This window comes from Ictidomys tridecemlineatus, chromosome 5, assembly GCF_052094955.1.
Source record: "Ictidomys tridecemlineatus isolate mIctTri1 chromosome 5, mIctTri1.hap1, whole genome shotgun sequence".
NCBI lineage: Eukaryota > Metazoa > Chordata > Mammalia > Rodentia > Sciuridae > Ictidomys > Ictidomys tridecemlineatus.
The window spans coordinates 25,716,604-26,004,961 of NC_135481.1; the positions used below are offsets into that span (position 1 = coordinate 25,716,604).

At 35.2% G+C, this 288,358-nt stretch overlaps 1 protein-coding gene and 2 pseudogenes across 5 annotated transcripts; all 3 read left to right on the plus strand.

Annotated features, from left to right (window-relative positions):
* The first annotated feature begins 83,349 nt into the window (after positions 1-83,349).
* LOC101966360 (lymphokine-activated killer T-cell-originated protein kinase pseudogene) lies at positions 83,350-84,314 on the plus strand (annotated as a pseudogene).
* Positions 84,315-102,840: 18,526 nt separating this feature from the next.
* Positions 102,841-226,955, plus strand: Rfx7 (regulatory factor X7). Of its 5 annotated transcripts, none has more exons than XM_078049583.1 (10): positions 102,841-102,860; positions 104,570-104,732; positions 155,310-155,343; positions 191,654-191,736; positions 193,104-193,226; positions 213,767-213,883; positions 215,270-215,354; positions 216,043-216,250; positions 219,350-219,645; positions 220,857-226,955. In XM_078049583.1, exons 2-10 carry the CDS (start codon positions 104,572-104,574, stop codon positions 224,127-224,129), a joined length of 4,380 nt encoding a protein of 1,459 aa, XP_077905709.1. In that variant the 5' UTR covers positions 102,841-102,860; positions 104,570-104,571; the 3' UTR covers positions 224,130-226,955. The 5 variants fall into 5 exon arrangements, with proteins under 5 accessions (XP_077905709.1, XP_077905708.1, XP_077905707.1 ...); XM_078049582.1 differs by lacking the exon at positions 102,841-102,860 and adding an exon at positions 103,696-103,953; XM_078049581.1 differs by lacking the exon at positions 102,841-102,860 and adding an exon at positions 104,273-104,412.
* On the plus strand, positions 184,245-186,004 carry LOC144377731 (uncharacterized; annotated as a pseudogene).
* Positions 226,956-288,358: the final 61,403 nt, after the last annotated feature.

Below are 288,358 nucleotides of genomic sequence, written 5' to 3' on the forward strand. Positions count from 1 at the left end.
GCAGAAGTTTAGATTGGTGAGGTGAAGGCATGGATAGCACAGAGGACAGACTGCTTATCTGGTTTTGCCCTTTTGTATCCTGGATTCTTTAAGTTTTTAATTTTTGTTTGTTCTTAAACTTACACATAGTAAAAATAATTCCATATGCATTTTATGAATTTTTACATATTCCCAGAATCATTTATCTAATCACTTTTCAATGTATAAAATAATACTGTAATCCCTCAAAATCCTTTCAAGGGTTGGAGTCAACCCTTCTCTCTCCCCAAAATCCATTACAAGCACTTACCTGTTTTCTGTCTCTGTAGTTTGTAGGTACTGAACTTTTGACTGTGACCATTTTTGAAGGTCCATCTATTCTTCACATGTGCAGGAGTTATTCAAATCAGAACATGATGATGATGATAAAACATTTCATTGATCATGATTGAAAGGGTGGTAATTTAAGCATAGATGTCTTTAAACTGGATATGTGACATATAGATTCTCAGAGCGAAATATAGCAGTCCTAGCTGGGTGGTCAGAATGCTTTCTGTCCTGGTCTGGCATGGCTCAGATTCTTCTCCTCCTATTTTGTCATGGTTCTGCTAATGCCCTTTGCAATATTTGTTCTAATCCCTCATAAATTGACTATGTATTGCTCTTAATGCCAGTTGCAGCATTTGTTTCTTTGAATTTATGGATGGCCAAAGTTCCCTTTAAGTACTGAACTGTTGTTACTAAATTGCAGACAGTTACTCTCTTTGATGATCTCTGCAGAATGCCAGCTAACTACTCAGTTCTTGTAGCGCCCCTCATTCCCATCTGAGCCTTGCATTCTGGGTCCATACCCTCTGGCTCAGCTAAAAGTTGCTTCTTAACTTGAGTGTCTTGTTCTCTGTTCTTGGTTCTCTTGTTTGCTACATCTGTGTTTTGAAGGTACCTAGGACAGTAGGGTTCAAATGTTAACATCCAACTTCCAGCCTTGCTGTATTCCTGGGTCACCATTTCATACTCACTAATCATTCATACCCATGGATGGGAACTCTAACCCATGAATTATGTAGTGGTTTCCTGGGAGTAAGAGTAACAAGAAAGCTCACAAGTTAGCTCCTATGCCTGCTGCAGCTGTGGTTATAGATGGGCATCAACATCAAAGGTTAACATACCTAGTAGAACCTTTGCTGAATGTCTTGCCTAATGCATATTAGAGGAGCTACACTGGATTCATCTCAGACACCTCTTCATTTCCTAGTTCCAGCCTTCCAGACAGTCTTCCTCACAAGATACCCAAAGAGATATGTGTTCAAATTATATAGCTAACCCAATTACACACACACACACACACACACACACACACACACACACACACACAACTCTCCCTATCTTCATACAGCTCTGGAGGGAATATGGTGCAACCAGAAGTTAGACAGGCAAGGAGAACCAAGCCACATGGTCATCCTAGTCTACCACTAAAGTGCTGCCTTATTTTCCTTTGATCTTTTTCTTTTCTTTTGTTCTTTTTAGAAATACATGACAGTAGATTATATTCTGACATATTATACATACATAAAATATAACTTATTCTAATTAGGATCCATTCTTTTTTATTTAAAAAGAGAAATTTTATTTCCTGACCCCTGAATCATCTCTTTAAGGATAAACATGACTTATTAGGTTTGTAGGTTATTTCCAGAAATATATATACATATATATTTCAGGTATGTGATAATTACAGAAATATACATACCTCTATAATATTCTACCAATTTATATTTTTCAAGTAACATGCCCTGAAGATTGCTAAACATCAGTACATGTAGAACTATTTTTTTAAAATTTGTTTTGTTTAGATACACATGGCAGTAGAGTGTATTTTAACATATTATACTTACATGAAGTATAACTTATGATAAGATCCCATTCTTTGTGGGGACAGGTACATGGAGTACTGCATACGTGGCGTATGTTAAGGGTGGCAAACCACTCCCCTTGTATAAGATGCATCAGCGCCAGGCTCCTTACCCCATAGGCACAGCACCCTGAGCTTGAGGCCACATGTTGCAGTCCCAGTTCTTGCTCCATGGATCGCTCCTCAATTGATTGCTACGAGGACAATTGGCCAGAAATTGTATTGGTGACTGCCTATAATCTTTTTAGTGTATAAACATGGTAATTATGCAATAAAATCAGACCTGCTTCCAGCTTGGTCTCTGGAGGTCTTTATTTGTGACTCTGGAACCACACTCTCCTCTACCCTGTTCTGTGGACCTCCTCATTGGACAAAAGAGAGCTCACGCAATTCTTGTGGTTGTACATGATGTGGTGATTCACTGGTTATGTATTCATAAGTGAACTTTTAAAGTTATATCTGATTAATTCCACTGTCTTTACTAATCCCATCTCCCCTCCATTCCCTTCATTTCCCTTTGTCTAATCCAATGAACTTCTATTCTCCTCCCCACTTTGTATGTTAGCATCCATATATCGGAAAGAACATTCAACCTAATCGATAAGTGGGATGGGATGGTATCAAATTAACAAGTTTCTTTTCCTTTTGCTCTTGACATTTAAACATGCATCTCCTTTGGGGATATTTTGAGAAGGAATGGCTGGAACAAATGAAAAGGTGTCTGAGATGAATCTAGTGCTAGAACCCAGTATAACTCCTCTAATATGCAAGAGGCAAGATCTAAGGCAGAGGGTCAAAGAAAACAGCCAGTCATTCCCCAGTACTGACAAGTGAAATTGGCAGCCAAATTTTGCATTGCCTTCCAGAGCAGAACTACACACCCATAAAGAAAGTTCTTTGGATAGAAATTGAGTTTTCAGAAGTGTATAGGCTAAGGACAAATATTAAACCCCCTGAAACTAGAAAGTGACATCCTCCAAAAGAAATGTGGTCAAGCAGAAAGGAGATGCAGGACAGTCACACAGATTGGACCAGAACAGAGACCAATCTTTCCTGACCAAGAGTTAAAGACTATTGTTTTATGATGTTTTTAGTTCTAAAAATGTTAAAAGACTGATTCAAAGGTAGTAAGCTTACTCCAATGTGTGAGTTTGGTCATTCTCAACAAATCCAACAGCTTCATAAAATCCTGAGTTGAATAAAGCTTAACCAAGCTGGGTGTACTTTACCTGAGTGGTGCAATAACAACTGTAACTAACACCCAGGGCAGAAAAGATCAGATAAGTAACCTTATTAACAAAATGCTCTCTAAACACAGCTTATTACTGTTGAGGTGTGTCACACATTACAGAAGCCCTTGGAAACTCCATACTTCTTAGTATAACAGAGACAACTTTGCAGTTTTACCATCAGATAAGTAAAATGCCATTTGATTTACAGAGGAGAGAGATGTGCTCTGTATAATAAAACAGCCTATTCTGAAAAACCAATCTAAGGACATTTTTGTTCCTTTTAACTTTGGTTTAGTTTATTCTTTCTGGGACTGTATTTCTCTGCCAGGTGAGCTAGGGTGTGATCAGTTTATATGGTTCTTACACATAATAAAATACTCAGTTGTAGTCACCTCTGCTTCTGCTACCGTAAACCCCATAATTTTTTTCTGCCGTGAAGTATCTGAATGCCCTTGTAAGAATCATTTAATTTCTCTGGGCCTGAGGTTCCTTATTAATACATGAATGAGAGCATTGGACTTCATTAGATGTTATCTAATGCCCCCATCTGTAATTTTTATGGCTTTGAATTTCTAGCAAAATATTGTACTTATCATTTTTAAGTTTATACAACGAACTCCTAAGGAAATGAGGCATTTCATGTTCATTCAGGATAATACCTAAAGGAAAAGTAAATAAAAGATAAACATTGATTGAGCACTTTAGACAGCTTGGGAGAGGACCTTTCAGGGAAACCTTGTTTCTCCCAACTTTCTCCTTCCTCCTAAAAAAGATGGATTGGTTAGATTACCGGAGTTTGTTTAACCCACTGTTTGTTTAATCCTGCCTTGGTGGATAGGATTGTCATTTCATATGAATGTAATGTGAATTCTCTCTTCCTCTTTGTATCCTAAGGCTTATTGTGGCTGGCTCTTTTGTGTTATCCCTCCCACCCATGCAGAAACAAATGAAAAACTAAGCCAGAATCCACTGACTTTCTTGCCTTCTTCCCTCTCCTGGGCACTGAAGCTCTTGCATGATTCCAGTCCTTTTGGCCTCCCATTTTCTGAAACGTGGAAAGTTCCTAGGATTCAGAGATAGGCCATATACTCCTATCAAGTGTATAAGGCCCACCTAACCTGGTGAAGGTTTATTCAATTCAAGATTTTACGAAGCTCATGGATTTGTTGAGAATGACTAGACTCACACACTGGAGTAAGGCATGAGGCTGGGGCTGGAAGCATGAGATTGGAAGCCCCAACAAGATCTCTGTATGATACTTGTCAGTCTTACCTTTGTTAGGCGTGTGCTTTACCACTGAGCTATTTCCCCAGTCCTCTTACCCTAGTTATATATATCCCTGTAAGTGGAAAGAATCACTTCTTGCTTCTGTTGTACACTGAAGATAGGCCCCGTGATTGGGAAAAAGTCATGATGCTTTAGTATAAGCTCCAGTCCCAGCCCGGAAATACCTATTTATGAGCATTTCTTTTTAATTACTTGTGAGTAGTTTTCAATATGACAGTTGCAATAACCCTGAAGAATGATTATCCCTTTATGTCATGATTTTGGTGAAGCCTCTATATATTCAAAATTCAATGTTTTATTCTATAAATTTATATAAAACTTCTTGTATTTCACCCGAGAAGAGTGATTTTGGGTATATGTTATGTCATGCAACATCCAGATCCAAATAAAGCCATTGTTCCCTTATATCTATGACCTTTGTCTTCACGAGTCAGTATAGAAGGCAAATTATTTTTACTGGGTTAGGTTGGACTGAAGCAGTTTCTGTTCTGACACAATACAATAATTCTTTAAATACAGTCATTCATCCCTTAATTATGGTAATACTTTCTGTGAAATGCTTCATTAAGGAGTTTTATCATTGTGAGAACATGATAGAATGTTCTGTACTAGATGCTACAGCCAACTACACACCTAGGTTATATGGTACTCTATATGCTCCTAGGCTACACACAATGTGTTACTGTACAGAATACTGCAGACTTTGTAACACAATGGTATTTGCATAACTAAACATAGGAAGGTAGACTAAAATTAAGGCCCAGAAGATAAAAAAAAAATGGCTCACCAGGGTAAGACATACACCATGAGTAAAGCTTGAGAGACTAGGAGGGAGGGAGTTAGTGAGTGATTGTGAAAGCCTAGGCTATTACTGAACACTGCTTTATAGACACTATGTATGTAGAGGACACAGAATTTATAAACAAATATTTTTCTTTAAGAACAAATTAGACTTAGTTACTGTAACTTTTTATTTTATAAACTTTTTAATATTTAAATTTTTTATTTTTCAATAAGACTTAACTTACAATACAAATAATTGTACAGGTAGGTGTACAATATATCCTTATTCTATACAATTTTTTCCCATTAATTTTTCTTTCACTTTTTAAACTGCTTTCTTAAAAACTAAAGCACAAACACATATATTATCTTAGATCTACACGGGATCAGGGTCATCAATATTACTCTCTTTCATCTCCGCATTTTGTCCCACTGGAGGGACATTAGGCATATTAGTATACATGGAGCTGTCATGACCTTGATTACAATCCTTTCTTCTGGAATACTCATGAAGGACCTACCTATGGCTCTTCTTTGAGAAGGTTTCATTCTTTAGAAATATTTCCATGGTGGCTTGCTTGGTTTGTTTCTTTTTTTTTTCCACATAGATTTGCTCATTATTAGATAATACACCATGAACGTTCCTCTGCATTAATGAAAATCTTCCAATGTTGAGGTACACTTGTTTTTTTTAACTTTTTAAGAAATCTATTGAGGTTTTCAAAAGCTTCTGCCAAAATCTCTATCTGTGAATTTTCTTGAGGGTTCTTCTCCCATCCCCAGAGTTTTCTTTTTTCTTTTTCTCTTCCTCACCTATTCATTCCTGTTCCATTTCCCCTGACTCCTTATTAATAAATTTCTCAAGATTTACTTCTAGGAGCTCCTCAATGTCATTCTCATCCATATCCAGGTTAAAGTTGTTTGTCATCTCAACTACAGCTTTGTTGACTTTTTTCAGCCTCCTCAACTTTGGCAAATCCTTTGAAGCCATGGATGAACCTCTTGAGCATTTTCTTCCATATGTCATTCATACATTCCTTGGTGACATCACCCCAAACCCAAGCAAGGTTCTACATGCAGTCATAGACATTCTAATCTCTCCAGAATATCAATGTCTTCTCAGGATCTTCTTCAGCTGCAGTAGTGCCCTGAATAAAAGTATTCCTCAAATAGGGGGTATAAAAATTGCTATAACCTTGATCCCTGAGTTGGATCAAAAAAGGTGGTGTTTCGAGGGAGAAATACCACTTTAATATTGGGATGAAGAACATCAGTAAAAGGAAGCAGGCAAAATATAAAAAGGTATGTTATTCTCCAAAGAAAACTTCTCCATCTTGCTAAGATAGCAAATCAGGAGAGAATCTTGGAAGCAGAGCTGGATCATTTTTGGCTATAATATTGGCTCATACAATTGGGATTCTTCCTCTCTATCTTAGGAATTTCTCATAGGACCAAGTTGGGGTTTTTTCCATATATTTTATTGGTTCATTATAATTGTTCATAACGGTGGGATTGCTTGTTACATATGCACATGTTTCATTCAGCTGTTTCCATGCTGTGACCAAAAGACAAGACAAGAACAATTTTAAGGAGGAAAAGTTTGACACAGTTTCAGAGGTCTCAGTTCATAGATGGACAACTCCATTCCTTGGAGCTTGAGGAGACGCAGGGCATCATGGTGGAAGAGTGTGGCAGAGGAAAGCAGCTCAGCACATCACACCAGGAGGTAGGAGGGGGTGGGAGATACATATATATCACACTCTTCAGGGATAAAATATGTACCCAAAGGCATTATGCCAATGACCCACCTCCTCTAGCTACACCCCACTTGCCTGTAGTTAACACTCACTATCAGGTGATTAATGCACTGATTTAGACTCTCACAACTCAATCATTTCAGATATTTTGCATCATCTCCCACATAAGCTTTTGGGGGTCACCTAATATCTAAACCATAGTAGCATATATACACCCAATGTAACAATAGAATTTGGTTAATTTCATTCCCAGTACCTCCCTTTTCTCTCCCCTCCTCCCTCCCCTGATCCCTTTCTGCTACTCCACTGATCTTTCTTTAATTTTCATGAGATATCCTTCATCTTTCTTTTCCTTTTTCCTCTGTAGCTTCCACATATGAGAGAAAAAATGCAGCCCTTACTTTTTGAGTTTGGCTTAGTTCACTTAACATAATGTTCTCAAGTTCCCTCCATTTTCCTGCAAATGGCATAATTTCATTCTTCTTTATGGCTGAATAAAACTCCATTTTGTATATGTACTACATTGTCTCTATCCATTCATCCATTAACTGATACCTATGCTGCTTCCATACTTTGGCTATTGTGAATTACACTGCTTAAATGAGGGTATGCACATATCAGTACAGCATGTTGACTTTATTTCTTTAGATAACTACTGAGAAGTGGCATGACTGGGTCATATGGTGGTTCCACTTGTTTGACTTTTAAGGAATCTCCATATTGATTTCCATAGTGGTTGTATTAATTTAAAATTCCACTGAAGTGTAAAACTGTTCCTTTATCTCCACACCCTCTCCAGCATTAACTATTATTTGTATTCTTGATGGTTGCCACTCTAACTGGAATAAAATGAAATCTCCATGTAGTTTTAACTTGCATTTCCCTAATTGCTAAAGATGTTGAACATTTTTTCATATATTTGTTGATCATTTGGTCATGATGTGTAGTCTTTTCAATATGGTGTTGAATATGATTTGCTAATATTTTATTAAGAATTTTTGCATCTAAGTTCACCAGGGATATTGGGCTGTAGTTCTTTTTCCTTGAAGTATCTGTATCTGATTTTGATGTGAGGGTGATTCTGGTTTCATAGAATGAATATGGAAGTGTTCCACCCCTATCCATCTCATGAAATAATTTGAGGAGTATTAGCATTGGTTCTTTAAATATCTGGTAGAATTCAGTTAACAATCTATCTCATTCTGGGCTGCTTTTTGTTGGAAGGCTTTTTATTACTGCTTCTATCTCATTTGCTTTAGTCAGTTTTTTCACTGCTGTAACCAACACACTTGACAAGAACAAGCAGAGGAGGAAATTTTTATTTTGGGACTCATGGTTTCAGAAGTATCAGTCCATAGATAGCTGGCCCCATTCCTCTGGGCCAGAGATAAAGCAAGACATCATGAGGGAAGGGTATGGCAGAAGAAAGCAGGACAGGACATCGCAACAGAAAGCAGAGTAAGAGAACTCTACTCAACAAGAACAAAATGTATATCCCAAGGCGTACCCTCAATGACTCAACTCTCTCAGCCACACCCTACCCATCTACAGTTACCATCTAGTTATTTCCCTATTGGCAGATTAGTGCACTGATTAGGTTAAGACAATAACCCAATCATTTCACCTCTAAACTTTTGGGGGATACCTCACATCTAAACCATAACATCATTGCTTGTTGTTGGTCTGTTTAGATTTTTCTAAGTCTTAAAAAAACAACAACAACAACTGGAGATTGAACCCAGGGATATTTAACCACGGAGCAACACCCAAAGGCCCTTTAAAAAAATTTTTTTTTTGTAATTTTGAGACAGGGTCTCCCTAAGCTACTTAGGACCTTGCTAAATTGTTGAGGCTGGCTTTAAATTTGAAGTGCTTCTGCTTCAGCCTCCCAAGCCGTGGGATTACAGGTGTGCACCACAGCACCGAGCTTGTATGTCCTCTGGATTCAATTTTGGCAGGTAATATGTGTCTAGAAATGTACCCATTTCTTCTAGGCTTTCCCATTTCTTGGAATATAAGTTTTCAAAATAGTCCCTAATGATTTTCTGGATTTCTATTATGTCTTTTTTTATCTCTTATTTTATTAATTTGGGTCTTCTTTCTTTTTCTTTTAGTTTTGGCTAAGGGTTTATCAATCTTGTTTATCTTCTCAAAGAACCAGCTCTTTGTTTCATTGATCCTTTGTATATTTTTATTCTCAATTTCATTGATTTTAGCCCTGCTCGTAATTATTTTCTTCCTTTAACTTGTTTTGTCAAAGGCTCTGAGATGCATCATTAGGTTGTTTGGGAACTTCCTGATTGTCTTATGTAGGTATTCACAGGTATAAGCCTTCATAGGGTCCCAGAGGTTCTTATATGTTGTATCACTCTTCTAGTTTGATTTTAAGAATTTTTAAATTACTCCCTTTATTTCTTCTACCATCCATTCACCATTCAAAAGTGTGATATTCAATCTCAATGTGTTTGTATTGTTTCTGTAGGGTTTTTTTAGTGGGTTTACTTCTAATATTCCATTAAGATCCAATAAAATGCAAGGAATTTTATTGATTTTTTGTGTATTTGCTATGTGACCTAAATGCTATCTGGAAAAGATTCCATGAATAGTTGAGAAGAAAATGTATTTTGCTGGTGTGGGATGAAATATTCTATAGATGTCTGTTCAAAGTCCATTTGATTTAGAATATTTTTTAGGTCTCAAGGTTTTTACTGAGTTTATGTCTGAATGACCTACTATTGGTGAGAGAAATGTATTGAAATCACATAAAATTATTATACTGGGGTTTTTCTTAGTCTTTGAGTAGTGTCTATTTTATGTAATTAGGTGCATCAATGTCTGGGCATAAATATTTACTATCATTATATCTTCTTGTTGGATTATTCCCTTTACCAGCATGAAGGGACTTTCTTTGTCTCCCCTGATTAATTTTGAAGTCTGCTTTGTCAGATATGAAGACAGCTTGTCCTGCTTGTTTGCAGGCTCCATTTGCATGGCATATCAACATCAGTCTTTTCACTTTCAGTCTGTGACTCTCTTTGCCTGTAAGATGAAACTCTCACAAACAATATATAGTTGAGTTTAAAAAAAATCCATTCAGTCAGCCTCTGTCTTTTAATTGGAGAGATGAGGTCATTTACATTCAGTTTTGTTATAGAGAGGTATTCATTCATTCTTGCCATCTTGATTTATTTAATTTGTTTAATTTATTTGATTTGTTTAATTTGATCCTGTTTCTCATTTGCTTAGATAATCTTCAAATGAGATTTGTCCACTTATGAACTTGGGGTTTGTTTCTTATTAATTCTATGTGGAATATCTTTTCAAGTATTTTCTGTTACATTGTGTGCATGCAAATATATGTAAATACAAACCCCACCATTATGTACAAATATGATGCAACACTAAAAAAAGAGGGGAAAATAAACCTAAAAAAAGCAAAACAGTAAAAAAAAAAGTTGTCTGAATATTCAAGGCCAGCCACTTTATCTTTCAGCTCAAGAGTTTGTCTTCAGTATGGTCTACTCTATCAAAGAAACTTTTAACTGAACATTTTATTTGATTTATTGTGTCTTTCATTTCCAAAATATCTGTTGGTTCATTTTTAATATCTCTATCTCCTTATTGAACTTCTCACTCATATTCTGCACTGACTTCTTTATTTAGTTGTTTTTCTGTGTTCTCTTGGAATTAATTGATCATTTTAAGATTTTTTTTAAAATTCTTTGGAGTTTTATCCATGTCTTTGGAGTAAGTTGCTGGTAAATTATGAACTTTAGGAGATGTCATGGCATCTCATTTTTTTCATGTGTCTTGTATTATGGTGTTGGGTTTTATATATCTGTTGGGATGACTTTCTCTTTCACTCTTATGTGGGCTTTTGGGGAGCATAGTCTTCTCTTGCTGGAGTGTTATAGAGTGTTTTAGATTGAGACTCCTCATAGATGTGGTGTCCACAGTCTTTGTGTTAATTATCACCATTTTTGCTGCTGGAATTGCTCTTTTGCTGTAGAAGCAGATGTCCATTTCTACTTAGAGCTTAGTTGTGAGCTTGGGGGGGGGTTGTCTCTTTTATTGTTTGCACTAAAGTATCACTGAAGTTTGAGTGTGGTTAATTTGTGCATGAAGCAAGGTATGCTGCCCTTTTGGCTGGGTTTAGCTCAGAAGCAGTCTGAATATTCAAGGCCAGCCACTTTATCTACCCTGCAACCTTATTGTGTCCTAGTAGAGTCCCAGCATTGAGCTGCCAACTTAAGTGGCCTAAAACCGAAGTTAGTTGAAAAACTTTTTTTTTTAAGGATTTAAATATTTTTTCCATATCTTTATTTTATTTATTTTTATGTGGCACTGAGGATTGAACCCAGTGCCTCGTATGTGTGAGGCAAGTGCTCTGCCACTGAGCTACAGCCCCAGCCCTAGTTGAAAAACATTTAACTTCCCTTTTCACTAGCATAAGGTAGGATGGAATGGAAAGTACTGTTGATTGGAGTTTTGTCTGGACAGACCAATGCATTCTCAGGGTGAGGCTGGTGCAAAGTTCTAAGTGGAAAGTTCTAAAAACTGGGGTTTAACTCTAATCAGGCCTTAGGGACTTTGCTGAGTGGTGTCTGCTCTGAAGAGATTAAATCAACTGCTAGAAGTTTGGATTTTAGGAGCCTCCTGAGAATTCTCCTTGTGGGGCAGGGGAGGCAATCCTCCACAAGTCTCACACATTCCACTGCCCACTAATGTGGCCTTCCCAGGTTTAATCCCTGAGAGTACTCATACCTGTCTGTTCAGCTTTCTAATCTTCTTCAGTTGCCAGACTATAAGGGAAAACGAGTTTCACTTACTTCCATATCTCTGACTTGAATCCCTCAGGTACAATATTCTCTCTGCCTATTTCATGTTCTGCTAGGTACATCCTAAGCCACATGGTAGGTGATTGCCAGAACAGTTTGGTAATGTTTGCAACAGTCTCACAGGCTCCCAAATCAGCAAGCTCCCCACCTCAGTTCTCTGCTTGCCAGTTTAGAAACACAGAGCACTTTTCAAGTGCAAACACACAAGTTCACTGTGCAGCCTCTGGATCTGCTAAGTTCAGGATGATTTTCTGTCCTATGGATTGTTTTGTGCCAATTTTTTCCATTGTGTTTTTCTGTCTGTGTTCTCCTTCCTCTTGGTGGTGAACCAGTTCTACTGCCTCTGCTGCAACCAGCTTGGCTCCAATGTAATCTTTCTTGTTCTTTGTTCAATGCACCTGAATTTATGAGTCTTTGAGAGACTCTGCTTATCTGATAATGAATTTCCTCTTTCACTCACCTTGCTGAGAAGCAATACTCACACTGCTTGAATCCAGAGCAATGGAGCAACTGGAAATACAGCCTTCCTCTAATCTGCCATCTTGAATATCCTCCAAGGATCAGTTTGGACTATACTCCCTATCCATTAATTCTTTCACTTGGTGCTACCGTCTTTGGGCTTTTGTTGGAACCCAGACAAGTTGAGTCTTATAAAAGAGAAACAGCTGAATAACAAGGAAATGGGGTTTCAACATCAAAACTGAAGTCAACAAACAGACCTGAGAAGTGTGAGAAGCTTAAGACGGTTCCTTTTTATTCCTGGAACATGAGTTGTCAAACCACAACACAAAGAAAAGACCACCAAGTCCAATGTTAAATCAAATAAAAGTAACATTGTAATTCCAGTTGGCTGGGACTGTCCTTCCTGAAACCTGTGGGAATAGAAGACTGTCCTCCAGCTCTCTAGGAGTTCAGCTTTATGGCACAGAAAGTTGCAAAAAGTGGGGAGGGTGTCTTGAAAACTTACAGATAACAGAATTTTGACAAGCATAATACAAAGGCAGGTAGTAGGTTAATGGCCTAATGAATCTTTTATAACTTGTGACAAGATGGCTCCTGATTTTAAGAGAGAATTAGGCTGGGTTTATCAGAGTTCTATGGTGTCATTGAAATTATTTTATAATTTATGCTCAATGTTCTGGAATCTGCAGTCAGAGTATCAGAAGTGGTTGTCTACTCTGATCTGTGAATTGTCTGAAACAGCTACTTTCCTTGTTCTGTTGATTCAGTTGAAAAGAGTCTTCTGCTTGTGTATTGTGAAAAGTATTAAAAACTTTTCCTTTATATCTGACCCACTTGGCAACACAGTCTTAGTGGATAGCACCTTTATTCAAGCCATTGAAATGGATCAAGAAGTTTTGAAAGGTTTTTTTGTGGCCACCACAAAGAAGCTTGTTCTGCAATATGATCTCAAATTTATAACTTTTGTAAGATGAAAAAGAAATTCTCAAATTTATAACTTTTGTAAGATGAAAAAGCTTGATTATATAAATTTTTATTTCATTTGTGAAAATGTGTTTCAGAACAATGAATGGTGGGATTTTAAAATATTTCCTTGAGCAATAAAATAATTTTATTTTATCTTCTAATACTAGACAAAACAAAGAATTGAAGACCTCAATATAGCATTTATTGGGATATCTTATATTATTAGGATTTAATAGTGTAGCACTCTTTAATATTTTTTGTCGAATAACCTCTTAGTAACTGCTTAAGCTATTAATTGTAGATCTGTGTTCATGATGTGTTGAGATATCAGTAGGACAAATAAAGGAGCTAAATCAGAGCAAACTTTCTGTATACTATTAAAATTATGTTTTTTGAGTTCATACTTTACTTACAATCACCAAGGAAACCACTAAGAAAAAAATTGTTCTAAAAAATAAAGTAAATTAAAAAAAGAAATTAAAATGTTATGCTAGAAAATAAATATTTAACACAAAATAATAAAGCAATAAATAAATAGGGGAACAAAACCAATATAAGATGTATAAAAACAAATAGAAAATGCAGGCATAAGGTTCTAATTCACTAGTAATTTTATTAAGTGTAAACTAAACACTAATCAAATCTAGTGGACTAAATACTGTATTCCAAAAGCACAGATTTGTAAAATGGATGAAAATAAGAACATGATCCACATAAACACTTTCTTCAGAAGATATATTTTTAATCCATACACACAAATGGATTGAAAGTAAAAGGATGGCCAAGACAGCATTCAAACAGTAAATGAAAGGATGGCCAAGACAGCATTCAAACAGTAAATGAAAGAGAGCTCAGTGACGATAATAATATCAACCACAATAAGTTTTTTGAACACCCAGTGTTAGTAGAAATGAAGCAGGACTTTGGTCATGATAAGAGAATAAATCCATTAGGAGCAAAAATAATAGAATTAACTCAATAAAAACATAATTATTTATATGTATGCATTTAACAGTAGAGCCCTCAAATACTTAAAGCAAATATTGAGAAAATTGAAGAGAGAAATAGACAAATTGTCATTAATAGTTGCAAACCTTAATAATCCTGCTTCAATAATGGATAGAGGCAACATAGTATCAACAGGAAAATGAAAGATTTGAACATTATAAACCAACTAGACCTAACAGGTATCGATCTCAGTCATAAATAATAATATACACATTCTCCTCAAATGCACATGGAATAGTGTCCAGGTGGGAGCAAATGTTAGATCATTTTAAAAACCTCAATAAATTCAGAAGAGTTAAAATAATACAAAACATGTTCAAACGAATGGAATAAAATTACAAATCATTCAAATCAAGGAAGTTTGGGAAATTCTCAGGTACGTGAAAATTGACCAATGTACTCCTTAATAATCTATTGGTCTAAGAAACCATGAGGGAATTTTAAAAATACCTTAAGGTTAATTAAAATGAAAATACAACATATCAAAACTTAGCTAAAGCTGTACTTAGAAGTAAATTTATACCTATAAACCTCTATATTAAGAAAGAAGGAACAAAAAGAAGAAAAATCTCAAAATGATAGCCTAAACTTCAGCCTTAATTAACTAAAAAAATCAAGTGTAAAGTAAATTCAAAGGAAAGAGAAGTAAGAAAATAATGAAGACTGAATTGAAAATAAATAAAACAAAAAATAGAAAAACAGCTAAAAATCAACAAAACTAGAAGTTGGTTACATCAACAGAATTAAAAACCTTTAGCTAAAAAATTGAGAAAAAATAGAAGACTTAAAATGTTAACTTTAGGAATAAGGAGGAAATCTACTTAACTTATAGAAATTAAAAGGACTGTAAGGGAATGAATAATGTTGGCTAATAATTTTAGTGGCCTAGATAAAATGAACATATTCATAAAAAGACAGAAAACTGTATATGAAATGTCTAGAATGGGAAAATCCATGGAATTTAATATTAGACACTCAAAGCAGATTGAAGACTCAGGAGGTTAGACAAAATAAAATAAGGAAGAAATCCCCAGCACCACAGCTGCTGCCATGGCCAGAGACACCACCCAGACCAGTATCTGCACAAGCAAAGTGAAGAGATAAGGGAATTAAGGAACCAGCATTTTTAGGAGGACTGATGCATGTCTGGGTATGGAGAGTTTAGAAATCAAAGACACTGCCTAACTAAACTGAAAGGCACTGCACAATATCTTTGTATGGGAAAGAAAAAAACCACATCTCTCCTGGTGATGTAAAGAGGACAGAGGAAGGAAATATTTTGCGGCCTCAGCATGGGGGCCAGCAACTGAGGGAGTTGATTCCTGGCAAACCTGGGTCTGGCCCAAAAACAGGACTAGCAAACCCACACTGCATGACAGAGGGTGTGCCTAAGTGACCAAAAGAAAAATTAAACATGGAGAGAGGTTTACACAGGGAACGACTTGTTGTAGAAACCCACCTAGCTCTTCCTCTCCCCCTTTGATCTTAATGATTCACGGACACTTATATATATTCACATTTTTTCTCATTTCTAGAACTTTTGAAACAAGTTATTTTTCATGGATCAGTTTTTTGAGGACTAGGATGTTTGATTAGTATATTTCAGTTTTTGTTTTTATTTTTTTAATTTTTAAAAATTTTCCTTTATTTTTCTCTCACTTTTCTATGTCACTGAATTCTCTTTCTCTCTTCTTCTGCTAACAGCTAATATCTATTGTTCTCTCTTTCACTCTATGTTTACTTTTTTACTTTTATCATCTCTCCTCCTCCCTCATAATCATCAGAGCCTACTTCTATTCTCTCCCAGTCCACCATTCAAAATTGGGAACACTTTTACAAACTTGCTGTCTTTATTATAGGCAATAACTGATCATATCTTTTCATTTATTGTGACAAAACTGTAGAAATCATGGCAGGAACTATTTAGTTTAAAGCTGTATATGGTTTACATTGGTTGTTATTATTATTTATCTCCCCCAAATGTTTAGATACTAAAAATCTTCAGGGACACTAGAAGTCTACAGGGTAGAAACTCTACTGCCTCAGATCCATACTGTTAGAGGTGTAGGCACACAAACAACATGAAAAAGCAAAGTAACAAATCACCACATGAGATTCCATTGACACCACAATGGAAGAAATGTCAGAGAATAAGTTTAGAATGTACATAAACTAATCTGTTAGGTAAAGGACAATGAGTGACATCAGAGAAAAAAATACAGAAAGTGAAAGATCATCTCAATATAGAAGCAGAGATTCTGGAAAGAAAATCAAGCAGAAATCATCAAAATGAAGGAATTAATAAACCAAATTAAAAATGTATTGGAAAGGATCACCAACAGACTAGACCTTTTGGGAGACAGAGTTTCAGGCAATGAAGACAAAATATATTTTTTTGAAATTAAAGTTGACTAAGGAGAAAAGATGTTAAGAGACCATGAACAGAATTTCCAAGAAATATAGGATAACCTGAAAAGACAAAATTTAAGATTTATCAGGATAGATGAAGGAGCAGAGATACAAACAAAAGCAATGCACAATCTTTTCAATGAAATAATATCAGAAAACTTCCCAAACCTAAAGAATAAAATGGAAAATCAGATACAGGCATATAAGACCCCCAAAACACAAAATTATAACAGATCCACACCAAGGAACATTATTATGAAAATGCTCAACATACAGAATAAGAATCGAACTTTAAGGGGCTGGGATGTGGCTCAAGTTGGTAGTGCATGCCACGAGAGACTGGGTTCGATCCTCAACACCACATAAAAATAAATAAAGATATTGTGTCCACCTAAAACAAACAAACAAAAGAATAGAACTTTAAAAGCTGACAGAGAAAAGTAACAGATAACATTTAGAGGGAAACCAATCTGGATCTCAGCAGGTTTCTCAACCCAGACCTTCAAAGTTGGCAGGTCTTGGAAAAATATATATCAAACTTTAAAATAAAATGGATGCCAGCCAAGAATACTATACCCAGAAAAGTTAATCTTCAGAATTGACACTTAACCTTCTATGATAAAAATAGTTAAAATAGTTTACAACTAGAAAGCTTGTATTCAATGAAATATTTCATAAAGAAGAAATGAAAAATAAAAGTAAAAACCAGAAAAGAGAGGCACTACACTAGAAGAATAGCCAATCAAAGTATAAACTAATTCAAATTAAAAAATAGGAATAAATCAAAATGATGGAATAAAAATCATATCACAATAAAAACATTGAATATAAATGGCCTAAATTCATCAATCAAAAGATATAGACTGGCTGACTGGATTAAAAAACAAGACCCAACAATATTCTATATCCAGGAGATTCATCTCACAAGCAAAGACTTCTACAGACTGAACGTAAAAGGATGAAAAAAAAAACCATATTATTCACATAGATCTCATAAACAAGCAGGAGTTTCTATCCACATATAAAAAAAGTTGACTTAAAATCAAAGTTAATCAGAAGGGACAAAGAAAGACATTTCATACTGCTTAAGAGAATTATAAATCAACAAGACATGACAATCATAAATATTTATGCCCCAAACAATGGAGCATCTATGTACATTAAACAAGCCCTTCTAAATTTCAAGAATCAAATAAATCACAACACAATAGTACTGGGTTAATTTAACACACATCATTGGATAAATCCTTCACACAAAAACTAAATAAAGAGGTGATAGATCTAAAGAATACAACTACTAATTTAGATTTAACAGATATACATGGGATATTTCATCCATCAAAGACTAAATACATTTTCTTCTTAGCAGTACATGAATCCTTCTCTCAAATAGACCATATCTTAGGCCACAAGCAACTCTAAGCAAATACAAAAAAAATAGAGATAATACCTTGCATTCTACCAGATCATAATGGAATGAAATTATAAATCAATAATAAAAAATAGCAGCTATTCTAATACCTGAAGACTAAGTAATACAATATTGAATGGCCAGTAGATAACTGAAGAAATAAAGAATGAAATAAAAAAAATACTTAGAGGTAAATGAATAGTGACATATCAACATTTCTAGGACACTATGAAGGCAGTTCTAAGAGGAAAGTTCATTGCATAGAGCTTATTCATTAAAATGATAGAAAGTCACCAAATAAATAACAACATTACATCTCAAAGTCCTAGAAAAAGAAGAACAAACAAATACCAAAAGCAGTTAAAGACAGAAAATAATTAAAATTATAGCTAAACTGAATGAAATTGAAACAAACAAACAAACAAAAAATCCAAACATTGCTTAGCCTTCTATTCTTAAAAAAGACCATGTTCAAGAGTGCCCAATCAATTGCCACATATTTATGGATTTTCCAATTTCCCTTCCACTTTTGATTTCTAATTTTATTCTATGATGTTTACAAAATAATTTTAATATTGTCAGAGCTACTAATCTTTGTTTCATTCCTTACATGTTGGTCTGTCCATTATAATATTCCATTTGCTATTCAAATCATTGTGTATGTAAGTCTAATCAGTATAAAATATTTTTCAAAGTCATATGTCTTGAGATTACCATTTTGTATGACTTTATTTTTCTTACAGTAAATGGGGATTGATTTCTCTTAGTATTAAAATGTTTTTTCCTATCTCTTTACCCAATTTTCTCCATCTTTTTTATATTTTGTACATATAATGTGAGTTGCAAGTGTATCTACTCTTTTTTTGCAATATCCTAGGGAAAGGTCCCTTTTATCTTCATGTGATATTCTACTTTTCCTTTTTTCAAAGTTTTTCAATTTAAAATTTATTTTATCTCATATAATCTTTCGTTTTAAAATGTTTTGCATACCACAATTTTGCCACTCCAGCTTTCTTTCGCTGATCCTTTTTTTTTCTTTTTTCTGAGGTGCTGGGGATTGAGTCCAGAGCCTTTTGAATGTGAGAGAAAAACTCTACCAACTGAGGTATATGCCCAGCCTTTTGCTGACTTTTTAATGTAACATTTGTATATCCTTTTGCTTTCAGTCTAGTAATGTCCTTCAATTTAGAGTAACCTGTAGATTACATATAGTTGTATTCTTTTAGATTTAATTCTGTTACTCCAGCTTTTTGTTTTTATTGGTGCTTTGTAATAAAATTTATAATCTAATACTTAAAGTGAAAAAATAAAATGTTCTAAAATTAGATAATGGTGATTTCACAACCCTAAAATATATTAAAACTCACATTTTTTTACACATTAAAAAAGGCATGTGGTTTATATTTTAATAAATCTATTATGTTTTAAATGTCTGGCATGCAGTAGGCATTTAATAAATGTTGTTTTATTTCCATCAATCTAAATTCAGATCACAGAACTGGCATCAACCACATGGTGCTGGTTCTGCAGTATTGCAGGATACTGAAGTTAGGGGGTCATGGAGGCTTCCACCAAAATTTCAAAGTTAGTCCTGGGAAACCAGGCAAAGTGTAGCAAGGTTGGAGTCCCTGTGGGTAGTCCCTGAAAGGGCAATGCAAAGAGATGTGAGAAGGAAACCAAAGCTGCAGTGGAGACCCTGAGATTAAAAGATGCCAGTAACATGAGACATCTGCTGAGGAAAGCTTTAGCAACTGGGTGGAAACAAGGAAAGAGAGAGGCCATGAGGGCTGCAATCAGCAAAGCCACAGGGGCAGAGCTACCTCAAGCCCTTTGGAAAGAATGTTATGGTGCCATATGAGCTATTTGCTACCTGGAGCTACAGACTTATTTGCCCAGCTGGGTTTGTCTTGCTTTGGTCCCATTCCTTCTTCCTATGCCCATGTTTCTGCCTTGTGGAATGGAAAAATTTACTCTGTCTTTATATATTGAATGTTCGTAACTTGATTTTGATATTTATAGGGCCTCACACTGAGAGTTTACCTTGAGTCTCAGATGAAACTTTGAACTTGAACTTTCTGGTAATGCATGAATTGTTAAGACTATGGGGACTCTTGAAAATGAACCAATTATATATTGCATTGTGAAATGAACATGAGCTTTAAGGGATCAGGAGAGTAATGTTATGGTTTAGGTATGAGGTATCCCCCAAAAGCTCATGTGTAAAACAATGCAAGAAAGTTTAGTGGTAAAACAATTGGGTTATGAGAGCTTTAACCTAACTGGCACATTAATCCACTGATATGTATTACCTGGGCAATAATTATAGGCAGATGGGGACTGACTGGAGAGGTGGGTCCCTGGGGACATGCTTTTGGGGTTTATATTTTGTCCCTGGTGAGCAGAGCTCTCTCTGCTTCTTGTTGCCATGTTCTGAGCTGCTTTCCTCACTATGCTCTTCTGCCATGATGTTCTGCCTCAACTGGGGCCCAGATACAGGGAGTTGCTGACAATGGAATGAACCTCTGAAACCTGAAGCACCAGATAAACTTTTCCTTCTCTTAAAAACAAACAAACAAACAAAACTACATGGAGATTTCATCTCATACCAGTCAGAGTGGCAATCATCAAAAAAATAAGTGCAGGAGAGGATGTGGGAGAAAAGGAATACTTTTTCATTGTTGGTGGGATTGTAAATTTGTACAACCACTATGAAAATTGGTATGGCATTTCCTCAAAAGACTAGGAATTGGGCTGGGGATGTGGCTCAAGCGGTAGTGCGCTCGCTTGGCATGCGTGCAGCCCAGGTTCGATCCTCAGCACCACAAACAAAGATGTTATGTCTGCCAAAAACTAAAAAATAAATAAATAAATAAATATTAAAAAATTCTCTCTCTCTCTCTCTCTCTCTCTCTCAAAAAAAAAAAAAAGACTAGGAATGGAACCACACTATGACCCAGTTATACCACCCGTTGGTATTTATCCTAAAAAATTAAAGTCAGCATATTATAGTGATACATGCATATTCATTCTCATATCAGCACAATAGACAACAGCCAAATTACAGAAGCAGCCTAGGTCTCTATCAGTTAATGAATAGATAAATAAAATGTGAAATATATATATACCAAATGCAGTTTTATTCTGCCATAAAGAAGAATTAGGCCATTTTTAGGAAAATGAACAAAGTTTGAGCAAAATAAGACAAATTCAAAAGTCAAGAAGTGTGTTTTCTTTCATACAGGAAGCTAGAGGGAAAAAACAGTGTTGTTTCATGAAAGTAGAAAGGAGACCAATAGATAGAGAAAGGGGAATGGACTCTATATACAAAGATATGAAAAATTGTACTCTATATGTGTAATAAGAACTGTAATGCATTCCGCTGTTGTATATTTAAAAAAAAAAACAAAAAAATACCAAGTGTATTTTCTTTCTGCTTAAGAATCAGGAAAAAAATAAAAAATTAAAAAGATTAAGGCATAGCTAAGTATTTTGTTTCACCAGTGAAATTCAAACAACTGATTTTTTAAAAAAATCTGATAATGATGCCTTTTAGCTATTTGATCTTTTGTGCTCTTTTAAAATTTACTTTTGTAAAATACACTTTTCATTTTAAAATATATGGATTTTTGAAATAGAAAAAAGAGAGAGAAAGGGAAATGGGGGCAGGGAGGGTAGGGAAATGGGAAGTACTGGGAAAAGAAATTGACCAAATTATATTTTTATATTGTGTGCATGTACAAATGTGGAACAGTGAATTCCACTACTATGTATAATCATAATGCACCAATTTTTAAAAAGGAGAGGAAAGAGTGATATTTTTTTCTTAAAAGGGAGATATTTGAAGAAAAAGTATGGAAGAGCTGAAGTCACATGATCCTGCTCAGAGATTATTTTTCTTATTAATAACAAGAAACTTTTGTTGACAGAAATAGGTCTAGTCACAAAATAAAAACAGGGTGGCACAGTCATTAGAGTAATTTTGGTGGTATAAACAAAAATTTTTTTGTAAAGGAGAGGCAATAAAATTAAATAAATTATAATAGCTATAATTGTTTCATATAGATCACAAATTGACATGGCATAAGCCATTTGGTGGGGCATTAAAATAGCTGACATGATCAGATTACTATATTCTTGCTATTAGAACATCTAGACATATCCTGAGATATGCATGCCTTGATATTAATACCTTCATTCATTAAAAAGGGGGATCTATTATGTGCAAAGTGTTTTCTTAGAGCTTGTAATGGATATAAAGAATTGTGCACAGTAATTGGCCTCAAGAAATCTAGTTGGAGAAGGTAAACAAAGCATTACTGACTGCTGTCTTTCAATTTAGAAATTTTATCAAAAATTAAACTTGCTGGGTAGAGTGTTCAGTGGATTAAATTAGGAGAAATTTTTGCTGGTACTGTCAAATTCTATATATTTTAAGTTTCAAGGTGTCTATTTTAAGTTTGCTGTTGTTGTGCACCAGAAGAAAGATGGTTAAGAAAAATTTAAATGATACAAAAGACCATTCCTTTTAAAATATTGTATATTTTTATTTCTTACAGAAAGAGATTCTCTTAAACAAGAGATTTCCTAATCTTCAAAGATACTAGTTGTACTTAATTAGCTTATTATTTCATTTTCTTCATTTTACCTCTGTCCCCAAACAATACACAGAATCTGGTGGGTAATCGAGCATATAAAGCCAGCATTTGGGGGCCAATTTTGATTCCCTACTCTTTTTATAGTATTTCAACAATACCTTCTTTAAATGTTATTGATATAATTTATCATTTTTGTTTCCTATTCTTCTATTTCTTCTGCTTGTCTTCCACCTTCCCTTTAACTACATAACCCAAAAGGGATCTAAAATTCCATATTTTAATAGCTTCTAATAAGCTACTGAATTTGTCTCAGATCCATGACTTAATATCTGTGTTCAATATACTAATCTACCAAAGAGAAATGGAGTTTACCCTAACTTGCTTATTTCAACAAAGGAGAGCAACTTTAAAAAAAAGAAAGAAACCTTCCTGATTTGAAATCTTTAAAATATAGCTTCATTATTTTGACATGAATTCCCTAGATATCAGCCTTATTCATATTCAAATTAAAGGGCAAAATTACCCCAAAGACAAATATAAATTACTTTTGAATTACTCAATCTTTGCTTCTCCCAATGCAGACAATTGTCTTGACATGTTTTATGCAGTGAAAAGGGATACAAATTTTGGCTAGCAATTAACTTTTTATATAACTTTGAGATACTGTAGCCCAAAGAGATAGAATACAGACTTATTAATAATTCTTTTTTAGTGTTACATTTAAAATAACTTTAAAATTGGGTCATAATGAGTGATTCTTTAAAAATTCCCAGCTAATTTTAATGCCCTCGCTTAAATAATGGTGAAATACAATGGCTTCATCTTGAAAATTTGACAACCAAATTGATATTAATTAAAGCAACTTGAGCAATTTTCCTAGGGCTCTAAAACAAAATGAAATTTGAAACCCAGTAACAAATTAGAATGACTGTCACAAAATTAGATAATTAGAAGATTTTAAAAGAAGCACACATGCAATACAGTAGAGTAGGTAGTTCTACAAGGGATTATATGGTATGTAATTTATGTGAATTTTTTAAAAGATACAATACCTGGGTGCACTGATGTTTGTTGGAGCTTGGGAACCTGAATCCAGAATGGAACAGAAGGAGAAATCAATCCAGTTATAAGATTGTATCACAGAGTGGCAAACTAGAGTTCAAATGATGAATTCACCAGCCATTCAGACTAGCTCAGAAACTTGGTTCATTCCACTGTGCAGGGGTAGAGACTAAAGGATATCAAGTCAGGAGAGACAGCAGTTTGGAATTTCAGGGGGGAAATCCTAACATAGGCTTGGGTTTAGGGAGCATAGAATCCATCCCTTGATGAGCAGGCCATTAGCATCCCATTCACATAGCTTTAGTTTGGTGCTCCCATTCCAACAGGGAACTTGAATTCTGAACAGTTAACTCAGGCAAAAATTCAGTCAAATGGCCTTGGATAACACAGAGGGATGAACAGCAGGCTGTGGCTTCCAGACACATGAAAAGCCAGGGCTAAACACAGACACAAGAAACCCAGGCTTAAAGTATTAAAATTAATCCCACACTCCAATGGCTTTGTTTTGAATCTGATAAACTATTGCTTGGTTAAGGTACAAAAATGAAAGCAACAGTCACAAGATGGTCAGGAACATAGAGAGGTTGAGAGCCCCCATGGTATTCCCACCCAGCTGCTCACAAGAACCTGTCATCAACTGACTCCTGATGGCAGGAAATGCTATAAAATAATATTATGATGATAATAAAAATCTAGATGAAAATTACCAGACTTCTTAAAATAGTGAAGTTGCTATGGATGCCATGCTACTTCTATTAACAAAAAAAGCTTCATTGTAAAGGAATATTTTAATATTAGAAACTCAATTGCCAGAGATAAAATAGTACAGGAGATGAAAATATGTACATGCAATCAAGAATGCTGGAATACCAATATATCTCCAATTTCCAAATAAAATAATACCAGATATTCCAATAAGTAAAAATATACATTAGGCATCTAAAGGAAGAAGGGTCAAAGTTTGGGGGACAGTGCCCTGATTCAGGATGAGAAAGAAAGGAAAAGAAACAAGAGTCAGTTACAGTCTGAATGGGCAAGAAGGGCAGAATCCAGATCTTTAAAAAATGCTAGTGAAAACATTTTTCCATCAGTTCATCCCCCTAATTCCTGTTCCTCTCAAATCCATTCATATGTAATATGGCAGCCTGTTCTAGGGCTGTTAATTCAGAAACCATCGAGGGTTGATGGGGGTATTGAGAAAAATAACACATATAGAGAGAGAAAGCTTGGGACACCATCCCTTGTTGGAGGAACAATGATCCAGAGCTAGCTCAGCACATTTATTATATAGGTTTTTATCATCAAAATGTTATTTGTGGGAAAGTTTCTGCAAAGCAGGTAATCTGAAGGATGCAGCACTGGTGAGACATATGGGTTATCTTGTTATAGAATTCTCTATCCCTGGGAGCTGGTGCCTGAGCTCAAGATCTTGATTGATATAGCTCTGTGCCTTTGCACAGACTCACCTCAGGCTGGGCATCACCCTAGCAACTGGGCAATCTTGACCTGCACTTTGAACAGGAAGTTCCCAGTGCAAACACAGCCATAATGCAGTCAGAGATCGTGATCTAAGTCACGGCTTTTCTCTAATGTGCTAGTGAGCTGTACTCTACTATTTAGCTGGTTCTAGTAATGCCACCATGGGCAAAGATGACACCCACACTAGGAATAAGAGGTTAGCCAACCATACAGTTAGAATGAACAGTGTCCACAGGACTACATTCACTTATGACACCAACGACAAACTTAGGCATTCCCAAAGTCACTCTCAAGCTTTATGATTCACTTGCCTTCATGATACACAGAACTCATTAGAAGTTGCTGCCCATGGTTATAGATTATGATAGGGATTAAAACTGGCCAAGGTAAGAGGCATACAGAGCCAAGTCCAGGAGGGATCCAAATATAGAGCTTCATTCATTCTTCCTCCAAGGAGATATGGACATTGCTGACTCCTTTTATCCATGATTTGTGACATTGTTGGCCAGGGAATCTCCTACAAATGTTATTCAAAGTTTATACTAGGACTCACTCACATACTGCCTGTATGGCCAGCCTTCTGTCTCAAGACCCTTGTGGTGGTGGGACTGATACCTTTAGTCTACAGCCTCTTCTGGAAGCAATATTGATATCACATGGCCCAAAGATCCATCATAAATCATAGTGTTAGACCACTGGGTGGCTAAAACCTTTAGGCAAACAAAGATAGACATATGATGCAGGACATTCCAAGACCTATAGAGGTTACCTTCTGATATTTGAGGGTAAAGACTAGACCTCTTTTTGGGAAAGGTTTATTCTTTAGCACATACGAGGCCTGTGAGAACTCTTACCCAGGAGTTTTCTTTCTGCAGTTGGAGAAGAAGACATTATCTTAGTTAGGATCCATAGAAACAGAGCTTGAGATAGAATTCTTGTACAAATGATTTACTGGCATATTCTCAGGAAAAAGCCATCAGGATGTGAGGGAGGCAGGATAGCACAGGGAAGAGGCTAAGCAAAGAAATGGTTCCAAAAAACTGACACCCAGTCACAGAATGATCCCACAGAAAACTCTTCAGAATGATTGCACTTCAGAATTGACCCATGGTGAGACAAGGGGCTTTGTATCCACATATCAGTCAGCCATTAGCAGTTAGGCCCCTACTGGGTATAAGTTAGGGATTGTGTGCCATGGTAGATTTCTTCACGGATATTTATGAATGAGGCAGCTCCTAGTTCACCAACACACTTCTCCAGAGTTGAATGCTGCCATGAGTCAGTATCAGCCACCCTGGTAGCAGCTCATGATAGTGGTTAAAATAAGTTGACTTTTGACTTCTTTTTTTACTTTTTTATTAATCCTCTTCTTATTTCATCTCCCTCTTCTACCACTCATTGAAGCATTTCCATGGCCTAGATTTGTCTAAAATAATAGCTCAGACCTTCATTTCCAAGAGCCTTCAGTCCTTCCTAGGCTGTAGTTGCTATATTTTGCCTATATACTGTTTAAACCAAGCATATGAATATTAAGAGATACTCCAATGGGTCACCTGAATACCAAATCAATTTCTTCCTACGTAGCAACAGTCCTATCTCTTTATGATGATCAAGGTCAATGATCCCTACCAGTATTGCCATTAGTTAATTATTCCCCTTGCTTTCCAGCTGCTATAGAAGAATCAAGGAGCCCAAAGTGATCAGGCAGCACCTATAGCTTTAAATTTAGAAGAAAACTGTCGTTTCTTGGCAAAAAAGAATCCATCCTCTGGAAATACAGACCTCTTGACCTATAAACCGTGAAGCTATAAAGAGAAGAGTGCAAAGTCTCCCAGTGAATCCATATATTCTAACCATGGGGGACATGGTACCACATAATAATCATGGCTTTAAGTTATATATAGCATTCTGAAGAACAGTGCCCCTTTCTCACATGGGAGTCATATACAAGATAGCATCTCAGTAAAGCATCAAGAAACCATGCCACTACATTATCAGGCTGATATCTTCTTCTGGGTTTTGTTGTATGTGGCCTGTGGTAGGACTAGTAGTTTCCATAGTCTATAAAAATTGCCTCATTTCCCTTACCATGAAGTGGGTCTTTTGTTCCAAGAAGATGTAGGATCTCATGTCAGTAAATCAAAATTCTGTGAGCTCACAGTAGAGTTGTGTTTTCCCAGGCACTGTGAAGAAGGAAGACTCACCCATACTGATAATAATCACAGTCAGAATGAACCTTTGCTATTTTCAAAGGTGGAAGTTAGGAGGGTAGGAGAATTGGGTAGATACTGGTCAAAGGATGCAAATTTCAGTTAGATGGGAGGAATAATTTCAAGAGATCTATTGTCTACCATGGAGACTATAGTAAATAACAATACACTACATACTTGAAAATTGCTCTAAGTGTTCACAAAAAAGAGTTGGTGTGGTAATACATAGGTTGGTTACCTGGACTCATCCATTTATATGAATAAATGAAAAAAAGATGGAAGTTGTCTCATGTAATCAACTTGCTTCTAAGTAATTGATTAGTCTCCTTAAGATACTATAAATGATCCTCTTGACTATCTAAAATGAAAATAAGCTTTTCTGGCCCTTCAGTTGCAAACTATCCTACAATCACAACAGAGGCCCCCCAGCATATCTTTTCTCCTGCTCAAATTTTCAACATCTCTGACCTAGACCTTTCATATAGGTATTTGAAAGGGTATCTGAATCTACTTTACAAACAGTATAAATGAAGAATTCTAAATTTATCATCTAAGTCCATTAAAACCATTTCTTTATTTATCAGAGATTTTAATCCTCTTCCTATTTCAGTTGGTTCTGCCTTTGAATGATGTTTTCCAAATAAAATGGAAGAAAAACAGGAGTTATGAAGTCCTGTCTTAACTTCACATAGTTGAGAGGATAATGTATACTACCTTCAGGAGATCACCCAATTACTCAGTAGCAGGTTGATTACATGAGACAATTTCTACCTTCTTTTCACTTAATGTATTTGCTTATATTTTTAATTAACAAGCAAAAATCACAAATATTTATGTTGTACATTATACACACATACACACACACACACACACACACACACAGAGAGAGAGAGAGAGAGAGAGAGAGAGAGAGAGAGAGAGAGAGAGAGAGAGTTTAACCTTCCTAAAACAGGCAAAGTGTGCCTTTCGATTATTTTAATACAATACCCTAAATAGTTTAAAAGGAAATGGGAGAAGGGACATTTGTCTTATCTAGCATTTCTTATCCATTAGAACTCCAACCTTCCTGATGATAGTCTTAAAGATTTATTTCACATTCTGCTCTTTGCCTTTTAGTGATGCACCACTCCCTTTCCCCTTTTAGGTAATTTTAAGGCCTGAGCTCATTGTAAAGCTCCCTATGAAGTTCATTCATTTTATTTATACCTCTCTTTCTCAACAATGTAATTAATGATCGCTTAGTAATTAGCTTCAAGTTTTTAAGACTCTCTTACATATTTTGAACCATATTCTTTTATAGATAGCATGTTCCTCATCTCATAACTCATTTCTCTGTGTTTTAAGTAAAACAAATTATTGCTTTGACCATTACCATTTGTGGTTCCAAAGCTTGAAGAATCAGAGAGGACACGATCTCTCTCTTAGAATTCCAAGCTCAAATGATGTCTCAGGTCTCTGTTAAATTTAAGTTTAAGGGGCTGGGATTGTGGCTCAGTGGCAGAGCACTTGCCTTGTACATATGAGGCACTGGGTTTGATCTTCAGCATCACATGAAAATAAATAAATAAAATTAAGGCATTGTATCCATCTACAATTTAAAAATATTTAAAAATTTAATTTTGACTTAGTAGTCATTGCATTTCCTATCGCTGTATTACCTAGCTTGTCAGGGAAATATTTTTCCTCAGAGCTGGCAAGGATTTCAGAAGTCACTTTTTTATTGGATTTCACAAAAAAGTCAAAGTCAACTTATTTTAACCACTATCATGAATTTGACAGGGTGGTTTTCTTTACACTCTTCAAATAAAATTATTCCTATAATCTTGTCCTCTTTAAATAATCTCTTCTGAAGAATAAGGTTTTTGTTCTAGAAGTTTTGCAACACCCTCTCATCAAATGCTTTAAATTTCCAATCTGGGCTAGGGTTGTGGCTCAGTGGTAGAGTGCTTGCCTAGCATGTGTGAGGCACTGAGTTTGATCCTCAACACCACATAAAAATAAATAAATAAAGTCCATTAACAACTAAAAAAAATATTTTAAAAATATTCCAATCTGATCTTAATACTGCAGCAGTTCAGAGGCAAGGCAAACTGGAAAGAAAATAGCTTTTATTGAGTAATTAAATCATGGATAGGAAACATATTTTGAGAAAATGGGAAGAACTGGAAAAAGCTCAAAATGTGTGCAGGAACAATGAGTGAACTCGTTTTTCTGAAGGCTAGAGAATGAGATGTAAAAGTTAAATCAGAAATGAAAATGCAGAGGATTTATGTGTGAAGCTAAGAATTAGGATATGATTCTGGAGTTAAAGGAAGACCCAGTGAATCAATATAAGTTTTATTTTAAGATTTGAGATGGCAGTAAGCAGAACAATTAGAAGAACTATTGGCAGTGAAGAAATTTCAAGCTACCTAAGCACGAGATAATAGGGCTTCACACTGATAGTAGCAAAAATGGAAATAATGAATAAATGGGAAACCTCATTCCAAACTACTGGGACTGTGTGGCAGTTCTTCAAAAAGTTAAACACAGAGTAACCATATAACCCAGCATTCCACTTTTGGTATATACCCGAAAGAATGAAAACAGATGTTCAAACAAAAACTTGGACACACATGTTTATGGCAGCACTATTCACAATAGTCAAAAAGATAGAAACAACCCAAATGCCCATCAGCTGATGAATGAATACATAAAATTTGGGATATCTATGCAATAGAATATTACTCAGCCATAAAAAGTAATGATACATGTACTGATATATGCTACTATATGCATGAACCCTAAAGAAATACAGATACAAAAGGAGAAGTATTATTTCACTTATTTGAAATATCCAAAAAAAACCAAATGCATTGAGACAAAAAGCAGAATAGTTGTTGCCATAGAATAAGGAAAGGAGACGATGAGAATAGACTACTTAATAAGCATTGCATTTCTTTTGAGGGTAATAAAAAATATGGAACAAGATAGTAGTAATGATTACAAGTCATTGTGAATGTACTTCAGTGCTACTGAATTCAATACTTTAAAATGGTAAATTTTATGTTGTGTGAATGCTTTGGTGTGTGTTTGTATCCTCCCAAAATTCATATGAAACCTAATCCCCATTGTAGTGTCATTAAAGGGTAGAAACATTAGAAGGTGATTGGGTCAAAAGTGCTCTGCTTTCATTAATGGAACTAGTGTCCCCAACTAAAGAGGTCTGAGGGAGCTTTTTCACCCTTTCTGCCAAGCAAAGACATAGAAGTCACATTCTATAAAACAGAAGGCTCACCAGACACTGAATCTGCTGGTACTTCCATCTTAGCCTCCACAGCCTCTAGAATTGTAAGTAGTACCATTATGGTTTAGATATTAGGTGTCCCTCGAAAGCTCATGTGCTCATGAGACAATGCAAGAAAGTTTAAAGATAAAACAATTGGGTTATGAGAATCTTAATTGGTGCACTAATCCCTGCTAATCCCTAACAGGGATTAACTGGGTAGTAACTATAGTCAGGTAGGATGTGGCTAGAGGAAGTGAGTCATTGGGGCATGCGTTTGGGGTTTTTATTTTTTCCTTGTTGTGTGGAGCTCCCTCTGTGTTTCCTCATTCCTGGTCTTGAACTGCCTTCCTCCTCCATACCCTTCTGTCATAATGTTCTGCCTCACTTGGGGCTCAGAACAATGGAGTCAGCTATCGACTTCTGAAACCATGAGTCCTGAAATAACATTTTCCTCCTTTGATTGTTCTTGTCAGGCCTATTTGTCTAGTAGTTAAAAAGCTGACTAAAACAAGTACATTTCTGTTATTTACAAGTTACCCGGTCTAAGGTATTTGTTATGTCAACCTGAATGGATTTACCAATAAACAATACAAAGTGCAGGGTTAACTACTGATTGCAAATATTAAGAAGAAGCCAAGACATTATTATTCAAAATACAGTTAATTGAGATACTAATGGCATAAGTTGTACATGGCTATTCACTTACAGAAGAATGAAATTAGACTCTCACTTCACACAACATTATGGTTTGATCTGGAACATCCCTCCAAAACCTCATGTGTTGAGAGCATGGTACCCAATGCAGCAAAGTTCAGAGGTGGTGCTTTGAGGCAATGATTGAATCATGGGAGCTCTGACCTATTCAGAATTAATAGTGAATTAATATATTAATTAATAGCAAATTAATCCATTGATAGCTGAATGGACTAGTGGGAGATGGGAACTAGTTGAAGGAAGTAGATCACTGGAGGCATGCCCTGGCAGGGATTATCTTCTCCTCCTTAACTCCTTTATCATCTCTCTCCCAGCTGCAATGAGTAGCAACTTTCCTCCACCATGCCTTTCCTCCATTATGTTTCTGCCTTAGAGCCAACAAACCATGGACTGGACCTTGGAAACTGTGATCCAAAATAAACTTTTCCTCCTCTAAGTTGTTCTCATTGGGTATTTTTGTCATAGTGACATGAAGCTTACTAACACACAATTTATAAAAACTAACTCAAATGTATTCAAAGTTGAAATTTCAGACCTAAAATTATAAAACTATTATAAAAAATAGAAGAAAAGCTACATGGCATTGATCTGGGCAAAAAAAAGTGACACCCAAAGCACAGGAATCAAACAAAAAAATAGACAAATGGGATTAGATCAAACTAAAAAAGCTTCTGCTTATGTTAAGCAAAATAATTCAGACTTAGAAAGTCAAGAGTAATGTTTTCCTCTCATATGTGGAATTTTGAGAGAGAAAAAGGGGGGAAAAAGGATATCATGAAAATAGAAGGGAAACCAGTGGTGGGAGAGGAAGAGGATCAGGAGGAGAGAAGGAGGGAGAAAAATGAGAAGTACTGGGGAATGAAACTGACCAAATTATGTTAAGTGCATGTATGATTATGTCACAATAAATTCCACTATTATGTATAATTATTATGCACCAACTTAAAAACCTTCTGCACAGCAAAGTAAAATTAACTGAGTGAAAAAATAAACTACAGAATGGGAGAATATATTTGTGAAACATATATAATAAGGAATAATATCTCAAATATATAGAGAACTCAAACAACTCAATAGAAAACAACTAATCTGATTAAAAAGATAGCAAATTCTCATATAGACATTTCACAAAAGAAGACAAAAATAATCATCAGGTATAAGAAAAAACTCAACATTATCAATTATCAGTGAAATGTAAGTTAGGATGGTTATTATCAAAAAGACCACAGATAAGAAGTATTGGAGAGGATTTTAAAAAAAGAAAATACTTGTATGATGTTGGTGGAAATGTAAATTAGTTAAAAAAAAAAAGTTGAGCTCATAGATATGGAGAATAAAATGGTTATTTCCAGAGGCAGGGGTGAGTCAGGGACATTGGGGAGATGTTGGTCAAATAATGAAAAAATTTATACAGGAAGAATAAGTTTAAGAGAGATATTGCTCCTCATGGGGACTCCAGTTAATTATAATACTGGAAAATTGCTGAGAGTGCATTTTAGTGTTCTTACCACAAAGTCATAAATATAAGAGGTAATGCATGTATTAAATAGCTTGATTTATTAAATAGCTTTATTTCACTATATATGCATGTATCAAAACTTCATGTTGTACACTCTGAAACTCAGGGCATGGTGACACACACCTGTAATCCCAGCGGCTCGGGAGGCTGAGCCAGGAGGATCGCAAGTTCAAAGCCAGCCTCAGCTATGGTGAGGCACTAATCAAATCAGTGAGATCCTGTCTCTAAAAAAAAAAAAAAAAAAAAAAAAAAAAACTAGGGCTGGGGATGTAGCTCAGTACTCCTGAGTTCAGTCTCCGGTACTCCCTCCCCAAAAAACTCCATGAATATGCAGTCTGGATTTATATCACTTGGTGCTCCAGAGAACCTCAAACCATGAATTTGTTTTGAGATTGTCCTGAAGTGAAGCCTGTGACTAGCAAACACAAGTACCTTCTGGAGAAGGTATTGTAATAGGCTAAATAGCATCCCTCACTCAAAAAGTGTCCATGTCCTAATTCCTGATGCCTATGAATAAGTAAACTTCCTTGGCAGAAGGGCTATTAGAAATGTGATTAAGTTAAGGATCTTTTTTAAAAATACATTTTTTAGTTGTAGATGAACATAATACTTTCATTTTATTTATTTTTATGTGGTGCTGAGGATCAAACTCAGTGCCTCACACATGCTAGGGAAGTGCTCTATCACTGAGCTACAGCCCCAGCCTCTAAGGCATCTTGAAATGTACAGATTGTCCTGAATTACCCAAGTGGGTCCAAGACATCACAAGAGGTCTTATAAAAGGGAGAAGGAGAACGGAATCAGAAGTAGGAGACGTGATGGTGGATGCAGAGGTTGGATGATTCGAGGTATGGGCCAGAAGTCAAAGGATGCAGGCAAGGAAGCAGGTTCTCACCTAGAGTCTTCAGAAAGAATGCCACCCTATACAGTGATTGCAGGCTTCCAAACGGTGACAGAGTAAGGCTGTGCTGCTTTAAGCTACTAAATTTGTGGCAATTTGTTATAGAAACAAGAGAAAATATACAGTACAGTATATGTACAGTATATGTCTCAAAGAATTCTCAGAAATAATTTTCAGAAACAATGAGCCATACACAGTCAAAATAGCAAGCATAGAAAAATTAAAGTCACAATGAGTGAAACCAGCAGAAATAACAGAATAGATGCACAAAGTAAAATCGTAAGTGCAAATTTTTAAAATTTCTATGCCACTGTGTTTAAAGAAATAAAAAATAAGTTGAAAATTTCCTGTAAAAAAGTAGATATAAACAAACCTGAACTGACCAATTAGAAATTTTTAAATGTTTGCTTTTATTAAAAATAAAAAATTGAAATATACAATATCCACAATTTAAAATGTTATAGATGTGTTTATTAGTAGAATATTAGAGCTGGCTGAAGAAAGAATAAACAAATCAAAAAATAAATTAAAAGAAATTATCCAGAATGCAGCATGTAAGATAAAAAAAAATAAAATATGAAAGAAAAGTTAAGAAAAAGAATATATATTTATCTGTGTTCCAGAAGGAAAGTAAAGAGAGAATGGTCAGAGACCATATTTGAAAAGATCATGGCTGCTAATTGACAATAAGGGGGGTGGGGCTAAGGAAGAATAGAGTTACTTTGGATTAGGTAGAGAGGAGTGAAGGGAGGGGAGGGAGTATGTGGGTAGGAAGGATGGTAAAATGAATCAGACATTATTACCTCATGTACAATATATGACTACAGGACCGGTATGATTCTACATCATGTACAACCAGAAGAGTGAGAAATTATACTCCATTTATGTATGATGTGTTAAAGTGCATTCTAATGTGATGTATAACTAATTAGAACAAATTAAAAAAGAAAGAATCATGGCTAAGATCTCCAGAACTGACAAAAGACAATAATCTATAGATTCAAAAAGAACAAATCAATAAATAAAGTGAAACCATAATGTAAGTACATCATAGTGAAAATGCAGATACCAAAAACAAAGGCTTTTCAAAGCCAGCCAAATTTAAAATATCACCTTGGAAAGAGCAACTGTTACACTTACGACTGCTTTTTTCAATAGTAACAATGGAAGTCAGAGACAGTAAAACAACTTCAAATTTTCTTAAAGGAAATAATTGCCAATCTTGAATTCTATGTACCAAGAAAAATCATTTTTGAGATTGAATGCAAAGTAACACTTTTCAGAGACATAAAAACCAAGTGCAACCAGCAGTTCACACTAACGAAAATTCTAAATGATAACCAAAGGCAAAAGGAAAGCCATCTCAAATGGAAGATCTGAGGTACAAAAAGGAATACAGAACAAAATAGGTGCATATAAGTGGGTGAATCCAAATGAACAATGGCTTTAAAGAGAAATAATAATGTCTTGTCAGATAAAGAAAATTACAACATAGAATTAAAATGTTCAAAAACATGTAAGTGAAAATGAGAAATGACTTTAATGTGTTTTAAGAAAATTCTCTTATGCTGAAGGAGAATAAAGGTATTGATTAACTTTCAAGTTAGTTATGAATTTTTAAATGTCTAGTGTCACCACTAAGAAAAAGAAACCTAGTATATAACTTCCAACTAGAAAAGAGATAATATAAAAAGATTGTTTAAAAGCAGAAAAAAAAGCAAGGCAGGAATGAGAGAAAAAGAAACATAGTAAAAGTAGGACCAGTAGAAATCACAAGATGAGATGAAATATTTAAACCCAACTAGATCAGTAATTGTATTAATATAGACTTAATGCTCTAGGAAAAAGAAGTTCAGAAAGGATAAAATAACAAGATATTACTACATATTGTTTACATAAAACAAATATAAACAATGAGAATCAAATAAAAGAACGGAAAAAGATATGCCACACAAATTCTTTTTTTTTTAAAGAGAGAGTGAGAGAGAGAGAGAGAGAGAGAGAGAGAGAGAGAGAGAGAGAGAGAGAGAGAGAGAGAGAATTTTTAATATTTATTTTTTTTTAGTTCTCGGCGGACACAACATCTTTGTTGGTATGTGGTGCTGAGGATCGAACCCGGGCCGCACGCATGCAAGGCGAGCGCGCTACCGCTTGAGCCACATCCCCAGCCACAAATTCTTAATTCTTGCCCCCAAATGAAGTATAGCTATAACCCTATTTATATTGAATAAATAAATGCAAAGGCAGAGTGCTTGCTTAGCATGCCCAAAGCCTTGTGTTCCATCCACATTACCATAAAATAAAATAAATGCAAAGGCAGAAAGCATCATAAAGATAAAGAAGATAATTTTGTTAAGAAAAAGTTGCAGTTTGCCAGGAAAATATAAACATTTTGAATCGGAATAATCCTAAGAACAAAGTCTCAGAATGTGTAAAGAAAAAACTTTGCCAAATTTTTATCCTGGGACATTTTTAATGCACCTCTCAAAGATTGTATAAAAGGAAGAGAAAAATCAATAAGTATGTAAAAGACTAGGACAAAATGAACAAACTAGTCCTAAAAAAAGATTACTACAGACTGCACATACTTTTTTCTCATGTGAAACATAATATAAAATTGGGCTATGCGTCTTAGCAAATCTAACATGATTAAAGTCATATAAAGATTATTCCCTTGTCTCAAGAAAGTTAGGCTATAAATAAATAGCAAAAATACAACAAAAAAGATTTAAGGGACTGTGGGTGAAGCTCAGTAGTAAGGCATGCACTTGGCATCCATGAGACCCTGGATTCCATCCTTACCAACATAAGAAGAAGAAAAAAAAAGACAAACTGGGAATGCTGCTTAAAATCTGTTGGAGAAGAACAGAACATGGGAAGAGTTCAGGGAGAACTCAGGGAGGGGGGGATGTTTGCAGGGTGGGTATCAAGCCAGTAACAGTGAGGAAGGAGGGAGGAAAAGAAAGATACAGAAAGAAGGTGAAATAACTATAAGAATGTGTATTTAAGAGACTTAGTAACAGGACCATCAAGAAGGGCTGCAAATATTGTAGAGAGGAACATTTGGGAAAGACCAATAAATAATCATTTCCTATGTATTCTTTTATGAACATAATAATCATTATCTTATTATTCAACAGTTTTACATTCCTTCTTTTACTTAGTATACAATGCTAGCATTTTAATGCTATCACATACACTTGATAAAATAGCAATATAATGTTTCATCCAGGTGATATCACAGTTTACTTAGCTGGACTTTTATTGCTGGACACCATATTAAAGAATATTTTTGAAATTTTTATGTTTTTTTCATATTTAGGATCATTCCCTTAGGAAAGATTCAAGAATTGTAATTACCAGATCAAAAGACAAATATTTTTAGGGTACTTGATATTTTGCTAAAATGCCTTTTTTAAAAGAAATATTTATTTTTTAGTTGTAGTTGGACACAATACCTTTATTTTACCTATTTATTTTTATGTGGTGCTGAGGATTGAACCCAGGGCCTCACGCTAGGCAAGTGCTCTACTGCTGAGCCACAACCCCAGTCCTTGCTAAAATGCCTTCTAATATATTTACATTTATCTACATGTCCATCTGTAAGGATGATAGACTCCTTAGTGATATCAGGAATTATATTATCATTCTTCGAAATTTTGTTAAATTTATGGATGGCATATAGAAGATTTTTTAAAGTTGTATTTTTCTGATTACCAGTGAGGTAGGCATTCCCAATGTTTGTTAAAGATTTATATGCCTCCCTTCCATGAAACAATTTTCTTTTGTATATCATTAAGTCTTAGCATTTTATAAAATTTATATCATCACTACAAAATAACTGTGATTTTTTTTCTCAGTATTGATGTTTGTCTCAATTTATTTTACATTTTTTATGGTGCATAATAGTTGTACATATTGACAGGATTTGTTTTTACATATTCATACATGCATACAATAAAACAATAAAATTTGGCCAACATCAATTCCCAGCACTTCCCTCTTCCCTATTCATCTCCCATCCCCTGGTCCCTTTCCTCTTTGATCACCCATTGGTTTTTAGAAGATTCACCCTCACCTTTATTTTCCATTTCTCTCCCTAGATTCTGCATATAAGACAAAACATACAACTCTTGATTTTCTGACTTATTTCACTTAACATGATGTTCCCCAGCCTCTCTTTCTGATTTTTCTTTTGTTCTTTTTTTTTCTGTAAATGCGATGATTTCATTTTTTATGACTGAATAAAATTACATTGTGTATATATACTACATTTTCTTTATTCATTTATCTGCTGACAGACACCTCAGCTGGTTCCAGTTTTCCATTATGAATTGTGCTGCTATAAACATGGATATACTTCTATCACCACAGTAAGATGACATTAATTCTTCAGGATAAATTTGAAGGAGTAGTATGGCTAAATCATATGGTGGTTCCATGCCTAGTCTTTTGAGGAAACTCCATACTGATTTCCATAGTAGTTGTACTAATTTATAGTCCCATCAGTGGTGTGAAAGTGTTCCTTTATCTTCCCATCCTCTCCAGCATTTATTATTATTTTTATTCTTGATAATTTCCATTCTGACTGGTGTGAAATGAAATCTAGTGTAGTTTTTATTTGCATTTCCCTAATTTCTAATCATGTTGAACATTTTTTCATGTATTTGTTGGCCATTTGTATTTCTGCTTTTGGAAGGGTCTGTTTAATCCATTTTTCCATTTATTAATTGGATTATTTAATTTTTTGTTGTAAAGTTTTTTGAGGTCTTTATCCTATATAGCCTATATATGTGTGTATAATATATATATATATATATATATATATATATAATATATATATATATAATCTGTCTTAGAAGAATGGTTAGCAGACATTTTTTTCTCCATTCTGCTGTTTTTGTCTTCACATTCATAATTATCTCCTTGGCTGTGCAGAAGCTTTGTAATTTGATGCTATCAATTTATTAATTGTTGGCATTATTTCCTGAACTTTAGAGAAAGTCATTGCCTGTGCCTAAAAGCTTCAGTCTTGACCCTACATTTTCTTTCCTTTTTTTTTTTTTGTGTGTGTGTGTGGTGCTGGGGATTGAACCCAGGGCTTTGTGTATGCAAGGCAAGCACTCTACCAACTGAGCTATATCCCCAGCCCCTCTTTCTGATTTTTCATTTGTTCTTTTAAAATATACATGACAATAGAGTATGGGAGCATAACTTATTCTAATCAGAATCCCATTCTTACAGTTGTACATGATGTGAAGTTTCATTTGTTGTATATTCATATATGAACATGTATTCATATATGTCATTCTACTGCCTTTCCTATTCCCATCCCCCTTCTTTTCCTTCCACTTTGTCTAATCCAATGAACTTCATTTCTCCACAACCCCTTATTGTTTGTCAGCATCCATATATCAGAGAGAACATTAGGTCTTTGGATTTTATGGGATTGTCTTATTTGCTTAGCATGATAGTCTCCAGTTCCATCCATTTACCAGTAAATGCCATAAGTTCATTCTTCTTTATAACAGTAATATTCCATTGTGTATATGTACCACATTTTCTTAATCCATTCATCCATTAAAGGGCACCAAGTTTGGTTCCATAGATTAGCTATTATGAATTGAGCTACTATAAATATTGATGTGGCTGCATCACTGTAGTATGCTGATTTTAAGTCCTTCGAGTACATAACAAACAGCAGGATAGCTGGATAAAATAGTGGTTCCATTCCAAAATTCTTGAGGAATCTCCCTATTACTTTCCAGAGTGATTGCACCAATTTGCATTCTTACCAGCAATGTACTAGTGAAAATTTCCCCCATATTCTCACCAACATTTGTTGTTAATTGTGTTCTTGATAATTGCTATTCTGACTGGAGTAAGAGGATATATTAGGGTTCTCTAAAAGAACAGAATCAACAGGAAGTATAATTATAAAAAGGGAACTTATTAGGTTGGTATATGTGGCCAGAAGCTAGATAGCTGGAAGAACCAACTCTCCGGTACAGTCCAAGAGGCTGAAGCCCCAGAACAAGAGGTATTGCCCTAGTCTAAGACTTAAGCCTTCTGGAGAATCACTATCAGAGTCCACTTTAGAAGAGTGAAGAAGCGATACTCTGATATTCTCAGACTACTGCAGCAACAATCAAGAACCCATTCAAGAAAGCTGAGCATACAGCTGCTGCCGATTCTTTGTTTTTCCAACTTTTATTCCATCCAAGCCATCTTCGTTTTGGTCAGGGCTGCCCACTCTTAGGGAGGGTCTCCTTTTCAATTGGCTATCCCACATGCCAGTTATTCCTAATCACACCCTCATTGACACATCCATAATACTACTAATCCTTGGCATACTTTTTAAAAATGTGTTCTAATTCATTATACATGACAGCGGAATGCACTTTGGTTCACTGTACACAAATGGAGCACAGCTTTTCATTTCTCTGGTAGTACACAATGTAGAGTTGCACCATATGTGCAGTTATACATGTACCTAGGGTAATGATGTGTCTCTTTCTACCATCTTTCCTATCCCTGTGTCCCCTCCCCACCTCTCCCTCCCCTTTGCCCAATCAAAGTTTCTCCATTTGTCCCATGCTCCTCCCATATTATAGATCAGTATCCTTATCAGGGAGAACATCCGGCCTTTGTTTTGGGAGGATTGGCTTACTTTGCTTAGCATGATATTCTACAACTCCATCTATTTACTTGAAAATGCCATAATTTTATTTTCTTTTAAGGTTGAGTAATATTCCATTGTGTATATATACCACAGTTTCTTCTTCCTTTTGCTTGGCATCTCTTAATCCAATTAAATTGACAATTCAAATTAGCCATTACAGATGAAATCTCAGGGTCATTTTAATTTGCTTTTCTCTAATTGCTATAGATGTTGAACATTTTTTCTTATATCTTTTGATCAATTTTATTTCTTCTTCTGTGAAGTATCTGTTCAATTCCTTAGCCCATTTATTTTTTTTTCTGGTGCTGAGCTTTTTGAATTTTTTATATATCCTGGATATTAATGCTCTAACTGAGGTGCTGCTGATGAATATTTTCTCCCATTCTGTAGACTCTCTTATAATGTTTTTGATTATTTCCTTTGCGGAGAAACTTTTTAATTTTTTAAGTATTTCTTTTTTAGTTGTAGATGGACACAATACATTTATTTATTTATTTATTTATTTATTTATTTAGGGGTGGGGTACCAGGGATTAAACTCAGGGGCACTCAACCACTGAGCCACACCCCCAGTCCAATTTTGTATTTTATTAGAGACACGGTCTCACTGAGTTGCTTAGTACCTCAACATTGCCGAGGCTGGCTTTGAACTCATGATCCTCCTATCTCAACCTCCCAAGCTGCTGAGATTACAGGTGTATGCCACTCTGCCCAACTCCTTTATTTTATTTTATTTTATGTGGTGTTGATGATCAAACCCAGTGCCTCACACATGCTAGGCAAGTGCTCTACCACTGAGCCACAACCCCAGCCCAAGTTTTTTATTTAGACATCATCCTATTTATTGATTCTTGATTTTACTTCTTGCATTTTAGGAGTCTTTTTAAGGAATTCAATTCCTAAGTCAACATGATGGAGACTTGGGCCTGCATTTTCTTGTAGTAGGCACATGGTCTCTGGTCTAATTCCTAGGTCTTTGATCCACTTTGACTTGAGTTTTGTTTAGCATGAAAGATAGAAATTCAATTTCATTCTACTCCATATGGATTTCCAGTTTTCCCAGGACCATTTGTTGAAGAGGCTGTCTTCTATTCAATGTATGTCTATGGTGCCTTGTCTAAGATGAGATAACTGTATTTATGTGGGGGTGTCTCTGTGTCTTCTATTCTGTTTCATTGGTCTTTGTGTCTGTTTTTATTCCAATACCATGTTAGGGTTTTTTTTTTTTTTGGTTTGTTTGTTTGTTTGTTTTTGTTTTTTTACTATAACCCTATAGTATTATTTAAGGTCTGGTATTGTGATGCCATCTGCTTCACTTTTCTCACTAATGATTCTTTCTGTATTCTAGGTCTCTTGTTTTTCCAAATGAATTTCATGACTCCTTTTTCTATTTCTATGAAAAACCTCATTGAATTTTTTTTATTTTTTATTTTTTTTTTTTTGTACTGGGGATTGAACTCAGGGGCACTCAACCACTGAGCCACATCCCTAGCCCCATTTTGTATTTATTTAGAGACAGGGTCTCATTGAATTGCTTAGCACCTTGCTTTGCTGAGGTTGGCTTTGAACTGGAGAGCCTCCTGCCTCAGCCTCCCAAGATGCTAAGATTACAGTTGTGTGCCACCATGCCCAGCCTCATTGGAATTCCATTAAATCAGTATAGTGCTTTTGGTAGTATGGCCATTTTGATTATATTTATTCTGCCTAACAAAGAACATGGGAGATCTTTCCATCTTCTAAGATCTTCTTAAATTTCTTTCTTTAGTATTCTGTAGTTTTCATTATAGAGGTCTTTCAATTCTTTTTTTAAAATTTTTTTAGTCATACATGGATGCAATACCTTTATTTTGTTTATTTATTTTTAATAAATAAACAAAATATTTGCTCAGGATCAAACCCAGTGCCTTACATGTTCAAGGTAAGCACTCTGACACTGAGTCCCAGCCCCAGCCGCTTTCACTTTTTTTTTGTTAGATTGATTACCAAGTAATATTTTTTGAGGCTTTTGTGAATGAGATAGTTTTCCTAATTTCTCTTTGGTGTATAGGAATGCAATTCATTTTGGGTATTAATTTTATATCTTGCTACTTTGCTGAATTCATCTATTGTTTTTTCTGGTGGAGTCTTTTTGGGTCTTCTATATGTAGAATCATGTCATCACTAAATAGGTAGTTTGAGCTCTTCTTTTCCCACTCATATCCCTCTAATTTTTTTCTCTTGCTTAGTTGCTCTGGCAAGGGTTTCAAAGACAATGTTGAATAGAAGTGGTGAAAGAGGACGTCCCTGTTTTATTCCTATTTTTGGAGGGAATTTTATAGTTTTACTCCATTTAGAATGATGTTGACCTTGGGTTTAGCCAATATTGCTTTTACAATGTTGAGATATGTTTCTACTATCCCTAGTTTTTGTAGGAATGAATGCTGTATTTTGTCAAATGCTTTTTCTTTTTCTCTGTCTATTAAGATATAATAATATGATTCTTGTCCTTAAATCTATGGATGTTATGAATTATGTTTACTCATTTCTGTATGTTGAATAAATCTTGCATCTCTGGGATGAACCCTATTTCATCATGGTACACTATCTTTTCAATATGTTTTTATATGTGGTTTACCAGCCAGTTTTTATTAAGATTTGTTTTCATCTATGTTCATTAGGGATATAAGTCTGAAGTTTTCTTTCCTTGATGTGTCTTTGTCTGGTTTTGGTATCAGGGTGATATTGGCTTCATAAAATGAGTTTGGAAGGGTTTTCTCCTTTTTATTTTTCGTGGAATAATTCTGAGCAGTATTGGTGTAAGTTCTTCATTGACGTTCTGGTGGAACTCAGGTGATAATCCATCTGCTCCTGGGCTTTTGTTTGTTGATAAGCTTTTGAAGGCATCTTTTGCTTAAAATTGATCTATTTAAATTTTTATGTCTCTATAAGTTTGTCAATGTCTTCATGATTTTCTATTTTGTTGGAGTATAGATTTTCAAAATAGTTTCTATTTATCATCTGTATTTCATTAGTATATGTGGTGATGTTTCCTTTTTCATCAAGGATTTTAGAGTTGAGCTTCTTTCTTTTTTCATTAGCTTGGCTAATGGTTTTTCTATTTTATTTATTTTTTTCAAAGAACCAACTTTTTGTTTCATTGATATTTTGAATTGTATTTTTTATTGCAATTTCATTGATTTGGCTCTGATTTTAATTATTTCCTGTCTTCTACTGCTTTGGTGTTAATTCTTTCTTCTTTTTCTAGGATTTTGGGGTGTAGTATTAGGTTATGTATTTGATATTCTTTTAAAGAATGTGATTAACACAGTGAAATTTTCTTTTAGAACTGCATTTTTAATATGTTGTGTCACTATTTTCATTTTCCTCTATTTTTAAATTTTATTTCTTACTTCTTCAGCTATCCATTGGTTATTCAATAGCATATTAGTTAGTCTACAGGTGTTAGATAACCTTTATTCTTTATTTTTTATTTGATTAATTTCTAATTGCAAAAAAAAGTTGTAGATGAACATAATACCTTTATTTTATTTATATATTTTTATGTAGTGCTGTGTATCAAACTCAGTGCCTCACATGGTAGGTCAAGTGCTCTACCACTGAGCCACAATCCCAACCTTAATGATTCAAATTTTATTCTATTCTGATCCAATAGAATACAAGGTATTATCTCTCTCTTTTATTATTATTATTATTATTATTTTGTATTTGCTAAGAGTTGTTTTGAAGCATAAGATATGGTCAGTTTTAGAGAAGGATCTGTATGTTGCTGAGAAGAAAGTATATTGAGTCATTGATGGATGAAATATCCCATATTTCATCTATTAAGTCTGAATTATTAATTGTGTCTTTTAGTTCTATCACCTCTTTATCTAGTTTTTTCTTGGAGATCTATCCTGAAGCAAAAGAGGTGTGTTAAAGTCACCCAGTACTATTATGTGGTGGTCTATTTAATTCTTGAAATTGAGAAGGGTTTCTTTTGATATATGTAGACGGTCCATTTTAGGAAGCATAAATGTTTACAATTGTTATGTTTTGTTGATGTATGATTCTCTTAAGCAGTATGTAATGGTTTTCTTTGTCCCTTCTGATTAACTTTGATTTTTGGTTCACTTTATCTATGCGAGGATAGAAGCCCTTGCTTGTTTATAAGATTCATGTAAATGGTATGTTTTTTCCCATTCTTGCACCTTCAGTCTCTGGATGTCTTTGAGTGTAAGGTGAGGCTCTTGGATATTTGCTTTATCTTGTTTTTTAATTCAATCTTCCAGTCTATATCTTTTGATTGATGAGTTTAGGTCATTTACATTTGATGTTATTATTGAGAAATGAATTTTATTCCCTGTTATTTTGAGCTTTTTTTAAATTGAATTGGTTTCTCCTTTGACTGATTATTCTTCAGTGTAGTTCCTTTCTTTGCTGGTTTTCATTTTTAGTTTTCATTTCTTCTTCATGAAACATCTTGTTGAGTATTTTTTTAGTGTAGTCTTTCTAGTTGTGAATTCGTTTAACTTTTGTTTATCATGAAAGGATTTTATTTCATCATTAATTCTGAAGCTCAGTTTTGCTGGGTATAGTATTCTTAGTTGGCATCTATTTTCTTTCAGAGCTTGGTATATATTATTCTAAGACTTCCTAGCTTTGAGTGTCTGCGTTGAGAAATCAGTTGAGATACTGATTGGTTTGCCTCTAAATTTTACTGTCATTTTTTTATAGCGGTCTTTAGAATTCTGTCCTTATTCTGTATTTTGGGCATTTTCATAATAATGTTCCTTGGTGTGAGTTTGTTATAATTTAGTATATTTGGGGCCCTGTATGCCTCTTGTATTTGATTCTTTATTTAATTCTTAAAGCTTGGGAAATTTTTCAATTCTGTTTCATTAAAAATATTGTGCATTCAGTTGGTTATTATCTCTGAGCCTTCATCTATCCCAATAAATCTTAAATTTGATCTTTTCATGTTATCCTATATTTCTTGGAAGTTTTGTTCATGGTCTCTTAACATATTTTCTATATGGTTAACTTTATTTTCAAGATAATATATTTTGTCTTCATTGTCTGAAACTCTGCCTTCCAAGTGGTCTAGTCTGTTGGTGATGCTTTCCAGTGAATTTTTAATTTGGTTTATTGATTCCTTCATTTTGAGAATTTCTTCTTGACTGTTTTTCAGAATCTCGATCTCTTTATTAAAGTGATATTTTGCTTCTGTATTTTCTCCATGAATTCACTCCTTATATCCCTTTTTACTTTGCAGATTAGTTTACCTCTGAACATTCTAAACTCCTTCTCTGACATTTCTTTCACTGGGTTTTGAAGGATTCTATTATTGAACTTTTTTGGTTTGTTTGGGGCAATTCATTCCCTTGCTTTCTCATGTTATTTATGTGTCTACTCATTTCACAGTATGATTTTGAGGTAGTTTTCTACCCTGTAGACTTCTAGTGTCCCTGAAGGTTTCCAGTGCCTTGCCATTTAGGGGGAAACAGGTAATAAAAACATTCAGTGCAAACAATTTACAACACATTAAACAAAATGGCTCTTGTTTTGACATCTACAATGTTAATTGACACAATAAACAGAAACTATATGATCAGTTATTGCCCATGGTATAAACAATAAGTTTACATAAGTGTTTACAATTTTAAGTGGCAAACAGAGATGGAAAATGAGTAATGTAGGACGTGATAATTGTGAGGGAATCAGAGAGAAAATATAAGTAAAACATAAAGGAAGGGTGAAAGAGAGATCAATAAATATTGGTTCTTAGCAGAGGAAAAGAGAGAAATAGAATCAAGGGAAACAGATAAGTGAGAAAAAAAGTTATAAAATAAATATTGAAAAAAATTTAAAAATGAATGTAAAAGAGTATAAGAACAAAACTAATATATTCTAATCAAACATCTTAGTCCTCAAAATACTGATCTATGAAAAATAACTGCCTTTAAAAAATGCTAGGAATGAGAAAAAAACAGATATGAATATAAATGTCCATGAACCATTTATGTCATAGTTGAAGAGAGAGAAAGAGAGAGAGAGAGAGAGAGAGAGAGAGAGAGAGAGAGAGAGAATATCTTGGTGAATAGTTAAAGAATTGTTTCCATTAAAGTTCAAAAGATTCTCAGCTTCTCTTCTCAGGTGTGTTAGGTGGGGTTGCTAGATTGTGAATGGAAATCCCATAGGTAGGATTCCCAGGGGTGGAGATTAGGCTTAGGGAGCCTCCATCTTCTTCCTTGAATAGTGATTGGTCTGAAGATTTTAAAAGTGCTTCTTCCAAGGAGGGAAGTTGCTAGAACACATTGGGAGATTGTGTCCCCGGAAAAAAGACTGGGTTTCACTCATGCAGAGGAGGGGCCAATCCTTGTTCCCCTCAGTCACTCATGAACTTCATGTTTTTTGGATTCTCATGTTCAGACTCCAAACTCAATCAAAACCTACCCTGTTTATTTGAATTCCTGACAGGGCAAATCTCTCCCAGCCAATATTTCAAGCAGCCAATCTGGAGGGGGAAGTGGGGAAGCCGGTGTGTTTCCCAGACCAGTATTCCCCCATTTAAACCCCTCTCCATATTTGATTTTCTGCTGGTCACTTAGGCAAACATTATGCTGTGTTTGCCAGATCTGTATTTTGGGTCAGGCACAGTTGCCAGGACTTGGTTTCCCCAGTTGCTGATCCACTGCACTGGAGCTTCAAAATGGTTCCTTCCTCTGATTTTCCTGGCAGCCAGGAGAGATGTGGCTTTTTTCCCACACAAGGATGTTTTCAGGTTAGTCAGGCAATGTCTTTGACCTTTGATCTCTCCATATCCAGACACACTTCCAGCCTCCTAAAAATGTGGGCTCCTTTAATTGATATAGCACATTACTATTTCAGCACAGGGGAGCTTGCACCAGCTGGCAGCACTGCCAGTGGCAGCAGCTCAGGGAATTTCTTATTTATTTTGTTATATCCAACCTCCTGAGTCCCTGATCTGCTTTGAATGTTCAGTAGTAATTCCCAGAAAAGTTCCCCTTTCTCACCTTGCTGAGAAGCTGAATGTATGTATGATTTCTTAGTTTCATAGCACAAAACACCAGGAAAGCAACCTTCTCTAATATGCCACTTTAGATCCTCTCTGATTTTTTTATGTAGACACTCATAGCTATAAACTTTACTTTTAGAACTGCCATCATAATTTCTCAGAGGTTCAGATATGTTTTATCACTATTCTTATTTGATTCTAAGAATTTTTAAATTTCTCTCCTGATTTCTTCTAAAACCCATTCAACATTCAAAAAAGTACTGTTTGATCTTGATGTGCTTATACAGTTTCCTTTCGGTTTTGTCATGTTCACTTCAAATTTCATTCCATTATGATCTGATAAAATTCAAAGAATCATATCAATTATTTGTACTTGCTAACAGCTACTTTGTGGCCTAAAATTGGTCTATTTTGGAGAAGGTTTCATGAGCCACTAAGAGGAAAGTGTATTCAGCTGTTTAGGGATGAAATATTCTATAGATGTCTGTTAGGTCCATTTGATTTATATATTTCAGGTCCAAAGAGTCTTTAATGAACTTATGTCAGGATGACCTGTCTAACTATGAAAGAGGTATATAGAAATCACCTAGAATTATTGGACTGGAGTCTGTCTGAGGCTTCAATTTGAGTAGTGTCTCTTTTATGTAATTAGTTGCACTTATGTTTGGGGCATAGTTATTACATAAGAATTTTTTTAACTTTACTGATATTAAGTAACTTTGTTTATCTCTTCAGATTAATTCTGGTTTGAAATCTGCTTGGTCAGATATGAGAATAGCTACTCCTTCTTGTTTTCAGGCTAAATTGCATGGTAAATCACTTTCAGCTTCAGCTTTCAGCTTATGGCTATCTTTGATTGTAAGATAGGTCTCCTGAAAACAACATATATTTGGGTCTTATTTTTTAATTCATTCTGCCTTTTAATTGGAGAGTTGAGGCCATTTATATTCAATGTTATACAGTGATATTTGTTAATTACTGTCATTTTGATTTATTTATTGTGTTTAATTTGACCTTTCTTCTTATTTGCTTAGCTACTCTTCAAATAAGATTTATTGCTTTGTGAGCTCTAAGGTTTTTTTTAATTTCTTCTGTGTGAAATATTTCTTTCTTTCTTTTTTACTTTTTAATTTGTTTTAGTTAATTATACATGACAGTAGAATGCATTTTGACAAAATGTACACAAATAGAGCACAATTTCTCATTCCTCTGGCTGTACATGGTGCAGAGTTACACCAGTCCTGTAATCATATATGTAAATAGGGTAATAATATCTCTCTCGTTCCATCATTTTTCCCACCCTCATACTTCCTCCCCTCCCTTCACTCCCCTCTGCTCAATCCAAAGTTCCTCCACTCTTCCCTAACCACCCCCATTATGGATCAGTATCCACTTATCAGAGAAAACATTCAACCTTTAGATTTTGGGGTTCGGTTTATTTCACTTAGCACGATATTCTCCAGTTCCATCCATTTACTGGCAAATCCCATAATTTCATTCTTCTTTATGACTGAGTAATATTTCATTGTGTATATATACCACATTTTCTGTATCCATTCATCTGTTGAAGGACACCTAGGTTGGTTCCATAGTTCAGCTATTGTGAATTGAGCTGCTATAAACATTTATGTGGCTGTGTCACTATAGTATGCTGATTTTAAGTCCTTTGGATATATGCTGAGGAGTGGGTCAAATGGTTAAGTAAGTTCTGTAGTGCCAGTTTAGTAGTCATGAATTCTTTTAGTTTATGCTTATCTTGGAAGGTTTTTAATTTCATATTTAATTTTGAACTATAGCTTTGCTAGATATAGCAGTCTTATTTGACAGTTATTTCTTTCAAGACTTGAAATACATCATTTTCATCCCTCCTATCTTGTAGAGTTTGTGTTAAGAAATCAGATGTGATTCTGTTTGGCTTGCCTCTAAATGTGGCCTTGCTGTTTTCTCTTGAGGCTTTTAAAAGTCTATTCTTTTTCTGTATGTTAGGCATTTAAATTATAATGTATTGTAGAGAGGTTCTTTTTAAATTTCATCTATTTAGGGTTCTGAATGCCTCCTGTATCTGGATGTCATCTCATTCTGAAGTTTTAGAAATTCTTCTGTCATTATTTCCCTAAAGAGTTTACTCATACCATAGCCTGCATCTAACAGGCCTCCACAACTCCAGTAATTCTTAAATTTGGTCTCTTCATGTCCCAGAGTTCTTGTATATTTTATCATGATTACTTCGTTTTTCTTTAATACTGTCTGAAATTTCAAGGCTGGCCATTTTGTCCACCAGGTCTGAGATTGTGTCTTTAGTATGGACTACTCTATTAGAGAGGCTTTCACTTGAACATTTTATTTGATTTATTGCATCTTTAATTTCCCAGATTTCTGCTTGATTTAATATTTATATCTCCTTATTGAATTTCTTATTCATATCCTGTACTGACTTCTTAATTAATTCAGTTGTTTTCTGTGTTCTTTTAGAATTTATTGATCATTTTTATAATGATTCCTTTGAATTCCTCATTTGATATATTTCATCCATTTCAATATTGGGGGGAGTCATTTTCTGGTGAATTATGAACTTTAGGAAATGTTGTGTTGGCTTCTTTTTTCATATTTCTTATACTCCTGTGTTGAGTTTTATGTTTCTGTGGGAAGGGATTTCTCTTCCACTCTTATAAATGGATCTTTTTAGGGCACAGTCTTCACTTGCCAAAGTGTTCTAGAGTGATTTAGATTGAGACCCACTTTAGATATGGTTATTTTGTTATTTCTGGTTTTGCTTATAGCAAGGGAGAGATCTGGGGGCCCACCCCTAGATATTTCTACTTGGGGCCTGTTGTTAGTTTATTTTTGTCTCTTCTATTATTTGTTTTAAAATATGACTGAAGATTTAGTGTCATTAATTTGTGTATGGAGCAAGGTGCACTGTCTTTTGGCTGACTTCAGTTGAAGTAGAGTTTCTCTTTGGTGAACTAGTAATGTTCCAGTAGGTTCCCAGCACCTCACAGAATATGGAAAAACAAAAATAACAACAACCAATGCAAAAAATATACAGCATTAATATAAATACTTTGTTCCTACTATTACTGCTAAGAGCCATAGCCAACTAGTAATGATGCATGGCATTTTTGGTTGAAAGGTGACACCAGCAAGCCATCGAGATGATATGATTATGTTAAGATCTACATTCAAATGTATATTAGACCCCTGCTGTCTGCCTCGGCCTGCTACAGGACTCATGGAGAGTTCCCATTGGTTGGGGAAGTACGGTAGGAGGGAATTCTGGAGGAGGGATTTCCTGTTGGTGTGTGTGTCCGGGAGAATGCCGCGTGTGTGGGTCGGCATATTTCCTGGGAGCATACAGGACATTGGCGGGAGTTTCAAATACAAAGTTTGTTCCTGTTTGAGTGGCTCGTGATTTTGTGCTCAGCCAGACTGCGGCATATTACATCTAAAATGCTAATTGCCTCAAAAATCAGAAATGGTAGGGTTAACAATTACCAATATCAAAAACAATAAGTAACCATGAACTATATCTGGCAAACAACAGGTATAAGCTATGTATTCCATAGCAATAATAATTGCAACAGCATAAATGGTAGGGACAGGAATAATATAAATGAATTAGTGCTAAAAAATGGTAAGAATACAGTTAACTAAGAGAAAAGAAATATACAGGAAAGTAGAAAAGAGTTTGCAATTTCAAAAATGAGAAGAGAGAATGCAGAAGAGATGTACTATGTGATGGTTATGAGGAGGAGGAGAAAAAAAATTGAAGTAATAAAGTAAAATGTGAGTGAAAGAGAGAAAAGTATAATTTGGCTATTACCAGAAACAGAAAAGAGAAAAAGAGAAATAAGAGGAAAAGAAATGAAAATAATACAAAACAAAACAAAAATATGCTAATCAAAATCCTAACCCTCAAAAGGCAAGGCAAGGAAAGTAACCACATGTAATAATGCTAAAAATGAGGAAAAAAAGGATGTGTATATGTATGCATGTCTATGATCCAATCAGCACAGCAGACACACACATACATACACAATGAAAAGAAAGAAAGAGAGAGAGAAAGAAAAAGAGGTTCTTAATGAGAAATGAAGGAATCATTTCCACTGAGATGGTCAAAATTATCAACAAGACTATATGGTCACTGTCTATGCCCAACTCTTGTCTTTCCATTTCTTCCTGAGCTGTGTACCGAAAGGAAGAGAAAGGGCTGGGGTTTGTTAACCCCTGTTGTTTTTGTTTTGCTCTCTGAGCTGCCAGTTGGAGTGGCTTAAGACTGAAGCTGGTTCAAATAATTTTCAGTTTCTCTTCTCCCAAGTATGAGGTAGTATGGGATAGGAAGTACTGTCAATTGGAATTTTGACTGCATGGACCATATTGATGTGCTCTCAGGGTGGATCCACTACAGAGATCTATGAGTGAAGTTTTGACAGGCAGAACTTAGGTCTAATTAGTCCTCAGGGGCTTTGTTGGGTGGTGTCTGCACTGTAGAGATTAGCCCAACACACTACTAAGTCCTGGAAATTGCCTTTAATCCTTTTGCTACCCAAGAACACAACCTTCCCAGGCTTAGTCCCTGAATATATTCACTCCCATCTGTTCAGATTCCCAGCCCACTTCAGCTGGTCACATGATCTGCCAGGCTCAAAGGGGTAAGAGTGTTGGGCTCCCCCTGGTAAAATATTCCCATGGCTGTTTTCTCCCATCCAGTAGGTACAACCTAGGCCACAAGGTAGGCACTTTCCAGGACAGCATACCAATGTTTGCTGTGACCTCCCAGTTCCACTGCAGTAGCTGCAGTGTGCCCATCTCAATATAGCTCCCATCTTAGCTCTCTGTGGCCAGTTGGGGCATTTTTCAAGCACCAGTGCACAGTGCAGCCTCTGAATCAATTAAGGGATGAGCTGCTTTTCTGACTTCAGGTTATTCCATAATAAATCTGTCTGTTGTGTGTCTCTCTGTGTTCTCCCTCTCTGCTAAACCAGTACTGCTGTCACTGCTACAGCCAGAATAGCTCCAATGTAGTTTTCTTCTTTTTTAGTTAATTAATTAATTAATTTTAATTAGGTATATATGACAGCAGAATGCATTGTGATTCATTGTACACAATTGCAGAACTTTTCATTTCTCTGGTTGTACACAATGTAGTGTCACACTATATATGCTGTCATACATGTACCTAGGGTAATGATGTCTGCCTCATTCCATCATCTTTTCCACCCCTTTACCCCTTCCCTTAGCCCAATCAACGTTCCTACATTTTTCCCATGCCCGCACCCCATTATGGAGCAGCATCAACTTATCAGAGAGGACAATCGGCATTTGGATTTTGGGGATTTGCTTGCTTCATTTAGCCTGATATTCTACAACTCCATCTCTTTACCTGCAAATGCCATAATTTTATGCTCTTTTAATGCTGAGTAGTATTCCATTGTGTATACATACCACAGTTTCTTTATCCATTCATCCATACAATTTAGCTATTTTGAATTGAGCTGCTACAAACATTGATTGGATATAAACCAAGGAGTGGGATAGCTAGGTCAAATGGTGGTTCCATTCCAAGTTTTCTAAGGAATCTCCATACTGCTTTGCAGAGTGGCTGCACCAATTTGCAGTCCCACCAGCAATGCATGAGTGTACTTTATACCCCACATCCTTGTCAATATTTATTGTTGTCTGTATTCTTGATAACTGCCATTCTGACTGGCGTGAGACAGAATCTTAGAGTAGTTTTGATTTGCATTCCTCTAATTGCTAGAGGTGTTGAACACTTCTTCATATATTTGTTGATCAAATGTATATCTTCTTCTGAGAAGTATCTGTTCAGCTCCTTAGCCCATTTATTGTGTTGTTTGTTCTTTTTTTTTTTTTTGGTGTTAAGTTTTTAGAGTTCTTTATATATATCCTGGAGATTAGTGCTCTATCTGACATGCATGTAACAAAATTTGCTTCCAAAATGTACATTCTCTTGTCACCTCATTGATTGTTTCTTTTGATGAAAAGAAGCTTTTTAGTTTGGGTACATCCCATTTGTTAATTCTTGATTTTATTTCTTATGCTTTAGGAGTCTTGTTAAGAAAGTCAGGGCCTAATCCAACATGATGAAGATTTTCCTATGTTTTCCTCTATTAGGCACAGGGTCTCTGGTCTAATTCCTAGGTTCTTGATCCACTTTGAGTTGAGTTTTGTGCCTGGTGTATATGGATTTCCAGTTTTCCCATCACCATTTGTTGAAAAGGCTATCTTTTCTCCAGTGTGTGTTTTTGGTGCCTTTGTCTACTATGAGAAAACTGTATTTATGTGGGTTTGTCTCTGTGTCTTCTATTCTGTACCATTGGTCTACATGTCTATTTTGGTGCCAATACCATGCATTTTTGTTACTATAGCTTTGTATTATAGTTTAAGGTCTGGTATTGTGATGCCTCCTGCTTCACTCCTCTTGCTAAGGATTTCTTTGGCTATTCTGGGTCTATTATTTTTTACAAATGAATTCCATGATTGCCTTTTCTATTTCTAAAAGGAATGACAATGGGATTTTAATTGGAATCACATTGAATCTATATATTGCTTTGGGTAGTATGGCTATTTTGACAATATTAATTTTCCCTTATCCAAGAGCACAGGATATCTTGTTTTCTTCCAAGTTCTGCTTCAATTTCCTTCTTTAGTGTTCTGTAGTTTTCATTGTAGAGGTCTTTCACCTCTTTTGTTAAGTTGATTCCCAATTTGGCAGAGGGGTGGCTATTATGAATGAGGTAGTTTTTATAATTTCTCTTTCAGAGGATTCATCACTGCTGTGTATAGAAATGCATTTGATTTGTAAGTATTGATTTTATATCTGCTACTTTGCTGAATTCATTTATTAATTCTAGAAGTTTTCTGGATCCTCTAAATAGAGAATCATGTTGTCAGCAAATAGTGATAATTTGAGTTCTTCTTTCCCTATTTGTATCCCTTTTAATTTCTTTTATCTAATTGCTCTGGCTAGAGTTTCAAGGACTATGTTGAACAGAAGTGGTGCAAGAGGGCATCTCTGTCTTGGTACAGTTTTTAGAGGGAATGCTTCCAATTTTTCTCCATTTAGAATGATGTTGGCCTTGGGTTTAGTATAGATAGTTTTTACAATGTTGAGGTATGTTACTAATATCCCTAGTTTTTCTAGTGTTTTGAATATGAAAAGGTGCTATATTTCTACCAAGTGCTTTTTATGCATTTGAGATGATCATGATTCTTATATTTAAGTCTATTGATGTGATGAATTACATTTATTGATTTCTGCATGTTGAATGAAACTTACATCCCTGGGATGAACCCCAGTTGATCATGGTGTACTATCTTTTAAATATGTTTTTGTATGCAATTTGTCACAATTTTATTGAGAATTTTTGCATCTATGTTCATTAAGGAGAGTGTTCTGAAATTTTCTTTCCTTGTTCTGTCTTTGTCTGTTTTTTGGTATCAGGGTAATACTAGCTTCATAGAATGATTTTGAAAGGCTTCCATCCTTTTCTATTTCTTACAATAATTTGAGGAGTATTTGTATTAATTCTTCATTCAAGGTCTTGTAGAACTCAGACAAGAATCCATCTGGTCCTGGGCTTTTCTTGGTTGGTAAGCTTTTGATGGCATCGTTTATTTCATTGCTTGAAATTTATCTGTTTAAATTCTGTATGTCCATCTGATTCAGTTTGCCAGATCATGTCTCTAGAAATTTGTTGATCTCTTTGACATTTTCTATTTTGCTAAAGTATATGTTTTCAAAATAGTTTCTAATTATCTTCTGAATTTCATTAGTGTCTGTTTGATATTTCCTTTTTCATCATGAATTTTAATAATTTGAGTTTTTCTCTATCCTTCTTTTCATTAGGGTGGCTAAGCATTTATCAACTTTATTTACTTTTTTCAAAGAACCAGCTTTTCATTTTGTCAATATTTTCAATTTTTTTGGTTGTTGTTTGAATTTCATTGATATCAGCCCTGATTTTAATCATTTCTTGTCATCTACTACTTTTGGTGTTGGTTTCTTCTTCTTTTTCTAGGGCTTTGGATGTAATGTTAGGTGACTTATTTGTTGACATTTTATTCTTTTAATGAACAAGTTCAATGCAATGAACTTTCTTCTTAGGATAGTGTCCCAGAGATTGATATGTTGTATTGGTATTCTCATTTACCTCTTAGAATTTTTTATCTCCTCCCTGATGTCTTCTTATACTCATGTGTCATTAAATAATTTATTATTTAGTCTCTAGGTATTGGAGTAGCTTCTATTTTTATTTTATCAATGATTTCTAATTTCATTCCATTATGGTCAGATGGAATGCAGTGTAGTATCTCTAATTGTTGTACTTGCTAAGACTTGCTTTGTGACATGTCATATGGTCTCTTTTGGAGAAGGATCCATGTGCTTCTGAGAATAAAGTGTCTTCATTCATTGATGGATAAAATATTCTATATGTGTTAAGTTTAAATTATTGATTGTATTATTGATTTCTATAGTTTCTTTGTTTAGTTTTTATTTGGAAGATCTATCCAGTGGTGAGAGAGGTGTGTTATTATTACTCAGTATTATTGTCTTGTGGTCTATGTGATTCTTGAAATTGAGAAGGGTTTGTTTGATATACATAGGGCATAAATATTTACAATTCTTATATTTTGTTGATGTATTATTCCATTAAGCAGCATGAAATATCCTTCTTTATCCCTTCTGACTAACTTTGGTTCAAGGTCCAATTTATCTGAGGATGGAAGCCCCTGCTTGTTTATGTGGCCTATGTGAATGATATGTTTTTTTCCCATCCTCTCACCATTAGTCTGTGAATGTCTTTTCCTGTGATATGTGTCTCTTGAAGGCTTGAGTCTTTTTAAAAAATCCAACCTGCCAGTCTGTATCTTTTAATTGATAAGTTTAGGCCATTAACATTCAGGGTTATTATTGAAATATGTTTTGTATTACCAATCATCTTGGTTTATTTTTGGTTTTTAACTTGACTAGGTTTCTCCTTTGATTTGCTTTTCCTTCAGTGTAGTTTTTCCATTTGCTGATTTTCTGTGTTGTTTTTCATTTCCTTCTCAAGAAATGTTTTGCTGAGAAAAGTCTGTAGTGTAGGCTTTCTCATTGTAAATTATTTTAATTTTTATTTTTCATAGAATGGTTTTATTTTGTCATCAAATCTGAAGCTTAATTTTGCTAGATATAAGATTCTTGGTTGGCATACATTTTTTTTCAGAGCTTGGTAAATGTTACTACTGGACCTTATAGCTTTGAGAGTCTGGGTGGAGAAATCTGTTGAGATCCAAATTGGTTTCCTCCAAAAGTAATCTCAAAATTTCTCCTTATTCTGTATGTTAAGCATTTTCATTATAATGTGACTTGGTGTAGATCTATTGTAATTTTGTACAGTTTGTTTCCTGTAAGCCTCTTATATTTGATTTTCTACTTCATTATTTAGGTTTGGGAAATTTTATGATATGATTTCATTGAAAATACATGCATTCCTTGAATTTGTATCTCCTCATTTTCATCTCTCCCAATAAATCTTAAATTTGATCTTTTCAGGTTATCCCACATTTCTTAGAAGTTCTGTTCATGGTTTCTTAACATATTCTCTCCATGATCAACTCTATTTTCAAGATTAAATATTATTATTATTATTACTCATTGATTGAGGTTTGGAATTCCAAGTGGTCTAGTCTGCTGCTGATGCTTTCCATTGAATCTTAAATTTGATTTATTGTTTCCTTCATTTCAAGATTTTCTGCTTGTTTTTTCCCCCAGAATTTCTGCCTATATATTGAAGTGATCTTTCACTTCCTGTATTTTCTTTCTGACTTTCCTCCTTATACTGTCATTTACTTCACAGATCATTCTATCTATGTACTTTCTAAACTCCTTCTCTGACATTTCTTCCATTGTGGTTTCAGTGGATCAGTGGATTCTGTTATTAGAGTATCTTGGTTTGTTTGGGGTGATTTTTTTTCTCTCGCTTTTTCATGTTGTTTGTGTGTCTGCACATCTAACAGTATGGATCTGAGGCAGTAGAGTTTCAACCATGTTGACTTATAGTGTCCCTGAGGATTTCCAGTACCTCACTGCTTAGTGGGAGACAAATAATAACAACCACCAATGCAAACAATATATAGCATTAAACCAAATAGGTCCTACTAAGACATTTACAATGTAATTATCACAATAAACAGAAATGATATGATCAGTTCTTGCCTACAATAAAAACAGTAAGTTGCAAAATTGTTTACAATTTCAGATGGAGGACAGGTAGAGAACAGAAGTGATATAGGATATTATGATTATGAGGGAGGAAGAGTGAAAATAACCCTAACCCTAACCCTAAATAGAAGTAAAATATTAAAGGAAGAGTGGAAGACAGAACAATAGATATTGCCTGTTAGAAGAAAAGAGAGAATCAAGGAAACAAGATAAAAGAATTTGTAAAGTAAAATTTTTAAAAAATTAAAAATAAAAATAAAAGAATATAAAACAAAGATAAAATATAATAATTAAACATTCTAGTTTATAAAAAAACTGATCCATGAAAAATAACTGGCTTTCAAAAATGCTAGAAGTGAAAAAAAGATATATATATATATATATATATATATATATATATATATATATATATATATATATATATCTGAGGTTTGGAATTCCAAGTGGTCTAGTCTACTGTATTATTTATATATATATGTATATAAATGATACATATATATATGTATATACATGGATATATATATATCCATGTATCATTAATATCACAATTGAACAGAAAAAAAGAATTTAAAAAATCTTGGTGAGGGGTTGGAGTTGTGGCTCAGTGGTAGAGTGCTTATCTAGCATGCATGAGGTACTGGGTTCTATTCTCAACACCACATACAAATAAATAAAATAAAGGTCCACCAACAACTCAAAAATATTTTTAAAAAAATCTTAGGTCTGGGCATGTGGCTCAAGCGATAACGGACTCACCTGGCATGCACGGGGTGGGGGGGGGTTGGGTTCGATCCTCAGCACCACATAAAAATAAAATAAAAATGTTGTGTCCACCAAAAACTAAAAAATTCTCTCTCTCTCTCTCTCTCTCTCTCTCTCTCTCTCTCTCTCTCTCCCCCCTCCCTCTCTCTCTCTCTTTACTTAAAATAAATCTTGGTGAAAAGTTAAATAATTCTTTGCATTGGAGTTCAAAATATTCTCATCTTATCTTCTCAGAAGTTTTAGAAGAGGTCTTCTGGAGGGTGATGCTCCACCCTCTGGTTTGTTGTGGGCAGAACTCCTGAAGGCAGGGTTTAGGCTTAGGTGGGCTCCAGGGTCTTTGCTGAATGCCAATCGGTCTGAAGATTTTAAATCAGAACACCTTTAGCACCCAATACTTGCTGGTCCATGTCAGAAGACTGCACCCCAGAGTTCTCCTCCTGGGTCCACTCTGTGGTGGGAAAGTCAATTTTTATTCCCTCTATCACCTCTGAACCCCTGTTTCCTGGTCTTGGGTTCAGTCTTTAAACAATCTCCCCTGCCCCCACCCCTCCAATTTCCTGGCCATATGTGTCTCTCCTAGCTGGTCCTGCAAGAACCTGAATTGGAAGGGGAGGAGTAGAGCTGGGTGGATTTCTATGACCAGTTGTCCCCTGTGTAAACCTCTCTCCATATTTTATTTTCTCCTGGTTACTTAAGCACACTTTATTTCTTGCACTGTGTGTTTATTGGGCATGTATTTTGGGCCAAACAGGTTTGCCAGGAACTGGCTCCTTTAGCAGCCAGCCCCTGTGCTGAGCTGCAAAATTGTTTCTTCCTTTGTCCTCTGCATGCTGCCTGGAGAGATGTCGGCTTCTTTCCCCATACAAAGATATTGTGCAGCATGTCTTTCCAGTGTGTTGGGCAATGTACTTGATCTCTAATCACTCTGTACCCAGACATGCCTCAGGCCTCCCAAAAATGCAGGTTCCTTTAATTCTTTTATCCTCCCCACTTTGCTTGCTGAGGAACCACTCTGGCTGGTCTTTTGGCCTGATCACGGCAGTGACTATGCTGCTGGGAATTTTTTTCATTTTTTTTTATATCCAATCTCCTGTGTCCCCAATCTGCTTTGAATGTCCAGTTTAAATTTTTAATAAATTCCTCCCTTATATTTTTATTCACCCATCCTTTGGAGAAGCTGCCTGTCTGCTTTCTTGTTTTCACACAATGGAGCAGCCAGGAAAGTCTTAATATTCTTTATAACAGTAATTTAAGACACATGCAATCATTGAGAAATCCTCAATAAAAATATTTCTAGAAGGAAAACAACAAAGATCCATTGAATCCACTCTCTGATAAGTACTGATCCCACTAGATACTAAAGCATATTACAATAGTACATTTATAAACATCTTTTAATACTGGGGCAAGAAGAGACTATCAATGGTGCAAGAAACCTCAGTCTGAAAATAATTTTCATCCTATGTTTATGAAGAGTATATCATATTAATGGAAAAGAAAATAGTTCCCAATTAGTAGGCTCTCTATTCACCTCACTGATTGTTTCTATTGCTGAGAATAAGCTTTTTAGTTTGAATCCATCCCATTTATTGAGTCTTGATATTAATTCTTGTGCCATAGGATTCTTACCACACACATGTCAGAGAACTAATTTCTAGAATATATAAAGAACTCAAAATATTAACATCAAAAAAACAAATAACCCAATCAATAAATGGACCAAGGAACTGAACAGACACTTCTCAGAAGAGAATATACAATCAATCAACAAATATATAAAAAAAGTGTTCAATATCTCTAGCAATTAGAGAAATGCCAATCAAAACTACTCTGAGATTTCATCTCACTCCAGTCAGAATGGCAGCTATCAAGATTACAAACAACAATATGTGTTGGCGAAGATGTGTGGGGAAAGGCACACTCATACATTTCTAGTGGGACTTCAATTGGTGCAGTGAAAATGGAAAGAAGTATGGAGAATCCTTGGAACACTGAAAATGAAACCACCATTTGACCCAGCTATCCCACTCCTTGATCTATATCCAAAAGACTTAAAAACAGCAAATTACAGGGATATAGCCACATCAATGTTTATAGCATCACGGTTCACAATAGCTAAACTGTGGAACAAACCTAGATGCCCTTCAGTAGATGAATGGATAAAGAAAATGTGGTATATATACATAATGGAATATTACTCAGCAATAAAAGAGAATAAAATCATGGCATTTGCAGGTAAATGGATGAAGCTGGTGAATATAATACTAAGTAAAATTAGCCAATCCCAAAAAAACTAAATGTCAAGTGATTTCTCTGATTTAAGGATGTTGATCCATAATATGCTGTGTGTGGGGAGGTGGGGATGAGAGGATCAAATGAATTCTAGATAGGGCAAAGGGGAAAAGAGAAGGGAGGGGGCATAGACGTAGGAAAGATGCAATGGTCATTATTACCTTAAGTGCATGTAAGAAGACATGAAGGATGTGACTCTACTTCGTGTACAACCAGAGATATGAAAAATTGTGCTCTAAATGTGTAATATGAATTGTAATTCATTCAGCTGTCATATATAACAAATAAAAATTTTTTAAAAAGAAAATAGTTACTTAGTAAATTGTGTTGGAGCAATTATTCAGCAGTTTGGGAAAAAAATCCTTTAGATTCTCACCTCATGTCAAACATCAAAATAAATTCCAGATGGTTTTAGGTAAATATATAAAAACAAATCAAAACATATGAAAATTAAAAGTGAACATTTATCAAATTTTTGGAAAGAGACAGATGAAAAGCAGGCAAATATTTAACTGTGTGAACATTTAAAACTTATATTTATACCCCCAAGAAAAACCACAATTAAAATTAAGAAACAAGAGGGATTCAAGACAGCATGCTAGAGGAAGTCTGCATTCCTAATCACTTAGGATTCAAGCAGCAGAAGTACTACTTCTCTGTAAGGTGGGTGAACGAGGGATTTCACTAAATTTCAATATTGGACTGTCAGAGTATTGAGACTCAGAAATTTGTGTGCATTAAAAAAGAAGAAAATGAGGTCTGCCCGCTGACTGAAAGACCCATGCTTGAGCTCAGGCCCTGGCCCAGGACCACCCCTGTTGAATCTACATATCTTCAGAGGATCCAGGCCAGGTCTAAGACCGCCTCCATCAATCTGCACAGGAGCCCAGGCCTAGCACCACCCCAGCGCCCACCTGGGAGCCCACACCTAGCCAAACTCCATCCTGGGACACTGCAGCCATTGCCATAGCCCTCCCCATGCAGTAGCATCCACCTTGCAATAACAGATAGGGCCTAGATGCAGCTGCACCTCAGAACAAGCAGCCCAAAGCCATTGTAAGGCCCACACTTTCAGCCCTATCTCTGAAAGTTGCATCCATTTTGGGACATCCCCACTTCTATCTCAAGTTACCTCCACTATTGCTACCACCACTTTTAGTTGCAGTAGTGGGACAACTGCAGGGTATGGAAGCCCAACACCAAGGTGAGGTACAATTAATCTTCATGGACACTACAAGATTATAAGGTAGAAACTGTAATACCTCAGATCTGCACTGAAAGAAAGGAAGACACACAGACAACATGAAAAAACAAGGGAAGAAAGTGTCCCAAACAAACCAGGATACCAGAACAATAGAATCCACAGAAAACATAGTTGATGAAATGTCAGACAAGGAATTCAGGATATACAAATTAAAATTATCTGTGAACTAAAGAATAACCTAAATGAACAAATACAGGCAAAAATTGATCACTCCAAGAGATAAGGGAGCAAATACAAGCCACCATTGATCACACCAACAAAGAGATAAGGGAGCAAATATATGTAGCAAAAGATTACTTCAAGAAACAGATTCTAAAAAATTACCAATCAAAAATCCTTCAATTGAAGGAAACAATCAACCAAATAAAAAACTCAATAGAAAGCATCACCAACAGACTAGATCACTTGGAAGACAGAACATAGATAATGAAGACAAAGTATAAAATCTTGAAAATAAAGTTGCCCACAGAGTGAAGGTGGTAAGAAACCATGAACAGAACATCCAAGAATTATGGGACAGCATCAAAAGATCAAATCTAAGATATATTGGAATAGAGGAAGGCACAGAGATTGAAACCAAAGGAATGTACTATCTCTTCAATGAAATAACATCAGGAAATTTACAAAACATGAAGAATGAATTGGAAAATTAAATACAAAAGGCTTACAGGACATCAAATGTACAAAATTACAACAGATCTACAATAAGGAACATTATAATGAAAATGCATAGCATACAGAATAAGGATAGAATCATGAAGTCTCAAGAAAGAAGAATCAGATCACGTATAGGGGGAGACCAATGTTTCTCAGCAGATTTTTCAACCCAGACCCTCAAAGCCAGGAGATCCTGGAACAACATATACCAAGCTCTGAAAGAAAATGGACGCCAACCAAGAATCTTATATCTAGTAAAATTAAGCTTCAGATTTGATGACAAAATAAAAAGCTAAAAGAATTTACAACTAGAGATCCTGCACTACAGAACATCCTCAGCAAAATATTCCAGGATGAGGAAATGAAAAACAACAATGAAAATTAGCAAAGGGAGGAACTACACTAAAGGAAAAGCCAATCAAAGGAGAAACCAAGTCAGGTTAAAAACCAAAAATAAATGAAAATGTCCAGGAATACAAATCATATTTCAATAATAATCCTGAATATGAATGGCCTAAACTCATCAATTAAAAGACATAAACTGACAGATTGAATTAAAAAAAAAAAGACCCAACAATATGCTGCCTTCAAGAGACTCATCTCATAGGAAAAGATATCCACAGACTGAAAGGTTAAATAAAGGGTAGGAAAAACATACCATTCACATAGACCACATAAACATGCAGGGTTTTCATCCTCACATTAGATAAAATTGACTTCAAATCAAAGCTAGTGAAAAGGGATAAAGAAGGACATGTCATACTGCTTAAGGGATTCATACGTCAACAAGACATAATAATTATAAATATCTATGCCTCAAATTATTGGGCATCTATGATGTCAAACAAACCCTTCTCAAATACTAGAACCAAAAAGACCACAACACAATAATACTGATGACTTTAATACACCTCTCTCACTACTAGATAAATCTTCCAAACAAAACTAAACAAAGAAACTATAGAACTCAGTAATATAATTGATAATTTGTACTTAACAGACATATAGAGAATTTTCCATCCATCAATGAGTGAATGATACACTTTCTTCTCAGCAGCACATGGATCCTTCTCCAAAACAGACTATATGTTATGCCAGAAAGCAAGTCTTAGCAAATATAAAAAAGTAGAGATATTACCCTGCATTCTATCTGATCATAATGGAATTAAATTAGAAATCAATGTTAAAATTAAAAATAGAAGCTACTCCAACACCTGAAGAATAAACAATATGCTATTGAATGAGGCGTGGATAACAGAAGACATCAGGGAAGAAATAAAAAACATGATTAGAGGTAAATGAGAACTCTGATACAAATTATCAAAATCTCTGGGACACTATGAAGGCAGTACTAAGAGGGGTTCATTGCATGGAGTTGATTCATTAAAAGAAGAAAAATTCAACAAATAAACAACCTGATATTATATCTCAAAGCCTTAGTAAAAGAAGAACAAACCAACACCAAAAGTAGTAGAAGACAGGAAATGATTAAAAGCAGTGCTGAAACCAATGAAATATAAACAAAAGAAACAATTGAAAAAATTGACAAAATAAAAAGCTGGTTCTATGAAATAATAAATAAAATTGACAAACCCTTAGCCACCCTAATGAAAAGAAGGAGGGAGAAAACTCAAATTACTAAAATTTGTGATTTAAAAAAATCAGACACTACTGAAATAGAGAAGACAATTAGAAACTATTCTGAAAATTTATACTTCAGTAAAATAGAAAACCTCAAAGACACCAATAAATTTCTAGAGACATATGATCAACCCAAACTGAGTCAAGAGGACATACACAATTTATGCAGATCAATTTCAAGCAAGGAAATAGAAGATGCCATGAAAAGCCTACCAACCAAGAAAATCCTAGAACCAGACAGAATCACAGCTGTGTTCTACAAGACCTATGAAGAAGAATTAATACCCATATTCCTCAAATTATTCCATGAAATAGAAAAGGAAGGAACCCTTCCAGACTCATTCTACGAAGCTAGTATCATCCTGATATCAAAACCAGGCAGAGATATATCAAGGAAAGAAAATTTCAGACCAATGATGAACATTGATGCAAAAATCTCAATAAAATCCTGGCAAATCACATACAAAAACATATTTAAAAAATAGTGCACCATGATCAAGTGGGGTTCATTCCAGGGATGCAAAGTTGGTTCAACATATAGAAATCAATAAATATAATTCCTCACATCAATAGACTTAAAGATAAGAATAATATGATTACATCAATTGATGCAGAAAAAAATTGACAAAACACATGTTCAAAACACTATAAAAATGTTCAAAACACTACAAAACTAGAAACAGTAGGAACATATCTCAACATTGCAAATGCTACCTATGTTAACCCGAAGGCCAACATCATTCTAAATGGAGAAAAATTGGAAGCATTCCCTCTAAAAACTGGAGCAAGACAGGAATGCCCTCTTTTTTTTCTTTTTTTTTTTATTGTTGGTCGTTCAAAACATTACACAGTTCTTAATACATCATCTTTCACAGTTTGATTCAAGTGGGCTATGAACTCCCAACTTTACCCCGTATACAGATTGCTGTATCACATCAGTTAACTTTCCGTTGATTGACATATTGCTTTTCTAGTGTCTGATGTATTCTGCTGTCAGTCCTATTCTCTACTATCCCCCCTAGGAATGCCCTATTTCACTATTTCTATTCAACATAATCCTTGAAACTCTAGCCAGAGCAATTAGACAAATGAAAAAATTAAAAGGATACAAATAGGGAAAAAAGAACTCAAACTATCATTATTTTCTGACTACATGTTTCTATACTTAGAGGATCAAAAAAACTCCACCAGAAAACTTCTAGAATTAATAAATGAATTCAGCAAAGTAGCAGGATATAAAATCAATACCCATAAGTCAAATGCATTTCTATACAGAAGTGATGAATCCTCTGAAAAAGAAATTAGAAAAACTACCCCATTCACAGTAGCCACCCACCCCAAAATTGGGAATCAACTTAACAAAAGAGGTGAAAGACCTCTACAATGAAAACTACAGAACACTAAAAAAGGAAATTGAAGCAGAATTTAAAAGACAGAAAGATCTCCAATGCTCTTGGATAGGCAAAATAAATATTGTCAAAATTGCCATACTACCCAAAGCAATATATAGATTCAATGTGATTCCAATTAAAATCCCATTGTCACTCCTTTTAGAAAAAGAAGAGGCAATCGTGGAATTCATTTGGAAAAATAATAGACCCAGAATAGCCAAAGAAATCCTTAGCAAGAAGAGTGAATCAGGAGACATCATAGTACCAGACCTTAAACTATAATACAAAGCTATAGTAACAAAAATGAATGGTATTGGCACCAAAATAGACATGTAGACCAATGGTACAGAATAGAAGACACAGAGACAAACCCACATAAATACTGTTTTCTCATAGTAGACAAAGGCACCAAAAACACACACTGGAGAAAAGATAGCCTCTTCAACAAATGGTGCTAGGAAAACTGGAAATCCATTTACAGCAATATGAAACTAAACCCCTATCTCTCACCAGGCACAAAACTCAGCTCAAAGTGGATCAAAAACCTAGGAATTAGACCAGAGACCCTGAGCCTAACAGGGGAAAAAGTAGGCCCATTCTGGAAAGCAGTATGGAGATTCCTCAGAAAACTTGGAATGAAACCACCATTTGAGCCAGTTATCCCACTCCTAGGTTTACAGCCAAAGGATTTAAAATCAGCATACTAAAGTGACACTGCCTCATTGAGATTTATAGCAGCTCAATTCATAATAGCTAAACTATGAAACCAACCCAGTTGCCCTTCAACAAATGAATGGACTAAGAAAATGTTGTATATATTCACAACTCAGCCATAAAGAAGAATTAAATTATGTTATTTGCTGGTAAATGGATGGATCTAGAGAATATCATGCTAAGTGAAATAAGCCAATACCAAAGAATCAAAGGACAAATGTTTTCTCTGATATGCAGATGCTAATTCACAATGGAGGTACCTAGGGAAGAACAGAGAGGTACTTTGGATTAGACAGAGGAGAGTGAAAGGAGGGGGCATGATATGGGGTAGAAAGGACAGTTGAATGAATCAGACATTGTTATCCTATGTGCATATATGATTATATGACTGGTGTAACTGTTCATTATGCAAACCAGCAGAATGAGAAGTTGTACTCTATTTATGTATGATGCTTAAAAATGCATTCTACTGTCATGTATTAGAACAAATTTTTAAGAGAAAAAAATATTTTAAAAATTATAAGAGAACCTGGTCATTGAAATAATGTAAATGATAGCAAATGGTATAAAGCATAAAGAATGGGCTCCCTCCATGTTCTTGCAAACTCTTACTTCTTCACCTGAAGGTCGCTGTTAACTTTTTCTTTCTGCGTTCTCTCAGAAATTGTGATGTGTGTGTGTGTGTGTGTGTGTGTGTGTGTGTGTTTGTTGACTCAGAGAATATGATTAGGAATAATCTTTATTTTATTAAATACCCTATTGGTATCTGTTGAGATGACAGAGATAGTTTAGATACAGTTTTAGTAATATATTTATAATAGGTATTACAGAAAAAATGTTTGCTAATATTGTATCTTGATTACATTCCAGGAATGAAATCCCTTTGGTTCTGCTGGATTAAATACACATACTGTTATTTTATCTTTCTCACATTTTACTTAGCATTTTTACTAATTAATAAAAGGGTTAGTAATATCTCTTTATTATTTGAGAGAAGTATCTTGGAGTGAGAGAACACCAACATTTTTAAAGTAGGTATTCTCCACTAAGGACAGAAATGGCTAATATTGCCAATGAAAAACTGATCATGTTTTGGTTCATGAAAGTGGTATCATCTTGTGAATTTGATTAGCATAAATTCATATAAGCTCATTATCCTTAGATGAATCAAGTTCCTCAACATGTAGATTTTTAGGAGGTTATGAGGATTTTAGATACTATATTTAGATAGAGTTACAAAATATAATAATTATGAGAACTGACTGGAAGTAATCACCAACCAATTCTCACTACACATTCCTAGGACATATATCTTGTTTTTACAGTACAAAAAAATATTATCAAACTCCACTGAACAGATTCTACAGATTTATTTTGCTTTTTAGTTCTTTTGACTTTCAGAGAGTTTAAACTATTTTTTAATCTTTGATAACCAGTATCTTTGGTTTAATTTTTTTTCATTTGCCATTAAAGGATTTTACTTTTCCCCCTTCTTATTCAGTGATCCAAATCTGTTTTAAGGTACATGGACATATATGAACACTTATATCCAAATATATCAGCAACTTTTATAGTGCTGAAGTTGATAATCAAGCAACTCAGATGCCATTTATCCTCTTCAATATAAAATATCTATCACCAATAGAATCTTTTTTATGAATTATTGAAAAAAAATTCCTATAGTACCTCTTAACTCAAAAGAAAAAAATCTTAAACTCATCAAGTCCCTCTGAAGCTATAAAAATAACATTGCTTTGGGATACCTCTCTATAAATCTTTGATTGAAATTACTTTAGCAGATCTATGCCAAATTATTCATCTGGCTTTCCAAAAACATGGATTTGTCTAATTAATGCTCCCTCTTATCATAAATATGGCTTGAGAATTTACTTATTCCAGGACTGACAGATATAGTAATAATTCCCAGTTCCAATGATTCTGTTATGTCCTTTTTCAGATAACTTTCATTAGGATGTTCATTCTCTGAAACTAAAAACCCTGATGGACATATGTTCTTTTCTATCTTCCTTACATAGGAGGTTTTTTTTCCCATAAATCTGTTGAAAATTTGTTAGAATAGGCATAATCTCGCCTTTTTTATAGCAACCACATTCACTCATTATTTAACATGACTCAGATAATTTATTCATTATGCACAGATGTATATATATATATATATATATATATATATATATATATATATATATATATATATATAATTTACTCTTCCAAACTTTGCATTAGGGAAGAATGATCTGAAGATATAAAGAGAGTTATTCTCCGGTAAAATTAGTCCTATATAATGTATATATGTTTCAAGACTTGCATAATGAAAGATTTTAAAAATAAAATAATGTCCTTCATTTCCCTAACACCAGAGGCCCTTGCCACAAGGAGAGTTTAAGTGGTCCTTGGAGATCATGGAGGGGTTCAGTCCTCACAGTTATACAATGACTTCTGATTACCAGCAGACAATATTTCATAGTTTGTTTCACTGTAGTGTACTTCTGTTAAGAAAAATTTCCTGCAATTTGAAATAAGGCAAAAGGGTGAGTGTATACACTTTAAAAAATCACTCTAAATGATTAACAGCTCTGTCCAACATTATTTAATTATTTAAGGGATTTTAATTTTGCTTGTCTCACTATTGACTCTTTCTTTTAATTTTTTAATTGATTTTTTAAAAATAAATGACAGCAGAATGCATTACAATTCTTATTACAACTCTTGATTAGAGGTTAGACACTATAAAATTAGGGGTTCACTTTTAGATTTTTCTCTGAAAGTAAAGATAATACCAATACCCATATTTTTCTTGCCCTGTATGTCATTATTTTAGTCCATTTTGTGCTGCTATGATAGAATACCACAGACTGAATAATTTATAAACAATCGAAGTTTATTTGGCTCATGGTTCTAGAGATTGGGAAGTCAAAAGTCAAGAGACTACATCTAGTGAGGGCTTCCTGCTGTATCATCTCATGGCAGAAGGTGAGAAATTGAGAGGAAGCAAGAGGTATAACTCCCATCCTCAAGGATTTTTATAATTGCCAGTAATCCATTCATAATGGATTACTGGCAATTATAAAAGGAGCAGAGTCCTTATGACTTAAAATCTTTCCATTAGATCCCACTTCCCAACACTGTTGCATTGAGTATTCAGTTTCCAATATATGCTTTTGGGGGGACACATTCAAACTATAACAGACATTAACCAGTGTGTATATATTAGCAAACTCATTTTAACTTTCCTTTAACTAGATAACTTTGTTTCTGAGAGTCCTCAGATTCTTCTTTCAACTAGCTTTACCATCTTGTTGATTAATTCAATAAAGAGTTAAGAAATCATTCACACATACTTATTATATGTGTATGAGAGACAATCTTTTATTTTTTTTTAAAAACTATTCTTTGACAACATTAAGGCTCAGAAAGGCCCCAACATAAATATATTGAGTTATTTCAGCATACCTCTCTCACTAATGGATCATCTACACACAAAATGAAAGATAGTATAGAGCTCTACATCTACAGAATATTTTGTTGCACTTTCATTTCATCTGATCATGGAACGTTCTCCAAAAAAGATCATATTTTATGCCACAAAGCAAGTCTTAGAAAATACAAAAAAGTTGAAATCATTCCTTGCATATGAGATCATAACAAAATGAAATTTAAATCAATGTCAGGAAAAAACTGCAGAAACTATTCAAACACATACAGATTAAGCAGTACACTTTTGAATAATGAATGTGTCACCAAAGAAATTACAAAGAAAGTTAAAAATTCTTAGAATCAAATAAAAATAGAAATTTAAATTACCAAAATCTCTGGGGCATAGTGAAGGAAATTTAAGGGAAGAGTTTATAAATATGAATGTTATGGTTTATATATATTAGGTGTCATGTGTGAAACAAGACAAGAAGGTTTAGAGGTAAAATGATTGAGTAATGGGAGTCTTAACCGAATCAGTGCATTAATCCTCTGATAAGGATTAACTGGTAGTAGGTAGGTAGGGTGTTGCTGGAGGAGGTGGGTCATTGGGGGTGTGCCTTTGGGGAATATATTTTGTAAGCTGAGCTTAGACTCTCTATGCTTCCTGATGTGATGTCCAGAGCTGCTTTCCTCAGCCACACACTTCTTCCATGATGTTCTGCCTCACCTTGATGAGTGGCCTTCTTTGGACTCAGACCTCTGAAACAATGAGCCCTCAAGTAAACTTTTCCACTTCTAAATTTGTTCTTGTTTAATCTTTTGGTCACAGAAGCAAAAAAAGCTGACAAAAACAATGGGTGACTATGAGAAAAAAATCAGAAATACCCTTAATGAATAAACTAAAAGCAATAACAAACCATTCCCAAAACCAGTAGAAGGAAAGAAATAATAAAGATCATAGCTGAAATTAATGAACTAGAGAATAAAACAACATCTAAAAGGACCACTAAAACAAAGAGTTGGTTCTAATCAAAAGTCAGAGCAAGAAGACTCAATCAAATTAGAAAAGAAAAATAAGATATTACAACAGATACCACTAAAATTCAGAAGATCATTAGGTACTATTTTGAAAACTTATATTCCAATAACTTGGAAAATCTAGAAGAAAGGCATAAATTTCTCATCACAGAGGACCTACAAAAATTGAATCAAGAGGGCAAAAGAACCTAAACAGATCAATAGCAAGCACTGAGATTCAAGCAGTAACAAAAAGACTTTCAATAAAGAAAAGCCCAGGACCGGAAAGATTCACAGCTGAATTCTATTAGACCTTCTAAGAATTAATATCCAAGATCCTCAAATTATTGTAAGAAATAAAAAAGAATGAAACAGTTCCAAACTCATCCTGGAGAGCCAATATTACCCTGATTCCTAAATCAGAAATGACTCTTCAAGGAAAGACAAATGAAAACCAATAGCTTTGATGAACATGGATGCAAAAATCCTTAATAAAATATTAACAAATCATATTCAACATCATGTTGAAAACAGTATACATCATGATCAAGTTGATTTAATTCCATAGATACAAGAATAGTTCAACATATCCAAATCAGTAAATGTAATACACTTCTTAAATAAAATCAAGGACAAAAATTATATGATCATTACAATAGGTTCAGAGAAAGTCTTTGGGAAAATTCAGCACCCATTTATAACAAAAATATTGAGGAAATCAGAGATAGGAGAAATTCACCTTAACATCATAATGGCTATGTATTACAAACCCAAAGCCACATCATATTAAATGGGAAAAAAACTAAAAGCATTTTCTCTAAAATCAGGAACAAGACAAAGATGTCCACTCTCATCACTCCTATTTAATAAGTATTTAAAAGTTTAATCAGAATAATTAGGCAAGAAAAGAAAAAAAAGTGATACAAATAGGGAAAAATCAATTACATCCTGTTTGTAGATGATATGATTCTATACTTAGAAGATATTAAAAACTCTTTGAGATTATTTTTACAGCTGATAAACAAATTCAGAAAAGCAGCAGGATACAAAATCAATATTTAAGAATCAATTGCTTTTTCAATCCTCAGTAAGAAAAGTAAAATAGGAAGCATAAAAATACCAGACCTTAAATTATACTACAGAGTAATGGTAACAAAAATGACATGGTATTAGCACAAAAACAGATATGAAGACCAATGCTACAGAATAGAACACACAAAGACTAACCCACATAAATACACTTACTCATCCTGGACAAAAGCACCAAAATCATACATTGGAGAAAAGATAGCGTTTTCAACAAATGGTGCTAGGAAAACTGAATATCCTTATGTAGTAGAAGGAAATTTAACCCTTCTCACCCTGCACAAAACTCAACTCAAAGTGGATCAAGAACCTAAGCATTAGACCACAGACTCTACACCTAAAAGAAGAAAAAATAGGCCCAAATCTTCATCATGTTGGCTTAGGAATTGACTTTCTCAATAAGACTCCTAAAGCACAAGAAGTAAAATCAAGAATCAATAAATGGGATGATATGAAACTAAAAAGCTTCTTCTCAGGGAAGGAAACAATCAAGAACATTATGAGGTAGCCAACAAAATGGGAGAAAATCTTTACCACACATCTCTCAGATACAGCACTAATCTTCAGGATATATACAAAGAACTCAAAAAACTTAACACCATAAAACAAATAACCCAACAATAAATGAGGAAAGGAAATGAGTAGACACTTCACAGAAGAAGAAATACAATTGAGCAACAAATATATGAAAAAAGGTTTAACATCTCTAGCAATTACAGAAACACAAATTAAAACTACACTGACATTCCATCTCACCCCAGTCAAAATGGCAATATCAAGAATACAAGCAACAATAAATGTTGGCAAGGATATGGGGGAAAAAACTTCATACTTAGCTGATAAGATGGCAAATTTGTGCAACCACTATGAAAAGCAATATGCAGAGACCTCAGAAAATTTGGAATGGAACCACCATTTGACCTAGTTACCCCTTTCCTTGGTTTATACCCAAAGGACTTAAAATCAGCATACTACAATGACACAGTCACATTAATGTTTATAGCAGCTCAACTCACTATAGCTAAACTATGGAACCAACCTAGGTGCCCTTCAACAGATGAATGGATTAAGAAAATGTAGTATATATACACCATGGAATATTACTCAGTTATAAGGAGAATGAAATTATGGCATTTGCCAGTAAATGGATGGAACTGGAGAATACCATGCTAAGTGAAATCAGCCAATCCCAAAAACCCAAAGGCTGAATGTTTTCTCTGATAATTTGGATGCTAACACACAATATGGGGCTGGAGGAGGGAAGAACAGAAGTTCATTGGATTTGACAAAGGGGAATGAAAGTAAGGAAGGGGATGGGAATAGGAAAGACAAGATGAATCAGACATCACTTTCCTATGTTCATACATGAATACATGACCAGTATAATTCCATATCATGTACATCAACAAGAATGGGAATTTATATTCCATGAATGTATAATATATCAAAATACATCCTACTATCATGTATAACTAAAAGAACAAATAAAAATTTAAAAAGAATGCTTTTTATATAAAATAATGAATTTGCTGAGAAAGAAATCAGGATAACTATTCCATTCAAAATCCCTTCAAAAAATGCTTGTGAATAAATCTAATCAAAGAGGTGAAAGAGCTCTTCAAGGAAAATTATAGAATGCTGAAAAAAGAAGTCAAAGAAAAACCAAAAAGATGGAAAGATCACTCTTGTTTGTGTATAGGCAGAATTAATATTGGTAAAAGGGCTGTATTAACAAAGTGATTTACAGATTCAATGCAATCCCCATCAAAATACTGATGATATTCTTCTCAGCCTTAGAAAAATAAGTCTTAAAACTTATACAGAAGAACAAAAGACTCAGAATAGCCAAAACAATTCTGAGTAATAACAGCAAAGCTTGAAAGCTTCACACTACTCAACTTCAAAGTATACTACAGAGACATAGAGACAAAAATAATCTGGCACTGGCATAAAAACAGATCAGTAGACCAATTGAACAGAAAAAAAAACGTATAATGGATAAAAGACCATTCCTTTAACAGATGGTGGTAGGAAAATTGAATATCCATATGTAAAAATTGAAAATAGTTCCCTATCTCTCAACCTGCCCAAAAGTCAACTCAAAATTGATCAAAGACTGAAATAAGACCAGAAACTTGCAACTGTTAGAAGAGAACATAGAAGAAACACTCGAACATATAGGCATGGGCAGCAACTTCTTCAATAGGACTCCTATAGCTCAGGAAATAATACTGAGTATCAATATTAGGATCACATCAAACTAAAAAGCTTATGTACAGCAGAGGAAACAATAGCATAAAGAGAGAACCTACAGAATAGGAGAAAATATTTACCAGCTACTCTTCTGATAGTAGCTTAATATCCAGAATACATAAAGAATTTAAAAGCTTTAACACTCCCCACAAAAAAAATATTCAATATATGAGTAAATAAGCTGAACATACACTTCTCAAAAGAAGTACATATGACCAACAATTATATTAAAAAGTGTTCAATATCTCTAGCCAACAGGGAAACGCAAATCAAAATTGCACTGAAATGTCATCTCACTCCAGTTAGAAAGACAATCACCAAGAATACAAATGACAATGCTGGTGAGGCTGCAGATAAAAAGGAAATCTTATAACTGTTGTTGGGAATATAAAATAGTACACTCACTATGGAAATGAATATGGAGTTTCATCAGAAGACTAAATGTGAAACAACCTTAATACCCAGCTAACGGAATCCTCGGTATTTACCCCCAAAAAACTGAAGTCAGCATATTGTAGAGATACATGCATATTTGCTTTTATAGCAGCACAATTCATAATAGTTAAGTTATGGAACTAGCTTAGGTGTCCACCAACAGATTAATGTGTAAAGAAAATGTGATGTAATGTGTGTGTATGTGTGTATGTGTGTGTGTGTGTGTGTGTGTGTGTGTGTGTGTGTGTGTAAAACTGTTGAGAGCCACAGCCGAAGGGGCCCCAGCAAACTTCCAGCTGCCAGCAAACTTTCAGACTGCCAGCTGATGATTGGCTCACAGCGGCCCCAGCAACATCTAGCTGATTGGCTCCTCTGTGGTGATGCTCATTGGGCTGTTTCCTGCCCTTTCAGACTGCCAGCTGATGATTGGCTCACAGCAGCCCCAGCAACATCTAGCTGATTGGCTCCTCTGTGGTGATGTTCATTGGGCTGTTTCCCCGCCCTTTCAGACTGCCAGCTGATGATTTCAGACTGCCAGCTGATGATTGGCTCACAGCGGCCCCAGCAACATCTAGCTGATTGGCTCCTCTGCGGTGATGCTCATTGGGGGACTTCTTTGGCTCCGCCCATGCGACCCAGCCAATCGGCCTCAAGAGCAGGAGGATTGTGGGAGGTGGTGAGGCTTGTGTTTGTGTGAGAGGCTTGAGGGAAGCCGGTGGTGACAGTTGGGCTCTGAGGGTTTTTCCTGAGGAGCTGTTTTGTTTGGCCTGCGTGGTTCTAAAAATAAAGTTTGTTTCTTTTGACAAGTGGCTCCTGAATTGTGCCCAGCCAGACTGCGGCATAAAACACCATGGAGTTTTATTCAGTCATAAAGAAAAATGAAAGTATGATATTTGCAGGGAAATACATGGACCTGGAGAGCATCATGTTAAGTGAAATAAGTCAGACTCAGAAGGTCAAGCACTGAATATTTTCTCTCATATGTGTGGAAGTTAAGAGAGAAAAAAGGAAGAACAGGGGATCCTATGAAAATAGTAGGATGGGAAAGGGAATCAGGAGATTGAATGAGGGAAGGGTAAGGAGAGATCCTGGGGAATGAAATTTATCAAAGTATGTTATATGCCACAATGAAACCCACTATTCTGTAAATTGTTATACCTGAATAAAAAATATTCTTTGACAAATCTCATGTTTTTTGTAAAATAGGTAATTTTTATTTTTTAATTGACATAATATTTTAACTTATTTGTGGGATACACAGTATGAGACTTTGATATGTGTATATAATGTATAAAAATCACTTTAGGGTAATTAGCATTTTCATCTCCTTGAATATTACCATATCCATGTGTTGAGAACCTTCAAAGTTTTCTCCTCTAGTTATCTTGAGATATGTTAATTGACTACATTTATCTTATTATTCTACAGACTATTATTTTGGTACCAGTTACCACAATCTCATGTTTAACACAGTTCTCTTTTGAGGCCAGGGCCTTCTATATGTCATTTTCTTCTCAAGCCCTTTTCAACAAAGTATTAAGACTTGTAATTTCAACTTGCTTAAAATATGATAGAATTATAAAATTCTGAGGTATGTTTCAATATGTAGAAACCAAGTAAAAAAAATTTAAAAATTCTTGTCATTGGCAAGTACATGCATAGGGCTTTACCCCTCAAATTAAGCAAATCATACAAGTTTTGGGCAAATTTAATTAATTATACAGATCAATGTGCCAAGCAAAGTGATTAAAGAAAAATGAATAAATAACTGAATACATCTTATTCAAATGGCTAAAAATTAAAGATAAAAGGATAGTTTTAAAGACTGCCAGTTGTAAAAAAAAGACATGTTATACACAATAAAAATTAGACTATTCGTCAGAAATTATCCAAGCTAGAAACAATAGAATGAAATATTTAAAGTGCTGAAAGAAAAAAAAAACTTTGTCAGACCAGAATTTTATATTTTATGGAACTCTATTAAGAAGAAATAAAGGCTTTCAGACAAAATTAAATAAAGATAATTCATTATCTCCAGACCTGACATTTCTTCAAAAAGAAGGAAACAGGGTCAAAAATTTGGATCCACACAAAGAAATGAAACATAAAAGAAATTTTCCCCTTATTTTAATTCTTCTAAAAGATCATTGGTTCTTTAAAACAAAAATAGGTGTTGTGTTTTGGGTTTACAATACATGTAATGGTGAAATATATAAAAAATAGCACAACAGATTGGAGGGAAGAATTGGGAGGATACAGTTGTAAAGTTCTAATATTGCTAGTGCAGTGATATAGTATTGTTTAGCTGTAGACTTGATTAATTTTGTATTATGTATTCTATGCCAACAACTGAAAAATTAAAAAGAAGTATAAATTAACCAAGAACACAGATAAAATTGAATTACAAAAAATAAGTGAAGAGAAGATACAAAAAGAGGAAAACAAAGAGCGGAGAACAAATTAAATAACAGACAACCAGCAAGGTGGTAGATTTAAATCTGATCATATTAATATGTTAATTTGATACAAATAGTGTTGCAATATTAATCTATTTATTTTTTTAAGGTAAAACCTGTTAGGAATGTAAAATGATACAGTCACTATAGAAAACCATTCGGCAGTTCCTCAAAAAGATACCATATAACCCAGCTACTCTACTTCTAGATATATGCTGAAGAAAATTGAAAATACATGCTCACACAAAAAGTTGCATGTGAACATTCATAGCATCACTATTCACAATAGCCAGAAAGTGAAAACATCCAAAATTCCTATCAATTAAGCAACTGGATAAATAAAATGTAGTCTATCCATATGATGGAATGTTATTCAGTCATAAAATGAATGAAGAGTTACTACATGGTAGAACATGAATAAGCCCTCTAAATATTATAAGTGAAACAAGATAGATACAATAGACAAGATATTGTATGTGCATTTATATGAGATACCCAGAATAGTCAATTCCATAAGGACAAAAAGTAGGTTGTAAGGGAATGGACAGAGAAGATCATTGGAATTGACTACTAATAGGTATGAGTTTTGTCGGGGGAAGGCAATGAAAATATTTTGGGAATAAATTGTGACGATAGTTGTGCAACATTGTAAACAGTCTAAAAATCACTAAACTGTATACTTTTAAATGATTGAAATGGTGAATTTTTTGTGCATTTTATTTCAATTTAAGAGACTTGCTTATATCCTGTCCATGAGAAACTTACTTTAATGAAAAAATATAAATTGTCAAAGTAAAGAGTAGAAAATTGTATCTCAAAACACTAGTCAAAGGAAAGTTGGAGTGGCAATTTTAATATCAGAAAACTGGAGTTCAGAACAGGAATGTTTCCTGGGATTAAACAAAAGAAAAGTAAATAACAATGAAGAGATCTACATACACACAAATGCTAATTATGGGCACCCAGCAAAATATCTTCAGAACACAGGAAGAAAAATCTAACATAATTGAAAAAGATATAGAAAATCCAATTTTGTTTGGTAATTTAAACACTTTTGCCTTTGTAATCAATCATTAAAGCAATTGGAACAAAAATACATAAAGAATTAGAAGACCTATATGATACTAGCAACAACCTTAACCTAACTGATATTCATAGAACACTTCTTCTATGAAATATTTATTCTTTTCAAGAAAATGTCAAACATTCTCCAAAACAGATGATATTCTGGGCCATGAAACGAACAACAACAGAATTAAAAGAATTAAATGTGTATGTTTCCTGATCAAAACAGAATTTAAAGTACAAATAAACATTTCTCAAAAAATGTTTGGAAAAAAATTAAAACTCTTCTAAATAGTCAATGAGAAAATTAGAATTTGATTAGAAATTAAAGATCTGGGCTTTTATTTTAATAAAGAAGAAATTTCATGTGGAAAGGAAAAGTAGCCAGTATCACAAAACCAAAAATGAAAAGAACAAAGTTGAAAGACTCTTGCTACAAGATTGTGAGAGTATACAAATACTCAGGTAATCAAGATAATATGTTATTGCTTGAAATATAGATATATACATCAATGGAACCAACAGTACAAAACAAAATCCTTGGATGAAACAGTCCACTGATTTTTCAATAATAATAGAAAAGCAATTCAATAAACAAAAGACTCATCATTTTTCAACAAATAATATGGAAAAGCTGCAGATACATTTCAAAAGCAAAACAAAATCTCAACCTATACTTCAGACCATAAACAAAAATATTAGGTCAAAATGGATAGTAAATACAAATGAAAAATCTAAATCTATAAAGTCACTGCTTTGTGACTTTAGTTTATGCAAGTATCTCATACTTGGATATCTTCATCAATAATTCCATGTACCATAAGAGAAAAATTTGACAAAAATTTCCCATCAAATTAAAAAAAATAAACTTCAACATTTCAAAAGACTATGGTGAGAACATTAAAACAACAACAAATAAGCAATAGACTGAGAGAAAGTATTTGAAAATTAAATGTCATTAAAAAGATCTCATGTTCTGAATATATAAAGAATTCTAAAAACTCAAAAAGAAGAAACAAACAACCCAGAAAAAAAGTTTTGTGAAAGATGTGAATATATATTTTACATATAAAAAAGGACACATGGATAATAAATAGGCACATAAAAAGATGTTCTACATCAATAGTGCTAAGATAAATTCAAATTAAAACATAACATGATTCTACTACACAATTATTAGAATAACCAAAAAAGAAACCCCCAAAAACAACCAAAACTAGTTTATAACAATGCTGTGAAGATATGAAGCAAAGTAGAATCCTTATGCATTATTGGTAAGAATTTTAAAATGATATGCATTTTTGAATGAATTTTCAATTTTTAATTCAAATTCAAATTTAAATAAACATATTATATGGCACAGCAATTCAATTTCTAGATATTTACCCAAGAAAAAGCAAAATATGTTTCCACACAAAAACCTGACCATGCATATAGGGTAATAATATCCATCTCATTCCATCATCCTTCCCTATATCCATGTATGATTACACTACTGGTATGATTCTGCACCATATTCATCCAGAGGAAGAAGTTGTGCTCCATTTATGTACAATGTGTCAAAATGCATTCTACTGTCATGTAAAATTAATTAGAATAATTTTTTAAAAATCTGACCATCATTATTTTTACAGCCCCTCTATTCAAAATCACCAAAACTAGTAGTAGGTCAAATATATTATCATAGTAGCAAAAAGTGGATCCAATTCATACGGCTTTCAACTGGTGAATGAATAAGTAACTGATACATCTATGCAATGATTCAATACTCAGCAGTAAAAAGGCACAAATGAATGATAAGTGACTAAAATGCATAATGCTAAATAAAAGAAGCTAAGTAAACAACTCTGTATACTATATAATTTCACTGACATTATATGACATTTTTAAAAGGCAAAACTAGAGGGACAGAAAAAAAGATCTGTAATTGCCAGGGTCTGAGGGCAGGATATACTCAGGATCACTCAGGAGGGTATACAAATTTGGAGGAATAATAGAACTGCTCTATAACTTGATCATAGTGGTAGTATGTAATTTTATGAAGTTGCCAAAACTCATAGAACTATATAATTAAAATGGCAAATCTTCAACTGTAGAGATTATGTATTGAGATTATATCTTAATAAACTTGGATTTAAGAAAAACTAATGGAAGAATTAATGTGGAATAATAAAACAATCTCCCCAAAATAGGAAAAAAGAAAGGGCAGATAAAATAAATGAAAAATAAAATAAGCATTATGGTAAAGTCAATTACATGAGTAATTACATGAAATGCAAATGGACTGAATACCTCATCTAAAAGGCCATGATTCCCTGACCAATTTTTTTAAAAAAAAAACAACCCAAGTGTATTCTGTTATGCTTTAAAAATAAATACACAAAATGATTGAAATCCTAAGAATGACAAAAAATATTATCATGAAAACACCAACTTAAAGTAATTCTATGCGATCATATTAATGTCAAAGAAAGTAAACTTAAAGGCAGGAAACATACTAGAGATAAATAGTGGCATTTCATAAAGATAAAGAGGCCTATTCACCAGGAAATTACACCAGTCCTAAATTTTTATATCTGTAATAATAGTTTTCAAATAATATGAGCAAACATTGATAGAAGTAAATCAGAAATTGACAAATCTCCAATGGTAGTTTAATACACCTAGGTCTGATACTAGACACAAGAGAAAAAACTCGATAACAAACATGAAAAATTGTACAGAATATTTGAGCAAAATGACTAACCAACTGTATTTACTTGAGATATTTGTAGAACACTGCATCCAGTAATTTCACAATGAATTTTTTTCAAGTGCACATGAAATGTTTTCAAAATAAACAATATGTGACACATAAAACAAGCCTAAACAAACTTCAAAAACTTGAAACCATAATAGGATATGTTCTCATATTATGGTGGAATTAGAGTAGAAGTTAATTAATAGAAAGATAACTAGGAAATCTGAAAATGCTTGGAAATGAATCAATGCTTTTCCAAATGACCTAACAGTCAAGAAATCACAATGAAAATTGATAACAAAAATGCAACACCTCTTGGGCTGGGGTTGTGGCTTAGTGGTGGAGCACTCACCCAGCATGTGTGAGGTACTGGGTTCAATCTTCAGCACAACATAAAAAAAATAAATAAACAAAGGTATTGTGTCCATCTACAACTAAAAAAAAAAATTAATGCAACACATCTAAATTTATGTGAGCAAAACAATGTAGGCTGAAGGGTGATTTATTCCCTTTCTAAGCTCCAAATTTCTTTTGCTTGCCTATTCTGAAAATGGAATTGGGCCCTTAAAATATTTTTCTTTGCCAACTGGAGCTTTGTCTTTAGAGAACACTAGAAGTACCTTGTGGGAAGAAAGTATTTTGCTTCCTGGTTTGGGTGTGTGTGTTAGGCAAGCTTCTCCAGCGCGCATTTTTTTTTTCCTCCAGGACCAAATTTCTGCAGTGTACAGTGAACAGAGGCACTTTCCCTTGGCACCGGCCTCAGGTAGTTGTATAGCAGTGCCCCCAGTGAAGCACCTCCCCACTAACATCTTTTGCTGCCACTCCAGAGGGTAGATTTCCAACACATTTTGCCTTTAAGGGAAAACATCAAGGTCTCTGTCATTCAGTAAGTCCTAGCAGTGCAGCAAGGTCTGCATCTCGGGTCTCCTTGGTCTCTTCTTTGGGTATGATATCTGAGTGCTAAGAGGAGTGGCTCTTTCCTTTATTTACTATGCCTATATTATTTAGAATCCTCTTTTCTTCTTGCTAGCCAATCTCTCATTACTCAAACACCCTTGTATGGTTAATAATTCTTTATACTAAACATTTGCAGTTTAAATTATTGTAGGGATTATCTCTTCTGATTATATTTATTGATTTGCTGTACTTAATGGGAATCCAACTTTACTTGGGTGTATTAGAGTAACAACAACAAAAAATATTCATTTGTAAGTTACCATCTCAGAGGTTTGAAAAAGAACAGAACATGGAAAGAAATTAATAATAATGAAAACAGGAAGTGATGGAATAGAAAGCTGACAAAAAAATCAACAAAGTCAAAATTGTTTTCTTTGAGTATATCAACTAACTAGATAAATTCGTATCAAGATCAATCAAAAGAGAAAAAAGAATGAAAGTATGGGCTGACTCAGTGGTAGAGCATTTGCGTAGCATGTGCAAAAGCCAAAAAGAGAGAGGGAAAAAGGAAAAGGAAAAGAAGAAGAGTAAAAATATAAATTACTAATATCAGAATTAAAGGGAACTAAAACTATATAGGTCCTACAGACATAGAAGAGAATAGAGAGATATTTTAAACAATTTTATACAGATAAATTTGACAAACTATGCAGAATAATTTTTAATAAAACCCAAGTTATCTTAACTGATCAAAGGAAAATCATAAAATCGGAATCACTGTTGAACATATTAAATCTATAATTTATCCCCAAAGAAAATTTCAAGTCTGATGTCTTTCAGAAAGGTAATTTCATCAAAATATTTAAGAAATAAATAATTATCAATCCTACCCAACTTCTTTTAAGGAATAAAGAGAACAATTTCTCCTAGCTCATTTTGAAGCTATCATAACCCTGACACAAAAATATGACAAAGACATTACAAGAAGAGAAAATTATAAGGCTTATGAACATATGCACAAAAATTAAAACAAAGTATTAGATAATCAAATCCAGATAATAAATACAAAGAATAATATATCATGACCAAATTTGGCTTTTTTCAGAAGTAAAAATTGATTTAAACTTTGAAAGTTAATCAGTATTATTCATCTTATCAACATAATAAAGGTGAAAACCATAGGACCACCTCAACAAATACAAAAAGACCTCCAATTAAGTTAACCACTAGTTCATAAGAAAATTGGGGATAGGAGAGAACTTTTTTATTTTTATTTTTATTTTGTAGTAGATATACACATACCTTTATTTTATTTATTTATTTTTATGTGGTGCTGAGGATGGAACCCAGTGCTTCAAGCATGCTAGGCTTTTTTTTTTTTTTTTGTAGTTCCACACTAAGCTACAACTCCAGCCCTAGAAGAGAACTTCTTTAAGATGATAAAGGTTATATATAAAAATTCTAGGGCTGAAGGTGAGCGGGCGCCAGTGTGGATTGGAGAGCTACCTGACCTAGCGTGGTTGTTACAATGGAAGGAACTGATAATTTCAAGACACCAAGCAAATTATCCGGAAAAAAAAAAAAAGGAAATCTGTGTTATGTTCAACTCCATGTATAGCTATCCCTGTCTCTCCATTTATGTAGAAGCTTGGCTTTGGGACTGGGGTAAAAGACCTCCTGGAGGTTTGTCTCATTCTCGTTGGGCTGTGAAAAAGATTAATCCTATCTGCAGTGATGATTATCGGAGTATATATATCAAAAGAGACTAATTGATGAGGCTAAGATTTTGAAAAGCCTTCATCATCCAAACATTGTAGGTTATCGTGCTTTTACTGAAGCCAGCAATGGCAGTCTGTGCCTTGCTAAGGAGTATGGAGGTGAAAAGTCTCTAAATGATTTAATAGAGGAGTGAAATAAAGACAGCCAGGATGCCTTTCCAGCAGCTGTAATTTTAAAAGTTACTTTGAACATGGCAAGAGGGCTAAAGTATTTGCACCAAGAAAAGAACTGCTTCATTGAGATATAAAGTCTTCAAGTGTTGTAATTAAAGGTGATTTTGAAACAATTAAAATCTGTGATGTAGGAGTCTCTCTACCATTGGATGAAAATATCACTGTGACTGATCCTGAGGCCTGTTACATTGGTACTGAGCCATGGAAGCCCAAGGAAGCTTTGGAGGAAAATGTCATTATTACTGATAAGGCAGACATATTTGCATATGGCCTTATTCTATGGGAAATGATGACTTTATCTATTCCACACTTTAATTTTTATGATGATGATGATGATGAAGATAAAACTTTTGCTAAAGGTGACTTCAATGATGAGGCATATTATGCAGCTTTGGGAACCAGGCCACCTATTAATATGGAAGAACTGGATGAATCCTACCAGAAAGTAATTGAACTCTTCTCTATAAGCACTAATAAAGATCCTAAAGATCGTCCCTCTGCTGCACACATGGTTGAAGCTTTAGAACTAGATGGCCAGTGATCATGTTCATGACCACCTCACCATGTGTGGTTTGTGTCTATAATGTTCTGTTTATTTGGATACATTTATATAATTACTATGATGATCTACAGTTACTAGTCTCTGAAAGAGGCCTATTGTAGGACTATAGTATTGTTAACATTTGAATTACTTCTTAAGGCTATTTTTTATATTTGCATGATAAGCACTCAGTATTATACTGGATTTTCTGTGAAGTTTAAAAAACTAGCTCTGCAGTCCCATAAATGTTGCTTATATAGAGATAAAACACTAGCTATAAATGTTGTAAACTGTCTAATATTAATTTGAATTGGATAACCATAACTTTTACTAATGATTGTTGTTACATATTTTCTTTTTATGGATCTATTAAAATTAGCACTTTATACAGTGCAAAAGCCTGCATTTGCTTCTATTTTTTTGGCTGATGTACTTATTAAATGGTCACTAGAACTTGAAGAAAAAAATGACTCAATAGAAAGCTCCTTGGGTAATTTGATTTTTTGGCTTGACTTGCTGTCTTGGATCTCCCCAGTCTTAGTTGTTTACTTTAATTTACTTAATGTATTTTTGGTACTGATCCCTTTTTTAGTTTTTATTTATTAATCTATACTGTATTTCAAGGTTGTATAAAAATAATAGAACTCAAGTAGGACAATACAAAATAAAGGATAGTTTTCATACTGAAAAAAAATAAAAATAAAAATTCTACTGTTACATATCTAATGATTAAATGTCAAGTGCTTTCTCTGAGTTCAGAAATAATTCAAGTATATTTAATTACACTATTAATCATTGCCTCTGTGGGTTCTCATTAGTGTAAGAAGGCAATAACAACAACAAAAATTGTAAGGTATAAATAATGGAAAGAAGGATCTAAAGCTGTCATTCTGGATAACATGGTTTAAACATAAAAAACTCAAAAGAATATATACACATTTAGCATTAGTAAATTCACTTAGATCACTGGATATAATAGTCAAGAAATCAAGAAGAAGACATTGTTGGAGAATTTACTACCATCATATATTAACATTTAACATAAAGTGATATTGGCCAAATTATATGTATTTGCGAAAAGAATTAATAAATAAAATAATATTTAAGCAATTAATTTCATTGGAAAACATCATGTTTCTAGAAAAAATCTGAGGAAAGACATGCAAAATCACAAAAACTGAAAACTACAGAATATTTCAGGGAAAATTAAAGATCTAAATAGAAAACTAGATATACCATGCTCATGGATTTGCAGATTCAATATTGTAAAAATGTCAATTCTCCCTAAATTAACTTATCAATTCCGTGCAATCTCAGCCAAGATCTCATTGTGTTTTTCTGTGGAAATTTATTAGGGGCATCTAAAATTTATAAGGGGATGCAAATGGCCTATAATAGTCAAGAAATCAAGAAGAAGACATTGTTGGAGAATTTACTACCATCATATATTAACATTTAACATAAAGTGATATTGGCCAAATTATATTGTGTGGATGTACTAATACATAACAACAAATTCCACCATTATGTACAATTATAATGCACCAATAAAAAATGTGCTGGGAGAGCTAGATGTAGTGGCACATGCCTGTAATCCCAGGGGCTTGGGAAGCTGAGACAGGAGAATCGTGAGTTCAAATCCAGCCTCAGCAAATAGTGAGGTGCTTAGTAACTCAGTAAGACCCTGTCTCTAAATAAAATACAAAATAGAGCTGGAGATGTGGCTCAGTGGTTGAGTGCTCCTGAGTTCAATCTCTGGTACCAAAAAAAAAATTTTGAGAGAAAAAATTTTAACTTGATTTTTAAAAATTCTTACTATAAAGCTACATTATTTAAGACAGAGGGGTATTTATGTGATGATATATAAATAGATTGGTAGAAGAGAAGGGTTTAGAAATAGGTCACACATATATAATAACTTGATGCATAACAAAGATGCCACTGCAATTTTGTGGTGATGATTTCTTTTTTTTCCCAATAAATTGTGCTGAGGAGCAATTGGATAATTCATATGACAGATTTTAACTCTACTGTCTTGGTCCATTTTTTACTGCTATAACAGAATGCCAAATATTGGGTAATTAATAAAGAAAATAAATTTGTTTCATTCACAGTTCTGGAAACTTGGGAGTCCAAAATCAAGGGGATGCATCTGGTAAGGCTCTTCTTTATGCATCATAACAGGGCAGAAAGACTCACATAGTGGGAGAGTGTGCACAGGAGAGAGAGAGAGAGAGAGAGAGAGAGAGAGAGAGAGAGAGAGAGTAATAAAGAAACTTGCTTTTACCAGAAACCCTCTCACAAATAATGGCATTATTCCATTCATGAGGGAAAGCCTATTTCACACCATTTACAAAAGTTAATTACAATAAGATTGTAGGCCTAAATGTGAAAAAATAACAGTAATATTCTACAATTGGGGTTGTAGATAGTAAACATTTTCAGCTTTGTGAGCCTTAGGGTCTCCAACTGCAACTACTTGGCTCTGCTGTTAGTAAAAAGACCCCTAAGAACATGAATCATAAAAGAAAATATTAATAAAGTTTTGAGGTTTTGTTTATCAAAAGATATTATTAAGAGAATGGAACAGCAAGACAAAATCTAGTAAAGGATTTGCTATATATATGCATATGTATTAGAGTAGGGATATGTACATATAATATATATTTTGCATATCCGTGATACCTAAAGAATACTTATAAATCAATAAGGAAAAGGCAAGTAAATCAACAAACAAAATGAGCAAAAAACTTGAGTTGGCATTTTACAAAAGAGAATATCAATATGGACATATGTCATGAAAAGATGTTCCATATGATTAGTTATCAGTAAACTACAAATAAGAATAAACCATAAAGAGGTATCAATATAAGCCCAACAGAATGGCTTGCTAAAATGAAAAACACAACAATATGAAGTGTGGAAAGGCCATGGAGCGGCTAGAATAGGGAATTTTATATAATACAAATGAGAGTGTAAATTTGCACAACCAGTTTGAACTGCTGGGGTCTACTAAAACTTCCATTATGACCTAGAAATTCTAATACTAGGTATATAAGAGAGGGGTATAGATATGTAAAGCAAAAGGAATGTGTAGGACCATTCACAGCAGTTTTCTTTATGATAGCCATAAACTGGAAATAACTCAGATGTCTATCAACAGCAGAATTGATAAACTGTGGTACACTCATACAATGGAATACCATACAGCAATAAGAATTGTTTAACACTGATGAGTATAGAAGACATGATACCAAAGAAAAGACAAGACATGAAATTGGAAAAAGCAGTATGTGTCTGCTACAGTCTGTCTGGGCACAATTCAGGAGCCACTTGTCAAAAGAAACTAACTTTATTTTTAGAACTACAAACGCCAAACAAAACAGCTCCTCAGGAAAAAACCCTCAGAGCCCAACTGCCACCACCGGCTTCCCACACGCCTCTCACCCCCACCCCAGCCTCTCCACCTCCCACAATCCTCCTGCTCTTGAGGCCGATTGGCTGGGTCACGTGGACGGAGCCAAAGAAGTCCCCCAATGAGCAGCTCCGTGGTCTGAAAGGGCAGGGAAACAGCCCAATGAGCATCACTGCAGAGGAGCCAATCAGCTAGATGTTGCTGGGGCCGCTGTGAGTCAATCATCAGCTGGCAGTCTGAAAGGCGGGGAAACAGCCCAATGAACATCACCACAGAGGAGCCAATCAGCTAGATGTTGCTGGGGCCGCTGTGAGCCAATCATCAGCTGGCAGTCTGAAGGGCGGGGAACAGCCCAATGAACATCACCACAGAGGAGCCAATCAGCTAGATGTTGCTGGGGCCGCTGTGAGCCAATAATCAGCCGGCAGCTGGAAGTTTGCTGGGGCCCCTTTGGCTGTGGCTCTCAACATGTGTCCATCTCTACAAGATTCATGATCAGAAATAATAATCTATGGTGATTACAGTAAAAATAGTGATTACTTATGGTGTAGGCACAATGGAGCATTCTGGGTAGCAGAAATATTTTGTATCTTGGTGGTTACATGAGTAATACATATGTAAAACTTATTATAATTTGATAATTTATCATTTGTGCATGTTTTGTCTATCTTAATTTACAACCAAAATTTTAAAAGTGAAGAAATTTACACAAACATATTTTCATTGAAAGATTCAAATAATACCAAAATACTGACAGTAAGACATTAATCTTGCCATTATTTCCTACTCTTTCTCATTGTTCTCCCTAGAGACTACAATTGTGAGCATAAGTCCTAATTATCTATGTGTACGTAATATTAGAAATTCATTTTTGTGAGCTGGGAATTTGGCTCAGTGGCAGAGCACTTGCCCGCAAGTATGAGGCACTGGGTTCGATCCTCAGCATCACATGAAAATAAATAAATAAAATAAAGATATTGTGTCCATCTACAACTAAAAAAATTATTAAAAACATTTTTTTTGCTTATAATTTAATCTTACTTTTCAAAATACGTCTCCCAGCTCTTTGTATGTTTAGTGCACATCATCCTCATTTTAAAATAGCTGCATAATGTTCCAAACTACTAAAGTCATATAATTTAATCATCTCCTTACTAATTGAAACTTCAATTATTTCTAATTTTTCATTATTTAAAACAATACTGCAAGAAGCATATGTCAATATTCTTAGAGCACACTACAAATATATTGATTTTCACTATGCACAATTAATTTCTGTAGGCTAAAATTGTGGAAATAATATTGTTGACTGAAGGAAAATTATAGTGCAAAAATTTACGTACATTTTGCCAAATTGTCTTGAAGTAGGTCTTACAGGTTATATTCTAACCAACTGTCCATAAAAATATCTAATTTCTCACATGTTTATAACTGGATGTATCAATCTTTTAAAATTTTGCCAGTAAGGGCAAAAAAAAAAAAAAAACCTGAAACTCATTGTTTTTTTAAGTTATATTTCTATGCATCATTTACATTTCCTGTGAAAGTGACTATATTTTTTGCCCCATGTTTTTACTAGTCTTCCTATTTTAATTGATTCTTTTGGACTTTATTATGTATAATAAATATATTTTAATAGATATTGAAAATATTTTCTCTTAGTTTGCCACTTGTAAATTTTCTTTTTTTTTTCACATGGCATTGTCTCTGACTTTCACAATAATATTGAACAAGCTTTAGTGGAAAAACTTTTATTCATCATTAGATGTGAGGCTGGTGTATGCATATATCACTCATTAAGATAAGAAAATTTCTCTGTAATTCTGTTGAACTAAAATGGCTTGCTTTCTACTTAAAAATGCTGGTGTCACCACAGGTGGTGATAAGTGCCTTTATTCCCAGGAACTCTGCAGTCTGAGGCAAGAAGATCACAAGTTTGAGGTCAGCCTGGGCAACTTAGCAAGTCCCACCTCAAGTTTTTAAAAAATAAAAATAAAAAGGGCTGTTGTTTATTGATACAGTACCCCTGGATTCCCCCCAGTGCTGTAAAAATAAAATAAAACTAATATTATATAACATAAAAATACAAGTGTCCAATTGCATCAAATATTTTTGCATTCCTTAAGATAATTATACTTTCTTTAATTTGAATATAATGATTTGCATTAATATATGCTGAATTTCAAATCAGCCTTGGATACCTGAGATAAATCCTACTTATATTTTAAGAATGTATTCTGAAAAGTCAAAGTCTAATGTTTTCTCTAATATGCAGAAGCTATGACAAAACAAGAGATTTTAGAAAAGGGGGGACACCAGAAAATGGAAGGGATATCATTTAATAGAGAAGAGTGGTTGAGGGGAAGTGGAGAGAGATGGGAAAAGGGAAGAACAGAAGAATGAGGTTGGCCAAATTATGCTGTATGCATGTGTGAATGTGCCACAGTGAATTCACCTTTATCTATACCTATAAAGTACCAATTTATAAAAACAATAAACAGATGGGTGGAAGGCAAATGGAGTAGAGGAGGGGGAATCTGGGTGAGAGGGCAGGGGAGAAAGGAAGGGAAAGAAGAGGCACTAGGGACTGATAGGAAACAAATTATATTCCATGCATGTGTGATTATGTAAATATGAACCCTACTATCATGTATATCTACAATGTACTGATAAAAAATTTTAAATAAATTAAAAAAAAATTCTGTGTGCATTTTGCTAATACTTAGAATTTTTATATCTGTGTTCATGAATGAGTGTATGTTTTCCTTATATAATTTTAATAGCCAAGCCATGTCAGCACCCACATAAGCGAATCAGCAAGCTTTCTATTTTTCCATATTTTGTGTTAATTAATATAGCATAAGAATTGCTTGTTCCCTACTTTTAGAACTATCTGTGTTTGATGACTGCTATAGTCTGAATGAACCCTCAACACAGTTCATTTGTTGAAACTGAATCCCCAGTGCAATACTATTATGAAGTGGGGCCTTCAGGGAGGTGGTTAAGCCATGAGGGCAAAGCACTCATTAATGTGATTAGTGCTCTCACAAAAGAGGCCTGAGGGTACTTATTTGTCCCTTCCACCACAGGAGGACACAAATAGAAGGAGGCATTAATGAAGCACAGAGAAACCTTAGCTAAATCCTGAATATGGTACTTTGATCTTGGATTTCCCAGGCTCCAGAACTGTGAGCAATAACACTTTTGTTGTTTGTAAGTTACAAGTCTAAGATATTTTGTTATAGCAGCCTAAATGGACTAAGACAAGGCCCTTTTATAGGTTGATTTTTGATAACCTTTTCAAAATATTCCATGTGTTTTGTATCATTGTTTGTTATTTTAAAGTGGATATTTCCTCTTGGATCTATTTTCTCAATTTTAATGATTTATATTTTCTAAAAAATATTTTAATATAGATTTTAAAAAATTTACTAGCATAAACTTCATATTCATCTTGGAGCAGTGGTGCACACCTGGAATCCCAGTAACTCCAGAGAATGAGGCAGGACAATTGCAAGTTCAAGGCTAGTCTCAGTAACTTAGTGAGACCCTGTCTCAAAACAAATGTAAAAAACAAGCTGAGGATGTAGCTCAGAGGTGAGGAGTATCCCTGGGTTAAATCCTTATAACCATTTTAAAAAAAATCTACTCCATACTGTAATTTCTAATGCTGATATTCTTTCTCCCCATCCCCACTACATTCCAGACTTTTAACATTTTGATTCTTTTCAAAGAGTAAACTTTTCAGCTTTTTTTCTGCAACCACCCCCCCCAATTTATTTCTGGGTTTTTCTTTAGTAATACCCTTCCTTTCTTTTCCCTTATATTTTTTTTGCGTTCCTGGTTAGCCATTTCTTTTGAGTATTTGTGGATTTTAATTTGTGTTGTTTTCACTGTCACTCTTGTTGTAGTGGTTCAGTGTACTGGCTCTGGATCACACTATCTAGGTATAAATACCAACTCTGTTATTTATGGACTATGTGCCCTGGGGCAGCTTATTTAACAAAGCTTTGTTTCAGTCTCATCTGTGAAATGAGATGATAATGGAATTAAACTCTCAAGATTATTGGGAAAATAAAAAGACAATTTATGTAGATCACTTAGCACAATTCTGGTTTGCACAGTCATGTTCAACACTTTTTAGGAATTTTCATTTCTAAATAAGAGCATTTCAAATTTCTTTTTAATAAAGTTATTTAAAGAAGTGGTTTCTATCTCTAAGGTTATAATTTTTTTCTCATTTGTTTATTGATTCCAAAATTTATTACAGTGTGATCAAACATGATTTCTTATCTTAACAATTTATTTGTGTTTTTAGCAACTAGTTAATGTTTCATGTGTGCTTGAAGAAATTGTGCATTCACTCTTTATTGTGTACAAAGTCCTTTATTCTATCATTTCATTATTGTGTTATTCAAAGTCTACCCTTAACTTTTTTCTCCCTAATCTGTTACTTTCTGAGATACGTATTAAACTCTTCCAAAATGGCTGTGTATTTTTCTTTTCTATTTACATTTTTACCAGTTTTTACTTAGAAGTTATATTTGTGACTTTTGATGATATAATGTGAGATTTATGAAGGTTCATTATTAGCAAAGCTTCTTATGGAATGGTATTATTCCCAAATATGAATTATCTTGTTGAATCCTTTCACATCAAATTCTTTCTTGTCCAGCATAGTTATCATGTTTCTTTTTAGTAGTAGTTGCCTGATTTATCTTTGCATGTTCTTTTATTTTCAACTTCCTTCTTAGATGTGCTTCTAAATAATTTATAGTAGATGTTGTTTCACCAAATTTTGGGTTCTTTTTATTGAAGAATTTCATCCATTTGTTGTATAATTACTGATAGTTTGAATTTTTTTCTTGCCAACTGATTGTGTGTGTGAGTGTATATCATGGTTTTAGAACTTCCCTCCTATCTGTTCAACATGGCTTATCCCTGTCATTCCTGTCCTCCTGCTCCTTCTTTTAGTAAATAAAATTTTATTAAAACAAGGTGTGCCATTCATTTACCTCTTATCTATGGCTGCTTTCACATGACAGCAGCAGAGTTGAAGTTGTAACAAAAGACTGAATGGGCTACAAAACCAAAGTTATTAACTTTCTGTCCCTTTACAGAAAAAGTTTGCCAATGACTAATCTAGATTTTAATTTTATGTTAATAATTTTAAACATATGCCATATCCATACAACAAGTTAAATACTTTCTCCGCTGATTCTTGAACTTCATATCTACATACTTTTTAAAAAATGCTTTTTAGTTGTTGATAGACCTTTGCTTATTTATATGTGGTGCTGAGAACTGAACCCAATGCCTCACACATGCTAGGCAAGTGCTCTACCCCTGAGCTACAACTCCAGGCCCTCTTTATCCTTCTTGAATTCATTATTTATTTTGTCGAAGTTCATCTGACAGTGATCCTTTCAAAGAGAATCTATTGTTGATACATACCTTCTCAATTTTTCATATACATACCTTCTCATTTTGCGGGGTACTGGGGTTGTGGTAGAGTGCTTGCCTAACCATGCAAAGCCCTGGGTTCCATCCTCAGCACCACATAAAAATAAATAAAATAACTAAAAAATAATAATTTTTAAAAATTAAGTTTTTAAGTTTTAATATAACTTTTAATTATTTTCATGGATATAGTATCTGAACTTCTCTGAGGCTAATTACTACATTTGTTATCCAAGAATGTATTTTTACTTACAGAAATCTTATAAAATAAAACTTATCATTTCCTTTTATTTATTAATTTTTTTCCTTAGGTATTATTCTTCTATTTACTGAGCTTGGTGACTCTAAAAGCATTATTAGTCTTATATTTGATTATTCTTGTACTTTCTAAATGAGAATCCCTGTTAGTGCTCTACTTCTGCTTAGTAAGGGCTAGCTGGTGGAAGGAAAGGGCATACTGCTGGCAGAAGTTAGCTTTAGTTCTGAGTGAGGAGCCTCCCTGTCCTTCCTGGGGTCCACTACAACTGTTCTGTTCTTTGGCTCCCAAGACCTATAGGGAACCAAAGACCAACCCATGGGCAGTACAATCAGGTGAAGGGAAGAAGTCTAGCTGTGTCTCAATTAATCACTCTGGTTATTACCCTTGGGCCTGCGATTCACTGAATGGGCTCCCTCTGAGCTTGGAGCTTTCCTGAAATTTCTTCTGCCTCCTCAGAAGTCTGGGGCCTATGAGTATTTGGGGTATAGTTATTTTGGTTTGTTTTTCCAAGATTTGATACCATCTTCTAAAATTTTCTGCCATATCTACAGCACTTTTTATTCCAAGTCCTATTACCAGTTAATATCCCTCCACACTTCTCTCTCAGTCTTTTCTGTTATCTCATAACAGATTTTGTAGACACTCAGCTTCCTGCAATCTGACATCTTGATTTAATCTTCATACACAGGCATGCCCATTCATTTACCTACTGTTACCAAAGAATTTTTACCAATTAACTCTTTCAAAATACCTTTATATATAATTTATGGGTGGTAACCTATGATCTTGCCATTTTTATTTTAAAATATTTTAAAAGATACTCAGAGTATGTTTGACACAAACAAACATGAAGCGCTAGTCTAATAATATTTCTAAGAGGATTCAAAACGATAAGATGACTTCCGTGAATTGAAGTGGAAAGGGGCATGAGACTTGAGTCGCTTGGCTTTGAAAAAAGATTGCATAGTCTATTCAATTTTTTAAAAGTATTCTTTCATGAGGGCGGGAGACATTGGTTGTAGAAGAGCTGTAATTTTGAGTCTTTTTTTTTCCCACCTGAAATATTGAGCAGCAATTAGTGACATATGCGACATTTTCAGACAGAAACATCTAGCTATCAAGCTTATCCTGTTTTGGAATTCTACTATCATCCCTGCCTGCTGTGGAGCCTGTTCAAAGTCATCAGGAGCTAAACTTCAGCAGCTTGAAGTGATTAGGGGAAAACTTCCTAGTGTGGGTAGAAAGCATAGGCCCTGACCCCAACATTATCTGGGTTTTTAAGTCCCTACAAACAATGGGACTTCTTCCCTACATCTTCTTTTAGGGACCCTAGGAAGGAAATGGATTTGAAATTCCTATGAATAGTCTTTGAAATTTCCCAACTAATTTTGAGTATCTTCCTTTCCTCCTCCTTTTTCAGTGATGGGATGGGGTTGAGTTTTGGAAGAGTTGTCTGTCAGACATCTCCGTATATTCCCAGAACTGACTCTCTCTCTCTGCCCCTCTCCACCCTTCCACCTTGGCATCTATTAAATCTCTTATTTCCTTTGCTTCATGTAGGTCAAAGTTTTTCCCTTGCCATCCAGTACCTGCTGTACCCTGGTTTTAAACACCCAAAGTTTCACTGTCCTTCCATGCTGATCAAGAAATCTCAGGTGGCAGTTATCTCAGTGCAGTGTGGCTCTTGGTGGCATGACCTATACGTAGCCAATTTTAAGAGGGGATGATATAACCAGGCTGCTGCTGTTTTTGCTTTTGTGTCACTTGTCTTTTTTCAAGGTTCCTATCATTGTTAGGGTCCTTGTCCTCTACAATTATCTCCATTTTTCCTTTTCCCTTTTCTACCTCCTCAGAAGTAGAAAAGAAAGGGAGAAGTCATATGTATTTGGCTCTTTCTATGTATACAGAATCATGTTATTTTCACAAATACTTTTAATTGAATCCTCAGTAGAACTTGTGTGCGGGAGTTATTATCCCCACCTTTACCAGTAAATAATGGAGGCCCAAAGAGGTAAAGGAGGTCTGAGGTCACAGAAGCGGCTAGAGTAGGGCCAGGATTGAGTTCTGGATACTAACCTTTGATGCCCAGGCACCCTCCCTGAGATTGAGCCTCAAACCTGGCTGGCAAAAGGATGTATATCTAAATCCAGATGATAAACTGGAGGCTAAAGAGAGAATGTAGAAAACTCTTTTCCTTAAGAGAAACAGGTCTGGCTGAGGGCCTTTAACACAGGAGACTTGTAGCACCAGATAGCAAACTGAACAGACAAAACTGGCTGCTGTGGAAAGTTTTATAGAGTCATGGAGGCAAGAATTCATGAATTTTAAATACAAATTAAGTAAGTTCTCAGCTCCTGCATTATTACTATAGATATTCTATTGAGGTTTCTTATTAGCCCATTCTGTTTTTATTTCTTGGCCTATACAAAAAAAGACTTTCCAAATTTAGTAAGTCAATTCAATAAACATTTATTACCTGGCTACTTTACAGTAGGGACTATATTATGCCTTGCAGATGCATAGAATAAAAACATACTTCCTTACCTCATGTAGTTCATAGTATATGGAGCCATGGACAGGAAGGGTAGATAGATACAAGAAATATCAAGTAAGCCTACAATGAGATAGCATCTAAGACAGATCTGTACCAGGTACTACGGGACCACCGAAAATAGCTCTAACTCAACTTGGGTGGAGATATGGGTTGGGTAGGGAATGGACAAGGGAAGACTTCTGAGAGGATGCAATTCTTGACAGACAGGTGAGTCCATTATACAGTCAGGACCATAACTGTATGCATAAGAATCTTTTGGAGGAAGAGAGATTCACAACAAATTAAGGGAGCAGTGGAAACCTGTTCTGAGGTCTGAGAAGACAAATCAGTTGCTAGATATGCATTGGCATCTAAATGAACGTTTCATTCTCTAGGTTTCTTCCAGTGTCACTGAGGTCACTTGTTATGTCTGTTACTGGAATTCTGGGTTTTTCTGGATTTCCCCAAGCTTGGGCTGATGATCTGTTCATCCTCTTTTGTGTCCCCTAACTCTGGCTCATCTGAAAATTACTTAATTTCTATTGATCCCTGGGCCTATTGCTTCTGCCATTACTAAGCAACTATCTTATCTTCTTAAGCCCTGTCATCTTGTCTTCTCACCGTTTCTGCTTACTCATTGCTTCTACCGGTTGCTGTTGTCTTAATGGTTTCTAAGGTCTGCTTTCCCTTGTGTGTCTTTCAGCTACTGTTTTTACTGCCAACGGTCTAACCCTCTCTATCATGTTCATATTCTCTAAGAAAGGAATTCTAATTACTAACATCTTCCTTGGACAAAGCTCTTATATTCAGTCAGCTCAGAAGCCACTTGTCTAGCTAGGAGATTAGTTTCCTTGGTATCGGATGCTGCACTTTGTTCAAATCATGAAGCCAAGGCTGCAAGAAACAAGGATGGAGCTTATACCAACACAGTCAGCCTTAAGCAGGATCGTGGAGATGGCAGACAACCAGAGGCTTGGCAGATTCAGAAGAATGGCACTACAGACACAATTAGAGTCACTACAAATGGGGGGAAAATAAAACAAATCAAAACCAAAAACAACAAAAACTAAGCTAACGTCAACCACAACGTTACCTTGGCATAACTTAAGATGATAGTAAGGGGAAAATGATGAATAAAAGTAGAAAGTTCCTGGGAATAAACATGTTTGTGTACAAGAAAAAGCAGAGGAAATAGAGCTATCCTACGGAAGGATAGTCTATTTATGGGAAATGACTTTTCCTGAGGTCCATATTAAGACTGTTAGTCTGAGGATCTTTTCTTCTCAGATGCAGGGAAGGTGACATGAAGAGTATGATGAGGGTGATGATTACTTGGGCCTGGCCAGGATGGTATATATTGCTATTCAATTATGTCAAAGTGAAACTGCTTGGTAGATGTGGTTCACTAAAGGAGATTCTCCTGAAAAATCTGTGTGGGTTTCATCCAATCAGGTGAAAGGCCTTAAGAGCAGAACTGAGATTTTCCTGAGGAAGAAATTCCACGTGTACAATAGCATCGACTCTTGCCCAAGGTCTGGCTGGCCTGCCCAACAGATTTCAGGTTTGCCAGCTGCCTTAACCCACAAACTATCCTTCTTCAGTTCATTTCAAGACACATTTAAGTACATAATGTGTACAAATTATTATGTTGGGACATAAAAATATATTATTGGGTCACAGGAAAGATACACCCCAAGTGACCCATCTCCTCTAGCCATGCCCAGATGCCTACAGTTACCACCAAGTCATCCAAACTCAGGTAGATTAATTAGGTTATAGCTTTCACAATCCAATTATTTCAGCTCTGAACATTCCTGCATTAACAGGAGCTTTTGGTGGTGGGGGGTGCCTTATTTCCAAACCATAACACCCATTTAAACTTTATCATTATCTATTCACTCCAATTAGGCCAGTCTCCTGCTGTCTTTTCTCATGTATGCTCATATTCTTGCTTATAGTCATACTGCTTTTCCTTCTGACTTGCTTCTACTCTTTCTTCTACTTTTCTAAATTCCTTCTCTCTAATCACACTCTAGCTCCTGCTCAAGTCCCCCATGAAGCCACTTTTCATTACTTTAGTTCCTTATGTTCTTTTGTCTCAACTCCCTCAGTCATTATTAGGTATGACATTCACTGAAGTTCTTAATCTTACATCTCACCTAACACTGTTTTGTATGCAGTACCCACCATTAGTAAGTATAAATTTGCAAGTACAAATTTGGGTATTTAAGAAATGGTACATTTTTACATTTTCTTTAAGTCAAATTAAATTCACTTCAGACTGAAGTCATCCTAACCTCAATTCTGCTGGAGAAGAAGGAAATACAATCTCAGTTTTTATTGAGTTTCCTCTCTTCATAGGATTCCACTAGAGTCTGGAAGACTTATGTTGAGCCTAGAATATAGGAAAAGATGGATTTTTGACATCATTATTATTCAAAGGTATATGATACCTAGAAGTTGGTAGACAACTCCTCTGCTTGTGGAGCTGACAAGGCAAGGGGATCAGCATCACGCATCCACCTGAGATGAGGATATCTCCCTGAGATGCTTCCAGGAAGCAAGGCTGGTATTTCTACTATTGGAACTCTAATTTTTTACTTTGTTCCAGTTTGGGGAGGGTAATTTTTTCCTATAATTCTATCTGTGCACAACCCTTTTTTCCTTATTTCTCTTTGTTTCTCTGTCCTCAGATGTGTTTACATTTTCAACTCCCTAATAAAATATTCCCAAGGACCAAGGAATCTGGAAGATTTTTATAGCATTCTGAGGTTCCAACATAGTAGTTTGTACATAGGAGATACTTCAAAGTGCCTTGAAATGAACTAAAGAAGGATACTTGTAGATCATTGGTTAAGCTCCACCAGTTTTGACTGCACAGGCACTGACTTCTCATTGTAGAATTGGCTCTGATGTCTTTTCATTGTCTCTTTTAGGGTTAGGTAAACATGCTTTTTCTTTACCTCTTTTTGTTCACAGCTGTTGCTGGCCTGAATTTCTGAGATATCAAATTTCTACTTGGGACCTTTTGGGCCCCAACTCAAAGTAAACACTTCCCTTAAAAGTCAGACAAATGATATTAACTTGAACCCTCTTTAATATGAGATTGCAGATCATAACATAAACATGTGAATGGTATCAACACTGGAAATTTTCTAAATGAAACCCAAGGAGTACCTGCATTCATTTTTATCATACCTTTTATTTGAAAAGCCAAGTACACTGTGTAAACTTTACCCATTAATCCTCAGAAATACGTAAAGATATCCAAAAGAGGGGCTTGCATAGATAGGGTAACATAGACAGGCAGTATCGGTGTTGTTGGCAGCCTACTACCTTGCCCGGTATTTGAATAGTTCAGCTATATTGCTTAAACAGCATTGTTTTACTGAAAATGAGATATTTATGCTGTAATAGATCTCACATTTTCACATCATACTTACATCACTTCTCTTGATATTGAAAACCTTTATCCAAATTTGCCAATATTTACTTAGTTTTGAACTCCCCAACTTTCTTCTGTAATCTTGCTTCTTCCTCTATTCACCTTCCCCCCATCTGTTTCTCTCTCCCCCTAAAGCTATTAAAGGCAAGATGAGCACTCAAATCAAATTATAGCACTGGGACTTAATGTATCAACTTCCTAATACTACTTGCATTTCAAAAGACAACATTTTAGTTCAAAGAAATTAAACATCATTTCCTAATATCAAAGATTTTGGGGGATGGAAAGCTTTCTTTCATTGTTCTCTTGAATAACATGTAGGGATTATGTATTCTTCTTTCAGCTCCTAGAGGGAAACATTTGCAATGGAAGAAGGCAAAGAAAGTAATGATTAGGGGAAAACAGGATGTTTTTACTTTTTAAGGGGTTGGAGGGAGAACAGGGTAGAAATTTACCTTTTTCATATCTGGTAAACCATGGTAGTTTGTAGTAATAAAATGAATATTTTTAGCCCTTAGCCAATATTTACCAATGATGAAACTTATTTGGGACTTTATTTTCTTTTGACAGAATGATCATAACTTATAACATAGAGCCACATTTTGTAAAATGGACTGTGTCTCCTTCCCCTTCTTTTTTCTTGCCCTGTACTCCATTAAGGATCGGAACTCAGAGCTAACAGAGGGCTACACATTATTATCTCATCAAATAGAGCCCTTTCGTGACTTCACGCCAGTGCTCAAGTCAATCCCCTTACCAGAAATCGTCTTCCCCCAGGTCTCTGCCTATTTAATTTCTACTCAAGGAGACTCAACTCAAATGCTAGCTAAAGGCCTTCTCTAAACAGCTTCTTCACAATAAACAGACTAATCTCTCCATTACATCTCCATAGTACTAGTGGACACAATTATATTTTAGAACTCATTTTGTATAATTGATATATGTTAATAGGTCTCTCTGCTCCACAGAATATAAACTACTTTGAGTTGGGGCTAGGTCTTTTATACATTTTCTGTGTCTTGATACTTTTATGTATTTGACATGATAAATATATGATAAATGGATATGCTAAAGTCTGGTTAGCATAAAAAGTTCACAGTTTTATAAAGGAGACAAGGTTCACAGACATAGGCGAGCAAGATAGTATACTGTACCAGACTAAGAAAATTAAATGTAGGTGACCACTGAATTAAAAGAAAATATATTAAGCACCTAGGAGTCAGGAATTAGGATAGGTAAAATGTAGTCACTATCTTTGAGGTATTCACAATCTACCTTGTACATTCTTTTTATGTGTACACATCACTTTACATGTTGTTTCTTACAACAACCCTGTGAGATAGGTCATTATTTTCATTTTTATAGAAATGGAAACAAGCTGGGTGCAGTGGTGCACACCAATAATCCCAGCAGCCCAAGAGGCTGAGGCAGGAAGGTGAGAATTCAAAGCCAGCCTCAGCAAAGGCAAAGCACTAAGCAACTCAGAAAGACCTTGTCTCTAAATAAAATACAAAATAGGGCAGGGGATATGGCTTAGTAGCCAAGTGCCCCTGAGTTCAATCCCTGGTATTCGTACCCCCCCCCAAAAAAAAAGCAATGGAAACAAAGGATTTGCATTCCCAGGTCTTCTGACTCCAACACTAAGATTTTTCTTCTCTACATAAGTGTTTCTCAAATTTTTCCACTGTTGGACACTTTCCCAAGGAAGTATAAATGTACACTCCTCAAGGTTGGGACAAGCTCAATATCTGTTACCTTAATAATTAATGTTGAGTATAATTTCTATAACACTTTGCATTAGATCAAACTGAAACTCTGGGAAAATGAGGAACATTGACCCTAAGTTCTTGCATGTCCTTAGTACAGGGTTTCATGACCTGAGGGGCACAAGCACAATTTGAGAAAAACATGGCTACACACTAGCTTGTACTCATTGTCTCTAGGTTTGGCTTGAGTTCCCACTCAAAATTTTGGGGAACTTCATCAGTTTTTGTTTTTGTTTTTACAGGCTTCTTAGTGGCATAATTTTATTTTTTCATTCTTCTCTATAGATTAACAAAACACAGATTTTAAGTAAGTATCGGAGGATGACCCTTCCCTTCCCAGAAAGGATGTCTCATTCTGACAATAAGGTCTCTTCAGTCTGCAAGCTCTCTTGTTGCTGGTTGAACCTAAGAGTTTCAGATGTCTGTCCCAATGGCCAGTTGGTCCTTGAAGGCCCAAAAGGCTCAAGGACACTCTCCTCAGTACCGTCACTAGAGGCAGCTAGGGGCTGCAGCTCTGCTGAGCCCTCTAGTGGCTACTTGGGGTAACGTGGCTCTTTCATGGAACCTAGGAAGAACTCAAAAGTTGCACTTGGGAAGCCAGCCTGTGCGACACCCGGTAGCAACCATTATAAAAGAATGTCTTGCTTCTCAGCTTCCTTTTCTTAAGGCCTCTAGCAGATCTCGGTTACCTTCCTTAGATAAATTTCCCTGCTCCCTTAAAATTTCCCCCTCCCAGGGTATGGCAAAGTAAAGCCATCATTCTCTCTTGGCAAGTAAAATATTAGAACCTGGAGGACCTGGCAACTTTTTCTAATGCTTTTTTGCTTCCTCCATTTTTCCCAGGGACAGAGAGCTCATAGATATATATTTGAGATTTTTCAGTATAATTCATTTCCACATGGCTTGCAGGCTCTGGAATTAGACATCCAGGATTCAAATCATGGCTCTCACAGTTAGTAACCAGGCAACTTTAAGAATGTTATTTAACCTTCTAAGCTTCTGCTTCATCTGTAAAATACGGAGAATAATAATATGTATACTATACAGGTTGGAGGAAGAATAACTCTGATAATGTATGAAAGGTGCTAGTTTGGCATACTGAAAGTGTTTAACAAACATTAGCTATTCTATTCTTTTTCAAAGCTTATGTCTAGTGTATACCATATCTATTAACTGGGTCCATAAAATACAGTCTTTACATAGGATACGAAGGCAAAATGAATTTATTAGTAGCTCCTAGTTTCCTAAAGCGGCTAATTGTGGCCTTAGGTTACGAGAAAGGAGGCTCATCTGTGTGATACAATCTGTGCAATGGGTATTGGGAGCATGAAGAAATCTAAGTGGCCTGGGTCCTAATGGAGGAACTGCGTGTTGCACACAGGTATCCTTCCACACACACACCCTACACACCCCATGTGCAAGCATTCACTAAATATGGACAAAAGCAAGTGGGTTTCAGGACAAGGCAGGAACTGAGCACTCAAAGGCCAAGCCACCCAAACCAATCAGATTCACCATCCACTAGGAATCTAAAAGGTGGCAAAGCCTCACAGCTCAAAGTCCATGCACAGCAGGAAAGTGGCCAGAAAATCTGACAGGTAGAAGCCCGAGAGAAATACTGGAAAAGTTAAAGCTGAGAGCTTATAACACCCACAGGCCCAGAGAAAGGTTAGTGTGAGCTGAACAGCTGTTCCATCTGGTGCCAGAGGCCTTGGCTGTTGTCTTCTACAACCAGGCAACTTAGGCCTCCCAGACCAGCCCCACCTAGAAAAGCCAATTCTTCTGTTCTTAAAGGGGACTGATGTGTTTGTGGCAGGGAGCCTTAGAGGGCAAAGCCATCTCTTAAGAATGAATGGGAAGGGAGGGAGAGAGTGGTGCAGTCTGTGGCAGGGTGGGTTTAACTAGCTCCAAAGGAAGGAGCTGTGGCTTAAGCCTCAGCCTCCATGTTATATTACATGCGTTTCTTTTGGAGACAGGCAGGGGCCTTGGCTGCCAGGGACCCTGACAAGCCGCAACTTGAGCTGTGCCTTAGCGCCCAGGCTGAATTGGGAGCGGTATAAAGGGAAGAGGGAGGGCACTCGGGAAAGGGGGTGGCGTGGGGAGGCGGAGGGGAACAGCATGAGCAAAGGTATGAAGGAAGAATGAATCTGCAGCGCGTTGAGGATGGCATGGAGACTTCACTGATTGGAGCTGGGAGTTCTGCGGGGGGATGGAGGCAGCTATGATTGGATAGTTAAAGTGGGGCCAGATTTGGAGGGCTTTGAATGCCCGACCCAGGAGCACTCAACCCAGCTCCTGACTTGCGATTTCCGTTCAAGACCGAATTACCTCAAGGGTGGTTAATTCCAACGGGTGTTCTTCTTTGGGGGCTTCAGCAAAGTCAGCTTATCCTCTTACCTGCTTCAATGCTCTTCATTTACTCAGAGAGGAAGTAATCCTCACTTGTCGAGGGGAGGGGGGATATTGACCAATTTCACTTTACTTGATTTGAAGATACCAAAAAAAAAAATCCACGCTAAATATTATTCAATTTGGTTTCTCCTCCTCACGCAAGTTCTTTCTCTTGCCAGCACCTCCCCCACGTTTTCCTGCTCCCCTCCACCGCTCCGCCCGGCCCCCACGGGCCTCCGGCGGCGCGGTCCCCAGGTCCACTGGCCCGCGCCCACCCTCCGCAGCCACGCGCTCTGCGCCCGTGCGCCCCCCTCCCGGTCCCCTGAGCCGTGCCCCGCACACACTCGTCCACGCCCCCCCCGGCCGAGCGGTAGGTGTTGTGCCGTCTGCGCCGGGCCGCAGTGCGGCTGCGCGCACTGGGCTGCTCCGGGGCTGGCAGGGCAGCGGCGGCGGCGAGGCCGGGAGCGAGCGGCGGCGGCGGTGGCGGCGGCGGCGGCGGCGTGGGGAGTGGCGTGGAGCGGAGCCTGGGGCTGCAGCAGCGTGGGGACCTCGGAGTAGAAAGCCCCGGGGACAAGGAAGGAAGGCCGGGCCGCCAAGTCTCCGAGCGGCCGTTCTCCTCGGATCTGGGGGGAGCCTGCCCCAACACCTCGTCTTCAGACGTCCCCCTCCTCACCCCCCAGCCCCGGCCGCTGACGGGAGGAGGCGGCAGGGGGCTGAGGGGCGCCGCCATGCCTCTGCCGCGGTGAAGCGCCCGGCCGCGAGGAGCCGCTCGGTCTCCCCGGTGATGTCCCCCAGGCGGCAGGCGAAAGCGACTTACTCGAGCCCTGGGGTATAGGCCTAGCTTATCCAGCTTCCTTCCTCCTCCTCCTCCTCCACCCCTCCCCCCTTCTCCTCCCCCCCCTTTCGTCCTCCCCTCCCCGTCTCTTCCTTCACCCTTCCCCGCGCCCCCATCTTCCCTCCCTCCCTCTCCCCCACCCCTCCAGCAGCGATGGCAGAGGAACAACAACAGCCGCCACCACAGCAGCCTGATGCCCATCAGCAGCTTCCCCCCAGCGCCCCCAACTCGGGGGTGGCTCTGCCAGCCCTTGTGCCCGGGCTGCCAGGGACAGAGGCCAACGCGCTGCAACACAAGATCAAGAACTCCATCTGGTAAGAGGATCCTCCATCGCTGGGGTGAAAAAGCCCAGGCACATTTCTGCTGCAAAGGGGGTGGGGGGCGGCGGATCAGGAGGCTGATGCATTCATTGAATGTGGGTTTCCCGACTTGGGTGCAAATTTGTAGGACCTCTGGTGGTGTGGGGACTTTGCATCAACCCCTGGTCTCCTTAGCCAAAATATGCTTTTACCCGGTCCTCAATTGTGAATGCAGATAAACAAGTTATTTGTGTTTTTCACTTAGTATAGAGAAATATGGGTCAAAATTAAGTAATTATTGCATGATGATAACATGAATTTGTAACTGGGAATGTGAAATGTGTTTACTCCTTTTTGTAGTCATAGAGGGAGGAAGAAGTGTATTGTGAATTTTCACCAAACAGACATTGTGGGTAAGAATATTAATATGCAGCACAAAACCTAATGTGTCTCTTCCTTTTAGTTGGGTTAGCTGCTGTTTCTGGATGTTTTTGCCTCCTTTATTCTCACGTTGAATTTCCCTTCTAGGGAGCTTATTCTTTACATCGATTGTAAATAAATGCTTCTTTAATATGAAATATTTTAAAGTAGTAGTTTACACTGTAAAGTGAATTTTTAATTTAAAAAGTGGGGAATCAAATAAATGTCTTGCCATTTCGTGTAATTAAAAGAAAAAAGACAGAAACTACAGATGAAACACTCTTGCTGTTCCTGTGTTTTCCTGTATGAGAATTTCCAATATTTGAGCATTAGATTGAACTCTTACAGACTGGTAGCAGTCTTAATAATTAAATACATTAAATTAAGTTCATCTTCTGTTAGAGCTATTGCAAATATTCTTTGAACATGAACTTGCATTGTTTTGTAGGATTTTTTTCATTAACTGACATTTTTTTTAAAAGCATAGAACTGTTTTTTTAAATGGAAAGCAATATTTGGAATTTGGTCTAAGAGATTGCTTTTAATAGATGTTTAGAATAGAATTAAATGTGATGTTAAAAAAAGGCTTGATTTTGAAAATGAACCTTGCAGGTCCATCATTTGAATATCACTACTAAAATAATGAAAACCACTTACTTTTATATTGCATTTTAAAAACAAACATAGAGCAACTGGCATTGCACTTACAGTATTTACACATTTAAACACAGTGAATTTTTAAATATAAAATTAAGGTTTGTGTTATAGAAATTTTCATTATTTTCTTGGCATGCATCCATGTTGTCATGATGCTAGTATGAAGTAGGTCAGTGCAGGCTTTACTAGTTTCATACTATGCAGTAGTTGGCAGTTGAATATCTTTCTTTCAGTTTTAATTTTAAAATGAAGTGTAAATATTTTAAAAGATTTTTTGGCTTGCCATATTGTGGCAACTTGAATAGATCAGATATATACTTCTCTGTTTGGAGGGAGCAGAGAAAGCAGGCTTTATTTTTCAGTGGATACACTCACCCCTTTTTTAAAAATGAATTACCTCCTGTCATTTAAATGAAGAGATGGTTCTTTTCCTGCTTATCATCTATATTTCCACAAAACCATGTTGTTTTGTACCACTATATGATGTGACTTAGTGTCCCTGAAATCTGTAAATTGAATGAAATACCTTGGTAAAAATTTAGATAGGGACATCCAAGTTAAAGTACTTAAGTACTTTAAAGAAAGGCAGATTTCTTAAAGTTGAATTGGTAAGATATATTTTAATATATTATGTGTACTTATGAGGAAAGAATCTTTGTACTTTTAAAATAATTGAATTGTATAGGCATTTAGTGAAATGTTTGTGTAATGAAATGATGATAGTAGAGTGCTTTTTTAAAGTAAATAATGCAATTTAATTATCTTTTTATAGATAAAAGGACATGTACACATCCTAATTATGCTGACTTTAACATGAGAAAAACTTATGAAGTAGAGTGCACTTCAGTTTTTGGTACTTGCTGTGAAAAGCTAAATGGCAACAAACGTCTTAATACCCATATATACCATTTTGTATCTTTATTTTAAAATCATAATGACTAGCATTATTAGCATTTAATTCTCAACTTTAAAAATTCTTTTTACAAAAATTATTTCCTTGTATTTGAAACTGAAATAATATTAATAATAAACATTATTGAATATACTTAATACATAGTGTCATATCCCTGCTCTATACAACTGGATTTTTATCATTGGCCAAATAAGTGTATAAAATAAAGGTGTTAAAAAATGAAAGGTCCTTCACTACCATCTTCTAAGAAATATGTACATTATCAATATTTGAAAAATGTATCTATTTAAGTATGTGTGTGTTAAATTTAAATCATTTTTAGTAGATATGACTGCACGCCATTAGGTATCTTATTTCACATTTTTGAGAGAAGTCTTTTTTACCAGTTTTTTTGATCACCTGATAATGTTCTGAGGGATTATCAGTTTTTTATTATATCCTGTATCATTCTTTGGTACCATTAATATTAAGGATTACAATTACATTCAAAATACATGTGGCATTTAAAAATCATCAAATGAGTTTTTCATTTAGGTTGATCAGTTTTTAAATTACTGAGCTTGCAGGTCACAAACAAGTCTGTACTTGTCCTCCTACTCCATAAATATAAATATAGTTTGTGATGTAGGCCTTTAGTTGTACAATGAGTTATTTATTATCTCAGTTCATAATTAATTTATTCTTTTTTAATAAATTAAAATGCTATTTGATGAAAGTATTCCATTGTAATTTAAAATATTAAATAAGTCTTCGAAAAAAGAATAAGCATTCAAAGTTGAAACCATGACACTTAATGAGATTGATAACTTTCTTAAGAGTTGAAAATGTGTATGCTTTAAGTTTTTCAAGAAAATAAAGACATGGCTCACTTGTTAGTGTCTTATGTTTGTTATGATTTATGAATATATCTTCAACATAAGTCCTGGTTAACAAGCCTGTATGTTTCCTCATTCCTATTCTGTAGACAAAAGGTCCAAATCACTTACAATCCTCACTTGAAAGGAGATTTATTTGTAGAGGTATATTTAAATATGCTGTAAGAATGGTATTTGTATTTTTTAAACAGTAGAATTTTAAAATAAACTTTATTGCATTAGAAAAAAGAAAACTAAAAAACTCATGTCTTTTCTAAAGGAAGACTCATACTGGCAACAGAAAACAAAGGTATAACCCCATCTACTTGCAGACTTCTTTAATTTATATTTCATCCCTTTTTGGCTACTTAAGAATATCAAAGCAAGTTTTCCCTTCCTCTTATCTCCCAGTATCTTCAGAGTTCTCTATTTAGTTTAAATAACAACAACAAAAATTTACTGTTTTTCTTTTCCTTTAAAAAGAAGCTTTACTTGAAACTATTATAGAATTGGAATGGAGAAAATAGGATGGAAAACATTACATTTGAGATGGCTTCATTCTATTGATGAAAAGTTATGTTTAAGACTAGATCATACTTATATGGATTGGAGTGGCTAATATTTTTGCCGTTAGGCTATAGCATAGATAACATACTTACCAAGACATTAAAAAGAAGGTTCAATATTTTATTGTAGAAAACATTGTAATACTCTACTGAAAAAAAATAGAGATTCTTAAAAGAGTTAGCAGTTGCTGTTTTTATTTATGTAACTTTATTTGCAGGTAAAACCTTATAAATCTTTTCTTCAAACAGTCCAATAAGCATGTAGCATTCTTCTACCCAGTTTATGGAGAGAAATTGAGTGTCAGGGAAGCTATAGGATTTCTTTTGGCAAACCCTGGAAGCAGTTATGATTGGGTCAGAGTTTCTTGTCTTTATTCAATTCTGTAAGTCATACAACTTGAGTCTGGTACATTTTAGAATTAGAATTACAATCTAAAATTTTTTTATGTGATCCATTTTGGATATTTTCTGAGTTCAAATTTAAGCCCAAATTGACTCAGTTTTGTTTTACTTATTGTGATGACAATAAACATCTAGACATTAAGTGATTTCTTGTTTCCTTTTTAGTACGGTGAGCATACCCTGGTAATCCAAAGGTTTACATAGTAATGCCTCATTAGTCCTGATTTCTTTACTTTGTCATAAAACTCAGTAGTTAGTTTTCAGTTATGCAGTTTATTAATTCTGAGAAATAGTTATTGTTCCTTCAACTACAGTGGGAGATATTTACTGTAAAGCTTCTAATTTTATAGTGTAGTTTTACCATAAGTCCATGGTTTTCATTTTGCTTTAAAATTAAAGACTAACTAGTACCTCAGCTAGCTTTCATGTATTTTTAGTTGCTTAACAGTGCTACCTACCCTGAATTCAACAGTCTTCTATACCAAACACCCAAAAGACTTTAGGGTACTTTTTTGGCTTGCTCTGGATTTAGGCCAGTTGTGATGGTTGTATCCCAATACCAACTGTCTTTTCTATTGACTACAAAGACAAATTGAACAATTTCAAGCTTGTCAGTTTTCTGGTCTCAAGAACAATATGTATGTATATAAATAATTGACTGATTTACTTTTTCTGTTGGAAGGTGTCCTGAATGATGGTGTGTCCAGAACTGATTTGGATTCTGTCTCACTACTAGCTTTTAGTATTAAAGGGAGAAAATAGCTTCACAGTGGTAAAAAGGACAGAAGTGTCTTATTTATTATGAAAGAAATGCTTTGAATAAAGTTACACCAAATTGGTTTTAATTAAAATTAAAGTTGTACAAATGCAAATCGAAGCAAACACTGTCAAATATTCACATTTGAACACTTTCAAGAAAGAACAAAAAATGTTCAACTGAATATCAGCTACATCCTAAGTACTATGCTAAAGACTGGCATTTGAGGAATGCCCATTCACTTGTAATATTAACTTTGTAGAATTAAGCTAAGCAAAAATGAGCAATAAAACTTCTCTTTTATCCAGTTAGGGAGCAAGGGAAAGAAACAATACATGTCAAAGTATGAATTCTGGGGAAAGTACACCTTAATTTCCTCATTTATAAAATGAGACAGTTATACTAAATGACTTACAGGTTCCTTTAGCTAAATATCTGCGCCTCTGCTACTAAATTAACACTGACAACAATAATAAAACATACCATAAGCATAGTGAAAGACTGATATAATTAGCTTATCACAGGCAATCAGCAGAACATTTTCAGTGGACAGGTTATTAGGATTTGTCAGTCTTTCTTTGGGTGTTAGCCCAGGGGGAATATCTGAAGGTGTTTTTCACTTATTGTTACTTTCTGCAAGAATTCTCTTATATGAGATTAAGTCTGCAAATATTTACTGATCATGTATTGCATTTAAAGTATTCTAAGAGCTGTTTATTATGCAAAAATATGAGAGGCTGCGCAGTAATCCTGGTTGTTGGGGAAATTGCTAACTGCTGGTTGAGGGATTGCAATAAGTGAGGCTATTTGTGTGCTTCTGTTAATTGTTTTCTTTATAAAGAGATGGTTAAATTGACAAGCACCTCCCATAGGAACCTTTTCATATAGTAATAAGTTAGTAGTCAAAATCAGATTGTAAATTTGACTGTGTAAATAAGAAAGATGCACATTATTTTCAGAATAGTGTTGAGTTTGACAATTATTTCTCTTCATCTAAGGTAGATATTTTAATGTGTAATTGTGACAGTATTTTTGTAAGTTAAAAGAACAAGGTTGTAAAATGATTACTACACATCTCTCATTGAAGTAGACCACTTTCATCCAGTACCTCCATTTCTGTCAGTCTCTCTGTTTAGTCTTTAATTACTTTCTCTTTGGCTTTCTGGAGGGTTCTAAGAATTGAGGTTAAAGATGAGCAGTAAGGCCAATAGAATGAAGAATCTTCCTGCTCTGGACAGTATAATAAAATAAAGGACAGTAAGCTGTAAGGCCTTAATGCTCTTGATCACTGACTATGATTAAGATAGTAGCATTTAACCTTAACCCACATAAATAAAAACTTTAAAACATGATTTAATTTTTCTTTTTAGGACTATAAATAGGCATTGAGTTTTTCTGAATTCCATGAATTGTATTTATCTCTTATTTTATAAGAGGACATAGAAATAAGGTTTGGCTAATTATGTACAATATTTCTATCAGGCATTGATTACAGTAGCTTTCTTATATATTACAGAAAGTTGTGTGGTAGGCAAGGTTTTATATTTCCTCATGTTTGTGAACCAACTGAAAATGTGCAGATGTTCTTTGCTATTTGAACCTCTATTTTGGTTCCTGAGTTCAGAGAGTGAGAGGTCATTGGGTGACAGATTCCTATCTGTTATGCCTTAGAGTTTTAGAAGTAGAGTCTATATGGTGTGAAACACTATTGCTTTCAAATAGTCATACCTAAAAAAAAATCTTTTATGTGACCCATCTTAGTTTGGATAGCAAGGGTTCAGAGAGCAATACAGTACCTTTATACTCATTCCAACAAAGGATTAGCAAATTGATTTGAATTTTCATGCTAAGTCTGATACCAAAGGAATGAGAATAGAAAGCTTTACAATGCTTCCCCTTTTTTCTAAATTGAATAATTTTCAGAATTTTAGCTCTGATATAGATAAAGCATTAGAACAATTGGTTGTATTGCAGGATGAGAGTCACTGGGGCTATTGTTGACATTTGATATCTAATTTTAAGATAGAAATTAAGCATGGAGAGCACTTGGATTTATGAATTTCTATTATTCTGTGTTTTCCTATTTTAAGCACTTTGTACTGCCAAGTGGATGAGATGTGAAATGGGGGATTGCTGTATTACATGGCTACTTTGGTTTGTACTCTCCGGGGCCCTTTTTCTTTGTCTTATCTTATTTCTCTGCTTTGATATTTTGTTGATCCCTTTATCCACTATCTTAAGAATCTTTTTTTTTTTCTGCTGATATAAACTGTAATTCATGAACCATTGCCTTATGAACCTTTTTATCTCCTAGGGAACAGCGATCTGAGTTGTGTAATTTAATAATATTTTTTGGTTATTTAGACTGGCCTTACTACCTGAGGTGAGTCCATTTTAGTGAGTTTTTTGTGGATTTAAGTGAGACATTCTCATTTTCTAAAATGTAAAGTTCATAGGAATTCAGAGACAATATACCTGAAACAAAACAATCACTGCAAAATCTATAATTTATTGTGTAATGGTAAAATCTGTCAAGAATTTGTAGCCAAGGACTTGTAATTGTTTCTGAAGTGTGTGTGTGTGTGTGTGTGTGTGTGTGTGTGTGTGTGTGTGTCACACATGGACACACACTCATATGTATATATATGAAATTTTAAATTTTAATTGGATAGAAGTGCCACTTCAGTAACATCTTCTTGGAGTAAAGTTGAAGCTTCTGGGAACCTGAGAAATATATCCTAACAAAATTATTAAGTTTAAGTAAATTAATCACTTCTCTAATTTGATGGTAGCCATTAGGTCTGTTAATAGCATATGTAAGCAATCTATGAAATAAAATTTAAAAATTATGTTATTTGTTCACTTTTTCTAAAGCAAGAGCTATTAGCAAGCAGCATTTGGGTAAATTCTTTTTTTATGAGCTTAAAAAACAAAAGGCAGTTTATTAACAGAATAATGCAGTTTAATTTTTAAAATGTATTCACTTAAATATTATATTTATTCAAAATAGTCAATGAGTACCTTCTGTATGACAAACTTTGACCTGAGAACTTGTTCCATTTAAGTGGCCTTTTTTGTTTGTTTGTTTGTTTGTTTGTTTTATACATGACATAGGAATGCATCACAATTCTTATTGCACATATAGAACAATTTTTCATACCTGTTTGTATATAAAGTATGTTCACACAGCATTTGGGTAAATTCTACATATAAAAGTTTCCAGGAAATGAGAAGGTCAAAGATTAATCCTGAATTAATAGAAGTAAATGATCAAGGAAAACTTAAATCAATACATGTTTATTTTAATGTCTCCTATATGCAAGGCATAGAATTAAAAAGTAAGAGCATATTATCCCTTACCTTTAGAACATTTATCGTCTTGTGTAATAGATACATGTATCACTAATGGAATTTAACAAAAGATTGTGTTAAATGCACTAGTGGTGTAATCAATGTTATAAACAGAATTAGATGAGGGGGGAGAGATTCCAAGGACATAAATGTTTTTATTGGCAAAATTCAAGATAGGCAGTAGTAAAAAATCAAGGGATAGGCTATAGATACAAACACACCAAAATTCAAGATAGGCACTAGTAAAAAATCAAGGAATAGGCTATAGATACAAACACACCAAAATTCAAGATAGGCACTAGTAAAAAATCAAGGGATAGGCTATAGATACAAACACACTTAATAGGATACTTACTGGGACTTCTTTATTTTCACTGTGAGAAATAAGAGAGTTGTCAATGGCAAATAAATCTTGACAATAATGTTAATAATTAGAGAAAAATAGATTGGGATAAAACTTACTTGTGAAATATACTAGGAGTGAGGTTTCTACCAACCAATTGTAATCCTCTTATCAAAATTTGATTTCTGAAGGTTAAAAAATATATGTAAAATAATAATAGAGAAGAAAAGGATGGAAGTGAGGCAGCAGACCAGAGAACAAATAGCTACCATTGTTACCTTAAATCTGGCATTTCCACAACAACCTTTCTTTTATACCTTGGTACTTCACCACCTCAATTTGCTTTCATTTTCAGTTATTCTAGATTTTTTCGATAGTAGATATCACTGTTCATTCTTTCTATCAGTCTGGCAATATTGGTTTTAGCTTTGGTTTTTTCTGTCTCATGTCCATGCCTAGTGCTTTAAGTAGTTGTCCAGTTCGCAATATAACTTTATTTTCTTCCTGTTTTCCTCTTTACACTGTCAAAACCATAGATAAGTCCTGCACCATCCTATTTCTGGATAATTACAGCAGCATATAACTCTCTGCCTCAACCTTTCTACTGCAAAAAAATATGCTATATATTACTATTAAAACAAGTCTTCTAAAACATTTGTTTTCATGTGATCCCCTTCTAAAAACTTACAGTAATTTCTTCTTGCCCACCATATCACATTTAAAGATTTCCATTGGGTTTCAAAGGTCTCAATATTTTAGCCACATATATTCATTCCAATTCTATATCTTGCTGTTCACCACTATTCAGTATCCATCCAGACCAGCAGGTGCTATACTATTTGCCTTATATTTTTTGGTCCTACTTATGTTTCTGCTTTGTTCCTACTTTATATCTTTCCTGAAATCTTCACTTCCATCTTCAGATCCTACTTAATTACACTTAACCCTGTTTAAAATTATGGCTCAACTCAATGTACCATGAAACATTCTTTGCTACTCTAGTTCACATTGCCCTACTCTAATTCAAATTGCCCCTTTCTTGACCTCATGTTATATAATGAATTCTGTATGATCTTAATTTTTTTGCTATGCAGTTTTAATAAACATGTTCTTTGAAGCTAAGAACATCTTTTAATTTCTTATCTGCTGGTAGGTACTAGTACATATTTTTTGTTTATTACATTCTTAGAGGTTCTTAATCTTTTCTACATATTATTTCTGCACTGAATATGTTTAATGTGTTAATTTTCTTCCCAAATATATTATTAAATTTATAATTTTCTGCATTTTACACAATAAAGGACTTATAGCAATTTATTTTTTTAAAATGTGTGCTGATGAAACTGAAGTAATCGTTTATTGATTCATTGAAAGTTGAAAGTCTGTTCTAGTCCTGTGTTTTTTTACCATGTATCTAGAAAAATAATGTAGGTCCCAAGTGAGAGCCATTGTGGCCCTCATTTTAAATATACCAAGCGTATGACTACTACTTTCATGACTGAGTATAAAACAGAACAATATTCAGTTAGTTTTTTTGTGTGCTGATTAGTTATTCTTTGTCAACCTAGTTCCCACGGGATAAAATTAGAATCTTCTTTTTTAAACTTTTTTTTTTTAGTAGTAGATGGACACAATACCTTTATTTTATTTGTTTTTATTTTTATGTGGTGCTGGGGATCAAACCCAATACCTCATGCATGCTGGGCGCAAGCGTTCTACCACTGAGCTACAACCCCAACCCCTAAACTTAGAATCTTAAAGACACCCTAACATTGAAATGGGGGTGGAGACTTTAAGCTTTTGTCCTGTCGTTTCAAGCTAATTTTTTAGACAGGACCCATGGCTGCGGCAACTTGTGGAGTTATGGCCAAAGCCTAAAGATGACAAATGAAATCTGTGAGTGAGGACAAATAATGAAAAAGGTAGATTTATCTGGGAAGTGAGGAGGAAATGACTAAAATAGAAAAACAATTCTAAGGGCTGAAGTATTTCGAATTTTTAAAACTGGCTATTCAGGCTGCTGAACCTTCCTATTTGTCTGACAGATAGCCTCTTTTTATCTGGTGATCATTCTTTAAAGGATGCTTTGAGCTCTAAATTTTTGTTTTATATTATGCTACTTGGTAGAATGGTGATTCTTAAGTTGTGGTTATTTTAGCCTCACTTGGAAACTTGTTACAAATGTAAATTTTGAGGCTTCAACCCAGACTTAAGTCTTAACAGAAACTTGGAAGTATTATCAGCAGTCTTTGATTTACTTAGTCCTTCATGTGTTTCTGATACTCAAAACTGAAATTTGAAAACCACTGGATTGAAAATTCATCTTCTAATTTAAGCAACAGTGCTATGTGGCAAAATTTTAGTACTCAACAGTCATTCCTTTATTATGCTAGGTGGAGTTAGTGATTTCTTTATTTTAATTTTTATAGTATTTGAATATAATTCTGCTGTATCTTCCACTATCGATCTCTTCCACTAAACTGAAATCTCCAGTCTCAGTAATTGTATATTAAATGAATTGATGAATAAAAAGTAAACACATAGTATACTCAGATTTAGTCAACAAATAAAAGACAGGCAAATACACACACCAAAAATAGTGATCCATACACAAAAGAGCGTGAAAAGTATAACCCAGAAGTCAGCAAACATTTTTATCCGCATGGCCAAATAATAAAAGTAAATATTTTTTGTCTTTGTAGGGTAGAGAATCTCTGTTGTACCCACTTTACTCTGTATATGAGAAAGTAGCCATAGACAATATATAAATGAATAGGTGTGTCTGGATTTGGTTCTTAGTAGTTGCCATACTGGGATTAAAAACTCAAAGAATATAGGTTACAGTTCTCAATTTTCCTTCCCAGTGCTAGTCAGATACAACAACTACCTGAGACAGCTAATTTATAAAGAGAAAAAGTTTATTCCTGCTCACAGTTTTGGAGATACAAAGTCCAGTATCAGGTTGGCCTCTGGTTAATGCTATGGAAGGTAGCTTGTCATGGTAGGAATATATGGAGGAGTTTATAGTCACATCTTGACCAGGAGCAGAGAGAAAGGATTGTTGGGGCCAGGTTGCTCCTTTACAATAGTCTTCTTGTGAGGAGTTAAGGAGTCACATGGGAACTACAAGGAGTCACACCAGAACCACCTTGCCCCCAATGACCCAATACCCTCTTAGTAGGTGGGCCTCACCTTCCAAAGATTCCACCATCACTCACCGATACCACCTTGGGAACCATCTTTAATCATAGTGAACCTTTGGAGAGTCCTCAGACCACAACCAAACCTTAGCACTCCCATTTCTCAACAAACAATGGATGATGGTTATTTAGCCTATCTGATATTTTGTCCTATAATACTTTTTAAAAATATTTTTTAGATGTCAACAGACCTTTGTTTTATTTATTATATGTGGTGCTGAGAATCAAACCCATACCTCACATATGCTAGGCAAGAACACTACCACTGAGCTACAACCCCAGCCCCCTGTAATTCTTTTTTGAATAGTCCTAACTCAGTTTCTAATAACAGTGAATGATGATGATGATGAGGAGGAGGAGAAGAAGAAAGTATTACAATTTCTAGTTTCTGGTCTGACATAACAAGAGTTTGGAAATCCTCATTCAGGTCATAACAGCAAGAAAAAAAAAGTTTAACCAACTAAAAATTAGCTTCAAGGTAAAGAACTGCCCTAAAAATTGGAGAGATAGATGAGTCGTATAATCACAGCTTACTCACAGAGTAGAATCCCAGAAGTAGAAGCCTGTATCTAACGCCAGTATACATAGAAACACTTTGTACTGCTATTGATCGATTGCTGGAGGCTCATTGTGGATTAGCTGGAGAGTCAAAACTGGGCGCCCAGTTTTGAGGGCAGGGACTCATACTATCCTGAGTTTTACTTCCAGGAGCCCTGTTTCTCACTGTAAAGGTCATAGAAGAATCCTTCTGTTTTTCCAAAAGAAAACCAAAGAGAAAAGTACCCATTTTAATACATGTTCACAGCTGTCTGTTCTCTTTAACAAAGCCAACCCTCAAACCAAACTGTTTACAAGAACCTAATCTAATGGAACTTTATGAAGCCTAACTGATCTGCAAGAAAGAAAATATCCAGCTCAGCCCCTTTCAGGCTTTGATAAAGGAAAGGAAAATATTTCAGACTTCTGAAAAATTCAGAAGAGTTTAGAATGTTTCCCCTCCCCTTACAGTTTACTACACATCTATAGGACTAATACAGATTAGCACATGGTGGCCCACAAGAATTTTAACCCTCACACTCTATTTAAGGAGTTTCAAAGGATGCCTTAAGTCAAAGAAGAGACAAAAGGAAGGACACTGGAAAAAAAAAATCTTAGCCTATGACACCATTGCAGCATAACAAATAGTAAATCCAGCCTAACTCCTAGCAGGATATCATAAAACAACATAGATAAGAATCAGACTTAGATATGGAGTTATTAGATTGGGTTTTTAGAATAATTATGATTAATATCCTAAGAGCTCTGAAGGAGACAACATGCAAGAACAGATGGATAAACAGAGAAATGGAAACTCTTTAAGAATTTAAAAGAAATGCTAAAGATGAAAAACATTGTAACAGAATTGAAGAATGCCTTTGATGGACTCATCAGTACACTGGACATGGCAGGAAAGAATCAGGGAACATGAAGATGTCAGTGGAAACTTCCTAAACTGATAGGTAAAGAAAAACAATGATAAATTATAGGGAGACGAATATTTAAGAAGTGACAGTTACAAAAGGTGTGCCATATGTGTAATGGGAATATTGAAAGTAGAAGACAGGAAACGAAGAAATATTTAAAGTACTAGTGGTTTGAGAAATTTTCACAATTATTGATACATACCACACCACAGATACAGGAAGCTCAAGAGAAAACCAGTCAGAATAAACACTAAAAAAAAAAAAAATATATGACATCTAGGCATATTTTATCCAAGATGCAGAAAGAAAATCTTGAAAGCCAGAAGGAAAAAAAATCGTGCTTACAGAAGAATAACAGAATTACATCATACTTTTCAGAAACCATCAAGCAAAAAGAAAAAAGTATTACTACTGAGAATAAGAAAGAAAAAAAAAAAACCTCACCCGATAGAATTCTGTAGTCAACAAAATTATCTTTCAGGAGTGAAGAAAGATACTTTCTCAAAGAGAAATTGAAGAAAAAAAGAAAGGAAGAAAAGAAAAAAGGGTGACATGTTAACCTAGCTGTATCAGTAATCACTTGAAGTATAAATGTTTTAAACACTAATTAAAAGACTGATATGTGGCTGCTTATTCACAATAAGTTAGGGGGCTAGAGAAAAATAGAAAGGTACTTTGGATTAGGTAGAGGGGAGTGAAGGGGTAGAAGGGGAGGAAGGGTAGTAGAATGAATCAGACATTATTACCCTATGTGCACATATGATCATCCTACCAGGGTGATTCTACACCATGTACAACCAGAAGAATGAGAAGTTATACTCCATTTATGTATGATGTATCAAAATGCATTCTACTATCATGTATAACTAATAGGAACAAATAAATCTTTAAAAAAAAAGTCTGAAACTGTGGAGAGTGAACCCTACCATATAGTATCTACATCATTTACAGATTTTGGTACTTTATTATCTAGTAACCAATTTCTTTTAACATATTCTGTGTATGTATTGTAACACTGAATTTGAGAACCTTTACTGTAAATGTTGCAAGCAAATGGTAAACTGATAAATTATGAACAGTTACAGGGAAAATGGCCATACTTTGTCATTTGTTTTATGTATAAACCATTTAATTTCCTCTGAGAATCTAAAGGAAATGCTAAAGATGAAAAACACTGTAACAGAGTTAATTAGAATTAATTTTACAATTGTTGAGCATTTACATGGATTCTGCTTTTTTTAAATAAAACAGCTTTATTGAAATAACTTATATACCATCAAATATTTCTGCCTTAAATATACAATTAAATGATTTTTATTATATTTACAAAGTTGTAGTCATTATGACCTGATAAGATTTTAAAACATTGTGGTTTTTTAAAGCAGTTATGAAAGTAAATTATATTACTTAAGTTGCACAGCAATTAGAAATAAAAAGCTTATTTATCTAATTATAATTCTAGAGGATCAAAAGTGGTAGAAACATTTGAGGTAGTGTTTTTATTTCATATACTGATGAAACTTGACAATAGGATATGAGTTTCTAGAAACCCATGAAGTTACATATGGCTCTCTTCTTTTTCTCTGAAGTCTTTTTTTGTTTTTTTCTCCCCTGGATCAGTCTTCTAGCACTTTAGCTATGCTACAAAGCTTTAGGTCACTGGGAAAAAAAAATTGTCAAATGTTGTTTTGAGGTTTACCATAAGTAATCAGGTATTTGTGTGGATCTTCCTATGGTGCACATTATTTCCAGACACTTCTACTTGATATATATTTGGCATTTATACAGTACTATTTGTCAGATCTCATTTTTTTTCTGCAGCATATTTTGAACTGGTGAGACAATTATTTCTTTAAATTAATATTCTCATTAGGATGGATTAAAAAAAATTCTGCTAAGCATAAGAATTTGGAAGCTAGAATAGCTTTTATTTAAAAACTCTAAGAGTAATTAATAGTTTTAAAATGACAAGTTATCAGAATCACAAAGAGGCAACAAATTATAATGTGTTCTAGAATTAGTTGCCTGAATTTGCCACCCATGTAACCTAACCTTTTGAAACTGTTTCCTTTTTCAATAAAATAGAAATAGTAATAGTGCTTACCTTGTAGAGTTACAGTGAAGATTTAAAGAGGTAATTCAAATAGAACACTCACTGTAGAGTCTGGCACATGGTAATACTTGATAAATGTTGGATGTTTGTTTTTTAACCACAACAAAATTTAAAGAACCGTTTCACTTTAATACACCATCTATAAATACAAGGTTATATAATTTGATCCTTATTATTATATTACTGTATTTCTTTATTGTGGTGGAAATAACCCAGATGATAGGTTAAGGAAGTGTTTTCCAGGCAATGGAAATAGTACAGTCATCCCTTGGTATTCCTAGGAGTTTGGTTCCAGCACCACCTCACCCCTGCAGATACAAAAACTGCAGGTGCTCAAGTCCCTCATAATAAAATGGCATAGTTTTTGTATATAACCTATATATATCCTCCCATCTGCTGGAAATAATTTCTGAATTATATATAATAACTAATATAATGTAAATGCTATACAAATAGTTGTTATATGTTTAGAGAATAATGACAGAAATAATGTCTGCACATTTCAACAGACACAATTTTTAAAAATATTTTTGATCTGTGGTTGGTTGTACAAATGCATGTAGGACCTACAGATATGGAGTGCAAAGGCTGCATGCAGAGAGACTAAGTAGCAAGAGTGCAGTAAGTATAGTAGAATATAACAGATGAGGTTGGAGGTAAAGGAGAGGCAGATTTGTATAGGGTTTTGCAGTAATTGTAAGCACTTATGCTTTTACTCTGATCAAGATGGGCATTATCATTGGAAGACTCCATAAAAGAGTGATGAGGTGACTGATCCTTTAAAGGCTCACTCAGTTGCTGAGTTGAGAAGGGTAGACTGTGGAACAAGAGCAGTAACAGAGAGGCCAGACTGGGCTGGATTACTAAAATTTTACACTAGGTATGTGTATAAAAGATAAAATAAATACATCAAAATACTAATATGGACTGAACTTAGGCTATCCTAGTTATCTATGAGTGGTCTTATTTATACTTTTCTGTTTTCCAAAATTAGTCTTTTTGATTAGAGGGATGACCTTGAATATATTAAGTACAGTATTATAGGTACTGTTACTAAATTTGAAACACTTGCCATCAATAAGACTAAATGTTCATAATCTGTCTACAGGAGTACAGTGAAACATCAGCAATTTTGAATAAATGATCTAAATAAATAAGGGAGAAGTGAGAATTAGGGAACAAACATTTTATACATAGTTCAGTTATTTTAAATTTCATATAATGGAATTAAAATAGAATATATTAATGGTAGAGGTCCTGTTTTAAAGAAGATGCAAATGATTATGATAATATGACAGCCTTACTACTTACCCTGGTTTCCTCTTGCAGTAGAATTTTATAAATTACTATTTTGAAATCTCAGATTCTTATTTAGGTGATTGCATTTAGATAGTGGTTTTAATAGACCACTTCTAATTGAATTTATTCCTTCCTTTCTTTATCTGTTGTCTTTTTGCCTGGTCTACTCTGTCCCAACCCTAGCTCCTTCTTCTAATCTTTCAGAGTTCAGCTCATTTTGTACAAAAGGGACCTTTCCTGAGTCTGTTAAATCCTATCACTCTTGTTACTATTACATTGCAGTTGTAATGAAATAGTTATTTGTATAATTGTGTGGTTTCCTTTGTTAGAATATTAGCACCATAAAGATGGGTGTGTAATTCTCCTGCTTACGATGTTTCCTCATTGAATAATGAATACATAGGGGAACAGATAAATAAACTACTGTCACGCTTCTTTTAGAGTTTAGTTGAGGGTCTGGTGCAGTTTTTCTAATATTCCTCCTCCCACAGTCTACCCCCTCTTGTAGTTTTTTATGTTATAAGTAAGTGTGTTTAAATTTTTAAATCAAAACAACAAATTTAGTATTTTTGCTTAATGTTCAGTGCTTTTAATAAAAATATATTGATTTCTTTATGATTTCTCATTGGGAATGAAAAAGAAAAAAAATCAACTTTGGTAGCACTGCGACACTTTTAAAACTTTTTTAACCTCTGGATTTGTCAGATTAGTATAGCCTGACTTTTGTTGAAAACAAAGTAAGGAAAGTCTGGTATATTGATAGTTACAACATTTAACTGTGATCCTAAAGGCTTATTCTGGAAGAGTACAGTTTCTTTCTAGAAGACCATTTCCCAAGAGTTTAATTAGCTCAGCATTTATCTTTTTAAAATTTTATTTTATTTTAATTGATAAATAATAATTACATATGTTTATGAGGAGCTTTATGATATTTCAGTACGTGTATACAATGTGGCATGGGCAAATCAGTTTAATTAACATATCCATTACCTTACATATTTTCTGTTTGGGGAAGAGAACATTTAAAATCTGCTCTTCTGGCAATTTTGAAATATACGTCATCTTTGACTGTAATCACCTTGCTGTGCAGAAGATCACCAGAACCACTGTTATCTAACTGAATACCCTTTTTTCTAATACCTCCCTTTTCTTCTTCCCACACCTCTCTAGGACTTATGTCTTTCTCAATTCTTAAAATAATGTTTCTGATTACATTTACTTATTTATAGCATACTGAAGTTTTTATTCAATATTTCTTTCTCCCAAGGAGTTTTTAGAGTTTTAAATAAAATAAAACAAAATGCAAAAGAACACCAATGAATTTCTTATATCAAAAAAGATCAGAGGAATCTCCAGTCAAAAAAGAAGTAGGTTGTAAACCCACTCACATCCCAGTGTTGGGTGCCATTCTTTGGGGTTGTGGTTTTGTTTTTATGTTCTTCCTTTGTGAAGGGTTTCATATAGTATATGTATAGCTATTTATAATTTTCATTCCGTGTGATAAAAAAAAAATGTTCAGGTACCAGTTTGAATACTAGTGGGTAATTTCTATCAAGGTCATATGATTGTTTTGTTAAATAGCAGAGTTTAATTTTTTGTTATTGTTGTTTCTTTGTTTTTGCCATACTGGAAATTGAACCCAGGGCCTTGCCATGATAGTCCTACGTAGGACTTAATGTAATACTTAAGTTTTTATATAGTTTTCTACATATCTTATTTTCTTGTTGCACTTTGATTCTATCCCCCATTTAAATCTGGGTTTTTTTTCTCAGTTCTTATCATCAATGTTTTTTGTTGTTGTTGTTTTCTTCTCTCCCTCAGTTCTGTTCTGAAATTGAGGATCTAGTCTTGAGCTTCTTGAAAATAATGATCAGGGTTTCTTACTCAGCAGTCTTCCTGAGGTGATCTTCCTTAGTGCATTACCCTTCCCAAAGTTATTCCTAGCTTTTAGTATTATTGGGTGACTTCCCTCTTGGTAATGAATGTACTACACTTGAAAGTTTATACCTGTACTTCCTCTCAGTCTTCATTCATCACATCTCCTAGTCACTACTTTAGGTAGAGTCTACTTATGGTGCCCCAAATATCTGCATTAATCTATTATATCTGCTTACTTAAAATGTGTATTTTATAAATATGGTTCACCTTTTCACATAGCCTAAAACTAGTCATGAGATAATTTCTAATAAGTTATGTAAAGAAATACTTCCTCAAACACTTGGATTAATATGTGTAATGAAAAATTCAGGATCTCCTCGTGTGTGCCACTGCACCCAGCACATAAATTCTTTTGATAGAATATTAGTGACGTGAAAAAAAGAATGCAGTACTCACAATTTCATATGCACAACTAGACACAGGCATGCACATACACATGAAACCCCAGTCTTAGGAAAATAATGGAAGCAGAATATGCCAAAATGTTGCTTTTTAATAATGTAGGGAGTAGTGCTATGGTTGATTTTTAAAAATTTTATTTTCTTTTTTATTTGCATTTTATTTTATTATATTTATCATATTTTATTTTGTTTGCATTTTTATATGCATTTTTGAGCATTTCTGAAATGAGCAGTTTACTTTAAGAAACTTTATTTTTAAATTGCTTACAGAATCGGTTCCAAATACTTCCAAATATCTTTCCATCTTGACTTTTCTCTTTATCTTCTCTGTCTTACTTTCTTCTACTCACATTATCTCAGTTCATTCTTCAAAACTTTAAAAATTTTGATGTGAAGGCCTGCAGCTTCTTCATTTCACTGCATGACCCCACCATATTTCACTTGTATTATATCCAGCTGCATCATACATTTAGATTATTTGCATACATCTGAAGGATATTCTTAGACTTCAAACCCTTGCCTAATAGGTAGGGAGTAATTTGGACTACATGCTCTTCTCTTAAAACTCTTGTCATTAGTCTTCCATATCTTTTCTTTGGCTTTGGCTCTACCTGTAGCAGAAATTTTTCATTTGTATTATAAGATAGCTTTTATAAGATCATAAGCAAGCCCACCCCAGTTTATTTCATACTTTCCAGTTTTCTTCATCCATTTTATCATGTATTTCCAGTGAAGCATTTATCACAGTTTGCATGCACTGTATTTTTAAAAATGTTATTGCATTTTTATACTTCTACTTTATTTATTTATTTATTTATTTATTTTTATGTGGTGCTTCACACGTACTAGGCAAGTACTCTACCACTGAGTTACAACCCCAGCCTCCATGCACTGTGTTTTTAAATTGTGTATGTCTTTTTGTCCCACTAGATGTTGAACTCTCATGGGCAGCAACTGTATGTTATTCATCTTGTATCTCCCACAGTGCTATGTTAGCAAACATTTATGGTCTTAAGTTGATATAATTCATGATTTAGCACAATTTAAGTCATTAATCAGAATGATGTTTTAGTTCATTTTAACCTATATACATTTCTCCTTTTTTGATATGTAATTTTAATTCATCATCTTTTTCAAAAGAACATTTATTTTGTACTAAAACAAAAGCATATTAACTGTAGAAAACTTTAAAATACAAAATTATTTCAACCACAGCATATTTCTGTTTCTTTTTTTAATACATTTTTGTTTTAGTCTAGTCTAAATCATGTTGCATAATATATCCTTCTCTAATAGTTGTGTAATCATTCAACAAATATTAATTAAGCACCTACTATCAGGAAGGTATTCTAGGATTATACCAATAAACAAAGTATTGGGGTTATACCAATAAACAAAGTAGTCAAAATTACTTGCTTTCATAAAGCTTATATTGTAGTGAAGGGAGACATAGTATACAATAAAAATATCTATACTAAGTGATAGGATAATAAATTCTTTAAAGAAAAATGAAGCAGTTGAATAAGAAGTATATGTCAGGAAGAGAATTACAGTTTTAAATAGATCATTTGGTACAGGAATTTTCATCAAAGTAACTTTTAAACAAAGACCTAAATTATTAAAAGAGCTATGTGGTGTCCGAGGACAAAGCATTTATTTATAGTGGTGGAACATAAATGTCCACAAAAAGAGAAAGCTTATTATTTTAAAATTATCTAAATTTTAATATATAGCCGTATAGATCCTATTATCATTTAATTATTACTTGAGGAATTGTGTTAAATAAAACTAATTTCATCCTAATGTTAAAAAATATTTGATATACATGTATATAGATATATGTAAATATATATATGTAAATAAAATACATCAGAAATTAGCACCATTTTATTTATGGAGCATATTCTTGGTTTACAATTTTTTAAATGTTTTTGTTTTTCGGTTTTCTTAATGAATATGTATTAAGATTATTAAAAGTTCTAGAAATTAATTTTAATACATACTAACTTCAGGTTCCTGTTAATGGAATAATGGGTAGGTATTTAACTACGCTCTCTCCAGAATCAACTGTAAAGCATGAAGCACTTGGTTTTATTTAGCATCTAATTAGCAAAGCACAGTGCTTAGATACTTAAAAGAAGGGAAACCCAAGAAGTGAGCTCATCCTAGTATCCATACTAAGTTCAGGGAAGCAAAGCCCAAATAGCAACTAGCAGGATGGAAGAAACAGTAATTAGAGTACTGCTAAAGTGGTTGGAATTTGTGAGTCTAGGTATTGGAAAGAAGGAAACTTCTTACAGAGTTTCAGTAATCTTTATAGGGGGTCTCTCTGATTTTTTTGCCTAAATATTGAACTCCATGTGTGCAGGGCCACTCTCTTAAGAAAGGGTACTGGGGCTTCAAGAGGAGATTCTGGAGATCACACAGTGCTGAGAAACTTTTTCAACCAGCCAGATTCAAAATCCTTGCTTAGCACCCTGGGTATTAGTTGTAGATGCAAATAATATAAGAAATTAAAAAATGAGACATAACAATGGATGCAGGAGAGATTTAGGGAATATTATAGACAACTTGATGCCAATAAATTTTAAATATTGAATGCAGTGGATAAATATCAAGAACATTTTAGGTTACTTCAGCAATAGAAACCTGATGGCCTTTTAATCATTAAAGAAATGAAATCAGTTCTTCAAAAGCTGACTATACAGAAAATATCAACTCTTGTAAACTTATTTCTAAACTACCATAGAAAATTCCCTGTCTTCTAAGTTTTGAGCCTGTGTAAACTGGAATTTTCTGTTCCTTTAATGTTTGGTAGAACTCACTTATAAAACCATCAAGAGTTGATATTTTAAAAAATGCAATCCTGAAAATATAAGATCAATCAAAAAGAAGGCAAGAAAGAAGGAACAATGGAATAAAGAATAGGATGATTAAAAAGCACACATGATGGTAAAGTTAAAACCAACAATATTAACAATTAACTTAAATATTATAAGGCAGAGATTTTCAGACTGTTACATTTTTTGTCTACAACAGTCACTCTGCTTCTTTTTTCCCTATGATATTCCCTTTTTTGAAGAGCCAGGACAACTTCTTAAGATACTTAAGATATAGGTAAAGTTTATTTGATTATAGCTTTAATTTGATAAAATTTTAATACTCTTTTTTTTTTTTTTTTTTTTTTTTTTTTTGCTTTTTTGTGGTGCCAGGGATTGAATACAGGGCCTTTTGCATACCAGGCAAGCACTCTACAAACTGAGCTATATTCCCAGCTTGATATAATTTTAATAGGATGAATAACTGCTATTTTGTAGCAACATATTTAGGCATGAATGCTAAATAGCTCATATAAATGACAGTAGTTACTATTATTTTACTTAACCAATTTGATTTATCATGATTTAAGACCCAATTATATGCTGTTTATAAGAGATAAACTGTAAATATAAAGATACAGAATAAATGTAAAAGGAAGGAGAAAAGATATTCTAAGCAAAAAACTAATCATTAGAAATCTTGAGTGACTCTAATAATATCAGACAAAGTAATCTTCAGGACAAAGAGTCTTCAGGACCAGTAATGATGATAAAAATACTAGCTCATAAAAAGACATAAAAACTGAAATATCTATTTATAACTAATAATGGAGATATTATGATCCAGAAACTTAATTCATCTTATAGTCTTGCCATTTAATAATAGAGAACTTATTACATTTAAACTTCTTATAATAAACATTAGAAGGGTATTTTTCTTTTGGTGTCATCCTGTTTAGTAATTCCTTTACTCATTTACATTTTTTTAATCACTTGTTTTAGTACCCATTTATTCTCTGTGCAATTAAACCTTCTGTTCTCTGTTATGGATAAGTAGTGGAATGTAGGTTTGTAGTAATACTGTCTAGATTTGAGTTCTGGATCCTCTTCTAGATTTATATTTCTTCATACCTCACTTTGTAAGCAGTGTAATAAAACACTGCATTGGCACTTAGTACATAATAGCATTAGGATTTTTTTGTTTGTTTGTTATTTTTAGTATTTTTTATGGGTTTTTTGGTTTGGATGGAGGTGATTAGAGCCTTCTTCTTTCTCACTAAACACATGCTGTTAAAGTTGTTTCTCACTTCTTCCTCAGTAAAGAATTACTTTATCATTTGTCCTTATTTCTAGAGGCCCAGATACCATACATTCATACATCATGTTCACTGTCTTTAGTCTTCTAGGTCATCAGAACTGCCATTGACCATCATTGATATTGGTACTGGTTAATTATTTGAGAACTAATAAAAAAGAAAGATAAATCATGACAAATCAAATTGGTTAAGTAAAAGAATAGTAATTACTGTCATTTATGTGAGCTATTTCGCATTCATGCCTAAATATGTTACTACAAAATGGCAGCTTTTCATCTTATTAAAATTGTTTCAAAGCTATAATCAAATAAACTTTACCTATATTTTAAGTGTCTTAAGTAGCTGGCCTGGCTCTTCAAAAAAAAAAGGTAATAGGGGAAAAAAGAAGCAGGGTGACTTTTGTTGACAAAACACATAACAGCCACTTATACTGCATAGACCTAGATTTGATCTGGTTCTGGGGGTAAAAGCTCTATAAGAACTCTTGAGATAATTAGGAAAAATGTGAATGTGGACCATATGGTATATTATGTTGTGGAATTGTTAATTTTCTTAGGTGACATGATGGAATTGTGGTTATTTATGAGATTTTGCTTCTTATTAGGATATGCATGTTATCCCCTTCTTCTTAGGAGATGTCATGCTTTTCAATGGTAGAACAGATGCATGTATTACATATTTGTTTATATGTAGAAAAAGAAAATAAACTTGGCAAATATTGTTGAATCTGGGTGAAGTGTATATGGATTTTTGTTGTACTGTTTTCATTTTTTTTTGTTTTAACCACTTTTATAATGAAAAGTTGAATACCTGCACAAAAATATCTCCAGAAAAAGAAATCATGATGAAAATTAGAAAATACTAAGAATTAGATGCTAATGAAAAGATTCCATATTTGAACTTTAGATATGGCTAATTAATACTTACAGAAAATTTGTGGTATAGCTTTAGAAAATATGTGTTATGCTTTAGAAAATTAGTGAGACAAGCTTTAAATTTCAGATGAAAAATGAGTGATAGAAGTAACTAAAAAAATAGGTAAGAGTAGAAATCAATTAAGTACAAAATTAAAACATGGTAGGATCAATAGCTTCTGAGTTGGTTTCTTTGCAAACTCCCATTAGATGTTTAAGACTCAGAATGATGAATCAAGAAAAATAATATAAGAAATAAAAAATGAGACATAACAATGGATGCAGGAGAGATTTAGGGAATATTATAGACAACTTGATGCCAATAAATTTTAAACATTGAATGCAATGGATACACATATCAAGAGCAGATTATGCTAAGTGAAGCTAGTCAATCGTTAAAAAACAAATACCAAATGACCCCTTTGATATAAGGGGAGTAAACAAGGACAGGGTAAGGACGAAGAGCTTGAGAAGAAGATTTACATTAAATAGGGATGAGAGGTGGGAGGGAAAGGGAGTGAGAATGATATATAAGAGGAAAGGAGGGGTAAGACAAGATAATACAAATGGAAGAAATGATTTACAGTAGAAGGGGTAGAGAGAGAAAAGGGGAAGGGAGGGGAGGGGAGGGGAGGGGGGATAGTAGAGAATAGGACTGACAGCAAAATACATCAGACACTAGAAAAGCAATATGTCAATTAATGGAAGGGTAACTGATGTGATACAGCAATCTGTATACGGGGTAAAGTTGGGAGTTCATAACCCACTTGAATCAAACTGTGAAAGATGATGTATTAAGAACTGTGTAATGTTTTGAACGACCAACAATAAAAAAAGAAAAAAAAAAAAGAACACTTTAGTTTACTTCAACAATAGAAACCTGATGGCCTTTTAATCGTTAAAGAAATGAAATCAGTTCTTCAAAAGCTGACTACAAAGGAAATATTAACTCTTGATTGTTTTAAAAGTGAATTCTACCAAACTTTAAAGGAACAGAAAATTCCAGTTTTACACAGGCTTAAAAATTAGAAGATAGGGAATTTTTTATAGTAGTAAGTTTACAAACTCTTCCTTTATGAGACATTCACTCCATCCTTTATTGTGAGATGGACCTATTAATGCAGCAGAAACAGGAAAAAAGCAGAAGTGATGCAAGAGAGATTTGAGGGAATGGTTTATGAGGCACAACAGCTTCTTTCTTTCTCTCTCTTGGATTGTTTGTTCTGGGAGAAGGAGCTACATCATGAGGACATACAAAGGCCTATGGAAAGACCTCTGTGATGAAGAACTAAGGCCTTCTGCCAAGCCTCATGTGAGTAAGCCATCTTGAAAGTGGATACTGCAGCCCTGCCGACATCTTGAATGAAAATTCATGTGAACCCAGCTAGCTAAGCCACTCTCAAATTCCTGACACACACAGAAACAATGTTGGTTGGTTTAAACCTTTAAGTTTTGGGGTAATTTATTACACAGCCATACATAGATAACTTATGTACTAGTATCCATTTGTGAAACTAAGATAATCTCGGCACCCAAATAGGCCATAAAAATGGCCTTTAGATTTACTATCCTACTCATAAACAGGAATAGATAATCTAAAACAAAAATTAGCAAACTGAAGCAAAACATGTCTAAAAAAACATCATAACTAATTTGAATTTATTACAGAAGTGCAAACTTGGTTCATTAGAAAATCTGTTCATTTAACTTACTACCTTAACGGGTGAGGGAAGATAAATTGATTATCTGAAATGATGCAGGAAAAGAATAATATATTGTATAACATTTCTTTCTTTGGTACCCAGGATTGAACCCAGGGCACTTAACCATTTTTGAGCATATCCCCAACCCTTTTTTGTTTTTAGAGACAGGGTCTCACTGAGTTGTTAGGACCTCACTAAGTTGCTGAGGCTGGCTTTGAACTTGGCAGTCCTCTTGCCTCAGCATCCTGAGCCACTGGGATTACAGGTGTGTGCCACCATGCCCAGTTTACAATTTCTGTTTATGGCAAAGCTCTGAGCAAACTAGGAATATAAGGGGAACTTTCTTAATGAATGTGATCTACAAAGAAACATCAAAAAATATACTCATTAGTAAAAAATATTTAAAATACTCCCTTTAAAATGAATAAACAATAAATGTTCAGAGTTCATAGTACATTTAGATGGAAAGAAAAAAATAAAATGAATAAAACAGAAATAGATTTTACCATAGGTAAATTTACCATAGGTTAACCAATATAGAAAACTCAATCAACATAAAAATTATTGACTTTATTAAGATAGTCAATAAAAATATTTAAAATGTAACTGGAAAATTTCTTGGCGATAGCTCTAATTTTAGATGTTTAAGACTTTATTATATATTTAAAAGCCTTATTGAAAGATATAAACAATTTAGGACTGAATAAATGGAGATATATACCATGTTTGTTGTAATAAAGACTACAGTAAACATTTTTTATTTCTCACCAAATATTTTTCATATTTATTCATTGTAATTTTAATCCAAATAGTATTTTTTTTAAAAAAATTTGAATTAGGACTGGAGTTGTAGCTCAGTGGTAGAGCACTTGCCTTGCAAGTGTGAGGCACTGGGTTCAATCCTAGCACCACATAAAAACAAAGGTATTGAATCCATATACAACTAAAAAAAAATAGAAAAAAATCTGATTTCGGCTTTTTTTATGGAACAGGAAAAGATCTAGAATAGGCAAAATGCACATAAGAGAGGGAAGTCATAGGTTAAGAAATTGCTGTACCAAATGCCAAGACTAGTGATGATTACAGTATTTATGATAGTTTAGTATTAACATACAGATAAATAACTGGAGGAAAAGAATTGAACCTAGAAAAGACTCATATATATCCTGCACTTGTTACAGGATAGAGGTGATCTTTCAAACAATAGAAGAATGGTCTTTTTAATAAACGCTGATAGAATAACTGAATATAGAAGGAAAATGAAATGGGTCCCTTTTCACCTTGATACAAAGTCAATTAAACTTTTTTGTTTTGAGATAACTGTTGATTCACATGTAATTGTAAGAAATTGATTCTGTATATCCTGTTAAACATTTTGCTCCAATGGTAACATCTTAAAATTTGTAGTAAAATATTACAATTAAGATATTGATGTTGATACAGTCAAGACTTGAGTATTTTCATCACCACACAGATCCCTATAGGACCCTTTTACAACCGCACCCACTTCCTTCTCACCCTTCACCCTCTCCTTAACTCTTAGCAATCACTAACCTGTTTTTCATTTCTAAAAGTTTTGCCATTTCAAGAATGTTGTCCTACCAGGTTTATATAGTAAGTAATCTTTTGGCTTTTTTCACTTGACATAAATCTCTGATTATTTGTTCAGGTTGTTCCAGTTATTAATAATAATGTATTCCTCTTTATTGCTGAATAATATTCCCTGACATGAATGTACCACAGTTTGTTTTACCCATACCTAAATAATAATGAAATAATCCTAATTCTCACCTCAGTTTCTTTGTATCATTATTGTAATTCTTTTTACTTTATGGAAACATACACAGGGTATATGTATATAAAATCATACATAATTGAATACATTATTCCTGTTATTATTTTGAACAAACTGTTATCTGTAAGATCATTACATTTTATCTTCACTTTTCCCTTCTGTAACGTTCTTTGCTTCTTAATGTAGATTTGAGTCCTGTACTTTATCATTTTTTTTTGGCTTTCTTTTTTGGGGTAAATGGGATATTGGGGATTGAACTCAGGGGTACTCACACCACTGAGCCACATCCCCCTCCCCATTTTTTTTTTTTTTTTATTTAGAGACAAGGTCTCACTTGAGTTGCTTAGCACATCACCTTTGCTAAGGCTGGTTTTGAACCTGTGATCCTCCTGCCCCAGCCTCCTGAGCCAATAGTATTACAGGCATGTACCACCATGCCTGGCTGTTTTTCTTCTTTCAAAAAAAAAAATTTTTTTTCCAATAGTTTTTGCAAGGCATATCTACTGCCAACAAATTCCCTCAATTTTTTTGGTAAGATATTCCTCCTTCAGTATTGAGGGGTATTTTTTTTTTTCTGTTTTAGTATTCTCTCAACAGTTTAAGTATTTCACTCCACTATGCTCCTGCTTATGTCATTTCTTAAGATTGGTCAGATGTTAATTGTCATCTTGTTTATGCATGTGTAGCTAAAGTGTCCTCCTCACCCCTTGACTACTTCTAGGATTTTTTTTCCTTTATTTTCTGTAGTTTGAGAATGATATGGTTAAGTATAGTATTTGTTTGTTGGCATTTGTCCTGATGCGTGTTCTGTCAGCTTCTTGGATCTGTGGTTTGATGTCTGACATTAATTTGGGGAAGTTTCTTGTCATTATTGTTTGAAAAACTTTCTTTGTTCCTGCCTTTCCTATCTTTCTTGAATTTCTCTTACACACTTTACATCTTTTGTAGCTTTTCTACAGTTGGATATTCCAGGGGTCTAAATTCTTTTTTTTTTTTTCAATTTCTGTAGTTTCTATTGAGATATTTAGATATTTAGAATCTTAGATTCTTTGCGCATGTGTGTTCAGTCTACCAAAGCCCATCTGAGTTGAAATACTTCATTTCTGTTAACTAATCTGTAGCTTTTCTTTTTAGTTCTTATATTATCATCTGTCCTTGCAGGCTGTCAACTCTAGCATCTTAATTATAGTTATTTTAAGTTCCTGACCTTAGAATTTCAACATCTTTGCCATATCAAAGTCTGATTCTATTGCTAGCTGTGCTCATGAAACCAGATATGATATGCTGGGTAAAAGGAACTGCTGTATATAGCCTTTAGTAATGTGGTGGTAAGAGGGAACATTCTGTAATTCTATAAATTTCACACTTTTAGTAAACCTGGAATCTAGACTATAAACTTCATGAGTACTTTTTGATTCCCCCCCAACTCTCAATGAGTCAGAATGATTAAAGGTGGCTAAAGTTGGAAAATTCCCTTTTTTCAGGTCATTTGGTCAGACGAGGCTATGTTTGAACTAGTTTATCTTGAGGGTTGAACTTGTTAACAAGAATAGAATGCTTTGGTATATTTCAAAATGGTTCCTTTGTCTCTTCTACTTGAATTACATGGGAATTTTTCCCCACCATTGACTAAGAATATCTGCTTGAGGTAAAATTCAGAAAAGTTGAAGAACCTCCAGTGATTGGATCCTCTTGGAGTTTTTCTCTCTCAGACTTGTCCACACTGAGCCTCCAGCAACGCATCAGTTACAGTACAAGTTTCCCTGCTTTGATACTGATTCTCACAGAGGTTTTGCTGTTTTGCTCCACACTGTGAATCTAAGAGAAATTTCTCATTTTCCAGTTTGTTTAGACTTTTTTTTTATTGTAGATCTTATTGGAGATTTCAGCTTCTTGCATGCAGAATCAAAAATCTAGCTTTTTAAAATTTTTTTTTTCTTTTAAACTTTCTAACAGAGTCTTTTCCAAAACTGGCATCCAGTTTATCAGTTTTCTCTATTATGGATAATGCTTTTGATGGCACATCCACCTTGCCACCTAGATATGAGAGATTTTCTCTCTAAAAATTTTGTAGTTTTGTTTTAAATTTAAGTTCATGATCCATTTTGAGTTAATTTCTGAGACTTATCTTTTGGGGGGGATGGAGGGAGATAACAATTATTGAACCCAAGGATGCTTTTCCTTTTAAGACAGAGTCTTACTGAATTGCTCAGGCTGGTCTTAAACTTGGGATTCTCCTGCCTCAGCCTCCCAAGTTGCTGAGATTACAGGTGTGCGCCATAGTGCCCACTGAGACTTATCCTAAAGTTCATGTTTTAAACTTTATTTTAATTGTGACAAATACACATAACACAAAATATCCCATCTTCACCATTCTTAAGAATATAGTTCAGTGGTATTAGGTATGTTCACATAGTTAGGGGGGCATTAACACCTTCCATCTGTACTCAGTAAACAATAATACACTAGTCCCTCTCCTACCACACCTTGACACCCACAGTTCTTTTTTTCTCTGATTTTACCTAGTTCAACTAAGTACCTCATAAGTAGAATCATACAGTATTATTTTTCATTTTGTGACTGGCTTATTTCACTCAGCACATCCTTAGGAACATGTATTCATATATATATTTTTAAGGCTAAATGATCTATTGTAGTATATATCTTTTTTTTTTGTCCATTCGTTTATTGGTAGATATTTGAGTTGCTTCCACCTTTTTCTATTATGAACAATGCTGCTCTGAACATGGGTGTACAAATATCTGTTTGAGCCCTTCCATCAGTTCTTTTGTGTATATATACAGAATTGGAACTAGTGAGTTCTGTTGTAATTTTATTTTATTTTATTTTATTTTATTTTTTTAAAGAGAGAGTGAGAGAGGAGAGAGAGAGAGAGAGAGAGAGAGAGAGAGAGAGAGAGAGAGAGAGAGAATTTTTAATGTTTTATTGTTTAGTTCTCGGCGGACACAACATCTTTGTTGGTATGTGGTGCTGAGGATCGAACCCGAGCCGCACGCATGTCAGGCGAGCGCGCTACCGCTTGAGCCACATCCCCGGCCCTGTAATTTTATTTTTAATGCTCTGAGGACCACTGTACTATTTCCCATAACAGATGCATCTCCACAAGCACTGGCACTTACATTCTGGTTTGGGGGGTTGGTTTGTTTATTTTTCTAATAGTTGACATCTTACTGGGTATGAAGTGGTATCTATAATATATGGATGGCCCATTGCTACAATACCATTTGTTGAAAAAGCTTTTTCCTCCATTTAATTGTGTTTACACTTGAGCATATTTGAGTACTTTTATTTCCAGATTTTCTCTTCTGTTTCATTGGTGCGTGTTTCTGTCACCTATCAATACTGTGGTAATACTAGCTTCATAAAATGAATTTGGAAGTTTTCCCTGTTCTGTTTTCTGGAAAGAAATGTATAGAATTGGTGATAGTTCTTAAACATTTGTAGAGTTCTCTAGTGAAAACATATGGACATTTACATTCAAGTTTAAAGTTTTGGTAATCATGTAAGAGTATGAATGGATAAATCACTAACTAACTAGTTGAAGTACAACTGAAAGATTAGTATTTAAAATATTTAAAGACATTCTTCAGTTTACTAAGATACAAATAAGCAAATAGACATTTGGGCAAAGTTACTTCTTCTTTGATCCTATAGAAAGAACATTGAATCTAAACTAAGGATTTGGAGAGACCAGATAATATTTTTTGGAGTGTATACTTTGTTTACATTTGAGACACCTTCCACAAACCATAGAAAAATCTTGCTGCTAAGAGGAAGTAACTCTCCTTTTGTCTTTATTGTTTTAATTGACTCTTATAGGTATTTCAGGTCCCTTTTGGTTCTAGATAGTATTTTAAATATTTTTGTGTGCATTACTTTTTCTGGTTGGTTGATGACTTTTTAAAACTTTGTCCTGTGAAGCTCACAGTGCTTTTAAGCATGCCTTTTTTCAGCAGTAGCAGTTTTAAAGTCAGGTGAGTTTGTTATCCTCATTCTCATTTGTTTTCAAAAAGTTCTCTCTCTCTCTCTCTCTCTTTTTTTTTTTTTTTGTTTATAGGAATACAGGAACACAAACTAAAATAAGATTATTTTAAGTAGGATTTTAATTAAAATCATCCTGTATTCCATAGCCATTAAGACTTGAATGTGGGCAAGATTTTTTTTTTTTTTTTGCTAAGGGTTTATGAGTTTTATTTCTTTTTTTAAAAATCCAGCTTTTGTTTTGTCAATTTTTAATTTTTACCACTGAGCTGCATCCCTTTTTATTTTTTATTTTGAGACAGGATCTTGCTAAGTTGCTGAGGCTGGCTTTGAACTTGGGATCTTCCTACCTCAGCCTCCTGAGTCTATGGGATTATAGGTGTGCACCACACTCAGCTCACCTTTTGGTCTTGATTAAATAAAAAGGTATTCCTGATAATTTAGTTCTTAGAGTTTATAAATGAATATTAGTAGGAACTAAACCTTCAGGTGTTAGCCCATGATATTCTTTTTCTTAAAATCCATCCTAAGAGTTTAGCATTAGATTTTTCCTATAGTTTGGAGCGCATACTAACTACCTATGCTTCTAAAGCAACATTTCCCCGTTTGCAATACTAATTCTATGAAAATAAAAGCTTTTGATTAAATTTGGGAAATGTTGCATAGGATAACTCTGTAACCCACTCTCAAATGGTCAAAGTGTGTGTTAGAATATTAAGATTCATAAGGAATCCTCTTTTATAAGGATGGGGAACATAGTCCTCCTTAAAATCCTATGTTAAATAAAATTAGAATCCTATCTAACTTTGTCGAACTCAAACTTGCTAAGTTTTCTTGAACATCAGCCATTTTTTGCATGGGTTATCTATGTGTATTGGGAGAACAGTCCTCACAAAATGCACTTAGAAAATACTGCTAATAAATCACTAATCTATATCAACTTTGTAGTTCTCTTCAGCTCCAGGTTATAATTTGACTGGCTACTAGTATTTTCATACTCTTTTATATTTAACAACTGTCTTCTACCTATGTTATGTCATAATTCCTTACTGACTACAACATAAATGCTTTATATCTGTGCTGTGATTCTTGCTTTAAAGCAAGGAACAGTAGGATATTAGCTAAGTGATTTTGGGCAGCGGGGGGTGGGGAGAACAGATACTATAATATTGATTATTTTACTGTCCTAGTAAAATCTAGAAGGGAATTATGCTGCATGTATTGTGGTCAATGGCGGTCTATACAAGAGTATTGGAAGTTAAGTTTAAACCTTAAAATAACAGATGACCTCTTTTTGTCTCTGCTTGCTTACTTCTAAAGCAGTCTTCAAACGTTTTTACATTCTTTATAGTTCATAAGACATGCTCTTCCATGGATCTGTGCTGTCCATTTCACTAGCCAGTAGTAACATATGGTCATTGAGCGCTTGAAACATGGCTAGATTAAATTGAGATGTGTTGTAACTGAAAATAACACTGGATTTCAAAGATTTAGTATCAAAAAGGATAAAATGTTTGAAATTTTATATTGATTATGTATTTAAATGGTAATATTTTGATAACCCAGCCTCCTGTTATGCCTTTAAAATATATGTCTTGGTATCTTCCTCTCTAAAAGCAACATTTATTTGAACATTGAGAAGATGAGCTTACAACTCATCGATTTCATTAAATAGCCTTCTCCTTTATAAATTAAAACAACATTTACTCCTTTGTGGGAGAGAATTTTAGTGTTTACTATATAATTGATTTTTGTATTATTTTTATCTTTTATTATGAGAAAAGTACAGTGATTCTGTGGTTTAAGTGAAAGGCAATTAGACATTAAGTTTGGTGACTGTTGTTTTTTGAATCAAATACTCAGGTTCTGAACCCTTTACTACTGTAATAAACCCTAGAAAGAAGTAATAAGTCATGTCTCATAAGCATACCAAAGGACCATCCCAACAGCAATTTTCAGAAACTTTCTGGTATTCATTTATATGAGATGTTGGCATTGTCTAATATGCACTTCAAACATCATTATTGATTCTGCCATCTTATAGGAAAACTCATTCTAACTTTAGTCTTCTATAACATTTCGGTTTTGATTTCTCTTATAATCTGGGTTACGTGTCTAAAAATGATTTAATGCTTTTTAAGTTTAAAAAGAATTGCATATACCTAGTGCATCACCTATTAGTGATACCTAAGATATATCTAAAGAAAATTATGTCATTTATCGTTATTCCCGTGTGTGTGTGCGCGCGCGCACACACACACACACACACACACACACACACACACACATACACACATACCTCTTATCTCTAACCCAGTTTTTTCATTATGTAACATAAAAAGGTGCTAAGTTATATGGCTATAAAACCTTTTTTCTGAAATAGTACATTGTCGGAGAAGAAGTTATTTTCCCCACTGGGCTACCCAACAACATTATCCTGCTCCCAGTTTTAGTTTGTTTTTAAGTATTTTATATGTTTATTATAAAATTTAAGCAGTGACAAAAAGTATAAAAGCTTTCTAAAATTTTGAGAAGAAAATGAAGCCTCAAAAATCTCATTTTTCAAAGAAAACAGAGCTGTCCTTACAGATGGGTCTCAGTGTACATGCACCTGCCTCCTGGCTCCTTTTATTATTTTTATGGGCCTTCTTACCTATCCTATAGACCAACTAAATTTTCCTGTATTTGGAAACTGCAGCTACTTCTGCAGAATCAGCACTAGAGGGCATTGAAGTTTAGCAAAGGCTAAGCCTTCCTATAACTCACTTCTGGCAATAGATAATTGTTGTTAGGGAGAAGAAATTTCCCAAAATTGTGGGACTAGAGCCCACAATTTTCTTGATTAAAATTTTTATTTCTGCTATATATATCACAATATTTCTTATTAGATAATTCATTTGAAGATTTAATTAGTATGTTATATATGAGTAAATGCTTTCCTAAGACAAAATTGACTATCCACCATATACTTGAAGCCTGTTGACTCTGTGAATTTTTGTTATCAACTTGAAAATCTGTTTGCTTTTGGGGGGAAAAAAAGGAGAGAAACATGGATTGAGACTAAAGAAACAGCAAACTTTGTTCAGAATACTACCTGCTTTAAAATACAGATTTTTTATAATCCTTTTAGTGCATGTTATATCCTCTTAGTGCTATTCATAAATATTATAATGGAAAAATTCAGGATTTGGAGCAATCAGCTGTCATTTAATGAAAGATGCCTATATATGGAAGAACAGCAGAAAAGAGAAAATAACTCACTAGAAAGTAAAAATTAGTCATATAATCTATAAGCTTTCAAATACTACCAACATACACTTTCAGTATTACTCCATGACTGCTTAATAAACATCAAGTAACAGTGGCCCAGTAGTCATTGACAATAGTGACTCAATCTGCTATTCTTAGTTTTCTGTGTTGTCTATTTTAATAATGTTTGTTTCATAGTTTGAATCAACATCAGAAGGTTTTGGGGTCTTAAACTAGTCTCAGCTATAGAACATACATGATTGATGTGCTTTTCTTTTACAAGGATCTGCTAAGCACTTTCCCCTTAAAATTTTCATTGTGAAAAATTTCAGATATATTACAAAAAGAGAAAAAAACTATGAACCCTCATATCTTTATTGTTCAGCTTTGACATTGTTAATAACCTTCCCATAACCCCCATTGGTTATTTTGAAGGGAATCCTCACATTTATGATTTCATCTATAAATAAATATAACTGTGATTGACACTAAAAGAGTAGTTTGTTAATAGCAGCAAGCATAATCAATACTCAGATATCTAGGTGCATTTCATTTTGGGAGGAGAGGTTACAGTTTGTTTCAATCAGTAATCTTATAGTACCATTGGTTAATATCTCTTAATCTATAGATTCCCTTTAAAATTTTTTTCTTAACAGTTTTTTATTTGTTAAGCAACCCTTCATCTGAATTTTGCTGCTATCATCTCCTTGGTGCTATTTAGTATGTTCCTCTTCTCCTCTATATCTAAAAATTAGAAGTTAGATGTGATGTGATATTTGGTGTGTAGTGGTGTGTACTTTCATCAAGTATTAAGAATTACTTTCATGATTGTACTGAACTAGATATAATATTGATCTGGGAATATTAGAGTTTTATATTTGTTTTGTTTTGTTAAGGATCACAGAGGCATGTCTTTGACCTCATTCTTCTTTTTATTTTCTATTGCCTTCCCTCACACATACACTTGAACTTCAGGTTGTGAATTGTTGGGAAGACACTATTTCCTACTTGTTGTATGTTCCTGCATTATTTAATTTTAAATATAGGAGCCAATGACTATTCTGAAAGGAAGTAATACAATATATCTTTAATCAATTTTTCCCATCTCTAAGTTTCCTATGATGTTTATCACCACCTTCCCAATAGGAATTGTTCAGCTAGAATTGCTGTATCAAGTTTTCAGTATGTCATTGCCTTTCTATACCTAGATTTCCCTGAACATTCTACAAAGACATTAATAAATGGTTTTACTAGCATATCAGGTTTTTTAAAATTTTTGTGTTTTGAATTAATTTGGCACTAAGATAAGCAGTATATTCTCATCTTGGAGGAGAAAGAGCAGAGTCAGTATCCTGTTACACATAAGCAGTATTTTTGCTTCTAGCATTCCAGAGACTATTTTAATACCCTTTGACTTTTATGTTATGATATTTGGTTTGTATCAAGGAGCAATATCTAGATATTTTTCCTACATTTTATCTTCCCCTTGCCTCCCTTTCTCTCTCTTCTCTCCATTTCTTCTTTTGAATATACATTTAGAGTTGCCTAATGTGTATCAAAGTGCTAGGCTTAATGAAACATATTAACAAAACAAAGTTTTTATCTACAAGGGAAATGATGGCCCATTGGGACCTATAGTCATTTATATGGAGTGAGGAGAGTCATATTACACACAGAATCCAGAAAAACTGAACCCCCAGATTTAAAAAGCAGACTTTTAGGAGAAAATAAATCTCTTTGTGGAGCTGGGATTGTGGCTTAGTGATGGAGCGCTTGCCTAGCATATGTGACACACTGGGTTCCATTCTCAGCACCACATACAAATAAATGAATAAAATAAAAATTTCTTCAACAATGTTTTAGCATTCTTCCTGGATAATGGGGACAAATAAAAATCAATGTGTGAACTTACATAAATCATTTAACTTCTTTTCTGTTTTAGAAGTCAGTAAAGTAACCCCTGTCTTCATTATACTTTTTTTTTTTTTTTTTTTTGTGTGTGTGTGTGTGTGTGTGTGTGCTCGCCAGGGATTGAACCCAGGGCCTTGTCAATGTGAGGCGAGCACTCTACCAACTGAGCTATATCCCCAGCCCTCATTATACTTTTTTAATCCTCAATTTCCTTAACTGGAAGTGTCAGGGTTAGACTAGTGTCATGTAGCATTTATTAAGAACCTATTACATGCTTATTATTGTAATATGGCCTTTATATAAATTGTCTTTTTACCAAAACCTCTGGAGGAGTATAAAAATGGTGCATCTAAGTTAAAAGCATATAACTAGTAGTTGCAGAATTCTTCCTTATAAAGACCATAAAAATACAAATTTATTCAACTAATAAAAATATTTTTAAAATAAATAAATAAATCTCTTTGTGACCTGATAAGGAAAAAAAAAATTTTAAACACAACACCAGAATCATTTTTCATATAGAAAAACACGTTCAAGTGCCACATAATGATGTTTCAATCAACAGTGGACCATGTGAGCCTGTAAAGAGAATGAAGCTGAAAAATTCTTACTTTCAGATAGTCATTGGCTGTCGTGATAGCACAATACCTTATTCACATGTTGATGAGGATAATGGTATAAACACACTTACTGTGCTTCTAGTCATGTACTAGTATAGAGCATAACATTTATATGCAGTCCACAATATTTGATAATAAACAACTATGTTACTGGAGTATGTATTTGCTATACGTTTTTGTCAGTAGAGAGTTAATCCCCCGCTTATGAAAAAGAATTTACTGTAAAAACAGTATACCTTGTTTTGCCAGCAGCTGACTGATCAAGAGGCCATGATCAACAAAATTGCAATATTTTATTTATAGATATATTTAACATTTGTAATAAAAATACACAAATTCATGAGAATGATAACTTCCAGACAATGGTCACTGCTGAGGAAGGAACGGTAGAATCAGTTTTATCTGTAAAGTTTTCATCCTTAATTAAAAATGAAAGGCAAAGTATTTATATTTATTCAATGGGTACCAGATAATTTACTTGGCAATAAAGTTTATTCTTTTGTTAGAATTTTTTTATGCTCAGTACCACAAAATTGGCTTTATGATAAAATTAATAAACCTTTAATAAGCATTCTGTGTCAAAAGCAAAGTTTGCTTTCCATACCTAAATAGAACTTTTGAAGTGACTCATTTATTAATCACTAAGTTTACATATTATGGAATTTTATGCATGCCTCAGCACTTGTGAAATTATTTTGCTTTTTACAGTCTAGAGATATGGCTCTCAATTAGGAACAAATGGAAATATGGGAGCAGCTGTGGTTTTCACTATCTGGGCATTTAGTGGGCCCAGATTTAGTGCTACTGATGGCATTTAGTGGGTTCCATCCAGTGATAATAAACATCCTACAATGAGTAGGACAAACCAATAAAATGAAGAGGGATGCCATTCATAATGTCAGTACCACATTGAGAAACATTGGTCTATAGGTTAATTTCATTTCAAAGTACAGTATAGTACAAATGTTGAGGAATGTTTCACTAGTTTTGTCACACAAACAGCATAGAATATATTTAACTAAAGGCTGCTATGATGTCAGTAGGTGATGTTATCTTATAGGACCATCATCATTTAAGCAGTCCATTGTTGACAAAAATATCCTTACGTGACATACCACTGCAGATCCCCTGAAGGTTCATAAGAATGAACAAGAACCAATGAACTATGATTATTTTAAAAGCAGTTTGAATTTAAAAACAGAATTGATACTTTGGATTTTGTTTCTTGATTAGATACTAGAAGTATCCAAATGAGGTTTTTCTTAGTCTTATAGTTCTAATTATTTATTTTTATTGAGATAAGATCTATAATTTAAACATAAATTTAACCATTTAGGGTATGCTCTTATGTGGCGTTTAGTACATTTATAGTATGTAAACATCACCTCCATCTAGTTATAAAATCTGTCACTCCCCATTTCCCCCCATCCCCACAATGCCCTGGTAACTACCAGTCACTCTGCTTTCTGTCTTTGTATGTAACTATTCTGGATACTTCATATACATACATTAATGTGATCTTTTTTATTAATTTTTCAAAATTTATATGACAGTGAGATGCATTACGATTCATATTACACATATAGAGCAAAAAGCTAAATACCAAAAAACCAAATAACCCAATCAAAAAATGGGCAAAGGAACTGAACAAACACTTCTCAGAAGATGATATACAGTCAGTCAACAAATATATGAAAAAATGTTCATCATTGCTAGCAATTAGAGAAATGCAGATCAAAACTATTCTAAGATATCATCTCACTCCAGTCAGAATGGCAGCTATTATGAATACAAACCACAATAAGTGTTGGCAAGGATGTGGGGGAAAAGGCACACTGATACACTGTTGGTGGAACTGCAAATTGGTGCAGCTAATATGGAAAGCATATGGAGGGAGATTCCTTGGAAAATTGAGAATGGAACCACCATTTGACCCAGCTGTCCGTCTCCTCAGTCTATATCCACAGGACTTAAAAACAGCATACTACAGGGACACAGCCACATCAATGTGTATAGCAGCACAATTCACAGTAGCTAAATTGTGAAACCAACCTAGATGCCCTTCAGTAGATGAATGGATACAATGAATATAATGCGATCTTTTATATTCTTTAATATAAAGTTTCAGTAATCATCCATGTTGTAGCATATTTTTTTACACAGTTCGTTTTTATGGTAAATAATATCCCATTGTACTGATTTACCACATTTTGTTTATCCATTCATTTATTGATGGAGATGCGAATTGTTTTCATCTTTTTGGTTAACCATGCTATTGTAAACATTTGTATCTAAGTTTGTTTATATATTTCTTTGAGTATTTATACCTAAAAGTAGAGTTGTGGAATTATATGGTAATTCTTATTACCTTTATGAGGAAATTCTAAACTGTTTTTCAGAAAAATACACAGAGTAAGGATCCCTGATCTCAAATATCCAAAATACAAATCATCTATGCTCAATTTCAGATTTCAGATTTTCATATGAGGGATACTTAACCAGTAAGTTCTATGCCAATAATCCAAAATCTGGAAAACTCCAAAATGTGATAATTCTGGTCCTAAACATTTTGGATTAGGGATTCTCAACCTTTACCATTTTACATTGACATTATTCATTGAAATATATATTTCCTTAAAAAGATAAACATAGAATTACCATATTTCTCCACATCCTTATCCACAGATACCAATTAGTTTTAAGGTAAACTAAATGAATTAAAATATCTGCATGGTGTGATAATTATTTTCTATGTACTTTATATTTTTCTGGCTACACCTTTCAACTCACATATAATTAGTACTATTACTATGGTTATAAAAGAATTTAAAAACAATTTGTGTTCTTATATAAGCAAACTAAAGAATAAATACAGGTTGAACATCCAAAGTATCGAAATCCAAAGTCTGAAATGTTTTGAATACTGCCGTGATGCCAGAGGTAGAAAATTTCACATCCAACTTGATAATATTGGATCATAGTCAAAATGCATGCACCCTAAATATTGTATAAAATTACCTTTAGGCTATGTGTAGGAGGTATGTATTAAAAAATAAATGAATCTTGCTATTTGAACTTGGATCTCATCTCTGAGAGATCACACACATACACACACACACCAAAATCTGAAAAATTCTAAAATCCACATTTTGATTCCAAGCATTTTAGATAAGGGATAAGGGATCTTCAACTGTACCTCACATTCATTGGGGCAAGTGTAAATACATATTCCTGTAATGTACTCTAGGCAGAGTCACAGTCTGCAAAAGGAATCTGAAGTCAGTGTATTTTTAACAGATTAATTATTTCATAGGAGCAGAAGCTGGTTTGTTTAATTTGTCTTAGCAGGCATAGAACACAAACACTTTTAAAATTTATAGATGCATATATATCTCCCCTACCTCAGATTTTCCTTAGATGAAATCTTGAACAATATTCACAGATACCTGTTTCTAATACAGAAGATAGTTGATGTAAGTATACAGCAATTGTGAGTCTGACTTTGGACAGGGATTCCAAGTAAATACAAAAATAGTATTAAATTTTTGAATGGAGACCAAACTTGGTATTGGAAAACTGGAACTCAAGTAAGCAAGGTATCTAAGCGTTTTTCCAGGACTGCTGTTACCACAATATATTATATACTAAGTATTTTTTGGCCCATGACTGCCAACTTACTTATTATGTCATGTTTAAGCCTCAAGTGAAGAAATTATTATGTTATTTTTTTATAAAGTGTTTCTGTGAGGTAAAGTAGACTTAGGTTAAGGTTGTTTGGATGTTCAGGGGTTTTTTGTTGTTGTTGTTGTTGTTAATTTTTAAACACATGCTTCCTAAATTTGTTTTTGTATAGCCACACTATGTAAGAAAGTTTTATCCAGCTCCACTTAATAGTTTGACTTGGAGAAAATAAAATATGCTTTCTAAAATTGTATCTTCAGTGCTTAAATTTTCTACTTGCTGATGTTTCTTCCTCTTTCCCTACTCAATTGATATAGGATTCAGGTTTACTTTACAACATACTGGTGATCTGACTTGATATGCAAATTTTAAACTGAAAGATTTAGAAAATGAATTGTTATTATGTTTCCAAAACGTAAAAGTCACAATACCACAGCAAAATTATGATACCAATAGTTTGTTACTGTTTTTAACTAATACCAAAATACAATTAGATATATACTATTTAAGATTTTTACAGAAGTATATTTTTTTGGTAGTACAGTGGTGGTGGGGGGAGTCAAACCGAGTGATTTGCACATGCTAGGCAAGCCCTCTACCACTAAGCTACACCCCCAACTCAGAAATAATTGTTTTGTTTTGCTTTTAATATTTTTTGTAACTGGACACATTACCTTTATTTTATTTATTTATTTTTATGTGGTGCTGAGGATTGAACCCAGCGCCTCACATGTGCTAGGTGAGCACCCTACCACTGAAGTAATTGTTTTTCAAAACCGGTCAAACTAAGTTTTATGCATATCAAATAGAATAAATTGTCAACAATTTAGAGAATGTTTAAAATAGAAAAATATTAATGCTCGATCTACATTATCTGACAAGTTTTTGCATATAAAATCATTAATAGTTTTATTCAGAAATTAAAATGAACATTTAAATTATGGAATATTAAGAAGGCAGATATCTACCTTTTTTAAGTACAAGCTCAAATGTATATCAGTGATTCACTATTCATTAGTAAATGTGTTTTGTGCATATTTTTCAGCTTTTGAAAAACTTCATTAATCTTAACTAGTCAGAATAATGGCAAAAAGATACTTAATTCCACATATATTCCTCTGCCTCATTGATCAATACAGATATTCCCATTTTTTGTTAATTTTGAGTTTTTAATGCAAATTTATTTATTTATTTAATTTATTTTTTAAGTTTTTGGTGGATACAACATCTTTATTTGTATGTGGTGCTGAGGATTGAACCCAGGCCACACGCATGCCAGGCAAGTGCACTACCACTTGGGCCACATCCCCAGCCTCTTAATGCAAATTTATTTACATTTAATATACTTTTAAAATTTTTTAAATTCTTTTTAGTCATACATGACAGTAGAATATATTTTGACATATTATACATACATGAAGTATAATTTCCCATTCTTGTGGTTGTACATGGTGTGGAATTACACTGGTCATGTATTAATATATAAACATAGGAAAGTCATGTTCAGTTCATTTTGCTGTCTTTTATATTCCCATCCCCACTTTCTTCCCTTCATTTTTCTTTGTCTAATCCAAAGTACTTTTAGTCTTCCCTTCCCTATCTTTATTGTGGGTTAGCATCCTCTTATTAGAGAGAACATTAGGCCTTTGCATTTGGAGGATTGGCTTATTTCACTTAGCATGATAGTCTCTAGTTCCATCCATTTATCTGCAAATGCCATAATTTTATTCTTCTTCACAACTGAATAGTATTCCGTTGTGTATATATAACACATTTTTTCTATTCTTTCATCTGTTGAGGGATACCTAAGTTGGTTCCCATAGCTTAGCTATTGAGAATTTAGCTACTATAAACATTAATGTGGCTGCATCAATGTAGTATGCTGATTTTAAGTCCTTTGGGTATAAACCAAGGAGTGGGATAGCTGGGTCAAATGGTGGGTCCATTCCAAGTTTTCTGAGGAAACTCCATATTGCTTTCCAGAGTGGTTGCACCTATTTGCAGTCTCACCAGCAATGTATGAGTGTACCTTTTCCCCCACATTCTTGCCAATATTTATTTTTACTTGTATTGTTTATATTTGCCATTCTGACAGGAGTGAGATGGAATCTCAGTGTACCTTAAAGGATGACTTTTCTCCAGGTTCTACCTGCTTTTGGTCACTATTTTGCCTTAGTGGTTTTTAAAAAATATTTTGTCCACTGTATATAACTTATGTGTAGCAGGGTTACTCTAAGTTACCTTGTCATTAGCTGAAACAGAACATTGAAGCATTATTTTAATTGAAATAATAAAAATGTCCAGTATTCAGATTATTTTAGGAAGTTATGAAAAGTCCACAAAAATGGAATATTATAGTACATTATTTTAAAAAGTTGAAACTATCAGTAGAAAATGCTTTTGGTAAAAAAAAAAATTTAGATAATTCCCTACTTTGAGTATACATAGGTAAAAATTGGACGTGTTCATGAATATACAATGGAGAAAATATGGAAAAAAAGAAAGAATTTATTGGTTAGAGTGTTGGAATTTGAAGGAAGTTTCCAAATATGTTCTATTAATATTAATAGAAAACTACATACATATAAACTCTACATATTTTGTATACTTATTTATTGTACTTTTAATATATATAGTAAGTTGAGCAGTTGTGACAGGATTCTCACCCCACACTCAAGATTTAAATATAAAATGTCAAAAGCAAAATACACAACAATGTTTCACATATATATGTATGTGAGTAAGTAGGTAGGTAGATATTTGCTTAAAATCAAGAAAGTCATCGGTACCAGTAAAAAGGGTTAGGGAGAGTTTGCTTAAGAAAGGCTGGGGTTGTAGCTCAGTGGTGGAGTGCTTGCCTTACATGTGTAGAATACTGGGTTCAATCCTCAGCACTGCATAAAAATAAATAAATAAAATAAAGGTATTGTGTCCATCCATAACTGAAAAAAAAAATATATATATATATATATATATATTTTTTTTTTTTAAAGGTAAGCAAGAACTAAATCCTAAATGGTTTGTAGTAGTTTTCAAGTTTTGATACAGAACTTAAATGCTGGGATTAATATCTTAATGTTAGTAGGAAAGTATAGGTCACATGGCTCTGTACCTTCACAGATAGTTGAAACCCATCAACTATATGAAGCTTAGAGCCTGAAGAGAGATTTTTGCCCATGAAATTTGATTAAAAAGAGGAATCCATAGACCCAAAGAGTTTCAGGTAAACTTGATAGTTGCCCAGAGCACAGAGAACGGTAAATTATGAAATCCAGAACCATATGCTTATATTACTTGATTGTGAAGTTTTGATTTGATAAGCCCCTTATAGTACAAGCACTATAAATATTAAATTAGTGTAAAACTGGGTCTGAAGCCGTTAAATCCCTAGATTCAAAAAGAGGCAGATGTGAAACTGTTTCCATGAGCCAAGGGATATATGACTGCTCTGAAAAAATAATCCTTGCTGATGATAAATTAATAATTTAAATATTTCACATCACAAGAGAAAACTGACACCAACGCAAGACATGTTTAGGAATTACTTGAGAAGAATAATTCTCACTTAAAATGGACTCATAATTAAATTTTAAAAAGTATAAATCACAGGAAAAAGGGATCTGTCTTAAAGGAGACTGACACAAACTTCTTTTTTTTTTTTTAAAGAGAGAGAGAGAGAATTTTAATATTCATTTTTTTAGTTTTCGGCGGACACAACATCTTTGTTTGTGGTGCTAAGGGTCAAACCCGGGCCACACGCATGCCAGGCGAGTGCGCTACCACTTGAGCCACATCCCCAGCCCTGACACAAACTTCTTATCAGTAGTAGATACTCAGAAGACCACAAAAAGAAAGGTTATTTAGCAAAGTTAATTGGAGACAACACAGAATTTAAGGTAAAATGGCATTACTAAGGAAAAAAGATACTAGATCATGATAAATGAAACACTGTGCCAAGAAAATATAAAAATCATAGTCTTACATATATCCATCAGAATAGTATGGGAGTTAATAAAGCAAGTGTCAGTAATTACAAAGAGAAATTTAAAAATGAAAAGTGTTATTTGAATATTTAACTTATCTCAGAAACTCTAGTTAAAACAGAAAAAATAGGCAATAAAAGATTTGAATATTAAAATTATTACATTTGATTAAATGAATGTCTATATAGAAGGACTTCTAGAAAATAAGTAGAAAGTATGGATATATTTAAAGATTATATGGATTAGTTTTTTTAAAAATTGACTATTACCTGGGTCTCAAAGGAAAATTAAGTCATGGAAAACACATGCCCCAGATGAAATGAGAAGACAATTGGATCAGTAAATTTAAAAATAGAATGTACATATATATATACACACATCAAGCCCTAAATTACAAAAACTTAAACAACAAAATTTATAGGGTATAGTTTAAAAGGTGAAACTTTTCAGGAATAGGAATAAAGTTACAATCCTTCTTTAGTGTACTTATTTTTAAAAAATATGGGAAATGCATGTTTTGTGTTCAACTTTAATAGCATAAATAAAAATAAATAATAAAAAGTGATGATTAAAAAAAGAGAACTGAGTCAACAAAAATATAGTTTAAAAAAGATACATGGATACTTCTTGGCCTCTAATATAAAGCTTATACGCTAGTAGAGAAGTTTCGATGGACAGATGCAAATACCAGTGGCAATAATTACAATAAAGATCAGTAAATTAGCATAAAGGAGGTAGAGGGTGACAAGAGCTGTTTTTTGTTGTTTTTGTTTTTAAGATAATGGTCAGGGATGGTTTCTGAGGAAATAAATGTTTGAACCATGAGCATATGAAGTTAGAGAACAGTCCAGGCAGAACTCCCTTTTGAAGAATGTTCATGAACAGAAGAGCAAAAGCCCTATCTCCCTAAAAATGATAAATTATATTAATCATAAAAAATGTCACCAGCATTATTCTTGATTACAATGAGTATAGAAGTAAGCACTTCAGTGTAGAATTGAAACAAGGATAACTGCTCTCACTCCTACTCTTCATCATTATACTGGAAACTGTAGCCAATGTAAATAGAAAACAGAGAATAAAAGAAACAGAAAGATTGAAAAGGCAATATGGAAAGCAATATGGAGATTCCTTGGAAATCTGGGAATGGAACTACCATTTGACCCAGCTGTTCCTCTCCTTGGACTATACCCAAAGGACTTAAAAACAGCATACTTACAGGGACACAGCCACATCAATATTTATAGCAGCACAATTCACAATAGCTAAACTGTGGAGTCGACCTAGATGCCCTTCAGTGGATGAATGGATTAAAAAAATGTGGTATATATACACAATGGAATTTTACTCAGCATTAAAAGAGAATAAAATCATGGCATTTACAGGTAAATGGATGGCATTGGAGAAGATAATGCTAAGTGAAATCAGCCAATCCCAAAAAAACAAATCCTGAATGTTTTCTCTGATGTAAGGAGGCTGCCTCATAGTGGGATAGGGAGGGAGAACATGGGAGGATTAGATGTATTCTAGGTAGAGAAGAGGGTTGGGAGGGAAAAGGAGGGGGCAGGGGATTAGCAAGGGCGGGTGGAATGTGATGGACATCATTATCCAAAGTACATGTTTGAAGACTCAATTGGGTGTCAACATATTTTATATATAAACAGATATGAAAATTTGTGGTATATATGTATAATAAGAATTGTAATGCAAAATAACCAAAGTATATGTATAAAGGCATGAATTGGCATGAACATAATACAAAGATATGAAAATTATACTCTATATGTGTAATGCATTCCATTGTCATATATTTTTAAAAAATTAAATCAATAAAACTAAAAAAATCATTGATAACAATAAAAAAATATTGAAAGGAAGAAAAATATTATGACTTATAAATGAAATTATTATCTACAAGGGAATTTACATTCTATTAGAACTAAAAAGAGTACAGGAAGGTTGATTGAGATAAAGGTCAGCCTAGAAAACCAGGAGTTTTCCACATAAGCAGAAATCAATTAGAATATATAGTAGAGGAAAAAGATACAATTCAAAAATACCATCTATAAGCTGCCATGGATTCTTTCTAAAAAATTTGATCAGGTTTACAGAGAACATTGTCAGACACTTTTAGGGACTGATGAAAATGTATCCAGATTGTCAGTATACCCCTCCTGCAAGTTCAAACTGCAGCATCACTACAACTGAAAAACTGTAGGACTGAAAAATTCACTTGGAAAAGTAAAGGTCCAAGAATTATGAAAGCCCTTGAAGATGGGGAAGGAGAGTTATGTCATCAAATAACTAAACCTAATAATTGAAAATGTGGCATTACTTAGGGATAGACAAGTAGACCAGTAATAAAACAGAAAAGAAAGGCCCAAAACAGATTCAAGCATTTCTGGAAATTTGGCATAATAAAATAAGGAACCACCAGGTTGCCAGAGAGGAAAAATATGTATATTGCATCATACCATATACAAGAACAAATCCCAACTAGAGAAAATATCAAATTTTAAAAGCTAACTTATTTTTAGGATAACACATAGAATACCTTTGTAAATTTAGCTAGATAGGATTTCTTAAATAAGACCCCCCCTAAAAAACACATTATAAAGGGAAAAAAATGATAGATAAAATTTGACTAAATTTTTGAATTTTAATAAAAGGTACCATTAACAGAAGTTAAATATGTATAACAAAATTAATAGCCAGGATATATAAGGATAACAGTCAATTCCACTTAAAAACTGTCAAAGGATAGGAACCAACAATTTGTGGAGAAGAAAAACCTGTATGTCCAATAAAAGTTGAAAAAGTACACTTTGCTACTGGTTGAGAAGAATATGATAATTTTTTTAAAAAATTGTATTCTTTTGAATTACAAATTTTTAATATGTATTATATATGTGTATCATATATTAATGGACTATATCTACAAGGTAATAGAAAAAAGGAATTATCATATACTGCTGATGGAAGTATAAATGTATATAAGTACTTAGGAGAGGAATTTGGTAATATATAATAAATTGAAAAGATGCATTCATAAGCCCCAGAAAACAGACTTCTAGATTTGTAACAGAAATTTTTGTGGGTTTATATTAGGAGACATACAAAACACTTATTACAATATCATTTTTAGAATAACCAGAAACTTTGTAATTGTCTTTTAACAAATGAATAAACTTGGAAGTCAGTGGGATACTTTTCAGTGATTAATGGTTAAAATTGATGGACTTTATGTCAACATGGATGGACCTCAAAAAGTTGAGTGAAAAAGCAATCGTAGAATCTGCACAATATAATGACATTTTAATAAACATTTTAATCTTTCACAGAATAATAATATATACTGTTTATAGATATTTGTGTACTTAATCCAAATTTCAAAATAACAGTTGAAAAAGTTATACATAAGATTAATGATGGTTGCCTTTTGGAAGGTAGGGAGTGGTATGTGACTAGACAGAGAACCAGGAGAGGGCTGTGGCTATGGCTCAGTGCTAGTGCACTTGCCTGGATGTGTGAGGTACTGGGTTCGATTCTCAGCACCACATATAAATAAAATAAAGGTCTATCAACAACTAAAAAAAAGAACCAAGGGAACTTGAACTTGACATGTATCATTCTAATAGGTCAGTGTTAAATATGTATTAAAGATAAGTGGCTAGCTTAGGTGATTGCCAGGGTCCTTTTTTTTTTTTTTAAACGGAGAGAGAGAGAGAGAATTTTTTAATATTCATTTTTCAGTTTTCAGCGGACACAACATCTTTGTATGTGGTGCTGAGGATCGAACCCGGGCCGCACGCATGCCAGGCGAGCGCGCTACCGGTTGAGCCACATCCCCAGCCCTTGCCATGGTTCTTAACCGGTTCAGAAGTACTTCCATTTTACTTTTTAATTAAATCATTTAAAAGACTTCTTTTATGTATACCTTCTAGAGATTTTATTAAGTTAATATAGGCATACTCATCCTTTTTAGATAATCTCCAGAATAGTCAGTTTCTGATAAATGGAGATATATTGAAATTATGGTTTATAAAATAATCACATGTTCAGTTTCATGTTGTTTTCTTTATAAAACTTGGGATTCAGTGGGATATTTTTCAGTGATTAATGGTTAAAATTGATGGACTTTATGTTGAACATGGATGGACCTCAAAAAAGTCATTCTCAAATGGCCCCAGTTCCAGTTTTCTTCATATGGGGGGACTAAATGTGTTTTTTGTCATTTATTTATTCAGCAGATTTTGTTGAATATCTAACATGTGCCAGATGATTTAACAGTGAATAATAATAATAAAAAAAAGCCCACTCTTATGGAGTTTAAATTCTAGCCAGGGAAGATAGCCATTAAATAAATAAATTCATGAAAATATAATATGCTAGTAGTTAAAAATAAAGCAGGATAAGAGAAATAGTGATTACAAGAAACAGTGTTGATTTCAACCAAGGTGATGAGGGATGGTTAGATTCTGGATATGTTACTTTTTAATAGCAATTCCTAATCCATAGATTACTCTGTGATCTCAAGGAACATTGTGAGAGTTATTGAAAAGAGGTAGCACACATTAGTTGCCAACGAATGATAAAACTGTACAGTGATCATAAAAGGAGATTTTAAAACATCTAAAAATCTTTTGTAGGATTGTGGAAAGGGAATTTCATTCCTGTTTACTTTTCTTGCTCCTTTAAGTCATTGTGAATTATACAACTAAACTTAATCTCATTATACTTTGTTGTTTGCAAAAAAATGAAACTTGAAATCTGGGTACAGATTTTGATGTTAATTGCATTAATAGATCAGATATAAAATACTGATTTTTACTTTATAGCTTAACTGTATAGGTATATACAAAGACAGATCAACCCATTTTTGTTTGCATTCATTTGGCTCTAGACCTTTTATGGAAAATAATCTATTTAATGATATTTTATCTTGCATGATTCATTTGCTTTTACATGTTAATAGATATTGTAACAAAATCCAAATGACAGTTAATTTATACTCCCTTCATTTGTGTTATGTATTATAGTCTAATTAAACTGATGTATAGTGGCTTTATTTGTATTATTTAGTTTCTAAATATAATTTTCTACCCTCCAAATATTACTGTATTAGTTCATCTTTTATTATGGCTTTTATGTCTAAGTATTCCTGTTATGGAAAAGAGAGAGATGTGTGTATGCGGGCGTGCATGTGCATCTGTGTATGTGTGTGCTACAGGAAAGGAAAAGAGGAAAAGAATTATTTTATGTCAAATCTTTAGAGCTATAGCATATTACATCATTATGGCTTTTTAAATTCTAAACAAATCATTGTCCAGAAAAGAAGGCAGACAGTAAAATTCATAATTTATTTTAAACTCTGTATCCTGTTTCTCAGCATAGTAATACATCTGCACATATTTTTTTTATTTTATTATTATTTTTTTTATTGTTGGTTGTTCAAAACATTACATGGTTCTTGCATCTGCACTTATATGTCATTAGAAACTTAATTGTGAGCTGGGTATGATGATATACATCTGTAGTTCCAGCACTCAGGGAAGCTGAGATGGGAGGATCACTTGAGTCCAAGAGTTCTAATTCAGCCTAAGCAACATAGGGAAACCCTGTCTTTAAAAAAGAACAACATTTAGTTTTATATTCAAAAAATCTATTGTAGTGTAACAACAGTAGGTTGAGTAGAACAGTAAACATAAATATTTTGATTGTGCTTTAAAATTTAATTTAGTACAGTGAGTGGGAAATAGATTTTTGTTGCACTTTTATTTCAGGATAATGAGTTTCACTTACATTCACTTATATATATATTTTTTTTTTCATAGAAAGGAGAGCTAATTACCACATCTGAGAGTATTTCAGGTATTTAATAAAATTTTTATTTCTACTAACCTAACTTTCTTTTTCTTTTAGCAAAACTGTACAATCTAAAGTGGACTGCATTTTGGTAAGTCAAATACCTAACTTAAAAGTTATTTTGTAGTAAGTCTTTTACAAACACTATGTAAAATATACCATTCCTAAGTAAATATTGATTATAAATATAACACAACTTTAGTGAATAAATTTTGATGATTAATTACAACCCTGTAGGTAAATTGGTTATAAGCTGCCTAGATATTTTCCTCTATCTCATCAACACTGAAATCACAATCTGAGGTAATTGCATGCATTTGAATCTTCTTTGGCCTTCACTGAAATATTGCTTAAATAATCATTTAATTAAAGTGAATATTTTTATTCTGATAATGCTTTAAGAATTCATTTAAAGTTTTTAAGATGTTTGATGTGGTTTGTTATGATAGCATATTTTTCATGTTTCAGTTACTAGCCTTTAGAAATTAAGCTACAATGATAGTTTAAATTTAGGTTGTACCTAGAGAACTCTATAAGAATTTGCTTAAAGAAAACTTTTAGTGTACTCGTTGCATTCATTTTTGTTGCTGTAATATACTTTGTATTACAGCTTTTAATCTCTGGGTTGCAGTTTTTAGACTTCAAGTCACATTCTTAGGTCTTGTCTTAAATATGTAAATATGTAAGGGAAGAAGCATGCAACTATTGGGACAACTGGAATAATACTGACTTCTTTGATGAAATCTCTGCAGACAGGCTGCACCATAGGCTCTAGAATATTCAATGACTCTCTCTGCTAGATTACCCAAAGTGTCAGTGTAATTATTGTTCTTCCTTGTTTGTGATTTCAGAACTTTTCTTATCCTAGTTTGGGTTTCCTTTTAAGCCAACTTGACTTGTTTGTGTTTTGTTTTGTCTTTTTAAATCATTTTTTCTCATCATTGAGTAAATAGAGGCAAAAGATTATCAAAATTATAAAATATAACATTTTAAAATATAAAATAAGAAAGGAATTTTAAACCTTTGAAGTGTTTATATTTTCATGTAAGATTTAAAATAAACGTGTTATGTGTGTTTTTATATGTGTGTGTATATGTATATATCATGTATAACTTTACTCTATAATTTTTAAAATTAATTAATTTATTTTAATTAGGTATATATGACAGCAGAATGCATTTTGATTCATTGTACACAATTGCAGCACAACTTTTCATTTCTCTGGTTGTACACGATGTAGTGTCGCACCATACGTGCAGTCATCCTATACCTAGGGTAATGGTGTCCATCTCATTCCACCATCTTTCCTCCTCCATGTCCCCTCTCCACCCCACCCTCCCCTTTGCCCCATCGAAGTTCCTCCATTTTTCCCCATGCCTTCCCCATAACGGATCAGCATCCATTTATCAGAGAGAACATTTGGCCTTTAGTTTTTTGGAATTGGCTTACTTTGCTTAGCATGATGTTCTCCAACTCCATCCATTTACCTGCAAATGCCATAAGTTTATTCTCTTTTAATGCTGAGTAATATTCCATTGTGTATATATACCATAGTTGTTTTTTTTATCCACTCATCTATGGAAGGGCATCTAAATTACTTCCACAGTTTAGCTATTGTGAATTGGGCTACGTTACAATAATACGCTGATTTTAAGTGTAGACCAAGGAAAGGGGATAGCTGGTTCAAATGGTAGTTCCATTCCAGGTTTTCTAAGGAATCTCCATGCTGCTTTCCAGATTGGTTGCACCAATTTGCAGTCCCACCAGCAATTTGTGAGTGTGCTTTTTCCCCCACATCCTCATCAATATTTATTGTTGTCTGTATTCTTGATAACTATCATTCTGACTGGCATGAGGTGAATGTTTAGAATAATTTTGATTTTCATTTCTCTAATTACTAGAGAGGTTGAACATATATTTGTTAATCGAATTCTTATCTTCTTCTGAAAAATGTCTGTTCAACTCCTTAGCCCAATTATTGATTGGGTTGTTTATTTTTTTGGTGTTAAGTTTTTTATTTATCTTGGAGGTTTATCAGACATACGTATGGCAAAAATTTGCTCCAGAAATGTAGGCTCTCTCTCCACCTCATTGTTTCTTTTGTAGAAAAGAAGCTTTTTAGTTTGAGGTCATCCCATTTATTAATTCTTGATTTTATTTCTTGTGCTTTAGGAGCCTTGTTAAGGAAGTCAGGGCCTAATCCGACATGATGAAAATTTGAACCTACTTTTTCCTTTGTTAGGCACAGGATCTCTGATCTAATTTCTAGGTCCTGATCCACTTTGAATTTCTTGTTACTCCATAATTTTTTAATGCTGTCTTAGGCCTTGGACATCCAGTGATAAACAAGATAGTAATATCTCTATCCTCATATTTTATTAGATGAGGTAGACATTAAATAAGTGAGCAAATAAATGTTATAACTTCAAATATTGATAAATGCCTTTACAGAATTTTTAAAAGGCAAAAAGGAGCAAGTGATGGTGGCTAGAATAAACAGAGTTGTGATCTGATATTTGAGCAGAGATCTGAATTAGAAACTAGCCTTGTTGATGATCTGCCAACAGCACACACTAGGCAGAGGAAACAACACGAAAATTCAGAAGTTTGGGTAATTTGAAGAAGATAAGGATTTTAGTGGACTAAAATATGTGGAGGAAAGGAAAGAATGATACCAAAGTTCAACTGGAGAGTGGTTTAATAATGGTATATTTGGTCACAACAAATTGTATGGTAAGCCAAGTAGTGTGTCCTAAGCAGAAATATAAAATGATCTAATTTTTTTAAAAAATATAATTGATGGCCTGTAGGGGGAAGGAAAACCAATTAGGCTATTGTAGACATCAAGAAGGGAATTCACAGCTCTTACTCAGATGAAGGTAGTGAACGATGTGAAAAAAATTTGGTGGATTCCAGGCATATTTTGGATATAAAATTCCTTGTTGGTGGATTGAACGTGAAGAAAGAAAAAAGAGGAATAAAGGGTAATTTCTTCAATCTGCTGTTCCTGTTTTTTGGTACTGGGGATTGAACCTGTTTCTGGTTTTTGGTACTGGGGATTAACCACTGAGCCATGTCCCTAGCCCTTTTTATTTTTTATTTTGAGAGAGGGACCCCATAAGTTGATAAGGCTGAGAGGCTGGCCTCCCAAGTCTCTGGAATTACAGGAGTTTCCCACCACACGTGGCTAGTATTTCTAACATGACAGATTTGCTCATTATGAATACTCTCAGTCTATATTTATCTGTGAGTGTAATTTGCTTTCAATTTTCAAAGATAGTTTTGCTGGATATGGAATTCCTGCTTAACAGTTTTTTTTTTCTTTCATTACTTTGAACATGTTAATTGTTTCTTCTGGACTTTGTTTTTGATACTAAATTAGCAATTAATCATATTGTTATTTTTCTGTACCTGATGAGTTTTTTCCTCCAGTTCCTATCTAGTTTTATTCTATATTCATTCTGCCACTCACTTGTTCACTTTTCTAGCTTTCAACAGTCCATGACTATTACACGTGTGGATATTGAAAACTTTGTGTTTATCCAGTGTGGGGTTTGTCGAACTCACATTTGTGGATTAGTTAGATTTGAGGGTTTCCAGCCATTTTCTCTTCAAAAAATTTTTCTGTCCTTTGGATTCTCTCCTTCTTCTACATGTTGAAATGATTGATGTTACTCTGATCTCTGGGACTTTGTTCTTTTTTCTCTAATAATCTTTCTCTGTGTTCTGGTTTCTCTGTTAAGATTCTGTTACCTGCCATTGTGCTTTCTTTTGTGTGTTTAAACACAGGCACTTCATTTTGACCGTACTACTATTCAAACCATGTGAATGAAATAAGTTCATGGGAGCAGCTCCAAACAAGAAAAACACAGGCCCTCATAGTTAGTACCTTATGTTCAGGAATTTTTAATGACTTAACGTCTCTATATATTGTTTATCTTTAGTCAGTTTCCAGATTCCAAAATTGTTCTTTTTGACCATTTTGATTCATTTTCTAGTTGTTTTGGGGAGGAAAGGTTTGCCACAATTTTCACTTCACTTTTTTCAGATATTTCAACCTTCCCCTGAGGATTTTTCGTACATTTTGTTCTAGGATTTATAGTTTTAGTTTTCTTTCAGATCAGTGAACCATTTTGAATTTAAGTTGATTTTTACCATATTATGAATATGCAGTTATTTAGTACCACTTATTTTTCAATAAGTCTACCTAAATACATTTTGTATCAAAAATCATTATAGGTGGGTCTTTTTCTAGATTCTCTTTATTCTTCCCATAAATTATTATTCTGTTTTTATGGTGTTGTCTTATCTACTGTAGCATTATAGAAAGTCTTAATATCAGGTATATAAACAATTCAAATATTTTGGCATCGCCATACAAATTTTAGAATTACCATGTCAGTTTCTATTAAAAACAAACTCTATTAGTTGGTTTTTCTATAATTAGTTGGTTTTTCTGTAATTTCTCACGGTAGCATTTTTTTAGTTTTCTGTGTTTAGGTTTTATATATATTTTCTCACAACTTTTCGTAAATAGTCAACATTTTTGACGTTTTTCATTTTATTGTGAAAGGTATTAAAAATTTTTGTTACCCTAGGTCCATCAGGACAGGGCTAAACATAAACAGATATGGTGAGAGCAGATTTTCTTGCCTTGTTCTCAATCATAAGGGGAAAAAAGTCATTCGTTCACCATTTAATATAATGTTAATCTTTTCATGATTGCTCTTTATCAGGTGGAACAAGTTCCCTCCTGTTTCTGTTTTGCTAAGTGTTTTTGTTTGATTTTTGTTTTTGTATTTTAATCATAATTGCGTGTTCATGTGCAGGGGCACTGGGTTCAGTATCCCACACCATATACACAAAAACAAATACATGCTAGTTATTATCAATGACTCTTCTAAGTTTACTGGTAGTTTAAATTTCTATATTATAATATTTCCTTATCTTTTCCACCAAACTGCTTAATCTGCTATAAATCTTTTTCTTTTTTAGTTCTGAAAATTCTGTTTGTTTTTTTCAGATTCTTATTATGTTCATGTTTCCCTTTATTTCTTTTGACATATTTATAATACCTGCTTTTAAGTCCTTCTTTGCTAATTATATTTTCTCTGACATTTCTGCATCTGTTTTATTTTCTGATTTTTGTCACAATTATAGCAATGATTTTCTACTTCTTTACATCTAGTAATTTTTAAGTTAGTTCTGGACAGTGACTTTTATGGTTTGGGGTTTGGTTTGGTTTGTGAGAATCTGGATTTTGATTATCTTTAAATTGTATGGATGTATTGATATTTGGGCAGGCAGCTAAGTTACTTGTAAATTAGTTTGATTCTTTTGAAGCTTGTGTTGAAGAGGAGGTCTAGAATAACATCTACAACTAGAGCTAGTTTAGCTTTTATACTAAGATGTTACCATTCTGTTGTCTTTACATTGGTAAGTTGCTCAATGATAGGGATACAGTCTGCGAAATATATCCTTAGGTGATTTTGTTGTATGAACATCATTGAATATACTTGTATAAGCTTAAGATGGCTACAACAGTACTAGGCAATATGGAACCATCATGGTACATAGGGACTTCTCATTGACAGAAACAAAATTATGCAGTGTATTACTATACTGCATTCTTTCAACTTATGACTGGTTAAAACTGGAATATATGTTTGTCACTTAAAGATCCCTGGTAGTTCTCTGCCTAGCCTCATGGAGTTTTCCTCTATATGTATACAGTTTAGCATTCGGCAATATATTCAAAATCTATATAGATTTTGTGTAGATTTTGAATCCTTTATCTTTCTTCCATACAATTCTTTGCTTCTTCAAACACCAATTTCTGTCTCTAATTCAGCAATATTGCTTTGCTAAGCTTGCTTGCTCCAAACCACAGTTCAGAAGGTACCTTCTCATAGAATCATCTCATTTGTTTGTTTCTCTCAAGTGGAACAGTTCTATGCTCTGTGAGGTCCAATTTCCAAAACAGTTGTGATTTTGTATGTTTTGAATTGGTGAAGTGGAAGGAATTACTCTCATTATCAGGTAATCCATCGTGGTCACATGTAGAATAATTATTAACAGCTACTTTAAGATTCAATAAAATTGTGAATTGTGCTGCTATAAACATTGATGTGGCTGTGTCCCTGTAGTATGCTCTTTTTAGGTCTTTTGGGTATAGTCTGAGAAGGGGAATAGCTGGGTCAAATGGTGGCTCCATTCTCAGCTTTCCAAAGAATCTCCATACTGCTTTCCAAATTGGCTGCACCAATTTGCAGTCCTACCAGCAGTGTATGAGTGTACCTCCCCCACCCACATCCTCGCCAGCACCTGTTGTTTGACTTCATAATGGCTGCCATTCTTATTGGAGTGAGATGGTATCTTAGAGTAGTTTTAATTTTCATTTCTCTGATTGCTAGAGATGGTGAGCATTTTTTCATGTATTTGTTAATTGATTGTATATCCTCTTCTGAGAAGTTTTTGTTTAAGTCCTTGGCCCATTTGTTGATTGGGTTATTTGCTTTTTTGTTGTTTAACTTTTTGAGTTCTTTGTATACTCTAGAGATTAGAGCTCTATCTGATGTTTGATGCCCTTCAATAGATGAATGGATTAAAAATGTGGCATTTATACACAATGGAATATTACTCAGCACTAAAAAATAATAAAATCATGGCATTTGCAGGCAAATGGATGGTATTAGAGCAGTGAAGTTAGCCAATCCCTAAAAAACAAATGCCGAATGTCTTCTCTGATATAAAGGGGGTGACTCAAAATGGGATAGGGAGGAAGAGCATGAGAAGAAGACTACCACTAAATAGGGAAGAGAGGTGGGAGGGAAAAAGAGGGAGAAGGGAAGTTACACAGAAGATGGAAGGAGAACCTCATTGTTATACAGAATACATATATGATGTTGTAATGAGAAAAATAAAAAAAAGTGTGTCACATTAGATTGGATAGAGAGAAAGGATGGGAGAGAAGAGGAGGAGTAGGGAGGATAGGAAGGGCAGCAGAATAGAATAGACAATTTGATTGATGTATGTACATTCCATGTATGTATTATATGTCAAAATGCATTCTACTGTCATGTATGACTAAAAAAATAAATAAAAATTTTTAAAAAAGATTTAATAAAATATAATCTTCTTTATTATGTTTTCTACTGAGTTATATTCCACTGTTTTCCACTAATTTTATACTTCTTCAGCTTAAGCTACTAAATTCACCTCTTCTTGGTCACTGTCAGCAAATATTCTGACCTTCTCCTTCTCTGAGAAAATGGGGAGCTATAATGTAGATCATCAAATTAACACCATTTCCAGTTTCAATTGAATAGTTGCTCAGTTCAGTAGCAATTTTTGTCTTCCATTTCCTTTTCTCAAAAGAGGTATCCATCCTCTGCCTTTCGGAAAGCTGATATTCATTCTTTCTCATTCTCTCTCTCTCTCTCTCTCTCTCTCTCTCTCTCTCTCTCTCTCTCTCTCTGTCTCTCTCTCTCTCTCCTTCTCCCTCTTTCTTTCTCTCTCTCTTTCCCTTTCCCTCTCTCTCCCTTCCTCTCTCCTTCCCTCCCTCTCCTTCTCTCTCCCTTCCTCCCTCCTTCCCTCCCTCTCCCTTTCCCTCTCCCTTTGCCTACCTAGAGGATCTCATCCCTTTCAGAATTCACTTCATGATTTATTCTTTATCCTTTTTCTGTATTCTCTCATTTTCTACTGACCTTTTCCTATTAATAGTTAAGTGCTTATTTTTTTCCCATCCTTAAAAAAAGTCTTTCCTGAAACCTATAACTCTTCTCCAGCTACTACCTATCTTCCTTCTCCCCCCTTTTCACTTTTTTTTTTTTTTTTTTTGGTACAAGGGATTGAACCCAGGGGTTCTTTATCACTGAGCCATATCCTCACCCCCTTTTTAAAATTTTATTAGAGACAGGGTCTCACTGAGTTGCTTAAGGCCTTGCTGAGTTGCTGAGGCTGGGTTTAAACTCATAATTCTCCTGTCTCAGCCTTCAAGTCACTGGGTACTTTCTTACTTTTAAAAGAAGGTCAAACTGCTGATTGAATTCAGTCTCGTGTTTCACCTTCCAACCAATTTCATCCGCAGTTACAAAACTCTCCTAATACCACCCTTCTGAAACTTATATTCATCAAAGATACCAGGATCTCTTTTAAATTCCTTTGACAACACACTATCCTAGTTTTCCTATTATATCTTAGCCTTTTTATTCTGTTTCTTTCAAGGACCACTATTCCTCTGCATTCTGTCTATAGCATTCTATCTGTATTTGTCTACAGTATACACATCTACTTTGATGGCTTCAGTTAACTTCAAAGTTCTGATAACTTGTGATTTGTATTGCCAATCTAAGCTCCAGACTGAAATATCAATTTATTAGTTGATCAGTTTTACCAGGATACCCAATAGTCACTTAAAATTCAACTTTTCCAAAGCCAAACTCATGGTGTCACACCTCAAATTCTGTATCCATCTGTATTAGTTTTCTGTTGCTGCTGTACCAAATTATCACAAATTTTTATGAGTAAAAACAACATAAATTTATTATTTGAATGTTTTATAGGTCAGCTATATGGCATGGGTCTCACTAGGACAACTAGGTGAGATAAATATTTTCTTGCCTTTCTAGCTTATAATAGCTGCTACTTGAATCTTTCTTCCCCAAATCACTCTGATACTTCTCATTGTTTGTAGTCAGATTTCCCCAGTCTCCCTCTTATCAGGTCACCTGAGTTTACATTAGGCCTACCCAGATAATCTAGGATAATCTCACTATCTCCAGGTCTTTAATTTTATCATATCTGGAAAATCTTTTGTCATCTAAATGAGTAGATTCACAGGTACTAAATGATTCAGACAAGAACACTTTGAGGGCATTATTCTGTCATATTATATCAGTTAAGAGTAGTCACTTGTGCAATCTAAGAACTTTGTCAGTCCAACTTTACCTTAGAGCTATTTAATCACCAAATTCTATCAGTTCTTACTCCTTGGTAACCCTTTTTTGTCCATCCCTGCCACCAGTGCATTAATCATACCAGATCATCATACTTATTTGAAATACCAGCTGGTTTTCTACTTCTAGTTTCTCCACATTTGTTCCATGCTCCACACTGCTATCACAGCCATCCTTCTAAAATTCCATTTATTTCACATTCCTGCTTAAAATCTTTCTTTGGCTTCCCATTGCTGCCTTATGGCATAGAAGACCCATAAAGATGCTACTTATTTTTGTCTAACCTCACCTTTGTCTACTCCCTCCACAAGGTTATCCATAAGCTGTAGTAAATAGCAGTAAGGTAGGAAAAGAGAATATTTCTTCTCTCAATCTATAAAATTATTATCACTAGAACATTCTATACTAGTAAAAATGTTCTATATTATATATGCATTGTTTAATATGGTCATCACTAGCCATAGTGGTTGATGTGCAATTGAAATGTGGATTGTGTGACTAAAGACTTGAACCTTATTATTTCACTTCAGAGTAAAGGTAAATAGTCATTTGAGCTATTGGTACCATTTTGGACAGCACAGCCCTAGAATAGTGGTTCTCACCAAGGCCAAATTTTAGCCTTCTTCCCTCTTACATCCCCACAAGGGAACATTTAACAATATCTTGAGAAATTTTTTGTTTTCAAAAAAATGGGAGTTCTACTCCCATTAAATGAGTACAGGCCAGCATGGTGTTTAAATATTCTACAAAATGTAGAAATATCCCCCCATGACAAACTAAAACACCTTGAATGTCAAAAGTACTGAGGTTGAGAAACTATTCTTGTACCCCTACCACCACCTACTTATTTTTTAGGATTCATTTTAGATATTCTCCGTATGGAAAGCCTTTGATTTTTTTTTTGTTTTTCAATTTTTAAAATTTTTAATTTGTTATATATGACAGCAGAATGTATTACAATTCATACTACACATATAGAGCACAATTTTTCATGTCTTTGGTTATACACAAAGTAGCGTTACACTGTTCGTGTCTTCATACATGTATTTAGTGTAGTGATGTCCATCACATTCCACTGTCTTTCCTTCCCCCGTGCCCCCTCCCTTTACCTCCCTCCCCTTTGCCCTATATATAGTTCATTTAATTCTCTCATGCCCCCCACCCCCACCCTCATTATGAATCAGCTTGCTTAAATCAGAAAAAAACATTCAGCATTTGGTTTGGGAGGATGGGCTTATTTACTTAGCATTATATTCTCTCAACTCCATCCATTTACCTGCAAATGGCATGATTTTATTTTCTTTTAATGCTGAATAATATTCCATTGTGTATATACACCACATTTTCTTTATCCATTCATCTCCTGAAAGGTATCTAGGTTGGCTCCACAGTTTAGCTATTGTGAATTGTGCTGCTATAGAACATTGATGTGGCTGTGTCCCTGTAGTATGCTGTTTTTAAACCCTTTGGGTATAGACCAAGGAGTGGGATAGCTGGGTGAAATGGTGGTTCCATTCCAAGTTTTCCAAGGATTTTCCATACTGCTTTCTATGTTGGCTGCACAAATTTGCAGTTCCACCAGCAATGTACCAGTGTGCCTTTTCCCCCACATCCTCCCCAACACTTATTATTGTTTGTGTTCTTAATAATTGCCATTTTGACTTGAGTGAGATGAAATCTCAGAGTAGTTTTGATTTTCATTTCTGTAATTGCTAAAGATGTTGAACATTTTCTTCATATGTTTGTTGATTGATTAATTGTATATCCTCTTCTGAGAAGTGTCTGTTCAGTTTCTTGGCCCATTTGTTGATTGGGTTATTTGTTTTTTCGGTGCTTAGCTTTTTGAGTTTTTTATATACCCTAGAGATTAGTCCTCTTTCTGATGTGTGAGGGGTAAAAATTTTCTCCCAGGATTTAGGCTCTCTGTTCACCTCACAGAGGTGAGAAGAAAGTTTTTAGTTTGAGGCCATCCCATTTATTGATTCTTGGTTTTAATTCTTGTGCTGTAGGGGTCTTATTAAGGAAGTTGGGGCCTAATCCAACATGATGAAGATTAGGGCCCACTTTTTCTTCTATTAGATGCAGAGTCTCTGGTTTAATTCCTAGATCCTTGATTCATTTTGAGTTAAGTTTTGTGCATGGTGAGAGATAGGGGTTTAATTTCATTTTGTTGCATATGGATTTCCAGCACCATTTGTTGAAGATCCTATCTTTTCTCCAGTGCATGTTTTTGGCACCTTTGTCTAATATAAGATAATTGTAATTTTGAGGGTTAGTCTCTGTGTCCTCTATTCTGTACCATTGATCTACCAGTCTGTTTTGGTGCCAGTACCATACTGTTTTTGTTATTATCACTCTGTAATATAGTTTAAGGTCTGGTATAGCGATGCCACCTGCTTCACTCTTCCTGCTAAGGATTGCTATAGCTATTCTTGGTCTCTTATTTTTCCAGATGAATTTCATGGTTACATTTTCTATTTCTATGAGGAATGCCATTGGGATTTTGATGGGAATTGCATTGAATATGTACAGTGCTTTGGGTAGTGTGGTCATTTTGATAATATTAATTCTGCCTCTCCAAGAGCAAGGTAGATCTTTTCATCTTCTGAGGTCTTCTTTGATTTCTCTCTTTAGGGTTCGGTAGTTTTCATTATATAGATCTTTCACCTTTTTCGTTGATTCCCAAGTATCTTTTTCTTATGTATGTATGTATATATGTATTTATTTGATGTTATTCTGAATGGGGTAGTTTTTCTCATTTCCTTCTCAGAGGCTTTGTCACGGATATACAGAAATGCCTTTGATCTATGGGTGTTGATTTTATGTCTTGCTACTTTGCTGAATTCATTTACTAGTTCTAGAAGTTTTCTGGTGGAGTTTTTGGGGCTTCTAGGTATAGAATCATATTGTCAGCAAATAGTTCTAATTTAAGTTTTTCTTTTCCTATACATATCTCTTTAATTTCTTTCATCTGTCTAATTGCTCTGGCAAGTGTTTCAAGAACTTTGTTGAATAAAAGTGGTAAAAGAGGGCATCCCTGTCTTGTTCCATTTTTAGAGGGGATGCCTTCAATTTTTCTCCATTTAGAATAATGTTAGCCTGAGGCTTAGCATAGATAGCCTTTACAATGTTGAGATACTTTCCTGTTATTCTTAGTTTTTCTAGTGTTTTGAACATAAAGCGTTGCTGTATTTTGTCAAATGCTTTTTCTGTGTCCATTGAGATGATCATATGATTCTTATCTTTAATTCTGTTGATATGATGAATTACATTTATTGATTTCCGTATGTTGAACCAACGTTGCGTCCCTGGGATGAATCCCACTTGATCATGGTGCACAATCTTTTTGATATGTTTTTGAATTCAATTTGCTAGAATTTTATTGAGAATTTTTGCATCTATGTTCATTAGAGATATTGGTCTGAAGTTTTCTATCTTTGATGTGTCTTTACCTGGTTTTGGGATCAGGATGATATGGCCTCATAGAATGAGTTTGGAATTACTGCCTCTTTTTCTTTTTCCTGAAATAAATTGAAGAGTATTGGTATTAGTTCTTCTTTAAAGGGCTTATAGAATTCAGGTGTGTATCCATCCGGTCCTGGGCTTTATTTTGTTGGTAAGCTTCTGATGGCTTCTTCTATTCCCTCACTTGATATTGGTCTGTTTAAGTTGTATATATCTTCCTGACTCAATCTGGGCAAATTGTATGACTTAAGAAATTTGTTGATGCCTTCAGTGTCTTCTATTTTATTGGAATATAAGATTTCAAAATAATTTCTAATTATCCTTTGTATTTCTGTAGTGTCTGTTGTGATATTACCTTTTTCATCTCGTATGCTGGTTCTCTCCTTCTCTTCGTTAGCGTGGCTAAAGATCTATCAATTTTATTTATTTTTTCAAAGAACCAAATTTGTCAATTTTTTCAATTGTTTCTTTTGTTTCAATTTCAATTGATTTCAGCTCTAATTTTACTTATTTCTTGCCTTCTACTGCTTTTGCTGATGATCTTTTTCTAGGGCTTTGAGATATAGTATGAGGGCATTTACTGACTTTTTCTTCTTTTAAGGAATGAACTCCATGCAATTAATTTTCCTCTTAGTATTGCTTTCATCGTGTCCCAGAGATTTCAATATGTTGTGTCTGTGTTCTCATTTACCTCTAGGAATTTTTTTAATCTCCTCCTTGTTGTCTTCTGTAACCCATTGTTTATTCAGTAGCATATTATTTAGTCTCCAGGTGATGGAGAGATTTTTATTTTTTATTTTGTCATTGATTTCCAATTTCATTCCATTATGATGTGATAAAATGCATGGTGGTATCTCTACTTTTTTGTATTTACTAAGAGTTGCTTTGTGGCATAGTATATGGTCTATTTTAGAGAAGGATCCATGTGCTGCTGAGAATAAAGTGTATCCACTTGATGCAGGTTGAAATATTCTATATATGTCAGTTAAGTCTAAGTTATTGATTGTGGTATTGAGTTCTATAGTTTCTTTATTCAACTTTTGTTTGGAAGATCTATCCAGTGGTGAAAGAGGTGTGTTAAAGTCACCCATGATTATTGTGTTGTGGTCATTTTGACTCTTGAACTTGGGAAGAGCTTGTTTGATGAACATAGCTACACCATTGTTTGGGGCATATATATTTACAATTGTTATGTCTTGTTGGCATATGGTTCCCTTGAGCAGTGTGTAATATCCATCTTTATCCCTTTTGATTAACTTTGGCTTGAAGTCTACTTTATTTGATATGAGTATGGAAACTCCTGCTTGCTTCCGCAGTTCATGTGAGTGGTATAATTTTTCTCCTTCAGTCTTTTCCTATCAGATGAGGAGTCTCCTGGAGGCAGCATATTGTTGGGTCTTTTGTTTTGTTTTGTATGGTAAGCATGTTTTTTTTTTTTTTTTTTTGGCAAGCATGTTTAGTTTTGCAAAAAAAAAAAAAGCCATCATAGTGGCTTCAAAAGAGCTGTCCCATTTTGTATTCTCACCAAAGATGAATGAGAGGTCCTTGTCATTCTCACCAACATTTAGTGTTTTCAGCATTTCAGATTTTAGTTTTTATAATAGGTGTGTGATAACATATCAATGTTACTTTAATTTGCAATGTCCTATTAATGATGTTGAGCATTGTTCCATATACTTATTTGCCATCTTTATATCTTCTTTGGAGAGATGTCTGTTCAGATACTTTGTTTATTTTAAAACTGAATTGTTTGTTTTTTTAGTGATGGACTTTAGAGTTCTGGGTCCTTTTTTAATCCAATCTGCTAGTCTATGTCTTTTGATTGGAGAGTTTAAGCCATTCACATTTAGGGTTACTATTGAGATATGGTTTGTATTTCCAGACATATTTGTTTATTTTTGTTATTTAACTTGACGTGGTTTTCCTCTTTGATTAGTTTTTCCTTTAGTGTACTACCTCCCTCTGCTGGTTTTCATTGTTTTTTCTCATTTCCTCTGCATGAAATATTTTGCCAAGGATGTTTTGTAGTGCCGGTTTTCTAGCTATACATTCTTTTAACTTTTGTTTATCGTGAAGTTTTTATTTCATCTTCAAATCTAAAGCTTAATTTTGTTGGATACAAGATGCTTGGTTGGCATCCATTATCTTTCAGAGCTTGATATATGTTGTTCCAGGATCTTCTAGCTTTCAGAGTTTGTGTTGAAAAATCTGCCATTATCCTAATTGGTTTTCCCCTATTTATAATCTTATTCCTTTCTCTTGTGGCTTAAATTCTGTCCTTATTCTGTATATTGGCCATTATAATGTGCCTGTTGTGATTTTCATTATGATGGATCTGTTGTGATTTTGTACATTCAGCATCCTGTAGGCTTCTTGAATTTGGATTTCCAATTCATTCTTCATGTTTGGAAAGTTTTCTGATATTATTTCATTGAATAGATTTTTCATTCCTTTGGTTTGGACCTCTGTGCCTTCCTCTATCCCAGTAACTCTTAAATTTGGTCTTTTTATGCTATCCCATATTTTTTGAATGTTATGCTCGTGGTTTCTTATCATTTTCACTGTGTGGTCTATGTTTTTTTTAAGATGGTATAATTTATCTTCATTGTATAATTTATTTTCATTTATCTTCTAAGTGGTCTACTCTGTTGGTGATACTTTCATTTGAGTTTTTAATTTGGTTTATTATTTCTTTCATTTCAAGGATTTCTGTTTGTTCTTTTGTTTATTTATTTATTTATTTATTTATTTATTTTAGAACCTCTATCTCCTTGGTGAGGGGATCTTTTGCTTCTTGGATTTGTTTATGTAGCTTATTTGTTGAAGTGATCTTTCACTGCCTGTATTTGTTCTCTTATGTCTTCTTCAAGATCCCTGAACATTTTAACCATGTATATCCTGAAATCTTTCTCTGTCATTTTTTTCCTGTGGTAGCTGCCAATGCTGCTAATGATGTGTTGTGTTGATTTGTTTGTGGCACTTTCTTCTCTTATCTTTTTATATTGCTCATGTGTCTTCCTTTCCAGCTCTGTGGATCTGGTGTGTTATTTTTTTACCCTATAGATTTGTAGTGTTCTTGTAGGGTTCCAAGATCTCTTCTTTGTGGGGAAGGACAATGTTAACAGATCCCAATATCAACAGTACATCACCTATGAACAAATTGTTGTTGTTAAAACATTTACAGTTTAGTCTCAATGTCCAGAAATGTCAGATTCAATTATTATTTAAAATACAATCAGTAGTTTCAAAAAAAGGTTTACAGTTTCTGGCGGTGGACAATGAACTGGGGTCAGGTATAAGAAGATATGCTAAGGGTGAAAGATGTAAGGGTATAGAGTTAATATATCTTAGGAAATGTGAAGGAGAAATCTAATGAAGAGGGTTAATAGCAGGGGAATAGACAGGAAATAATTTAGGGTAGACAAGTACGTGGGAAGATAGTAGAGTACATAAAACAAACACATATATGTATTTAGAAAAATACAGGATGTAAAAATAGTAAAATTTGGAGAGTGAAAGAAGAAGAAAGAAGAAAAAAGGGAAAGAAAGAGAAGAAAAAGAAAAAACAGGGTTTATGCAACTCCTCTATATTATATTATTCAGGTGACTCTCCTCAAAGTCCTATTTCATGCTAAGTTCTTAGTTTCACATGTGTTGGAGATGTGAGGCCCAGAGGATAGAAGGGTGGAAGAGAAAAAAGAAGAGAAAATATACTGCTTAGAGATCTGTTTCTTTCCTGCTTCTCTTCTCATTCAGTAGGTGGGTTTGTCTGTTTTAAACTGATGTCTCCGCCCTCAGGATTGTGTAGGTAACCAGAGTGAGAATACTGGACCTGGTGCGGAGCATCTGGAAGTGAGGAGTACTGCCTACCAGTCCCAGCAGGGAAATTGCATGGGTCTCTTCTTGTGATCACTCATCTGACTTGAGCCCCCCTATAGTCTCCCTCTCTTTCCTGGAGATTTCCCAGATCCTGGTCTCTCTGTTATGCTCCATATTTTAATCCCTTCCCCTCTCTTACTTATTAGATCCCAATTACAGGATCTCTCACCCCCAGGCTCATACCAGGTGGGCGGCACCCTGGTCACACTGAACTCCTGTCCAACTGAGAGCTGTTTTTGTGTTGGGTGGCCACTATGCTGAGTTATCACTGCTGGGTAGGTGGGGGGGGGGTTGGAAACCAGGTACCTGTTCAAACGGAGATCCGATCTGATAACCACACCCACCAAAAAATGGTAAGATAGGTTTTCCAAGATGGAGTCAGTCTGCTTCCAGCGCCGTGTCTGATGAGGTGTGGGAAACTAGGATGGCCTTGTGATGTGGATAGGTAGCAGCCAAGTGACCCACGTGGGAGTGGCGCACAGTCTGGAGTTCTGCAGAGGTGCTGATAGGTGATTCTGCTAAGCTGCTTGTGAGCTGTGCGTGAGCTAGAACTGCAGGCTTTAGGTCTGGAGTCCATAGACTTACTCGATCACAGAAGCTCTAATTTCTGCACGGGTGGTTGCAGCGCTGGTGATTTCTGCAAAAATCTGCCGTATAGGGGTCTTCTCACGCTCTCTGAGATTTTGTATTCCGTCTAGGTGAGACCTTGTAGAGAAGCTGCCTGTCTGCTTTCTTGGTTTCATGCCACATAGCAGCCAGAAACAGGACCTCCTCTATTACACTATCTTGGGTCTCCGTCTTTGTCATTTTTAAAACTCATATCCACTAAAATAATAGAGCTCAAGAGATGTTAATTATTATTTAAGTTGATTATAAGTGTGAAGATCATGAAAATGTGAAATATGCTAAAAGTAAAACATAAAAAATGATTCTCCAACTCCATCCATTTACTGGAAATGCCATAATTTTACTCTTCTTTAAAGCTGAGTAGTATTCCATTGAGTATATATACCACATTTTCTTTATCCCTTCATCTATTGAGGGACACCTAGGTTGGTTCCATAGTCTAGCTACTGTGAATTGAGCTGCTATAAACATTGATGAGGCTGCATCACTGTAGTATGCTGATTTTAAGTCCTTTGAGTATAAACCAAGGAGTGGGATAGCTGGGTCAAATGGTGATTCCATTCCCAATTATCTGAGTAATCTCCATACTGCTTTCCAGAGTGGTTGCACCAATTTTCAGTTTCACCAGCAATGTACGAGTGTACCTTTTTCACCACATCCTCTCCAACATTTATTGTTGCCTGTATTCTTGGTGATTGCCATTCCTGTTTTCTCTAATATGCAAATAATAATTCACAATAAGGCGGGGGCACTACAGAAGAATAGTGTTACCTTAGATTAGATAGAAGGAAGTGATGGGAGGGAAAAGGAGGATATGTGGGGATAGGAAAGATAGTAGAATGAAACAGACATTATTACTGTATGTATATATGTGACTGCATGACCAATATGATTCTGCAGCATGTATACTCAGAAAAATGAGAAATTATATCCCATCTATGTATATCAAAGTGCATAAATGCATTCTACTGGCATGTATAAATAACTAAAACAAATTTTAAAAGTTTAAAAACATAGAATAGCATCTTTGTAATTTTAAAGCTATGAAAAATTTACTGAGTTATCAGAAAGACAAATGAAAATATTTCTAGGGATTAAATTTTATTAATATTTTAATACTGTTGAAATATCTTAATCTAAATTTCTCATTTTAAATCTAACACTTTTAGTTCTATAAAGCTATACCTGTAAAGCTGAACCAGTTATATTTAGTAGTACAAGTAAAATCTTACCTTTAATATGTACAATACCAGAGCATTAAACAACAGAGTTTTAAAGTTTCTCAGTCCACATTACTTAGTTCCTTTATTTTTTAATTCAGTTACATTAGACACTTGTCAACTGTAGCAGGACCTAAAATGTATGAAGAAGTAAACTGCAATATTTGGTTACAAAAGATATAGTATGATGAGAGTTATCCAAAGAAGGATGGGAAATAATAACCCATTATTTCTCCAAATTGGTCCCCAGAATGTTAGTACATTCTATTAAAAAATAAAAAATAAAAGAAAGAAAGAAAAAAGTTCATTAGTCAAATATATTTCATGAACTATGGATTAAAAGATGTCCTAACAACTATGTCAGCTGCTTTGTATTGTGAATCATAAGTATTCAAGAGTGTTCATAGAAATTAGAGTAGACAACTTTTATTTAGTTTTTTTCTCATCAACTGGAGAGATGAAAGGCTTAAATCCAGGAATAGGGGAATATTTTAAATTCATTTAAGGCCTTATTTTATACCTTCTAGGAATATATTATCTTACTTCAAAGGTACTCTAACCAGCCAATGTTATAAGAGAGGACTCTGAGAAGGTTGTATTGTACTGTATCTTTTCATATTGTATTATATGTTAGAACACATGTTGCCAGCTACTTCTAGGTTTCAAAAATTCAACATTAGCTCTTTTTGGTGACAACATAGCTTAATAAAGCATCTTCTTTACAAAGCATGCGTATGCTCAACACCTAGAAGGCCAACTAAAACTCACATTTTAAAAACTCGTATGTCTAATGAGTTCCTTTCTACAAATCTATTCAAAAATTTTCTGACTTAAGTTAGCTTTACTGAGGTAGGTTTGGTCGAGTTTTGATGAAAGGGGAATTTTCTAGAACTATATTAGGAGGAGAAAATGAAAAATGATATAGGGTTGTCAGAATACCTGTTCCTTCTGGACGACTGTGGGAAGTATTACTTCCTAAAACTTGGTGACAGATGCCATCATTTGGTTAATTGAGTAGTGAAGCAGGTTCCCTCCAGAAGGGAATGCTCAGTGGGGTACTATTGCAGTGGAATATGAGAATCTGTGTCATTATATCTTCAGTTCTGAATACAGATACCTTTAGAGACTGCTTTCTGACTCCCACTGGCATAGTGTTAGCCCTCCTTAGGGAAATTAACAAAAGTACTCTAAGAATTTTCTCACTTTAGTGGGCACCAAAGCCTATTAAGTAGGTAAGTCTTAAGAACCAACTTTCTGGTCACACATCAGTTGTCCATTACATAATCTAAATCCTAAAAAGAGAATCACATAGAGGCACTAACTACCCTATGTGAAAAGTTCAATTTAGTATACTATAAGTTAGTTAAAAACAGGCAGAGGATAGCAGCGCAATCTGTCTATAAGAAGCATATTTATTTATCATGGTTATCCCTGTGTAAGTTTAGTACTTGAGTTCTCACCAGGGTAATAACTAGGACACTGTAATAGAGAGTACTTTGTGGGGTATAAGTTTCCTAGTATTATTTCATTTTGGTTTATGACATCTCCTATTCCCTACCTCAATACTGTTTATTCTAAAGTTCCTGAATTTTATCTAAGAGTTGCTTAGACATCAAGTGGATGGTAATAACAAAAAAAGGCCTGGGTCCAGGAAATTAAGCATCCTAGTACTTATGGTCCTGGAATGAATCCTCTTTTTCAGTACCAGGGATTGAACTCAGGGGCACTCAACCACTGAGCCACATCCCAGCCCTGTTTTGTATTTTATTTAGAGACAGGGTCTCACTTGAGTTGCTTCACACTGCGCCATTGCTAAGGCTGGCTTTGAACTGGTGATCCTCCTGCCTCAACGTCCTAAACCACTGGGCTTATAGACATGCGCCACCATGCCCAGCTGAATCTTCTTTTTGACCATATAGGTAAACCAGAGTGGCTAAACTGAAGAACCACAGGCTGTATCTCTTCCACAAAGGTGTTATTTAGCCCACAGTGGTGTTTTGAATTGGTTGCTCTATCTTAAAATTGGCATAGTTCAAAGAAAAAAAATTGTCGTTGCGTCATGCATGATAGTTTATTCAAGGATACATGGACCAGGATGTGAGGGGGATTAAGAAAAGACAAGCACAGAAGTAGAGAAAAAGCCAGGGCACTGTGGTTCAGTCTGCCTCTGGTGGAGGAAGACTGACCACAGCAAGCTTGGCATATTTATTATATAGGTTTAAACATCAGAATCTATTGTGAGAAAGTTTCTTCAAGATAAACAAAACCAAAGCTGAGGATAAAACACCAGGGCCTTCCCATGGAGAGTTCTCCAGAGGAGCGTTGCCTCTGTCTCTGGGCAGTTCAAAGACCATCATTCATTTCACCATTGGACAGTGTCTGGTTTCTCTTAAAAACTTAGGACACTGAGCCCTTATTTCCACATGACAGTAGTTGGACCTAAGTGGCAGTTATTCCTTTCACACTTGATTGACATGCATTGTCCAATCTTCTCAGTCCCTAATGAGTTTTCACCTCCTCAACACAGACTTTTTTTTTTTAAATCTGTGATCTGCTTTTCTCATTTGCATTACCTGTCTGACTTTTGTGTTTGTGGCCACTGTCTTTGTGAGCAAGATTCTCCAAAAAACCATCCCTTCACAGAGATGGGGGAGCCATAGCAGTCAATAGAAGAAAAAATAGTGCGAAGAAAGCCTCTATTTTTGTTTTTTAGTAATGTGTATTTTTTACGGTCAGTTCTTGTCTCAGCCAGCCATTACAACATCCAGAAAACAGAAGGCAAAAGTAGAATCTACCAAAAAACTAATGACAACTTTTGAAAGTCTCTGCTTTAGGTCAGCAACTGAACAAAACATTTTGCCTTCTCACTTTGCAGTGAGGCCTCATTTGGCTACTTTAATTTAAATTATTCCCCTCCCAACACTTTGTATTCACAGCATTTATTGTCATCGTGTAACATGTTTTACTTTTAAGGTTCATTTATCATCTGTCTTCCTCTTGATAAAATATAAGATAGTGCCTCGAGTATAGTGGATACTGCATGTTAAATGAATGAATAATCTCATTTAATTTTTAAACTTTCCAAGTATATCTCATGATTAGTATTTTAAATCAGAAGCCAGTATTAATGTGCCTACTGCTAAAGTGACTGAGAACAGTCTAGGACGTGAAGATATAGGATATCTGCTTCATGGGAATCAAACTAATATTAGAATGGGGCCTTCTAAGAGAGATAACCTACTCCTAGCAATAAATTTGAATAGCTTTGAATAGCTTACTCTATTAAGCTAAGAAGATGCCCCACTCCTGGAGATATATACTACATTTTTGAGGGGGTATGTTTGAGATATGTGCAATTTGAAAAGATTCTGTACCTTCTTTTACTTTTTTACAGAAGAAAGGATGCCTTTTTTCACCTCAAATACTTGCCAAACTGAATGCTGAAAGGTGACCAAGGTCAATTTATTGACCCACACTTTATTAATACTAAAAATTTCCATAGAGTATCACATTAAAATATTTCATGGCTTGAAAAGGGCTTGTGATTGGAAGATAAGATTTATCTTTTGATGTGGCACTGGGAGTTATTGTTTGTAAAGAAATCTCAAAATCTGAATTTTTATTTTCAGTCACTCAGTACTTTTAAAAGTGAAAAGCAAACTTTGTGTAGAATTTACTTGGGTGGGAGAAACTTGGCAAAGGAGCAGATTTAAGTAGCAGGTTTTGTTTTGTTTTGTTTTTGAGTATCAGCAAAAAGAAACAATCTGTATAAGGCCATGACAGTTTGCAGGACCCTCATTCTTTTACTTTTTTCTTTTACATTAAGCATTTATTTTATCCTTTCTTACTATGGGAGGAAAACAATTATTAATGTTTTGGGATTTTCTCCTGTAAGGACTTAAGGTAGACTAAATTGCTACTAAGGCACAAATCAGGAGTTCTATTAACTTTTTTCTTTCATAATTATAGAGAAACCCCATTGTCAGGTAGCTTTCAAGTTCTTTTTGTCTTTTTTTCGGGGGACAGGAGCTCATGCTAGGGATTGAACCCTGGGCCTCTCTCATGCTAGGCAAGCATATTACCATTGATCTATGTCCTCATCCTTCATTTTATTGTCTTATAAATAATGAGGTAGTGTGTGTGTGTGTGTGTGTGTGTGTGTGTGTGTGTGTGTGTGTGTGTTATAATCTCTTATCATTACCTGGAAGAAATTCAAGTTTTATTTAATATCTTTATATTTTAAAGCATGATATAATATACAAAGTGTGCTCTGATAGAAAACTAATTTTTATAGTATTCTATTCTATCTTTGTATTTAAAATAATTTCAAGTTTAAAGCAATTGGGAGAAAAGAAGAAATAGTTACTAGGAGCAGAGAGATAGGGATTAAAAAACTTAACTTTTCCTCACTGTGGCATACATCTTTGTTAATGCTGTAGCTTAGAATCTTGAAAAAAACAAGTTGAAATCCAGTTGTTTGGGAAAGCATAATGGAAGCTAGTCTGTGAGGCCTTTCTTTTCATTTTGTAAAGGTTAAAAACATAGTGACTAAAATCTTTCTTGCTAATGCCCTGGCCCCATCCTCAACTAGTAGAACCCTGGGGTATTTTAAAATGGCGTACAGGAACAAGAGTAATATCTTTTGTTTCACCTGAATGATCAGAGAAATGTTACATTATGGTCACTTTTGTAGAACTTAACTATGAGAAGTGTCCTCCATAGAAATGACTGTCATTAAGTCCTCTAAGAAATTTCTTGGAGTGTTTCTTTCCTATATTTATTCTTCTTATTTTAAAGTATTCTCCCATGTATTTCTCTCTCTCTCTCTCTCTCTCTCTCTCTCTCTCTCTGTGTGTGTGTGTGTGTGTATATATATTACTTGTAAGTGAACACAATACCTGTATTTTATTTTTATGTGGTGCTGAGGATCAAACCCAGTGCCTCATGCATGCTAAGTGGCAAGTTGTGTACCACTGATCCACAACCCCAGCCCCCTGTATTTATTCTTTATTACCATCAACTTATGAACTCAATTTTTTAAAAGAATTGAGCAGGCAAATATAAGTAGCTGAGAAAACCAAAGTATACTTTAGAGCTCATTCATAAAAATGAGCATTGTTTAAATACAGTGAATGTCCTTGGCAAATCTCTTAATATTTTTCTTTCATAATTTAATCTGTTCTTAATTTTATGTACAGAATATTCACAATATTATACACAGAATCCACTCATAAATATCTTGGAATGTGCATTGGCCAGTGCTAACCTAGCAGCTCCTCAAGGATTTGCCAGACTTAATTGTAGTTTAGGCAAGTTGAAGGAGTTTTTTGTTTTTTTTTCAGTTTGTTTTCAGATGTCTATAAATTCTCAGATCACCCAGCAGACTTAAGAGTGAAAAACAAATTTGGAGTTTTGCTTCTCAGCCATGGTTCATTTTTCCTTCACTGTCCCCTAGTAGCTGCTGTCTTTCATATTGAATAAAATTATATTGAGATAACTTCGCAGAGCAGAACATTTTGAACAGAATTAAATCACTTTCATTTAACACCTAGTTCAATAAGTTTATAAATAGAAGGTTAAATTATCATAATAATCAAATACAATAAAATATAATTTGATTTATATTTTATAGAACTGAGAATAGGAAAACAAATTAGGGGTGGAGATAGTGGGAATTGAACCCAGGGGTGCTTTACCACTGAATTCCATCCCAGCCCTTTTTATTTTTTATTTTTGAGACAGTCTTAACAAAGTTGCTTAGGGCCTCTCTATATTATGGAAGCTGACCTCAAACTTGCAATTCTCCTGTTTCAGCCTCCTGAATCACTGGGATTACAAGCAGCCACCACTTTTCCCAGTGAGAAAAACAGTTTCTTTTGACATTGTTTATAGTAGGCAGTCCTCAAAAGAAAATCACATGCCCCTGCCACCCTGCATAGTTCTTATAACAAGGTTGGAAACTGAAAATTTCTGAAAATGCAAAATTCTAAACAATAGTCATGGAAAATGGAGCCCTCATACCTTGACCTGTATCTCTATCTTCCTTATTCGGTCTTGTAGAATAATTGCTGGGGCCTGAGAGAATATAGTATCAGGTATGTTGTGTCAATAAATTTAAAAAATCACTGATGCTGATAAAAAATGGAACTGTGGTCTTGAATCAGTACCACATAGGTTGGGAAAAAACTGGAATTTTTTTTCAAGTTTTGCTTTCATAGTTTACACAATCAAGGACAGGCAGATTCAAGCATACTTATCCCATCATTGTCTTTATTTTCCCTCCAAATATAACTGAAGAAGCAAACTGGATAATTTAGTTTTATGGATTTTAAACTGACTATTCTAAATACAAAGTTAAAACATTTTATGGATACCAGTTTGAAAAGTAAAGTTTAATAAACTAATTATGTACAGGACATCCTGGTTACTCATCTTCCATCAAAACTTAGTAATTATCCACCTGGCCATTCTTTGAAAGGTATTTACAAGTCTCAATAGTACTGCTTCTAGAAATTAAGGTACTAACTCTCATAATTTGACCACCAAAGATATTCATGAAAGCCCCTCAGTTGTCATTGTCAATGCTCTTCCCCAATTCTGTGACCTTGTTGTTTTTTTTTAAAGGAAAAATAAAAGACTAACGCCTCAGAGGAAAGATTCTCACACAAAACAGGAAACATCATGACAGAGAAACAATAGGAGGAATCACTTTTTATTAAAATTTGAATAGTTGTGGCTTAAACCTGTTGCTTCACTTTCAAGATGCACCCTAAAACATTTAGACTACTTTTTAACTTTGTCCTGTGTCAGTAAATAATGGAAACATATTTAAAGATCTTTAAGTTCTAGTAATAAGACAATTCAAAGTCCTGTCTGTTTCTCTGCAATCCTTCTAATATATAGTAACAGTTCAGAAGCAGATAATCTGAAAAGACAATTGTTTTCATTATTTCTTTATGACAGAAAACTGAAAATTTCCATATTTTGTTACTAGTCCACCCTGGAAAACCCTTTTAGTTTCTGACCCATGCTCCATGTATTAATTCCTTTCTGTCTAGAAGCACAACTGTTGTCAGAAATACTTTCTAAGTTTGACAGCATTTTGATGACTCAGGGAGATTAATAATATCCACCTTTTTTCACATTCATCCTGAGGAAAGTCAGGGTTGCTAGAACATTGTCTTGGCAACCAAGTCTGATGCCCACATGTAAGATATAAGAGCTTTTTTCTCTTGATGTACCTCCCAAGTTAGTGGAGATAAATAAGATAAATAACTTCCTTAATTTCTTCAGATAAAAATAACATAATGCACTAATTAAAATAATAATACTAGAAAGGAGATAAGTAGAACAGATTAGGGAAGGGAAGACAAAGAAAGGTACTGGAGAATGAGATTGGTCAAATCATAGTATATGCACGTGTGAATATGGCATAATGAATCCCACTATTATGTATAATTATAATGCACCAATTTTAAAAAGATGAAGATACCTTACTCCTGTGTTCATTGAATCATTATTTACAAAGTTATGGAAGCAACCTAGGTGTCCATCATCAGATAAATAAAGAAAGAAAACATGGTACATAAACAGTGGAATACTATTTAGCCTTAAAAGGGGGAAATACTATCATTTGTGACACCATGGTTGAACTTGGAGGATATTACACTAAGTAAAACAACCAGGCACAGAAAGACAAATACTTCATGATGTCCTCTATATATGGAATCTTAAAAGGTTAAACTCATAGAAGTAAACAGTAGTATAATAATTACTAGAGCCTGGGGAAGAGGGTTAATAGGGAAAGGAGAAATGTTGATCAAAGGGTACAAAGTTTCAGTTGGGAGGAATAAATGTTAGTGATACACTGCACAGAATGCTGACTATATTAAATAGTAATGTATGTCTCAAAATTGCTAAGAGTAGATTTTAAATTTGTTAATCTTATTTTAATTATTACACACTATAAACATCAACTTATACCCCATAAATATATATATATATAGTTACTTGTCAGTTAAAAATAAAATTTTAAGAAGACATATCATTTTTAAATAAGAGTGTATTTGATAGAATTTGAATTATATATTCTTCTGCCAAAGATCTGATTTTAAGTAATTATATATTTTAAAATAATATTATTACAAGAATTTTACAAGCATTTTAGCAGTGTTACAGCTTTAAAAACTGATACATAGCTTGAGCAACTTGCCTGATATCACAAAGCTAATGGCAGATCTTGAGCTCAGATCCATGTCTTCTGATTCTGTATACTATACCTTACCACTGTGTCCTACAGCTTGAGGATTTGAAGAATCAAGTCAATTGAATTTAAGTAGCGGCGGCTTCATTCATCTATTATATTTCATGTATACATATAAAGGTCCTGTATTCTGTTTTTAATGATTTCATTAGTGTATTATTGTTACACATAATAGTTGAATTCATTTTGGCATAATCATACATTGGAATTTAATTTGTTCCCTTTTAGTTCCCAGTTCCTCCTCTTTGCTTCCTCTCCTTCCTCTCCTATTCTTCTCCTTCTACTGGTCTTCCATTTATTTATTTATTTTAATTGGTGCTTTATAGATAGGTCTTTCATTTATTTATTTATTTTTAATTGGTGCTTTATAAATACATAAATAGATAGATTAAAAGATAGAAAGAAAAGTGAAATCACTATAGTGTATTTATACATGCACAGAGTATAATTTTGTCATTCATTTCATATTTCTTCCCCTTTCCTGCCCCTCCTCCCTCCCCTCAATCTCCTTTTACTACACTGATTTTTCCTCTATCTTTATGATATTTGACACCCTTCTTTTTACCCCTTACTTTGCTTTAGCTTCCACATATGAGAAAGAACATTCCACCCTTAATTTTCTGAGTCTGGCTAATTTTACTTAGCATTATGTCCAGTTCCATCCATTTACTAGCCAATGCCATAATTTCATTCTTCTTAATGAGTAAAACTTCATTGTGTATATATATGTATATACATATGTATATATATACATACACACACAATTCTTAATTACATAGATATTTATATGTACACAGTTTCTTAATCCATTCATGTTGATGGACACCTGGGCTGGCTTCATACCTTGGCTATGGTGAGTTGCATTACTATAAACATTGAAGTAGCTATATCACCATAGTATGCTGATTTTAGATCTTTTGAATAAATATAAGGCATGAGATAGCTAGATCATACAGTGGTTCTATTCCTAGTGTTTTGAGGGATCTCCATACTACTTTTCAAAGTGATTGTACTGATTTACAGTCCCACCAACAATATATGAATGTATGGCCTTATATTCTCCCTATTAATTTGTCAGTAAAAGACTTGCCTTTTGAACTTAGATTTTCATCAAACTGACTTTTATTAACTATACTAATCAGTTTCTAGATGATAGTTTTACATGAAAATTCTCTGTGACATTCTCTAGAAGAGTCAATGACTCATACACTTTTCATTTAAGGGTAAAACTTTGGCTTTTTTCTAAATTAAATTCCACCTCAGGGAAGATGTTTTTAAGTGTTGAAAGTAAAAATAGCATGGGGGGGGTGAATATTTTTTAGTTGTCAATGGACCTTCATTTTGTTTATTTGTCTATGGTGCTGAGAATCGAACCCAGTGCCTCATGTCAAGCAAACGCTCTACCACTGAACCACCAACCCCAGCCCCTGGTGTTCGTTTTAACCTGTAATAAAGAAGAATCCTGTGATACATATGGCATGAAATATCCATAAGAAAAGGGTGAAATGTTAAATAAATGAAAACTGAAACAATTAGCTAAACTAGTGGGGAAGATTTAATTAGGCTCCTACTTTATTATACCTTACCAAAAAAATAAATAAATAAACTCCAGAGGGATTAAGACACTAAGTATGAAAAAAAGTTTTTCAAACCTAAAAGAATAAAGATAGTTTAAGATATTACAATAAAGATTTCAAAGACAAAACACAGAAATCTCAAATTATGAATAGAGATTGACACATTTGATTGCCCAGAAATGAAAAAACTTGTCTGTGTCAAAAGACTCCACAATCAATTGGCAAACAACAACTAGGAGCACATATAACCACTAGAGGATTAGTGTATATGACTGCATGATAAATATCCCCAATTTTAAATATGCAAAAAATCTGAAAGGGCAGTTCCTTGAACAGTGTTCTTTCAAACACAATCCTCTGACTAGCAAGAGCATCGCCTGGGAACTTGTTAGAAATTCAAGTTCTCGATTTTGGTCTTTGTCCTCGGGTCAGGACAGTCTTCTTGGTCCACGTGGTGCGCAGGACTCTCTCTAAAGTAGATTTCTTGAAGAGGAATTGCCCAGTGCAGGTGATAAAGAGACCAAACTGTATGATCCTCCACTGAAGCAAGAAGATCCACTGGATGGTGGGGAAAAAGTAGAAAAGAAGTCTTATCAGAAAAAGCCTGAGAAGATGATGAACAGATAGAGAAGCAACAAGACTTGGGAAGCAAGTTGTGTTCATCAAACTACAGACTGAGGAAAAGAGGATGTGAATATAAGAAAATTGGAAAAATCTTTTGTTTGCTCAACCTCATTTCTTTAAGGAAACATTTTTGAAGTTTTAGGTTGAAACCGTTTAGACCTAACCATGAGGGAAGGTATGTAGTTGAGTCTCCAATTTTACTAGTTGGATGTTCTCTACCACTGCTTATTTCTTATGGTAATATCCCCCTGTAAGTGTAAAGCAGTGTGAGATGCCTTCAGTATAAAAAGTGTGATATAGCATCTGATAGCAGAGCAATCATACTGGAGGAAAACCTTATGAGTTTACTGAATGTGGGAAAACTTTTACCCACATATCACATTTCAGTGAACATAGAAGTCATGCTGAAAGGAAACCTTGTGCTTCTAAAGAGTATTGAAAAGCCTTTAGCTAGATGATAAAATTTTCTCACAAATCTTATCCATTCCTCTGCATTTGAGAGGTCATACAGAGAAGCCTTCTAAATGTAAGAAATGTGGAAATATCTTCAGTCAAAAGTAAATCCTCGTGTATCAAGAAATTCATACTGGAGAGAAACCTTGTGAATGTGGGAAAGCTTCCATTCAGATGTCACACCTCAGTCAGCAGAGAATTTATAGTGGGGAAAGCCCCTTTGCCTGTAAGGTATGTGGGAAAGTCTTCAGCCACAAATCTAATCTTACTAAGCATGAGCTTTTTCATAATAGAGAGAAACCTTTTGAATGTAATTAATGTGGGAAGGCCTTTAGCCAAAAGCAGTATGTCATTAAACATCAGAATACTCATACTGGAGAGAAGCTTTTTGAGTGTAATGATTGTGGAAAATCCTTCAGCCAAAAAGAAAACCTCCTTACCCATCAGAAAATCCACACTGGAGAGAAACCTTTTGAGTGCAAAGATTGTGGGAAATCTTTCATTCAGAAGTCCAACTTATCAGACACCAGAGAACTCACATAGGAAAGAAGCCCTTTATATGTAAGGAGTGTGGGAAAACCTTTAGTGGGAAATCAAATCTTACTGAGCATGAGAAAATTCATATTGGAGAGAAACCCTTTAAATGTAATGAGTGTGGAACAGCTTTTGGCCAGAAGAAGTACCTCATAAAGCATCAAAACATTCACACTGGAGAGAAACCCTATGAATGTAATGAATGTGGAAAAGCCTTCTCTCAACGAACATCACTGATTGTGCATGTGAGAATTCATTCAGGTGATAAACCTTATGAATGCAATGTATGTGGAAAAGCCTTCTCTCAGAGTTCATCTTTCACTGTACATATAAGAAGCTATACAGGTAAGAAACCCTACGGATGTAATGAATGTGGAAAAGCTTTCTCTCAATTCTCAACCCTAGCTCTGCATTTAAGAATACATACAGGTAAGAAACCTTACCAGTGCAGTGAATGTGGGAAAGCTTTCAGCCAGAAATCACACCATATTAGACATCAGAAAATTCATACTCATTAAAAACCCTATGAATATCTTCAAGATGGGAACACATCAAAAATTTATATATCATAAAGTCATTCTGAGGCAGTGTACCACAAATGAAGGGAACTTACACAAATTTTGTTAACAACTTTGAGGACACTGAAAATTCATATTGAAGAGGAAGACATTTGTATGATAAACAGACTGCCAATAAAAAAAATACTCCACAGCCAATGGTAAAGGTAATGCTGAAACAATAGACATTTCCATTAAAATTGGAACAGAAAACAGGCCTGTTACTCCATCAATATAGATGTGAAGTTCTTCACCTGTGTAATAAGTTGTGTTAGAAAGGAAGAGACAAAAACAGATGCTATGATCATCTGTAAGTAATAAAAGTCTGATATTGCTTCAGCAGAGGGAAAGAGATTCTAGAAAGAGACCTATGCATTTAGTAGAACTTGCAATATTAAAGAAATCCATCAGATGAGAAAATATGGGACTATTTTAAAAAAATTATTTGGAGGTAATTTGTTCTCTGAAGGGGAAAGAAAATAGACCATGAACAAACAAGCAAAATTCATGGGAATTGAAGACTGAAAGATACAAAAGCCATGCACTAAAGTGGCTGTGACCTTTGGAGTAGGGAAACTTTCCTTCTTCTTAACAAATTTAAAAATATTTAGCAGTTTTACTTGTGAGTGTATATGCTCAGGAGATACCAGGAAATTTATTGTGGCTTGATTTGTAGCCAAATATTGGAAACAACTTAATTGTTCATCAGGAACAAAAAGAAGTTCTTATGATGTGACACTATGCATCTGCAAAATGCAAATATGAGATCCACATGTTATTAACAGAAGGATCTAAAAAAAATTGCATTGAGGGGGAAAAAGAAGTTGCAGGATGATACATATAGTGACTTCGTAAATTTGAATTAAAACTTCATGAAATTTAGTACTTTATATTGGTAATGAATACATCCGTGTATGTTAACGTTTTTGAAATGGAGAAATACAGGCCGAACTTTTGATAGTGGTAGCCTGTGAAGAGTGAGAGGGGTAGGGAATAAGTATGGGAGGTAGGGTGGGGAGGGGGCTTCAGCTTTTTATATATAAACATCCATTTCTCTTGAAGACTGCAAGTAAATATATGAAGATACTGGCTAATTCTAGATTGTGGTATATGGATATCTTGTCTTATTTTTTGTACTTTTCTGTATTTTTAAAATTTCTCAAAGTTAATAAGAATGGGAGTGAGGATGGGAACTCTGTACCTGTAGAAGTTATGTTATAATGGACTAATTCCCAACCAAATACTAAACTTTTTATAGAAAATATTTCTAAAATTTTATTAACAATGAGTGGATGGTCTTGCTCTCTATGTAATATGAAATTATCTATTGTATTAAAATTAAAATGACAGCATACTAAAAAAAAAAAAAGAAAGAAATTCACGTTCTCATGCTCTCTCTTCAGATCTACTGAATGAGAAAATCAGGAGGTAGGGCCCCGCAATCCTTATTTTATCTAGCTCACCACATGATTGTGATGCAAGCTGAATTTTGAGAGCTTCTCTGTTAAAACTCAAATGATAAATAGTATGAAAAAAGTCAGCTTATCATCCATCGTAGATAATTTTTATACCCATAAGTTTTAAGAAGAAATTCAAAAATAATAAAGTTAAAGATATGCAACTGTTATGACCCATTATTTCTACTTTTAGGCACGTATTTTACACAGAAACTCTCACAGAAGGACATGGGAGACAAAAATAAGGATTTCATTGCAGCACTATTTGAAATAGTGCAACTTTGTGGTAATTGTCTTTCAATAGAGAATTAACAAACTGCTTTTGTTCCATAGGATATTGTTTGTTGTATATGCTATTAAAAAGATCAAGTCAAAGAAAGATGAATGACAAAAAGTTTGCATCCTTTAAATATGAATAGTGATACTTAAATACCCTTTCTGCTTCTCTCTGCTTGCTTTGATATTTAGTGGGTTTAATTTTAAAAAATAAATAAATAGGGTATTGAAATATTTGCTATCTAGCTCCATTTTACCTTTCAGGATCTGCCTCAAAGGGGGATTGAATTTGAACAAAACAGGTCTTTAATCTAGTTGAGTGGGAAAGTAGGACTACATCCTAGAAAGGATTATTTAAAACAATCAGTAGATGCAAGTAATTAAGTATAAACTGAACACTTTCAAGAGTAAATACTATGGCCCAGAGTACAGAAAAAAAAAAACAAAACAGGTCTATTGTAGGATCATGTATAAAAATTTTCTGGAGTTGAATTTTTAATTAGTTTGTTTTTTAAGTTAAAGTAGATGAGAACAACAAGGCTATATACTTCTAAACTGGCTCTCAACCTTTTTTAGCCCATGTCCCATTGGGATAAGTGTAAATATACTCTTGGTGTTAACATCATTTGAAATTTCAAAATAAGTATGTTCTAAATGTGTGGATGAAAGCTTTTGTAGTTACAGGGAAGAGCCTTTTTCCTAGCCTTTCATTTTTTTGTACAAAAAATTATCACTTAACTTGATCAATAAATTAGCAAATATTTGAGGTTCCCCCTAAATTTGAAATCTTTTCTTTCATATCTTTGCTTTGAGAACATTTTTTCTTCAACTCAAGAAAATGAAAACGTTTAAGACAAGGGAAGATGTAGATATGTGGACCTTCATTTTGTTTATTTATATGTGGTGCTGAGAATCGAACCCAGTGATGTATGTCTTAAATGTTTTTTATTGTGAATTACTCAACATAAAATTTAGCATTGATCATATTTAGTACATTCACAATGTTTTACAACTACCGCCTCAGTCTAGTTCCAAAACATTTTCATTTCCCTGATTGTTAACCCTATTCCCATTAAGCATCATACACTCTCCCCTCGAGCCTCTGGCAACTGCTAGTCTACTTTTTGTCTCTGTAGATTTGCCTATTCTGGATATTTCATCTAGAGTCATACAATATGTGGCCCCTTACATCTGGCTTCTTTGACTTAGTGTGTTTTCAGGATCCCTATGTATTCTAGTATGTGTCAGTACTATATTCCTCTATTATAACTGACTTTCAGAATTTTATAATTTTTTAAAATATTTATTTTTCATTTTAGTTGTAGGTGGACACAACACCTTTATTTCATTTTTATATGGTGCTGAGGATCGAATCCAGGGCCTCACACATGCTAGGTGAGCGCTCTACCTCTGAGCCACAACTCCAGCCCTCAGAATTTTATAATTTTTACAAATTTATGAGTTGGTCTTGTATGTAGTACTCTAAAAGTAGAGCACCATTATCCTTCATTTCACAAATTCAGACAAACATATTTCTTTTTGATTGTCAGTAAATCAGCATGGAATGTTAGATTTTTATTCTTACATTTAAATTTTTTACAAGGCATCTCAAATAATCTGATGTTGACCACACTTGGCACATGATACTCTTGCCTAGAGAATCAAGGAACATTAAAGTCTTCACCTAGACCAGCCAGCATTGTTTGAGAAGCCAGTGATTAGCAGTGAATGACATAGTATGCCCCAAATCGGAAACCTTTGTGAGGACCCCAGCCTTGCTGGAATAGAATGCCATCAGTACATACTTGGGTAATTTTGTTCCTATTTGCTTCATAGAATTTTTATAAAATATGCTACTGTTCATATTTTTTCTTCTGTGTGTTGAACCTCAAATAGCAAATGAAACAGTAGTAGAAAATTTATAAGTTCTTATTGTTTGAAGTAGTAAAAAAAATAATAATAGGACACCGAGTTTGATCTTTTTCAAAGCTACTTTATATATATTCTCCTTTCAGTCATCTCTTTGGTTCTTTTTGTTTGGTTGGTTTTTTTGGGTTTTGTTTTTTTGTTGTTGTTGTTGTTTGGTTGGTTGGTTGGTTTGGGGGGTTTTTTTGTTTGTTTTTTTGTTTTGTTTGTTTTTTGTTTTAGTATTAGACACAATACCTTTATGTTATTTATTTTATGTTATGTGTCGCTGTGAATCTAACCCAATGCCTCACATGTGCTAGTCAAGCACTCTACCACTGAGCTACACCCCGAGCCCACCTCTTTGGTTCTTTTTCCTAATTTGGAATATCTTCTGAAATTTATTCCCTATTCTGGATTTTTTTCTCTATTCTTTTCTCCAATGTACATAAAATTTGAAAATATAGAATTCCAGGTTTTGTCAACAGTATAAAACATATTTTTATTCTTAATTATCAGAAATCACATTATTATATTTTCTCAGACTTTGCTCATAATAACATGTTTTATTATTATAACATAGCCATCTGGATTTAATGATAGTCATTGTTGGGATTAAGTAGGAAGAGTCGATAGTAAATATGACACAAAATATTTTAGGAACATATTTAAGACAGATTACAGTGAGAAGAGGTTGGAAGCAAGGAAACCAGCTATTTAGACATTTTAATAACATAAATATCATTGTATGTCCTTAAGGGCAAGAATCTTATTGATGTGTTATTCATCTGTACTTTGTTATGTTAAGTCTTTGTCTAATTCATGATATACAATATGTGTTCAGAGTTATCTTACATAATTTGTGAAACATAACAAAACAAAATGAGTAACTAATGAGTAAATGAATTCTTCATTGTTGAAAGTAAGACAGCTAAAGACCTTGTAGTCCCAGTGAAAATAAAGAGACTAGAAAAATATTGGGCAAAGAATTAGAGGTCTAAATAAAAGATTGGTATGGAATGTACCATGAAGAACAGAATTAAGCATACTTCAAAATTAAACACTCTAGGAATTAGAGAAAAGTGATATTAACACTTAAGAAGGGAATGTGTCTGGTATGTTTGTTTTCTTTGAGAGCTATATAGGGTATGCATGTAAATCTATTAGTATTGAGGCAAAAGCTAATCGGAAAATATTCATGGACGATGGCATTAAAATGAGAAGCTAGTAAAATTATGGCATTTGCCAGTAAATGGATGGAACTGGAGACTATCATGCTAAGTGAATAAGTCAGTCCCCCAAAACCAAAGGCCTAATGTTCTCTCTGATATTTGGATGTTTATGCAAAATAAGGGAAGGGAGAGAAGAATAGAAATTCATTGGATTAGACAAAGGGGGATAAAGGGAAGGGATGAGGGACAGGAATAGGAAGAACAGTAGAGTGAATCAGACATAACTTTCCTATGTTCATATATGAGTACACAACCAATATATCTCCACATCATGTTCAACCAAAGAATGAGATCCTAATTAGAATAAGTTATACTCCCTATATATATAATGTGTCAAAATACATTCTGTTGTCATGTATATATTCAAGAGTTATTTGCATATAATTGACAGACCAAATCATTCTTGAATGAATTCTCAGACTTAAACTTTTGTGGGTAAATTTTGATGAATATGAATAAGCTCACTCAGCTAAAAACTTTACAAAAATTGGATTAGTGTTTAATCTGTGCTTTATTAAGTAATCTGTCCACATTTTCCATTGCAGTGGAGTTTTACTTGAATTAAGCTACAAAAATTTTGCTCTGGATACTTTTATTGTAATAAGATTTATGTTGCATTTGAAGCTATTATGTGGCAAACTCATCTGGGAAACAAAGCTATAAAAAAACAATGCAGAAATTATTTTATAGGGTACATTTATAGACAAAGTGACATAGTTGCAGGACAATAATAGTAGAGAATCTTACAAATAGGTTCTCTAAGTAGCAACCATTGTTGACAAATCAAAGAATAATTACATCTTCATAGTCCCGAAAAGGTTGTTGGTTTCGTCTCAATGTTTTAACTCAGTTCACTCCACAGGTAATAATAGCAGCAGCTGCAGTCACATATTCTAGGTATTTGAGAATTAGAAAAAGATCCTAGAAATCCTCTCATCCATTTCACAGTTGTAAAATTTGCCCGCAGCCAGAGCCAGTTAAATTCATGTTTAGATTAACTAATGAATGTTTCTCTTGGCTTCTGGTCTAGTACCTTTCCTGCAATATTATAAAACTGTCCTTATTTAAATATAATTAAAAATGAGAAACTTTTTCTCTTAAGCATCGATCTATACTTTTATTTGTACCTTTAAGAATTAATAAGGAAATACCTTTTCTGTTAACTTTTTGTATTTTATGAAAATATCAACTTATTTGTATTATTTCATTGATGAGGGCAAAAGCCTAGATTTTTGTTTTGATTAGTAGGCAATTAATTTCATCCGGTTTAAATTTAGAGAATCAATGTCTTTTAAGAGTAGATGTTAGTAAATTTTGTTGGGATGAAAACAAACATTTTTTTAAATGATCTTTCTTTATAATCTTTTATAACCAGCAAGAAGTTGAGAAGTTTACAGACCTAGAGAAACTCTACCTCTACCTTCAACTGCCTTCTGGTCTCAGCAATGGAGAGAAAAGGTATATCTATTCTTGTCTTTACTATAATTAGGTTGTTTCTAGGACAACCTTAGGATTTAGGCATGTTATATATATTCTGGTTGTTATTATTTTAAAATAGTCCTAAAATAATTAGAAAACAGAATAGCAAAACAGTAGATCATTTTAGTCTTTGCTATTTGGGAAAATATTAACTTCAGTTTCTACTCATTCGTTTGTGCAACTGAATAAATACTGTGAAATGCAATTGGGGTTAAGTTTTATAGACAGATGAATTTGTGCAGTCTGAGAAATTGTGAAAATTAAACAGAAAAGCGAAGAATAAATGGATAAGTATTTTGAGGAATAAAGTGTAAGATGCTTTTTTGTGTTTTACTTTTAACATATTATCAGGTAAGCACATTACAGAATGTAAAAGAAATTACTGGTATAGAATGAATTTATGATAAATGTAAATTGTTTTAAGTGATTAGTTTCATCATTAAAAATATTCAAGTCTTAAAGGCACATGTTCTCTCTGATATGTGGATGCTAACACACAAGAAGAAGGGAAGAATAGAAGTTCCATAGATTAGGCAAAGGGGACTGAAGGGAAGGAAGTGGGGATACAAACAGGAAAAACAGTGGCATAAGTCTGACATAATTTTCCTATGTACAAATATGAATACACCACAGTGAATCTCAACATTGTGTATATCCACAATACTGGGATCGTAACTAGAATAAGATATAGTCCATGTTTGTATAAATATGTCAAAATAGACTCTACTCACATGCATAACTAAAAAGAACAAATAAAAATTTTTTAAAATATATTGTCTCATCTATAAACTGTGGAGGGAAGTACTCCTCTTAGCCTTTTAAGTATTTCTTAAAATTCATTCATTCATGCTATTCTCAGCAATCTATTACTTTAAAATTGTGCATGAAAAGAAACAGAATGAAAATTGTTACTTTTACCTTTTCTGTCTTACCTCAGACCGTGCTGCATAACTATTTTAGTTATTTTATATACTAGAAATTTCTTCAGTATCTTCTTCGAAACTAAATAAATTATTCTTATAGGTAACTGAAATGAATAAGTGAGCAAATATCCATTTAGAGATAATTTTGGCCCAAACAAATACCTTATGTTGTCATTATTTCACTCCCTATTTCACTCTAGAAACCATAGAAGAGATGAAACTATAACAATAATTTCAGTTTGATCCTACCTTGTGAAACCAGAGATGGACAATTTGGGTATCTACTATATATCTTAACTTTGGTTTACTCATTTGTGATGTGTTTGCACATAGTTCTTTAGTGGAATTTTTAGGTCTGGCTCAGAAATTATCATTGAATTTGCTGTCTAGTTTAGCTTAAACATATTTTTATTTTATGATTAGTGATCAGAATGCCATGTCATCTAGTCGGGCACAGCAAATGCATGCCTTTTCCTGGATTCGGAATACCCTAGAGGAACATCCTGAGACTTCACTGCCCAAACAGGAAGTCTATGATGAATACAAGTAAGTATTATATGTATAAGGCATGCTGTACTATATTAAAGAGGTTAAGCATTATATGTAGCTACAATGCTTTGTTTAAAAAAATCATTGTTATAAATATATCAAGTTGATATATGGGAGATCTTAGTAGAACTCTCCAAGATTTCTTCTAGCTCCAAGCTTCTGTGGTAGTATGTAATACAGGGCAAAATTATCAAATAAAAGGATGTTTCTAGATTACTTCAGAATGTCTGAGGGGAAAGCGACAATGGCATAGATCAATGGATTCCCATATAGTTCTTAAGGATGACAAGAAATGGGATTGGAGGAACAGTGGAAAGCAACAAATAAGTCAACATATAAGGAAAAAGCAAAATATGAATTTTACTTGGACTTCCTAAAGGTCCTTATCATGAATCCAAAACTCTTTAATCCTCCATGCCAACTAAAGAAGGTTGTGAATTATTTATTCAAAGATGAGTTCAATGACTTGTGCATTTAAACACTCAAAAGATGTAATTATACAGATAATTTATTTAAATACAGGTAACAAAAACATGGAGGCTGAAGGATCCTTCTAGATAAAAGTTAATAGATGATAACTCCAAGCTGGTTTAACATTTTTAAATTTATTTGAAAAGGAGAATTTATATTGGCAAAATAAATAAAACCAGAATTTTCTGGTTATTGAAATGACAAAACAGGCATTAATGTGTTATAATTATACAATTTGGGAGAAAAGTATCAAGTAAGTGCTGTCATTAACCAGTGTAAGACAATGCAAAGAAACTACATTTGGTGACTTTTAAATAGCTTTAAGAATAATTTGGAAATAAAAACACTGCTGTAGAAGAAAAAACTACATTTATTCATCATAGGTGTCTAGAAAGGAAACTTTCTTATTCAAAAATCTTATTATGGACTTGGGTTATAGCTCAGTGGTAAAGTGCTTGCCTAGCACATGTGAGGCACTGGGTTCAATCCTCAGCACCACATAAAAATAAATAAAATTAAGATACTGTGTCCATCTACAACTGAAAATAAAAAATAAAAATCTTGTCACCAAGAGAAACATAATGAAACTGAAGAAAAAGATTAGGGGAAAATATCTAAAATAATAAAGAGAACAAAGATAAACTGAAGAACTTCAGGTGTGTTTTTGTTTTTATTTTTTCTCTTTAAAAAGATTAAAACTCAGAGTGAATGCATGTGATCCAAGCTGATCATTCTCTCAGTCTACAATAATCTGTTGAATCCACTATGTACAGACCTGTGATAAGTTCTAAAGATAAGACCAATGCAGTCCTGTCCATATCAAGGAAAATATAAATGTAAAAGCACACATATACATATATACATGAATTCAAAAGAAGCAAAAATCTTTTTTTTTTTTTTTTAAAGAGAGAGAGAGAGAATTTTTTAGTTTTCGGCGGACACAACATCTTTGTTTGTATGTGGTGCTGAGGATCGAACCCGGGCCGCACGCATGCCAGGCAAGCGCGCTACCGCTTGAGCCACATCCCCAGCCCAAAAGAACTTGTATACATATATGCATGAATTCAAAAGAAGCAAATTTTAATTCAGAAAAAGGTTATGACTATCAGGCAAACTCGTGTTAATGTATTAAACCCTAAATTGAAAATGAAGAAAATAAATTCTGTCAGAAAACTTTAAGGCAAGTATTTTAGCTACTCCTTCTGTAAGTTGTTTCATCTATTAAATGTAGCAATTGAAGATGCATGAGGTTTTAGTTTTAAAATTATAAAAATTGCCTGAAATAGGAAATGTTGAAAAACTAATTATCCAAAGATATCTTACAAGTTTCCCAAAAAACAAATTAGGCAGATGAATATATGACATTTTTATAATGGTCTAATATTTATATATCCTTTAAGTGATGTTCTTCCACTATACAACCCTTCATCTCACTAATAGAGACAACATCCAACATCTGCTGAAATATGACCATAGTAAAGTTCAGTGGTAAAGAGCCCCTAGGTTCCAGCCCTGGTACCTACCCCCCCCAAAAAAAAAAAAAAAAGTTTTTAAATGTTTACTGAAGAAAGCAAGATAGAACATAACTATATATTTTATTTTCAAAACAATTTCAAATCATAGAAGAATAGATTCCACTTGGACACAAAAAATACTTATCAGTGAAGATTTTGAGAGAATTTTGTCCTTTCCTAAAGGCCTTTTAGAAAGTATTTGTTTTCCTATTTAGAGTGCCTGAATGAAGTTTCCTGAATAAAACCCTAATAGAATGACTAGTCTCAAATTGATTCTGTTCTGAAACATTCACTGAAAAAAGAAAGATGTTATTAATATGAAATTTTTTTTAAAGCCATTCCTTTTAGGTATGAATACTTTTATATTTCATTGTTTAGATATATTTATATGAAAATCAATCCCTTCCATAGTCTTTAAAATCCAGATTACTTTGAGGAAAAAACAATTATGTAATCTAATGTAGTAATGACTAGCTTCTATTAGCCATGTTTTCCTGTTTAATTAAGACTTAATTTAACAGTTTTAAGGAATTTTACATGCAAAGATAGTTTAATTTACAAGTCATTGTAAGCTTTTTTCCTTGTTGAAACTTTTGAATTCTGATAGTCATGTGCTTATGAAAATAATCATTGAAGTATTTTTATATTATTTTTCTAATTATGAAAGTAATATGTTTTTATGAAAATTTTGGCAGTGTGTACAGATTAAAAGTAACACAGTATCAATCTTACTACCTAAAACTTAAACTTTAATTTATTTTCTTTTAATTTTTCTAATATCTTCTTTTATGTTTATATTCTTTTTTTACCAAATTTAGCCCTACTACTTAGGTAATTATTGGATGGGCAGTTACAAATAACACTGCAGTGAACATACTTGATAATAATTTAGTTTAGATAATTAGAATTGGGATTACTGGCTAAACATGTTACAGTTTTTATTTTCTTTGTTATTCACTAAATGCATTTTTTTCTGTGTTCATTCTTCTTTTACATGTCTATTTCTTAATGCTTATGAACCTCTGTATATATTAGATAATATTAAAATGTCGATGTTTTTCAAGAATTAATTTTAGTTCAATTTATATAACTCTGATTAATGAACTTCGTAGCTTATAATGTTGCTAATGTATGTAGAAAGAACTTACCTATGCCACTAGATGCTGAATACTCATCTTAGGTATTTTTTGATTCACTTTTCATGTATAACCCTTTTGTTTCATCATTAGAGCCTCCTATATTCAATCTTCTTCCTTTATGTTCTCTGTTCTTATGCCAGTATACCATGTAGATGTTTCAGCCATTAAATGTTGAAATAGCTAGTAAAAGACCAGTCTTTCTTCTTATCCTTATCCTCTTATCCTTCTTTTCACAGTTTTCCTTGGTTTATTTTTTGAACAGATACTTTTTTCATAGGAATTTGTGAGTCACTTTTCTAATTTTAGATACAAAAACCCCAAACAAGTTTTGATTCAAATGTATTAACTGTAAAAATTTACTTTAGAAAAATTCAGCCTGTAAATATTTCTTTTTTTTTTTTTTTACATTTTTTTAGTTGTTAATGGACCTTTATTTTATTTATTTGTATATGGTGCTGAGAATTGAACCCAGTGCCTCACACATGCAAGGCAAGTGCTCTACCACTGAGCCATGACCCCAGCCCAATGTTTCTTGATTTATGTCTTTCTTTCATGCCTATCAGTGAAGTTTCCTTATTTTCCTTTGATTAAGTCCAGTTTTTTCTTGTTATATTTATCCCTTAGGAATTTTTTATTGTGTTATTTATATTATAAAAATATATTTTCCTATTGTTTTACTATTGCTTTGGGTTTATAGGAAATCTATATTTGTTAACAGTAAATGTTGGGAGGTTTTTGTTGTTGTTGTTTTTTATTTTTGTTTCTAGTTGTAACTATTGACTTTTTTTGTTAGTTTATTCTGGGTATCTTCTGCATTGTCTTTATTTTGTTACTACATTCTATAGAATTTCCTCCCAACTTTAACTGTAACAATATAGGTATTTTTGCCTCTTCCAGTAAGTTTTCTGATATTAAAGATGTATCATTTATACTTGACCAAAAACAGCATCTTTGGAGATTATTTTGCAGTGATGCTGCTTTGAATTATTAACATGATACATTTTATAAAGATATTATCTAATATAACCTCTTCTTTTATTCATAAAATAAAGGCTCTCACGTATAGACATATACTTTTGTGCTATTGATTTTTGTACTAAAGTATATTATTCAGGATTTCATAAGTAAATTTGGGCTGTAATTTGTTTTTTCTCTTTGTATGTGTGCTCATCTGGTTGTGGTATCAGGGTTAAGTCAACAATGTAAAATGAATTTGGAACTCTGTCTCTAATTTTCTGTGCTCTGTAACAGTTTATATAGCATGGTATTACTTGTTCTTGAAAGTTTTAAAGAACTATAAAACCCATCTAGGCCTGGAGCCTTTGTTGGAGGTAGTTCTTTGAAAATATTTTGTGTTTTATTCTGGTTAGATTTTTACAATTTTGGCAATTTGTTGGGGTTTTTTTAGGATTAATTATATTTTTTAACATATTACAATAGGACTACATATACTATTTTCATAAATTTAATATCTTCTATATCTATTAATTGCTTTTTTAAATTTCTGGTTTGGAGCATTTGTACTTATCACCCCTCCCCAACATTTTTCAAATTTCACTTAGTTGTCATTTATCTTGCTGGTGTTTGAGTTTTTTAAGGAAATCAGATTGGTATAACAGTTTTATTATCCTTTTTTCCTATTTATTAGGTGCCTTTGGTTTATTTCTCCTGATTTTCTTGGGTTTTTTCTTACTATTTAAATGGAATGCTTACTTTTCATTCTTTCACATTTAAGATATGAATATTTATATCTGCCAGTTTTCCTCTGATTATAGTTTTGACTACACCCACAGGTATGGGTTGTTACACAGTTGCCATTATTTTCTAGTAATGTGTATAGTTTTTATTTCTTCTTTGTTCTAAATTAGTAAGAAGTATAATTTTTCACCCTGTTTCATACTTCTTATTAATTTCTGATTATATATTATGATCAGAGAATATAGCTTAATTTTTAATTTTTAACATTTAGGTTTACTTCTAGTCTAACAATTATCAGTTTTTATAAATATTTTTAGACATTGTCTTTATCACACTCAAACTGTATATTCTATTAATATCCACTAAATATGCTTTTTGTATTTTTAACTTTTCTAAATTCTACACCAAAAAATACTTTATTTCTTTTTGCCTGTTTAATCAGTTGAGGATGAGTAGTGTGCTTATCTCTGACAAAAAGGATGTTTCTCTCTCAGTTCTTGATAGTATCTTGAATGAGTTGTGCTTTATATTTATAGATTTTAGGGCTATTTAACTTTTAAAAATGCCTAATTTTATATGCTTATTATAATTATTGCCTCTTGTCAACAAAAAAAATGATGCTATATCATATTTAATGTATTTTACCCTCGATTCCTTGGTATCAATATTCGTGAGCCTTTCTAGGTGTTTTATCTGATAGATACACTTGTCTATCCTTTTAGTCTTACTTTTTATGTATCATTTTGGTTGAGGTGGATTACATTATTTTCTAAAGTTTTTATCTAAAAATTTTTCTTTTTTAAAATCTTAACCCATGCACAAAGTTGGTGGAATGAACCAATCCAGAAACTGGTATATGCAAACACATGATAGCAACAGAGGTAGAAGCAATCACAGCTCTGCTACTTTTTTCCTACTGCATGACAGAGACTGGTATTCATCCTGAATGGATTTCTTATTAAGTAACACGTAGCCTCTTTTATCAGTCCTGAAGGTCTGTTTGCTTTGGGTAGAAACACAAAGCCTTCAGATTTGTAAACTTGACAGCTTTAGCTACAATATTATCTGGTATGTAAATATTCTCTCTAAATCTTTTTTTAATCTGATATTTTTAATGTGAATGTTTCAATTTTTTAGTTTGTATATAATTTGTAGTGTGTGAGACACTTTCATGCTTACCTACTAAGTTTGCAATTTCTATTGTATTCATCAATGTAGATTAAACTCCTAGAACATGGAAGGCAGAAATAGACATTCTGGCAAGATTTCCTTTACTTAAATATTGAGCATGTCATGAGTTAAATAACATAAATAACACTTTATGTCTATCTAAAATCTAGGTCATATGTGCATAATTGATAGGGTTTTTTATATGTAAAATTGTTGATTAATGTTGTAACATCTGTTTTAAGATAGGTGGTAGCAAAGATTAGTACTCCTTTATGGATGAAGTCATGGCCTAGAGAAGTAAATTGCCTTAGACAAATCTGAACCCATGTTCTCTTTTTTGGTACCAGGGATTGAACTCAGGGGTGCTTAACCACTAAGTTATATCCCTAGCATCCTCCCTGTGCCCCCCCACCCCGCCTTTTTGTTGTTGTTTTGTTATTATTGTTGAGACAGAGTCTCTTTACGTTGCTTAGGGCCTCGCTAAGTTGGTGAGGCTGATTTTGAACTTGTAATCCTCCTGCCTCAGCCTTCCAAATTGCTGGGGTTACAGGCATGTGCCACTGCACCTGACTGAACCCATGTTTTCTTACTTCAGGGCTAGGATCCTTTTTCATTAATTCCTATTCTAAAAATTACTTTCAGAATTTCCTCTTTTAAATTTTTTTTAGTTCAAATTAGAATTTGGGCTGGGGTTATGGCTCAAGTGGTAGATAGAGTGCTTGCCTAGCACACATGAGACACTGGGTTCTATCCTCAGCATCACATAAAAGTAAAATAAAGATTGTATCCACCTAAAACTAAAAAATAAATATTTTTTTAAAAAGTAGAATTTGCAAAATTAAAAATTCTAAAGCCAAGTATGTAGTACCCACTTACACTGCAAGCACTCAGGAGGCGAAGGTGAGAAGATCCTTTGAGCCCAGAGTTTGAGACCAGCTTAGACAACACAGTAAGACCCCTATAAAAAAATAAAAATTTAAAAAAAAATTAAAAATTGTAGAGTAGCATTTACCAAGCCTTCACTATATCTTAATCTTTTAAATAAACAACAGAAAGTTATTTCTTACCATTTTGCAGGTTGAGAAGGCCAAAATTAGAATGTTGGCATGATCAGATTCTGGTGAGAGTATACTTTTTCATATATGGTATTTTCTCACTGTGGTCTCTTTTATAAGGTCACTAATTCCTGTAATAAAGGGTTTGCTCTTGTGATCTCTAATTCACCTTCCAAAGGCCACCACCTCCCAATACTATTATCTTGAAAGTTAGGATTTTAAGATTTTACAATTTAGGCTTATATTAATAGTTAAAATGTCTCAGTTGTTACCCTAAATGCAAGGCACTGGGTTTGATCCTCAGCATCACATAAAAATAAACAAAACAAAGGTATTGTGTCCAACTACAACTAAAAAAAAAAAAAAAATTAAAAATTAAAAGCCTGTTGTCTTTCTAGTTATTATCCTGTTCTTGTTTTCCTATAATGATGTATATATAATGCTTAAAATATTGCCTTTATTCAGCATTCATTTAAGCAGTATTAAGTTCTGTTTACACAGGGTATCAAACAGTAATTACAAAATAATGTATGTCTAGGAAGTTTTAAGTCTAGTTGGTTAATTCTGTTTTTCCCATTTGAAGTACTTTTTTCTTTCTCTTCTGTTTTCCCAATTACTTGTTACAAGCCAAGTTTTTATATTCTACCTCAAGTCCCTTCCATCAGTTTTTTTAACTATTTCATGTATGTCCATTTTTAGTTATACATGTGCACAATATCTTTATTTTGTTTATTTATTTTTATGTGGTGCTGAGGATCGAACCCAGGGTCTCACATGTGAGAGGCGTGTGCTCTACCACTGAGCCACAACCCCAGCCCCAACATATATCATTTTAATCACTTATCTTTATTTGGGATTACCCACACACATACACACACACACACACACACACACACACACACGCACAAGCAATATATCCACATGGTTAAAAATGCAAGTAGTAAAGAACAGTCTTCTGGGGCGGCGGGTGGGAAGAGTGAAGGCAGCTCCCCATTTGCTAGTCTTACTCTTCAGAGATTTCTTTTGATTGTTTTGGTGAGCATCGATATGTTTCTAACAAATGTGCTAATAATTTTGCTTCTTTAGTATCAGTGTTAGTTCTCATTAAATGCTTAAATGAAATTCTCCCACATAACAGTTCCCTACTCTAGTATCTCAATATGGTTATACTACTATTTTTTATTAAATCAATATAATCATTGTTGACTGTGATTTGATCACTATCATTCACTGGTAAAGTAATTAGTTTATCAAGATTACATTTCTTGTAAAACTTGTGTATTAATTATTGCTATGTTTTTCATTTTTAAAAAGTATCTATATCCTAGCTGGGTGTGTCTATAATCCCAGTTTCTCTGGAGGCTGAGGCAGAAGAATTGTGAGTTTGAGGCCAGCCTGGGCAACAAAAAAAGACCCCATCAATAATAATAATATTAATAATAATATTTATCTATCTGTCCTGAAGTCCATCCAAATGTTCCATCTTATATTAGGTCTCCTGCTTTGTATTTTTATTTCCTATTTTCCTGGAGTGTTTCTTCCCCATCTTGTGTTCCATTTTGAACTATTGCCTCTCTCTAGTTGTTACAAAGTTAACATCCTTTGATGTGTTTGGTTAACCATTGTTTTATTAATAAGTTTTAAAGCAGTAATACCCAAGAAGTAACCTTTGAGTCCTAATATATCTAAAAATGCATGCATTTTTCCTTCAAAGTTGATTGATATGGCTACATGCAAAATTCTAGGATGAAAATCACTTTCTCAGGCAGGATGCAATGGAACATGCCTATAATCCCAGCAACTCTGAAGGCTGAGACAGGAGGATTATAAGTTTGACATCAGCCTGTGGGGCTTAGCAAAACCTGTCTCACAAAATAAAAGGCTGGGGATATGGCTCGGTAACAGAGTGCCCCTAGGTTCAATCCCCAGTACCTCAAGGAGGTGGGGGGAGGAAGGAAAGATGGGAGGTTGGGGGGGAGAAAAAGAATCAGCATTGTTGCCCTTATGAACAGTTCTGCAAAGTTCTTTTTTTTTTTTTTTTTTAAAGAGAGAGTGAGAGAGTAGAGAGAATTTTTAATATTTATTTTTTAGTTCTCGGTTGTCATCTTTGTTGGTATGTGGTGCTGAGGATCGAACCTGGGCCGCACGCATGCCAGAGGAGCGCGCTACCGCCTGAGCCACATTCCCAGCCCTCTGCAAAGTTCTTATTCCTTTGTCTATATATAACCTGTACTATTTAGTTCTGACTGTGGAAGTTTTTAGGATCATCTCATTATCCTTGGTCTTTTTAATTCATTGAGCAGGACATGTGATAGGCTCTTATGGGGACAGCGGGGGCGGGGGATACTAGGGATTGAACTCAGGGGCACTTAAACCACTGAGCCACATCCCCATCCCTATTTTGTATTTTCCTTAGAGACAGGGTCTCACTGAGTTTCTTAGCTCCTCACCATTGCTGAGCCTGCCTTTGAATTAACAATCCTCCTATCTCAGCCTCCAGAGCTGCTAGGATTACAAGTGTGTGTCATGGCGCCAGGCTTGTGATGGGCTCTTTCAATCTGAAAATTCACAGTTCTTCATTCCGAGATATTTTCTTATATTATTTCTTTGACAGTTCTGCCCTCTGCTTTTTTTCCATTTTTTCTTTCTGGAACTTGTGTGGGTCTCAATTAATCCTTCCCAGTTAATGCTCTTGCTATATATATCTTTTAAAAAGAAGAACCACCAATTCTGAGTGCTTACTATAACCAGGGTCTGGTCTTGATATCCAACATACAGTATGGATCCTGTAAGCAAATACTCTTATTTTGCAAACAAAACAATTAGTAACCACCAAATCAGGGATTTGAACAAGAACTATCAGGTTACAAAACCAGCCATCATAATCTCTTTTTATAGTCTCTTCTCCCTCATATTTTTCTTACCAACTTCATCTTCCATTTTTTTCTGGTAAATTAATTATTGTTGGATACCCTATAAAAATTACCCTCAACTGGAGCTGGGGTTTTGGCTCAGTGGTAGAGCACTCACCTAGCACATGCAAGGTGCTCAGCACCACATAAAAATAAAGGCACTATGTTGTGTCCATCTACACCTAAAAAAGTAAATATTTTTAAAGATAAATAAATAAAAGGTATCCATCTACAACTAAAAACAAAAATATTTAAAAAATTACTCTCGCTTTTTCATAGCATCATTTCATATTATGGTTGTAATGTCTTTCTATTATCTGTGAGCCTACTGATATGAAGGGTTTCTTTTTTATTTAAATAATTCATTCTTAGGTCTATAAATAATCTGGTCTATAAATAATACTCATAACAAATTAAAATTTTAGAAATATAACATCAAATCATTCTTTTTTTTGGGGGGGGGTGTGCTGGGGATTAAACCCAGGGCCTTGTGCATATGAGGCAAACAAAACTGTACCAACTGAGTATATCCCCAGCCCAAATTAAATCATTCTTTACTCTCCCCTTTATCTCTTCCCTCTGAGATTTAAATATTCTCAACAGTTTACTTCTGTACTTTTTCTATACATGTGTTATCATTCATAAATTTTACTTTTTATTTTTTACTTGAAGTAAAAGTATACTGTACATATTATTCACTAAATAGTATGTCCTAAATACCTCTCTTTATCCATATGTGTACTATATTTTTTATTTGTTGCCTCATATTTCATGATATGAGTCATGGTGGATTTTTTTAAAGTCCTCAATTCACAGACATTTGGGCACCTCCTAACTTTCCTACTATTCAGATAATACTGCATTGATCAATCTAGAAATGTGTCTTCCAGCTTGTATACTGAAGTAATATATTATTGAAGTAATACTATAGTGTAAGCTACTTAGAATTGGAATTTGGGGATCAAAAGCTATAGTATTGGGAGTTTGAGGTATTACTCAGTGGTAGATCACTAGCATAGAATGAGTGAGGCTCTGGATTTAGTCCCCAGCACTGCAAAAGTTAAAAATAAAAAGCTTCGATTTTTTATCGATTTTTAGTTGAATATTTTACTCATTACTATATTTACATTATTATAAATCAAAAAGTATAAAAGATATACATTGAAAAAATTCCATCACTACTTTGCCTTTCTATGAGCCCCTTTGTGTCTCTATAGCCATAATTTGTATTAGTTTCATATATATCATTCCAGCAGTATTTTGTAATAATGTACAAGTAAGCAATATTTTTTTCTTTACAGATAGTAGCACACTACATGATTTTGTACTTTGCATTTTCTCACCCAACAAGATAACCTGAGATCAATCTGTAACAATATAAATTATTATTATAATAATAGATTTATATCAACTGATGTCTAATACATCAGTTGATATAAATCTAAGTTGTTTTAGACTTTAACCATCACTATAAACAGTGATCTATGAATGAACACATACAGACGAGTTTCTCAGTAGGATGAATTCTAATGTGTGAAATGACTAAAGATTTGTACATTTTTAATTTGGGTTGTCTAGCCTATAGAAAGGTGATGGTTTTGTTTGTTTGCATTTCTTTCATTTCCTGCATCATCTCTGCTTCTCCTTTTATTAATAGTCTTGGGGTTTTTTTTTATCTTTTAGTTTGGTTTGGTTTGGTTTTTGTCATCTAACATTGGAGATTTTCTTATATCTTGAGATCTTTTGGTCATCTGTTTGTATTGAAATGTGTCAAGAAAAAAGAAAAAACTTTAGAAATCCCATACACAGCCAGAATTAGTCCTCCAGGGATCAGAATCATCTAAACTTATGCTGTGTGGTATACACTGGATATCTGTAGCAGTTTTGGACATGGTCAGGGAATATAGTCCACTTCCAGTTTGGGGAAAGGGACTATTTTGTTAACAGTCTCGACAAACCTGCAATCCCATCATATTGCCCAATTCCTACCCACAACTACCTCCTATCACACTGGCTTTAGTTTCCATTTCACTTTTGCAGTCTGCTAATTCCCACTGTTCCTTTTAAATTTTTCCAAAGGAATAAGCTAGTTCTACTACCTATAGGGAGTGATACCTGACTGCTGTTACTCAGTGCATGGGAAATGAGGGTATTTATTCCTTATATATTTTTTAATATGTTACCTATCTATAGGTTGGTATAGCAGTGTAACATAACATATGATTATTCCCTATAACTTTCTCAAGTTTTCTTGTCTTGTAGGTTAATCCTAAATCCCTAAATAGTGTTTAAATTAATATCCTGAGAGCTAAAGCCAGAGTAATTTTTAGATCTCTGAGATGTTTATCAGTAGAGACAATGCAGTAGAATTAAGATTCTCACCTTTTATTCAGTCTGTAACTCACAATATTCTAACTTCATTACAGTTATTAGACAGGGGCTACCAAATTTTCTAGTAATTCTAGTCAGTGGATTTGATTGGATAAGAACCTTAACTTTGGGCTGGGGACATAGCTCATTTGGTAGAGTGCTTGCCTCACATGACCCTGGGTTCAATCCCCAGCACCACAAAAAATAAAAAACCTTAATTTTATTTATTATGTTGTTACTATATATTATATGTGCTCCCATCTCCCTCTCAATCAAGATATAAAATCCCTTCATATATTTGGAAACATATCCTATTTACTTTGCCTCCTTTATTTATCTTTCTCCTTTCCCAGCCTGCATCTTCCACCTTACTCTCACCCGTTGTAATCTGCCACCTGTCAACAGTAGTTCTATTGTATTTCTAAATTCAGTTTGAATCTTGGCTTTTACTGAAAGTAAATGGATTTATAAGAAGTTGCACATAGTTCACTCAGCTCCCAGACAATGTTCCCTAAAGTATTCTGTTTTTGTTTAGTAGCCAGAGTAGAGATGACCAAGGCTTACCTGTTAATGTACCTGTCATCTTCTTTCTGAAAGTTTATAGATATCCTGGAAAGGAGAAAGAAATTTTATAAATAAACTTGTTACAGTAGATGTTCTTATCCTTGGCTAAAAATTAGAACTATTTGAGAAGCTTTAAAATAAATAAATATACATACATACATACATATACATGTACATTGCAAATGAATTTGTTTGAAAAATATATAAGATTATTCAACATTTAATTAATGCGTTAGTGTCTGGATTATTATTGCTGTCAAGCATCAGAAAATTATGAAAAGAAGTACTGGTGGTAAATTAGAACAGTTTAAAGAATATATCCTTTATTGTTTTTATCTGTGTTTAAGCTCTTTAATTGTATTTGTGGATATGAGGAAGAAAGATTCCTAGGAGGTCAAACTCACTTACTGTTACTTTGCTGTGTGGCCCTAATTTGGAATCTCCATTTCCTGCCCTACTTACATGCTCTATCCCTAGTAGGCTTTTATAGTTAAAATAAAATTTAAGAAATTACATATGAGCTATATAAGCATTCTTCTTGCCCTGTCAGATTTGTCTTTTATACTATACTATTATGTTTAGACTAAAGAGAAAAGGGTATTTTAACTTTTCAAAAGGCTTTAATGTGGCAGTGTACCTGGATGTTTTGTTTTTATTTTTTACTGAATCACCTTGCTGAAAGATCAGGAGATACAAATGAAAATAAACATATATCTTTAAAGGAGAAGTGTATCAGCAGGGTAGTCCCCCAGAAAGGGTTTGTACTAAGCTTCATAAAGTCCTGAGTACTGGCAGTGAATAGAGTATAAGAACATTAAGCTTAAAAGTTGTTAGGACAATTCACATAAGCATTTTTAATAAGGCAAATATAAATATATTTAAGAAAATAAGCTATATTACTGGATAGAGAGAGTTTGTCTCAGCTACCATTTACAAATGGCTTAAGAAAATCTTTTTAAATTATACCCTGGGAACAGTAGCTATCTGTTCTGCCATGGCCAGAAAGATCAACCATAATGAGCACCATCAGAAAAAAAGAACAAAATTAGAAATATTTCATCCTTCTACGAAATCATGATGCTGCTAGATAATGGAGCATAAACTTTACCAACAGACATTGCAATACTTTTGTGAATTTCTGGTTTAGGAACTGCCATTGATTTTTAGATCTCTTCACTTTCTGTTCATTGTCATTATTGACCACACTGAAATATCAATTTGTGTTCAGAGCAGTTCTCCTTTACCTTCCTACTATAAAAATTTTCAAACATAACAAAAATGTTAAAAGAATCCTATTAAGAATATCCAGATATGTTTCCCCTATCTTCAAGGATTTTTTTTTTTCCTATAGCATATAAAAGTAGTATACTTCTAAAAACAAAGACACTTTTTTTTTTCCAGTACTAGGAATTGAACCCAGAGCCTTTTATGTACTAGGCAAGTGCTCTATACTGAGCCACATCTCCAGCCCTTTTCAGATTTGCCATTAACTGTGATCTTTATTGTGGGCTTTCCATGGAAAACCTTGATAAGATTGAGAACTTTTCATTCTATCACTTGTTTGTTAAATGTTTTCCTGCATCTGAGATGATGATTTTTTTCCTTCACATAACTAAAATGGTATATTATATTATTGATTGTTATTGTATATTGTACCCATCTTGCATTCTTGGGATCATTCTTGATCTTTGCGTTTGCTGCTAGATTCAGTTTGTCAGTATTTTGTTAAGGAGTAATACATCTATATTTATAAAGGATATTGGTCTGCAGTTTTCTTTTTTATGATGCATTTTTTCTGATTTTTGTATTAGGATAGTACTGGCCTTACATAATAAGTTTTAGGAAAGTGCTTGTCAGGGATTGGTATTAATCTTTAAATACTTAGCAGAATACACCAGTGAAAGCATCTGAGCCTAGAATGGTTTTTTGTTTTGTTTTGTTTTGTTTTGTTGGTACTTTTAAGTTACTAATTCAATCTCTGTTACAAATCAATTGTCTTGTTTCTTTTTTTTATCTATTTTGGTTGGTAGCACCTAGAATTTATTCATTTCAGATAAATTATCCAGTTCATTGGCATACGGGTTTTCATAATATTCTCTTGTGGTTCTTTTTATTTCTTTCTGTATAATCAGAAGTAATGTCCCTTCTTTCATAGTTTTAGTTATTTGAGTCTTCTCTCATTTCTTTTTCATTTTTTGTATTGCTGCCCTCCCCCACCATTTCATCAGTTTTATTGATCTTTACAAAAACAAAAAAACTTTTGGGTTAGCATTTATTTTAGTCAGCTTTTTCACAGCTGTGACAAAGGACCTAGCCAGCACAATCTGTAGAGGAGGAAGACTTTATTGGAAGGCTCACAGTTTCAGAGGTTTTAGTCCATAGAAGGCCAGCTCCATTCCTCAGGGCTTGAGGTGAGGCTCAACATCATGAAGGGAGAGGGTAGCAGAGGGAAGCAACTCCCATCACAGTGATCAGGAAACAAAGAGAGACAGAGTCCACTCTCCAGATACAAATATATACCCAAAGCCACTCTCTAATTCCCACTTCCTCCAGCCACACTCTACCATCAGGAAACAAAGAAAGACTCTGCTCTCAAGATACAAATGTATACAACAAAGCCACTCCCTATTTCCCACCTGCTCCAGTCATACCCTGCCTCTTTAGTTACCACTCAATTAATCACTGTCAGGTGATTAAATCACTGATTGGGTTGAGTTTTACAACCCAGTCATTTCTCCTCTGAACTGTCTTACATTGTCTCACACATGATCTTTTGGGGACACCTCACATCTGAACCATAACAGCATTTTTCTAGTGTTTTTTTTATTCCTTATGTCATTTATTTCCATTATCATCATAATTTCCTCCTTTCTGCCTGCTTTGAGTTTACTTTTCTCTCATTTTCCTAGTTTCTTAATATGGAAGATTAGATTATTAATTTAAGATCTTTCTTCTTTTCTAATGTAGGCATATATAATTACAAATTTCCCTTTAAGCATTGCTTTCACTACATTCCATAAATTTTAACATATTGTGTTTTTCTTTTATATTTTCCCCTAAATTGACAGATTTTTTTTTAAGCTGTATGTACAGTTCTTGGTTAATAATTTTATTTATTTATTTATTTATTGGTACTTTTTGCATCTTTTTCTCATTGCCTCCTGGCCTCCATACATTTTCCTGAGAAACAGCCTGTCATTCTTATTGGGGATCCTTTGTACATGATGAGTTTCTCCACTCTTCTTTTAAGACACTGTCTTTGCCTTTCAGTTGTTTGAAGTGGTATGTGAGGGTATGGGTATGAACTTTTATTGCTTGTTTTTTGTGCTTTTTTTGATATGTGAATTAATATTTTTCATTAAATTTAGAAAGTTTTTTGCTGTTAATTTGTAAATATTCTTTCTGCCTTCTTTCTTCTTTGGGACTTTGGGACTCAGATGTCTGTGGCTTTGTCTTCACTTTTTTCCTTTCTGTTCTTCAGATATGGTAATCTCAACTGGCTTCATCTTCATACTTACTGATTCTTCTATTCAGATCTGCTATTGAGGCTTTGTGTTACATATATCTTTCCAGTTATTATACTTTTCAACCCCAGAATTTCATGTATTTATTATATGTGTGTGTGCATATAAATTGTATACATGTATGTATAAATAATGTATTTATTGTTTTTATATAATATAATTTCATTTGTATATGTAATTTCTATCTATTGGTATTTTCTGTTTGCTTAGAAATGGTTTCCTTTAGCTCTTTGAACATATTTAAAATAGCTGATTCAGAGTCTTTGGGTAGCAGTCTGGGCTTCCTCAAGACAACTTTTCCCCCACTCCCTAGCATTGGGATTAAACCCAGGGCCTGGCCCATTCTAGGCAAGCGCTCCACCATTAAAGTACATCTACATCCCACCCCTTTTGTTTTTGAGACAAGATTTTGCTAAGTTGCCCGGGCTCACCTCAAACTTATCATTTGCCTGTCTCAGCCTCCTAAGTAGCTGCAATTGCAGCCAAGTACCACCATGCTCAACCCTTATGAACAACTTTTCTAATGGTTACTTTTTTTCCTGTTAAGAGCCAAGACATATGTCTTATTTATTTGTATAACTCATAAATGATTTGTTGGAGAGTAGATATTTAAAATTATATAATGTGGCACTACGAAAATCAGATTCAACCCTTGCCTAGGGTTTGTGGTTATTGTTGCTGTTTGTTGTGTAGTAATTGTTTAGTGACTTTTTGGAATTTCCTATATTCTTCATTTTATCGGGCCACTGAAATCTTTTCTCAGCATAGTAGTCAACTAATGATAAGACAGATATTTCCTTAAACACCTGAAACCAGTAAATCTCTCAGGCTTTGCCTAGGGTCTCTGTATGTCTTAAGGTACAGCAACAACATTCAATCACACAGTCAGTTACTCTTCCCTAGCCTTCATTTCCTGCTTTGGGGAGGCCTCAAAACAAGCCAGAGTTGAGAATTTCATGCTTTCTTAGGTCTTTCTTGAGCATTCACACAGTCCTTTGCATGCATGTGGCCTTCTAGATTCCTGGAAATATGTAAGCATGTCCCAAAGCATCTCTGAACATCTTATTTCCCAGATTTTCTTCATACTTTCTGTTTAGTCTGTAATTTGCCACTACTATTTTCCACCATCTTCAGCAGACACAAAGTTAAGAATTTGCCAGTTGGTTTTAACAAATTCTATTCACTTCACCTACACAAGAAGAAGGCTTTTTATAGTGGGCAAGCTCCAGTTTATCAGATCCAGACAATCTTGTCGGTGGAGTCCTTGATACTCAATTTATTGGGTCAAGACATCCTTCTTCTTCAGTGTTTTGTTAATTCATAATCTGTGAGTGGTTAATGTTTATGTTCATATAATCTGTACATTATCTGTATAGTTAATTTAAAACAAAGGAGAACTATGATAACCGAAAAATAAAAATAAGCATATAAAGGGGCTGGGGATATAACTCAGTTGGTAGAGTACTTGCCTAGCATGCATAAGGCCCTGGGTTCAATCCCCAGTCCCACAAAAAATAAAAATTTTTTAAAAATAAGCATATAAGTAAAGCTTGTACTCCATGCATGTGAGCAACTCATCTATCATTTATATATGTGTATGCTTATGTGTGTGTGTGTGAATCTTTTTTATAGGACTCCTAACTAAAATAATGGAAAGGAAAGGTAAGTTGAAAGGGAGAACCTGTTTAAAAGATCATATATTGCAGCTGGGAACACAACTCAGAAAAGCACCTACTTAACGATGCTGAGGCCCTGGGTTCAGTCCCTAACACCCCAAACAAAATTAAGTCAAACATGATAAATTTTTAATATCCATTTTAAACTAATTTTTTTTGTTTCAAACATAACAATCTTTCAGATAATGTATATTCATTGTGTGGTTGCCACAAAAATAAGTATCACCAAGTGAATTTCAGCAGTGATATTTGATCCTAGTTTAAGCTGGGTTTAACAGTGCTACTAACAACTCAAAATTTCTCATCAAAGCTTAAAACTAGAAGACACTATAATTAGCCAACAGACTTCAGCAGGCTTTTCCAGCCATGCTACCTTGGGACACCAAACCATCACATACATTACACTGTGCACTTTTATACTGTTCTTGAACATGTATACCAAATGCTAGAGTCCAGTGAATTTTAGCCATGCTTCAGTTGTGTATTATTATTCTGCCCTGACCTGGGAACAATATGAAAAAGGAAATTTTTTATGGTCAAGATCAGAATTTTCAGAGTTTTCTCTCCAGTCTCAAAATCTAATTACTCCATTAAAAATCTAATTACTCTTTCAACAACTGTTCCACTTAGAGGCTCAAATTAATTATGTATTTGACCATGTTACTTTTACCTGATTTGTCTTCCAGATTACCTAGTAAATACATTATTTGATGAATAATTCTACCATGTTTTTGAAACTTCCCTAAGTTTCTCTATTCTTTATTGTCATCTGTAACACATGAATGCTAAGACTCACTAAAATATAACAATGTGGATCTAAGTGAAAAGGGGGCTTTGGGTAGAAAAAATAGTAATTCTTAATAAATTATCTTTAAATATTTGGAAAAATAATAAAAGTGTCTCATCTGTGAGATAAACAGATTAAACCAAATCCTTCCCAGATATACCCTTCTTTGCAGGTTCCTCATCTATAAAATATAATTAATAAAAATACCTGCCTCAGGGTTGTTGGGGAGGATTAAATGAGATAACAAAGCACTCAAAAAATGTCCAGTAACATAATTAATTTGTAAATGGTATTTATAAGCACTAAAGATTGAGTCACCATATGGGTTGTGAATTACTTGTTCATGATCATGTTGAATATTAGGCTTATTTTCAATCTTAAGAACAATTTAAATAAAGATCAAGAGAAAAAGTACTAAACAATTTGAATTTAAGAATGCTATGAGGGCCAGGACTGTAGCTCAGTGGCAGAGTGTTTGCCTAGCACATGTGAGGCACTGGGTTCTATCCTTAGCACCACATAAAAATAAATAAAATAAAAGCATGCTGTTAATCTACAACTATAAAAAAAAACTTTAAAAAAAAGAATGCTATGAAAGTGTTAGTTATCCTGTGAATAGAACATTCTTTGTTTCTCATTCTTTTTTGAGTCTTGCATAAATATAATCTTATGCTGAGTTAGGTGTTAATTGACACCATATCTTACTTTATCAACCTTCAGTTAAAGTTATGAAGTAGGAAAACAAGATGTAAGCTAATCAAGATCTCTACATGGCCTAGAATGACCTATGGTTAATGTAGCACTGGTTTTAAAATTATGAATACATACCCTGCAGATACTCTACTAAATTAGGTTTAAAACAGAATTATTGAATATCTAGATCTTTCCAGTGGGTAAGAGACTCTAATAATAGAATTATTTTTCTTTAAAAATTGTAACAACTGAAATTTGGATAGGTCATCTCCTAACATCAAGCTGTTCCCTTTAGGGAAAATGTTCACATTGAGTTAACCCATTATTTAAGGGTATGACCATTTCTGTAGCTGGCAGGAAGTTGAACTTCTGAAATCATTTTCAATTCTAAGCTTTCACCAAAAAGGGATTCTAAGGGAAGAGGAGAAGAACATTAGACAAGAACCTCTGACTGTACCCTCATTTTTAACCTCATCAGTAAAAGGAGGTTGTTGGTACAGATGATCTCTAAAGTTTCCTTTAGTCCTACCATATCACGTTTCTAAATTTTAAATCATCTGGTAGTATTATCTTAATGTCTAGCTTGTATGATGTTTCTATTGGAAATTTTCCCAGTATATGAGCCTGATACATATGTGGAAACTTAAAACACTGCTAGATGAGCTGGATGAACTCATTTTATAGTGTGGCTTGGAATTAGTTGAAAAACTTCATCTCAATATTATATCTTACTCCAAATTTCCTGAGTGCTTTTGAAAGCAATACTGTATATTCTGAACATAAAGGCAGGTAGTTAAATCTGAGTTAGTAGTCTCTAAAGAGTAGTGATTCTATAAATCTTGGCACATAACTTGAAGATCCATTGCTTCACTTTGTCAAAAGGATCAAATTGTATTGAAATAGCATCTTTCTCTGTAATGCTGAATTCTGTCACTCACTAAATTGATTCCTCCTTCTTCTGCAGGAGCTACTGTGACAATCTTGGTTACCATCCGTTAAGTGCTGCTGACTTTGGAAAGATAATGAAAAACGTCTTTCCAAACATGAAGGCACGTCGTTTGGGCACTAGAGGCAAATCTAAATATCCTTTACCTGAAGGTTACTACTAATCTCTTTAGGTTCACACTAATAGAAAATCATAGTTCAGCTAGTGACTATATTTAGAAGTCAATTTAAGTCAACAAATATAAATGGCTCAAAAGTACTTAGTAGAATAATATTTTCTTAGCTTTTTTAAACTAAAAAAATGAATAAATAATTGTTTATGTGTTTATTAGGATTATTATAGATGTTATCTTTCTCTATTGCTATAAAGTGTTAATGATCTGATCTTTTTTGCTTTAACAATAAGAATTAATGATTACAGCAGCTCACGAGGCTAAGGCAGGAGGATCATGAGTTCAAAGCCAGCCTCAACAACTTACTGAGACTCTCTTAATAAAATATAAATATAAAAAGAGTTAAGGAATGTGGCTCAGTGGTTAAGTGACCTGGGTTCAATCCTGGGTACCAAAAAATAAAGGATTAATGAGATATATATTCAGAAATTATAAATTATATCACCAAAAGTAGAAAAAGATGTTAGCTTATGTCCTCTCTTCTAACTTAGAAACACGGGGATCTCCTTAGTAATAATACTAATAATAATAGTCAACATTCAATAAATTGTTTGTGGAAAACCTGTATTAAAATTGCAGTGAGGACATAGGAAAGGTTCTTATGATGAAAAAATACTTAGGAACAAACAGAAGTAAGGAAATGAAAATTAAGTATTTATTAAAATTTTTTATACTTTTGGAAGAAGATGGTGTTAGAGTACATTCATTTTCTCCCTGCTAAGCTTTTAGCCTTTTTCAAAACATAAAATTAGTTACTATGGAAGAGATGAGAGAAAGGGGAAAGGAGGAAGGCTACTTTTCTAAAATAGTTCCAGGTGTTCTTCAACCAGTTGGTTCATGACCTATCCTTGTTTCCTTAATATAAACAAAAATGTCTTGATGTGTCTTTGGCATGTTACAGGTGATAATCCCGTATGTTTCAGTGGAAAAAGAGAAATGAAAAGGTTAAAGCCCTTGTGACACTCTGGAGAGTTGTTTTTGTCCTAGTGCCCTGGGCTAAAGTTTCCCTTCCCTGTGCCAGGTTTCCATCCGGCTATTCCTTTCCTTTTGACCTGTTTGTTACTGGTGGCTGGCACAGCATATTAGGAACATTTATTCATAAAATTTGTAACAGATGAGAATCATTGCATTTAGAATAGTAATATTTAACATTCTATAAGAATTATTCCAGTTTCAAGAGAATATAAAAGTATTCTTTATTTCTAAGTGTTTTCTTACTGAAGAATTCAGAAAGTACATGTTATTTCATGCTAATCTTATTCTCATTTCATGTATGGTTACTTCTCAAGTATTGTCTATATAGGCAGTCCATTTACTTTGGAGTACTTTAGACCTTAACTATTTATTACATATTGTTACAGTGGACTAAGGAAAAAAGCTTTTGTTCATATGCCAACACTGCCCAACCTTGACTTTCACAAAACTGGAGATGGGGTAAGAATTCTACCATGTCTTTTTAATAAGTAGAATTGTGGGGGCTAGGATATAGCTTAATGGTAGAGTGCCTACCTAGCATGTACAAGGTCCTGGAGTCAATCCTCAGCCCACCCACACACACACACACACACACCAAAAAGAGAAGGTAGAATTATATACCTTTATATCAAAATTGAAATGCATTCTTCAAAGCCTCATTTGTCTGGAACCAAGAACCAGGAATTTGCTCTTTACAAGTAAATAAGCAAAAATATCCCACTGTGGTTGAAAGATATTAGTGCATATCAACTTGAAGTTTGGGAAAACAAAGACCCAAAGTTACTGGTTTGTAGATTTGTCCATAATATATATTTACTTTGTGTGCTTGTTTGTGTAGGTTGTAAGATAAGACAAAATATATCATAGTTATACTGGCATCCCTAACTTTCAGCTTTTAGAAAGATTTAAAACATCTGTTAGTCTGTTTATGTTTAACAACCATTTGAAATGTTATATTCAGATACTGCTGACTGCTGTACACTGGTACATTTGGGTCTCTTATATCTGCCAATAGGCTACTTCATGTTACTTTGGCCCAACAGATTTAGATTTTATCTCCTAATAAAAATACATGTCTTGAATGTTTTCAATTTAATTTCTCTAAACTTTACTTAAAAGTTAACTTGTCCTTTTTGCCTTTGTTTAGTTGGAAGGAGCTGAACCTTCCGGGCAGCTTCAAAATATTGATGAGGAAGTTATATCTTCTGCTTGCCGTCTTGTGTGTGAGTGGGCCCAGAAAGTGTTAAGCCAGCCGTTTGACACAGTCTTGGAATTAGCCCGTTTCCTTGTAAAAAGTCACTATATAGGCACCAAGTCAATGGCAGCTTTAACTGTAATGGCAGCAGCACCAGCAGGTATGAAATTATTATTAAGCTAAAACTGGCAGTGTTACTGTATTTAGAGTTGGTAGCTGAAGTAGAGATTAACCAGAAAACTTCATCTTTTTAGTATTTATATGAGTTCCTTCTTACTTCACTTTACACTAAATTCAGAGGGACTTATTAAGTCAATAAAATAAAAATTCTTTCATTATAGAACTTACTGCTCTAGTTTTGTATATCTGCTGTAATATAAAACTATTTGGATTCTCCTGAAGATATTTTATTAATTTTTTCATTGCTGTTTTTAAATTTAAAGAATATATGTACATGTACTTTTAAGTATATATGTATGTAACTAGTGGATTAAATAAGATTTTTAAATTACATGGTAGAATCCTATCCCAGAAAGTTAGTTTATAAATAAAATGGTCTTTGGACACTGTGACACAGATAACTTTATTTCACAAGAAATAAAACGTGTCAAGTATTACTATAAAGTAACGAGCAATATTTTTAAAATACTCATTCAAATGAGAATTTGAGCTCAAAGAATAATTTTTTTGAATTGACAATTAATTTGAGGAATTAAAAGTAGTGTTAGAATAAATGACTGCCTTTTAAATTAATAGCTGTCTAATTATCACTTCAATGAAACTTTTGAAATGCCTTATTTGATCATACCTTATAAACCTAAAGAAGAATGAATAGGGGGTAGGGTTGTGGCTCAGTGGTAGAGCATTTGCCTAGCATGTGTGAGGCACTGGGTTCAATTCTTAGCACCGCATATAAATAAATAAAATAAAGGTTCATTGACAACTAAAAAATATTTTTAAAAAAAGAATGAATAAATCTGATTACTCTAGAAAATTATTTCTGTGTATATGGAAAGTATGTTAATATGAAATTTGTTTTCCAAGATGATTCTTGTAAGTATTAAATCTACAGTAGATTTATCCTGACCAGAATTACAGTATGTGTTGGGTGTTTGTACATGTTCATGTAATCTATCCTCTCATTTTATAGTTCAGGACCAAGTTTAGCAAAACAGTCTCTTACAAGAGCTAGTCATAATTTTTCCTATATGCGTATAAACTGTGTACTACTTAAATTTGTTCACTCATACACACAAGCTAGAGAGTGCTTGAATAGCACACTGTGGCTATAGATAGCTCACCTGTGTTCCTTCATTTAATTCCCTCAGCAGTCCTGCGAGATAGGTGATTTTTATTGACAATATTTAGATCAGGAAGCACACTTAGGGAGGTTAGTAGCTTATCCGCGGGCAGATAAGTGGTGGGGTCAGGATTTGAATCCTGATTTGTCTGTCTCCAAAGCCCAGGTTAACTTAGTTATATCATACTGCCTTATCTTCTGGATAAATGAGACTTTATTCTTCTTCAACTTTTTTTGTTCTCTTTTTCCTGCCATACTAACACCAATAAGGGTTCAATAGAATGAAAAGTTGGGAGGCGTCGTGGAGGAAAGAATCATTAGCATCTCTCTTATTTCCCACTTTATTCACAAATCTGAAAGAAATGTTGAATGAATAAAATGAGTGAATTTTTAAGGTATAAGTGTAAATAAAGGTTTTTCTTTAAATGAAAGTACTAAAAATGACAGGTGTTTTCTCTTTGAAAGCAGTTAGCTTGAAAGACTATTCACTTTGCCAATTTATCATTACTCAAAACATTTTTTAAATCTTTTGAAATTTTGTTCTATATATTTTTTTAAACATTCTTGATGGTAAATTAATTCTTGTCCTTTGACTGTGAATTTGATTTTTTATAAATATAGTCTCCATATTAAGAACAGGTTGTGTTACAAATGTCCTTTCATAAGTCAGCTGCTTGGAACTCATTCCTGTTCAGACACCCTGGCAGGAGAATCAAGACAGCCCAACTGTGAGCCATTAGCAGAGGCTCTCCAGGGTGCAGGGTCCAGCTGAGTTCTGGGGCCAGGAGGAAACAATGCAGCTGGATTTGAAGAGTAAAACAATACAATGTGATAAAAAGAGGTAAAGATGAGGGATTACTGACCAGTGAGTGTGTGGGAAAGTTATAGTCTCTTCTCTTTTTTCTTGGCCCCCCTAACCCTCCACCCCACCCATTGGTTGTTGCTATTTTCTAAAATAAAGAAAAGCAGAAATTGGGCTGGGAAGTAGTCCAGAAGATAGTGTTTTCCTCCCCTTTCTTTTCCCCATATTTTTACTAACCACAATTTATTTTCTAATTATCTTAACATGAAATTAGCTTTTAAAAAATTAATTTTATTACACAATTTATAAAAATTTGTATCTTATCATTCCTTCCTCTTTTTTTTACTGTTTATCTTACTATTAAAAAGTTTTCTCATTGGGCTGGGGTTGTATCTCAGTGGTACAGCACTTGCCCCACACACATAAGGCCCTGGGTTCAATCCTCAGCACTGCATAAAAACAAATAAATAAAAATAAAGATATTATGTCCGTGTACAACTAAAAAAAGTTTTCTCACTGACACTTTTCAGAATATCTTAACCTTAGTCTTACTATGAAATTCTCTTTCTTAAATCTCTCGAGGTCATACTGGAATTATCATGTGGTAGCAATTAAAATAGCGGTGCCCATTTTTATGAATTTCTTGTAGGCTTAAAATCCTGTTTTCCCCACAAAATTTTTTTTAGGATATGGAATGATTTCAACAAATATTTATTAGTTGCCTCTTTTGAGCTGAATGTTTATGAAAATGAATGAATTTCATTCTAATAGAGAAGAAGATAAGAAAATTTACTGACATCTGATAAAATGTAAAAATGCTATTTTGGCATTTATCTCAACTTTTGCACATTTATAATATGGGTACACTTTTTAAAATCATCTGTTATTATTGATTTGTCTAAAACTGTCACCTGAGTTGAACCATATTTTTAAGATTTCAAAATCACATTGAAAAATATTTATAAATTTGGGAGTCTTAATTATTTAATGCTGTAGTAAGAAATTGACTTAAATTGACTGCTGAAGTAAGAAATTGACTTAAAACTTGCTCATGTGTTTGAATTGTCCAGTAGATGGCTACATATTCAAAGAAATCAAGTTGTAGCTTTCTTTTATAAAGGAGGGTATTTACTTAGCTTTCCTTTGTTTATTTTCAGGAATTAAAGGAATTACCCAGCCTTCTGCTTTTATACCTACAGCTGAAAGTAATTCCTTTCAGCCACAAGTAAAGACTTTGCCATCTCCTATTGATGCTAAACAGCAGTTGCAAAGGAAAATCCAGAAAAAGCAGCAAGAACAGAAACTACAATCCCCTTTGCCAGGAGAATCCTCAGCAAAAAAATCAGAAGGCGCGACAGCCAATGGAGTGGCTAATCTTCCTAATGGAAATCCTGCAATTCTTTCTCCTCAACCCATTGGTATCGTTGTGGCAGCTGTCCCTAGTCCCATTCCGGTAATATTAAGTGGTGTTTAGCCTTTCTGGGTTGGTGGGAAGTTAATCATTTAATTAAAAGAGGCAGGTGAGAAGGAAATAGATTCCCACAGTTGTCTTTCATTCAGAATTGGTTACAGAATTATCTATAAAACTAAGATGTGAAGATCCAAGATACATAAACTATGCATATAACTACTTGAGTTATTTTCAGTTGTATCTTCCCTGGCTGAACCCAAAAAAAGTAATTGTAAACTTTGGAGCTCAAGATTTTTTATTCACATTAAGACAGAACAAAACTGTAGTGTGAATTGATGGTAATCTAATATACGCCTATCTCTGGCTTGCTGGATATAGGAGTAGGATGTTGGGCAAGTCCCTTAATTATTTTAAATTGTTTCCTTATCTATAAATATAACTTAAAAGTCTCCTTTCCTTTCTCACACAACTGATGTTATGATGAAGGGACTTTGGGGGGGGTGGGTACCAGGGGTTGAACTCAAGGGGACTTAACCACTGAGCCACATCCCCAGCCCTATTTGTATTTTGTTTGGAGACAGAGTCTCACTGATGGTGAAGGGACATTAAAAAAAAAAAAAAAAAAAGTGCATGCTGCTGAAGTAAAGTGATACATTGTTATTATTGATGGTACTATTAGGGGACATTTTATCTTATTTTTGTTGTTCTTGTTAGTATCATTGTCATGTCATTAAAACATGAAATATCTGGAGTATTTACTATAGAGCAGACTTGGGTAGCCAGTGGTTTTGTCTGGAATCTTATCTATAGTGATCTAGTTACTAAAGTCCAAGGTACACCCATTTATAAGACAGTCTCCCTCAAAATGAGCCATCTTGTTGGCATAAAATCCACTAGATACTTTATAGTTGTTTCTAGTTTCAAGATTTTATCTCCTTTTCTTATAACCTCTTTAAATCACTATTTTAGCAAGTATTCATAACAAGGGTGAAGTTTTTAACCTTGTTAACTGAGCAGTATCTTAATGTTTTATGTATCATCATTTAATAACTATATTGCACTATGGTTATAGCTTTTTAAATATTTATGTCTTTCTAGCAGCTGATCTAAAAAGACTCCCTACTGATAGGCAAACTGTTTTTCTTTTTAACATTTAACAAATGCTTCAATATTATATAGGTATACAAATTTCTCTTTATATCCTGGACTTGTTAAATCTCATTTTGTTTTGTTTTTTCCCCATCTTTTCACAGGTCCAGCGGACCAGGCAATTGGTAACTTCACCAAATCCTATGAGTTCTTCTGATGGCAAAGTTCTTCCCCTCAACGTACAGGTGGTCACTCAGCACATGCAGTCTGTTAAACAGGCACCAAAGACTCCTCAGAATGTCCCAGCCAGTCCTGGTGGGGATCGTTCTGCCCGACACCGTTACCCTCAGATCTTACCCAAACCAGCCAACAGCAGTGCACTCACCATTCGCTCTCCAACTACTGTCCTCTTTACTAGCAGTCCCATCAAAACAGCTGTTGTACCCGCTTCACACATGAGTTCTCTGAATGTGGTGAAAATGACAACTATATCCCTCACACCCAGCAACAGTAATGCCCCTCTTAAACATTCTGCCTCAGTCAATAGTGCTACAGGAACAACAGAAGAATCAAGGAGCATTCCACAGATTAAGAATGGTTCTGTTGTTTCTCTTCAGTCTCCTGGGTCCAGGACCAGTGGCACTGGGGGAACATCTGCTGTGGAAGTCAAAATGGAGCCAGAAACATCATTAGATGAGCATCCTGTACAGTGCCAAGAAAACTCTGATGGGGCTAAAATTCCCCAAACACCTAGTGCTCTTTTGGGGCAGAAAAGTAATACAGATGGAGCAGTGCAAAAACCTTCAAATGAAGGTGTCATTGAAATAAAAGCAACTAAGGTCTGTGACCAGAGGACCAAATGTAAAAGTCGCTGTAATGAAGTTCTGCCAGGCACTTCGACAGGCAATAATCAAAGCACTATCACTCTCTCAGTTGCTACTCAGAACCTAACTTTCACCAGCACTAGCTCACCATCTAATGGTGACTCAATAAATAAAGACCCAAAATTATGCACTAGAAGTCCAAGAAAACGACTATCTTCTACATTGCAAGAGTCCCAGGTGCCTCCTGTAAAGAAACCAATTGTGGAACAGCTTCCTGGAGTTAGCATAGAAGGTCAGAAAACGTGCAATGTTAAGAAGGACCAAAAGGTTCCACATTCAGGGAAATCAGAAAGTTCAACAGCAGGTGCTCAGATTCCTAACAAGGTATCAATCAGTGTCAATTCACACATGGTGGAAAATCAACCCTTGGGTTCTGCTCTTATTACCAGTGATTCAGCTTTGGAACAACAAACGACACCATCATCGTCTCCAGATATAAAAGTAAAACTTGAAGGGAGTGTCTTTCTCTTGGACAATGATTCAAAATCAGATGGCAGCTTTAATACAAATGAATGGCAACAAGTCACTAAGGATTCTGAGTTTATATCTGCCACCTGTGAACAACAGCAAGATATTGGTGTTATGACAATTCCAGAGCACTCTGATATCAATGATTTAGAGAAATCCGTTTGGGAATTAGAAGGAATGCCACAGGGTGCATATAGCCAGCAGCTACATAGCCAGATACAAGAATCTCCTTTGAATCAAATACAAGCACAGTCTTCAGATCAGTTACCTCTGCAATCCGAACTGAAAGAGTTTGAACCTTCTGTTTCCCAGACAAATGAAAGCTACTTTCCTTTTGATGATGAACTTACTCAAGATAGTATTGTGGAAGAACTGGTGCTTATGGAGCAGCAAATGTCAATGAACAATTCACATTCATATGGTAACTGTTTGGGAATGACCCTTCAGAGTCAGTCAGTAACTCCGGGAGCTCCAATGTCATCTCATGCCTCTAGCACCCACTTCTATCATCCAATCCATAGCAATGGCACTCCAATTCACACACCCACACCCACACCCACTCCTACACCAACCCCAACACCAACTCCAACTCCTACATCTGAAATGATTGCCGGGTCTCAGAGTCTATCACGGGAGAGCCCTTGCTCCAGGTTAGCCCAGACTACACCTGTGGATAGTGCTTTAGGAAGTAGCCGACATACACCCATTGGTACTCCACATTCTAATTGCAGCAGTAGTGTCCCTCCCAGCCCTGTTGAATGCAGGAATCCATTTGCATTCACCCCAATAAGCTCCAGTATGGCATATCATGATGCCAGCATTGTCTCAAGCAGTCCTGTGAAACCAATGCAAAGACCCATGGCCACACACCCTGATAAAACCAAGCTTGAATGGATGAATAATGGGTATAGTGGGGTTGGTAACTCATCAGTTTCTGGCCATGGCATTCTCCCAAGCTATCAGGAACTAGTGGAAGATCGTTTCAGGAAACCTCATGCTTTTGCTGTGCCTGGACAGTCTTACCAATCTCAATCCAGACATCATGACACTCATTTTGGTCGTTTGACTCCTGTCTCTCCTGTGCAGCATCAAGGTGCCACTGTAAATAACACCAACAAACAGGAAGGTTTTGCCGTCCCTGCGCCTCTTGATAATAAAGCAACTAATTCATCTGCCAGCAGCAACTTCAGATGCCGGAGTGTGAGCCCTGCTGTCCATCGCCAACGTAATCTTAGTGGAAGCACCCTCTATCCAGTGTCTAATATCCCACGATCTAATGTGACCCCCTTTGGAAGCCCAGTAGCCCCAGAAGTTCATGTTTTCGCAAATGTTCACACAGATGCATGTGCCAACACCATAGCTCAAAGAAGTCAGTCAGTTCCATTAACAGTCATGATGCAGACAGCCTTCCCAAATGCTCTTCAGAAGCAAACTAACAGTAAAAAAATAACCAATGTTTTGTTGAATAAACTTGATTCTGACAATGATGATGCAGTGAGAGGTTTGGGAATGAACAACCTTCCCTCAAATTACACAGCCCGGATGAATCTCACCCAGATTTTGGAAACTTCCACTGTTTTTCCTAGTGCCAACTCTCAGAATATGATTGATTCCAGCACTTCTGTGTATGAATTCCAAACACCATCTTACCTCACCAAAAGTAATAGCACCGATCAGATCAGTTTTTCTCCTGGAGATAATCAAGCACAATCTGAAATTGGAGAGCAACAATTAGATTTCAATAGCACTGTTAAAGACCTGTTGAGTGGAGACAGCTTGCAAACCAACCAGCAGCTGGTAGGTCAGGTAGCGTCTGATCTTACCAACACTGCATCTGATTTCTCTAGTGATATCAGGTTGTCTTCTGACCTCTCAGGCAGCATCAATGATTTGAACACTTTAGACCCAAATCTACTGTTTGATCCAGGTCGTCAGCAGGGACAAGATGATGAAGCTACACTGGAAGAATTAAAGAATGACCCGTTATTTCAACAAATTTGCAGTGAATCCATGAACTCTATGACTTCATCAGGTTTTGAATGGATAGAAAGCAAGGACCATCCTACTGTTGAAATGTTGGGTTAAATTGTGTTTTATAATATGTAGCACACTGTATCTAAAGACATATGTATTGTATTTGTCTTAATGGAAGTGCCTCCCGCAGCAGAAACACTTACTATTAATTGTGACATTTTAAAAGCGTTTGCTGCAGAAGTGGTTTCTTCTTCAGTAGGAAATGGTTAGACTTGCCTCGGTTCTTAACAAGTTTCTGAAGACAGTAGGCTGTAGAAGAACAAGTATTAGGTTTTAAATTTTATAATGTTCCCCATTTAATCACATTGTTTGCTAGTAAAAAATCAGCTATCCAGCTTTTACAAGAGCAGTCTAGATCTTTATTTTGTATAAGTTCATTTTAATTCATTAGTTGATCTGCACAAAATTTAGAAGAAACCATCATTTAAGTATAGGCTATTTCATTGTTGGCATTATCTTTTAGATATGAAATCATAGCTAAGGTGAACTGTAGACAAGAAGGTCTTCCTTGAAACAGGGATAATATTCAGGTTATTATAAATATTTAGGCTTGAAGCATAGAGCTACTGTAGGATGAAAAATCTCTGTAGGACTTTCTGGGGCTTCAGTACCATTTATACCCACAATGAAGGGCTTAAATAGGATAAAATAATGGAAATAAGTATTAATTTAAGGAAAGTTAGAGCTGCACTAAATTTTTTAAAAGGAAAAACTAGTAGCCATTTATATTTGTGACCTTGCATTAGTCCAATTTTAAAATGTTGATTTTAATATGGAGCTAACACACACAAAACAAATAACTCCAGACATTGTAATTTCATAGGGTAAATACAAGCATGTTAGAACACTTTGATGTTTTATTATTTGCTAGTTGAGGTAGGGGTATTTTCCTAGTCCCACCACAATGGCTGCATATACATATTAAAATTCTATTTAAGATTTATTTTGAAGTTTTTTTCCTTATGATATTCTTCAGTAATCAGTTATTTTCCTCAATTTAGTGACTCAATCCTTTGCTCCTCCTGCATATAATAATGCAATTTGATCATGGGGTCTCTTTGAAAAACAAGCAGGAAGGAAATGACATTAAAACGTGAGCAAAAAAAAAAAAAAAAAAAACATTTCACCCTCTAAGGTCTGAAGCCACACATCTTTATATCTCTAATAAAACAAAGGGGATAATAGCAGTACTTGAAGAAGAGGAATGTTTTATTACATGCTTAATTTATTTATTGTGATAAACACAATTGCAAAAGAAGCAAAGCACTCAGGATTTGTTTTAAAATGTTTCTCTCTATGGCTCCCACTTTGTTTTATGATAATATTTATGAATTTCATGTTGACACAAATCTACTCACCAGTTGACAGCTCCATTTAGGTGAGTTTCAAGATCACTTTCAAAGAGATTAACGTGAAGTTTTTAAAGCTAACATTAAACCATCTGCTATGCTACCTTGAACCTAGCTAAGCTTTTCTTTACCTTAATTCATAAACCAATCAGAAGACCACAATCAACGAATATTTAACACATGTGATGAAGGGTTTAATTTAATAAAATTTTTATTGTTCAATAAATTTGAAAGGTAGGGTATTAACATATTTTGATAAATAAATGGTGCTAGGGTTGGCTCAGAGGTTTATATATTGATATGTCCTAGTTATTGGCATTTGTGTGTGTTTGCTGTTATCTTGATTTAATGATCTGTTAGGTTTTTTTTCCTCAATGCTAGTTATTTCTTCACTGTACATTGAGACACAGCACTACTGCACACCAAAGTATGCAATACCCAAAGGAAACTGTGTGATTTCTTTTAACAAATAATGGGAGCCTTTCTATATGAGACATTCTGAAAAGGAGATTTTGAGGCCATTCTAATCCCTTGTTTACATTATTAGCTTCCTACTAATATAAAAATAATGGAAATCTTTTTTGATAAAAATATAAAGACTGGAGGATTTTTAACCCCCTGTACAGTATTGCAGCAAACTCTTTAAATTTGGTTGAATTCGTCCAGCAAACTTTCCGGGGTTCATATATTGCACTAAATTTGTTGAACCTGTGGTAGGCACATCTCTTAGGATAAATGCAACCAATACAGTCCACAGATTAAACTTTTTAAATGTGTTTCATTATGAAAAGACAAGATGTCATCAAAGTGACAGATAAAATTGTCTTATGTAGCAATGTGCATTGATCTCAATGAGATATTTCTATTTCTTATTCTCTTACATGAGAATATTACAGCAGGAAGAATTAAGTTTAGTTTGCTTCACCATGTTAATACATGATCACAAAATGTGCATGAGTGTTATTGACTTATCTTGTACAGTACTAGGTATTCCTGTAACCACTTTTTTTTCTTGGCTGTATTGAAACTGGTTCAGTGTTAACCAGGCAGGCATAGTTATTCACAAGTTATTTACTTTTTTATGTTTACTAATTCTGCTTAGTTGTTGAATATGTTCTTTTCTCAGATTATTTTCATTGTTTTGATGTTGGAAACATTTTGCATACTGTTTATCATGATAAGACTTCATGAAGTAAATAATTTTGCATATAATTGCAATAAGCACTGACTTTTGAACTGAAAAGAAGGAAAGTGTTTTTTTTTTTTTGTGCAGTGCATCTGAGGTTCAAATAATAGTCTTGTACTACAATGTGCTTTACTACACCATAAATAACAAAAACAAGCCCTGTTTCATGTTTTCATTTAGTGCAAAAAAGTCAAATTTCCCCAGTGTTTTGTTGTCTGTTGTACCTGCTGAAACTACAGTAGTTGAATATTGCAGTAGCATTTCAGTTCTCTTTTTTTATTAAAAGTGCTCAAAATTGTTTTTTAAATGTTTTCAAAACAATTAAAAACATTTTATATTAAACTGACTGGATCTTAAGGTGATTTATGAGATATATTTTATACAGGCAATACACCATTTTGTAAATAGGCCCAATGCTGTATTACTTTTTATCTTATAAAATTTGGGGAAGTAGATAAAAATCAGCACAAATCAGAATAGAGCTGCTAATCTGCTCTTTTATTAACCCAGAACAACACAACATCTTCATTCATTGGAACTCTGCTGTTTAATTGGGATTTATTACCAGGTATGGGGCATAGAGCTTTATGTGGTCCAAATTGCCATTTTTTCTTTTGGTCTTTCATGTAATATTTCCTTTAAAATGTTCGCCTGGGGAGTACCAAGATATCTATTTCTGGAGCCTTGAATGGGTGGGGAGTGGGGGGGAGATGGAATAGAAGAAAAATTAAAAGCCCACCTGTGTTTCAATGCAATGTAGGCATTTCCATGAACCAGAAATATAACTGACTTATAAACTAGAACTAGGCTGTGGGTCTAGAAGTAGGCAAATGTAGCCAGAAATTTCAACTCCTGAAAAATAGTGAAGCCAGAGTTTGGGGTGGAATTTACTCACTCTTGAGAGAAAAAGCAACAACCAGCATCTAAGACTAATACACGCTGAGCATGGTGGTGCACACCTATAATTCTAGTGGCTCAGGAGGCTATGGCAGGAGGATTGCAGGTCAGCCTTGACAACTTAGCAAGGCTATAAGCAACCTAGTGAAACCCTGTCTCAAATTTTTCAAAAAACACTAGGGATGTAGCTCATGGTAAGGCATCCCTATGTTCAACTCCCCATACCACTCCCAAAAAAATTTTTTTCTTAAGGGTTGAAGGTGTAACTCAGTGGTAGAGAACTTAACTAGCATGTGCAAGGCCCTGGTTCAATCCCCAGTACCACCAAAAAAAAGTTTACTGATGTCAGTTGCTATATCATGCTTTCTCTGTTAGCTGAAAAATTGCCTTAATAGGAGACCGATTTTTTTATTTTATTAAATTTATGAAATAGATTGATTAAAACAAGTAATGCCATAAATGAATTTTAATAGCTAAAATTATAAATTTGTAGATGGGATCATTTTATATATATTATAAAACCTAGAACTTTATATATGCCATCCCTAGAGCCATATAATTGCTTACAGGAGAAGAAAGCAAAGGAAAAAAGCCTCACTTTTCAAAATAGATTTTATTTTGAAGAAGTACTTTTTTCTTAGAAGAGGGAAAACAATTTTATATATCATGAGAATGGTATCACTACCACAGAGTATTTCTTTGAATTAGATCCTGTGTTAGTTTGCACATATTCTCGTTTTCTGATTATAAAAGTTCTGAAAGAATAATTTTTAGGTGAGAAAATTTTAGTTCAGAGATTTAAATGGTGGAGTTAACAGGGCTAGTAACAGGAAGAGCCAGAATTCATTAATTCTAATCCCAGTTCTTAATCATTATGCTATATTTAAGATACTTGTTCATAATGTCCCTGCTGCAATTTGACCTGGTGACTTCTTTTGAAATTTTCATTCTGTTTTAAAATTGAGGATTGAGTTTGGTTTTTATGAGGGTTTTATGATTCTTTAACTGCCAATGCTTTTTTGTCTTAACAGTTCTTTTTCTCCCCCAGCCCATTTTGTTTTTGGCTTTATATTTCACCTGTGTTTCGAAATAGTTCTCTAAATTTTCCAAGTTCCTTTTTTTCTCCTCTCTCTTTTTGGAAATGCCCTATTATATTCAGAGAAGTAAGATTTAAACATAAAATTTTGTGTTTTACACAAATTTTCAAGCACATTTCTTACAGGATACGTAGTCATACTTATTTTTAAGCCACTTTCACATTTTCACCAGACAATAAAAACTAGTCTCTTGTTGATAAAGTGCCTAAAATATATGTCAGTCTATGCCCGGAGCTGGAGAAGACACCTGCCATTTTTAAACGTTTGCATTATAAGGAGGAAGACACAATGAACAAGGAATTCAGAATGTGATGAGGTCACTGTAGCAAACTGCTGTTTACCACTAGTGTGCATTCTCCCCTTCTTTCAGAAATTACTGATAAATTACCTGATTCTTAGCCGGGCTCATAGTCGTCTGAACAAACAACTATGTAAACCAGCTTCCCTGATAGTGAAGTGGAATCCCCTACAAAGCACTGGACCAAAAGAATGTAATCAAAAGGTTTATGTGCTACTTTGAAATGTTCTTCCCACCACTGAAGTACAGATTGGATGGATAGAATTCAAGGAGCTCCCTTGGACTTTGAGGTAAAGCCACATGCTGGGAATGATAAGAGTGACAAGACAGAGGAGCCTGAGGCCCTAATGAATGAGGGGAGATACCCTGTCAGTCCTGACTGCTTACTGCCAAATGTGTTTACACAAGAGAGAAATAAACTGTGTGGTTAAAGTCATACTTATTTTGAGTCCTCTATAACTCAACAGAAATCCAATTTTAACCAACATAGCCACTAGAAGGATTTAAGCAGGAGCTTGAGGAAATGCTAAATTAGCATCGGGATCCAGGAATCATCATGGGTCATCCCCAGGAATGGCAAACTTCCCATGACCCCAGAAATGAGCATTTTCTTATGGTGTGTCACTTAGTTCTGGACTGCCCCTTATTTTTGCCAACATCTTGAATGAAGACAAAGATTGGTGGGGCAAATGTTGTAGATTGACTTGCTCAAATTCTATTCTTGCCACTTAAGTGTGCAGAAGCTGGAAACCCAAAGACTATATTTTTCAGAGCTCCTACCAGTTTGGGTTCTGAAATATGAATTACATTCCTTCTACTAGACTCATTCAAGATTTGAGGTATGAAAATACAGCAGAAGTCATCCTACTTATTTTAAGTGACCTTTTCTTATAAGCAAACTTGGAAACATTTCTCAGTAACAGGGTAGTTGAGACAGCAGGTTCAAAATTGATAGCAATCTTTAATTCATATAGTCTATTATGATTCTTAAGAATTGGAGCCACATTCCAAAAGCAGGTTGCCCTTTTATGAACATCAAGAGGCTGTTGGGTGCAACAGTGGTGTGTTAGCAACAGTACCAGCAATACCCCGCACCCTGTCTTCCTGATGGCAGAAGTAGTTCCAGGAGTGAACAGCCCCCTGATCATCAGCGCTGCTGTATTGGCTCCAGGAGTCATTTCTGAAGGCAGGGTGTAAAGTCTGTTCCTCCATTTATTTACAAGCACCCAATTCCCTGCATTAAATCCTCTTTTGTTTTAAATACCTAGAATAAACATTTCTCACACATTGCCTCAAATGTGCCTATAAGCTAGGGGTCAAGAAAATCTGAGGTCTAGACCCAGTTCTGTTATTCATTTACCCACTCTGCCCTTCAAGTAATGAGCTTCTGTTCAGTGAGATAGGACAACATTTTGTAAACTCTTAAGCTGATGCTACTTTAATTGTTTAAAAAAAAAAAAAAAAAGCCTATGTAATGCCAGACATGGTGGTACACACCTGTAATCCCAGTGGCCAGGAAGCTGAGACAAGAGGAGCACAAGTTCAAAGACAGCCTGAGCAAAACTGAGGCACTAAGCAACTCAGACCCTGTCTTTAAATAAAATCCAAAATAAGGCTGGGGATTCATCCCAGTGGGCAAGTGCCCCTCAGTTGTTCAATCCCCACTAACAGAAAAAAAAAAAAGGCTTATGTAAAAGGACAAATGTTGAGTAGGAAAAAGTCTTGTACTTTTCAGCACTTAATGAAGTGTTGTGTTTTACTTGAACACACACCTGTCAGAAGGTAAAGTGCAAATGTATACTTAAAAGGCTAAAACTTGAGTTAATGGCCACACATAAGAAATAACAGTAAAAAAAAAATTAATTTAGGCCAGACTTTACATCTGACCATGTTTAACTGATATAAACATGAGTTATTCCAATTATGACATCTCTTCTGTTTACATTTCACGTGTTTGAAATACAGTTTAAAATTTCCTAACACAACTCAACTCCACGCTGGCTGTTATGAGCTCTTTAACTATTTAACCTTCACAATCTTACCTCACCCTCCTAACAGTTTTGAAATTGCTGTCTCAAAATTAATGGAAATTTCCTAATGGGTAAACCTGTTCCTTAGGTTTATACAATTGGATTTGGTTCACTTCCTACCTCAGACTCCTTCATTAACAGTCTTTTTCCAGGATCAGCTTCCTCTGCCTCATATTTAAATAAAGAAAATTTTGACCTTCTGAAATTGGCTTTTCTATTCTACTTTTCCTAGTCAATGTAAAAACTCCTACAGCTCTACTTAATGGCTTCCTATTTGACCTTTCTATAGCTCAAAGGTTTTAAAAATCTAATTCCCTAAACTAAAATTTATTCTCTTTTCCCCAGTCCTTCCTCGTCCAATTGAAAGCTCACAGGGTCATTCCTTCACTCTCCCCTCAACATCAAATTAGTTTCCATAGTCTATTCCTTTGAGATATCTATCTATCTGTCCCCCACTTCCCACCCTCCATTTCCCCTCCTGACTCTGCCTTGATTTATTTATTCCTTGGTCACTAGAAATACTGAATGAGTAATCACTTTCCTAATAATTTTGGTATAATATAACCATAGCAATCCTTTTCAAAAGCCTTTGATATTTAGGAGTTAATATATTTATATATAATAACCAGTGAGAAGAAATACAAGAGGATGCATTTGTTAGGCTAATAACAAAAAGATAAAATTCTGGGCATCCAAAATGCCGTTAATGAGAAATGCAAAACTTATATAAAGAAAACATTTAAAACCCTTTTGCTGACAAACTGAAGGTAAACCAGAGCAAATGGAATTTTAAAAAGTATGTACTCAGATGGGAAGACAACATCATAAAGGTGATCAGGTCTTGCTAAATTTAACATGCTCCCCTCCCCCCCCAAAAAAAAAATAATGATTTTCTTTTCTATAACTAGAGAAGTTAAATATACATTTAAAATTAAAACAAAATTATACCCCCCAAAATATCTGGGGGAAAAAGCTGTCAGAGGTACTAGTCTGACAAGGTATTCAACACATTTTAGAGTCATATTCCAAAAATGCCTCATGGGTATTGTCAACCAACAAATGACAAAATAGGGAGGAATATTGCAACCTATGAAACATAAAAGGGAGTAATAACCCTAATACAGAAAGATCCAAAATGCCAGAGGGAAAAGGCCGAAAGTCCAATAGAAAAATGGACAAAATAATGAGCAGACATTTCATAGAAAAAGAAATGGTCCTTAAACATGAAAAACTTGCTCAACCTGACAGAAATCCAAATTTGAGTTATGCCAAGATACCGCTTTGCCAGGCACGGTGGTGCACGCCTGTAATCCCAGTGGCTTGGGAGGCTGAGACAGGAGAATCACAAGTTCAAAGCCAACATCAGCAATGGCAAAGCACTAAGCAACTCAGTGAGACCCTGTCTCTAAATAAATACAAAATAGGGCTGGGGATGTGGCTCAGTGGTTAAGTGCCCTGAGTTCAGTCCCCAGAATCACACCACCACCACCAAAAAGAAGACACCACTTCTTTCTTATCCGTTTGATTAAAAATCTGTTTGACAGCATCTGCTGTAGGAAACATAGTGGAACACAGACATTCAATTTCACTTCCTTGCACATCTCCTAAGGAATCTACTAGACGTTCAAAGGACTAGAGAAAGGTCTACCTAAGGACTAGCAGTGAGCATTACACACTGATTTTTAAACAAGACCACCTGAGTGTTCGAGAGAGTATACCATGTATTGAATCTATGCTGTGAACATGGAGATAAAAAACAACTATAGAAAACGAGGAGAGCATATGAAAACAATTTTTTCACTTTAACTTTTTCAATCATTTTGATGTTGGCAGAATGGGTGATTTTGCTGAGAGTGTTGTGTGCATAAAATCAGGCAAAAAAAAAACTAATCATGTAATATCCTAGTTTTGTTATTCTCAGGTCTCTGAGGATCTGGAATCTCAGAAAAAGAGAAGAATACCAACCTAAGATAGAAAAAGTTAAAAGTCTACACTCCTGAGTTTGAATTGGAAGTATCAATATGAACTCGTGGAGCATCTTGCCACATGTGGCAAGGACACTTTAAAAGATTACCAAGGTCATATCAAAAGAACTCAAGAGCCAACTCAAAGAAGCTGCCACTGACCAAACTGGATAATCTAAAAATAAGGATAATAACTATGCCAGGTTGAAACACTTAAGATGTGCTTGAATCTGAACTTTACAGATCTTAAAAAAATTAATCACAGACACTTTCCTGAGCCTTGTCCTGGGCTGTCTCTTTGGGGGTGCTGGAGTTTCCACTGGTTCTGGTTGTGGGGATATACAGGGTATTGGGGGAGGGGTTTCCTTCATCTGCTGATCCCTCAGTGGGGCCTGGTACTTGGATTGGTTCTGTGGAGCCAGTCAGGTTCTCCAGGGGCTGGGCCTTTTCCCTGGGTTCCCCTGGCTAGAGCTTGCTCCCTGTTACCTTTGCTGCTGGGTTCAGAGCCTGCTGTGCAGTCTCCTCAAAAGCTCTGATGGCTTTATCATTACCTCCTGGCACTCTGGGTGTGTGCGTGACTTCCCGTGACATTTGTGTGAGCTCCCTCAGCACAGATGTCTCCTTTCCCCTCCACTTTCCCACACTTGTCTTGGACCATCTCTTTGTGCTTGCTCTTGCTCTGACTGGTCCCAGTCCTATAGATTTGCAAGGTGTTATCTGTGGTTTCCCCAGCATTCTTTGGGTCCTTGCCACAGACTGGTGTTTGGAAGAGCTCTTGGAAGCCAGTCAGGTCCTCCAGGAGCTGGGCCTTTTCTCTGGGTGCCCCTAGTTGTCGCTTGCTCCCTATTACATTTGCTGCTGGGTGCAGGGCCTGCTGTGCAGGCAGCCCAGGACAAGGTTCAGGAAAGCACCTGTGACAGAAGAGCTCTCAGTGCAGGCAAAGGTAGCAAGGACATCAGGGGGATCCAGGTGCTCACACCAGGAACCCAAAGGTGACAGTAAAAAAAAGAACCTGTAAAATGGAAACTGGATCCTATTGCAGGTGCAACTGGCAGCAAGAGGTGCCAAGGGGTACCTGAGGTAAAGGCCTAGCCCCTGGAGGATCTGGCTGGCTCCAAAGAACCAATCTCAGCCCCAGGCCCCACTGAGGAACCCACAGTGATGAGAAGACCACAGAAATGCTCTGGAGCTCTCCACAACCAGCACCAGGGGATACGCCAACAAGCACAAAGAGCTGGACAGGACGTGGTTCCGGACAGCAAAGGTGAAAGAGGGGCCCCAACTGTGAGGAAGCCAATGCGGACATCATGGGCTACCACACTCATGCACAGAGCACCAGGAGGTGAGGACTAAGGCAGTAGAGCTTCTGAGGGGTCTCCATGGCCAGCAGGCCCTGGCCCCAGCAGCAAGAGCAACTGGTAGCAGGTGGCTGCAAGGGGCACCTGAGGTCCAGATCCAGGCCCAAGCCCTGGAGGACTGGCTGGCTCCACAGGACCAATCCAAGCACTAGGCCCCACTGAGAGACCACAACATGATGCTCACAGCCTGAAGAGCACTCCAAAGCAAACAGCTGAAAGAGCAAAGCCTCTATCGACATGCAGAAGAGTCCTTAGGGCCCCTAAAGAAAAGCCAGTGGAAGACGGGGTGGGCAAGAGACACCCAACAGCATCACAAAGCCAAAGCAACATGTCCCTCCCCGAGGGTAAATCTGGAACAGATGAACTTCTCTCAGGCGTCAGGGTGCTGTGCTCAGAGACTGTGTGCCACAGGACACTATGCAGGCTAAGGCAGTTCGTGGGGAAAAGAGGGCCTCTCCCAGGGTCAGAGGCAGATCTCCTGAGCCCTTGATGATGAATAAGGGTCTAAAAATTTTAACAAACAGAATTGAACCTGTGGAAAAACACAACCCCAATAGGGAAGCTAAAAAAAGGAACACAAAGTAAAAGACTCTGCACCTGCAGATAAGGGAATGTTGCTGTGAACCAGACACCAAACTAAAGCTGAAGGAGAAGAGCAAAGACCAGAGATCACTGTAACAGCAGAAAAGACAAAGACATAGGAAAAGAAGCCCATGAAAACCTCCCAGGAGATGGAGCTACAGAGCTATGGGTGTTGGAGATGAGAAAGCTGCATCTAGGGGCAAAGTCAGGGAAAACAGAATGTGCTTGAGATCTGGAAGATTTCCCAGCCTCTCACAGCAGAGGAGGAAGTGAGGAAGAAAAGCAAGGCCATTCCTCTGGGGAACCAGGAAGAGAAAGGAGCAACCGCAAATTCAGACGTCAGGTGTCTGAGGTCCAGAAAGCCAGGAATGCAGCCTAGACTGGAGAGTGAATCTGAGCAGAGAGTCACTCAAGGTGCCAAGAGATGCACAGCAAACCTACAGGAGGAGAAGGACACAGTGTACACCAAGAAAAAGGAAGCAGAAGTCACCGGGACAGTGAATATTTAACAAAGAAATTTAAGAGGGAAAAATACAATAAAGTTAGTTTAGTGATAAATTTTTAGTATGATTTTTGATACCAGTATAAAAGTGAATTCTGTAAATAATGATATGGGTGTGTTTAAGGGAAGAAAATTTTTTTCGGGCTCTAGTTTGTCTTTAGAATAGTGCAAGGGGTCTGCGAGGGGCATTGCTGGCCAGTTCCTGAGTAGTAATGATTTATGTCTGGGGCAGGTGAGCAAAGCATGTTTCTTCCACATTGCAGAATAAAGCCTTGCTTCCTGGGGGGAGAAAAAATTAATCAACCTTTAAGATTAAAGGTAACCGGGCTGGGGATGTGGCTCAAGCGGTAGCGCGCTCGCCTGGCATGCGTGCGGTCCGGGTTCGATCTTCAGCACCACATACCAGCAAAGATGTTGTGTCCGCCAAGAACTAAAAAAAATAAATAAATATTAAAAATTCTCAAAAAAAAAAAGATTAAAGGTAACCAACACTATTTATAATTGATAAGTAAAGAGAAAAAAAATCAAATATTTATGGTGTCCTTCCTGTATAGGTATACACTGGATAACCAAGTAATAGATGAGGAAGCTGCTCTGTGTAGAAATATTTTAGCTAGACATTCATATGTAGAAGAATTAAACTATATACCTATCCCTCACCTTGCACAAAAGTCAATGCAAATGAATCAAAGACCTAGGAACTAGATCAAAACTTTACAACAGTTAGAAAGAAATATAAGGTCAACACTCCAACATAAAGATAAAGGAAATAATTTCCTCAATAGACTCCTAAAGCTCAGAAAATATTACCAAGAATTAATAAATAAGATGACATCATATTAAAAAGCTTCTGCAAAGCAAAGGAAACAGTGTGAAGAAACTGATTACAGAATGGGAGAAAAACTTTTGCCAGCTAGTCTTCCAACAGAGAAATTAGTATCCAGAATAAAGAACTCAAAAAATTTACCACCAAAAAAAAAAAATCAATAAATGGGAAAAAGTCATGTCTCAAAAGAATAAATACAAATGGCCAAAAATATATAAAAAATGTTCAACCTCTTGGGCAATCAAAGAAATGCAAATCAAAACTATGCTGAATAAAAAAATATAAATAATAAAAAATAAAAATAAACTGTGCTGAGATTTCATCTCCTGCCAGTCAGAATGGCAGTCATCAAGAATACAAATAATAATAAATACTGATGAGAATGTAGGTAAAAAGAAATAAACACTTATACACTGTTAGTGCGATTGTAAATTAGTACAACCACGATGGAAATCAGAATTTATGTTCTTCAAAAGACTAGGAATGGAAGTACCATTGGGCACAACTATACCACTCCTTAGTATTTATCCAAAAGGGTGAAAGTCAGCACACTATAGTGATACACACATACCCACGTTCACAGCAGCCCAATAGCCAAATGATGGAACCACCAATTAAATGGGTAAATAAAATGTCACACACACACACACACACACACTCTCTCTCTCTCTCTCTCTCTCTCTCTCACACACACACACACACACACAAAAAAAAAAAAGTTTTATTCAGCCATAAAGAATGAAATTATACCAATTTAGGAATACAGATGGAACTCAAGAGCATTATGTTAGTGAAATAAGCCAGACTCAGAACTCAAGGGTCATAAGTTTTCTCTCATATGAGGGAGCAAGAGGGAAGAAGGGGGAAGGATCTCAGAAATATTCTGGATAATAAATAAGGAAGGAGTAATAAAATTAAAATATCATTCTTTTGCAACCCCTTGAATGGAACTGAACAGATGAAGGGCAATAGCCACTAACATTAGAAAAAGAAGACAAGCAGATATTATGTGTGTGCCCCCTAGCAAAAGATCATACTTCTCAATGAAGTAGTTGTGCTTTTCAAAAATTAAACCTAAAGATTAATCAAGTCTCTATACTCAATTATCAATTTATAACTAATACATAGATCAAGATACACTGCATCCTGGAGATGAAAATCAATAAAATCCAGAGCTGGGAAACTACAGATCAAATAGTCTAGAGGCTTTAATAAACCTTAAGGGAAATATAAAAGTAAAGGAAGGGGAACCCGTAAATTAAAAGTAACCTTTTAAAATGTCATATTAAAATTCATATTCAATAAACAGGTGAGACTAAACTACAGTATTTATAAATGCATACTTGGGTGATATAACTCTGATGAAAAGCAAGGAAATGATTATCACACAAGAATAAGTAGACACACAGAGGGCTTCTGGGACAGCTGCCAAAATTCTGTTTCCTTACCTAGGTGGTAAGGTAAGGAAAATAAACAGTAATTTATTAAAATAGTTACCTGACCAAGAGAAAATTTTCTTAATGAAACAATCCTGGGTAATGAATGTGGAGAGATTGACAAAATTAGAAAATCACCATTTTGTAAACCCTAATAAGATAGATGATTCAGGCAAAGATCTTCAATGGATGAAATCAACAGTTAATAGATGAAATGAAAATTCTATAATGAAAGGATCACACGGTCACCACATGAACCCACTAATCAATCTCAGCATTACTACAATAAACATGGTCAAGCAAACACTGGGCAATTTCCACTTAAGAAACACAGGAGATAAAGAGAAAATTTAACACCACAGGGAAGCAACCAGACCTAACCAGATTGGAGAGCATTCTAAGGGACAAGTGACATGGTTTTCTCAACAGATCACTGGAATAAAGGGGGGAAAGTGAGGTGAGGAGGGTTGCACTGTATTCAAACAAGTTAAAAGGTATAAAAGTCACATGCCATGTGGGAACCTTGTTTAGACAATGATTTAAACAATCCAGCTTTGAAAAGACAATTTTGAGATAATCAGATAATCAAGGAAATTTGATTCACTTTGGGGGGATAATTCACTGACTATTCATCAATGCCTGGAACTCATCAGGTGTAGTAATGGCATTTTGTATGTAAGAAAATGTCCACACTTTTTACAGATACATACGGAATATGTATGAAAACGAAGAGTGTCCAGGGTTTACTCTTAAATGCCCTGGAGAAAAAAAAAAACAGAAGATTGGGGAAGAACATCTATTAAAATCTTGACAATTTAATCTACATATGAGTTTATATAGACTCATTGGGGTTTGTTTTATCTTGTTTTTTTACTTCTGTGTGTATATTTGATTTTTCTTTAGAATAAGTTTTTTAATGATTCTCCATTCTTAATCGAATAAGAGATTTAAAAGACATAACTCAAAAATCTAAGCGGCTTTAGAGAATATTCATGGCATTGCCCATAATCACTATTATGTTAGTCAGGGGTTTTTTTTTTTACACTTATTTATTTATTTTTGCATTATAATTCTTAATACACTATTATATCATAATTTATCCTATCTCTGATTATAGATAAGGTATGTTGACACCAAATTCACATCTTCATACATGTCTTTACGGTAGTCAGTTTTTCATGGCTGTGAATAAAATGTCTGACAAGAACAACTTAGAGGAGGAAAAGTAGGCACATGGTTTTAGAGGTTTAGTCCAGAGTCAGCTGACTCCATTGCTATGGACCCATGCTGAGGCAGAAGGGTGTCACAGAAGAAAACTTCTCAGCTCATGGTAGCCAAGAAGGACAGAGAGCAAGGGTAAGGAGTGATAGGGAAGATGACACACCTCGTCCAACCATGGCTCACCTGCCCACAGTTATCAACCAGTCGTCCCATTCAAACCAGGATGAACTGATTAGGTCACAGCTCTCATGATCTAGTCATTTAATCTCTAAATATTCCCGCATAAACATAGGAGCTTTGGGGGAATAATTCACTTCAAAACCATAGCATTGCTCCTCTGGCTTCCAGAATCTCATGCCCATCTCAAAATGCAAAATACATTTAGTTAACTTTAAAGAATCCACATAATGTCAGGGCTGGGGTTGTGGCTCAGTGGCAGAGTGCTTGCCTGGCACAGGTGAGGCACTGGGTTCAATTCTCAGCACCACATAAAAACAAATGAAGGTATTGTGTCCATCAACAACTAAAAAGAAAACAAAATTTAAAAAGAAAAATAAAAGAATCCCCATAATCTTAACAGCTTCCACATTGCTCTGAAGCCCAAGTCTATATCTAAGATCTCCTCTGAAATTCAAAGTAAATTCTTGGCTGAAAGTACCTATAAGATCAAAATCAAATTACATATATCTGACATGGAACAGAGTAAACAGTGGAACAGAGTAAATATTCCCATTCCAAAAGGAAGGAATGGGGCCAAAACAAGACTGAAACCCAATGAAGCAAACAGATCCCATAACTCTGCACACAGCATCTAGGACACATAGTGGCAAGATGTACTCTCCAAAGGGCTAGGACAGCCTTGCCCCTTTGGTCTGCCCAGTTGCAGCACTCATGGCCCCTCTCTTAGCCTGGCTTTCTCCACAGCCAATAGCTTCCCTTGGAAGATAGTCCACATTACTGGCATCTTTCACATCCTGGAATCTCTAATCCAGCTTTGGCTTTACCTTCACAGCTTCATATATTGCCATCTCAGGGGCAGCCCACAGGGATTCCAAGACTGCTATACTTTTCCTGACTTCCCAGGCCTTCCTTTGAAATGTTGATGGAAGTATCCACGACCCTCTCATTCCAGCATCCTGCAGAACTAGCACCATATGAACAATGCCAAGGCCTGCTACCAGCTCAAGCAGTAGTCAAATTACCATGGACCAAGGCTGCAACAGCCTCTGAATGTTTGAGAAGCTGAGCATGATGAAATGGATCCTGGTTCCCCTGGTTTGGGGGCATTCCTATGTGAGCAGGATGCCCTCCTGGTCTCTGAAAGGAGTTTTCACTTCTGCAGTCTTAAACCCACAATGAGTGTCGTCTTGAAAATTTCTGAGATGTCCTCAAGACATCTCTTTCTACTGTCTCTGTGCAGAGTGTTTAGCATCTCTTTAGTGCCTATAATATCTTCAACAGCCACTCCTTTCTTGGCTTCAATTGTACATACACTTTTTTGCCAAACTGTGTTTTAAATCTTTCTGCTCTGCTTTATTCTCCTGAATCTCACACAAACCTGGCTACAAACTGCCAGAAAAGTGCATGCCATTGCCTGAATTCTGTGCTGTCTTGAAATTTCCTCTGCCAGATTAATTAGTCCACCACCTTTAAATTTAACCTCACAGAAAGTCTCAGGATGAGGGAAAAATGTAGACCAGTTCTTTTCCTTAATGAAACAAGAATAACCCCTAGTCCTATTTTTAATAAAGTCCTCATTTTCCTCTGAAACCTCATGAACACAGTCTTTATTATCCACATTACTGTGGGCATGCTGGTCTTCTAAGCTCCCACCAGAATCACCCAGTAAGCTCTGCTTGTAATATTCTAAGGCCTATCCAGCCTGCATCTCCAAACTTTTCCAAACTCCTTCCACAAACCAGTTCCAAATGTTTCTGAATTACATGATTGGGTACGTCACAGCAATGATCCCACTTCTAATACCAATTTCTGTGTTAGCTTTGTGTCACTGTGACCAAAATACTCAACAAGAGTACCTTAGAGAAGGACCTCACAGTTTCAGAGGTTCAATCCATATTGAGCCACTCCATTGCTTGGGGCACAAGGTAAGGCAGAACATCATGGTGGAAGGGCATGGTGGAGGGAAACTACTCTGGTCAGAGCAGCTGGGAAGTAGGGGTCGGGAGAATGAGCCACAGGGAAAAGGAACTATTCCAGGGTATGCATCCAATCCTGTCGCCTACAGGCATCACTCAGTTAATCCATTCAAACTAGGATGGACTGACCATATTATAGCTCTTATCCAATCATTTTACCTCCTTCATTAAGACAGTCATATTCAGACCATAACAAGCTCCTTCAAGTCATATGAGCTGAGAAGAAGGCAGGCATAATTTCCCTAAAGGGAACTCAAGGTGTTATTTCCAAAAGGAGAGTCAAAAGCAGGCAAAATAATAATAATAATAATAATAATAATAATAATAATAATAATAATAGGCAATCAATACTGTCTCACACAAATTTTTGAGTTTCATTTTTGCAGGAAACGGACTGGTCAAGAAGCATCAGGCATCACTTGGAGAGGAGAACTCCAAACTTTATTTTATGCTGGCTGGCCCAGAGGCAAACAAAAACTAGAAATTCTGAGCCCTGATCCACAGTTTCTCACAGTATTTATAGGTTATATGACATTATCTTAGATCCATCCTTTCATTGAGGCTTTTTCCTCTTTTTTTTAATTCGTTGTTCAAAACATTACATAGCTCTTGACATATCATATTTCATACATTAGATTCAAGTGGGTTATGAACTCCCATTTTTACCCCAAATACAGATTGCAGAATCACATCAGTTACACATCCACATTTTTACATAATGCCCTATTAGTAACTGTTGTATTCTGCTACCTTTCCTATCCTCTACTATCCCCCCTCCCCTCCCCTCCCATCTTCTCTCTCTACCCCATCTGCTGTAATTTGTTTCTCTCCTTGTTTTTTTTCCCATTCCCCTCACAACCTCTTATATGTAATTTTGTATAACAATGAGGGTCTCCTTCCATTTCCATGCAATTTCCCTTTTCTCTCCCTTTCCCTCCCACCTCATGTCTCTGTTTAATGTTAATCTTTTCCTCCTGCTCTTCCTCCCTGCTCTGTTCTTAGTTGCTCTCATTATATCAAAGAAGACATTAAAAGCATTTGTTTTTTAGGGATTGGCTAGCTTCACTTAGCATAATCTGCTCTAGTGCCATCTATTTCCCTGCAAATTCCATGATTTTGTCATTTTTTAGTGCTGCGTAATACTCCATTATGTATAAATGCCACATTTTTTTTATCTATTCATCTATTGAAGGGCATCTGGGTTGGTTCCACAGTCTAGCTATTGTGAGTTGTGCTGCTATGAACATCAATGTGGCAGTATCCCTGTAGTACACTCTTTTAAGGTCTTCAGGGAATAGTCCAAGAAGGGCAATAGCTGGGTCAAATGGTGGTTCCATTCCCAGCTTTCCCAGGAATCTCCATACTGCTTTCCAAATTGGCCGCACCAATTTGCAGTCCCACCAGCAATGTACAAGTGTACCCTTTTCCCCACATCCTCGCCAGCACTTGTTGTTTGACTTCATAATGGCTGCCAATCTTACTGGAGTGAGATGGTATCTTAGGGTGGTTTTGATTTGCATTTCTCTGACTGCTAGAGATGGTGAGCATTTTTTCATGTACTTGTTGATTGATTGTATGTCCTCCTCTGAGAAGTGTCTATTCAGGTCCTTGGCCTATTTGTTGATTGGGTTATTTGTTTTCTTATTGTCTAATTTTTTGAGTTCTTTGTATACTCTGGATATTAGGGCTCTATCTGAAGTGTGAGGAGTAAAAATTTGCTCCCATGATGTAGGCTCCCTATTTACCTCCCTTATTGTTTCTCTTGCTGAGAAAAAACTTTTTAGTTTAAGTAAGTCCCATTTGTTGATTCTTGTTATTAACTCTTGTGCTATGGGTGTCCTATTAAGGAATTTGGAGCCCAACCCCACATATGTGGATCGGAGCCAACTTTTCTTCTATCAGATGCAGAGTCTCTGATTTTTCCTCTTTTTTAAACAAACAAAAATTCCTAATCTACATGGCTGAAGGCCTTGAGCAGGGTCTCTAATATAAAGCACGCTTTCAGAAACAGGCATCTTTGACATTTCAAGAGGGAGAAGTCAGACTCCTAGGCAGTTATTTATGATCCAAAAGGTAGAGATGCATGGTTAATTAGGCTTCCTGGAGAAAGGCTGAGAGAGGGGAGTGGAATTGACCCCTACCCCAGGCATTGGTTTCTTACCTTAATATTTTTGTAATTTAATTTCACAACCAGGTCTGCTTTTGCCATCACATCATCTTAAGAAGTGTCTCTAGCCTGTTATGGTTTGGATGTGAGGTGTCCCCCCAAAGTTAACATGTAAGACAATGCAAGAAGGTTCAGAGGAGAAATGGTTGAGTCTTATTAGAGTCTTAACCTAATCAGTGAATTAATCCCTTGATGGGGATTAATTGAGTGGAAATTGAAATGGTAGGGTGTGGCTATAGGAGGTGGGAACTGGGGCGTGTGTTTGGAGTATATACTTGTATCTAGCAAGTGGAGACCTCTCTCTCTCTCTCTCTCTCTCTCTCTCTCTCTCTCTCTCTCTCCTTCCTAATCACCATGTGAGCTGCTTCCCCCTGCCACATTCTTCTATGATGATGTTCTGCCTCACCAAGAGCCCTAAGGAATGGAGCCGGATTTCTATGGACTGAGACCTCTGAAACCCATGAGCTCCCAAATAAATTTTCCTGCTCTACAATTGTTCTGGTCAGATCTCTTAGTCACAGCAGCAAAAAAGCTGACTCAAACATAACCAAATAGAACCACATGCTGTTTCCTGAATTGTAGGGCATGTCATATCAGAGAAATAGAAACCTATGATGGAGAAAAGGAAATCTAACTTGCAGACTGATGCTCACTTCCTGGTCTTGGGGCCGCACATGGCTAAGATGGTGCCTGGCGATCAGCCAGAAGGCATTACCGTGGGTTGTGACGAAAAGTCGGACCACCTCTAGGATAGGTTCAGAACCTTTCCGCCCTCATGGACAGCTCGTGTTTTCTATTACTGACTGTAGAATGGGTGTACACATGAACTCTCCTCACCCTGCTGACCTTTATCCTTATTGGCTCCTTGTTGAGAGCCACAGCCGAAGGGGACCCAGCAAACTTCCAGCTGCCAGCAAACTTTTAGACTGCCAGCTGATGATTGGTTCACAGCCGCCCCAGCAACATCTAGCTGATTGGCTCCTCTGCGGTGATGCTCATTGGGAGACTTCTTTGGCTCCGCCCACACGACCCAGCCAATCGGCCTCAAGAGCAGGAGGACTGTGGGAGGTGGAGAGGCTGGTGGTTGGGAGAGAGGCTTGTGGGAAGCCGGTGGTGGCAGTTGGGCTCTGAGGGTTTTTCCTGAGGAGCTGTTTTGTTTGGCCTGTGTGGTTCTAAAAATAAAGTTCGTTTCTTTTGACAAGTGGCTCCTGAATTGTGCCCAGCCAGACTGCGGCAGCTCCTGTGCCTTATATTAGCTGTGTGTGCTTCCTCAATAAACAAGCTCCAGCCTTGACTGGTCTCCCTGACAAGTCTGATTGCCTTCCAGCGAGGGAGGGCTGGGTGCAGGCCGTCAGTTGGCCCTCTCCTTTCTTGGCTTGTCCTGGCCGGGGCATGTTCTCCCTATCTCTCCTGCAGGTCAGGAGGGAACAAGGACTAAAAATTCTGACACTGAATAAAGTACACTATATATATATATATATATATATATATATATATATATATATATACACACACACACACACACACACACACACACACACATAATATGTAGATAGACATGACAGTGAAGTGTGATTTCTTAAAATTTTTTTTTAGTTGTACATGGACACAATACCTTTATTTATTTATTTATTTATTTATTTATGTATTTTTATGTGGTGCTGAGGATCAAACCCAGTGCCTCACATATGCTAGGTAAACGCTCTACCACTGAGCCACAACCCCAGCCCCTAGGGTGTGTTTTGATATATGATATATACATGGAGTGTGACCCATTATAATTTTGATCCTATTCTTATGGTTGAACATGATGTGCAGTTACACTGGTCGTGTATTCATATATGAGCATAGGAAAGTTACATCAGATTCATTCTACTTTTTAAAATATTTTTCCTTTAAAATCCAACTCAACTGCCATCCGAGGGAAAGCCTTTGACAATTCCTACATAACAATAAGACGACTTCAGTGATACTTGACTTGGGGGTCTCTATGATTTTGTCTTCTGTGGGTAAATATTTGTGTATATCTATCCCCCTCTAAATTGGAAGCTTCTTAAAGGCACTTTTCATTGAATGCCTCAAAACACAAAGCCTAATAATTGCTGCAAGGGTACAATCCTTATTTGTTGAGTTAAATTGATGCTTGTGATTTTCAGATAGTTTCTCAAGATGGTATAAAGTATTAAGCTAAGAAATTGATGTTCTTCATAATAGCAAACAAATAGGACATTTATTTTATTTTTTATAATATTTTTCAGGTGTCAATGGACCTTTATTTTATTTATTTATATGTGGTGCTGAGAATCAAACCCAGTGCCTCACACTTGCCAGGTAAATGATCCACCACTGAGCCACTACTCCAGCCCCAGGACATTTATTATTTACTATCTCTTGCATATTTAGCTTAGTTTAAGGACTAAATATTAGATCCAAATTATATATAGTGAAGATGCTTGATGTATGGGAAGACTGAGATGTGTTTGCATCTTGAAATACATTACTTTCTTTGCCAACCACAGCAGATGGTCACTGTTACTGCTTGTAACAGAAATATAAACTGATTTGACAATAGCCTTATGGTCTTTCTGGGAGGATGCCAAATATTTGTGTTAAATTAATCTTTGATTAAGCTACCATTTTATTGCATGAGTCTATAATTGGGAATATCCTCAGATAAAACTGAATTTGAATAAAAATAAAGATCTTTATTTTATTTTGATGACTGATATCTACTACATGCAGTCTTTGTGAATTGTGCTATGTAAATGTATTTTAAAATGTTTTTAAAATGCTTTTTCAAAGGAAATCTTGATAAAGGCCTGTGTTTACATTTGCAAACCAGAAGTTTTCTGTCTCTTGTCTAGGTGAGGTGATTCTGTGTATGGAAGGTGAGCCTCACCTTGGGAAGGGAAAAAAAAGTAACATTTATTGACACTCTATAGATACCTATCTTTAACTCATTGCAAAATGCCATGGTCAATCTGAAGCTTTGGTTGTAATTTCAAGGTGAGGATCTAGTTCTTCCCACTTCTTGACGATCCTTTAGCCACCCACAGGGAACCCAAGTCCTCCAGAGGCCCTATGACCAAACCCAGCACTTAATTCAGAACTTACTAATTCCTGGACCTGGGAACATGGTGATATCTCACATAAGTTAGAATACTTCCCTTATCTTTGGTGGGGAAATGAGATTTGGAAAAGTGAGAACATTAATGAGTAAAGACCAGTATTCAAGCCACTTGTCCCTGGCCCAGTGCTATTTCTACTGCACACTCATGGTCTCCCTGAAAGTGTGCAGCTTCCTGGGGAGGTGAGACTAGATGAAACAATCCACCCTTGAGGTCCACTGCTCCTTGCAGCTAAAAACACCTTAGACTGTTATGCCTCTGTTCCTCTAGCTTTCTTCCCCTCCTTCCTCCCTCCCTTCCATCTTCCTTTCTTCTTTCCTTCCTGTTGTTTATCTTTTCCCCTCACATCAAAAAAATTTTAGAGCAATTTTAGATTCGCAGCCAAATTGAGAGGAAGATAAAGACATTTTCCATCCACCCTCCACCCCACACAGGCACATCCTCCCTCATTGTCAGCATCCCCCACTCAAGTAGCACATTTGTTAAAACTGATGGAACTGCATTCAGCATAATTATAAGCCCACAGTTTATAGTAGGGTTCAGTTTGCTTTTGCAGATTCTATGGGTTTGGGCAAATGTACAATGATATGTGTGCATCTTTAGAATATTATAGAGAATATTTTCACTGCCTTAAATATGCTTTGTCCTTGGCCCAGCATGGTGGTGCATGCCTGTAGTCCCAGTGACTCAGAAGGCTGAAGCAGGAGGATGGCAAGTTCAAGGCCAGTCTCAACAGCTTAGTGAGTCCCTAAATTACTTAGTGAAACCCTGTCTCAAAATTTTAAAAAGGGTTGGGGATGTGGCTCAGTGGTAAAGCAACCCTGGATTCAATCCTCAGTATTGAAAAAAAAAGAAAAAGCTTTATGCTCTATCTATTCATCTCCTTCTATCCCCAACCCCTGGAAACCACTGTTCTTTTTACCATCTCCATAGTTTTATCTTTTCCAGAATATCATATAATTTGAATTATACAGGGTATAGTCTTTTCAGACTGGGCTCTTTCACTTTTTCATATCCCTATTTCATTGTCTAGATGTACTGATTTATTTATCCATTTGCCTATTAAAGAACATTTTGGTTGTTTTCCAAGTTTTGACAACTATGAATAAAGCTGCAGTAAACATTCATGTGCAGGGTTTTCTGTGGACACAGATTTTCAGCTTCTTTTTAGTTAATGTCACAGAGTGTGAAGGCTAGGAAACAGTCCCTTATTAAAATTATCTTTTACAAATATTTTCTCCAAGTCTGTGGCATATCTTTTCATTCTCTAAATGTCATGACCAAACCAAGGTCATCTACATTTTCTCCTCTGTTATCTTCTGGGAATTTCACAGTTTTGCGTTGAATGGTGTAATGTCTGTATCTAGATTCATTTTTGTTTCGATTGTGAGTGTCCAGTTCTTCTAGCACCATTTAGAGAAAAGACTCTTCTTCATTTTCCTGTCTTTGCTCCCTTGTTAAAGATCTGTTGACTATATTTCAGTGAGTCTGTTTCTGGAGTTTTTTTATCACACTGAACTATTTCTTCTTTCACCAATACACATTGTCATTATAATAGGTCTTCAGGCCATGTAGTTTCAATCTCCTGAGTGTGTTCTGCTCCTTCAATACTGTGTTGGCTATTCTGAGTCTTTTGCTTCTGAATATAAATTTTAGAATTAGATTGTGAATAGCCACATAATAATTTTCTGGGATTTTGATTGGGATTGTACTGAACTTATAGATAAAGTCAGGAAGAATTGACATTGTAACAAACTGAGATCTTCAACCTGCGAACATAAATTATATCTTCATTTCGCTGCTCTTTGTGTTTTTTCATTACAGTTTTGTAGCTTTCCTCTTATAAATCTCATACATATTTTGTAGGATTTATACCTAAGTATTTCACTTTAGAGTGTAATAATGTAAATGGTATTTTTTAAATTTTAAATTTCACATGTTCATCTGAGATAGATTTCTGTAATATTAACATTATATCCTGTAATCTTTCTATAATTGCTTATTAGTTCCAGGACTTTTATTATTGATTCTTTGAAATTTTCTACATGAAAAATCATATCATCTGTGAACAAATAATTTCTTTTCTTTCTTTCTCATATGTTTATAATTATTTTCCTTCTCTTGTCTTATTGCATTGGCTAGAACTTGTATGATGATGCTAAAAAGGTGAGAGGAGATATTCTTGATTTATTAGTGGGAAAAGTTTGAATTTTTCACTGTCAAATACTATGCTAGAGATATATAATAGATATATATTATGTCTATTTTATATATATATATATATATATATAATTGAGAAAGTTTCCCTTTATTCCTAATTTTCTTTTTTTAGTATATATATTTTTAGTTGTAATTGGACAGAATACCTTTGTTTTATTTATTTATTTTTATGTGGTGCTGCGGATCAAACCCAGGGCTTTGCATATGCTAGGTGAGCACTCTACCACTGAGCCACAACCCAGCCCCTATTCCTAATTTTCTGAGATTTTCTTTTATCACAAATGAGTTTTAGATGTTGTTACATGATTTTCCTGTATCTATTGATATGACCATGTGATTTTTCTTCTGCAACCTGTTGATGTAATGGATAACATGAATTGATTTTCTAATTTTAATCCAGCCCTTCATATCTGGAATAAGTTTCACTTGGTCCTGGTGTATAATTTTTTTATACATTGTTAGATTCAGTTGCCAATATTTTGTTGAGGATTTCTACATCTGTGTTCATGAGAGATATTGGTGTGTAGCTTTCTTTGCTTTTAATGTTTTTGTCTGGTTTGGTATTTGGGAAATGTTGGCCTCATAAAATAAGTTAGGAGTATTCCTTCTTCTTTTATCTTCTGAAAGAAATTATGGAGAAGTGGTATAATTTCTTACTTAACTATTTGGTAGAATTCATCAATGAACTAATTTGAGTTTGTTGATTTCTGTTTTAAAAAGTTATTAATTATTATATATATAATATATATATATGCCTTTTCAAATAGACTATTTCTTCTCACATGAATTTTGGTAGATTGTACCTTTCAATTGGTTCACTTTATCAAATTTGTGCGCATAGAATTGTTCATGGCATTTGTTTTCTATCCTGCTAATGGTCATGGGGTCTATAGTTATGTCTCCTTTCACTTCTGATATTAGTAATTTTCACCTTCTTTTTTCCTCAGCCTAGCTAGAGGCTTATTAATATTATTCATCTTTTCAAATAACTAGCTTTTGGTGTCATAGGTTTTCAATATTGACTTCTTATTTTCAGTTTGATTGATTTCTTTTGTTATTATTGTGCTTATGCCCACTTTGACTTGATTTTCTCTACTTTTTCTAGTTTCCTAAGGTGAAAATTTAGATTATTGACTTTAGATCTTTCTTTTCTATCATATGCATTTAATGTTACAAATTTTCCTAAAAGCACTACTTTTTCTGCAACCTGCAAATTTTGATAAGTTATGTCTTTGTTTTCACCTAATTCAAAGAATTTGCTAATTTCTTAAGATTTTTCCTTTGATCCATGTGTTGTATGTATATAATATATATAATAATATGTATATAAATATGGTGTTTAATCTCCACACATTTAAAGATTTTTAAAGCTATCATTTGATTTTTTTTTTTTTTTTTGGTAACAGGAATTGAACCCAGGGGCACTCAACCACTCAGCCACATTCCAACCCCTTTTTGTATTTTATTTAAGACAGGGTCTTGCTGAGTTGCTTAGGCCCTCACTAAGTTGCTGAGGATGGCTTTGAACTTGAAATCCTCCTGCCTCAGGCTCCTGAGCCACTGGGATTAAAGGCATATGCCACTGTGCCCAGCTTATCATTTGATTTTAATTCTGTCATATCTGAGAGCAAGCAATGTATAAGTTATATTGTTTCAAATTTGCTAAAGTGTGTTTTATGGCCAAGAATGTGATCTGTCTTGATGAATGCTCTTTAGGAGCTTTCTAAGATGGTATATTCCACTGTTGTTGGATAAATTGTTCTATAAATATTCATTTTACCCAATTGATTGGTATCATTATTTAGATTAACTATGTCCTTACTGATTTTATGCCTGCTGGACTGTCCACTTCTGGTAGAGGGATATTGAAGTCTCCAACTATAATAGTGGACTCACCTGTTTCTTCTTGCAGTTCTATCAGTTTTTCCCTCACTTAATTTAATGCTCAGTTGTTAAACCCACATTACCAATTGGGTCTTCTTGGAGAATTGACCATTTTTCATTAAGATATGCCCTTATTTTTAAAAAATTATATATGTATTTATATATTTTAGTTGTTGGTGGACCTTTATTTTATTTATTTATTTATATGTGGTGCTGAGAATTGAACCCAGTGCCTCACACATGCCAGGCAAGTGCTCTACCACTAAACCACAACTCCAGCCCAAGATATGCCCTTCTTTTTCTGTGACAGTTTACTTCTTTGAATTCTGCTCTATCTGAAATTAAAATAATAACTCTTGCTTTCTTTTTTTAAAATATCTTTTCAAAAATTTTTATATATTTTTATGTGGTATCTCACATGTGCTAGGCAAGCACTCTACTATGGATTCACAAAACCCATCAACTCTTGCTTACTTTTTTAAAAAAATATTTATCTTTTAGTTGTAGCTGGACATAGTACCTTTATCTTATTTATTTATTTTTATGTGGTGCTGAGGATCAAACCCAGGGCCTTGCAGGTGCTAGGCAAGCACCCCACCGTTGAGCCACAATTCCAGCCCAATTCTTGCTTTCTTAATAGAATATATTTCTCCATCCATTTACTTTTAATCTAGTTATATCTTGTAGACAATGTATAGTTGCTTCTTACTTTTTGATGCACTCTGATAATCTAAGTCTTTTAATTTGTGGTTTTAGACCATTGACATTCAAAGTGGATATTGGTATAGTAGGTTTAACATCTACCATTTTCATTTCTGATATCCATTTGTTACCCTTGTTCTTTGTTCTCATTTTGCCCTTTTTTTCTTTTTCTGCCTTTTTAAAAAATTAAGCATTTTATATGCTCCTTTTCTCTCCCTAGCTTATCAGTTTTTACTCCTTTTTAGCATTTTTAAGTAGTTGCTATGGAATCTGTAGTATACATTCCAACTAATTCAAATAACAACACTTCATAAGTATTGTGAGTACCTTATAATAACAAAATAATCCCAATTCTCCCTTTGAGTGATAATTTGCAGTATACAGAATTCTAGGTTGGTTAAACTTTTTCTCGCAATATTTTACTCTCTTCTTGCTTACATAGTTTGTAAGAAGTCAGATGTATTTCTTGTCCTTCCTCCCAACATCTTTTAGGATTTTTTTTCTTCACCTTTGACTTTCTGTGGGTTTTCAGTTTGGGAGGTTTCTATAGAAGGATCCTCAGTCTAAGAGATTCTTTCTCAGCTGTAAATGGTCAACAAATAAGCCCATTAAATCATTCTTCATTTCTGTTACAGTGGGGTTTTATCTCTAGCATTCTTGTCTGTCTCCTTATGATTTCCATCTCTTTACTTACATTACCCATCTGGTCTTTCATGTTATCTACTTTATCCATTAGAGCTCCTAGCATATTAATCATGGCAACACCTCTGCCATGTCTGGTTCTGATGCTTTCTCTTTATCTTCAAAAAAAATATATTTTTGCTGCCTTTTTTTTTTTTTGGTACTGAGGATTGAACCCAGCAGCAATTAACCATTGAGCCACATCCCCAGCGCCCCCCACCCCTCGCCTTTTTTTTTATTTAGAGACAGGGTCTCACTGAGTTGCTTAGGGCCTCTCTGAATTACTGAGGTTGGCTTTGAACTAGGGATCTTCCTGCCTTGCCTCTCGAGCCATTGGGATTACAGGCATGCACCACCACATCCAGATTTTGTTGCCTTTTAATATGTCTTTTTGTAAATAGCTGGATATGATTTACCAAATAAAATGAACTACTACAAGTAAGCCTCAATATTGTGATGATCTGGTATAAAGGCAAGGGAAGTGTTCCATAGTCCTAGGATGTGGTGTTGGTCTTTTAGTGAGCCTACGCCTTGAGACTGTGAACCTCACAAGTGCTTCTCAGTTCCCCACCCCTACTACACCTTTAGGTGGGACACAATGGTACCAGGGGCTGGAAGTGGGTATTTCCCTTCTCGCCTATCACTAGGTTCTGATTAAACACCATAGAGTCAGGCTCTGGTTAAATAGTCTCTCCTGAGAGCAGAACGTGTTACAAAGAAGAGGGCTCTGGCATATTTCAAAGTGTTTCCTCCCCTCCCACCAATCCCAGAAACACAAGGGCATTTTTTTCCAATATTTCCTGCGAGAACTTGTTGTGAAACTCCTGGAGGTGAAGCTCACAAAAGTGTGAGGGTCCTCCTCCAGCTGGGTTCCCTGGATCTGTTTCAACCCATACCTGCCTCCAGCAATTCATCAGATATGTCCAGTTTCTTTCCCCAGCCCTGGTTCCAGTGGTGGTTTCCACCTGTGAGAATCTGCTCAGGTAAGCCTGTCTGTCTCTCTAATCTTATGGGCAATGAATTGGCCTGTGTCCTCACCTCTCCTGTGAATCTAAGACATTTGTGGATTTTTCAGTCTGTTCATCTATTTAGTTGTTATAAGATGGAACAGCAGCTTCCAAAGTCCCTTATGCTTGGAACCAGAAGCTAAAATCACCTATTTCTATTTCTTGACCTTCTCCCAACCACCCTTATAATCAAACAGCATTATATGAAGTGTGTATGAGAATTATGAGTAAGGACAAATCTCCTGGCTGAGACTTCCACTAAAACACATTTGGGGCCAGGCACAGTGGTACACACCTGTAATCCCAGCAGGTTGGGAGGCTGAGGCAGTAGGGTCATGAGTTCAAAGCCAGCCTCAGCAACTTAGTGAGACCCTAAGCAAATCAGTGTGATTCTGTCTCTGAATAAAATACAAAATAAGGCTGGGGATGTGGCTCAGTGGTTGAGTGTCCCCAAGTTCAATCCCCCCAACAAAAAAACCCCACATTTGGTTTCTTATCTGTGTTTCAAATGCAGAAATGCCAGCAGAATAGATCTTCCTGAGTGGATTTCCCTGGTTATGCAGAATGCTTCTCTTATACCTTGCTGAAAAGTGACTCAGGAGACCATTGAGTGATGAGAGGCCACAAGAAGAGATAGTAGTCTGAAGGATGAATTCATCTGTGACAGCTCATCCCAGAAAACCTTCTAGATGAATTCAATAAACCCACAAAATTATGGAAAAGCTAAAATCCCCTATTTCTATTTCTTGACCATCCTTGCGGTAAACCCACAAAATCATGGGAAAGAATAAACCACTGTTGAGGGAGAGGCGCGGCTGCGATCAGGTGGAATCCCACCAGCCAAGCCCGCACTGCCCCCCGGGCTGAGTACGGGATTTTAGACTGGGAAGGAAGCGGTACAATCCCATCCCCCACAGCGGACACTCCACCAAGGCAATCAGCAGCCAGCATCTTGAAAAGCTGAAATATCCACCGCCACTCTCCGACAGATCTCAACAACAAAATAGGTGTGTGGCACTCAGCCCATCCCCCATACGTCAGGAACTCCCATAAAATCTCTCCTAGGCTTGCTGGGGGAGGGAGTATCAGAGTGAGCCTGCATAAAGACTAGGGGGGAACTAGAGGCACCTGACCTGCAACCGGGGTTGCAGGTCAGGTGCCTCTAGAGTGCCGGGGTTCCCAATAGTCAACCCCCACACCCAACAAACGGCAGGCCCAGAGTACAGTTTGAACTGCCGAGAACCATCACTCAGGGGAAATCTGGTCTAGCAGGAGAAACCAAGACTCGCAGGAGAAACCAGGAGGCTAGAGGCAAGGCAGCTAGAAACCGCAAGCCCGCCGGCGACAGTTCACCCAATGCCCGCATAGCTGGGCAGTAGGAGAACACCCGCCCGCAGGCGACCGATCACCCGCCCGCGGCCTGTGATACTGGGCGGCTGGAGACCGCCTGCCTGCCGTGACTGGGAGCTGAAACCAAACAGAGACAGTCCAGTCATACCCCCTCATCAGGACACCCCGGCAAGGAACTGGGGCCGGTCATAGCAAAGTAGTGTCATCACTGTAGCTCGGACGTCGGGTGTTCCTTCACAGCGGAATCCACATTAGCAGGCATAGTTTAACAACACAAAGGAGAGACATCAGAGTAATACGGAACCAAAACTAATCTATAGAAGAGAGCAGAAACACGACAATCAAATAGAGCTGGAAAGCAACGGGGACAACATGAGAAAACAAGGGAAAAAAGGAGTACAAACAATGCAAGACAACTTAATTCTACAAGAGGACATAGAAACATCAGAAGCAGGGATAGGGAAAGAACTCAAGGCATACCTAACTCGAATGGAAAGGAATATTAGAGAAGACATGAGACAGCAAGTCCAAGCAATAAAAATATATTTTGAAAATGAATTAAACAAACAAATTCAAATGGCAAAGAACGAGCTCTACCAGGAGATAGAGATCTTAAAAAAGAATCAAACAATAATCCTATAATTGCAGGAAACTATAAACCAAATTAAAAACTCAAAGGAGAATATTACAAATAGACTTCATCAAGTAGAAGTCAGAACATCAGATAATGAAGACAAGGTTTATCAACTTGAAAACAGTATAGTCAACACAGAAAAGATGCTTAAATCCCATGAGCAATCTATTCAAGAGATATGGAATGTCACTAAAAAACCAAATTTGAGAGTCATCGGGATAGAAGAAGGCACAGAGATTCAAACCAAAGGAATAGACAGCATATAATGAAATAATTGTAGAAAACTTCCCAGAGATGAAAGATGGAATGGATTGCCAAATCCTGGAAGCCTACAGGACCCCAAACATTCAAAACTATAATAGACCAACTCCAAGACACATAATTATGAAGATAGCCAACATACAGGACAAGGAGAGAATATTAAAAGCTATGAGAGAAAAGAGGCAGATTACATTCAGGGGTAAACCAATTAGGTTAACGACTGATTTCTCAGCACAGACTTTGAAAGTGAGAAGATCCTGGAACAATGTATTTCAAATGCTGAAAAATAATGGATTTCAACCAAGAATACTGTATCCAGCAAAATTGAGCTTCACATTTGACAACGAAATTAAAATCTTTCACGATAAACAAAAGCTAAAAGAATTCGCAGCAAGAAAACCAGCACTGCAAAGCATTCTGAGCAATATACTACAAGAAGAGGAATTGAAAAATAGTGCCCAAAACTAACAACAAGAGGTATCTCAGTAAAGGAGGAGGAAAATAACCAAAAAGTAAAACTAGCCAAACTAAAATAAATAAATAAAGAAGCATGACTGGAAGTACAAATCATATCTCAATTGTAACCTTAAATGTTAATGGCCTAAACTCACCAATCAAGAGACATAGGCTAGCAACCTGGATCAAAAAAACAAATCCAACAATATGCTGCCTTCAGGAGACTCATATGATAGGAAAAGACATACACAGGCTGAAGGTAAAAGGTTGGGAAAAATCATACCACTCACATGGCCCTCGGAAGCATGCAGGAGTGGCCATACTCATATCAAATAAAATTAACTTCAAACCTAAGTTAATTGAGAAGGATAAAGAAGGACACTATATACTGTTAAAAGGGACCATCCACCAACAAGACATAACAATTATCAATTTGTATGCACCAAACAATGGAGCTGCAACGTACATAAAACAAACGCTCCTCAAGTTCAAGAGTCAAATAGACCATAACACAATAATTACGGATGACTTCAACACACCGCTCTCGCCATTAGACAGATCCTCTAGACAAAAACTGAATAAAGAAACTATAGAACTCAACAGCACAATCAATAACCTATACCTAACCGACATATATAGAATATACCAACCATCATCAAGTGGATACAGGTTCTTCTCAGCAGCACATGGATCCTACTCAAAGAAAGACCATATATTATGCCATAAGGCAACTCTTAGTAAATATAAAGGCGTGGAGATAATACCATGCACCATATCTGACCATAATGGAATGAAATTGGAAATCAATGATAAAAAAAGGAAGGGAAAATCCTACACCACATGGAAAATGAACAATATGTTATTGAATGATCAATGAGTTACAGAAGACATAAAGGAAGAGATAAAAAAATTCTTAGAGTCAAATGATAATACAGACACAACATACCAGAATCTATGGGACACAATGAAAGCAGTTTTAAGAGGGAAATTCATTTCCTGGAGTCCTTTCATCAAAAAAAGAAAAAACCAACAAATAAATGAACTCACACTACACCTCAAAAACCTAGAAAAGGAAGAACAAAACAACAGCAAATGTAGTAGAAGACAAGAAATAATTAAAATTAGAGCAGAAATAAACGAAATTGAAACAAAAAAACCATTGAAAAAATTGATAAAACTAAAAGTTGGTTCTTTGAAAAAATAAATAAGATAGACAAGCCCTTAGCTATGCTAACAAAAAGAAGAGAGAGAACTCAAATTACTAATATACGGGATGAAAAAAGCAATATCACAACAGACACTACAGAAATACAGAAGATAATTAGAAAGTATTTTGAAACCCTATATTCTAATAAAATAGAAGATAGTGAAGATATCGATAAATTTCTTAAGGCATATGATTTGCCCAGATTGAGACAGGAAGACACACACAATTTAAACAGACCAATAACAAAGGAAGAAATAGAAGAAGCCATCAAAAGACTACCAACCAAGAAAAGCCCTGGACCGGATGGGTATACAGCGGAGTTCTACAAAACCTTCAAAGAAGAATTAATACCAATACTTTTCAAGCTATTTCAAGAAATAGAAAAAGAAGGAGCTCTTCCAAATTCATTCTATGAGGCCAACATCATTCTGATCCCAAAACCAGACAAAGACACTTCAAAGAAAGAAAACTACAGACCAATATCTCTAATGAACTTGGATGCAAAAATTCTCAATAAAATTCTGGCGAATCGAATACAAAAACATATCAGAAAACTTGTGCACCATGATCAAGTAGGATTCATCCCTGGGATGCAAGGCTGGTTCAATATACGGAAATCAATAAATGCTATTCACCATATCAATAGGCTTAAAGACAAGAACCATATGATCATCTCGATAGATGCAGAAAAAGCATTTGACAAAATACAGCATCCCTTTATGTTCAAAACACTAGAAAAACTAGGGATAACAGGAACTTACCTCAACATTGTAAAAGCTATATGTGCTAAACCTCAGGCTAGCATCATCCTAAACGGAGAAAAACTGAAGGCATTCCCTCTAAAATCTGGAACAAGACAGGGATGTCCTCTATCACCACTTCTATTCAATTTAGTTCTCGAAGTACTAGCCAGAGCAATTAGACAGACAAAAGAAATTAAAGGCATAAAAATAGGAAAAGAAGAAATTAAATTATCGCTATTTGTGGATGACATGATAATTTACTTAACAGACCCAAACGGATCTACAAAGAAGCTGCTAGAGTTAATAAATGAATTCAGCAAAGTGGCAGGATATAAAATCAACGTGCACAAATCAAAGGCATTCCTGTATATCAGCAACAAAACCTCTGAAATGGAAACATCTTCCAGGATGTAAAAGATTAAGACATGAGCCACTCCACCTTCACACCCATGGGACAAACCTATTGAACTCTTCACTCTTATAACACTACACAAGGAAGCCTGACTCCTGGGGTAACAGCTTAGGAATCTGTTCCTTCCCCATTTCCTTCTGATTTTCTGTGTCTCTTGCTCACCTGTGCTTTCCTGGTCTGTTGAGACCTCAGACACCAACAGACTCATGCCTGTGTCTGGCAGTGTGCTCCACTGTGTTCCCAGCCAGCACATCTGACTCCTCAGATGTTAGCTCTAGCCTGTCCACAGCTTCCTACCCTTCCCTCCCACTGCTCAGCATTCTTACACCCCTTCCCACCATTGGTGTTGCCTGCTGTTATCTTTCAGAACTCTGCATATTACAAATTTGACTTTAAGAAAGATAAGAAGCCCTGCCGCTTGGCATGGTCTTGGCATTCATATCTCGGTTTTAACCTTCTCCTATAGTACTGAAGTAATTTCATAGAACAACTTCAGACAAGGCTACTCAATATCAGGAAAGATCAGGACAGAAATGAGATTACTCTGCAATCATGTCTGAAGACAGACAAACATGAATATTATCCTAACCATGAAAAGGACCAACCAGATATGCCCCTCTCTCAGCTAATATGAGTAACAGCTGTTTCTCTATCAATTACAGATCTCCCATGATATATGCATGGGACATTGGTTTTTGAGTTCCTATAGACATTAAAATCTCAACTCAAGTCCCTTATTAATGACTTAGTGTTTGCCTCTAACCTATGCAAGTTGGGCATGTTTTCCCCCATTGGGTGCTACAGTGTATCCCAGCTCAGGGGAAGAAAACAGCAGGGCTTCACACTAGATTATGGATGGAGGATGGGATACACTTTCTGACTTCTTGGAAGTCAGTCATTTAGTGAGACTTATTTTGCTTGAAATTCTGTTTTCAGAATGTGTAGATAACAATTCTCAAATATAAAGTTCTTAAATACAAAAATCACAAATTATAAGGGAGTTTTGAAGCAGTTGTTCTCCATGACTCTTATCATTTGCATCTGGAATGTTGTCCAAAATCTCACATTGAAAGAATGGTCCCTAATTCACCAAGATTCAGAGGTGGGCTTCTTGAAAATGACTGGATCCTGAAGGCTTTGATTTCTTCAGTGAATTAATCCATTAGATTGGACAGCTGAATGGACTACTGGGAGGTGGGACCTAGTTGGAGGAAGTAGGCCACTGGGAATGTGCCTGGAAGTGTTTATCTTCTCCTCTGCCATTCTCCCTGTACCTCTCCTCTCCCCCTCCTGCTCCTTCTCCTTCTTGGCAGCCATGAGCCCTTCTGCTATGATGTTTTGCCTCACCTCAGGCCCAGGGCAATGGACCTAGCCAACCATGGACTGGAACATCTGAACCAGTGAGCTAAAATAATCTTTTCCTGCTTTAAGGTGTTTACGTCAAATATTCTGGTCACAGTGATGCAAAGATGATTAATACAATGACCACCTATGTCTCTTTTGTCCTCTCTTAGCACAGATAATCTGGAGTTAACCATAGAGCTAATACTTAGTAAATAATTCCTGCGTGATTTTTCAGGTCAAAGGTGAGAGAAAAGGATGAAGCATTTTGAGGAAACATTTTGTTCCATCTGTGGAGAGCTATGGCTCACATGTGTGGCTCACGTGAAAACAGCAAGTTGGTACAATAAGAGTGTCACATGTTACCAAGGGGTTGGACAACCATCCAGTTATCTCATTCAGCTGATGCAATCCTGGAATTTCCTGAATGGAAGTACAGTACAAGTTGGAAGTAGAAGGGAGAGGCCCTCAGTTGGGTGATTAGGGAATTATTTCTAGCAAATTCAATCTCTCATCCTTCTCTCCCATTTTGTTTTGTTTTAGCATTTGTCTATGAGGTAGAAGGTGATCATAGTAACTGCTAATTTACATGGTACCAGACCCTCATCTAAGAGTTTTTCCCTATTAATTGTCACAACAATCCAAGGAGGTAGGCAGCCTGTTTTATAGATGAGGCAATTGAGATGCAAACATCCTATGTCATTACTCAGGTTGGGGTGTTATCTCCTAGGAACCTGTTTCTTAGACCTGGTCCACTGTGAGTTATGCCAGACAGGACATTGCTATTTTAGTTGTTCAACATGCTGGTCATTAATTGTTAGCCTCAAAAATCAGAGCTTTCTTTTAATTAGATTTGGGATTTGATTTTTCTATTATTGTTTGATATTGCTGTTCATATTTCAAGATTGTCTTTAGTGGTTTTCCAGTAAAGAGGCCCCACTTAAGATTTCCACATCCACACACTTTAGGATTTAAAGAGTGGGACTTAGTGTTTTAAGATTATTTCCAGATAAAAGCAAATGACCAACTCTTAGCCATCTTTTATATCCATGATTGTGTTTGAGATTAATGCCAACATTTTCATAAATAAGAAGACTCCTCCCCGCCTCACACAAAAAAAGAATATGTTAGTTTAACATATTGACATATCAGGTGCCACACAATTCAAAATCAGAAAGTCCTTCACTTTATATTATTGAATAGGAGTGAAGGAAAACATTAATATGTAAATCCTAGAGGCCATGTTGAAGTTGGGATTCCACTCAGCAACCAGGGCGTTCTGGTATAACAATTCCACTTGGTAGCTACACCAATCCCAACAATGTGTGCCTACAAGTAAATTCACTAGGAAGACCAGGAACACAGAGCCTGTATAGACTCTGGGTGCAACTTACTTCCTGGGTGCAGGGTCCCCTGGGAAAGTATCTAGCCAAGGATGGAATTAGATACTCAGAGTTAATCCTAGCCTGTTGCTCTACTACAACCTCAGTGTACTCTGGAGACTCTTGTTCAATTCTTGTTCTCCTGTGTCCTGGAGTTAGTAGAATGTTTCCAAGGGTAAAGTGGAGCTTTGACCTTACCTATAGTGCAGGAGCCCAGGGACCACTGTCCCAGCAAGGCTTCTGGCAAAAGACAAGTGCTATCTTGAAATTCCTTTCTAAATATTTATCAATATTTACCTCTGTTTTAAAGAAAACTTTTTAGCCTAACTAATGGAGAATAGTAGAAATCTCTATATTTGAATTAAGTGAAAAGTGTGATTTATAATTACATATAGACCATTGCATTAGCTTTCCATCACTGTGACCAAAATACCTGACAAGAGCTATTTAGAGGAGAACTTTCTTTGGGCTCTGATTTTAGATATTCAATCCACCATGGTAAGCAGAGGAAAAATGCCCCTTTCAGGGCACAGCCCTAGTTACTTATCTCCTCCACCCCACGCTGCCTGCCTATAGTTTCCACCCAGTTTATCCATTCAAACCAGGATGGATTGATTAGGTCACAGCTCTCGTTCCAATCATTTCACCTCTGAATATTTCTGCATTAACATAGGAGTTTTGTTCATAACAACAATGAACAAAATCCAATTGATTCTTTTTTCAATTTTTTTTGAGAGAGAGAATTTTTTTAAATATTTATTTTTTAGTTTTCAGCAGACACAACATCTTTGTTTGTATGTGGTGCTGAGGATCGAACCCGGGCCGCACGCATGCCAGGCTAGCATGCTACCACTTGAGCCACATCCCCAGGCCCTCAGAACTTTAAAATGTTGGAGATCCAACATGGCGGCGGGCCCAGAGAGATCAAGTCTGTGACCTCTTCAACTGTGCGGGCATAGGGAGTCTTAAACCGTCGAAATGCTGTTTGCTCAGGATCACTAGAGATAAATGAAAATACAGACACAACATTATCGGACACAATGAAAGCAGTTTTAAGAGGGAAATTCATTGCTTGGAGGTCATTCCTATGGGACAAAATGAAAGCAGTTTTAAGAGGGAAATTCATTGCTTGGAGGTCATTCCTCAAAAAAAGAAAAAGCAACAAATAAATGGGCTCACACTTCATCTCAAAGCCCTAGAAAAGGAAGAGCAAAACAACAGCAAATGCAGCAGAAGGCAAGAAATAATTAAAATTAGAGCGGAAATCAATGAAATTGAAACAAAAGAAACTATTGAAAAAATTGACAAAACTAAAAGTTGATTCTTTGAAAAAATAAATAAGATCGACAGACCCTTAGCCATGCTAACGAAGAGAAGAAGAGAGAGAATTCAAATTACTAACATATGGGATAAAAAGGGCAATATCAAAACAGATGCTACATAAATACAGAAGACAATTAGAAATTATTTTGAAACCCTATATTCCAATAAAATAGAAGACAGTGAAGACATCGATAAATTTCTTAAGTCATATGATTTGCCCAGACTGAGTCAAGAGGATACACACAATTTGAACAGACCAATATCAATGGATAAAATAGAAGAAGCAATCAAAAGACTACCAACTAAGAAAAGCCCAGGACCGGATGGGTATACAGCGGAGTTTTACAAAACCTTTAAAGAAGAATTAATAGCAATACTTTTCAAGTTATTTCAGGAAATAGAAAAAGAGGGAGCTCTTCCAAATTCATTCTATGAGGCCAACATCACCCTGATTCCAAAACTAGACAAAGATACCTCAAAGAAAGAAAACTACAGACCAATATCTCTAATGAACCTAGATGCAAAAATCCTCAATAAAATTCTGGTGAATCGGATACAAAAACACATCAAAAAAATTGTGCACCATGATCAAGTAGGATTCATCCCTGGGATGCAAGGATGGTTCAATATACGGAAATCAATAAATGTTATTCACCACATCAATAGACTTAAAGATAAGAACCATATGATCATCTCGATAGATGCAGAAAAAGCATTCGACAAAGTACAGCATCCTTTTATGTTCAAAACACTAGAAAAACTAGGGATAACAGGAACTTACCTCAACATTGTAAAAGCTATCTATGCTAAGCCTCAGGCTAGCATCATTCTGAATGGAGAAAAATTGAAGGCATTCCCTCTAAAATCTGGAACAAGACAGGGATGCCCTCTATCACCACTTCTATTCAATATAGTTCTCGAAATAGTGGCCAGAGCAATTAGACAGACGAAAGAAATTAAAGGCATAAAAATAGGAAAATAAGAACTTAAATTATCATTATTTGTGGACAACATGATTCTATACCTGGAAGACCCAAAAGGGTCTACAAAGAAACTACTAGAACTAATAAATGAATTCAGCAAAGTGGCAGGATATAAAATCAACACGCATAAATCAAAGGCATTCCTGTATATCAGCGACAAAACTTCTGAAATGGAAATGAGGAAATACACTCCATTCACAATATCCTCAAAAAAAATAAAATACTTGGGAATCAACCTAACAAAAGAGGTGAAAGATTTATACAATGAAAACTACAGAACCCTAAAGAGAGAGATAGAAGAAGATCTCAGAAGATGGAAAAATGTACCCTGTTCATGGATAGGCAGAACTAACATAATCAAAATGGCGATATTACCCAAAGTTCTCTACAGGTTTAATGCGATGCCAATCAGAATCCCAAAGGCACTTTTTGTAGAAATAGATAAAGCAAGCATGAAATTCATATGGAAAAACAAAAGACCTAGAATAGCAAAAGCAATTCTAAGCAGGAAGTGTGAATCTGGAGGTATAGCGATACCAGAGCTCAAACTGTACTACAAAGCAATAGTAACAAAAACAGCATGGTACTGGTACCAAAACAGGCAGGTGGACCAATGGTACAGAATAGAGGACACAGAGACTAATCCACAAAGTTACAACTATCTTATATTTGATAAAGGGGCTAAAAACATGCAATGGAGGAAGGATAGCATCTTCAACAAATGGTGTTGGGAAAATTGGAAATCCATATGCAACAAAATGAAATTGAATCCCTTTCTCTCGCCAGCCACAAAAGTTAATTCAAAATGGATCAAGGAGCTAGATATAAAAACAGAGACACTGCGTCTGATAGAAGGAAAAGTTGGCTACGATCTACATATTGTGGGGTCGGGCTCCAAATTCCTTAATAGAACGCCCATAGCCCAAGAGCTAATAACAAGAATAAACAAATGGGACCTACTTAAACTAAAAAGTTTTTTCTCAGCAAGAGAAACAGTAAAAGAGGTAAATAGAGAGCCTACATCTTGGGAACAAATTTTTACCCCTCACACCTCAGATAGAGCCCTAATATCCAGAATGTACAAAGAACTCAAAAAATTAAACAATAAGATAACAAATAATCCAATCAACAAATGGGCCAAGGACCTGAACAGACACTTCTCAGAGGAGGACATACAATCAATCCACAAGCACATGAGAAAATGCTCACCATCTCTAGCAATCAGAGAAATGCAAATCAAAACCACCCTAAGATACCATTTCACTCCAGTAAGATTGGCAGCCATTATGAAGTCAAACAACAATAAGTGCTGGCGAGGATGTGGGGAAAAGGGCACACTTGTACACTGCTGGTGGGACTGCAAAATGGTGAGGCCAATTTGGAAAGCAGTATGGAGATTCCTGGGAAAGCTGGGAATAGATCCACCATTTGACCCAGCTATTGCCCTTCTTGGACTATTCCCTGAGGACCTTAAAAGAGCGCACTATATGGATACGGCCACATCAATGATTATAGCAGCACAATTCACAATAGCTAGACTGTGGAACCAACCTAGATGCCCTTCAATAGATGAGTGGATAAAAAAATTGTGGCAGCTATACACAATGGAGTATTATGCAGCACTAAGAAATGACAAAATCATAGAATTTGCAGGGAAATGAATGGCATTAGAGCAGATTATGCTAAGTGAAGCTAGCCAAGCCCTAAAAAACAAATGTCAAATGTCTTCTTTGATATAAAGAGAGCCACTAAGAATAGAACAGGAAGGAAGAGCATGAGGAAAAGACTAACAGTAAACTAAGACGAATGGGGAGAGAGAAAGGGAGAGAGAAGGGAAAACATATGGAATGGTAGGAGACCTTCAGTGATACACAAAATTATAAGAGGTTATGAGGGGCAAGGGGGAGGGGGAAAAAAGGGGAGAGAATTGAACAACAGCAGAGGAGGTAGAGAGAGAAGATGGGAGGGGAGGGGAGGGGAGGGGGGATAGTAGGGGATAGGAAAGGTAGCAGAATACAACAGTCACTAATATGCCATTATGTAAAAATATGAGTATGTAACAGAAGTGAGTCTGCATTATGTATTTGGGGAGTTCAAAATCCAATTGAGTCAAATGTATGAAAGATGATATATCATGAGCTCTGTAATGTTTTGAACAATCAATAAAAAAAATGGAAAAAAAATTTAAAAAAAGAATAAACCACTGTTGCTTTTAGCCATTACATTTGGGGTGGTTTTTTAAATAGCAACAGATTATTAAAACAGAAATGAGTATCTGGAAGTGGGGTGATGCTGTGCTGGGTGGTTTTGATAGGGGAAGGCTAGAAGGTTGGCAAGGCAGGAAGGAGATTGTTACTGGAGACTGGAAAGCATCATCTGTGTTTTAAGGTAGTGGAACAGTTAATGAAACTGACAACTACAGTAACATGTAAGAGAAAATGTACCTTAGGAAATTTCCAAGTTGAATGCCAAATGGGGATAATCTGATTCTTTTAACTGCCTGTGATAAAATATCAGGAGGAGAGATGAAACAAAGATGGGCAATTCAGTTTTCAAGCAGAATTTAGAGTAAATATATCCAATCAAGCTTGCTGGGCAGGAAAACAAAACTCCTGCTCCAAGGAGTCTCACAGTAAGAAATGGCCTGAGAAAACTACCACCAAGATGTGATCTTAGTCTACAAGATCATATTGAGAGTACTGATGTAGGACTTGACTGAAGACCTCACAGCCAAAGCAAAGGTGTCTTGGGCAGGTGCACTCATACACACCTGTAATCCCAGTGACTCAGAAGGCTGAGGCAGAAGGATTGCAAATTCGATGACAGCCTCAGCGACTTTGTGAAACCCTGTCTCAAAATTTAAAAATAAAAAGGACTGGGGATGTGGGTTAGTGTTAAAGCACCTCTGGGCTCAATCCCTAGTAGAAAGGAAGGAAGGGAGGGAGGAAGGGAGGGAGGATAAAGAAAGGAAGGGAGGGATGAGGGAGGGGGAAAAAGAAAAAAAAAGAAAGAATCATCTCCAGAGAAGAGGAACAGGCCCTAAACAAGTAATAGTTCCTGTCTCTGGAGACAAAGGAACTGGCTCCATAGGCCCAGCTGGATTTCAGAATTGCTAAAGGCCAGTGCCTGCTAGGTGCCCTTGGTTTCCTCTCCTCAGGATTGGATGGCCCTATTCCTCTCCCATCATTATAAATGGGTGTTGAGAGCCACAGCCGAAGGGACCCCAGCAAACTTCCAGCTGCCCGCTGATGATTGGCTCACAGCGGCCCCAGCAACATCTAGCTGATTGGCTCCTCTGTGGTGATGTTCATTGGAGATGCTCATTGGGCTGTTTCCTCGCCCTTTCGGACTGCCAGCTGATGATTGGCTCACAGCGGCCCCAGCAACATCTAGCTGATTGGCTCCTCTGCGGTGATGCTCATTGGGGGACTTCTTTGGCTCCGCCCATGCGACCCAGCCAATCGGCCTCAAGAGCAGGAGGATTGTGGGAGGTGGTGAGGCTTTTTTTTGTGTGAGAGGCTTGTGGGAAGCCGGTGGTGGCAGTTGGGCTCTGAGGGTTTTTCCTGAGGAGCTGTTTTGTTTGGCCTGTGTGGTTCTAAAAATAAAGTTCGTTTCTTTTCACAAGTGGCTCCTGTTTTGTGCCCAGCCAGACTGCGGCAAATGGGGATAGGGGAAGGGCAATGATGGTGACAGATAACTTGATTTTTTTTTTATTTCACAGGTTTCCAGACTGGAAAGCTGCACTCGAATAATCTTATCCAAATTTAGACCCAATGCAGATGATGCACTTGTGAACCCTGGTCTGCTGTCATATTAGATAAAACTTTGGGGATTCTTGGTAGGAGATGAATGTATTTTGAATGTAGAAGAAATGCAAAGAAGAAAGACTGTGGTTAATTTAAGATAAGCACAAAATTTCTCCTGTTCTCCTCACCAGAACAGAGTCTATTTCCCCTCCTCTTCAATCTGGGCTGGCTTTGTGACTTGTTTTGACACATAGAAAGCAGCAAAAGTGACAGTGTGTCAATTCTGGGCCTAGATTTTTTTTATTGGTTGTTCAAAACATAACAAAGCTCTTGACATATCATATTTCATACATTAGATTCAAGTGGGTTATGAACTCCCATTTTTACCCCAAATACAGATTGCAGAATCACATCGGTTACACATCCACATTTTTACATAATGCCATATTAATAACTGTTGTATTCTGCTACCTTTCCTATCCTCTACTATCCCCCCTCCCCTCCCCTCCCATATTCTCCCTCTACCCCATCTACTGTAATTCATTTCCCTCGTTGTTTATTTTCCCATTCCCCTCACAACCTCTTATATGTAATTTTCTGGGCCTAGATTTTAAAAGACTAGGCAGGTTCCACTTTTGCCTTCTTGGAATTCTGAGCCACCATGGAAAGAGGTTCAGCTACCCTGATGGGAAGACTATGTGGAAACAGAACGTGGTCAAGTCCCAGATGTTCTGGCTCTCATGGTAAGATGTCAGACACATGGGTGAGCTTGTCTTGAATTCCCAGCTGCAGACTGGGAATGCACCCTCCTAAGTCCAGTGAACCCAAATTGCAAAATGGTGAATAACTGAATGCTGTTTTAAACCACTAAATAACTGGTGATAACTGGTTACAACACAATAGATAAATGAAACAAATACTGTGAGAAATGTAAGATAGCTACAAAATATTGGGGATTCCATGTAGCAAAAGGTTGAAGCTATCTCCCCTTCCTTTGAATCTGGGCTGGTCCTGTTACTAGACTTTGACAAATATTTCACTTCTCAGGCTCTGTGGATTTGCTGGACATTCCTCTGCTGGCTTGTCCTGGGCTCACTCATGTGATTGTGCTCAGCTGGAGAGGTAGCTGGGCTGCAAATTCCAAATGAATTCACTCACAGGTCTGGCAGCTATCATTAGCTGTTAGCTGGTGCATCTTGGTTGTCCTCCACACCTTCTCTCTCCTTGGTTAGGCTAGACCAGTTTCCTTATGTTATGGTCTTGGGGCAGGGATCCCAGAAGCAACAGGCAAGAGTTGCCAGGCTCCTGGAAGCCAAGCCTCTAGAACTTGTACAGCATCACTTCTACCACATTGTACTGTCAAAGCAAGTCATATGACCAGACTAAATTCAAGAGATGAAGAACTGGCAGAAAAAAATGGATGTTTCTCCATTTACTAATGTAGAGCCAAAAAATATTGTGGCAGTGTCTTTCAGTCTATCTCCAGTGTGCACAATGTACCACGAGAACTGTAATTGAAAGGCAAACATTCTGCTTTAGAATGTAAGTGCTAAATAGAGCAGAACTATGATTGTCAGCATAATAAAATGTATGACATTTAAAAATCAGTCTCATGAGAGCATTATAACATCATTTTATTTTAGCCCCATCATTATAGTCTAGTGCGGATAACACATGTCAAAACTACCTTAACTTTCCTGTTTCTTTCTTGACTGCCTTCTTTTTGTTCATTCTTTTTTTTAGAAAGTGGATTTTAAAAGAAAACTACAAAGTGCTAAAGCAAGGTTTCCAAACCATTTCATGAGTTGCCAAATCTTTCCTCTTGAGTTCATCCTGCATGTTTCTCTGAGGGGATGCCATTGCTGCATGTTCATCCTGCATGTTTCTCTGAGTGGATGCCATTGCTGCTAAGAGCTCTTCTCCCCTGAAATCCTGATAAGTCCAGGAATCAAAAGTAAGGAGGAAGTAGGAGAGGAGAGCTCCAAACACTGGAAACCCTGCTACGTAAGACCTTAGGATTACGGGGTAGGGCTGAGCTTCTAGTAATCCTGCTCTAAAGATTTCTGTGGAAGCTACATTTCAAGGTTGACCTTGACTTTTCCGGCATTACCCTCGAATGATTAATAGTTAGTGTTGTGCCAGATCTGATAGAGAAATGTTTAGTTCACAAATCCCACAAATATGGGTTTGCTGAACTAGAAGAGTGGTATCTGCCTTTAGTCATGAGTCAGGAATTAGTGGTGAAGGATTTGTCTAAGATTGTCATATGAAAAGTAAACCTAGCCATGTAAAGGACTCTTAATGATTGTATCATCTCTTGTCACTTAGTAAAATTTCTTGAATCAAGTGTTTTGATAAAAAATGCGATACAAAGGATTTAGGTCTATTTGAAAAGTAACACAGTGTGTTTTCCAAAACAGATTTTGATTGAAACAAACTATAGTATTAAAAAGGCACTCTCTTTTCTTTTTTTCTATTTCTTTCTTCTTCTTTTTTTTTTTTTTTAAAGTTTTGGTGTCATTTTAAGTTTACATCACAATTGTGATGGATGAGGTTAACATTGCATGCAGTTTTCAGTTTTACCACTAGATGGAGGATATATCTTCTCACCAAGTTTTAAAAAGTGGTTAGTTAGTGCACAACAGTGTATTAGTCGCTGCCAATGATCAATAGAAAATGCAGATAATAAACATCATTATACTCTAGTGGGGATAATACAAGAACGCAAGTATCTGTATTTCAAAGCCGCATGAAGATTTTTTTAAAAAAATTGGGTCTAACGCCATTGCTTAGGTAGGACCTGAACTCCTGGACTCAATTCATCCTCCTGTCTCCCTCCCAAATAGCTGGGACCATAGGCACCCAGTTTCAAAGCAGAACATAATTGTAAAATCTAGACTATTCTATGGAAACTCAAAAGAAAGAAAAACTCCAAAGGTGAGCAGATTTTTGGACGCAGTAGTATTTGGGTGCTGAAGTTCAAGTAGCATTTCCCCAGATCACGGAAAAACGTGCAAGTGAAACACAGAGGCAGCAAGCACAATAGTACAGTTTTCTTGGCAGAGATAAGACTCAAGATGTAGTTTAGCACTATCTGGCCATAAATTTGGAAATGCCAAGATTATAATTAATTTACTCAGTGATGAAGTTGCCCTTGGAGATTTCTTTGAAGTAGCAATTAATGAACTAATTCCTTCCTCAGGCAGAGTGACCACTCCCTCCTCCCCACACCACAACCCTCCTACCTACAAGAATGACTAGAAAGCAAATTTCTTGAGTACAGAGATTTTGTTTATATTTGGGTCTGTAGCATTGTGCTAGATACTTGCTAGCTGCTCCAAAGTAAGAGGCATATAGAATAACTGGGGAGCCCAGAGACATGGAAAGTTACTTGGAACAGTTTATTAAAGGGAAACAAGTAACAATTGCTTGGATTAAGATGGCAATGATGAGAAAGCCAGAGATATTTTTAAGATAGACTCCAAGATGTTATAATAAATATATATGAGATGGTAAATGTGACAGAAAAAAAATATGTTCAATTTTCCCTATTTTTCTTCTGATATCAAATGATACTCATGTTATTATTTTGGCTATTTTTAAATGAAAATTGGAGAAACAAGGGGATCCTCCTTGGATACAAAGATTATAAATTTCATACCAGTAAGAATATTCAAAAGAATATGCTACAGACAGGCCTGGTAGCACAGACCTGTAATCCCAGCAACCTGGGAGACTAAAGCAGGAGGATTTTAAGTTTGAGGCTAGCAACTTAGTGAGAATAAAAAAATAAAAAGGATTTGAGTTGTAACTCAGTGATATATATGTGTGTGTGTGTGTGTGTGTGTGTGTGTGTGTGTGTATGCACTATATTAGGAAGATAACTCTAAAACATCAGTCTGCAAATTTTTGAGTTAAGACAGCATTATTGAGCACATATATATATATATTGCTCCATGTAACATGTACAGTTGGGACAGATTAAAAGCTGGTCACATAGGGTCCATGGTTGCTGCAGATATGCTTTGTTAAATTTGCACAATGTTTTAAAATATTTTCAATTAATGACATTAATTTACAAGTAATGAGATTTTCACATGCAATCTAGATTTCTGGCCTCTCTTCAAAAATTTGGAAAATCACACAACAAAGCGTCCCTGTTCTCACATAGCATAATCAGCTGGGGCTGGGTAGAGACCCTCTCATGAGACTGTACATGTGCTTTCTAGTTTCCACAGGCCTGCTGCTCCCTTTTGTAATGTACAGGATCTGCTTTTTCATTTATATTACCTGTGTGGCCCACAGACACTTGATTTGTGTGACCTCTATGTCTACTCATGAATTTTAGTATGTTTACTGAGCTGGTCATTACCAGTTACTACACACTGGTATTCTAAACCCCTTTAGAAGCATCCACATTTTGGCCAGTGTAGAAAATCTGTTTTGTCATAACCGAGCAAAAAGGCCATTCATTACTCAATAAGCTGAGTGTGTTGGGCCACTTGCTAATGAATGGGATATATGCTAATACAAGTAAGAAGTAAGAGACAGTGTAAAACCAAAGAAAAATCACATAATTATATGTGATTAAAATCACATAAGCTGAGAACAACGAGCATAAGCAGATAGGGCAACAAAATGTCTATTCATAAAGCAATAAAATTGAATGTAGTACTTGCATACTTTGGTAATGAGATTTTTCTGACATATTTTAATGTGCTTTTTATTTTCCTACTTCTCTGATCAATTTAGTATCCATTGCCTTAAGAAAAGTTACTCTTTTTTTTTTTTTGGTACCAGAGATTGAACTCAAGGGCACTCAACCACTGAGCCACATCCCCAGCCCTTTTTTGTATTTTATTTAGAGACAGGGTATCACTGAGTTGCTTAGGGCCTCACTAAATTGCTGAGGCTGGCTTGAACTCAAAATCCTCCTTCCTCAGCCTTCCAAACCACTGGGATTACAGGTGTGGGCCACTGAGCCCTGCAAAGGTTAGGATTTTTTTAATATATATAATAGGAATGCCATTTACCTCCTGAAGCACATTTCAGAAGTTTTTGAAAGCCAATCTCTCAGTCAGGGGTCTAACTTGGCAAACAAATGACTTTAAAGAAAATTAACATAGGCAGTTGGATACACAGGCAATGGAGGAGGTGAGAAACAGAGTAGTAGGTGACACCCCCCAGAGGTCAACCACGTCAACAGGGCCTTGGATCCACAAGGGGACACAGCAGCTCCTACTAGACATCTCCCAAGCACCCAGAAAGACTCTGACTTCTCCTTCCTGGAACTCTCTTCTCCTGTTAGTATTTCCAGGGGCTGAGTCAATGCCAGCTGCCATGGAGGCCTGCAATCATCAGGACCCAGACCGGAAATGGGCAGGGGAAGGGCAGGAATTATGTGCAGAACAAACAGCTCAGGGCCTGCTTGCTGATGACAAGGGCCAACCACTTGAGACAGAACAGCGTTTTGCTCTGTTCTTAACTTACAAAACATTCTCTCTAAGTATCTACATCTAATATACGGAGAAGCAAGTTTGAAGTTTTTAATATAAACCATAGTGTATAAGACATGAGGTCATGGCAATTTCCTGTCACACAAAAAAGCAATAAAACCCCTTCCTGGTTTGGGAGGAGGAGCATGGAGAGAAGGCTGGGGCGGGTGGGCAGGGCAGAATTCTCCATCTATGTGAATAAGGACACTTCCATGCTTGAGGTTCCTAGGACAACGGTCTCAGGCACTCTTTGGACACCACCTTAAAGAATGCCCCACATCTGAGGCTGGGGTTGTGACTCACGGATAGAGTGCTTGCCTAACATGTGTGAGGCACTGGGTTCCATTCTCAGCACTGCATGTTGATAAGTTCATTAAATAATATATATATATATATATATATATATAAGAGAATGCCCCACATCAACATGGGAATGCCAATCCAGCAGCAATTGTGGGGTGGGGCAGTCGAGCAGAAAAACAGTCTGGGCTGTGACTTGCCATGGGTTTTTCACGGTCCTCAGTGCCTAGACAAGAGCCTCCAAGTGGGGTGCATGATTGCTGGGAGGGCCTGTGAGCCTCAGAGGACTGGATTTTGTTGAGGAGGCATACACCTGTAGCAGGGCCTCAAGACAAGCACCAGCGGCATCTAGGGCTGGAGATGGCAAGCCCAGTAGCGTGCAGTGCACGTGGTAGAGAGTAACACACCATAGCTGAGGCCAGCAAGGGCAGAGGCCAGCTAAATGGGCCAGACCTTCTCTCCACAGCACAGAGTTGAGTGTGTGCCACATGCTACCTGCTACCTACACTCAGAGCACAGTCATGGAGGCAAAAGGAAAGGAAGATTTAGAAAAGCCTAAACATGGAGTCTAAGTTTGAATCATAAATTATGTTTTTCCAAAAGAAATGAGATTTCTAAACTGCAGGTGTCGGAGTTTCTTTAAAGGGGCAGGATGAAATGTTGACATTTGTAAAAATAAGGAGCTTTGCATTTTTACTGACACATAAAGTAAGTTACATTTCTTTGCATCTGAGTCATGTTGACCACAAACTTCAGATCTACTCCATGTATAGGGTTTCAGGCAAGTATGCCCTCTCTGAATCTAAATGCACACGCATGCTGGACATGGCGGGAGGCACCTGTAGTCCTGATGACACAGAGGCTGATAGAGGAAGATCCCTTGAGCTCATAAGTTCAAAACCAACCTAAGCAACATAGGAAGACCCTGTTTCAAAAAACAAAAACAAAACAAACAGACTGCAAACACACATACCACAGAGACTGCACATACACACAGATTTTGTGCACAGACTAAATACAAAGCACATAGCATATGGATTTCATACACACCCATGTTCCACCCTCATGGCCTTCACTGTTCTAGGCTGAATCAGCCTTTGCCTGAAGCAATGATTACTTTTCTGATGGGTGAAAGATCATTGGGCAACAAGTATCATTTGGGGAAAGAACACAATCTTTGTTTAAAATTTCTAAGTGTCATCCAAAATTCCAGATTCATTTCTCCTGGAAAATTACCTGTAATCCCCACAAAGACATTTAATCTAGATATGCCCGCCTCCAAGAAGGCCTCTGTGTGGAATGTTTAATATCTCTTAGTAAGGCCTCACAGTTTACCTGGGTGGCCTTGGTCTTAAGTAAAATTCTCCATCCATCCCTTCATCAGTGGCTCACCTTCATTCTTCCACCCCTCAGGAAGCTTCAGCCAAGAGGCAGGCAGAGCAGCCCTTGATGAGGATAAGTTACAGGGAGACTTTTAACAGGGACCGCAAGCAGAAATGTGCAGAATGTACATTTTAGGTTAGGGACATCATTACCACCTACTCTGTATATAGAGTCTCCCCCAGAGGCTGTGTATGGTGTACATGATGGCCCTCACTTCATATCTATAGGAGTAATCAGCTGTTTTTCCTTAAGAGCAACAGAAAGTGCAGGCTGATTCCTCAACCCAAAACTCTTCTTTCAGCAAAAGACAGAATCTTCCTTGGCTGACTGACTGAGAAAGAACCCTGGGAGCCTCCTGAGCCCAGGTTCTTCCAGCCAGTGAGGGCCTCCTTGCTTTGCTCTCTACCCCCATCTCCCAAGTCAGCCTCAGCTTCTTTATCAATAAATTATTGGTGATTTTTTAAGCACAGCTATATCATGTCTTCTCTAAACCCAGTCTTTCAAGTATTTCTTAAACTTCCACACTCATGGCCTGAGTTGTTTAATGAATATGCGTGATACTTCATGTCTTTCTCTCTGAAAAGAGGTTCCATTCTTGGAACTACTCAGAATCCAAGAAAGAATCCTTCAGCAATGCCCCACACGTTCTGTTCTTTCTTCTCCAGCATCTTCCTTCAATTAGCGTTCTGGTCTGTGCACCTTGTTCTCTCTATTAAGAACTCACAGTTCCCCTCCGGGTCATGGGGAACAATGGGGCACCAACTCAGACTCTCTGTACCCACCAAACTTTCCCAGCACCATTTCTACCCTACTAAGGCTACCAAGTGGCCTGGGGCATTCTGCATGGGGTTCTCTCCTCCAGGTCATGTAGGAAGTGGGAATAGGCTCCTTCTCCTCTGAGTACTTACCCAAGCCCCATCAACCTGTCTCCCCGCTGCAGGTTTGGACCAGCAGGGTGTTGGTCCCCCTGGGGCACTTCAGCTCTCTAACTGTGCTCACCTGATCTGAGTACTCCTTCCAGCTCAGGAAAACTTTCTTGGTTTTCCTGCCTGGGAGGGAGGCAGGGAAACTGCCCATGAGTCATAGTCTGTATTGTTCCCTACTCTATGGTTACTTTTTATAAAGCCTAAACTCTAATCCTCCAATTTGGTTTAACCTTTGGAACCAAGCCCTCTTTAAATTACAAACAAAACCATTTTTCTCTCAGATTTGGCTCATACAAATCCAAAATGCTGTGATTTGACTCTTTTGTCAGGTGTTAACTTAAAGATCCATTCAACCCTGCAATTAAATCATTTATTTGTAGGCCATATCTACCCTCAACATACAATGAATGCTCTTATCCTGTGGGTGGGGAACTGCAGAATAACTGTAAGAGACAAAAATAATCCTGGCTGAAATATCCAAATACGATCCCAGATCACCTTTAGAGTCAAAGTGAGACATTGTTTTGCTTTGAAATGATGACTGATAGTGTAGTTTTGTTTTTACCCTTTGCATTTCTTCAAAAATACTGTCATGACTTTGAAGATACCTGATGAACCACATTGCTACTGCCATGTTGTGCAAAGTCTTTATGGAAAGATGGGTGTTAAACAGTGTTATGGCCAGGTGTGGTGGCACAGGCCTGTAATCCCAATGCCTTGGGGGAAGCTGAGGCAGGAAAATCACAAATTCATAGCCAGCCTCAGCAACTTAGCAAGATCCTGTAAAAAATAAAAGGAGGCTGGGGATATAGCTCAGTGGTAGATTCCTCCTGGATACATAAAAAAAAAAAAAAAAAAAAAAAAAACCATGGGCTGGGGATGTGGCTCAAGCGGTAGCGCACTCGCCTGGCATGCGTGCGGCCCGGGTTCCATCCTCAGCACCACATACAAACAAAGATGTTGTGTTCGCCGAAAACTAAAAAATAAATATTAAAAAAATTCTCTCTCTCTCTCCCCTCTCTATCTTTAAAAAAGAAAAAAGTTATGGCTTAAAGATTTTCTCAGAGTTTCTGGATTTAGGGATTTCCTTATGACATCTGGTTAGTTCCAATGTATTAAAGGTCTATTTTTCAATAAGAAGATTCCCTACTTATATATGGAGCTTAGTTTTATAGGAGAAGACATGAACGGATTAGTAATTGAACTAAAACTTCATTTATAAATTTATAAAGAAGTAGGATAAATGTAAGACTTACTTGACTTAGCAGCTTGTTTTAGTCAGCTTTTCCACCACTGTGACTAAAGGACCTGACCAGAACAATTTTAGAGGAGGAAAAGTTTATTTGGAGGCTTACAATTTCAGAGGTCTCAATCCATAGATAGCCAGGTCCATTTCTTGGGGCTCATGGTGAGGCTGAACATGATGTAGAATAGTACTGCGGAGGGAGGCAGCTCATATGGTGATCAGGAAGCAGAGAGACTCCACTCTCCAGATACAAAATATATACCCCATAGACACGCCCCCCGCAATGAACCACTTCCTCCAGTCACACCTCAGTTACCACTGCCTCCAGTTACCATTCAATCCCATCAGGGATTAATTCACTGATTAGGTTAAGGCTATAATCCAATCATTTCTCTCCAATCCTTGCATTGTCTCACATGTGAGCTTTTGGGGGACATTTCTCACATCCAAACCATACACAGCTTGTTTCTCCATATCTCCACTCTGGTTATAATGTTTAGTTACTCCTTGAGAAGAAGATTCTTGAAAAAACCTTCAGTGTTGTTGATTTTTTTTCCCCAAAAGAGTCTTTAAATAATCTAAATAACTCTTTGTACTGAATAACCAGATAAACCCTGATCTATGTCTTCTGACCCTATAGATCTTCTCTGCTTAGTATCTGTAGCTATTCTTGATTTTTGCCTGGGGCATGATCTAATTTATTATTATTGAAGGAATAATGTGGTTTATTTTATTTTATTTATATGTGGTGCTGAGAATTGAAAGCAGTGCCTCATGCATGCTAGGCAAGCACTCTACCACTGAGCCACAACCCCAGCCCGAGGATAATGGGTTTTAAAAATACTTTGTAAAGAGTTTTTTCAGCCTACATGATTAATGAGGAAATGATGTAGTTATCAAAAGATTGAACATTTTTTTGTTGGCTAAGTATTCTATGGTTTTCAAATTATCTCAGATTACAGCTCAACAATATTCTATAATAATGAAGCAGTTGCTTTGAATTTCTAGGTAATAGGCATTTACTGCAAAGATATTCTGGCTGATTTAGAGAAAGCAATGCCCTCCTGTGGACAGCCTTCCCACCTCCCTGTTCCGATATATTCATGGATTTTCCTTCCTGGAAATCTCAGTTCTTTTCGTTAAGGGAGAGTTAGGTCCTGAATGACAGGCATCCTCAAAGAGGGCAGTCTCATATCTTCTGGAAGGGAACAGAGCTAGTTCATCTCTAACATGTTTAATTAAATTAATGTTTTCATCTCTAAATTATCCATTGAAAAGAAGTAGTCTAAGGCTGGGGCTGTATGTAGCTCAGTGGTAAAGCGCTTGCCTCAAATGTGTGAGGCACTAGGTTTGACCCTTACAGCACTGCATAAAAATAAACAAAGATATTGTGTGTCCATCTACAACTAAAGAAATTTTTAAAAAGTAGTATAATTTACCACTGGTGCATACACACACACACATATAGATGCTGACCTTTGGGATCATATATATGATCATAACAACATTTGTTCATAACCATATATATATATATATATATATATATATATATATATATATATATATATATATATAATCCCAAAGGTCAGCATCTATAGATATCTCCATCACCTGCCTGTGGTTATAGACTGCTTATCGCTATTCTGAAACTCAGTAAGAGAAGGAAAAGAAAGTTTCAACTTCTAGTACATATAATAACATTTACCTTGTTTGAAATCTCTCAGCTCATCCTCACTGTCATCAGTTCAATTTCTCCAAAGTGTCCCTTCTGATACTAGTGTTAGGGAGAAGAGGGGTCCTGATTGCTTGGAGTGTGTATGGCAACCTGGTTATCTGACTTGCTTATATAGATCTTCAATCTCCTTGCTTTTGTTTTAGATACACACACACACACACACACACACACACACACACACACATGCAAACACATTCCCAATCCTGCCTTCTGAGATACCTGGCACCTCCAATTTCTGAACATCTCCAGGGCTCTGGAAATCAAATCAGCTCCAAAACAAATAATATTCCTCTTTATAGAAAGTCTTCCATCTAAAATTGTAATTACATTTAACATGTACAAGAGGTGGGAGGGATGGTAATTTATCTTCAAATAAGCAATATCAAAGAATCATGCTAAGTGAAGTAAGCCAATCCCAAAATCTAAAGTCGGAATGTTCTCGCTGATAAGGGGAAGCTGATCCATAATGCAGAGGGGGGGAGGCATGGGAAAATGGAGAAAATTTGATTGGGCAAAGGGAAGGGAGGGTAGGGAGGAAGCATGGGGGCAGGAAAGATGGTAGAATGAGATGGACATCATTACCTTGGGTACATGTATGACTGCACATATGATGTGACAGTACATCATGTACAACCAGAGAAATGTAATTGTGTACAATGAATCAAAATGCATTCTGCTGTCATATATACCTAATTACAATAAATAAATTTTAAAAAAAATAAAATAAAAAAAACAGAAAATAGAAGACCAGTAGAGTAGAGTAAGCATATTGGGAAGGGAGGAGTAGAAGGAAAGAGGAAGTACTAGGAATTGAAATGGAGTAAATTATGTTATATACATTTATAAATATGTGAAAATAAGCCCTGCTATTATGTATAAGTATTACATATTAATAAAAAACATTTTAAAATTTTTAAAAAATTCTTTTTATTTTTAGTTGTTCAAAACATTACAAAGCTCTTGACATCATATTTCATACATTTGATTCAAGTGGGTTATGAACTCCCATTTTAACCCTGTATACATATTGCAGATTCACATCAGTTACACATCCACTTTTTTACATACTTCCATACTAGTGTATGTTGTATTCTTCTGCCTTTCCTATCCTCTACTATCCCCCCTCCTCTCCCCTCCCATCTTCTCTCTCTACCCCATCTGCTGTAATTCATTTCTCTCTCTTGTTTTTTTCACCTTTCCCCTCACTTCCTCTTATATGTAATTTTGTATAACAGTGAGGGTCTCCTTCCTTTACCATACAATTTCCCTTCTCTCTCTCTTTCCCTCCCCCTTCTTGTCCCTGTTTAATGGTGATCTTCTCATGCTCTTCCTCCATATTCTGTTCTTAGTTGCTCCTCTTATATCAAATATGACATTTGGCATTTGTTTTTTAGGGATTGGCTAGCTTCACTTAGCATAATCTGCTCTAGTGCCATCCATTTCCCTGCAAATTCCATGATTTTGTCATTTTTTAGTGCAGATTAATACACCATTGTGTATAAATGCCACTTTTTTTTATCCATTCATCTATTGAAGGGGATCTGGGTTGGTTCCACAGTTTAGCTATTGTGAATTGTGCTGCTATGAACATCAATGTGGCAGTATCCCTGTAGTACACTCTTTTAAGGTCTTCAGGGAATAGTCCGAGAAGGGCAATAGCTGGGTCAAATGGTGGTTCCATTCCCTGCTTTCCCAGGAATCTCCATACTGCTTTCCAAATTGGCCGCACCAATTTGCACCCCACCAGCAATGTACAAGTGTACCCTTTTCCCCACATCCTCACCAGCACTTGTTGTTGTTTGACTTCATAATGGCTACAAATCTTACTGGAGTGAGATGGTATCTTAGGGTGGTTTTGATTTGCATTTCTCTGACTGCTAGAGATGGTGAGCATTTTTTCATGTACTTGTTGATTGATTGTATGTCCTCCTCTGAGAAGTGTCCGTTCAGGTCCTTGGCCCATTTGTTGATTGGGTTATTTGTTATCTTATTGTCTAATTTTTTGAGTTCTTTGTATACTCTGAATATTAGGGCTCTATCTGAAGTGTGAGGAGTAAAAATTTGTTCCCAGGATGTAGGCTCCCTATTTACCTCTCTTATTGTTTCTCTTGCTGAGAAAAAACTTTTTAGTTTAAGTAAGTCCCATTTGTTGATTCTTGTTATTAACTCTTGTGCTATGGGTGTCCTATTAAGGAATTTGGAGCCCAACCCCACAATATGTAGATCGGAGCCAACTTTTTCTTCTATCAGGTGCAGAGTCTCTGATTTGATATCAAGCTCCTTGATCCATTTTGAGTTAACTTTTATGCATGACGAGAGAAGGGGATTAAGTTTCATTTTGTTGCATATGGATTTCCAGTTTTCCCAGCACCGTTTATTGAAGATGCTATCCTTCCTCCATTGCATGCTTTTAGCCCCTTTATCAAATATAAGATAGTTGTAATTTTGTGGATTAGTCTCTGTGTCCTTTGTTCTGTACCATTGGTCCACCCGCCTGTTTTGGTACCAGTACCATGCTGTTTTTGTTACTATTGCTCTGTAGGATAGTTTGAAATCTGGTATCGCTATGCTGCCTAATTGACAATTCCTGCTTAGAGTTTCTTTTGCTCTTCTGGGTCTTTTATTTTTCCATATGAATTTCATGATTGCTTTATCTATTTCTACAAAAAATGCCGTTGGGATTTTGATTGGCATTGCATTAAACCTATAGAGAACTTTTGGTAATATCGTCATTTTGATGATGTTAGTTCTGCCTATCCATGAACAGGTATATTTTTCCATCTTCTAAGATCTTCTTCTATTTCTCTCTTTAGGGTTCTGTAGTTTTCATTGTATAAATCTTTCACCTCTTTTGTTAGGTTGATTCCCAAGTATTTTATTTTTTTGAGGATATTGTGAATGGAGTGTTTTTCCTCATTTCCATTTCAGAAGTTTTGTCACTGATATACAAGAATGTCTTTGATTTATGTGTGTTGATTTTATATCCTGACACTTTGCTGAATTCATTTATTAGTTCTAGTAGTTTCTTTGTAGACCCTTTTGGGTTTTCTAGGTATAGAATCATGTCGGCCGCAAATAGTGATAATTTAAGTTCTTATTTTCCTATTTTTATGCCTTTAATTTCTTTCATCTGTCTAATTGCTCTGGCCACTATTTCGAGAACTATATTGAATAGAAGTGGTAATAGAGGGCGTCCCTGTCTTGTTCCAGATTTTAGAGGGAATGCCTTCAATTTTTCTCCATTCAGAATGATGCTAGCCTGAGGCTTAGCATAGATAGCTTTTACAAGTCTATTGATGTGATGAATAACATTTATTGATTTCCGTATATTGAACCATCCTTGCATCCCAGGGATGAATCCTACTTGATCATGGTGCACAATTTTTTTGATGTGTTTTTGTATCCGATTCACCAGAATTTTATTGAGGATTTTTGCATCTAGGTTCATTAGAGATATTGGTCTGTAATTTTCTTTGTTTGAGGTGTCTTTGTCTGGTTTTGGAATCAGGGTGATGTTGGCCTCATAGAATGAATGTGGAAGAGCTCCCTCTTTTTCTATTTCCTGAAATAACTTGAAAAGTATTGGTATTAATTCTTCTTTAAAGGTTTTGTAAAACTCCGCTGTATACCCATCTGGTCCTGGGATTTTCTTGGTTGGTAGTCTTTTGATTGCTTCTTCAATTTCATCCATTGATATTGGTCTGTTCAAATTGTGTGTATCCTCCTGACTCAGTCTGGGCAGATCATATGACTTAAGAAATTTATCGATGTCTTCACTGTCTTCTATTTTATTGGAATATAGGGTTTCAAAATAATTTCTAATTGTCTTCTGTATTTCTGTACATCTGTTTTGATATTGCCTTTTTCATCCCGTATGTTAGTAATTTGAGTTCTCTCTCTTCTTCTCTTCGTTAGCATGGCTAAGGGTCTGTTGATCTTATTTATTTTTTCAAAGAATCAACTTTTAGTTTTGTCAATTTTTTCAATAGTTTCTTTTGTTTCAATTTCATTGATTTCCGCTCTAATTTTAATTATTTCTTGCCTTCTGCTACATTTGCTGTTGTTTTGCTCTTCCTTTTCTAGGGCTTTGAGATGAAGTGTGAGCTCATTTATTTGTTGCCTTTTCTTTTTTTGAGGAATGACCTCCAAGCAATGAATTTCCCTCTTAAAACTGCTTTCATTGTGTCCCATAGATTCCAATATGTTGTGTCTGTATTTTCATTTATCTCTAAGAATTTTTGATTTCCTCCTTTATGTCTTCTGTAACCCAGTGATCATTCAGTAACATATTGTTCATTTTCCATGTGGTGTAGGATTTTTCCTTCTTTCTTTTATCATTGATTTCCAGTTTTATTCCATTAGATCAGATAAAATGCATGGTATTATCTCCACCCCTTGATATTTACTGAGGGTTGCCCTATGGGATAATATATGATCTATTTTTGAGAAGGATCCATGTGCTACTGAGAAAAAAGTATATCCACTTGATGATAATTGATATATTCTACATATGTCAATTAAGTCTAGGTTATTGATTGTGATATTGAGTTCTATAATTTCTTTATTCAACTTTTGTTTGGAGTATCTATCCAATGGTGAGAGAGGTGTGTTGAAGTCACCCATAATTACTGTGTTGTGGTCTATTTGATTCTTGAACTTGAGGAGAGTTTGTTTTATGAACGTTGCAGCACCATTATTTGGTGCATAAATATTGATAATTGTTATGTCTTGTTGGTGAATGGTTCCTTTTAACAGTATATAATGTCCTTCCTTAACCCTTTTTATTAACTTATTCTTGAAGTCAAATTTATTCGATATGAGGACGGCCACCCCTGCTTGCTTACGGGGACCGTGTGCGTGGTATATTTTTTCCCATCCTTTCACCTTCAGCCTGTGTATGTCTTTTCCAATCAGATGTGTCTCCTGGAGGCAGCATATTGTTGGATTTATTTTTTTAATACATGTTACCAGCCTATGTCGCTTTATTGGTGAGTTTAAGCCATTAACATTTAGAGTTACTATTGATATATGGTTTGTACTTCCAACCATGTTTGATTATTTATCCTTTTTTTAAAATTTGGTTTGTTTCTCCATGATTAGCTTCCCCCCCCCCCCGCCCTCTCACTTTACTGAGGTACTTCCCACTGTTGGTTTTGGTTATTGTTTTTCATTTCTTCCTCGTGTAGTGTTTTGCTCAAGATTCTTTGCAATGCTGGTTTTCCGGCTGCAAATTCTTTTAACTTTTGTTTATCATGAAAGATTTTATTTCGTTGTCATACCTGAAGCTTAATTTTGCTGGATACAAAATTCTTGGTTGGCATCCATTGTCTTTCAGTGTTTGAAATACGTTGTTCCAGGATCTTCTCGCTTTCAGCGTCTGTGATAAAAAATTCGTTGTTAACCTTATTGGTTTACCCCTGAATGTAATTGCCTCCTTTCTCTTGTAGCTTTTAATATTTTCTCTTTGTTCTGTATATTGGATATCTTCATAACAATGTGTCTTGGCGTTGGTCTACTGTGATTTTGTATGCTCGGTGTCCTGTATGCATCTACAATTTGTACATCCGTTTCCTTTTTTATTTCTGGAAAGTTTTCTATAATTATTTCATTCAGCACGTTGCTCATTCCCTGGTTTGAACCTCTATACCTTCCTCTATCCCGATGACTCTTAAGTTTGTTTTTTTTTTATGTTATCTCATATCTCTTGGATGTTTTTCTCGTGAATTTTTTTTACCAGCCTTTCTGAGTTGGCTAGACTTTTTTCAAGATGATATATTTTGTCTTCATTATCTGATGTTCTGGCTTCTACTTGCTCCACTCTGTTAGTGACACTCTCATTTGAGTTTTTAATTTGGTTTATAGTTTCTTTTATTTCTAGAATTATTGATTGATTTTTTTTATAATCTCTATCTCCTGATAAAGATGCTTATTTGCTTCTTTTGTCTGGTTATGTAATTCATTTTCAATGTGTTCTTTCATTGTTTAAATTTGCTGTCTCATGTCCTCTTTAAGATTCCATTCCATCTATCTAAGGTATTCCTTGAGTTCTTTATTTGACCATTTTTCTGATGCCTCTAGGTCCTCCTGTATATTTAGGCTGTCCTGCATTGTTTGTACTCCTTTTCTTCCTTGCTTTTTCATGCTGCTCATGTTACTTCTTGTTCTGTTTGACTGCTGAGTTACTGTTTACTCCTATAAATTTATTTGGTTTTGTGTGTCTCTGGGGTCTCTCTTTTGTGATGAGAGACTATGACTAGAGATGATGAGTTTTGTTGAACTTTAATGAAGATTCATTTGTTTCCTATACTGTATATGGATTCTGATGGCATATATCGGTCTGCGGTTTGGTCTTGGGACTTATATTTAGGTTGAATGATGTGATGGTATTGAGGTTGGTATCTCTTGGCAACCTTGGAAGGTTGCTCTACTGACGAGGGATATTAACAGGAGAATGGTCTGGAGTATTTTGGGGTAGCTAGGGACTTGGTAGCACTATATAATGCCTCGGAACATTTACCTATACATATTTAGTAAATTACACATAAACAGCATCATGGTGCTTGGGAGGAAAGGTATTAGAAGGGAAGGGAAGAAATCACTAAAGAGAATGAGAGTAAACAGGTAGAATTCAAGGAAAGGGGAATAAGGAAATTGAAAAGAAATGAAAGACAAAAGAAAAAAAAGAAATAATTTTTAAGAAAATAAAATAAATAAAAATAAAAATAAATTTAAAAAAAACAAATAATAAAAATGAAACAAATAAAAATTTAAAAAGTGCAGTCTTAGAGTTCAATTAACTTCTCTTCCAGTAGGTGGGGCTGTGCCCACTGGGCCAGCTGAAGAGGTCAGAGACTTGATCTCTCTGCACCCACTGCCATGTTGGATCTCCAACATTTTAAAATTCTGAGGGCCTGGGGATGTGGCTCAAGTGGTAGCATGCTAGCCTGGCATGCATGCGGCCCGGGTTCGATCCTCAGCACCACATACAAACAAAGATGTTGTGTCTGCTGAAAACTAAAAAATAAATATTAAAAAAAATTCTCTCTCTTTCAAAAAAAAAAATTGAAAAAAAGAATCAATTGGATTTTGTTCATTGTTGTTATGAACAAAACTCCTATGTTAATGCAGAAATATTCAGAGGTGAAATGATTGGATCGAGAGCTGTGACCTAATCAATCCATCCTGGTTTGAATGGATAAACTGGGTGGAAACTATAGGCAGGCAGTGCGGGGCTGGAGGAGGGAGATAAGTAACTAGGGCTGTGCCCTGAAAGGGGCATTTTTCCTCTGCTTACCATGGTGGATTGAATATCTAAATTCAGAGCCCAAAGAAACTTCTCCTCTAAATAGCTCTTGTCAGGTATTTTGGTCACAGTGATGGAAAGCTAATGCAATGGTCTATATGTAATTATAAATCACACTTTTCACTTAATTCAAATATAGAGATTTCTACTATTCTCCATTAGTTAGGCTAAAAAGTTTTCTTTAAAACAGAGGTAAATATTGATAAATATTTAGAAAGGAATTTCAAGATAGCACTTGTCTTTTGCCAGAAGCCTTGCTGGGACAGTGGTCCCTGGGTTCCTGCACTATAGGTAAGGTCAAAGCTCCACTTTACCCTTGGAAACATTCTACTAACTCCAGGACACAGGAGAACAAGAATTGAACAAGAGTCTCCAGAGTACACTAAGGTTGTAGAAGAGCAACAGGCTAGGATTAACTCTGAGTATCTAATTCCATCCTTGGCTAGATACTTTCCCAGGGGACCCTGCACCCAGGAAGTAAGTTGCACCCAGAGTCTATACAGGCTCTGTGTTCCTGGTCTTCCCAGTGAATTTACCTGTAGGCACACATTGTTGGGATTGGTATAGCTACCAAGTGGAATTGTTATACCAGAACGCCCTGGTTGCTGAGTGGAATCCCAACTTCAACATGGCCTCTAAGATTTACATATTAATGTTTTCCTTCACTCCTATTCAATAATAGAAAGTGAAGGACTTTCTGATTTTGAATTGTGTGGCACCTGATATGTCAATATATTAAACTAACATATTCTTTTTTTGTGTGTGGCGGGGAGGAGTCTTCTTATTTATGAAAATGTTGGCATTAATCTCAAACACAATCATGGATATAAAAGATGGCTAAGAGTTGGTCATTTGCTTTTATCTAGAAATAATCTTAAAACACTAAGTCCCACTCTTTAAATCCTAAAGTGTGTGGATGTGGAAATCTTAAGTGGGGCCTCTTTACTGGAAAACCACTAAAGACAATCTTGAAATATGAACAGCAATATCAAACAATAATAGAAAAATCAAATCCCAATCTAATTAAAAGAAAGCTCTGATTTTTGAGGCTAACAATTAATGACCAGCATGTTGAACAACTAAAATAGCAATGTCCTGTCTGGCATAACTCACAGTGGACCAGGTCTAAGAAACAGGTTCCTAGGAGATAACACCCCAACCTGAGTAATGACATAGGATGTTTGCATCTCAATTGCCTCATCTATAAAACAGGCTGCCTACCTCCTTGGATTGTTGTGACGATTAATAGGGAAAAACTCTTAGATGAGGGTCTGGTACCATGTAAATTAGCAGTTACTATGATCACCTTCTACCTCATAGACAAATGCTAAAACAAAACAAAATGGGAGAGAAGGATGAGAGATTGAATTTGCTAGAAATAATTCCCTAATCACCCAACTGAGGGCCTCTCCCTTCTACTTCCAACTTGTACTGTACTTCCATTCAGGAAATTCCAGGATTGCATCAGCTGAATGAGATAACTGGATGGTTGTCCAACCCCTTGGTAACATGTGACACTCTTATTGTACCAACTTGCTGTTTTCACGTGAGCCACACATGTGAGCCATAGCTCTCCACAGATGGAACAAAATGTTTCCTCAAAATGCTTCATCCTTTTCTCTCACCTTTGACCTGAAAAATCACGCAGGAATTATTTACTAAGTATTAGCTCTATGGTTAACTCCAGATTATCTGTGCTAAGAGAGGACAAAAGAGACATAGATGGTCATTGTATTAGTCATCTTTGCATCACTGTGACCAGAATATTTGACATAAACACCTTAAAGCAGGAAAAGATTATTTTGGTTCACAGGTTCAGATGTTCCAGTCCATGGTTGGCTAGGTCCATTGCCCTGGGCCTGAGGTGAGGCAGAACATCATAGCAGAAGGGCTCATGGCTGCCAAGAAGGAGAAGGAGCAGGAGGGGGAGGGGAGAGGTACAGGGAGAATGGCAGGGGAGAAGATAAACACTTCCAGGCACATTCCCAGTGGCCTACTTCCTCCAACTAGGTCCCACCTCCCAGTAGTCCATTCAGCTGTCCAATCTAATGGATTAATTCACTGAAGAAATCAAAGCCTTCAGGATCCAGTCATTTTCTAAAAGCCCACCTCTGAATCTTGGTGAATTAGGGACCATGCTTTCAATGTGAGATTTTGGACAACATTCCAGATGCAAATGATAAGAGTCATGGAGAACAACTGCTTCAAAACTCCCTTATAATTTGTGATTTTTGTATTTAAGAACTTTATATTTAAGAATTGTTGTCTACACATTCTGAAAACAGAATTTCAAGCAAAATAAGTCTCACTAAAAGATTGACCTCCAAGAAGTCAGAAAGTGTATCCCATCCTCCATCCATAATCTAGTGTGAAGCCCTGCTGTTTTCTTCCCCTGGGCTGGGATACACTGTAGCACCCAATGGGGGGAAACATGCCCAACTTGTATAGGTTAGAGGCAAACACTAAGTCATTAATAAGGGACTTGAGTCGAGATTTTAATGTCTATAGGAACTCAAAAACCAATGCCCCATGGATATATCATGGGAGATCTGTAATTGATAGAGAAACAGCTGTTACTCATATTAGCTGAGAGAGGGGCATATCTGGTTGGTCCTTTTCATGGTTAGGATAATGTTCATGTTTGTCTGTCTTCAGACATGATTGCAGAGTAATCTCATTTCTGTCCTGATCTTTCCTTATATAAGAGTAGCCTTGTCTGAAGTTGTTCTATGAAATTACTTAAGTACTATAGGAGAAGGTTAAAGCCGAGATATGAATGCCAAGACAGTGCCAAGGGGCAGGGCTTCTTATCTTTCTTAAAGTCAAATTTGTAATATGCAGAGTTCTGAAAGATCACAGCAGGCAACACCAATGGTGGTAAGGGGTGTAAGAATGCTGAGCAGTGGGAGGGAAGGGTAGGAAGCTGTGGACAGGCTAAAGCTAACATCTGAGGAGTCAGATGTGCTGGCTGGGAACACAGTGGAGCACACTGCCAGACGCAGGCATGAGTCTGTTGGTGTCTGAGGTCTCAACAGACCAGGAAAGCACAGGTGAGCAAGAGACACAGAGAATCAGAAGGAAATGGGGAAGGAGCAGATTCCTAGGCTGTTACCCCAGGAGTCAGGCTTCCTTGTGTAGTGTTATAAGAGTGAAGAGTTCAATAGGTTTGTCCCATGGGTGTGAAGGTGGAGTGGCTCATGTCTTAATCTTTTACATCCTGGAAGATGTGGACTGAAAGCCATTGAAGGCTTCCAAGATGCAATTTTTATTCTTAGTCAATCTGAAATTTTTCATCTTCACTAACTAGTAGATGAATTGTGAACTAGGTATTAGGAACAGAAAATAAATTGAATTGATAGTTCC

What these genes read in the sequence shown, in the direction of transcription:
- Rfx7 (XM_078049583.1), top strand. Translation starts at nt 104,572, where the DNA reads ATGGCAGAGGAACAACAACAGCCGCCACCACAGCAGCCTGATGCCCAT. An exon ending in GAAGTCTATGATGAATACAA is followed by an intron (nt 193,227 to 213,766) that starts GTAAGTATTATA and finishes CTTCTTCTGCAG; the next exon opens with GAGCTACTGTGACAATCTTG. An exon ending in AATGGCAGCAGCACCAGCAG is followed by an intron (nt 216,251 to 219,349) that starts GTATGAAATTAT and finishes GTTTATTTTCAG; the next exon opens with GAATTAAAGGAATTACCCAG.